Source organism: Taudactylus pleione, unplaced genomic scaffold (genome assembly GCF_031769625.1).
Source record: "Taudactylus pleione unplaced genomic scaffold, aTauple2 ptg000179l, whole genome shotgun sequence".
NCBI lineage: Eukaryota > Metazoa > Chordata > Amphibia > Anura > Myobatrachidae > Taudactylus > Taudactylus pleione.
Window position 1 is genome coordinate 25,257,525 of NW_028284581.1, and position 288,358 is coordinate 25,545,882.

Sequence of the window (288,358 nt, forward strand, 5' to 3'; positions counted from 1 at the left end):
TCTGGTACAAGCTAATGCGGAGGAGGCATGTGTGGTACAAGCTAATGCGGCGACAGCATGTGTGGTACAAGCTATTGCGGAGGAGAGATGTGGGGTACAAGCTAATGCGGAGGAGCATGTGAGGTACAAGCTAATGCGGAGGAGGCATGTGTGGTAAAAGCTAATGTGGAACAGGCATGTGTAGTACAAGCTAATGCGGAGGAGGCATGTGTGGTACAAGCTAATGCGTAGGAGACATGTGTGGTACAAGCTAATGCGGAGGAGACGTGTGGTACAAACTAATGGGGAGGAGACATGTGGGGTACAAGCTAATGCGGAGGAGACATGCGGAGGAGACATGTGGGGTACAAGATAATGCGGAGGAGAGATGTGTTGTAGAAGTTAATGCGGAGAAGACATGTGTGGTGCAAGCTAATGTGGAGGAGACGTGCGGGGTACAAGATAACGCGGAGGAGACACGCGGGGTACAAGCTAATGCGGAGGAGAAATGTGGGGTACAAGCTAATGCGGAGGAGAAATGTGGGGTACAAGCTAATGCGGAGGAGGCATGTGGGGTACAAGCTAATGCGGAAGAGGCATGTGGGGTACAAGCTAATGCGGAGGAGGCATGTGGGGTACAAGCTAATGCCGAGGAGGCATGTGGGGTACAAGCTAATGCGGAGAAGATATGTGTGGTACAAGCTAATGCGGAGGAGAGATGTGGGGTACAACCTAATGCAGAGGAGAGATGTTGGGTACAAGCTAATGCGGAGGAGGCATGTGTGGTACAAGCTAATGCGGAGGAGGCATGTGTGGTACAAGCTAATGCGAAGGAAACGTGTGGTACAACCTAATGCAGAAGAGGCATGTGTGGTACAATCTAATTCGGAGGAGACATGTGTGGTACAAGCTAATGCGGAGGAGACATGTGTGGTACAAGCTAATGCGGAGGAGACATGTGTGGTACAAGCTAATGCGGAGGAGGCATGTGTGGTACAAGCTAATGCGGAGGAAACGTGTGGTACAAGCTAATGCGGAAGAGGCATGTGTGGTACAAGCTAATGCGGAAGAGGTATGTGTGGTACAAGCTAATGCGGAGGAGGAGACATGTGTGGTACAAGCTAATGCGGAGGAGACATGTGGGGTACAAGCTAATGCGGAGGAGGTATGTGGGGTACAAGCTAATGCGAAGGAGGCATGTGTGGTAGAAGCTAATGCGGAGGAGGCATGTGCGGTACAAGCTAATGCGGAGGAGGTATGTGCGGTACAAGCTAATGCGGAGGAGACATGTGCGGTACAAGCTATTGCGGAGGAGACATGTGCGGTACAAGCTAATGCGGAGGAGACATGTGGGGTACAAGCTAATGCGGAGGAGGCAAGTGTGGTACAAGCTAATGCGGAGGAGGCATGTGTGGTAGAAGCTAATGCGGAGGAGGCATGTGTGGTACAAGCCAATTCTGAGAAGTCATGTGTGGTACAAGCTAATGCGGAAGAGGCATTTGTGGTAAAAGCTAATGCGGACGAGGCATGTGTGGTAGAAGATAATGCGGAAGAGACGTGTTGGGTACAAGCTAATGCGGAGGAGACATGTGTGGTACTAGCTAATGCGGAAGAGGCATGTGGGGTACAAACTAATGTGGAGGAGGCATGTGGGGTACAAGCTAATGCGGAGGAGGGAAGTGGGGTACAAGCTAATGCGGAGGAGATATGTGTGGTACAAGCTAATGCGGAGGAGAGATGTGGGGTACAAGCTAATGCGGAGGAGAGATGTTGGGTACAAGCTAATGCAGAGGAGACGTGTGGTACAAGGTAATGCGGAGGAGACGTGTGGTACAAGCTAATGCGGAGGAGGCATGTGTGGTACAAGCTAATACGGAGGAGGCATGTGTGGTACAAGCTAATGCAAAGGAAACGTGTGGTACAAGCTAATGCGGAAGAGGCATGTGTGGTCCAATCTAATGCGGAGGAGACATGTGTGGTACAAGCTAATGCGGAGGAGACATGTGTGGTACAAGCTAATGCGGAAGAGGTATGTGTGGTACATGCTAATGCGGAGGAGGAGACGTGTGGTACAAGCTAATGCGGAGGAGACATGTGGGGTACAAGCTAATGCGGAGGAGGTATGTGGGGTACAAGCTAATGCGAAGGAGGCATGTGTGGTAGAAGCTAATGCGGAGGAGGTATGTGCGGTACAAGCTAATGCAGAGGAGGTATGTGCGGTACAAGCTAATGCGGAGGAGACATGTGGGGTACAAGCTAATGCGGAGGAGGCAAGTGTGGTACAAGCTAATGCAGAGGAGGCAAGTGTGGTACAAGCTAATGCGGAGGAGGCATGTGTGGCACAAGATAATTCGGAGGAGACATGTGGGGTACAAGCTAATGCGGAGGAGGCATGTCGGGTAAAAGCTAATGCGGAGTAGACATGTGTGGTACAAGCTAATGCGGAGGAGGCATGTGTGGTACAAGCTAATGCGGAATAGCCATTTGTGGTAAAAGCTAATGCGGACGAGGCATGTGTGGTAGAAGATAATGTGGAGGAGACGTGTGGGGTACAAGCTAATGCGGAGGAGACTTGTGTGGTACTAGCTAATGCGGAGGAGACATGTGGAGTACAAGATAATGCGGAGGAGACGTGAGATACAAGCTAATGCGGAGGAGAGACGTGTGGTAGAAGCTAATGCGGAGGAGAAATGTGTGGTACAAGCTAATGCGGAGGTGACATGTGGGGTACAAGGTAATGCGGAGGACACATGTGGGGTAGAAGCTAATGCGGAGGAGACATGTGTGGTAGAAGCTAATGCGGAGGAGACATGTGCGGTACAAGCTAATATGGAGGAGACATGTGAGGTACAAGATAATGCGGAGGAGACATGTGGGGTACAAGATAATGCGAAGGAGACATGTGGGGTACAAGCTAATGTGGAGTAGGCAAGTGTTGTACAAGCTATTGGTAGACATGTGGAGGAGGCATGTGGGGTACGAGCTAATGCGGAGTAGGCAAGTGTGGTACAAGCTATTGGTACAAGCTAATGTGGAGGAGACATGGGGTAAAAGCTAATGCGGAGTAGACATGTGGGGTACAAGCTAATGCAGAGGAGACATGTGCGGTACAAGCTATTGCGGAGGAGAGATGTGGGGTACAAGCTAATGCGGAGGAGGCATGTGTGGTACAAGCTAATGCGGAGGAGACATGTGGGGTACAAGCTAATGCGGAGGAGGCATGTGGGGTACAAGCTAATGTGGAGGAGACATGTGGTACAAGCTAATGCGGAGGAGACATGTGTGGTACAAGCTAATGCAGAGGAAGCGTGGGGTACAAGCTAATGTGGAGGAGACATGTGTGGTACAATCTAAAGCAGTGGAGGCATGTGTGGTGCAAACTAATGTGGAGGAGACATGTGTGGTACAATCTAATGCGGAGGAGGCATGTGTGGTTCAAACTAATGCGGAGGAGGCATGTGGGGTACAAGCTAATGCGGAGGAGGCATGTGTGGTACAAGCTAATGTGGAGGAGGCATGTGTGGTACAAGCTAATGCGGAGGAGGCATGTGTGGTAGAAGCTAATGCGGAGGAGACATGTGTGGTACAAGCCAATGCGGAACAAACATGTGTGATACAAGCTAATGCGGAGTAGGCATGTGTGGTACAAGCTAATGCAGAAGAGACCTGTGGTACAAGCTAATGCGGAGGAGGCATGCGTGGTACAAGCTAATGCGGAAGAGGTATGTCTGGTACAAGCTAATGCGGAGGAGGCATGTGTGGTACAAGCTAATGCGGCGACAGCATGTGTGGTACAAGCTATTGCGGAGGAGAGATGTGGGGTACAAGCTAATGCTGAGGAGCATGTGAGGTACAAGCTAATGCGGAGGAGGCATGTGTGGTAAAAGCTAATGTGGAACAGGCATGTGTAGTACAAGCTAATGCGGAGGAGGCATGTGTGGTGCAAGCTAATGCGTAGGAGACATGTGTGGTACAAGCTAATGCGGAGGAGACGTGTGGTACAAACTAATGGGGAGGAGACATGTGGGGTACAAGCTAATGCGGAGGAGACATGCGGAGGAGACATGTGGGGTACAAGATAATGCGGAGGAGACATGTGGGGTATAAGCTAATGTGGAGGAGAGATGTGTGGTAGAAGTTAATGCGGAGAAGACATGTGTGGTACAAGCTAATGTGGAGGAGACGTGCGGGGTACAAGATAACGCGGAGGAGACACGCGGGGTACAAGCTAATGCGGAGGAGAAATGTGGGGTACAAGCTAATGCGGAGGAGAAATGTGAGGTACAAGCTAATGCGGAGGAGGCATGTGGGGTACAAGCTAATGCGGAAGAGGCATGTGGGGTACAAGCTAATGCGGAGGAGGCATGTGGGGTACAAGCTAATGCGGAGGAGACATGCGGAGGAGATATGTGGGGTACAAGATAATGCGGAGGAGACATGTGGGGTACAAGCTAATGTGGAGGAGAGATTTGTGGTAGAAGTTAATGCGGAGAAGACATGTGTGGTACAAGCTAATGTGGAGGAGACATGCGGGGTACAAGATAACGCGGAGGAGACATGCGGGGTACAAGCTAATGCGGAGGAGAAATGTGGGGAACAAGCTAATGCGGAGGAGGCATGTGGGGTACAAGCTAATGTGGAAGAGGCATGTGGGGTACAAACTAATGTGGAGGAGGCATGTGGAATATAAGCTAATGTGGAGGAGGGAAGTGGGGTACAAGCTAATGCGGAGGAGATATGTGTGGTACAAGCTAATGCGGAGGAGAGGTGTGGGGTACAAGCTAATGCGGAGGAGAGATGTTGGGTACAAGCTAATGCGGAGGAGACGTGTGGTACAAGGTAATGCGGAGGAGACGTGTGGTACAAGGTAATGCGGAGGAGACGTGTGGTACAAGCTAATGCGGAGGAGGCATGTGTGGTACAAGCTAATACGGAGGAGGCATGTGTGGTACAAGCTAATGCGAAGGAAACGTGTGGTACAAGCTAATGCGGAAGAGGCATGTGTGGTCCAATCTAATGCGGAGGAGACATGTGTGGTACAAGCTAATGCGGAGGAGACATGTGTGGTACAAGCTAATGCGGAAGAGGTATGTGTGGTAAATGCTAATGCGGAGGAGGAGACGTGTGGTACAAGCTAATGCGGAGGAGACATGTGGGGTACAAGCTAATGCGGAGGAGGTATGTGGGGTACAAGCTAATGCGAAGGAGGCATGTGTGGTAGAAGCTAATGCGGAGGAGGCATGTGCGGTACAAGCTAATGCAGAGGAGGTATGTGCGGTACAAGCTAATGCGGAGGAGACATGTGGGGTACAAGCTAATGCGGAGGAGGCAAGTGTGGTACAAGCTAATGCAGAGGAGGCAAGTGTGGTACAAGCTAATGCGGAGGAGGCATGTGTGGCACAAGACAATTCAGAGGAGACATGTGGGGTACAAGCTAATGCGGAGGAGGCATGTCGGGTAAAAGCTAATGCGGAGTAGACATGTGTGGTACAAGCTAATGCAGAGGAGGCATGTGTGGTACAAGCTAATGCGGAAGAGGCATTTGTGGTACAAGCTAATGCGGACGAGGCATGTGTGGTAGAAGATAATGTGGAGGAGACGTGTGGGGTACAAGCTAATGCGGAGGAGACTTGTGTGGTACTAGCTAATGCGGAGGAGACATGTGGAGTACAAGATAATGCGGAGGAGAGGTGAGATACAAGCTAATGCGGAGGAGAGACGTGTGGTAGAAGCTAATGCGGAGGAGAAATGTGTGGTACAAGCTAATGCGGAGGTGACATGTGGGGTACAAGGTAATGCGGAGGACACATGTGGGGTAGAAGCTAATGCGGAGGAGACATGTGTGGTAGAAGCTAATGCGGAGGAGACATGTGCGGTACAAGCTAATATGGAGGAGACATGTGAGGTACAAGATAATGCGGAGGAGACATGTGGGGTACAAGATAATGCGAAGGAGACATGTGGGGTACAAGCTAATGTGGAGTAGGCAAGTGTGGTACAAGCTATTGGTAGACATGTGGAGGAGACATGTGGGGTACGAGCTAATGCGGAGTAGGCAAGTTTGGTACAAGCTATTGGTACAAGCTAATGTGGAGGAGACATGGGGTAAAAGCTAATGCGGAGTAGACATGTGGGGTACAAGCTAATGCAGAGGAGACATGTGCGGTACAAGCTATTGCGGAGGAGAGATGTGGGGTACAAGCTAATGCGGAGGAGGCATGTGTGGTACAAGCTAATGCGGAGGAGACATGTGGGGTACAAGCTAATGCGGAGGAGGCATGTGGGGTACAAGCTAATGCGGAGGAGACATGTGGTACAAGCTAATGCGGAGGAGACATGTGTGGTACAAGCTAATGCAGAGAAAGCGTGGGGTACAAGCTAATGTGGAGGAGACATGTGTGGTACAATCTAAAGCAGTGGAGGCATGTGTGGTGCAAGCTAATGCGGAGGAGACATGTGTGGTACAATCTAATGCGGAGGAGGCATGTGTGGTTCAAACTAATGCGGAGGAGGCATGTGGGGTACAAGCTAATGCGGAGGAGGCATGTGTGGTACAAGCTAATGTGGAGGAGGCATGTGTGGTACAAGCTAATGCGGAGGAGGCATGTGGGATAGAAGCTAATGCGGAGGAGACATGGGTACAAGCTAAAGCGGAGGAGACATGTGTGGTAGAAGCTAATGCGGAGGAGACATGTGTGGTAGAAGCTAATGCGGAGGAGACATGTGTGGCAGAAGCTAATGCGGAGGAGACATGTGTGGTACAAGCTAATGCGGAGGAGACATGTGTGGTAAAAACTAATGCGGGGGAGACATGTGGGGTACAAGCTAATGCGGAGGAGACATGTGTGATACAAGCCAATGCGGAGGAGACATGTGTGATACAAGCTAATGCGGAGGAGACATGTGTGGTACAAGATAATGTGGAGGAGACCTGTAGGGTAGAAACGAATGCGGACGAGACAAGTTGGGTACAAGCTAATGCGGAGGAGACATGTGTGGTACAAGCCAATGCGGAACAAACATGTGTGATACAAGCTAATACGGAGTAGGCATGAGTGGTACAAGCTAATGCAGAAGAGACCTGTGGTACAAGCTAATGCGGAGGAGGCATGCGTGGTACAAGCTAATGCGGAAGAGGTATGTCTGGTACAAGCTAATGCGGAGGAGGCATGTGTGGTACAAGCTAATGCGGCGACAGCATGTGTGGTACAAGCTATTGCGGAGGAGAGATGTGGGGTACAAGCTAATGCGGAGGAGCATGTGAGGTACAAGCTAATGCGGAGGAGGCATGTGTGGTAAAAGCTAATGTGGAACAGGCATGTGTAGTACAAGCTAATGCGGAGGAGGCATGTGTGGTACAAGCTAATGCGTAGGAGACATGTGTGGTACAAGCTAATGCGGAGGAGACGTGTGGTACAAACTAATGGGGAGGAGACATGTGGGGTACAAGCTAATGCGGAGGAGACATGCGGAGGAGACATGTGGGGTACAAGATAATGCGGAGGAGAGATGTGTTGTAGAAGTTAATGCGGAGAAGACATGTGTGGTGCAAGCTAATGTGGAGGAGACGTGCGGGGTACAAGATAACGCGGAGGAGACACGCGGGGTACAAGCTAATGCGGAGGAGAAATGTGGGGTACAAGCTAATGCGGAGGAGAAATGTGGGGTACAAGCTAATGCGGAGGAGGCATGTGGGGTACAAGCTAATGCGGAAGAGGCATGTGGGGTACAAGCTAATGCGGAGGAGGCATGTGGGGTACAAGCTAATGCCGAGGAGGCATGTGGGGTACAAGCTAATGCGGAGAAGATATGTGTGGTACAAGCTAATGCGGAGGAGAGATGTGGGGTACAACCTAATGCAGAGGAGAGATGTTGGGTACAAGCTAATGCGGAGGAGGCATGTGTGGTACAAGCTAATGCGGAGGAGGCATGTGTGGTACAAGCTAATGCGAAGGAAACGTGTGGTACAACCTAATGCAGAAGAGGCATGTGTGGTACAATCTAATTCGGAGGAGACATGTGTGGTACAAGCTAATGCGGAGGAGACATGTGTGGTACAAGCTAATGCGGAGGAGACATGTGTGGTACAAGCTAATGCGGAGGAGGCATGTGTGGTACAAGCTAATGCGGAGGAAACGTGTGGTACAAGCTAATGCGGAAGAGGCATGTGTGGTACAAGCTAATGCGGAAGAGGTATGTGTGGTACAAGCTAATGCGGAGGAGGAGACATGTGTGGTACAAGCTAATGCGGAGGAGACATGTGGGGTACAAGCTAATGCGGAGGAGGTATGTGGGGTACAAGCTAATGCGAAGGAGGCATGTGTGGTAGAAGCTAATGCGGAGGAGGCATGTGCGGTACAAGCTAATGCGGAGGAGGTATGTGCGGTACAAGCTAATGCGGAGGAGACATGTGCGGTACAAGCTATTGCGGAGGAGACATGTGCGGTACAAGCTAATGCGGAGGAGACATGTGGGGTACAAGCTAATGCGGAGGAGGCAAGTGTGGTACAAGCTAATGCGGAGGAGGCATGTGTGGTAGAAGCTAATGCGGAGGAGGCATGTGTGGTACAAGCCAATTCTGAGAAGTCATGTGTGGTACAAGCTAATGCGGAAGAGGCATTTGTGGTAAAAGCTAATGCGGACGAGGCATGTGTGGTAGAAGATAATGCGGAAGAGACGTGTTGGGTACAAGCTAATGCGGAGGAGACATGTGTGGTACTAGCTAATGCGGAAGAGGCATGTGGGGTACAAACTAATGTGGAGGAGGCATGTGGGGTACAAGCTAATGCGGAGGAGGGAAGTGGGGTACAAGCTAATGCGGAGGAGATATGTGTGGTACAAGCTAATGCGGAGGAGAGATGTGGGGTACAAGCTAATGCGGAGGAGAGATGTTGGGTACAAGCTAATGCAGAGGAGACGTGTGGTACAAGGTAATGCGGAGGAGACGTGTGGTACAAGATAATGCGGAGGAGGCATGTGTGGTACAAGCTAATACGGAGGAGGCATGTGTGGTACAAGCTAATGCAAAGGAAACGTGTGGTACAAGCTAATGCGGAAGAGGCATGTGTGGTCCAATCTAATGCGGAGGAGACATGTGTGGTACAAGCTAATGCGGAGGAGACATGTGTGGTACAAGCTAATGCGGAAGAGGTATGTGTGGTACATGCTAATGCGGAGGAGGAGACGTGTGGTACAAGCTAATGCGGAGGAGACATGTGGGGTACAAGCTAATGCGGAGGAGGTATGTGGGGTACAAGCTAATGCGAAGGAGGCATGTGTGGTAGAAGCTAATGCGGAGGAGGTATGTGCGGTACAAGCTAATGCAGAGGAGGTATGTGCGGTACAAGCTAATGCGGAGGGGACATGTGGGGTACAAGCTAATGCGGAGGAGGCAAGTGTGGTACAAGCTAATGCAGAGGAGGCAAGTGTGGTACAAGCTAATGCGGAGGAGGCATGTGTGGCACAAGATAATTCGGAGGAGACATGTGGGGTACAAGCTAATGCGGAGGAGGCATGTCGGGTAAAAGCTAATGCGGAGTAGACATGTGTGGTACAAGCTAATGCGGAGGAGGCATGTGTGGTACAAGCTAATGCGGAATAGCCATTTGTGGTAAAAGCTAATGCGGACGAGGCATGTGTGGTAGAAGATAATGTGGAGGAGACGTGTGGGGTACAAGCTAATGCGGAGGAGACTTGTGTGGTACTAGCTAATGCGGAGGAGACATGTGGAGTACAAGATAATGCGGAGGAGACGTGAGATACAAGCTAATGCGGAGGAGAGACGTGTGGTAGAAGCTAATGCGGAGGAGAAATGTGTGGTACAAGCTAATGCGGAGGTGACATGTGGGGTACAAGGTAATGCGGAGGACACATGTGGGGTAGAAGCTAATGCGGAGGAGACATGTGTGGTAGAAGCTAATGCGGAGGAGACATGTGCGGTACAAGCTAATATGGAGGAGACATGTGAGGTACAAGATAATGCGGAGGAGACATGTGGGGTACAAGATAATGCGAAGGAGACATGTGGGGTACAAGCTAATGTGGAGTAGGCAAGTGTGGTACAAGCTATTGGTAGACATGTGGAGGAGACATGTGGGGTACGAGCTAATGCGGAGTAGGCAAGTGTGGTACAAGCTATTGGTACAAGCTAATGTGGAGGAGACATGGGGTAAAAGCTAATGCGGAGTAGACATGTGGGGTACAAGCTAATGCAGAGGAGACATGTGCTGTACAAGCTATTGCGGAGGAGAGATGTGGGGTACAAGCTAATGCGGAGGAGGCATGTGTGGTACAAGCTAATGCGGAGGAGACATGTGGGGTACAAGCTAATGCGGAGGAGGCATGTGGGGTACAAGCTAATGTGGAGGAGACATGTGGTACAAGCTAATGCGGAGGAGACATGTGTGGTACAAGCTAATGCAGAGGAAGCGTGGGGTACAAGCTAATGTGGAGGAGACATGTGTGGTACAATCTAAAGCAGTGGAGGCATGTGTGGTGCAAACTAATGCGGAGGAGACATGTGTGGTACAATCTAATGCGGAGGAGGCATGTGTGGTTCAAACTAATGCGGAGGAGGCATGTGGGGTACAAGCTAATGCGGAGGAGGCATGTGTGGTACAAGCTAATGTGGAGGAGGCATGTGTGGTACAAGCTAATGCGGAGGAGGCATGTGTGGTAGAAGCTAATGCGGAGGAGACATGTGTGGTACAAGCCAATGCGGAACAAACATGTGTGATACAAGCTAATGCGGAGTAGGCATGTGTGGTACAAGCTAATGCAGAAGAGACCTGTGGTACAAGCTAATGCGGAGGAGGCATGCGTGGTACAAGCTAATGCGGAAGAGGTATGTCTGGTACAAGCTAATGCGGAGGAGGCATGTGTGGTACAAGCTAATGCGGCGACAGCATGTGTGGTACAAGCTATTGCGGAGGAGAGATGTGGGGTACAAGCTAATGCTGAGGAGCATGTGAGGTACAAGCTAATGCGGAGGAGGCATGTGTGGTAAAAGCTAATGTGGAACAGGCATGTGTAGTACAAGCTAATGCGGAGGAGGCATGTGTGGTACAAGCTAATGCGTAGGAGACATGTGTGGTACAAGCTAATGCGGAGGAGACGTGTGGTACAAACTAATGGGGAGGAGACATGTGGGGTACAAGCTAATGCGGAGGAGACATGCGGAGGAGACATGTGGGGTACAAGATAATGCGGAGGAGACATGTGGGGTATAAGCTAATGTGGAGGAGAGATGTGTGGTAGAAGTTAATGCGGAGAAGACATGTGTGGTACAAGCTAATGTGGAGGAGACGTGCGGGGTACAAGATAACGCGGAGGAGACACGCGGGGTACAAGCTAATGCGGAGGAGAAATGTGGGGTACAAGCTAATGCGGAGGAGAAATGTGAGGTACAAGCTAATGCGGAGGAGGCATGTGGGGTACAAGCTAATGCGGAAGAGGCATGTGGGGTACAAGCTAATGCGGAGGAGGCATGTGGGGTACAAGCTAATGCGGAGGAGGCATGTGGGGTACAAGCTAATGCGGAGAAGATATGTGTGGTACAAGCTAATGCGGAGGAGAGATGTGGGGTACAACCTAATGCAGAGGAGAGATGTTGGGTACAAGCTAATGCGGAGGAGGCATGTGTGGTACAAACTAATGCGGAGGAGGCATGTGTGGTACAAGCTAATGCGAAGGAAACGTGTGGTACAAGCTAATGCAGAAGAGGCATGTGTGGTACAATCTAATGCGGAGGAGACATGTGTGGTACAAGCTAATGCGGAGGAGACATGTGTGGTACAAGCTAATGCGGAGGAGACATGTGTGGTACAAGCTAATGCGGAGGAGACATGTGTGGTACAAGCTAATGCGGAGGAGGCATGTGTGGTACAAGCTAATGCGGAGGAAACGTGTGGTACAAGCTAATGCAGAAGAGGCATGTGTGGTACAAGCTAATGCGGAAGAGGTATGTGTGGTACAAGCTAATGCGGAGGAGGAGACATGTGTGGTACAAGCTAATGCGGAGGAGACATGTGGGGTACAAGCTAATGCGGAGGAGGTATGTGGGGTACAAGCTAATGCGAAGGAGGCATGTGTGGTAGAAGCTAATGCGGAGGAGGCATGTGCGGTACAAGCTAATGCGGAGGAGGTATGTGCGGTACAAGCTAATGCGGAGGAGACATGTGCGGTACAAGCTATTGCGGAGGAGACATGTGCGGTACAAGCTATTGCGGAGGAGACATGTGGGGTAGAAGCTAATGCGGAGGAGGCATGTGTGGTACAAGCTAATGCGGAGGAGGCATGTGTGGTAGAAGCTAATGCGGAGTAGGCATGTGTGGTACAAGCTAATGTGGAAGAGGCATTTGTGGTAAAAGCTAATGCGGACGAGGCATGTGTGGTAGAAGATAATGCGGAAGAGACGTGTTGGGTACAAGCTAATGCGGAGGAGACATGTGTGGTACTAGCTAATGCGGAGGAGACATGTGGAGTACAAGATAATGCGGAGGAGACGTGAGATACAAGCTAATGCGGAGGAGAGATGTGTGGTAGAAGCTAATGCGGAGGAGATATGTGTGGTAGTAGCTAATGCGGAAGTGACATGTGGGGTACAAGGTAATGCAGAGGACACATGTGGGGTAGAAGCTAATGCGGAGGAGACATGTGTGGTAGAAGCTAATGCGGAGGAGACGTGTGGTACAAGCTAATATGGAGGAGATATGTGAGGTACAAGATAATGCGGAGGAGACATGTGTGGTACAAGCCAATGCGGAACAAACATGTGTGATACAAGCTAATGCGGAGTAGGCATGTGTGGTACAAGCTAATGCAGATGAGACCTGTGGTACAAGCTAATGCGGAGGAGGCATGCGTGGTACAAGCTAATGCGGAAGAGGTATGTCTGGTACAAGCTAATGCGGAGGAGGCATGTGTGGTACAAGCTAATGCGGCGACAGCATGTGTGGTACAAGCTATTGCGGAGGAGAGATGTGGGGTACAAGCTAATGCGGAGGAGCATGTGAGGTACAAGCTAATGCGGAGGAGGCATGTGTGGTAAAAGCTAATGTGGAACAGGCATGTGTAGTACAAGCTAATGCGGAGGAGGCATGTGTGGTACAAGCTAATGCGTAGGAGACATGTGTGGTACAAGCTAATGCGGAGGAGACGTGTGGTACAAACTAATGGGGAGGAGACATGTGGGGTACAAGCTAATGCGGAGTAGACATGCGGAGGAGACATGTGGGGTACAAGATAATGCGGAGGAGACATGTGGGGTACAAGCTAATGCGGAGGAGAGATGTGTGGTAGAAGTTAATGCGGAGAAGACATGTGTGGTACAAGCTAATGCGGAGGAGAAATGTGGGGTACAAGCTAATGCAGAGGAGAAATGTGGGGTACAAGCTAATGCGGAGGAGAAATGTGGGGTACAAGCTAATGCGGAGGAGAAATGTGGGGTACAAGCTAATGCGGAGGAGGCATGTGGGGTACAAGCTAATGCGGAAGAGGCATGTGGGGTACAAGCTAATGCGGAGGAGGCATGTGGGGTACAAGCTAATGCGGAGGAGGCATGTGGGGTACAAGCTAATGCGGAGAAGATATGTGTGGTACAAGCTAATGCGGAGGAGAGATGTTGGGTACAAGCTAATGCGGAGGAGGCATGTGTGGTACAAGCTAATGCGGAGGAGGCATGTGTGGTACAAGCTAATGCGAAGGAAAATTGTGGTACAAGCTAATGCAGAAGAGGCATGTGTGGTACAATCTAATGCGGAGGAGACATGTGTGGTACAAGCTAATGCGGAGGAGACATGTGTGGTACAAGCTAATGCGGAGGAGACGTGTGGTACAAGCTAATGCGGAGGAGACATGTGTGGTACAAGCTAATGCGGAGGAGGCATGTGTGGTACAAGCTAATGCGGAAGAGGCATGTGTGGTACAAGCTAATGCGGAAGAGGTATGTGTGGTACAAGCTAATGCGGAGGAGGAGACATGTGTGGTACAAGCTAATGCGGAGGAGACATGTGGGGTACAAGCTAATGCGGAGGAGGTATGTGGGGTACAAGCTAATGCGAAGGAGGCATGTGTGGTAGAAGCTAATGCGGAGGAGGCATGTGCGGTACAAGCTAATGCGGAGGAGGTATGTGCGGTACAAGCTAATGCGGAGGAGACATGTGCGGTACAAGCTATTGCGGAGGAGACATGTGCGGTACAAGCTAATGCGGAGGAGACATGTGGGGTACAAGCTAATGCGGAGGAGGCATGTGTGGTACAAGCTAATGCGGAGGAGGCATGTGTGGTACAAGCTAATGCGGAGGAGGCATGTGTGGTACAAGCCAATTCTGAGAAGTCATGTGGGGTACAAGCTAATGTGGAGGAGGCATGTGGGGTAAAAGCTAATGCGGAGTAGACATGTGTGGTACAAGCTAATGCGGAGTAGGCATGTGTGGTACAAGCTAATGCGGAAGAGGCATTTGTGGTAAAAGCTAATGCTGACGAGGCATGTGTGGTAGAAGATAATGCGGAAGAGACGTGTTGGGTACAAGCTAATGCGGAGGAGACATGTGTGGTACTAGCTAATGCGGAGGAGACATGTGGAGTACAAGATAATGCGGAGGAGACGTGAGATACAAGCTAATGCGGAGGAGAGATGTGTGGTAGAAGCTAATGCGGAGGAGATATGTGTGGTAGTAGCTAATGCGGAAGTGACATGTGGGGTACAAGGTAATGCGGAGTACACATGTGGGGTAGAAGCTAATGCGGAGGAGACATGTGTGGTAGAAGCTAATGCGGAGGAGACGTGTGGTACAAGCTAATATGGAGGAGACATGTGAGGTACAAGATAATGCGGAGGAGACATGTGGGGTACAAGATAATGCGAAGGAGACATGTGGGGTACAAGCTAATGTGGAGTAGGCAAGTGTGGTACAAGCTATTGGCAGACATGTGGAGCAGACATGTGGGGTACGAGCTAATGCGGAGTAGGCAAGTGTGGTACAAGCTATTGGTACAAGCTAATGTGGAGGAGACGTGGGGTAAAAGCTAATGCGGAGTAGACATGTGGGGTACAAGCTAATGCAGAGGAGACATGTGCTGTACAAGCTAATGCAGAGGAGAGATGTGGGGTACAAGCTAATGCGGAGGAGGCATGTGTGGTACAAGCTAATGCGGAGGAGATATGTGGGGTACAAGCTAATGCGAAGGAGGCATGTGTGGTAGAAGCTAATGCGGAGGAGGCATGTGTGGTACAAGCTAATGCGGAGGAGGTATGTGTGGTACAAGCTAATGCGGAGGAGGCATGTGGGGTACAAGCTAATGCGGAGGAGACATGTGGTACAAGCTAATGCGGAGGAGACATGTGTGGTACAAGCTAATGCGGAGGAAGCGTAGGGTACAAGCTAATGTGGAGGAGAAATGTGTGGAACAACCAAATGCTGTGGAGACATGTGTGGTGCAAGCTAATGCGGAGGAGACATGTGTGGTACAATCTAATGCGGAGGAGGCATGTTTGGTACAAGCTAATGCGGAGGAGGCATGTGGGGTACAAGCTAATGCGGAGGAGGCATGTGTGGTACAAACTAATGCGGAGGAGGCATGTGTGGTACAAGTTAATGCGGAAGAGGCATGTGTGGTACAAGCTAATGCGGAGGAGACGTGTGGTACAAGATAATGTGGAGGAGACATCTGTGGTACAAGCTAATGCTGTGGAGTAATGTGTGGTACAAGCTACTGCAGAGGAGGCATGTGTGGAACAATCAAATGCAGTGGAGGCATGTGTGGTGCAAGCTAATGCGGAGGAGACATGTGTGGTACAATCTAATGCGGAGGAGGCATGTTTTGTACAAACTAATGCGGAGGAGGCATGTGGGGTACAAGCTAATGCGGAGGAGGCATGTGGGGTACAAGCTAATGCGGAGGAGGCATGTGTGGTACAAGCTAATGCGGAGGAGGCATGTGTGGTAGAAGCCAATGTGGAGGAGACGTGTGGTAGAAGCCAATGCGGAGGAGACACGTGGGGTGCAAGCTAATGCGGAGGAGACATGTGGGGTAGAAGGTAAGGCGGAGGAGACATGTGGGGTACAAGCTAAAGCGAAGGAGACATGTGTGGTTGAAGCTAATGCGGAGGAGACATGTGTGGTAGAAGCTAATGCGGAGGAGACATGTGTGGCAGAAGCTAATGCGGAGGAGTGTGGTACAAGCTAATGCGGAGGAGAGATGTGTGACACAAGCTAATGCGGAGGAGACAAGTGTGGAAAAAGATAATGTGGAGGAGACCTGTGGGGTAGAAACGAATGCGGAGGAGACAAGTGGGGTACAAGCTAATGCGGATGAGACATGTGTGGTACAAGCTAATGCAAAGGAGACATGTGTGGTACAAGCTAATGCGGAGGAGACATGTGTGGTACAAGCTAATGCGGAAGAAACGTGTGGTACAAGCTAATGCGGAAGAGGCATGTGTGGTACAATCTAATGTGGAGGAGGCATGTGTGGTACAAGCTAATGCGGAGGAGACGTGTGGTACAAGCTAATGTGGAGGAGACGTGTGGTACAAGCTAATGCGGAGTAGGAATGTGTGGTACAAGCTAATGAGGAGGAGGCATGTTTGGTACAAGTTAATACGGAAGAGGCATGTGTGGTACAAGCTAATGCGGAGGAGACGTGTGGTACAAGATAATGTGGAGGAGACATCTGTGGTACAAGCTAATGCGGAGGAGGAATGTGTGGTACAAGCTACTGCGGAGGAGGCATGTGTGGTACAAGTTAATGCGGAAGAGACGTGTGGTAGAAGCTAATGCGGAGGAGACGTGTGGTACAAGATAATGCGGAGTAGACATGCGGGGTACAAGCTAATGCAGAGGAGAAATGTGGGGAACAAGCTAATGCGGAGGAGGCATGTGGGGTACAAGCTAATGCAGAAGAGGCATGTGGTGTACAAGCTAATGCGGAGGAGGCATGTGGGGTACAAGCTAATGAGGAGGAGGCATGTGTGGTACAAGCTAATGCGGAGGAGACGTGTGGTACAAGTTAATGTGGAGGAGACGTGTGGTACAACCTAATGCGGAGTAGGAATGTGTGGTACAAGCTAATGCGAAGGAGGCATGTGCGGTAGAAGCTAATGCGGAGGAGGCATGTGCGGTACAAGCTAATGCGGAGGAGGCATGTGCGGTACAAGCTAATGCGGAGGAGGCATGTGCGGTACAAGCTAATGCGGAGGAGGTATGTGCGGTACAAGCTAATGCGGAGGAGACATGTGGGGTACAAGCTAATGCGGAGGAGGCATGTGTAGTTCAAGCTAATGCGGAGGAGGCATGTGTGGTAGAAGCTAATGCGGAGGAGGCATGTGTGGTAGAAGCTAATGCGGAGGAGGCATGTGTGGTACAAGCCAATTCTGAGAAGTTATGTGGGGTACAAGCTAATGTGGAGGAGGCATGTGGGGTAAAAGCTAATGCGGAGTAGACATGTGTGGTACAAGCTAATGCGGAGGTGGCATGTGTGGTACAAGCTAATGCGGAAGAGGCATTTGTGGTAAAAGCTAATGCGGACGAGGCATGTGTGGTAGAAGATAATGCGGAAGAGACGTGTTGGGTACAAGCTAATGCGGAGGAGACGTGTGGTACTAGCTAATGCGGAGGAGACATGTGGAGTACAAGATAATGCGGAGGAGACGTGAGATACAAGCTAATGCGGAGGAGAGATGTGTGGTAGAAGCTAATGCGGAGGAGACATGTGTGGTAGAAGCTAATGCGGAAGTGATATGTGGGGTACAAGGTAATGCGGAGGACACATGTGGGGTAGAAGCTAATGCGGAGGAGACATGTGTGGTAGAGGCTAATGCGGAGGAGACGTGTGGTACAAGCTAATAAGGAGGAGACATGTGAGGTACAAGATAATGCGGAGGAGACATGTGGGGTACAAGATAATGCGAAGGAGACATGTGGGGTACAAGCTTATGTGGAGTAGGCAAGTGTGGTACAAGCTATTGGCAGACATGTGGAGGAGATATGTGGGGTACGAGCTAATGCGGAGTAGGCAAGTGTGGTACAAGCTATTGGTACAAGCTAATGTGGAGGAGACGTGGGGTAAAAGCTAATGCGGAGTAGACATGTGGGGTACAAGCTAATGCAGAGGAGACATGTGCGGTACAAGCTAATGCGGAGGAGAGATGTGGGGTACAAGCTAATGCGGAGGAGGCATGTGTGGTACAAGCTAATGCGGAGGAGATATGTGGGGTACAAGCTAATGCGGAGGAGGCATGTGGGGTACAAGCTAATGCGAAGGAGGCATGTGTGGTAGAAGCTAATGCGGAGGAGGCATGTGTGGTACAAGATAATGCGGAGGAGGTATGTGTGGTACAAGCTAATACGGAGGAGACATGTGTGGTACAATCTAATGCGGAGGAGGCATGTGGGGTACAAGCTAATGCGGAGGAGACATGTGGTACAAGCTAATGTGGAGGAGACATGTGCGGTACAAGCTAATGCGGAGGAGGCATGTGCGGTACAAGCTAATGCGGAGGAGGTATGTGCGGTACAAGCTAATGCGGAGGAGACATGTGCGGTACAAGCTAATGCGGAGGAGACATGTGGGGTACAAGCTAATACGGAGGAGGCATGTGTGGTTCAAGCTAATGCGGAGGAGGCATGTGTGGTAGAAGCTAATGCGGAGGAGGCATGTGTGGTACAAGCCAATTCTGAGAAGTCATGTGGGGTACAAGCTAATGTGGAGGAGGCATGTGGGGTAAAAGCTAATGCGGAGTAGACATGTGTGGTACAAGCTAATGCGGAGGAGGCATGTGTGGTACAAGCTAATGCGGAAGAGGCATTTGTGGTAAAAGCTAATGCGGACGAGGTATGTGTGGTAGAAGATAATGCGGAAGAGACGTGTTGGGTACAAGCTAATGCGGAGGAGACATGTGTGGTACTAGCTAATGCGTAGGAGACATGTGGAGTACAAGATAATGCGGAGGAGACGTGAGAAACAAGCTAATGCGGAGGAGAGATGTGTGGTAGAAGCTAATGCGGAGGAGACATGTGTGGTAGAAGCTAATGCGGAAGTGATATGTGGGGTACAAGGTAATGCGGAGGACACATGTGGGGTAGAAGCTAATGCGGAGGAGACATGTGTGGTAGAAGCTAATGCGGAGGAGACGTGTGGTACAAGCCAATATGGAGGAGACATGTGAGGTACAAGATAATGCGGAGGAGACATGTGGGGTACAAGATAATGCGAAGGAGACATGTGGGGTACAAGCTAATGTGGAGTAGGCAAGTGTGGTACAAGCTATTGGCAGACATGTGAGGTACGAGCTAATGCGGAGTAGGCAAGTGTGGTACAAGCTATTGGTACAAGCTAATGTGGAGGAGACGTGGGGTAAAAGCTAATGCGGAGTAGACATGTGGGGTACAAGCTAATGCAGAGGAGACATGTGCGGTACAAGCTAATGCGGAGGAGAGATGTGGGGTACAAGCTAATGCGGAGGAGGCATGTGTGGTACAAGCTAATGCGGAGGAGATATGTGGGGTACAAGCTAATGCGGAGGAGGCATGTGGGGTACAAGCTAATGTGAAGGAGGCATGTGTGGTAGAAGCTAATGCGGAGGAGGCATGTGTCGTACAAGCTAATGCGGAGGAGGTATGTGTGGTACAAGCTAATGCGGAGGAGACATGTGTGGTACAATCTAATGCGGAGGAGGCATGTGGGGTACAAGCTAATGCGGAGGAGACTTGGTACAAGCTAATGCGGAGGAGACGTGTGGCACATGCTAATGCGGAGGAAGAGTGGGGTACAAGCTAATGCGGAGGAGACATGTGTGGTACAATCTAATGCAGTGGAGGCATGTGTGGTGCAAGCTAATGCGGAGGAGACATGTGTGGTAGAAGCTAATGCGGAGGAGACATGTGGGGTACAAGCTAATGCGGAGGAGGCATGTGTGGTACAAGCTAATGCAGAGGAGGTATGTGTGGTAGAAGCCAATGCGGAGGAGATATGTGTGGTAGAAGCCAATGCGGAGGAGACATGTGGGCTGCAATCTAATGCAGTGGAGGCATGTGTGGTGCAAGCTAATGCGGAGGAGACATGTGTGGTAGATGTTAATGCGGAGGAGACATGTGGGGTACAAGCTAATGCGGAGGAGGCATGTGTGGTACAAGCTAATGCAGAGGAGGTATGTGTGGTAGAAGCCAATGCGGAGGAGATATGTGTGGTAGAAGCCAATGCGGAGGAGACATGTGTGGTACAATCTAATGTAGTGGAGGCATGTGTGGTGCAAGCTAATGCGGAGGAGACATGTGTGGTAGAAGCTAATGCGGAGGAGACGTGTGGTACAAGCTAATGCGGAGGAGGCATGTGTGGTACAAGCTAATGCGGAGGAGGCATGTGTGGTAGAAGCCAATGCGGAGGAGACATGTGTGGTAGAAGATAATGCGGAGGAGACATGTGGGGTACAAGCTAATGCGGAAGAGATATGTTGGGTAGAAGCTAATGCGGAGGAGACATGTGGGGTACACGCTAAAGTGGAGGAGGCATGTGTGGTACAAGCTATTGCGGAGGAGGCATGTGTGCTACATGCTAATGCGGAGGAGACGTGTGGTACAATCTAATGCGGAACAGGCACGTGTGGTACAATCTAATGTGGAGGAGGCATGTGTGGTACAAGCTAATGCGAAGGAGGCATGAGGGGTAAAAGCTAATGCGGAGGAGGCATGTATGGTACAAGCTAATGCGGAGGAGACGTGTGGTACAAGCTAATGCGGAGGAGACATGTGTGGTACAAGCTAATGCGGAAGAGACATGTGAGGTACAAGCTAATGCAGAAGAGGTATGTGTGGTACAAGCTAATGCGGAGGAGGCATGTGTGGTACAAGCTAATGTGGAGGAGACATGTGTGGTAGAAACTAATGCTGAGGAGGCATGTGTGGTACAAGCTAATGCGGAGGAGACATGTGAGGTACAAGCTAATGCAGAAGAGGTATGTGTGGTACAAGCTAATGCGGAGGAGGCATGTGTGGTACAAGCTAATGCAGAGGAGGTTTCTGTAGTACAAACTAATGCGGAGGAGGCATGTGTGGTACAAGCTAATGCGAAAGAGGTATGTGGGGTACATGCTAATGCGGAGGAGACGTGTGGTACAAGCTAATGCGGAGGAGGCATGTGGGGTACAAGCTAATGCGGAGGAGGCATGTGTGGTCCAAGCTAATGCAGAGGAGGCTTCTGTAGTACAAACTAATGTGGAGGAGACATGTGTGGTACAAGCTAATGCGATGAAGGTAAGTGTGGTACACACAGCCGGCGACAGGGGGGTACTCCCGTGTCGGGCCCCCGAGCTTCTGGGGGGCCCCAAGTCCAAATGGGCACAAAAAGCATCTGCCGCAGTGGACCTGTTGCTAATAGTGAATAATAAACTGCCCGATCCGGCGGCCGTCTGTCTGACACTGGTTTTTAGCAAAGAAAAAAGTTAACCCCGGGCAGGGCCCCTCATGGTAGTGTATAGATCCCTACCAGGTAAGTAAGCTTAGCGCTGCACGACGCGCATACCAGAATGGCGTCTTTGCGCTTGACGCTGCGCCGGACGGCCCTTCCCTGTGTCCCAACTGAGTCTGTCGTGCTCGCATCAACATAAGAGGAGCAGGGATGAGGAAGGTGAAGTGACAGCCACCGGGCACAGTTCAAGCTGCAGCACCGCACTTCCTATTTCCTAGACTATGTGTGGGCGTGCGTGTTTTTACTAAGTGTGGGGACTGGGGGTAAGCTACTACATACCTGATCTGTTGCCATATATAAAATGTGTGTGTTGTGGCAAAGCAGCAGAGTATATGTAATGGAAAAGGGGTTTTATGTACGTGTGTGTGTAATATATATATTACACACACGTACCATCATGGGGTCAAATCTCGCACCAGCGTACGCCAATTTGTACATGGCGGTATATGAATTATATGAACAAACGTATATCTTGTCAAACTTTGTCAAAAATATAGTGTTCTATAGACGCTTTATAGACGATCTTTTTATGATTTGGTCAGGTACAGAGGCCCAGTTCATGGACATGGTTCATTATCTTAATGGTTTGGCTTCCCCCATTAAGTTCACTAGCAATATTCATCAAACTAAAATGAATTTTCTGGATGTTACAGTGTTCCGTGAAGGTAACACTCTTAGGACTACTCTGTATACAAAGGACACGGATCGGAATACTCTCCTACATTCAAGGAGCCAACATCCAAGCCACCTAAAAGAGAATTTACCGATCTCCCAATTCCTAGAGATACTAAGGAATAATTCCTCCAACACTATGGCTACTGCTCAGATCGATGAGATGTCGGAACGATTTTTGGCCAGGGGATATTCTTCGAATACTATAGAGATGTTTGCACAAAGCTATCAAACGGCACTCAGAGGGCAAGTCTGTTAGGGGCTCCAGACTTGACCCTACTAAGATTCTTTTTTCTAGCAAGTTTGATGTTATGTCACATCATTCGAGAAAAATAGTTAATAAAAATTGGCCGGTTGTTGCAACTGATCCTGATTTGGATGCACTTGGTAAAAGACCACCAGTATGCGCTTATAAACGTGGTCCAAACCTACGAGATCTTCTTATGCGACCCACTTTGAAACCAACGAGTAACACAAGCTCTTGGTTCCCACGCAAGAAAATTGGGTTCTTTAAATGTGCAGACTGCACTACATGCAGATCGCTACTTACTGGCAGTACCTTCTCTCATCCACACAGTGGAAGAAGAATCAAGATTGAACATTGACTGCATTGAATGATGGATTTTGTAGTGTACATTTTGATTTGTCCATGTGGCCTCCACTACGTGGGGATGACTAAGAGATGTTTCCGTGAATGGATGGCCAATCATCGTTCTACGATTAGAGCGGCATTGGAGCTGAAGAAATCAGACAAGCCAGTAGCAACCCATTTTCTTGAACAAGGACATTTCGTGGCAAGTCTTAAGTGTATGATCATTGACCACATACCAGCCCTTGCTAGGGGAGGAGATCGGGAATTAGGTTTGCGAAAATGTGAAGCCAGGTGGATTTTTGAACTTGATACATTGGCCCCGAGAGGACTCAATGGGCTCGATTCTATTCAGCGCGATGTAAATAGCTCCGGGAGTGAGCTCCCGGAGCTATTCAATACACCGCGCTGACAAGTCAGACTAATGACTTCTTCTCTCATCCCTCCGGGGATGAGAGAAGAAATCCGACAAAAGTCCCGGCTCGAGGCTGTTTTCTGCCCTTAGCGCTGGGAAAACAGCCTTGCGCCGGGAAGTTAGGTCGGGGAATGCCCGTTATCGTGCCTAAACACCCTGTTTAAGGTGCGATAATGAGCCTTCCCCGACCTAACAGCGCGATGAATTGAATAGCACCGGGAGCTATCTCCCGGCGCTATTTACATCGCGCTGAATTGAATCGTGCCCAATGAGTCCAATCCTTATATTTTTTTGAATATTTTTTTGGATGCAGTATTTGTTCAACTACTACTGATTTTTGACCTTGCACATGAAGATATTATATTTCATAAGATTTTTTATTTTTATTATAATAGATTTTTTTTCTTTTATTTATTTTCATTTATTCACTTTATTGTTGTTTTTCTGTTTATTTATTTAATTGTTTGCTTTTTTCACATGTATTTGGTGTTAGTAATAGCCACACTATTTATCACAACGATTGACTGCATTTAAAGCATGTTAATAATATATATAAACTTATTTTCTTATGTGCAATATACTAGCATTCCACTAGATGGCGCTTGTATAAGCTTAGCTATTTACTTGCTATGCATTCCAATGTGATGGAACGCAGTTTAACATTGGTTCCTGACTGTAGTCCTGTCCGGACACGTGATTTCCGGTTTTGGTATGCGTTCCGCAGAGGTGGAGCGCATGTCACTTCTGGTGGTCGCGTTTTTGCAATATTACAATGGCTATCTGCGCTTATGTGAATAGCGCTAGCCTCATAGTGTTGTCTCCACTCAGGCAAGGGCGCTTTATTTAATGTTTGCAGCTTTATCTGTGTGTATTAATGGCAGTATTGCGTTTATGTTGATATGGTTACCCAGCAGGCTGTGCGGCCGGCGGTGGCACCCTAAGCTAATTGTTGAGGGTATTTAGTCTGGCTAATGGTGATGGTGTACATTTTGTACTTGGTTGTTTTGCTATTGGGAACTGCTGCTATATGGTTGCTGAGTCTTGATAAAGATCCTGGATTGGGATCGAAATGTCGACTGGACTGAACCTTTGCACCTTGTTGTTATGGGTATTTTAAATCTTTTTTTGCATATAAAAACAAGCCTTTTCATATATTTGGTGAGTGCCGATTATTTTTCTATATATAAATGGATAGTTTTCTGCCTTTAAATTGAGCACCCCACCTGTATCCCTGCTAAATTGGAGTGTGGACATTTTGGAGTATATATATATATATATATATATATATATATATTTGAGACGTTGATAGGTGTTTCTGTGTCCGGTGTTTGATTTCAAGACCGTATGAGAGCCGCTACTTCTGATTGAAAAAAAAAATAATAATAATATATATATATATATATATATATGTTGTTTCACATTGTCCATTTAGTGCTTAGGCATGTATGCCACTGAGGGGCTTTATGTGTTCATGACTAGGTATCTATACAAGCCTAATCATCTTTCGCCTACGATGAATGTGGCCTGTTTTCTGGGCATGCACAAACCATTTTATCTAGTTTGCTCTATGCAAACTGGCATAGTCTCACTCTTCCATCAGTCCCTATATAAAAGGTTCCCAAACTCAGTCATTACAGTCCAGGTTTTAAGGATATCCATGCTTGAGTCCAGATGGTTAAATCAAATTGACTGAGGTACTAATTAAGTCACCTGTGCTCAAGCATGGATATCCTTAAAATGTGTACTGTAATGGCGGAGTTTGGGAACTTCAGCCCTAAGTATATACTCTCTTTTTGGTTATAAACTGTAAGACATATGAAACAGTGGGTTTATCATATTTAACTATTTTCTAACCTAAAACTGCTGTTTGATTACCAATTACTTGTTAGACAATTCTAATGATTAAACAATTTAACATAATGGAACAACGCCCAGGTCTGGCATAATAGCTGTCCTTATCATAGTAATCATTAGAAAGACTTGTGAAATTACAGTAAAATATAATTTTAATTGTTGTAGTATAGATTTGTAGATTAACTGCAGAAAGAACAGTTTTAATTTTTTAACACATTATGAACTTTGCTGGCAAATGATACAGAAGAGCAACTTCCAGAGTTTCGTTAGAGTATAACATACTTGCCTACCTTCCCGGATCGGCCGGGAGGCTCCCGAAAATTCTTGGCACTCTCGGGCGCTCGGAAAGGTGGGCAAGTCTTCTGCAGGCTGGAGCCACCAGCCACAGCCACCCACTTCATGAGTTCACAATGACCTCTACAGAAAGTTGAGAAATTAGATGACCTCTACAGCCACTAATCAATGCCCATTTATTGAGGGCCATTCAGTTAAACTTCCCCACTCTTTTATTCCATAGCTTAAAATAATTCCTTGTTTTCATCATGCCACATTGGATCCTACTCTGATGTGCTGGAAAAAACTTAAAACACCTCTCCTCTTTTCGACATCTAGTAGATGCGGGAGGGCTGCAGTCCTTTACAGACTTTCAGCACACATTTGGTCTTCCGTCCAACTAATTTTAGGGTTATCTTCAAGTTAGGCATTATGGTGGAAATGTAATAGAATCCAAGTTATGTGCGACTATGGACTCGCATCAATTCGCAGTGAGCTTGATGCAAGTCTGTACTTAAAGTTGCACTATGTAATAGAGTGTGAGTCGAAGAGTGCGATTATGTTAGAGACCATGCAAGTTTGTCTGGGGGAAAACTCGCAACTTGAAATGCAAGTTTTATTAGAAGGTGCGGGTTTAGCAGAAGCCTGCCCAGATCAGTAAGATCCATGCAGGCTTCTGTGTATAAAATAGGATTTACAGTGTTAAAATAAACAAAAAATACATTGTGGGGTCCCTCCCAAAAAGCACTACCATCCCCGGGCTTTGTGAGTTGGTCCTGGTTGTGATAATAGGGAAAAATTACGTATGGTTCCCCCATATTTTCATCAACCAGCACTAGGCTCTATGAGCCGGTCCTGGTTGTGGAAATACGGGAGGACATAATGAGTAGGGGACTCCCGTTTTAACCAGCACTGGGCTCTAACTAGCGGGGGTGTATTGCAGCAGCCGGGGGACACGCCTGGTGCTGGTTTATGAAAATACTGGGGACCCCTACTATTCCCCCCCTTTCCTGTATTTTCCCAACAGGACTGGCTCACAAAGCCCCATGGTGGATGTGCTTTTGGGGGGGGGGCACATAATTTTTTTACACTTTTTACACACAGAAGCCTGCACGGATCTCACTGATTCATGCAGGCTTCTGCTATACTCGCTGCTGCTCAGGCTAAACTCGCTAGCCTGAAGCAGGTCTATTATTTTGCAATGTTTTTTTTCGCACCCTATTACATCCTGTGAGTTCTAGGTTTTATATGGGCAAACATCTGAATGCGACTTTGGACAAGATGACAAGGGCTGATGCGAATTTCATGCAAATTTATAAGTTTGCGCACTCTATTACATCCAGTGAATGCAAAATACATTTTTTTTACTATAAACTTGCACCTTTTATAAAGTCGCACATTATTACATTTCCCCCTATATCTCCTCGCGTACTGCTGCAACCTCGTTTGAGTCATTGTGACTAGAGCAAACTCCACCCAGACATTTAATATTCACTTTATATCAGTTCTGTTTAATTGGCCTCACTGATTCTGTGCCTGCCTATGTGGCCGCATGGCACAAGAAACTGACCAGAGAGTTGACTGAAGACCAATAGTCCCAGATTTTTAGTTATACATTTGCCAGGTCCTCTTTGATACAGGTGCTTGAGACACAGTACAATATTTTGTCCTGGTGGAATCAGTGCCCTGTTCATCTCCATCAGATGTTTCCAGGTCTCTGTGATCTCTGCTGGAGTACGGTCAAGTGCTGGGCACTGTGCTCCATATGTAGTGGCACTGTCCAGTGCTGGCTGGCTTCTGGCAGATGGTCTGTGAAATCTAAGAGAAGATGACTGGCCTACCGCTTTCTGATACACCTGAATTTTTGGCTATTCAGTTTAATGGATATATGTCTATTTCACTATTTAAGAAATCACTACTCTAACATCTCATGAATGCGGCGAAAGCAACCATCCCATGCTTTTGGAGGTCCCCCATACGTCCGCCTATCTCTCAGTGGTTTCAGAGGGTTATCTCTACATGACCATGGAAGATCTTATTTCTTATTATATTTTTCATGATAATTTTTATTGAAATTTAATACAATAAAAATGGGGGTACAGAAATTTAAAAGGGAAAGAAGGGGAACCAGGCATTTTGCATATCCAAAAAGTCAAAAATATGCAGACACAGCACACAACTAAAACCAATATAAGAAAAAAATATATAAAATGAGCAGAGACAAGGTCAGTGATCTAACCCGGGTTCTAATTGAAGGGAACAAAGAACAGTAAAGGGGCTTATCCATTAGGTAGCCTGAAAAACTGAACGTCTAGCGTTCAGTCCTTCAGGTTGCCGGGTGCGGTGCCCGCACTGAACGGCGTTCACTGAACGTTATTCAGTGCAGGAGACTGACCTCCTATCTGTGAACATGTAGAACCTGACGATCGTCGTCAGGTTGATGAGCATGTTCCACAGATAGTCGGCGTCGGCAAGGACCCAGCGTGCATGCGCATCGCTGGTCCTTGCCGGCTATCCATTAGACGACTTTCTGAACAATCCGACCAAAACCTCCTGGTTTTGGTCGGTCGATAAAAAAAGTCGTCTAATGGATAGGGCCCTTAACTTCCACAGGAGCACTATATATAGTAGAGTGTCCCTGTTCTCTATATTCTCCCCATCCGAACCATTTCATATGAATGTACGTAGCAGAGGAGGAATATTTACAGTTCATTTACTTAAGTAGAAATAGTTTTGGGACTTTATTCTCAATAATTGCAATGCTGGGTATAGTGGCGGTGATCCACATCAGTGCAATAGAGGCCTTGGTGGCTACTAAAATGTGACCCATGATATATCTATCTCCATGGGACAACTTCCCAGAATAGAAATTAAATAGAGCAGTCAGGGGTTCTACAGGAATACACATCCCTACCACTTTAACTAATCATTAGAAATACTGCTGTCCAGAGCAGCCGAAGCAGAGGTCACAACCAGAAAATATGAAAGATATCTCCAACACATCCACAATTCCTCCAGCAATAGTGAGAGATGGAGGGCCAGATTTGATGTTGCCGCTCTGGGGTAAAGTATGCTCTCTGTAACAGTTTATAGTACATTTCTTAATGATTAATGTACTTAGATATCGTAAAACAAGAGCGGAAGATAATATCCCACTCCTCATCAGACTGGACCCTAGCTAGATCCCTCTCCGATCTTATATATTCTAACTTGACATCCTCTGCTTTCACTGCTACCTGGTTTGATTGGCTGGAATTCAGCCCCTCCTTCCTTTTTTTTTGCTTACTACTATTCTTACTCTTTACACTCTTTCTTTTTTGTTGTGCTTTCATATTAATCTGATACTATTTATAGTTTACTGTAGATTTGACTTAGGCGGAGCAATTTACGATATTTGTATTTTATCTGAATCTTCTGTAACATTTTTGTCTTGTCTAATCAGCCTTGTCTAATTATCAGGGGCAAACGCAGGATTTTTAAGGGGGGGCTTCCTGTGTGTATATATGTATATATATATAGCGTCCGAATGGATGGCACTCCCATACAGCAATCAAAAAGTCCCGGGTCGAATGTGGCCCCATCGTACGCCAATGCGTATATGATACATGCAGAACGTGACATATTTTTTTCTTCTGAGATGTCAAGCTATATAAAATTTTACACCAGGTATATAGATGACCTCTTTATTGTATGGTCCGGTTCAAAAGAACTGTTTGAGGAATTAATAGACAAACATAACCATTCAGGGAGTCCAATTAAATTAACATACAACATTGATGAATTAAAAGTAACTTTTCTTGATGTTGAGATCACTAAATGTGGGTCTAAATTAAATACGTCACTGTTCAGCAAAACCACTGATAGAAATACGACTTTACACGCTAATAGTTTTCATCCTAGATCATCTAAATATGGTCTTCCATTTTCACAGTTTTTACGTGCTCGTCGTATTTGTAGCAGTACTGAGATGGCCTCTGAAAATATTGATGGGATGATTGTCAAGTTTTTGAAACGGGGATATAAACGAGATTTACTGGATAGAGCGAAAGCTCGTGCTATGTCATTACCCCGTGAACATCTACTGCACCCTAGTGATAAAGTACAACAGACAGAGAGATTCCCATGGGTGAATCACTATAATACTTTAAGTAAGGAGATTAATATCATCTCTAAAAAACATTGGCCCATAATAAAGAAGGATAGTGATCTTAATCTAGTAGAAACATCCCTCATGCCTTGTTATACTAGGGGTAAGAATATACGTGACTGGGTGGTTAAGACAGATATAGGACAATTAAGGGCCAAAGAACAGGATCATTTTTTAAAAACTAAAAATGGATGTTTTAAATGTTTGAACTGTCTTACCTGTAGATATTTAAGTACTGGTGACAGTTTTTTTCACCCACATAGTGGTAAAAGGTATTCTATCCGTCACCGGGTGGGCTGCACCACTAAGTTTGTGGTGTATATGATCACCTGTCCATGCGGTCTTAACTATGTGGGCAAATACTGATCGGACCCTTAGGGAGCGAATGGCCCTACACCGGTCGGCCATTAGGGCTGCCCTTTCAACTGGCACCAGTGACCAACCGGTGGCACGGCATTTTTTGGAGGTGGGTCATAATTTATCAGTTCTTAGGTATATTATTATAGACCACATTCCACTATCTATTCGTGGTGGTAATCGATCGCGTAAATTGCTCCAGTGTGAGGCACGCTGGATTTATAGACTTGGCACATTGCAACCAAAAGGATTGAATGAAAATCTAGGATTACATTGCTTTTTGTAAATTAGGCAGTTAGTCTTTTTCCCTGCTGTATTTTGCACCTATCTGGCAATTGAATGTATTTTGATCGTTTTGTGAGGCTATTATGGAAAAAGTTTAGTGTATTTATTATTAGTTTAATTTGTTGTTTTTTTGGGGGGCATCTGTGAATAATATGCCTATACGATTTGGGGATTACATTTGTTTATTCCTCTTTGTGATTTGCTGCTATGTTCATTTTGTTTTTAGTATTGTTGCCGGGCAACGGGGGTCGTGCTGATGACGTCACAAGTGGGCGCTCCTTAGCCGGACCCGGAAGCCGTGGCGACACACGTGGTGTGGTGAGGGGTATATGTAAGTGTGCTGTTTATCCTACATTTTGTACCTTGACAAAGATGCAATAAAGCATCGAAACGTTGGAATTATATCCTGCTTATTTGCTTTATTTATACCGGAGTACCGCCGATTTGGTGTGTATATATATATATATATATATACACACACACACACATATATACAGCACACGCACTTTCTAATATATTTAAATTAGGGGTGAGCGGGTTCGGATTTCTGAAATCCAAACCCCCCCGATCCGAGGCAGATCCGAGTCAGGCTCGACTTTTCCCGCCTGACTCGGATCTGAAATCGAGGCAAAACGTCATCATCCCGCCTTCCGAGTCTCGCGGGTTTTGGAACCTATATAAGGTACCCGCGTCGGCGCCATTTTCTCACTCGGCTGTGGACAGTGAAGAGGGAGGGTGGGAGTTAGGGCTGGCTGGGCTGTGTAGTGTAGTGTAGTGCAGAGTAGTGTTGTGCTGTGCTGTGCTGCTGTTGTCCACTACTTCAAAGTCCATAGGGGCTGGCTGGACTGTGTTGTGCAGTCAGTTCTCCATAGGGGCTGTGTCCACTCCAAAGTCCTGTGCAGTGTCCCAGTCCTAAAGGGGTGCTGTAGTGTTGTCCAGGGGGTGCTCTGTCCATCAGGGGTGCTCCCCCCAAGTGCTAAAAAAATAATATTTTTTGTGTGTTTGTGAATTGTGTGCGCAGTAGCCGCACGTGCATCAACAAAGTAGTGCCAAGCGTGCGCCTGTGTCATAAGTAAAGGGCCGGCTGGCTTGATCGTTAAAGGGTGCTGTAACCTCTAAAGTACACTCCAAACCAAAAAAATATATATTTTCTGTGTTTGTGAATTGTGTGCGCAGTAGCCGCACGTGCATCAACAAAGTAGTGCCAAGCGTGCGCCTGTGTCATAAGTAAAGGGCCGGCTGGCTTGACCGTTAAAGGGTGCTGTAACCCCCAAAGTACACTCCAGTCCAAACCAAAAATTTTTTTATTTTCTGTGTTTGTGAATTGTGTGCGCAGTAGCCGCACGTGTATCAACAAAGTAGTGCCAAGCGTGCGCCTGTGTCATAAGTAAAGGGCCGGCTGGCTTGACCGTTAAAGGGTGCTGTAACCCCCAAAGTACACTCCAGTCCAAACCAAAAAAAATAATATTTTCTGTGTTTGTGACTTGTGTGCACTGTGGCTGCACGTGCATAAACAAAGGAGCAGCGCCAAGCGTGCGCCTGTGTCCCATAAGTAAAGAGCCGGCTGGCTCATTTCTTAAAGGGTGGTGTAACCCACAAAGTGCACTACTCTCCAGCAAAAATAAAAAAATATTTTCTGTGTTTGTGTGCGCTTTAGCCGCACGTATATATCAATATAACATAAATGGAGGACCAAACTTTCTCCGATAAAAATAAAATAGGGAAAGATCAAGAACCACTTCCTCCTAGTGCTGTTGCTGCTGCTGGGAGTTGTTCATCATCCCAGAGAGGAAGTAGGAACATCACTACTTTTACTAAACAATTGACCCTCCAACAGTCCCTAGCGATGAGGATGAAGTACGACAGCAGTCATCCTGAAGCAAAACGTATAACTGAGGCCTTGACTGCTATGTTGGTGTTAGACGTGCGTCCGGTATCCGCCATTAGTGCAGTGGGATTTAGACAATTGATGGAGGTAGTGTGTCCCCGGTTCCAAATCCCGTCTAGATTCCACCTGCATTCTCAAAGCAGCAGCGACAAGCGTGCGTCTGTCTGTTAAAGGATGGTGACACCCTCAAAGTGTGCTACACAAACAATAAAAATATTCTTTTTTCTGTCTTTGTGAATTGTGTGGGCTGTAGCCGCACTTGCATCCTCAAAGCAGCAGCGACAAGCTGTCTGTTAAAGCGTGGTGTAACCCTCAAAGTGCTCCAAAAAATAAAAAACGATTTTTTTTATGTGTTTGTGACTTGTGTGCGATGTAGCCGCACGTGCATCAACATAGTAGCAGTGCCAAGCGTGCGCCTGTGTCATAAGTCAAGGGCTGGTTTGGACATCTGGTCCGGACTGAAGGACGTGCCAACAATTTCTGACAAGTCAACTGTCACTGCATATGATACTGTCCTCAAAGCAGCAGCGACAAGCGTGCGTCTGTCTGTTAAAGGATGGTGACACCCTCAAAGTGTGCTACACAAACAATAAAAATATTGTTCTTTTTTTTTCTGTCTTTGTGAATTGTGTGGGCTGTAGCCGCACTTGCATCCTCAAAGCAGCAGCGACAAGCGTGCGTCTGTCTGTTAAAGGGTGGTGACACCCTCAAAGTGTGCTACACAAACAATAAAAATATTCTTCTTTTTTTTTCTGTCTTTGTGAATTGTGTGGGCTGTAGCTGCACTTGCATCCTCAAAGCAGCAGCGACAAGCGTGCGTCTGTCTGTTAAAGGATGGTGACACCCTCAAAGTGCTCCAAAAAATAAAAAACTATTTTTTTAATGTGTTTGTGACTTGTGTGCGATGTAGCCGCACTTGCATCTTCAAAGCAGCAGTGACAAGCGTGCATCTGTCTGTTAAAGGATTACATCGGTGACAGCATCCAAGTAGGCATGTCAGACAGTCCGTACCTGTACTGGCAGGAAAAAGAAGCAATTTGGAGGTCCCTGTACAAACTGGCTCTATTTTACCTGAGTTGCCCCCCCTCCAGTGTGTACTCCGAAAGAGTGTTTAGTGCAGCCGGGAACCTTGTCAGCGAAAGGTGTAGGAGGTTGCTTCCACAAAATGTGGAGAAGATGATGTTCATAAAATGAATTATCAACTCTTCCAGGGAGACCAGCCTCCAGAACGTACAGAGGGACCTGTGGTTGTGGATTCCAGCGGGGACGAATTAATACTCTGTGAGGATGAGGATGTACACAACACTGAAGAGGGTGAGGAATCGGTGGATGAGGACGACATCTTGCCTCCGTAGAGCCAGTTTGTGCAGGGACAGATTAATTGCCAGCTTGTTTTGTGGGGGCCCAAATGAACCAATCATTTCAGGCACAGTCGTGTGGCAGACCCTGGCGCTGAAATGTTTGGTTTGTTAAAGTGTGGGTGGGAGGGCCCAAGGACAATTCCATCTTGCACCTCTTTTTTTTCTTTGCATTATGTATAGTTTGGGGCCTAGTTTTTCAAACTGCCATCCTGTCTGCCACTGCAGTGCCACTCCTAGATGGACCACGTGTTTGTGCCGCCCACTCGTATCTCTTAGCATAGTCATCCAGCTACCTCGGTGCAACCTTTTGGACATAAAAACACTATTGTGAGGTGTTCAGAATAGACTGGAAATGAGTGGAAATTAAGGTTATTGAGGTTAATAATGGCATAGGAGCAGAAAAACCCACAAATTCTGTGATATTAGCTGTTTTTATGCTTTTTTAAAAAAAAATACAGATCCAAAACACAAAACCCAGAACCCAAAACACGGAAGGGTGGTTTTGGCAAAACCAATCTAGAGCAAAAACACGAAGAAAGATCCAGATCCAAAACCAAAACACGAAAAGTGGCCGGTGCACACCCCTAATTTAAATATATATACACACACACATATATCACACACACACACTTAAAAAAAATGCATATAACAGCCATTTGACACATTTTAAGAACCCCAAATACTTTGTTTTCGGCCACTAACAGACTTCTATACTGTTATCCAATATTAGTTTGCATTTTCTTGGGGTACAAGCTGATTTTTCAATTTTCCCCCACACTTAGGGGCCTATTCATTAAACCTAAAAATTCTGTAGAGATAATTAGGTTTAGAACTCGCATGGAGTTCTACCTAATTATAGGTGGAATTCATCATTCCACCTCTCCATCAGTATCTATTCCGAAAAGCTGTCATTTTTGCGATGACAGCTTTTCGGGAAATAGATACTTTTCCCTGCCTACACTACCTTATCGCATCTGGAAACAGTGCTGCGCATGCGCTGTTACATCTGTAAAACCAGCGCATGCGCAGCACTGCCTACAGATGCGTTAAGTTTGTGTGCCCTCCCTGACCCCCCTCCTCTCACCTACCCCCCCCCCCCCGACTTACCTGTCCGCGCAGCAGCCTCCGGCTCCGTCCTGCTGGTCTGTCATGTGGTTTCCCAGCAGACCACATGACAGATTAGAAAAAAAAAACACTTTTTTTTATTTTCTAAACTTTCTTGTGCTCTGCTGGGGAGCACACATGTCCAACCAGCCTCCGGGGCCTGAGGACGGAGCAGAGCGCCGGAGGGACTCGTCGGGGGACCTGCACACACGGATACAGGTAAGTCTCTGCTATTCGTCACCTCACAGTGGCAAATAGTAACTGCATCAAATTCCGAAAATTCATAATTTTCGGAATTTGATGAATACCGTAATTTCCATATCCCCATACTAATGTACTAGGAGTGTGGAAATTAACGCAGGGGAACTTAGCAAGGAGATATCTGTGATATCTCCTGTGCTAAGGGCCTGATTCAGAGCCGCTCGTAAGCGGCAGTACGCTCGTTCCGAGCGATGTTCGCCCATCTGCGCATGCATACGGTTTATAATACGCATGCGCGAACCAGTCAGTGCGGCCGAAAATCGTTTGTTCGCTATATAGCTAATGCATGATATTTTGAGTGACAGGATGAGGTGTATGTGGGTGGTAACAGGGGAAGGTGCTTGGAAACGGGGAGTGGAATTAAGAACGCAGGCGTGCTTAAAGGTCAAAACGGGCGTTTTATGGGTGTGCAATAACTAAAACAGCAGCGTCATTGACCACGTCACCTGGTTGTTTTATAGTCAGAACTGCTCGCAATATAGTGGTAGGAAAAACCAACCACAAGAATAGCGAGCAGTTCATACGCTGTTCGATGTACTCGATTAATCCAATAAATAGCGGACATGACGTAGGATGCGAGCGGCCAGGGGGGCGTATTTTTCAAATAAACGTCCGCATGTTTTGTTTGCTCGTTCAGACATGGAGGCGTGAACAGACCGCAAAGAACGAACGGTTCATTTGAATAGCCACCCCCTTTTTCTGAACGAGCGAGCGCTAATAGCGTCCGGCTCTGAATCATGCCCTAAGTCTGTTCATGAATACCAAAATAACGTTATTTAAGGAAAATGTCCTTAAAAACGTTATTTTAGTGTTGATGAATAGGCCCCTTAATGCGGGTATTATCAGCAAGAATTACCATGCAAATACTAGAATAAGCATCTAAATGAACTGTGCGTTAAACATACATGCGTTAAGTGAAATGAATGGGTGATATGCTTGTTAAATTAACACAGGATAAGAATCTTTTGTTGATACAGATGTGTCCATGTACATCTAGCCTCCTTGTGTGTTAAACAGCCCTTCTAGTTGCGCTATGCCGTGGCATGACTCAGTAGTGTGGAGCGCCCACTTATGTGACTCTTTTCACAAGCAGCTTTTGCTGGTTAAATTGATATGGAGCATGCCTATATTCTGTGTGCAACTGCGGGTGTATCTGCATGCGAAATACTACGTTATAATGTGATTTATATATGGATATATACACACAAACCCAAATATATATATATATATATATATATATATATATACACACAAATCCAAACACTGTGTTTTGAACAATAGTAAGTCCCGGGAGTGCCGCCAAGTATGTATTCTTTCACAACTGTGTTGGCGGGCACCTGGGCAGGCGTATGTGTGTGTGTGTATATATATATATATATATATATATATAAACATGTGGCTAGCACTCCACAATAAAGTCAATTACTTGCCCTGGTGCCATCCAAGGCCCAAACAAAACCTACTAAATACAATTGGTCACAGCGGCACTCACAGGTCTTGAAAATTAGGAATGATAAAAGTCTTTGGTGACTGAAACATCAAATAAGGAAACAAAGTTGTCTCATTCCTTATTTTCAAGACCTGTGAGTTGAGAGGCTGGAGTGGAGTGAAGCCTGTGCTTTCTGCATTAGCAGTGGTGGTGTGGAACTCCAGGTTTTCACAGTTGCACAGACTCAGCAGCAGCTCATCACTGAGCAGCAGAGGAAGAGTCTAAAACTCTCACAAACCCACTGCTCTGGGCCCTGATGCTGACTAGTGGCCAGGTCATAGGACATAGTGTTGTAGTGCCAGGGAAAGGGCTATGCTGATTGCTAAGCAAGAGGAGTGCTGGGACTTTTACTTTGTTGATTTATGTTATGCTGATGTATGCTAAAGTGCAGTGTCTGCTTCCATTAAAGACACTGCTTTACTGAGTACCTGCCTGTCTGGAGTCCTCATTTCTATACCCTGTGTTACATTTAATTTGTTGAGGTAATCTGAAGAAATTTCACCCCACGCTTCTTGAAGCACCTCCCACAAGTTAGATTGGCTTGATGGGCACTTCTTGCGTACCATACAGTCAAGCTGCTCCCACAACAGCTCAATGGGGTTGAGATCTGGTGACTGCGCTGGCCACTCCATTACAGACAGCATACCAGTTGCCTGCTTCTTCCCTAAATAGTAGTTGCATAATTTGGAGGTGTGCTTTGGGTCATTGTCCTGTTGGAAGAGGAAATTGGCTCCAATCAAGAGCTGTCCACAGGGTATGGCATGGCATTGCAAAATGGAGTGATAGCCTTCCTTATTCAAAATCCCTTTTACTTTGTACAAATCTCCCACTTTACCAGCACCAATGCAGCCCCAGACCATCACATTACCTCCACCATGCTTGACAGATGGCGTCAGGCACTCTTCCAGCATCTTTTCACTTGTTCTGCATCTCACAAATGTTCTTCTGTGTGATCCAAACACCTCAAACTTTGATTTGTCTGTCCATAACATTTTTTTCCAATCTTCCTATGTAAAATGTTCTTTTCCTTTTATTGGCCAGTCTCAGATACGGCTTTTTCTTTGCCACTCTGCCTAGAAGGCCAGCATCCCGGAGTCACCTCTTTACTATAGACGTTGATACTGGTGTTTTGCGGGTGCCATTTAATGAAGCTGCCAGTTGAGGACTTGTGAGGCATCTATTTCTCAAACTAGAGACTCTAATAAACTTGTCTTCTTGCACAGTTGTGCACCGAGGCCTCCCACTTCTCTTTCTACTCCAGTTAGAGCCTGTTTGTGCTTTTCTCTGAAGGGAGTAGTACACACCGTTGTAGGAAATGTTCAGTTTCTTGGCAATTTCTCATAATAGCCTTCATTTGTATGAACAAGAGTAGACTGTCGAGTTTCACATGAAAGTTCTCTTTTTCTGGCCATTTGGAGAGTATAATCGAACCCACAAATGTGATGCTCCAGGTACTCAACTAGCTCAAAGGAAGGCCAGTTTTATAGCTTCTCTAATGAGCAAACCCGTTTTCAGCTGTGCTAACATAATTGCGCAAGGGTTTTCAAGGGTATTCTAATCATCCATTAGTTTTCTAACGCGCTTAGCAAACACAATATACCATTAGAACACTGGAGTGATGGTTGCTGGAAATGGGCCTCTATACACCTACTGTATGTAGATATTGTTTTAAAAACCAGACGTTTGCAGCTAGTATAGTCATTTACCACATTAACAATGTATAGAGTGTATTTCTGATTAATTTAATGTTATCTTCATTGAAAAAACAGTGCTTTTCTTTCAAAAATAAGGACATTTCTAAATGACCCCAAACTTTTGAACGGTAATATATATATATATACACACACACACATATACATACACAATCCCAGGACCGGCACTCAGATAAACTGTGAAAAAACTTGGACAGGTGCCTCCACATCAAATGTAAATAAAGTTCCCAGAGGTGCGCACACATGGACAGCACAGCAGACAATCAACATGGTGGTAATATCATCAACGTTTCAGTTTATTATTGTCTTCAAGATGTGTGTCTTGAAGACAATGATAAACCGAAACGTTGATGATATTACCACCGTGTTGATTGTCTGCTGTGCTGTCCGTGAGTGCGCACCTCTGGAACATATATATATATACATTATATATATATATATATATGATGCAGAGGTTCGGCACTCTGGATAAAGGTTCAAAAACCGGGGTGCCCTCCTAAATGGTTAATATAAACAACAATGATCCTCCTGTGTGAGGTGCAAAGACCCCACAGAATCGGAACAAAAAGAGGAGGCACTCCCTTGTAAATAAGAAAAATATCATGTAATTATAACATGGTGAAAATTAGTACAGAGGCATGTCAACGTTTCAAGGTCTGCAGACCTTTTCATCAGGACTGTACAACAAGCATCAACTAATTTTCACCATGTTATAATTACATGATATTTTTCTCATTTACAAGGGAGTGCCTCCTCTTTTTGTTCCGATTCTGTGGGGTCTTTGCACCTCACACAGGAGGATCATTGTTTATATATACATACACACACATATATATATATATATATGTCACACATACACACACACTTACCTTGCAGCTGCTGCCTGCAGGTTGGAGATGGGGCAGGATCAGGCAGGCACCATGTCAATAAGCCCCCGCCCCCTCGCTGCAAAATGCCGTGATTCACGGGTTATACGGGAGGGGGCAGAGTAAAATGACGCGATTTTATGGAATCGCATCATATAGGCTCTGCCTTCTCCCCATTGACATGTGAATCGCGTCCTTTACCTGTGAGGGGTTGGGGCTTAATAACATGGCGTTTGCTCTCCCTCCATCAGGGGGGTTTCTGGGATGTCTGAAGCCTTGATGAGAGATAAAAGGGTCTATTTACTGAGCCTTGGATGGAGATAAAGTGGATGGAGATAAAGTTCCAGCCAATCAGCTCCTAACTGCCATGTCACAGGCTGTGGGCGGTATTCAATTAGTTTCGCACCCGCGGAAAAGTTTCGCCTGCCAGACTTTTCGCCAATATCGGGTGTTTTGGAGGCGGAAACTTATCATGCGCGTCCCCGCTATTTGCCGTATTCTATTCCAAACCACGTGAAAACGGCAAGCAGCGAATTCAGAACAGGTGGAAAATGCTGTCAGAATTGGGGAAATCAGCCTGAGCCCCCCCAAAAAGATGCACTAACATTGGGGATCAATGTAGCTGTGCCCGAATAGCCCTACTAAAACTGTTTGGGATACTTAAGTTGTTTCATTAGCTTCTTATTAGTGTCTTTGTACAAATGGTGAAGAATGGAATTAAACAGTATTTTCTGGTGAAAATAAGTAGTCCTATCAAATTTGGGGTTCTCGAAAATGGTGCTAGCATATTTTTATGTCTCTCTAAAGTGAACTTTTAAAAAAACGTGAAAAACCACCCACATACATGTACCTGCAATCCCAAAAACACTTGGCCCCTTCTTAGAGCACCCCAAGAAGTCTATTTTGTTAGTTTTAATGTTTGTCCCCCCACTTTGCACTTTTTTGCCCCGAAAATGAAAGTACTTTTTTGGGGTGTTATGTTTTTCTACTGGATTTTTAGACACAGTTGTCCTTTGGGGGCTGTCTTAAGGGTTCTGAGCGGTTTCCCCACATTTGCACCCCAAAATAAAAAATGTGCACTTTTTTTCTCCTGCTATTCTTAGGCGAAACTTTTTTGCCTATTACATTGCACTGAGTTTATGCGTAGGTGAAATCGGCTGGAATTGAATTTGGAGATAAATTCTGACAATGCTAAAAGCCCCGATCTACTATACTTTTTGCTTCTAGTTGAATACGGCCCTGTGTTTGAAAAATGACAGTTAGGAGCTGGTTGGTTGGCACTTTATCTCAATCCAAGGCTTTGTAAATAGACCCCAAAGTGGGGAAGTTACCCACAGCAACCAATCAGTTTCTAACTGTAATTTATCTAATGCAGTTTTTGAAATGGCAGTTAGAACCTGATTGGTTACTTTTGGCATCGACTCCACTTTATCTCTCTCCAAGGCTTGATACATCTCCATGCGGGGGAGTAGCCACGGCTATCATGAGTCACAGCTGCTTTCTTTACTTGCAGTCTCAGGAGGTCTCTCTGAGATTCGCAGCTGCACAGTGAGTGTTTTTTACAGGTTGCATTAGATACGACCAGGGCTGGATTAACGTGGTAGTGGGCAACAGGGGCAGTTGTTCCGGGGCCCCCACACAGAAAGGGCCCCCACATGTCCCCTCCAGGGGTTAAAGTGGGCCAGAAGGGGAGGCGTAACCAGTTCCGCCTCCTCAGGCCTAAGTCAGCGCGGCGCCGCAGGGAGGCTCTATTTGCCGGGCACCTGCTGAGATTTTATTACCAGCTGGCGCCCGGCTCCCTCCCCGCAGAGCCAGCCGGAGGCCGGAGCTCACTCCTGAGCTCCGGCTTCCTCAGTGTGCAGTGCACTATGGGAGAGACGTCATGACTGGTGAGTAATATTTCATGTGGGTGCCTATGTAATAAGTCACTAGTGGTGGGGTGTTGGTAGGTGAGTCGTACCTGTTTCCCTGCAGAAGTCGTCAATCCCGGCCTTTCAAATAGTCTTTGACCTGCTGCTGCTCTTGGATTCTGTAGTGGTTAGGCAGAGAGATGGGAACCCCCCAAAAACCCCTGACAAGTCACTACACGTGTGGACAGTGACAAAATGTTTTATTTTGCCTGAATGGTAGATCACTGTAATGTTAAATTCAATATACACAGTTTAGCAATATGACTTTGTTAACAGTAAACTCAGTTTCACGCACAGTATAGTTTAACCTTTCATAATAAGTTATAGCAATATTACAAAGAACAATACAATGACGATAAACGCTCTAATATCTCACAAATAATCTAACAATCTGGCATTACCATTAGGAAATAACAGGAAGTTCTGCAACAGATAGTTTTCCCTTAATGTAGTCTCGCTCAAATAACACATATTGCACCAAAGTCTTAATGGCTACAGGCAGAAAGCAAAAGAGTTCTCTCCACACTTTTTCCTGGGAATGTCAATGTAATACTATTATCCACAAGGTGGTGGCACTGAGATAATATCTTAAATGTATCCAGACTAATGGTCACGTTGCTTTCAATGACTTCCGGATGGTAGAATATATATATGTATAACTGTTCTGTCCTTCATAACTGTATGCAAAGGGAGTAACACCCTGTTCTCTTGATTGTCTGCTAACAGAATGTATATATCACAGTTCTGTTCTTGGATTGAGTTAACAGAGGTAAAGTATTTAGGTTAACTGTGTACTATGCAGGCTGTTATTGTGACCAGTTCATTAAACAGCATGAATCCCAAGTCACATAGAATGCACACCACTGGTTACTATAGACTGGTAGCTGGTTGCTTTGCCTTCTTAAGGTAAATATCCCTTGGTAGCAAAGGGAGGGAAAATAAATCTTGGATAAAGTTCAGTTTATAGTGCTGTAAGGGTTGTTACTCACTGTGCCTTACTGAGTCTTTCATAATAGATAATGGGAGCCACAGTACACTTTAGGATATCACTGTGCCTGCGATCACTGCACCTGCTCCTTCTTCATTTGTCTCACTGGGAGTCTCTTACTTCATATTGCTGGCTACTTGCTGCCCACTGCGTCCTCTGACCTGGCAGTGCAGCTTCTTCACTTTCCTGGCTTGGCTTCTGGTCACAGCCCTGCAAACAATCCCAGGTGCTGCACTCCTCACAGCCTACTTCTCAGTCCCCTCACACACCAGACATGTGCTTTCTCAGCCAGTTTCAGGGTCCTTCTCTCTCCTCCCCTTTTTGTTACAGTTTTTAGTCTGAGCTCACTAGTGAAGCACACTCTTCCAGATTTCCTGGGTCCTAGTGCACCTCCTCACTTCAGTTCCAGAACATTCTCCAGCTCAGGGCAACATACAAATGTCCACATATATGGGGGTCTTTACAGAGTATCACACCTATATGTCTATATGTGTTTTTTTTTTTCCTGTGGGTGTAACTTGTGTTTTTTTTCGTATGTTTGCCCGTGTTTTTTTTCATGTGAAGCACATGGGCCCCATTTCACAATGAGTGTTAAAGGGGTTATGTCCCCCTTTCAGGGAATGGGTATGAAATACCGCTGGCCGCATGGCCGGCGGTTCGATTCCCGTCAGCTGCAGCCCGACAAGAGCAGAGTTAGAAGCAGCGGAAGCCCGACAGCGCTGGATCGTGGATAGGTAAGTATGTACTAATCTAACCTAACCCCCCTAACCCTCCTTAGGGGTGCCTAACCCTAACTTCCTCCCCAAGTGCCTAACCCGAATCCCCCCTCTAAGTGCCTAACCCTAACCACCCCCTTCCCCGCTGCCTAAACCTAAGTCCCCCGATGGGGGTGCCTAACCCTAAGTCCCCCCCAGGGGTGCCTAACCCTAACCCTCCCTCCCCCTAGCCTAACCCTAACCCTCCCGGGAGCCCTAAACCTAACCCTCCTCCCCCGCGGCTGTCCGCTCGCGGCGCCCGGCATCACTACGATCGGGATGCCGGGCGCCGGTCTCCCGGCGTCGTGGAAATGCGGGCGTCTACATCTAAATGCCCGGCATTTCACCCTTGCCGGGATAAGACAGTCAGGAAGCCGGCTGCCGGTATTTAGGCAGTCAGCTTCCCGATTGCTTCCCCCTTTCAGTATTTAACAAACAGCGCTAAGCTTAGCTTACCGCTGTTTGTCAATGTACTGCTTACGAGCGATACGGTCCCCATTTCGTCCATTGTTTGTGTATGTATATATATATATATATATAATATATATATATATATATATATGCAGCAATGGGCGGCACTCACGACGACTTCACAAAAGACACAGTACTCGTGTGGATAATATCAATGTTTCAGAACCTTTAAGTTAGTTCTTTCCTCAGGATACAATAATATATATATATATTATATATATATATATATATATATTTATTTTTAGTAGGGGGCCCCACATGTTTGTTACCCAGGAGCCCCCACAGACCTTAATTTGGCCCTGGATACGACCATGTCAGGGAAAGCCCAGCCTGTCATGGCTGTATCTGATGTAGTAATACCAGGCAAGTGGTTAAAACTCCTAGCTCACACTTCCAACTCTGTTATCTGTACAACCGGCTTAGCATTAAACCCTGCACTGCCAAAATGTACAGCACAAATGGCTGTCGGGGTTAGGAATGAGTACACACCTATACAATTATTGGGGTGATCACCTGATTTAGGCTAATCAGCCCGATAATTGTATAGGCGTGTATGCAAATGCTCTTGCAACAGTTAGATTGGGCGGTCGTATCTTATGAACTGTATAAAATTTTAGATGTTCGATCTCATAGAAGTACACACTGACCTAAAAATGGGTTGAGTATGGATTGCCGGCAGTAAGTCTAACCCTAACCCCTACCATAACCCTCCCTCCCTGGTGCCTAAACCTAACCTCCCCCTCCCCGCACCCTAAACCTAACCCTCCCCGGTGCCTAAACGTAAACCTCCCCCCTAGTGCCTAAGCCTAACCTCCCCCTCCCCGCACCCTAAACCTAACCCTCCCTCCCCGGTGCCTAAACGTAACCTCCCCCCTAATGCCTAAACGCAACCTCCCCCTCCCCGCACCCTACACCTAACCCTCCCTCCCTGGTGCCAAACCCCCGATACTTATCTTCAGGATGCCAGCGGTCGAGATACTGGTGCCAGGATCCTGACAATATCCCCCTAAAAATACAGTAGCTCACTATGTAATTTAAGGTGCACATTGATCAGATAATCGGTCCAAGGATCAGAGCATTTAACTGATCTAGTATAAGTGCATATTGACTTGAGTCCGCACAGAAGAAATATAACATTAGAGAAAGTACTCAAAAAGACCAACATTCCAGTCTATCGTAAGATGTGAGAAATTCTAGATCACACTGTTGGTGGTGCGCCATAAAATTTGTAATTAACTTATAGCTACGGTTTTGCAAAGAAGCAAAAAAAAAAGAACAAAAAGAGGCTTTTGTTATAAGCAAATATTGATGAAATATTTAAACAGAGATGAGAAAAAAAGTTTCTTAAAAGAAAAACTTAACCTTAATAATACCTCTCTTAAAAAATGAGCTCTGAGATGCACTCAATAACAAATATACGAACTATAATAATAATCGCTATATTGTGAGATAAATGACGAAAATATCAATGTGTCTCAAAACACTAAATTAATGAGGTCAACAACCTGTACAATTATAATTAGACCAATACCATATATTTCAACCCTATATACTGTATATAGGAGTAAATGACAAATGATCAATTCTAACCCTTGCTAATACGGTATCTATCGCACTGTTACATTGGAGAATACGGCTCAAAGCCACGCGGTAATCAGTACTTAAACTGTGCTTTTGAACATGTTTCTATAAAACTCATTCAGAAAAAGGAAGAGAAAAGGCACTTTTATGTATAAAGATAGTAATACCCCTTTTACACCGGAGCTAAAACCCAGGTTATTGCAGGGTTAACCCGGGCAGCTCCCTGGTGTAAACGGGGAGAAGGTTGGATCGCCGGGTCGAGTGACCCGGCAATCCAACCCAGGTAAACAGCAGGCTTTAACACGGGCGTAGCCCGTGAAACACTGCTGTGAGAACAGTGCACTCCTGGGCACGATGACCTGGAGTGCGCTGCAAGCCGGTCGATTGGTCCGGCTTCAGTGGCGCTTGGAGATGACGTCATCTCCAAGAATCCACTTTCACACCGGGAAAACCGGGTCTATGCAGACCCAACTCCGGTGTGAACGGCGCCGACTCGCTAAATTCCGGGTCTGATCCGGATATGAACTCTGGCCCTGATTCAGAGCCGGATGCTCTGACAGAGCGCTCACTCTGAATCAGGGCCGGGCTATTTTTTTTTTAGAATGGCCTCCTGGCCGCTCGCATAGCTGTGGGTGAACACCCACAGCTATAGCGAGTGGCCAGGAAGATGGTCGCGATGGTCAAGACCATCGTGACCATCGGGCTTGCGACGAGACCCTTGTGGTAGGGTCTCGTTGCCGCAAGCCCCAGAGAGATTTCGGCTCTAACAGAGCCGAAATCTCTCCCACTGACATCACTCGTGATGTCAGTGGGGCCGGCCTCAAACGGAGGCGTTCACATGGGAACGCCTCCATTTGGGCAGCCACTCCCCAAAGGGGGCGTGCTGTCACACCTTTGGTACGAGACCCGGAGCGACGAATTGCCCGTCGCTATCCCGCATGCGCACTACGGAGCCGGCTCCGTAATGTGCATGCACACTGGCCCACCATCGACCCGGTTGCGAGTGCACAGCGCTTGCGACCGGGTCAGAATCAGGCCCTCTGTTCCAACTCCGGGTCAGACCCGGAATTTTTGTGGCAAAGGGGTATAATGAGAACTGCCAATCTTCTTAATGTCCACCTGTTGGAAAAATGTATATTGATTTGATGAACTTGAGTTTTAGACTCCCAGATCAGGGTTCATAGATCAGGGAAAAAGAAGGCTTATTATTATTATACATAAATAATTCCATAACAGGTTCCTAATATTCATCTTCATATATTCTGCAAAATAACATTTGTTCTATTCACCAGCAGGTCTTGTCAGGATTTCTCTATGGCACAGGTTCTCAAACTCGGTCCTCAGGACCCCAAACAGTGCATGTTTTCCAGGTCTCCTCACAGAATCACAAGGGAAAAAATTAGCTCCACCTGTGGATTTTTTAAACTGTATCAGTGAGTAATGAATACACCTGGACACCTGCTGGGTGGGTGACCTCGAAAATGTGAACTGTGTGGGGTCCTGAGGACCGAGTTTGAGAACCACTGCTCTATGGTATGCTAATTAGGACATGTCTATTGAGGCAATGAATACATAGTATGTGCAGGTGCAGCAAACCAATCAATATAAAACATATTCTAAACATGCCCATTAATTACTTAATAGATTGTCAATCATTCTGTTTTAGCAAACAAATCCTTAAATCAGCACATATTATGACAAGATATTAGGGGTAAATATACGAAGATTCGAGTTTGGCCAAGATGACAATCTCGGGTGAGTTTAGGCATGTTTTTCATCTCACAAAATTACTAAAGACAAACTCTGGTGAGTTTGGGAGAGAGTTCTTTAATCTCACTCGTAAAACTCGGATGAGATCACAAACTCGAATCAACTCTGAAGTACTTTTCATGAAATCAATACGAAAAATGAAAAAAATTTTGAAGAAGAGCCAGGAGGGCTCGAAACGCGTTAAGGACGGCAGAGTCAATTTACTGAGGAGAAGCACCCTGGACCCCCAGTACCAGTTATCATTGGTTAGTCACTGCTTGACTTGGTCCGGACGGTCAGCATTGCACCCACAACGCAGTTATACATCTTGGATCTGGTACGCAGGGCTTATGGGCCCCTCTTTTTAAATCACTGATATTAGCAACTGTGATGTGTGTGTATAAGCAAAATTGCAATCCGTAGTGAATCAGGCCCTATATCTGCTCCATTGAAACCTGGTAAAAAGTCCTTAAACACGTAACTGACAATTTTATTTTTCAAAAACCGCTCCAATATTGTCGTTTTCTTATATGACTGAATTAGGTCAAGAACGTCTTTTTAAAACTTATCCAACATGATTTTATAAAAAAATATTTTTTAAACACCGTATACCATAAAAATAGCAATTTTTATGGTATACTGTAATGTTTGCCATTGTCAGCTGTACTTTCGATGGCTGATGGGTTCAACATCAATAGAAACTATCGATTGTTTGAGACCACAGCCAGCGATGTTTACTTAATATTGGTTTGCAAACCATCGATGGTCGGTGGCTATCCCTAGTATACTGTATAGTATACCATCCCCAATCGGAGGCCCCGTATCAAGTCTTGATTGTACAGGACCGCCATAATAAAAATAAAATGACCTATTACATCAATGGTAAAAGTAAATAAAAGCAGAATATTTTGGATGTGCCGCGACGTCATGACGTGACCTGGTGTCATGACATCACTGCCCAATAACTGTCCGCGTGGGAGTGGCTTCGATGCTACTCTCACTGTCTACTTCTCTTCCACAGCGCCGGAGCTCCCTGTGGATGCCACCCACACCCCTGCCGAACCCCCTTGCACTCCGTCGCGAACACCGCTGAACCCCCGCACCCTGACATGGACGCCGCTGAACCCCCGCAATGCAAGCCGGAGACCTTGCGGACACCGGGCCCCCACGCACCGACGCCGCCGTACCCACAATTCCATATCCAACATGCTCCTAGTCCCGAGCATTCCGGATATGGGAAACTCTCTACCTGTACATATACATATGTGTGTATATATATATATATATATATATATATATGTATGTGTGTGTGTGATTTCTTTTTATACAAAATACAATGCCCGATCACTGTGTCCAGCACAGGGCTGGGGTTGTAGCTGGAAGGAGGGGCCGGCGACAGAACACTGGCAGCCGTGCCGGGAAGGAAGGGGTGGGAGCGGCCGGGGACAGAGCAGTAGCCGCCGCCATGGCTGCTACTTCTGTACTAGTATAAAGTCAGGCAGCCACGCCGGGGAAGGAAGGGGTGGGAGTGGCTGGGGAAAGAGCAGTAGCTGCCGTAGCAGCTGCTGCTTCTGTAATTGTATTCTATCATGTCGAATGGGTGCGGCCAGGGACAGAGCAGTAGCCCCGCCGCAGCTGCTGCTTCTGTAGTTGTGCCAAGTCAGACAGCCGCGCCCAGGAAGGAAGGGGTGGGAGCAGCTGGGGACAGAGATGCAACTACGGCTCACAGCCACACCGGTGGAGATAGATGTGCTGGACCTGCTGGCTGCCAGGGCTGGGAACACAGCAGGGCAGCTTGCTTGTATTGAAGACATGGCTGCCAGGAGGGGGTCCCGCTGGGTGTTCGATCACTGTTCAGTGATTGGGACACACTGGTGGGAAATCTGAGGAAGCAGAGGGACCAGCAGGTCCCGCTGACATAGGTGGCTGCGGGACAGGGCCGGACTGGGACTAAAAATAGGCCCTGGCATTTAAAGAACACACAGGCCCACCTTGCGTCAGCATCTGGCTCTTAGCATAGACTCTTCCCCTTACTATTCCTGACCCTCCCACTTCTTAGTCTATGCTCTTACATATATAATTAATATTAGAACAACAGACAAGTACACATCATTCTCTATTAAAATACATACAACAGAGCACATCCTGCAGGGGAGTCAAACATTTGGTTCTGTTAAGCTGTGTACACACCTATAGATATATCTGTCCAATTCGTGTGGTGGGACAGAAAATCTGGGAATGTATGGGAGCAAATAACAATAGGAATTTGCTCCCAGATGCTGGAAAATGGACCAGATAATCTTTCCCACCAGACAGATTGGACAGGTATCTATAGGTAAAGCTGGCACTTCACTGGTGTAGGTCATACCCAAAGAAAAGAGAAGGCATTTCCCAAACCCTAGTTTAGCAGTTGTAGAAGATTAGATAGTGTTCACTGTAGGACTTTTTTAGGGCAGGGGTGCTGAACGCAGAGGACACATCTGTGCACACCAAAGCAGAGCCGTAACTACACATTTTGACAAAAGAGCATGTGTGCCGCCATCCATAGGTGAAGCAGGGAGAGCTTTCAGCACGCGCAACAAAATTCAGATGTGGTCTTACTGGGAAGGGGCCTAGCCATCTAATTTTCACGTTACGTCACACTGTAATATCTCTTTTTCACATTACATCACACAGTAGTACCCCATAGTCACGTTAAGTCACACAGTAGTGTCCCTTAGTCACATTACACCACACGGTAGTGTCCCTTCATCATACTACACTGCACAGTAGTGTCCCTTATTCATGTTACATCACACAGTAGTGCCCTTTTTTCACCTTTCTTCAGACAGTAGTGTCTGAAGAATAGGGGATGCCGGGATAGACATAGGAGAAATAGGGGGAGCTGGGAGAGAAAAGAGGAATAGGGGAGACGGGAGAAACATAGGAGAAAGTGGGGAACCTGGGAAAGAGAGAGAAGGAATGGGGGAGACAGGAGAGAGGAGGAATAGGGGGAGACGAGAGAGACATAGGAGAAAGAGGGGAAGCTGGGAGAGAGAGAGAGAAGAAATTGGGGAAGCTGGGAGAGACCTAGGAGGAGGGGAAGGTGGGAGAGAGGAGGAATAGGGGAAGACGGGAGAGACAGGAGAAAGAAGGAAAGCTGGGAGAGAGAGAAGAAATTGGGGAAGCCGGGAGAGACATAGGACTGTGGTTCCCAAACTGTGTGCCGTGGCACACTGGGGTGCCTCGGGACACTTGCAGGGGTGCCTCAGGTTGGTGGTCCAGCACCAAATCAAATTATTTATGGTCAATGTAATGTAAATATGTGGACAAACAGAAGCACAAACCTGTCCACCATCACATAACTGAATCTAAGGGTGACATGTAAGCACAATTTACTTCACTTTAATACTTCACTACATTTTTTTCTGAATTTCTCAAAAACAAACTTTTGGCTTACGGTTGCTGTGAAAATAATGCTGATACTCTAGTGTGCCGCGATTCAAAAAAGTTTGGGAACCTCTGACATAGGAGATAAAGGGGAACCTGGGAGAGAGAAGAGGAATAGGTGAGATGGGAGAGACATGAGAGAGGGGAAGCTGGGAGAGAGAGGAGGAATAGGGGGAGACGGGAGAGACATAAGAGAAAGAGGGGAACCTGGGAAAGAGAGAGAAGGAATCGGGGGAGACACGAGAGAGAGGAGGAAAAGGGGAAACTGGGAGAGAGAGAGAGAGAGAGAAGGAATAGGGGAAGCCAGGAGAGACATAGGAGAAAGAGGGGAACCTGGGAGAGAGAGAAGGAATAGGGCAAGCCGGGAGAGACATTGGGCTAGATTCAATTCACCGTGAATTGAATAGCTCCGGGAATGAGCTCCCGGAGCTATTCAATTCAGAACGCTGATAAGCACGACTAAGGATTTCTTCTCCCATCTCTCCTGGGATGCGAGCAAAAATCGGACAAAAGTACAGGCGCAATGTTGTTTTCTGCCCTTAGCGCGTCGGAAACAGCATCGCGCCGGGAAGTTCAGTCGGAGAATGCCCGTTCGCGACTAAACACCCTGTTTAAGGCGCGAGGGGAGGGGAAGGGCATTCTCCGACCTAACAACACGCAGAATTTAATAGCTCTGGGTGCTCATTCCCGGTGCTATTCAATTTGCATTGCATTGAATCAAGCCCATAGTAGAAAGAGGGGGAGCTGGGAGAGAGGAGGAATAGGGGGAGATGGGAGATAGAGGGTAGGAATAGGGGGAGATGGGAGACAGGAGGAATAAGGGCAGGCAGCAGAGTTTAGGAATAGGGTTAGATGAGAAGGGAATAGGGGGAAACAGAAAAGAGAGAGAGAAAAAATCAGGGGAGATGGAAGAGAGACTAATGGTGCATACACACGATCAGATTTTTCCTTCAGATATGAACGATAACGATTTAAAAATCGTTCAGTCGTTCATATCTGAAGGAAAATCGTTCATATCTGACATGCCTGAACGATGGACGATCAACGATGCGCGTTCCCGATGGTCAGATAACGATTTCTGATATCTGATGTGTTTGCAGTCAGACTTGGACGATTCCATTCATTTTAATGCAGTCAAAAATCGTTCAATCGTTCAAATCGTTCAAAACTTTGGTAAAATCGTTCAAATCGTTCAAATCGTTTAATCGTTCAATCGTTCATCTGACAAATCTGACAAATCTGACCGTGTGTACGCTCCATTAGAGGAGGAGGAGGAGGAGGAGGAATAAGGTAAGATCAGAGACAGAAGGAAAGTAATGGCGGAGATGGCAGAGAGAGATACCTCATGTAGTTTTGGAGTGTGCAGAGTCACTATATGCAGTCCCATGTGAAGCAGCGTTCTGCTGCACTGTAGTTGATGCCAAGGTTTCATTAACAGCATGGATGAAGTGCGGCTCCTCTGAATGGCGTGGTGCACTTTGCCTCAGCTCCTCATGCGGCTCCGCCTCCCAGGCAGCAGACTGTCTGCATAGCGCTCCGCCCGCCCAGATTCACACTGCCCCCATTGCCATGGGGCTTGGTCGCGGCCGCGTCATTGCGTCATGATGTCATGATGCAGGCGCGTCATGACGCAGCCTGCATTTGCCAGAAGTGCCCGATGGCCAGGGAAAGCCCAGTCTGGTGTGGTCGCATCTGATGCGACCATGCCAGGCAAGTGGTTAAAGGATATTGTAGGCATTTTGTATGGTCACATAGATTCAAAGCTGTTACTGATTGCGGATTGATTCCGGCTTCATAAAAGTTATCAGCACCAGGGAAAATCCATAACATAATAAATGGCTGAATTAAGGAATTACTGTATGGACATTTTCAGAGTGCTGCTAGTTTGAAGCAGGACTAACAGACACCCTTAGAAAGAGACCTATTAGTTTATGTCATGATTAGCAAAAGCATTCACAAAAGACTGCTGTCTGACCCTGAAGTGACTCTAGACAGTGGCCTGTCCCTAGCTATTACCATGGAAACAGTGGCAAGGGATGCAGCCAATGGCGTAACTATCATTGGTGCAATGGTGCTGCTGTAGTGTGTACAACTGAGGAGGCCATATCTTCCTTGTCCATACTTACGACTTTTCAGGACTCCTTTCCAAGTGCAGCTTTGTAATTGCGATCCTTGCAGAATCAGGCCCTATAATTGATATATAATGTATTTGACTTAAAAGGGTGTGGAATATTATGTAGACACTGAAAATATAGACATTCATAATATAGACACCATAATGTCAACTGGTACATTATGGAGACAATCAAAATGTTGACGTGAACTATATGATGACAAACAATATTTAGGTGCCTGTTTATAAAATAACATTTGCAGTATATCCTTGTTTTTGGGTGTTCCCACAAATATTAAGGATCCCCTGCTGCAGTCCCAATATATCCAACATTAGAAGCATCCCCCATAGCTCTCTATGGGCTCTGCTAGGCTGTCGGATTTACCAAACTCCAGAGTGTGACGCATCTGGAGCTTGGCCCCGTCAGCTAACAGCATCTTTACATGACATTAGCCAGTTGTAGCCTATGGGCTATTTTTCGCAGAATTTACTGGTTGAGGGATAATAGGATCTCTCCCCGCTCCTGCCTGCTCGCACTTGCACCGAGGGATGTTGGCACACAGGGCCGGATTAAGGCTGGTGGGGGCCCCGGGGCAACTATGTTGTGGGGGCCCCATATACTATAGGTACACTACATAACCTCACGCAGCGACTACTATGCCCCTTAAGATGGGTACACACTTAACGATGTGTGTATCAGGCGGCGAGACCAGGCGGGGTCCTGGCATCGGCAAGTGCATACACACTTGCCAATCCCAGGAGCGACAGTGTGAGGGCTGACGATATCATCCGTCGGACCCACATGCAAGTCCGACGGACGTTGTCGTTGACGACACGCTGGAGCACGCATTGTCAGCCATTGGTCAGTATGTGGTCCAGAAGTTGATTGATAGCATGCCAGGGTGAATTGCAGAGGTCTTGAAAAAGAAAGGTCAAAACTGCCAATATTGACTCTTTGCATAAACTTAATGTAATTGTCAATAAAAGCCTTTGGGGTCTATTTACTAAGCAGTGTTAGGAGACAGAGTGAAAAGTGATAAGGTGCCAGCCAATCAGCTTCTCACTGCCATCTCACAGGCTGTGTTTGAAAAATGACAGTTGGGAGCTGATTGGCTGGCACCTTATCATTTTTCACTCTGCCTCCTAACACTGCTTAGTAAATAGACCCAATGGAGAGAGAGAGGGAGAGTGACAGAGAGAGGGAGGGACAGGGAGTAAGATAGAGGGAAAGAGGGAGGAAGGGGAGAGAGGGAGTTAGGGAGAGAGAGGAAGAAAGGAACAGACACACAGACAGTACCTGCTGTTACAGCTGCAGCATCAGCTTTCTGATGGGGGCGGGCACTTCACGGCATTAGGCCCCGCCCCTACTCATACACCCACGAATCGTGGCATTATGTGAGACAGGGGGCAAAGCTTCCACAGGCAGCATTGCAACCACGGTGTGTCGGAGAGTGTGCTGCTGTGCTGTGACTCTGTAAGTGATGCTGCCAGGAGGAGCCGGCCAGGGAGAGTCCTGAGTGGCCATGTTCTGGAAAATGTTTGTGGCAGTGTGGGGCTCCCGAAGGTGTGGGGGCCCCTGGACAACCGCCCCGCTTGCCCCTCCTATAATCCGGCCCTGTTGGCACATGTGCAGTAGTGCAGCAGCTGGCTGAAGCAGAAAGTAAAGTGATCGCATTTTATCCATGCGGTGAGCTGTTTGTCCTGCAATCACCTGTCTCTAGGACAGGGATGGGAAACTTCAGGCCCGGGGGCCGTATAAGGCCCGCGGAATCATTTGGTCTGGCCTTCTGAGCTTTTTTCTGCTAGCCTCATCTGGCTAGAATGGCAACCTGCAGCCAGAATCTATGCAGCAGTGCCGCCTGGGGCGTCCTTAGGACGCTTCAGATGGTCACACCACTGCCCTTACAGGTACCCGGAGCATCCTCAGGATGCTCCAGGCATTGCTGTAATCACTGGCGATTGTGGCCCTGCCCTGTGTGACATCACACGGGGGCTTGGTCTGCACCAGGCCCGCAAATAATGTTCTATATATCAAAATGGCCCTTAGCCTAAAAAAGGTTCCCCACCCCTGCTCTAGGAAGTAATTTTCCCCTTTCACCACTGCTCATCGGGTGACTTCTGCTGGCTATTTTATCAATCTCCAAGCATGGTTACATGGGAACATTACACTGGCAAATATTTAATGACTATCAGCCGCAGGATTGTAGCTATAACTATTATACATACGGTCTTCACAGTTTCCTATTTACTAACTTTTAGCATTTGCATGTTTGAATGGAATTTTTTTTTATATTTCTATTTCATTATTATCTTTCGTGGTTTGTATTGTTGGGAGTTTTCAATATTTTTACTACTATGAAATGATCTCATAGATATGACATTGCGTTACTTTTACTCTACGTATCTCTAGCTCCACCACATTTTTTTTTTAATGTCACTGTGGCGTCAGGATTGACCCCATAGTTACGGACATTCTGGCAGGCCCCTCTGGGAGGGGGCTGCCAGCTCGGTGCAGAAAGGTGTGGGGGCAGCTGAAGTGGACAGTACAGCCCTGAACCCCCGCTTTATAATGCCAATATTACGGGCACTATAAAGCAGGGGGACGGGGCTATTAAGATGTGATTCAGCACGAATCGCGTCATCGCACCCTGAACCACCCACTTTTTCGTGTATGTGCTGGGGGGCACGGGGACCGGCGGCCATTCTGGTGGAATTCCCTACTCAATGCGGCTGCCATGACAGAATTCCTCTTTGCACATGTGCAGTGCACTTTCCTCAGCGAGACACTATCTTGTACATCTGTTCATTATTATTGGTCATCATTATTTGTTATTTTAACTATGTTGATATTATGATTGTCGACATTATGCAAGTCAACATTGTGACTGTCTACATTTTGGTTGTCAACATTGCGACTGCCTACATTTTAACTTTTTTAATATGTCTTCATTGTGACTGGTGACATTATGACTGTCTGCATTTGACTTTGTCTACATTGTGTGTTGTCGACATTATAACTGATGACATAACTGTCAACACTTTGGTGTCGAACTTATGATTGTCTAGATTTTAATTGTTGACATGATAACTACATCCCATTTTAAACTATGGTTATTTAACTTGTGGTTCTCCAGCTGCTGTGGAACTATACATCCCAGCATGCCCTGACACAGTTTTGCTATTAGGGCATGTAAAAACTGAGGTTGGGATGTGTAGTTCCACAGCAGCTGGAGGGCCGCATGTTTTACCCCCAATGAAATGAACAATACTATTCCTTTTTCCTCACATCCAAATACTATGAAACTGCATATAAAATTTTAAAAAGATCATAATTATATTGTAACTCTTATCTTGATTCTTACTTTCCCCCTGGAAGCTAATTATCAAAGACGGTCACTTGTAGCTACACACTTGTTCCAGATACCACAACATTCCTCAAGGGGGAGTATTGCATCAGCCTTGTGCCTGATTCATATGTACGTGTCTCTGCTTACATCCCTTACCTAGATATCCAGGAAGCTTTATATATTCTTTTCAATAAAAAATAGCTTGTTTATTCAATTGGTTATTAAACAATTAAGACGGATTCATAATCTGACCTAAAGACTAATGATAGGTACACACTGGGCAATACATATCGGGTGTTTAATCGAACGCCCGATATATAGCGATCGCATCGCTATACCCTCGCTATGTCTGTGAATGACGTAATTCACAGACATATCGCGTCGGAACTGCAGCACAGCTGATAGCCAATATATCTGCAGATATATCAGCGCTATATCTGACTGTGTGTAAGGGCGCCGTACACTTGCTGCAGGGACTGAGGTCATAGTTGGGTGGGTAAATTTAAATGCCCGCCCAGCTCTGATGGCAGGACGACATTTGAAGCAGCTGATCGGTAAGTGTGTATACGTACCTGGATGGGCTGCTCGGTTAGCACGACAGACAGTCGGCCATCAAGTTGACCTAGTGTGCACCCAGTTTAAGGGGATGCTTCAGAGATTATGCTATTGTGTCAGCCGCTGCGACTTCGGGACATGTAAACCTATCCTGGGGTGGATTCTATGATGTAATATATGCAGTGTATATACTTACTGGGACATGGAAACATTTCTTGAGGAGGTTCCCATGATGTAATATACTGTATGCAGTATATATATTTACTGGGATATGTTAGCAGGGCTGCCATCCGATATTGTGGGGCCTGGGACTGACAAAATTGTCAGGGCCCCCCTCTTTCCTTATCTCCTTGTAGTAGGCTCCTTCTGGATTTTTTTCCAGGTCTGGCTGCCTGGTGCTGCTCCTTACGCATCGTTGTTCCTCTGAATTCTCCCTTCCAGCAGCGCAGCGTGATGTCATTACGTCACATGCGCAGACTAAAAAAAAAAACTTTATTGAATAAGGGGGTGGGATTCAATCAGCTTTAGGTAGTCAACGCAACGTACCAGTTGGAGTGGGCCCTCCTCTTTTCACTCAACGGGGTACAGCGGGCCCGGCAGGCAGTAGCAGAGTACCCTGCTTTCACTTATGGGAGGTGTGCAACTGGCGGTAGGAGCGGGTGGCAGGACCCGGCGGGGCCCCCTTTCTTCCGAGTGTCCGGGCCCGGGACTCCCAGCAGTGCCCCCCTGATGGCGGCCCTGTATGTTACCATTTCTTGGTATGGATCACATCATGCATTTGTTATTTGACTTTTCAACACAGTGACCCACGGGCCTGATGCAGAGATATATGCAAACTAGAGATCAGCGGGTTCAGTTTTCAGAGATCCGAACCCACCCGAATTTTGTAGCTCCGAGTCGGATCCAAGCCGGCTCGGATGTTCCCGCCTTACTCGGATCTCTCAAATCGAGGCAAAACCATAGAGACTAAATCTCGCGGCTCACGAGCTTTCGTCTCTATATATAAGGGACGCGGCGGGTGCCATTTCACTCCGGCTGTGGAGACAGAACAGGGAGGGTGGGTAGTGTAGGGCTGGGGAGAGGTGATGTGCTGTTCTGTCTGCTGTGTCCTGTTCTGTCTGCTGCGTCCTGGGCTGGTGCTGATCCATTCTGGGCTGGTGTTGTTGTGCTGTCTGCTGTGTCCATCTGGGCTGTTGCTGATCCATCAGGGCTGGTGCTACTGCTGTCACTGTGCTGTCTGCTGTGTCCATCTGGGCTGTTGCTGATCCATCTGGGCTGGTGCTGTCTGCTGCGTCCATCTGGGCTGTTGCTGATCCAACAGGGCTGCTGCTACTGCTATCACTGTGCTGTCTGCTGTGTCCATCTGGGCTGTTGCTGATCCATCTGGGCTGGTTCTGTCTACTGTGCTGTCTGCTGCGTCCATTTGGGCCCAAGTTCTGGATCCCTCCAAAAAATAAAAATAATTTTATAATAATAATAAAATAATAATAAAAAAATAATATATTTGTCTGTGTGCGTATTAGGTTTAACCGCACAAGATCAAGCAAGTCGGCAATGCAACCTAGTGCTGCCCGACTCCAGTCGTCATCAATCTGTGTTCTGGGCCCAAGTTTTGGAGCTGGAAAAAAAATAAGAACATATTGTCTTTTTTTTCAAATAATTGTCTGTGTGTCTGTGCGTGTTAGGCTTAGCCGCACAAGATCTAGCAAGTTGGCATCGCAACCTAGTGCTGCCTGCCTCAAGTCGTCATCAAACTGTGCTCTGGGCCCAAGTTCTGGAGCTGAAAAAAAAATAAAAACATATTGTCTTTTTTTTCAAATAATTGTCTGTGTCTGTGCGTGTTAGGCTTAGCCGCACAAGATCTAGCAAGTCGGCAACGCAACCTAGTGCTGCCCGACTCCAGTCGTCATCAATCTGTGCTCTGGGCCCAAGTTGTGGACCGGCAAAGAAAAAAAACAGTGTATTTTTTTGTAAATTTTTTTTCTGTGTGCGCACAACTGCCCGTGTGTAAATTTTGTAACTGCACCTTGGCTACACTATTGGTGCTTGTGACACTGCTTCAAGACCGCAGAAAATATGGAGGGCTGTCACATGACAGGAGAGCAAGGCCAAGAACCACATGTTGTAGCTGCCGCCAGCAGTGCAAGGCCATCAATTTCTTCGTCCTCTGTGAAGGCCCATGCCCCAGGGCTTAAGTAACGCCATCGATATGGTAAAGCTACTTTTACTGAAGTTAAGAAAAAAATTGAAAGGAAATTTACCTTTAGATAAACAAAAAATTGGCACTATGCCATTAACTACACAAAGTGGCAAGGAAAGGATAAGGCCTTGGCCTTTCTTTATGAAGACTGCTGGTTCTGATTCTGATAGCCCTTCGAAAAAAACAACTGTGTGCGTGGGGAAATCGAAATCACAAATCCCCAAGGAGAGTGCAATTGTGTCTGCGGTTGCCATGTGTGAGCCAGACCTAAATACTAGTGTACTGGAGGATCCTCCAAGTTCCTAAATTTGTGTGCCCTCTGTAAATGTGGGGAAGGGCAGTCAACATCTTGCAGACGTAGTCAGTGAGGATGCTTCTGTGGAATTGCACATGGAGGAGGAAGAGGATATTTTGGGAGTTGAAGGTGCTAAGGATGATGAGGATGTTGATGATGAAGATGTTGGTGATGAGGATGTTGATGCCGAGGATGTCCTTTGTGTAAGTAAGGCAACAGCTGTTGCCCATGGATTGAAAAAGCCAAAGCCCATTGTTCTCACGTGTGGAATTATTTCAACCCCAATCCGGACAACAGTTGTCAAGCCATATGTAACCATTGCAAAGCAAGAGTGAGTAGAGGGAGGGACCTAAACCACTTAGGAACCTCCTCCTTGTTACGTCACTTGGAGCGCATTCATCAAATATCAAAGTGTATGTCGCCAAAACTCAAAACGTAACAAGTCCAGTGTCACCTACCTGCTCCCTCTCTGTGGGATCCAAGCGCCTTCGATCTCCAACACCAACACATGCATCATCATCAACATCCTCATTCGTAATCGGAAGTAATTTAAAAAACAATTGACTATTAAACAGTCCTTTGATAGAGGAAGTAAGTATAACAGCTGTCACCTAGTTTCACAGCGGATCACTGACACCATGACGGCTGTGCTAGTATTAGATGGTGAAATAATAAAAAATGAGGATGACAGTGTGGAGGAAGTGCAAAAGGAGGATGAGGGGGAAATTTGTGTCCTATCGGACGCTAATGTGGATGTTGATGATAAGGATGTGGTTTGCATAAATCAGCCACCAGTGCCAGCAGTTCTTGCTCATGATAAAAAAGAAAGCCAGAAAAGCAATGTCTTGGGTGTTGAATTATTTTAATCTAAATTCTGACAACAGTTGTGAAGGCATCTGTTCCATTTGTAAAGCCAAAGTTAGCAGAGGAAGGGACGTTAACCATCTAAGCAACTCCTCCCTGTTACGTCATTTGCAGCGAGTTCATGCAATTTGCTTAACAAAATTATAATTTGTAAATTAATAACAAGCAGTCCAGTATCAGCTACCAGCAGTTTGGACCAGCACATGCAATCTCCACCACCAACACCCTCATCATCAACCTCCTCCTTAATAATTGAAGGTAGTCCTTCAAAAAAATGTTTTGTGGGGGCCCAAACAAACCAAGAAGTTCAGCCACAAAAGTGTCAGTCCTAGTGGCTAAAGTGCTTGATTTATTAAACTGTGCATGTCCTTTGTAATATCCCACATAAGATTGGGTGGGAGGGACAATTCCATCTTGCACCTCTTTCCTTTACATTTGGCACAATTTGGGGCATTGCCGACTGACATAATTATAGTTTATTAAACTGCCATCCTGTCTGCCACTGCTGTGTGGCAATGTGTCATAGATGTCCTATATTATTTTAAACTGCCGTGCGTTTGTGCCGCTGCTCTGCTGCTTACTTTAGCCAGCCAGCTCGCTGCAGTCTTTGGACTGTATTGGTGAAAAATAGTGAAATCAATATTGTGAGCTGTGAGGTGGTTAAAAATGCCTAGAAATGCCTGAAAATTATTGTTATTAAGGTTAATAATACTGTAGGAACAAAAACTGGTCCAAATTATGTGGTTTAGCTGTTTATATCATTTTTGGAAAAAATACAGATCCAAAACCAAAGTCTAAAAACAAAACACCAAGTAAAAATATCCAAAACCAGATTCATATCCAAAACCAAGGGAGATCCAGATCCAAAACCAAAACACGGGGGTCGGCGCACATCTCTAATGCAAGCCCGATGGTTTGCATACATTTCCAATAGTTGGGGATCTGCGCATGTGCAGTCCCCCCTTAGCCACAGCATGATTGACATGTTTCAGCATTTGGGTGTCAGAGCGGCAGCGGACACAAGGGCTATTCTACAAAACGGGTCAGTCATAGCGGATCTCTAGACAGCAGAGGACTCCTGCTGCGAGCAAGAACGCAGTGGCTAATTTATGGATGCCCAGGAAACAGTGTGTAAATGGTCCGACACGCCTGTGTCCAATGGAACCAATCAGCAGACAATTGGCCCGAGTCCAGCCCTGCAGGTGATGATGGCGAGACAGGTGAGTTAGCATGTTAATGATTAAAATGTTCATGTGAGCGTTACTTGCAAGGTCCAAGGTTGGGAGTTAGACGCCTCAAAAGATGCAGCATACAGGGTTTTAATGGTATGTATTCGGCATCCCGGCGGAGGGGATGCCGATGCTCACATTACCAGCGCCAGAATACCGACGCCGGTCATAGTCCCGGCGTCAGCATCGCCGGGATGCCAAAGGTAAGTAGCGGGGTGGGAGGAGAGTTAGGTTTAGGGGTTAGGAATAGGCTCTAGGGAGAGGGTTAGGGTTAGGCACTAAGGGCGGAGGGTTAGGTTTAGGTTGCGGGGAGCGGGAGGTTAGGTTCAGGCACTAGAGGGCGGAGGTTGGGGTTAGGCACCAAACAGGGAGGATTAGGGTAGGGAGAGGGGAAGGTAAGCATACCAACCAACAAGTGTCGGTATGTTAACCCTGTCGGGATCCCAGCATCAGGATTCTGACTGCCAGGATCCCGACTGTCGGTATTTGACAGCGATTCCGTTTTAATGACACATCTGCAGCCAATGGAAGCTACTAGCATCATACATGCCTACTTTGGGAAAAAGCATTTCAGGGAGATTGTGAAAGTAACACCTATGAGCAGTAAAGTGGGCGTGTACTGCTACATCTGATAGGCATGTCATAATATTAACTTACATCCAAATCGAAACGAGCCCCAAAGCAGTTAGTAAGCTCTATTTGTTGATGAAAACACACTGATATTTTTCAGGGCTGCTTATGTACATTGTGTTCCATATAAGTGCCAAGAGAGACCTTATATGAAAATGCATGTAGCCATAAGGATCATTTGCCTTATAACCAATGCAGGGAAATGGCACTGATTATACCATTTGAATGTATATATCTCTGATTTCTTTCTTTTCCAAGTATATAACAGCAGTGGAGTCCCTATCTGTTCTGACACCTGGTGTGGGCTGCCTTGTAGTACGCAAAAGGGAGTGTGACCTCATGGATGGGGTGTGGAATAGCGGGCCGAACTCCTGTTTTTGTAACTCTGGGGTTGTCCGGAGATGCGGACTGCCCCCGGAGACCAGTTTGTTTTGCAGTGCCAGCTCACTCCCTGTGGACCTCATTCAGAGCCGCTCACAAAATGCGAGCGCTCGCTATGAATGAGGGCGGCCGCTTCTAGGTTCAGAGCCGGCCTCCTGGCCGCTCGCTAGGCTCTGGGTGACCACCCACAGCTTTAGCGAGCGGCCAGGTTGATGGTCGCGATGGTCAAGACCATCGCGACCATCGGGGCTTGCGACGAGACCCTTGTGGTAGGGTCTCGTCTGCCGCAAGCCCCAGTGAGCTTTCGGCTCTAATAGACTCGTGATGTCAGTGGGGCCGCCCCCAAACAGGGAACGCCTCCGTTTGGCTAGCCACCCCCATCCCGCCTACAAAACGGTGCGAGCTGTCGATCACCATCAACAGCTGCCCCTTTTGTAGAGAGCCCCGGAGTGAGAGAATTTCTCTCTTGCTCCGGGGCTTGCGCACGCGCAGTGCAGCCGCTGCGCATGAGCAGGGCCTCAACATCGACCCGCTTGCGAGCGCTCAGCACTTGCGAGCGGGTCTGAATGAGACCACCTGTGTGCGGTCCGCACCCCCCTTGTGATGCCACTGTATAACAGCTTCATAATGGGGGTAAGGTGCAATCAGGGAGATTGCTACTATTTCTGGGAGTCTCCCTGACAGTCAGGGAGGGTTGACAAGTATGTCTAGCACAAAGAAAAAAGCTGGAGGTCCAGGGGTGCATGCAGTTAGCAGACAGCTAGGGCAAGTGTACATGCAGATGGGTTGGGTTTTGCACATAGAGAATTAGTGGTGGGCTGTGATTTAGATGCCTTAGCCGCCCAGCTAACCAAGACAGACATAGAGGAGAAGGGAGTTTTTGTAGATGTTTTTACCTTAACTGAGGCTGATTTTCATGACAGGGAAATAGCCAGTGAGAGTGGACCTGAGCAGGCTGAATCCTAAAAGACAATGGATAGTTGGTTGAGTGGGCTGTTTGTGCACATGAGTTGCTATTTAGAGGCTTAACCCTAAATGGTATTGAGCATGGTAAAATAGATTAATTTCATACATTCAGTATTAGGGGTGAGCGGGTTCGGATTTCTGAAATCCGAACCCCCCCGAGCCCCCCCGATCCGAGTCCGATCCGAGTCAGGCTCGACTTTTCCCGCCTGACTCGGATCTGACATCGAGGCAAAACGTCATCATCCCGCCTTCCGAGTCTCGCGGGTTTTGGATCCTATATAAGGTACCCGCGTCGGCGCCATTTTCTCACTCGGCTGTGGACAGTGAAGAGGGAGGGTGGGAGTTAGTGCTGTGTAGTGTAGTGTAGTGTAGTGCTGCTGTTGTCCACTACTTCAAAGTCCATAGGGGCTGGCTGTGTTGTGCTGTGCTGCTGTTGTTAATAGGGGCTGTGTCCACTACTTCAAAGTCCATAGGGGCTGGCTGGACTGTGTTGTGCAGTCAGTTCCAAAGTCCTGTGCAGTGTCCCAGTCCTAAAGGGGTGCTGTAGTGTTGTCCAGGGGGTGCTCTGTCCATCAGGGGTGCTCCCCCCAAGTGCTAAAAAAATAATATATTTTCTGTGTTTGTGAATTGTGTGCGCAGTAGCCGCACGTGCATCAACAAAGTAGTGCCAAGCGTGCGCCTGTGTCATAAGTAAAGGGCCGGCTGGCTTGACCGTTAAGGGTGCTGTAACCCCCGAAAGTACACTCCAGTCCAAACCAAAAAAAAAATTATTTTCTGTGTTTGTGAATTGTGTGCGCAGTAGCCGCACGTGCATCAACAAAGTAGTGCCAAGCGTGCGCCTGTGTCATAAGTAAAGGGCCGGCTGGCTTGACCGTTAAGGGTGCTGTAACCCCCGAAAGTACACTCCAGTCCAAACCTAAAAAAAAATTATTTTCTGTGTTTGTGAATTGTGTGCGCAGTAGCCGCACGTGCATCAACAAAGTAGTGCCAAGCGTGCGCCTGTGTCATAAGTAAAGGGCCGGCTGGCTTGACCGTTAAAGGGTGCTGTAACCCCCGAAAGTACACTCCAGTCCAAACCAAAAAAAAATTATTTTCTGTGTTTGTGAATTGTGTGCGCAGTAGCCGCACGTGCATCAACAAAGTAGTGCCAAGCGTGCGCCTGTGTCATAAGTAAAGGGCCGGCTGGCTTGACCGTTAAGGGTGCTGTAACCCCCGAAAGTACACTCCAGTCCAAACCTAAAAAAAAATTATTTTCTGTGTTTGTGAATTGTGTGCGCAGTAGCCGCACGTGCATCAACAAAGTAGTGCCAAGAGTGCCCCTGTGTCATAAGTAAAGGGCCGGCTGGCTTGACCGTTAAAGGGTGCTGTAACCCCCGAAAGTACACTCCAGTCCAAACCAAAAAAAAATTATTTTCTGTGTTTGTGAATTGTGTGCGCAGTAGCCGCACGTGCATCAACAAAGTAGTGCCAAGCGTGCGCCTGTGTCATAAGTAAAGGGCCGGCTGGCTTGACCGTTAAAGGGTGCTGTAACCCCCAAAGTACACTCCAGTCCAAACCAAAAAAAAATTTATTTTCTGTGTTTGTGAATTGTGTGCGCAGTAGCCGCACGTGCATCAACAAAGTAGTGCCAAGAGTGCGCCTGTGTCATAAGTAGGGGTGTGCACCGGCCACTTTTCGTGTTTTGTGTTTTGGTTTTGGATCTGGATCTTTCTTCGTGTTTTGGATCTGGATTGGTTTTGCCAAAACCACCCTTCCGTGTTTTGGGTTCTGGGTTTTGTGTTTTGGATCTGTATTTTTTTTAAAAAAAGCATAAAAACAGCTAAAATCACAGAATTTGTTGGTTTCTCTGCTCCTATGCTATTATTAACCTCAATAACCTTAATTTCCACTCATTTCCAGTCTATTCTGAACACCTCACACCTCACAATAGTGTTTTCATGTCCAAAAGGTTGCACCGAGGTAGCTGGATGACTATGCTAAGCGACACGAGTGGGCGGCACAAACACGTGACCCATCTAGGAGTGACACTGCAGTGGCAGACAGGATGGCAGTTAGAAAAACTAGGCCCCAAACTGTACATAATGCAAAGAAAAAAAAGAAGTGCAAGATGGAATTGTCCTTGGGCCCTCCCACCCACCCTTATGTTGTATAAACAGGACATGCACACTTTAACAAATCAATCATTTCAGCGCCAGGGTCTGCCACACAACTGTGGCTGAAATGATTGGTTCGTTTGGGCCCCCACAAAACAAGCTGGCAATTAATGTGTCCCTGCACAAACTGGCTCTACGGAGGCAAGATGTCATCCTCATCCTCCTCATCCACCGATTCCTCACCCTCTTCAGTGTGTACATCCTCATCCTCACAGAGTATTAATTCGTCCCTGCTGGAACCACAGGTCCCTCTGTACGTTCTGGAGGCTGGTCTCCCTGGAAGAGTTGATAATTCATTTTATGAACATCATCTTCTCCACATTTTGTGGAAGCAACCTCCTACGCCTTTCGCTGACAAGGTTCCCGGCTGCACTAAACACTCTTTCGGAGTACACACTGGAGGGGGGGCAACTCAGGTAAAATAGAGCCAGTTTGTACAGGGACCTCCAAATTGCTTCTTTTTCCTGCCAGTACAGGTACGGACTGTCTGACATGCCTACTTGGATGCTGTCACTGATGTAATCCTTTAACAGACAGACGCACGCTTGTCGCTGCTGCTTTGAGGATTCAAGTGCGGCTACAGCCCACACAATTCACAAAGACAGAAAAAAAAAAAGAATATTTTTATTGTTTGTGGAGCACACTTTGAGGGTTACACCACCCTTTAACAGACAGATGCACGCTTGTCGCTGCTGCTTTGAGGATGCAAGTGCGGCTACAGCCCACACAATTCACAAAGACAGAAAAAAGAAGAAGAATATTTTAATTGTTTGTGTAGAACACTTTGAGGTGTCACCACCCTTTAACAGACAGACGCACGCTTGTCGCTGCTGCTTTAAGGATGCAGGTGCGGCTACAGCCCACACATTTCACAAAGACCGAAAAAAAAAGAACAATATTTTAATTGTTTGTGTAGAACACTTTGAGGTGTCACCACCCTTTAACAGACAGACGCACGCTTGTCGCTGCTGCTTTAAGGATGCAGGTGCGGCTACAGCCCACACAATTCACATAGACAGAAAAAAAAGAACAATATTTTAATTGTTTCTGTAGCACACTTTGAGGGTGTCACCACCCTTTAACAGACAGACGCACGCTTGTCGCTGCTGCTTTAAGGATGCAGGTGCGGCTACATCGCACACAAGTCACAAACACATTAAAAAAATAGTTTTTTATTTTTTGGAGCACTTTGAGAGTTACACCACCCTTTAACAGACAGACGCACGCTTGTCGCTGCTGCTTTAAGGATGCAGGTGCGGCTACAGCCCACACATTTCACAAAGACCAAAAAAAAAAGAACAATATTTTAATTGTTTGTGTAGCACACTTTGAGGGTGTCACCACCCTTTAACAGACAGACGCACGCTTGTCGCTGCTGCTTTGAGGATGCAAGTGTGGCTACATCGCACACAAGTCACAAACACATTAAAAAAATATTTTTTTATTTTTTGGAACACTTTGAGAGTTACACCACCCTTTAACAGACAGACGCACGCTTGTCGCTGCTGCTTTAAGGATGCAGGTGCGGCTACAGCCCACACATTTCACAAAGACCGAAAAAAAAAGAACAATATTTTAATTGTTTGTGTAGAACACTTTGAGGGTGTCACCACCCTTTAACAGACAGACGCACGCTTGTCGCTGCTGCTTTAAGGATGCAGGTGCGGCTACAGCCCACACAATTCACAAAGACAGAAAAAAGAACAATATTTTAATTGTTTGTGTAGCACACTTTGAGGGTGTCACCACCCTTTAACAGACAGACGCACGCTTGTCGCTGCTGCTTTAAGGATGCAGGTGCGGCTACAGCCCACACAATTCACAAAGACAGAAAAAAGAACAATATTTTAATTGTTTGTGTAGCACACTTTGAGGGTGTCACCACCCTTTAACAGACAGACGCACGCTTGTCGCTGCTGCTTTAAGGATGCAGGTGCGGCTACAGCCCACACAATTCACAAAGACAGAAAAAAGAACAATATTTTAATTGTTTGTGTAGCACACTTTGAGGGTGTCACCACCCTTTAACAGACAGATGCACGCTTGTCGCTGCTGCTTTAAGGATGCAGGTGCGGCTACAGCCCACACAATTCACAAAGACAGAAAAAAAAAGAACAATATTTTAATTGTTTGTGTAGCACACTTTGAGGGTGTCACCACCCTTTAACAGACAGACGCACGCTTGTCGCTGCTGCTTTGAGGATGCAGGTGGAATCTAGACGGGATTTGGAACTGAGGACACACTACCTCCATCAATTGTCTAAATCCCACTGCACTAATGTCGGATACCGGACGCACGTCTAACACCAACATAGCAGTCAAGGCCTCAGTTATACGTTTTGCTTCAGGATGACTGCTGTCGTACTTCATTCTCATCGCTAGGGACTGTTGGAGGGTCAATTGTTTAGTAAAAGTAGTGATGTTCCTACTTCCTCTCTGGGATGATGAACAACTCCCAGCAGCAGCAACAGCACTAGGAGGAAGAGGTTCTTGATCTTTCCCTATTTTATTTTTATCGGAGAAAGTTTGGTCCTCCATTTATGTTATATTGATATATATACGTGCGGCTAAAGCGCACACAAACACAGAAAATATTATTTTATTTTTGCTGGAGAGTAGTGCACTTTGTGGGTTACACCACCCTTTAAGAAATGAGCCAGCCGGCTCTTTACTTATGGGACACAGGCGCACGCTTGGCGCTGCTCCTTTGTTGATGCACGTGCAGCCACAGTGCACACAATTCACAAACACAGAAAATAATTTTTTTTTTGGTTTGGACTGGAGTGTACTTTCGGGGGTTACAGCACCCTTAACGGTCAAGCCAGCCGGCCCTTTACTTATGACACAGGCGCACGCTTGGCACTACTTTGTTGATGCACGTGCGGCTACTGCGCACACAATTCACAAACACAGAAAATAATTTTTTTTCGGTTTGGACTGGAGTGTACTTTCGGGGGTTACAGCACCCTTTAACGGTCAAGCCAGCCGGCCCTTTACTTATGACACAGGCGCACGCTTGGCACTACTTTGTTGATGCACGTGCGGCTACTGCGCACACAATTCACAAACACAGAAAATAATTTTTTTTTTGGTTTGGACTGGAGTGTACTTTGGGGGTTACAGCACCCTTTAACGGTCAAGCCAGCCGGCCCTTTACTTATGACACAGGCGCACGCTTGGCACTACTTTGTTGATGCACGTGCGGCTACTGCGCACACAATTCACAAACACAGAAAATAATTTTTTTTTAGGTTTGGACTGGAGTGTACTTTCGGGGGTTACAGCACCCTTAATGGTCAAGCCAGCCGGCCCTTTACTTATGACACAGGCGCACGCTTGGCACTACTTTGTTGATGCACGTGCGGCTACTGCGCACACAATTCACAAACACAGAAAATTATTTTTTTTTGGTTTGGACTGGAGTGTACTTTCGGGGGTTACAGCACCCTTTAACGGTCAAGCCAGCCGGCCCTTTACTTATGACACAGGCGCACGCTTGGCACTACTTTGTTGATGCACGTGCGGCTACTGCGCACACAATTCACAAACACAGAAAATAAATTTTTTTTTGGTTTGGACTGGAGTGTACTTTGGGGGTTACAGCACCCTTTAACGGTCAAGCCAGCCGGCCCTTTACTTATGACACAGGCGCACGCTTGGCACTACTTTGTTGATGCACGTGCGGCTACTGCGCACACAATTCACAAACACAGAAAATAAATTTTTTTTTGGTTTGGACTGGAGTGTACTTTGGGGGTTACAGCACCCTTTAATGGTCAAGCCAGCCGGCCCTTTACTTATGACACAGGCGCAGGCTTGGCGCTGCTCCTTTGTTGATGCACGTGCGGCTACTGCGCACACAATTCACAAACACAGAAAATAATTTTTTTTTTGGTTTGGACTGGAGTGTACTTTCGGGGGTTACAGCACCCTTAACGGTCAAGCCAGCCGGCCCTTTACTTATGACACAGGCGCACGCTTGGCACTACTTTGTTGATGCACGTGCGGCTACTGCGCACACAATTCACAAACACAGAAAATAATTTTTTTTTGGTTTGGACTGGAGTGTACTTTCGGGGGTTACAGCACCCTTTAACGGTCAAGCCAGCCGGCCCTTTACTTATGACACAGGCGCACGCTTGGCACTACTTTGTTGATGCACGTGCGGCTACTGCGCACACAATTCACAAACACAGAAAATAAATTTTTTTTTGGTTTGGACTGGAGTGTACTTTGGGGGTTACAGCACCCTTTAACGGTCAAGCCAGCCGGCCCTTTACTTATGACACAGGCGCACGCTTGGCACTACTTTGTTGATGCACGTGCGGCTACTGCGCACACAATTCACAAACACAGAAAATAATTTTTTTTTTGGTTTGGACTGGAGTGTACTTTCGGGGGTTACAGCACCCTTAACAGTCAAGCCAGCCGGCCCTTTACTTATGACACAGGCGCACGCTTGGCACTACTTTGTTGATGCACGTGCGGCTACTGCGCACACAATTCACAAACACAGAAAATAATTTTTTTTTTGGTTTGGACTGGAGTGTACTTTCGGGGGTTACAGCACCCTTAACGGTCAAGCCAGCCGGCCCTTTACTTATGACACAGGCGCACGCTTGGCACTACTTTGTTGATGCACGTGCGGCTACTGCGCACACAATTCACAAACACAGAAAATAATTTTTTTTTTGGTTTGGACTGGAGTGTACTTTCGGGGGTTACAGCACCCTTAACGGTCAAGCCAGCCGGCCCTTTACTTATTACACAGGCGCACGCTTGGCACTACTTTGTTGATGCACGTGCGGCTACTGCGCACACAATTCACAAACACAGAAAATAATTTTTTTTTTGGTTTGGACTGGAGTGTACTTTCGGGGGTTACAGCACCCTTAACGGTCAAGCCAGCCGGCCCTTTACTTATGACACAGGCGCACGCTTGGCACTACTTTGTTGATGCACGTGCGGCTACTGCACACACAATTCACAAACACAGAAAATATATTATTTTTTTAGCACTTGGGGGGAGCACCCCTGATGGACAGAGCACCCCCTGGACAACACTACAGCACCTCTTTAGGACTGGGACACTGCACAGGACTTTGGAGTGGACACAGCCCCTATGGAGAACTGACTGCACAACACAGTCCAGCCAGCCCCTATGGACTTTGAAGTAGTGGACACAGCCCCTATTAACAACAGCAGCACAGCACAACACAGCCAGCCCCTATGGACTTTGAAGTAGTGGACAACAGCAGCACTACACTACACTACACTACACAGCCCTAACTCCCACCCTCCCTCTTCACTGTCCACAGCCGAGTGAGAAAATGGCGCCGACGTGGGTACCTTATATAGGATCCAAAACCCGCGAGACTCGGAAGGCGGGATGATGACGTTTTGCCTCGATTTCAGATCCGAGTCAGGCGGGAAAAGTCGAGCCTGATTCGGATCGGACTCGGATCGGGGGGGCTCGGGGGGGTTCGGATTTCAGAAATCCGAACCCGCTCACCCCTAGTCATAAGTAAAGGGCCGGCTGGCTTGACCGTTAAAGGGTGCTGTAACCCACAAAGTACACTCCAGTCCGAACCAAAAAAAAATTTATTTTCTGTGTTTAGCCGCACGTATATATCAAATCGATATAACATAAATGGAGGACCAAACTTTCTCCGATAAAAATAAAATAGAGAAAGATCAAGAACCACTTCCTCCTAGTGCTGAAGCTGCTGCCACTAGTCATGACATAGACGATAACATGCCATCAACGTCGTCTGCCAAGGCCGATGCCCAATGTCATAGTAGAGGGCACATACAATCCCAAATGGCAAAGTTCAGGAAAATGACCTTGAAAAAGACATTTAAATCAGCTGAAGAGAAACGTAAACTTGCCAATATGCCATTTACGACACGGAGTGGCAAGGAACGGCTAAGGTCGATCCCTAGTATGTTCATGACTAGTGGTTCAGCTTCACATGACGATGGAAGCACTCCTCCCACTAAAAAAATCAAAAGAGTTAAGCTGGCAAAAGCACAGCGAAGAACTGTGCTTTCTAAGAAGATATCACAAATCCCCAAAGAGAGTCCAAGTGTGGTGGTGGTTGCGATGCCTGACCTTCCCAGCACTGGACGGGAAGAGGTGGCTCTTTCCACCATTTGCACGCCCCCTGCAAGTGCTGAAAGGAGCACCCACAGTCCACTTGCTGATATGCAAATTGAAGATGTCACTGTTGAAGTACAACAGGATGAGGATACTGGTGTAGCTGGCGCTGAGGAGGAAGTTGGCGAGGAGGATTCTGATGGTGATGTGGTTTGTTTAAATCAGGCTCCGGGGGAGACAGTTGTTGTCCGTGGGATGAAAAAGCCCATCACGGTCATGCCTGGGCAGAAGACCAAACATTCCACCTCTTTGGTCTGGCAATATTTCTATCCAAATCCGGACAACAACTGTCTTGCCATATGTACCATATGTAAAGGTGAAATAAGTAGGGGTAGGGACGTCAACCACCTAGGAACATCCTCCCTTATACGGCACCTGCAGCGCGTTCATAAAAAGTTACTGTCAAGTTCAGAAACTTTGGCTCAGACCGTAAGCAGTCCAGGGACACCTAAATCCCGTTGTCCTGTTGTATCCAAGCGCCTGCAAACCACACCGTCAACTCCCTCCTCGTCAATTTCCTCCTTAGTCAGGATCGGAAGTAGTCCTGCAGGCCATATCACTGGCATGACTGACTCTCCTATCCGGGATTCCTCCGGAGGATCCTGCATTGCTACGCCTACTGCTGCCGCTGCTGCTGTTGCTGCTGCTGCTGGGAGTCGTTCATCATCCCAGAGAGGAAGTAGGAACACCACTACTTTTACTAAACAATTGACCTTCCAACAGTCCTTAGCGAGGAGGATGAAGTACGACAGCAGTCATCCTGAAGCAAAACGTATAACTGAGGCCTTGACTGCTATGTTGGTGTTAGACGTGCGTCCGGTATCCGCCATTAGTGCAGTGGGATTTAGACAATTGATGGAGGTAGTGTGTCCCCGGTTCCAAATCCCGTCTAGATTCCACTTCACTAGGCAGGCGATACCGAGACTGTACAGAAACGTCAGAAAAAGTGTCCTCAGTGTCCTGAAAAATGCCGTTGTACACAATGTCCACTTAACCACGGACATGTGGACAAGTGGAACAGGGCAGACTAAGGACTATATGACTGTGACAGCCCACTGGGTAGATGTATCACCTTACGCAGCAACAGCAGCAGCGTCACCAGTAGCAGCATCTCAGAAACGCCAGCTCGTTACAAGGCAGGCTACGCTGTGTATCACCGGTTTCAGTAAGAGGCACACCGCCGACAACCTCTTAGAGAAACTGAGGGAAATCATCGCCCAGTGGCTTACCCCACTTAGACTCTCCTGGGGATTTGTGATATCTGACAACGCCACCAATATTGTGCGGGCATTACATCTGGGCAAATTCCAGCACGTCCCATGTTTTGCTCACACAATAAACTTGGTGGTGCAGAATTTTCTGAAAAGCGACAGGGGCGTGCAGGAGACGCTTTGGGTGGCCCGAAAAATTTCTGGCCACTTTCGCCATTCAGCGACTGCGTGCCGAAGACTGGAGCGCCAGCAAACACTCTTGAACCTGCCCCGCCATCACCTGAAGCAAGAGGTTGTGACGCGGTGGAACTCAACCCTCTATATGCTTCAGAGGATGGTGGAGCAGCAAAAGGCCATACAAGCCTATACATCCACCTATGACATAGGCAAAGGAGGGGGTATGCACCTGACTCAAGCGCAGTGGAGAATGATTTCCGTGTTGTGCAAGGTTCTTCAGCCCTTCGAACTTGCCACACGTGAAGTCAGTTCAGACACTGCCAGCTTGAGTCAGGTCATTCCCCTCATCAGGCTTTTGCAGAAGCAGCTGGAGAAAGTGAAGGAGGAGCTAAGACGGAGCGATTCCGCTCGGCATGTGGGACTTGTGGATGAAGCCCTTCATTCGCTTTGCCAGGATTCCAGGGTGGTCAATCTGTTGAAATCAGACCACTACATTTTGGCCACCGTGCTCGATCCTAGGTTTAAAGCCTATGTGGTGTCTCTCTTTCCGGCCGACACAAGCCTGCAGAGGTGCAAAGACCTGCTGGTGAACACACTGTCAGCTGAAGCGGAACGTGACACGTCAACGGCTCCTTCTTCATTTTCTCCCGCAACTGGGGCTGCCAGGAAAAAACTTAGGTATCCTAAGCAACCCGCTGGCGGTGATGCAGGGCAGGCAGGACCAAGTTTGGACATCTGGTCCGGACTGAAGGACCTGGCAACAATTTCTGACATGTCTACTGTCACTGCATATGATACTGTCACCATTGACAGAATGGTGGAGGATTACATCGGTGACAGCATCCAAGTAGGCATGTCAGACAGTCCATACCTGTACTGGCAGGAAAAAGAGGCAATTTGGAGGCCCCTGTACAAACTGGCTCTATTTTACCTGAGTTGCCCCCCCTCCAGTGTGTACTCCGAAAGAGTGTTTAGTGCAGCCGGGAACCTTGTCAGCGAAAGGCGTAGGAGGTTGCTTCCACAGAATGTGGAGAAGATGATGTTCATCAAAATGAATTATCAGCTCTTCCAGGGAGACCAGCCTCCAGAAGGTACAGAGGGACCTGTGGTGGTGGATTCAAGTGGGGACGAGTTAATACTTTGTGAGGATGAGGATGTACACACTGAAGAGGGTGAGGAATCGGTGGATGAGGAGGATGAGGATGACATCTTGCCTCCGTAGAGCCAGTTTGTGCAGGGACACATTAATTGCCAGCTTGTTTTGTGGGGGCCCAAACGAACCAATCATTTCAGCCACAGTTGTGTGGCAGACCCTGGCGCTGAAATGATTGATTTGTTAAAGTGTGCATGTCCTGTTTATACAACATAAGGGTGGGTGGGAGGGCCCAAGGACAATTCCATCTTGCACCTCTTTTTTTCTTTGCATTATGTACAGTTTGGGGCCTAGTTTTTCTAACTGCCATCCTGCCTGCCACTGCAGTGTCACTCCTAGATGGGTCACGTGTTTGTGCCGCCCACTCGTGTCGCTTAGCATAGTCATCCAGCTACCTCGGTGCAACCTTTTGGACATAAAAACACTATTGTGAGGTGTGAGGTGTTCAGAATAGACTGGAAATGAGTGGAAATTAAGGTTATTGAGGTTAATAATAGCATAGGAGCAGAAAAACCTACAAATTCTGTGATTTTAGCTGTTTTTATGCTTTTTTTCAAAAAAATACAGATCCAAAACACAAAACCCAGAACCCAAAACACGGAAGGGTGGTTTTGGCAAAACCAATCCAGATCCAAAACACGAAGAAAGATCCAGATCCAAAACCAAAACACAAAACACGAAAAGTGGCCGATGCACACCCCTATTCAGTATACAGTATAAGGAATACAGCGGAACAGTCTGGAGAAGGTATGATGAGTCATTCTGGTTAAAATCACAAGGAAGTAAGGAACTCTTTGGAGTAAGGCATGTGGATCTGTGGTTGAGAGCTCAGGGAGGTTTGGAAGGAGATAAAGGGGTCACAACTCAAATGGCAGGAGCAGGGAGGCCTATTCTATTCCCACAAGACATGGCTGCAGTGTATATTCAAGTACACTTGCATGCTCTGTGGTGGAAACCATTCCGCAAAAGAATGCGCAAGAAGGATAAAAAGCAGGGTAGCCATCCTACCCCTAGCGCTGGTCTGTAACAAATCCATATTTAAGCCACTTTACTGTATCTAGGCTTTCGAGACGACTTTAGAATTTTGAATAAGAAAAGAATCCCTCGGCAACTGTGTACAGTAACTTGAAGTCCATTAATGCGCATCCAGGCACAGTGCCAAATAAGATTTCAAAAGAACTGATGCAGGACAGAATTGCTGGCCCATTCTCCAAGCCCCCAATAGAGGGCATAGTAGTATCCCTCCTGTCACTAAAAAGCACCTGGGAAGTTCAGGCTCATTCAGAGCCGGATTTAGACCTCATGGGGCCATAAGCAAGATATCAGCTTGGGGCCCCACTCCCTCAGCTGCATGCAATTTTACACACGCACACATTGCCCCCATAGCCGCACACGCACACATTGCCCGCATAGCCAAATACACACACTGCCCCAAAGCCGCACACACACACTGCCCCTGTCAGCAGTAGGTGAGAGGGAGCAGGAGGGGAGAGAATGCTCCCCAGGGTTTCTAGTGAGAGGGAGCGGAGTGGGGGGTGAATGCTCCCGTCCAGGCTCCTGTTGGAGGAGACAACGGAGAGGGGGCAGAGGGGAGAAAAGATGTGACAGCAGGGGGAGGAAAGAGGACATGGAGGGGGACAGAGCCGACACAGCACCGGGGAAAGTATGCGGTGCATGGGAGACAGCAGCAGGGGAAGGAGAGAGGACACCAGGGAAAGGATAGGGGGTTTACACAAAGTAGCGGGACATCGGCTGTGGGAAAATCTATAGGGACATGGCAGGTGTAGGGGGGAAAGTACTACTTTTCCGAAAAGCTGACTCAGCAAAAAGAGCAGCTTTTCTTAAGTGATACTTTTGTTAGGGAAGCATGAATGCCTACAAAACATTTTTTAAACTCGCAGCGAGTTTAAAACATAATTATCACAAGTGATAATTATGTAATGATATAGAGCCCTGACTGACACACTTTACTAACACAGCCACCTACTGACACACACTTATTGACAGTCCCCACTTACTGACACAGATACTGCTTACTGACACACATCACTTACTAACAGACACACTCACTGACACACACCACTTACTGACAGAGATACCGCTTACTGACACACACCACTTACTGACAGACGCCACTTACTGACACACACCACTTACTAACAGACACACTTACCGACAGACACCACTTATTGACACAAATACAGCTTAATGACACAGACACACTTACTAAAAGACACACTTACTGACACATACCGCTTACTGACAGACACCACTTACTGACACAGATACCGCTTACTGACACACCACTTACTAACAGACACACTTACTGACAGACACCGCTTACTGACACACACCACTTACTAACAGACACACTTATTGACAGACACCACTTACTGATACAAATACCTCTTACTGACACACACCACTTACTAACAGACACACTTACTGACAGACACCGCTTACTGACACATATACCACTTAATGACACAGACACACTTACTGACAGACACCATTTACTGACACACACCGCTTACTGACACATATACCGCTTAATGACACAGACACACTTACTAACAGACACACTTATTGACACATACCGCTTACTGACAGACACCGCTTACTGACACAGACACCACATATTAACACACACCGCTTACTGACACACACTTACTGACAGACACCACTTACTGACACAGATAGCGCTTACTGACACACACCACTTACTAACAGACACACTTACTGACAGGCACCACTTACTGACACATATACCGCTTACTGACACACACCACTTACTAACAGACACACTTACTGACAGACACCACTTACTGACACAGATACCGCTTACTGACACACAATACTTACTAACAGACACACTTACTGACAGACACCACTTACTGGCACACACTGCTTACTGACACAGATAATGCTTACTGACACACAATACTTACTAACAGACACACTTACTGACAGACACCACTTACTGACACATATACCTCTTACTGACACACACCACTTACTAACAGACACACTTACTGACAGACACCACTTACTGACTCACACTGCTTACTCACACAGATACCGCTTAATGACACAGACACACTTCCTGACAGACACCGCTTACTGACACAGATACCGCTTAATGACACAGACATCACTTACTTACAGACACACTTACTGACAGACACCACTTACTGACACAGATACCGCTTACTGACACACAACACTTACTAACAGACACACTTACTGACAGGCACCACTTACTGACACAGATACCACTTACTGACACACAAACCTTACTAACAGACACACTTACTGACAGACAACACTTACTGGCATACACCGCTTACTGACACTGATACCGCTTAATGACACAGACACACTTACTAACAGACACACACTAACAGACACACTTACTGACAGACACCACTTAATGACACACACTGCTTACTGACACAGATACCGCTTAATGACACAGACACACTTACTGACACAAATACCACTTAATGACACAGACACACTTACTAACAGACACATACCGCTTACTGACAGACACCGCTTAATGACACACACTGCTTACTGACACAGATACTGCTTAATGACACAGACACACTTATTGACACAAATACCACTTAATGACACAGACACACTAACAGACACATACCGCTTACTGTCAAGACCATCGCGACCATTGGACTTGCGATGAGACCCTTGTGGTAGGGTCTCGTTGCCGCAAGTCCCAGTGGACTTCTTGCTCTTACCGAGCAAGAAGTCCACCCACTGACATCACTTGTGATGTCACTGGGGCCGGCCCCAGACGGTAGGCGTTCCCATGGGAACGCCTCCGTCTGGGCAGCCATACCCCCAGCCCGCCCACCAAAGGGGGCGTGCTGTCACTCAACATCGACAGCACGCCCCCATTGTAGCGATACCTGGAGCGATGGCTTGCCCGTCGCTATCTGGGTCTCACGCATGCGCACGACGGAGCTGCCTCCGTCGTGCGCTTGCGCACTGGGCCAACATCGACCCGCTTGCGAGTGTTCAGCGCTCGCGAGCGGGTCTGAATCAGGCCCAGAGTTCCTATCCGGATCAGACCCGGAATTTAGGCGCTCACACCGCAGTCGGTTCTGCATAGACCCGGCTTTTCCGGCGTGAAAGTGAATGCTTGGAGATGACATCATCTCCAAGCGCCACTGAAGCCGGACCAATCGGCCGGCTTGCGGCGCACTGCAGGTCATCAAGACCCGGAGTGCGCCGTACACACAGCTGGGTTTCACGGGCTGCGCCCGTGTTAAACCCTGCTATTTACCTGGGTTGGACTGCCGGGTCACTCGACCCGGCGATCCAACCCTCACCCCTTTTACACCAAGGAGCTGCCCGGGTTAACCCTGCAATAAGCCAGGTTTTAGCTCCGGTATAAAAGGGGTATTACTGACAGACAGACACCACTTATACCCCTTTTACACCGGAGCTAAAACCCGGGATTTTGCAGGGTTAACCCGGGCAGCTCCCTGTGTAAAAGGGGAGAGGGTTGGATCGCCGGGTCGGGTGACCCGGCAATCCAACCCAGGTAAATAGCAGGGTTTAACACGGGCCTAGCCTGTGAAACCCTGCTGTGAGAACAGCGCACTCCGGGTCACGATGACCTGGAGTGCGCTGCAAGCAAGCCGATTGGTACGGCTTCAGTGGCGCTTGGAGATGACGTCATCTCCAAGTGTCCACTTTCACGCCGGGAAAGCCGGGTCTATGCAGACCCGACTCTGGTGTGAGCGGCGCCAACTCGGGAATATCCCGAGTCGGTGCCGGCTAAATTCTGGGTCTGATCCGGATAGGAACTCTGGACCTCATTCAGATTCGGTCATTGCAGCCGCTCGGTTGTAAGGGAAAAGGGGCTGAATATGTAAATGATGCGCTCGCAAGTTGCGTCGTTAAGATGGGATCGTTAGCTGGACGAGCGAGGGGAGGATGCGGCCGTAAGACTGAAAAGACGCCCCCTTCTCATTCGCAATAGACGTCATCTCCGGGCATATGAGGATTAATCGAGACCATCGAGAACCATCGGAGCTGGTCGTAGAGCTTAAGGTTGATCATACCCTCTCTTAAGCACTACGATCAAGTCAGTGTAAAAACCTCCCATGTCACATGTGCCATGACACTACTTAGTTAATTATGCACTCCCATAAAACGCCGTTTGCATAGTCAGGCACGCCTGCGTTCGGATCTCCACTCCCCCGTTCACAAGCACCTTCCCCTGTTACCACCCACAAACGCCTCATCCTGTCACTCAAACTAACGACCTGGCCAAGTTGAAGGAGAGAGAAATTTCCGATCACAACAGCTAGTTTGCGCACGCGCATTGTGAAACTTACGCATGCGCTGTTTTGCGAACATTGCTGGGTGCTGCTTACGACCGACTCTGAATGAGGTCCTCTGTTCCAACTCTGGGTCAGACCCAGAATATTGGTGGAAAAGGGGTATTACTGACACAGATACACTTACTTACAGACACACTTACTGACAGACACCACTTATTGACACAAATACAGCTTAATGACACAGACACACTTACTGACACATACCGCTTACTGACAGACACCGCTTAATGACACAGACACCACTTATTAACACACACCGCTTACTGACACAGACACACTAACAGACACCACTTACTGACACACACCACTTAGTGACACAGATACCGCTTACTGACTCACACCACTTACTAACAGACACACTTACCCGACACAGCATTAGTAAAGTTCTTTTGGAATTCCAATCATACATGGTTGTATTACAGCTAACAATTAAGAAGTAGAACTAACAGAAATAGACTGAATATATGCAAGGTATTTACATTAAGACAACGTTAGTAAAACAGACACAATACATTTTAGGCTACACAAAACTGTCTTCAGGGAGGAAGTTAGAAAAGAGTTTTCTTCCAACTTACATTCTTCTCCTACATATTGGACCTGAAGAATTTCAGCAACAACTTCATCTCCCACTTGTTTCCAAGACTCAGCTGAAGCACATGTGTTTTTCTTTTTTTTTAAATTCAGTATTTTTTTTTAAATTTATTGGAGTTTTCACAAAACCAATACTCAATACAAACAGTAACAATTATAATTGCATATTTCAGTAAAAAACATATACATCATCGTATCAAATAAGGGTATATTTGCACCGTAATATGGTACAGAAATATTCAGTACTTTAAATAACCCTAACATGTCTTCAAATTTTAAATATCATCTCGACTTTATAAAAATGTTGCATATATTACAAACATATCCAATTGGTACCAATCAGTCCTAAACATAAAATATTCTAATACAATATCACAATTAGGACATCTATTCCACCATATTATTTAATACACACACCCATATTCTACGGTAAAAAAACCCTACTTTTATTATAGAAAAAAAGGTATCTTATATATTGTATATATAAAAAATAAATAAACAAATAATAATAAAAAATACATAATAATAATAATAATAAAATAAAAGAGAGATGAGGAGCTTCTCCCAAGCCTGCAGTAAATCATACATTCATTTAAACAACAATTGGCCATTACACTTCAGGGAGAGCATAACTGGATCTGTACCAACTACCCCAAATATGGTCATATTTAAATTCAGCCTTTCGAGTTAAATACAGATATTTCTCTTGTCTGGCAGTGGTGCGAACCAGCGCCAGCCAAGCACGGAAGTTCGGACCCTGAGAGGCCAATCAATTGCGAGCTATACTGACTTTAGCTAAAGTACACAAGTTGATAACCAACTGCCTTTCATATTTATCAAGAGTGGTATCGTCCAGAACACCCAAACAGCATACCAACGGGGTGAGGAGAGGGGCTTGAATCCCAATATTGGAAAGAACCTGTATAACCCTGTGCCAAAATGTCTGAACTGTGGGGCACTCCCAGAGTAAGTGCCAGAATGTACCAACAGCCATCCGGCATCTTGGACAAACATTAGAGGCAAGGCCCCCAAATTTCACCAGCCTAGTTGGAGTTAGATAGACTCTATGCAAGATTTATAGCTGGATTTGCTGGAATCTCACGGAGGCAGTGGAGATTCGGGGAATACTCAAAGCCATATCCCAGTCTTTGTCATCTATTAAGCCCACATCTGCCTCCCATTTTCTTTTAAGATCAAGTATCCTGGATTCATGCTGAAAAGACGACAGGTATGAATAAATAAAGGACAAAGACCTACGGTGACCCAATGAAGTGAGTAGTTGATGGGAAGAGGCTGAATATCAGGCGTACTAGCACCAAACTGAACATTGAGGGCATGCCGCAGTTGCAGATATCTGTAAAAATTAGTTTTTGGTAAGGAAAACTCCTCCTGTAATTGAATAATGGATTTAAGTGTAGAGCCGTCATATAACTGACCCAGTGAGTTAATACCTTTGGTGCCCCACACTTGTCTAACCTCAAGTGACCTCAATTCAGATAATGCCCGGAGTTCCATAAGGGTACATCAGGATCCAGTCCAGAAGAGTGTGTGATATTAATGGTAGCCCGCCAGACCTTGACAGCCTGTATTAGTATCTGGGGAAGAGGTTTATTAACCCTGTCACTCAACAAGGTCTGTAAGGTGTGTGACCAGGGGAGGCCTGAGACACCAACAGTGAGTGTAATGCATTAGGGGAGTTATCTTGAAGCCATTCTCTCACATACGTTAGTTGTGTCGCATAATAGTATAGTTGAAAATTAGGGAGCGCTAACCCACCGGCAGACTTAGGTCTCATCAGTATTTTAAGTCTAACTCGAGGTCGTCTGTTCACCCATATCAAGGAAGATAGCATGTTGTCCAGTTTACGGAATACTGAGGCTGGAATAAACACTGGGGACTGTTGAAGTATATACACTATCTTAGGTTGTACTATCATCTTTATTAGGTTTATCCTGCCTGTAACCGTGAGGTGCAGCTTACTCAAAATTTTAATTTTGACTTTTAGGTAGTCAAATAGTGGATCCAGATTGAGCCTTATAAAGTCAAGCGGGGAGTTTGTAATGTAGACGCCCAAATATTTAAATTGGGATACCCATCGCAGGGGAAGAGGTATGAGAGGAAGTACAGGTGGTTGTCCTCTAAGAGGAAAGATATAGGATTTATTTAAATTAATTTTTAACCCAGAGTAAACACCAAATATATTAATAACCTGTAAAACTATAGGCATAGCCTCTATATAATTGGTTAAAAATAACAGCAGATCATCAGCGTATAAAGCCATAGTATCGTTTCTGGTGCCTATCTTAAGACCTACAATCTTAGGGTGTGACCTTAATACACAAGCAAGAGGCTCAATTGCCAATGCAAAAAGGACCGGGGACAGTGGGCAGCCCTGCCTCGTGCCCCTTTCTAATAAGAAAGGAGAGGAGATAAATCCATTGACAGAGATCCTAGCAACTGGCCTATAGTATAATAACTGAACCCACTGCAAATACACTGGCCCAAAACCCATACATTTCATGACCTCCCACAGGAATGGCCACTCCACAGAATCAAAAGCCCTAGCTGCGTCCAAAGACACAATGACTGAGGAGGACTCGTCCCCATGAGAGGCATGAGTAAACAGGCGCCTCACATTTATAGAAGTGTGTTTGCCCGGCATAAAGCCGGATTGATCCGAGTGGACCAAAGAGGTGATGACCTGATTTAGTCTTAAAGACAGAATTTTGGCAAGAATTTTTATGTCCGTTGGTATCAGAGAAATAGGACGGTACGAGTCCGGGAACCTGGGGTCCTTGTCTGGTTTTAATAATACAATAATTAGGGCCTCTGACATGGATGGTGGAAGATAATTCAATTCAAACAGGTCATTATATAGCTCTAATAGTTTAGGGACAAATACTTTAGCATGTTTTTTGTAGACCTCTAATGGGATACCATCCGTACTCGGCGCCTTACCCCCAGGGAAGGAATTAATGGCACATGTGTTTTTCTGATAGAATAAGTGAAGCTGGGGATTTCTGGAAAACATGAAAAAATTTTTTGTATATCAGATAGTCATTTAGGCCTAATTCAATTAGCCCTGATAACCCATTATTAACGGGTGTATATGTGACTTTTTACGGGAGACGCGAATTTGAAGATATTCAATTATAACGCGCATTAATTCTCCATAGAGGTTAAGACATCTTTTTTTCAAGGACCTCCTGAGAAGCTGAAAAGTTGGGGAGAATGCCTATATTAAGGTACAAATGTGGGGACTTGGGGTCTGATTCAGACCCACTCGCGAGCGGCTGTCCGCTCGCAAGTGGGTCGATGTTATGCACTGAGCATGCGCACGACGGAGGGAGCTCCGTCGTGCGCATGCGCCTGACGCGACGAGCAAAGGAAAGTCCTTCGCTCGTTGTGTCCGATCAAAGGGGGCGTGCTGTCAATGTTGATTGACAGCACGCCCCCTTTGGTGGGCGTGCCGGGGGCGTGCCTCCCTGACGGGGGCGTTCCCACGGGAACGCCTCCCGTCAGAAGCCGGCCCACTGACATCACTAGTGATGTCAGTGGGAGTGATTTTGGCTCTGATAGAGCCAAAATCACTCCGGAGCTTGCGGTTGAAAACCTCAACCGCAGGCTCCGGCTCGCAATTTCGATGGTCGCGATGGTCTCGACCATCGCGGCCATCAAAAAGCACGCTCGTATAGCCTGTGGGTGGTGACCCACAGCTATACGAGCGTCCAGGAGGACGCTCCATGAAAATGGAGCCCGGCCCTCATTCAGAGCGTGCGCTCTGCTCAGAGCGTACGGCTCTGAATGAGGGCCTTGGTTCAGAAACACTGGGACTGTGACACCCTCCTCAGTGTTTAAATAGGCACTTAGACAGTTTTAATTAGCTTCATTTGGCCAATAATTACATTAGATTTTTTGGGGGGAAATTCTGCAAAATGCAGAATAATGGGTTACAAGATGTTGGACAGGTATAAGGGGGGTGCTGTATGAATGGGACAGGAATATTTTAAGCTTGCAGGTGGGAGTTACAGGTGTTTTGTTTAACACATTTTTAAAATTGGCTTAAAATGACACAAATGTCTACTTACAGACATTTTTATACACCCCAAATTTATCTAGAGCATTTACTTTGCAGAAAAACACTTGCTTTCCATCATTTTTTTATAAAAAAAAAATGCATATAACAGCCATTTGACACATTGTAAGAACCCCAAATACTTTTCTTTTGGCCACTAACAGACTTCTATACTGTTATCCAATATTATACCCCTTTTACACCGGAGCTAAAACCCAGATTTTTGAAGGGTTAACCCGGGCAGCTCCCTGGTGTAAAAGGGGAGAGAGTTGGATCGCCGGGTCGAGTGACCCGGCAATCCAACCCAGGTAACTAGCAGGGTTTAACACGGGCGTATCCCGTGAAACCCTGCTGTGAGAACAGCGCACTCCGGGTCACGATGACCTGGAGTGCGCTGCTAGCCGGCAGGTTGGTCCGGCTTCAGTGGCGCTCGGAGATGACGTCATCTCCAAGCGACCACTTTCACTCCGGAAAAGCCGGGTCTATGCAGACCCGACTCCGGTGTGAGCGGCGCCGACTCGGGAATGTCCCAAGTCGGCGCCGGCAAAATTCCAGGTCTGATCCGGACAGGAACTTTGTTCCAACTTCGGGTCAGACCAGGAATTTAAGTGGAAAAGGGGTATTAGTTTGCATTTTCTTGGGGTACTGTGATGTTCTGGGTTGTTTGTGGACCCGGGGTGGTAGCAGGAGCGATCACAGAAGCAGATTTAAAAATAAAACTAGAATTTTAATAAGTGCTTGAGTAGACATATAATGGCAGTAAATAAAAGTCCAGGAATATATAATGTGCACAAGAGTTCTGTGGTGGGAGTAAAAGGGTTAATGTCCAAGTAGAAACAATTAGAGCTGTCCAGGTGTGCAGGTAGTGAAACTGAAAATAATCAAGCCAGGTTTGCAGGTAGTGAACTGAAAATAAACAAGCCAGGTATACAGGTAGTGAACTGAAGCGCAGGATGTCAGCAGGCTCAGGCACTCAGGTATGGGCAAGGGTGATGGAGGAAGCGGGGTAGTCCAGTGGGAGCTAGGAGCTGACAGGCAGACAGCGAATTCACAGGAACAGGAAAGCACAGAGAACTCCCTCTCTTCTAGGCTGAGATACACGTTGCACTGGCAAATAAGGAAGGCACTGACCCTTCCTAAATACCCCATGCCGTGCTGTTACTGGCCGGAGGGAACATGTGACTCACCAGGATTGGCCAGCCGCATCACATGGCCAGAAGGCAAGATGGCGGCGCCCATGCCAAACGGAACGGAGACACCGCCAGGCCTCACCAGCGCAGAGTGACAACAGGGCCGCACAACAACGCGCGCAGCCAAAACCCCCCGCCAGACACCAGCTCCGCCACCAGACAGCCCGCGCCACAACGACCTCACAGGTAACACCCGCCTAGCGCCATGCTGAAATACCCTGGCCGTGACAGGTACAAGCTGATTTTTCCATTTCCCCAGACATTTAATACAGATATTATAGGCAAGAATTACCACGCAAATACTAGAATAAGCATCTAAATGAACTGCGCGTTAAACATACATGCGTTAAGTGAAATTAATGGGTGATATGCTTGTTAAATTAACACAGGATAATGACATTTTTTATTGCGGCTAATTGAATTCGACCCTTAGTGTGTTCCACACGTATTCAATTTATGCAGTGCATATATATATATATATATATATATATATATATATATATATATACACATACACAAACCCAAATATATATAGTATATATACAAATCCAAACAATGTGTTTTGAACAATAATAAGTCCCGTGAGTGCCGCCAAGTTTGGATTTGCATTCTTTCACAAATGTGTGAGGGCACCTGGGCAGGCAATACATTCTTGGAGTGACGGTCAAAGTGGTCTGTATGTGTATATACAGTCAGGTCCATAAATATTGGGACATTGACAGAATTTTCATATTTTCTCCTCTATTCACCACCACAATGGCTTTGAAATGAAACAAACAAGATGTGATTTAACTGCAGACTTTCAGATTTAATTTGAGGGTAATTACATCCAAATCAGGTGAACGGTGTAGGAATTACAACGGTTTCTATATGTGCCTCCCACTTTTTAAGCTAAAAGTAAAGTATGGTTCTCTTTCAGCCAGTCCCCCAGCCTTCCACACTTCATTTATTTCCACAACATTTTTATAGGTATTCGACAATGCACAATCATTTAATTGGTCTCTAGAAAAGTCTTGAAGTGTTACAGACCTGGACACTGGAGATGATTCTTTTCCACTAGCTGGCCTGGTTTCTGCTTCCTCCCATCCTTTTCTAAGCAGGCCTTCTTCTTCATGCCTTCTGGTAGGCGACGCTGGTCTGATTGCAGCCAAAGCCTGGCACACAGGCTCCAGATCTTGCTCCTTTCTGATTTCTTCCTCTGATTCCGGAATGTGAGTAACAGGATCATAGAGGGTTGGACGTCCGGCCGGTAATTCAGTTGCCGGCATGTCCGGACCGATCCAGTCAACTATAATCTCCCAGAACAGGGGGAAAGTCTTGCTCCAGAATAAGGGGATACGGCAACCTTGGTGCTATTGCCGTTATGACTTGCACCTTTTGTCCCCTTGCGGTCATATGAGGACAGACACGGTCATATTCTTAAGTGTCCCCGTGGACACATCAGACCTTCTGGAACCAGAGTTCTGGAAATTAGGATGACTTCACTGCCTGAATCCACCAATGGCAATACTGCCTGTTGTCATCAAAACAGTCACCCGGAATAGCCATGCACTACCCATGGATGAGGATACGGTCAAACAAACAGGGAACGTGGGGTCTAGTTGCCCCACTGAACAATCCACCAATATTTATCTGACTACTTTCTTTGCTGTCCAGCCCATTTTCTCCAGAATGTAAAAATGATCAATAACTGTCGCCAGTTCTTCAAACGATTGAGGATCGCTCTGCAGGATCAAATTTTGCAGTTTCCGGTTTAGGTTCCGCACACAAAGATCAGTTGCCAGAATTTCCAAGATCCTGTCTGGCGGATTTCGTTCAGGCTCCAACCAACTCTTGGTTAACTTCGCCAGGTTGGCCAGCTAAGCATGTGTTGTGGCCCCTGGCCTAAAGTGCCAGTTACAAAATCATTTTGCCTTCCCAGGCCCTGTCACTTTTATTCAGGCCAGAATTGCAGCCTTTAGCTGCTGATAACTCGCTGCCTGGGCTTTGGGCATATTCACATAGGCTCGCTGTGCTTCATTCATCAAATAAGGAGCCAGTTGTGCCACCCACTCCTCTATTGGCCACATAAGCAGAGTTGCCTTCTTCTCGAAGGACAACAGAAATGCCTCAAAATCGTCTGATGGTGTCATCTTCTGCATCACGGCAGGCTTGGATTCATCCAGTCGCAGCTGGCTGAGCTCTGCCTTCAACAGTTTGTTGTTCTCCACCTGGGCCTCAGCGACTGCTAGTATCTTGGCTTGCTGAGCCTGTTGTGCCACAGCTACATTAGTTAAGGCTCTGAGAATTTCTTCCATCTCGCTGTCTGAGTAGCAGGCCTTTCTTATCATACACTGGCCATTCAGTGTTTTGCTGTAATATAATCTAGCTGTCAGCGGCCACTGCATATTACCTTCTAAAGATGCACAATACAACAACAAAAAATCTTCCCCTATAAGTGGGTTTAAACTTTAAACAGTCTTGCAAACGAATTGCTTGTTCAAAATACACACAGGAACAAACTAGCCTGGTTTACTTGTACCACATTGTTTTTTATACAGTTAGCACATTTCTTCATGTGGCACTACAATCACCAGCAATACTCAAAGTACTGTCTCATTAATTGGGTTTATATAGTCTAAAGGCCCCCATACATCAGCAATCTGATAATAACAATTGAACAATTTGAAGATTTATTGCCCGATTTTAGGATTTCCCAATCTAGCAATCTGGGCCCATACATTACAGATCTTTTTCAGTGATTTGCAGATCGATTGCAGCAAACACAGATCTGCCAATCTTGAAAGGCCCATCATTTTGCTGGTAACGGTCTGCAAATCTGCTGATCATGTCCATACACTAGCAATCTACAGCCCCAATCCATCTGTGAAATTCAACATGTTGGACAATCTGATTTAACAATTCCAATCACTTTTTGGTTGCAATCTGCAATCTGTGAAGCCCATACATTGCAGATTTTTATACACAATCGATTGCAAATTGCAGAATTGCCGCAATTGATTGCTGATGTATGGGGGCCTTAACACAGATACACCTTTTGTTAGCAGCCTGTGCTTAGATATCTGTACCACACCCAAACTTAACAGTCAGAAAACCTCCCCCAGAGAAAATACATTTGGTACTTTTCAGCCAGATAAAGACCTTTTCTGCTGCAACAAAACAATTGGGTTTGCTTGGAAATAATCACACTGTTTATATACAGGTTGAGTCTCCCATATCCAAATATTCTGAAATACGGAATATTCCGAAATACGGAATAATTTTGGCATAACTGAGATAATGAAACCTTTGATTTTTGATGGATCAATGTACACAAACTTTGTCTAAGGCACAAAATTATTAAAAATATTGTATAAACTTACCTGCAGGCTGTGTGTATAAGTTGTATATGAAACATAAATGAATTTCATGTATGTACACAAACTTTGCTTGAGCCACCAAAAATATTGAAAATATAGTATAAAATGACCTGCAGGGTGTGTGTATAAGGTGTATATAACACATAAATGCATTCTGTGTGCATATTGGGTTCCCATTCCCAAGATATTTCAATATAATATGCAATTATTCCAAATTACGGAATATTCCATTATCCAAAATACCCCTGGTCCCAAGCATTTTGGATATGGGAGACTCAACCTGTACTTGTTTCTCTTTACAAATAACACAGCATAAACTTTAAACATTTGCACCAGTGGCATAACTAGGGTTTTTGAGCCCAGGGCAAATTTAAAAATGGAGTCCCCCTCTATGTGCGCGTGCGGTGAGAAAAATGGGTGTGGTCACAATGGGCATGGTCACTTAAAAATGGGGCGTGTCAACATGACACTCCCCTTTCTCATCACTCTGAACATTCCTTTCCATATGCACCTTAACCCCAGTAGTGCCCCTTATACAGTACCCCTAGTATGCAATGTCCCCAGTTGTGGTCCCTCTTATGCAGGCCCCTAGTAGTGCCCCTTATACAGTACCCACAGTAGTGGTCCCCCTTATGCAGCCCCCCATTAGTTCCCCTTATACAGTGCCCCCAGTAGTGGTCCCCCTTATGCAGTGCCCCATGTAGTGGTCCCCCTTATGCAGTGCCCCTTATAAAGTGCCCCCAGTAGTATTCCCCCCATGCAGTGCCCCCAGTAGTGGTACCCCCTATGCAGTGCCCTTTATATAGTGCCCTCAATAGTAGTCCCCCCCTATGCAGTGCCTCCAGTAGTGGTACCCTCTGTGCAGTGCCCTTTATATAGTGCCCCCAGTAGTAGTCCCCCCTATTCAGTGCCCCCAGTAGTGGTGCCCCCTTATGCAGGCCCCAGTAGTGATCCACCCAATCCAGTGCCCCTTATACAGTGCCACCTGTAGTGGTCCTCCCTATTTAGTGCCCCCAGTACAGTGCCCCTTGTGCCCCTAGCAGTAAGCCCCTTAAATAGTGCCCCCAGTAGAGGTTCCCCCCTAGTAGTGCACATGCAAGTAAAAAAAAGAATAAAAAATACACTTACCTGAATCCACGGTCCGACTCCAGCCACTGCTCCCACCGCTGCCACACGTCAGTCCTCCCATTACATACGCATGACATCTCTCCCATTACCCACTGCAGGAGCCGGAAGGCGGAGCTCATGAGTGAGCTCCAGCCCGGCTCTTGCAGTTGGTGCAGCAGCCAATGAGAGTCTGTCTGACTCTCATTGGCTGATGGTTAACACACACATCACCGCCGCACTGGCTGCGATGTGTGTGTAAAAATGCACCAGCCTGAGCCCGCCTCCCACCCTCCTCCTGCTGCTATTGAGTAAGCACTCAAGGGGAGGGAAGGGGCTTGGCTGTGCAGCACAGGATGGCGCTGAGTGCAGGGAAGCCTAGCGCCAATCCTGTGTAAATGTGTAGTGCTGACCACACTCACTGCAGTCGGCACTACACTGTCTAACTAGGACAGGCCAGTACCGTGGCCGCGGTGCCCCCCTCTCCGCTGGTCTACGGCGCCCAGGGCACGTGCCCTGGCGGCCCTGCCCTAGTTACACCACTGATTTGCACCCAGCACAACTTTTTCGCATGTGCAACTAAACCAATTTTTACAGACCGGTTAACCTCACTCACCGACCCAACAATACCTCGTCAGATCTCTTCATTGTGGATCGCAGCAAGCAGAAAGATCACAACAATGACACAACTTTGTAAGACTCTCCTTACAAAGAAACATGCATGACAGCAGTTGCACTTGTCAGATGGCTTTTACTGAGAATGTTATACCTGTATCATCACATTTCCCAAAACAGCATATGGCTCCCTAACACTAAGCTAACATTACCAGCTCTCTATCACTTGGCCCACACACACACACATACCAATCAGGCCCATGTGGTTCAGTGTTTTAAAGGTATCCAGCAGGGAACAGTAACATTTTTACCATTGTCTATTAGTCATGTTCTTTATAGCAGAACATGGCAAAGAATCCTCTTTGCCACATAATATATACTGTGTGTGTGTATATATATATATATATATATATATATATATATATAAGCTCTATTATTCGTTGAATAGATCCCATCCCCACGAGCCTCCTTCATTCTCTCTCTCCCACTGCCTGCTCCCACCTTCCTCAGCTCTTCAATATATCCCTTTCCACTGGCATCTTCCCCTCCGCCTTCAAACTCACTCTTGTCTCACCCTTTCTAAAAAAAACAACCTTGACCCCTCCTCACTCTCTAATTAACGCCACACATTTCTCTTCTCCCTTTTGCCTCTAAAATATTTAAGTGGCTTGTTTACAACCGTATCACCTGCTACTCTCTGACAATTCTATCCTTGATCCTTCTGCCCCCTCCACTCCACTGAAACTGCCCTGGCTAAAGTCACCAACGATCTTCTCTTGTCCAAGCTCATGGGCCACTTCTCCCTCCTTATCCTTCTTGACCTTTCTGCAGTCTTTGACCCATGGATCATCCTCTCCTACTGTGCACCCTTCAGACCATGGGTGTCTGACACCATCAACTCCTATTCCGCTGACCGCTCTGTACCTCTGTTTCCACCTCTCCCCATCTATCCTTCCCATGGGCATCCCCCAGGGTTCTGTCCTTGGCCCTCTACTCTTCTACTCTTTTCTCTGTACACCTCCACACTGGGTTTTGCTCTCTGAACGGCGCTGCAGAACACTTGTGGTGCCATATAAATAAAATGTAATAATAATAATAAACTAAGATCCCAGAAAGAAAATTGAAGAATAAGCAGATCAACAGCTGTGTTCCAGGATCTGCTTACTAAAGATGTTCTGCTGATGTCAGTAGATGGGTTTCCATACTTTAAGCCTTATTAACACTTACATGTCTGTAGAGTGCTTCATGTTGATTAAAACTTTCAATTGAATTTAGCTAGTTAAATTGCTTTTCGTAATTAGACCATGATTCTTTGTGGATACATTTCAAAGAGCAACTATTGACTTCTGAGCTAGACAAGAAAGATAAAGTTGCTCAGTCTACTGAATAAACGAATGCAATAAGGAACAGTATGCTTCATGTAAGATTAATGTAATTATTATAATCTTATTAGTTTGAGATAATATAATCTAAATTAATCCCAGAATTGCATTACTCTCTTTGGAAATCAGAAGCAACATGGTTAGAAACGACCATAAATTAGGAGGTGATCTTCTCTAGTGCCCATGATGAAATCAATATATATATATATATCTCCTCCCCCTGATGTAAAACATGGTCAACAATTTCTGACTCAGGGCCTTAATCAGAGTACGGTACTTTGTAGGCATCGGCTGAGCAGTAATATACTAATGCCACATCTTGTGTACATAGACGCCTCCTGCAGGCTTTTGTGACGCAGTCATGGGATCCCTTGTGTGAACATTGGCCATCTGAGTAACGCAGTCGGTGCCAGTGAAGCTGCATCAGAAGATGCAGACACTGGCCGTGGCATGCCGACATGCCCCCAATTTTTGGGACCTTGGCTGTCAACGCCCCTTCCCTGTCTCCAAGCTACCTCAGCATGTACTGTAAATCATGCTGCGGCTCAGGGGGCACTGCGGACGATCGGCACAATAACAGTACAGATCCTTTGGGTTTGTGTACTACTCTGGATCAGGCCATCAGTGTACTATTGCAATTACCTGTGTTTAATGAATTAAACGATCTTGGAAAACATTCTTCTCATCAATGAAGTAAACACAAGTAACTGCAATACAATCACAATTGAGCACTGGGCAAAAGTTGAGACAGACACCAAACAAGAATTTCCAATAAGTCGAGATGGACTGCAGACAGGATAGTCAAAACAAGCTGGCTCAGCAATGAGCAGGATAAAGGACAAACAACAGAAAAAAATTCACAAATGTGAATGTAAGTAGAATTCTGGTGCAAAACACTGTGTCAGCCCAATCCCAATCCCCAAACCTGCCCAACCAGGTAAGAAATAAGAAATATCGGCGTGAAAGGTGGGAATAGGATCTAAGGCGATACAGACATAAATAAAATATATACTTAAACCAGAAGGTCGTCAAGACTAGAATTTCTCCTTTTCAAAATGATCAACTCCGTGGAATGAGATATGAAATTTAAACATAAACAAAGAACATGGCCCTCATTCAGAGGCGGTCGCAAGAAGCGATCGCTCTCTCTGAATGAGGGCGGCCGCTTCCTTTTTTTAGTGCGGCCTCCTGGTCGCTAGCTAAGCTGTGGGTTACCACCCACAGCTTAGCGACCGACCAGGTTGATGGTCGCGATGGTGAACACCATCGCGACCATCGGGGCTTGCGACGAGACCCTAAGGTTGGGTCCGCAAGCAACCGCAAGCCCCAGGGAGCTTCCTGCTCTGATCGAACAGGAAGCTCCCCACTGACATCACTGCTGATGATAGTGTGGCCGCCCACAAAACGGTAAAACGCCTCCATTTTTGAAACCACCCCCCCAGCCCGCCTACAAAACGGGGTGAGCTGTCGATCAACATCGACAGCCGCCCCTTTTGTAGAGAGCTCCGGAGCGAGAGAGTTTCTCTCTCACTCCGGGGCTTGCGCACGCGCAGTGCGGCCGCTGCGCGTTCGCAGGGCTAACCATCGACCTCTCGCAGGTAAAAGGTCCGGACTAAAACCTGTGTTAGATCTATGGCATACCTCAAGTTAAAAGGTCCCGGTCTCTCTGAGTGTCCTAAAAGTTGCCCATAAATCTCTGCAACAACGCCGTTTCGATCCTCAGTGGATCGTTATCAAGGCCTACACATAAACATAAACATAAACACATAAACCTTTGAGGCCTACAGTATTTAAGAAGCCCCGTTTTACTTAAATTTTATAGACATTGCTGGTATAAATTGAACCATGTAGCTTATTGCATGTTATTTTGTTTGCTTATAAGGCAGATTTTGAAATGCTTTTTATTGTGTATATATTGTAAGTAAGTGTTTTCAAAACTCGGTCCTCAAAGCACCCTAACTGCCCAGGTTTTAAGGACATCCATGCTTGAGCACAGGTGACTTAATTAGTATGTCGGTCATTTTGATTCCACTGTAGGTTTTCGTAAAACAATACTACTGCCATGCTCAGTGTCAGAAAAGCAAGTGATGTACAGTAATAGTGATCGCTATCATTTCACTGCCAAGATCTTCGATAAGATTGTTTCTTTGGGGGATGCAATGCTACCAAATTTACCAACTTCCGGAATGCGATGCATTTTGGAGAGTGGCCCCCACAGCTAACACCATCTGAAGATGGGGTTGGGCGCTGTAGCCTATGGACTACACTTTCCATAATTAGCCGGGAGAGGGTTCATCCTTCCCTGCAATGGTGGCTGCGCATGTGCAGTCAACAGGACTGTGCATGCGCAGTAGCACTTTCGAAGCTCCTATCCCTGCTGTTGCCGGATGATACATTCCGGCTATATGATCGTATCTTGCAATGCGATCATTGGTGGTAATGTCATGCCCAGATCATTAATAATTGGCCCCCATTGTATGGTAAACCTACCTATAAAAGACTGAGTGCAGCTGACATTCTTATAAACCTACCTGAGACCAGGCGGATTGGGCCACCAGGAAAGTTCCCAAGTGACCATGCTGCAGCTGTACTGTAACAGCATGACCTGAAGCTCTACTTGGAAAGGTAAGAAGTCCAGGTGTCCTACAGTATGTGCAACTAGATCACTGACTGCCTGTCCAACTGTGATGAGACTACAAGTCCCAGCACACTTTGTCAACTGGATGTGCTGGAACTAAAGACAAGCGTTTGTACGTGTGTATATATATATATATATATATATACGAATAAATATTCGTGCGGAACGTCACTTCCGCCCTCCCTGCCGCGGTAACTTCCGCCCTTACCCGGCGATGTGTGACTTGCTGCAGGTGTTTGAGCAGGTGAGTCTGACAGTTTGATTGGTACATGTGGGTATATAATATGGTGTGAGGGCACTGCACAGCATGCTCATGATTAAGGTGTTTGGAGATCACCAAAACGTCTCCCGTCGAGCATCACTGTCTCAGATGGAATCGGATCTATGCCACCATGGATAAGTACTCCCTGGTTTGATGCAAGCTATATAGACCTGTTCTTTATGCCTTCTCTTGAATATGCTTAATATTTGGATGCACTGAAAATTCATTTGTGGATAAATACCATTTCTACTTTTCATAATTTTGGATGTGCTGGCTCCTTTCTTTACATGCCTCTACTTTTATGTGCCCTGCACTCTGGACTGTACTGATTAGGTGTGTGCTGCTGGTCTCACTGGAACATATATATTAGGGATGTGCTGGCTCCTTTCTTTACATGCCTCTACTTTTATGTGCCCTGCACTCTGGACTGTACTGATTAGGTGTGTGCTGCCGGTCTCACTGGAACATATTTTATTTATGCTGGATAGCACTACCACTATTAACAACTTTGGACTTTAGTTTTTTCTATATTACATTTATATTAAATTTGTTTATACGTTTTTTGAATGGATCCCTCTATGTCTTTATCGAGTGAGCTCTCACAAGTAAAGATATTTGAAAACAAGGATATTAATCGGATTGTTTGCTGATACTGAATCTTTGGCTTTCGATGTTAACTCTCCAGCTGAGGTCTTTTCTGATTTGTTTAAATTAAGGAAAATGAAGGTTGAATTAAACCTACATGGGTTAACACTATCGCAATATTATAAGGAGAAAATCATTCCAAGAGGATTTAGGATAAAGAATCAACCTACTATTGGCAGATCTAATACTGCCTTCTGTAAGCAATGGTGCCAAATTCTTAATGATTGCTCCTTTCAATTGATGATATTAGTTATAGAACAAGTCAATGCTGATATTTTATCCTTGGATAGAGACATAGCGGCCTGTGAACTCACAGGATTAGAAATTTTGAAGTCAGACAGTACCACCGATTGGTTAGCAAAAATTGAAACTAACATTGAACAGTTTTATTCTGATCTTTTGGTTTTCAAGAAAAATAAATATAGACATGTGAAGGAGGATTACAAGGATTTAAAGGATTACATGGCTTCAAGGGAGTGAGTCCAAGCCTAACTTTAGGAGTTTTCAGAGATCTAGGAGATTTAGATTGGATAAATCTTTCTCTGACATAGAAACGCATACGTCTGCCAGTGACTCTGATCAACCTCAATCAAGTTTTTTAAAGGGGAATATAACCAGATCCAGGCACAAAGGCCCCTTAAGCAAAAGTCTTGTAAAAGGGGAGGGACTAGATGGAATCAGTCACAAAAACTTAACACAAAGAGGCAGGAGGAAGTAGTTGTATTTAATTTGTCCAACTATACTCCTACCGCCCCGGAATTATCTGTTTTGTCTAGAGTATTGTCCTTTGTACGTACATATAGACAAAGTTCTTTTGACTTTAGTGTGGAACTTTATAGATTCCAACGTCTGTTGAAACTTAAAGATTTCTTTGTAAAACATCCTACAGTTCCCGAAAACCCCTCCAAATTTAAACCTAAGAGTAATTTTGATCCACCTTGCAATTATCATTCTATTGAAACTTTTATTAAACTGGTTAAGCGCGATACCCTAGCGTTCATGGATAGTCAGAAAATGTCCTTCTCTAATTTGTCTAAAGATGAGAATATGGCCATTAATTCACTGAATGACAATAAATCAATTGTTATACGCCCCTCCGACAAAGGGGGAGGGGCATAGTGCTATTGGGTAAAAATTATTATGTGTCTGAGATTATGAGACAGCTCTCAGATACTGATTGTTACAAGATGTTGACATATGACCCTACGTATAATTATAAAAAAGAAACTGATGCAGTGATACAAATAGGCCTGTCCAATAACTGGATCGATGAGCAAACCTCATATTTTCTTACGCAGACATATACGAGAATTCCTGTGATCTATATACTGCCGAAGGTGCATAAAACATTGGTGATGCCCCCTGGGAGGCCAATAATTTCTTCTTGTGGGTCTTTATGCCAACCTCTTTCGCAGTTTATAGATTACTGGTTGCAGCCTGTTGTACAACATACGAGTACTTATCTTAGGGACACTGGTGACTTTATTCAGAAACTTAAGTTGCTTGGACCACTCCCTAATAAGGTATTGTTGGTAACCCTTGACATCACAAGCCTGTATACCAATATAAAACATTGTGATGGTCTTGAAGCTGTCAGGAGTCTTGTCTCTTCCAGTCCTGATTACAATGGGCCTAATGTTGAATTTTTGCTTTTGTTACTGGAGATTGTATTACGTAAAAATTACTTCCTCTTTGAAAATTCTTTCTACTTACAACTAAGAGGTACGGAGATGGGGTCAAATATGGCCCCATCGTATGCTAATATATTTATGTACATGTATGAGAAACAGCACATTATGGCTTCCCCATTCTCTCGTTATATTTATTTCTATGTACGTTACATAGACAACCTTTTTGTAATCTGGACTGGTGGTGAGGGACTCCTGGCAGAATTCATAGATTATTTAAATTCACTTGAAACCATGATCAGATTTACTGTAGCATTCAGTGAGACCACTGTCAACTATTTAGATGTTTGTGTGTACAGGTCTGGTGATTTGTTATCTACCAGACTTTATAGAAAGGTGACGGACAAGAACACTTTATTGTCGGCTGACCGCTATCACCCTGCTCCACTAAAACGTGGTTTACCGTTGTCACAACTCATGAGGGTTGTACGTAATACCTCTGATGGGACAGAACTACCAGAAGCGCTAAGAGACATGGGCAATAAATTTATTGATAGAGGCTATCCCACAAATGAAATTGACGACGCTATTGCACAATGTCTGTCGATGACACAGGAACAAGTCTTGGTCAAAAAGAACAAAGACATTCCAGCAAATCTCATGGTTTTTGTTTCTACGTATTCCATTGCATCCAAGCATATTCGAGAAACCTTCCTGAAACATCGGCACATCATCCAGTCTGATGACGTAATTGGCCAGATGTGCGTCGAAAAGCCGTTGTTTAGTTATAAGAGAAGCAGTAATGTCAAGGACATTGTAGCTAAATCGGATATTGGGAGTACAAAATCTAACGTGTGGCTACGTTGCAAAAATGGAGCATATAAATGTCATGGCTGCGTCAATTGCCAGTTTTTACTGGTGGGGACACACTTTCTAAATCCTGTGAATAACGACAAGTTTGAAATCAAACATAATTTGAATTGTGACAGTAGTTTTGTTGTTTACCTAATCAAATGCCCATGCCAATTGTTGTATGTGGGCAAGACCATTAGGTTACTTAAAGAAAGGATTGCTTTACATCGATCCTCTATCAAGAAGGCTATGCATATGATTGATTGCAATACGCCACCGGTAGCAAGACATTTCTACTCATGTAAACATACATTGAGAGACTTTTGTTTTTTTCCCATTGACCATATACCACCTCTCAGGAGAGGTGGCGACCGGAATAAACTCTTTTTACAGAGGGAATGCTTTTGGATCAGTCGTCTGAATACGGTACTAACGCTGAGGCACTAACGCTTAGTTGCTTCCTATAATTTTTTGACGGTGGTCTCCTGAACTTTGTAAAGAGATTTAATGTCTGCCTTTCTTCTTTTTTTTGATCTATTCTTTTTTTGTATATTTATTGTTGTTTGTTTTATAATTATTTACCTTTATGTCTGTCACACTGTAGACTGCCTGACTATAGCTGTATCTCTAATCTATGTTTGGACTACACCAATGTTGGCTAACCTTGACACTCCAGCTGTTATGGAACTACTTAACCCAGCATGCACTGCTACAGTTTTGCTATTAGGGCATGCTAAAACTGTGGCAGGGCATGCTGGGATATATAGTGCCACAACAGCTGGAGTGTCAAGGTTAGCCAACACTGGACTACACCAAACGTTTGCTAAACGTTACCATGTTTATGTTTACATGGTTGCTATGATACTCTGTAATTTGGATTTTCCCTCCGTGTTGTGCGAATAATGCATTTTGGGTAATGTAGTCCTTTGGACGGAATGTAATTTCTGTTTCTTCTCTCGATTAGATTTGCAGCTGAACTGTGATGTTTCGTGCGGAACGTCACTTCCGCCCTCCCTGCCGCGGTCACTTCCGCCCTTACCCGGCGATGTGTGACTTGCTGCAGGTGTTTGAGCAGGTGAGTCTGACAGTTTGATTGGTACATGTGGGTATATAATATGGTGTGAGGGCACTGCACAGCATGCTCATGATTAAGGTGTTTGGAGATCACCGAAACGGCTCCCGTCGAGAATCACTGTCTCAGATGGAATCGGGTCTATGCCACCATGGATAAGTACTCCCTGGTTTGATGCAAGCTATATAGACCTGTTCTTTATGCCTTCTCTTGAATATGCTTAATATTTGGATGCACTGAAAATTCATTTGTGGATAAATACCTTTTCTACTTTTCATAATTTTGGATGTGCTGGCTCCTTTCTTTACATGCCTCTACTTTTATGTGCCCTGCACTCTGGACTGTACTGATTAGGTGTGTGCTGCCGGTCTCACTGGAACATATATATTAGGGATGTGCAGGCGCGGTTCTACTCGGTTCCGTTCGTTTTTTTTCCCAAATCTTATTGGGTTTCAGCTGTCACGAGTTTTGGATAGCCAATAAGATTCTGTAAAAAAAAACCGAACGGAACCGAGTAGAACTGAGCCTGCACATCCCTAATATATATATGTATGTATATATATATAGGGTATTTTTTTTTTATGAATATGTTAATTTTATTATTTAGCATGCTTTAGTAATGTTACAGTCAGGTGTATAAATATTGGGACATTGACAGAATTTTCATATTTTGGCCTCTATTCACCACCACAATGGCTTTGAAATGAAACAAACAAGTGCTTTAACTGCAGACTTTCAGATTTAATTTGAGAGTAATTACATCCAAATCAGGTGAACGGTGTAGGAATTACAACGGTTTCTATATGTGCCTCCCACTTTTTAAGGGGCCAAAAGTAATGGGACTATCAACTCAAAAGCTATTTTATGGACAGGTGTGGGCTATTCCCTCGTTATTTCATTATCAATTAAGCAGGTAAAAGGTCTGGAGTTGATTCTAGGTGTTACATTTGCATTTGGAATCAGTTGCTGTCGACTCTCAATATGAGATCCAAAGAGCTGTCACTATCAGTGAAGCAAGCCATCATTAGGCTGAAAAATGAAAACAAACCCATCAGAGAGATAGCAAAAACATTAGGTGTGGCCAAATCAACTGTTTGGAACATTCTTAAAAAGAAGGAACGCACCGGAGAGCTCAGCAACACCAAAAGACCCGGAAGACCACGGAAAACAACAAAGTGGATGACAGAAGAATTATTTCCCTGGTGAAGAAAAACCCCTTCACAACAGTTGGCCAAATCAAGAACACTCTCCAGGAGGTAGGTGTATGTGTGTCAAAGTCAACAATCAAGAGAAGACGTCACAAGAGTGAATATAGAGGGTTCACCACAAGATGTAAACCATTGGTGAGCCACAAAAACAGGAAGACCAGATTAGAGTTTACCAAACAACATCTAAAAAAGCCATTACAGTTCTGGGACAACATCCTATAGACAGATGAGACAAAAATCAACTTGTACCAGAGTGATGGGAAGAGAAGAGTATGGAAAAGGAAAGGAACTGCTCATGATCCAAAACATACCACCTCATCAGTGAAGCCTGGTGGTGGTAGTGTCATGGCGTGGGCATGTATGGCTGCCAATGGAACTGGTTCCCTTGTATTTATTGATGATGTGACTGCTGACAAAATCAGCAGAATGAATTCTGAAGTGTTTTGGGCAATATTATATTCTCATATTCAGTCAAATGCTTCAGAACTCATTGGACGGCGCTTCACAGTGCAGATGGACAATAACCCGAAGCATACTGCAAAAGCAACCAAAGAGTTTTTAAGGCTAAAAAGTGGAATGTTATGCAATGGCCAAGTCAATCCCCTGACCTGAATCCGATTGAGCATGCATTTCACTTGATGAAGACAAAACTGAAGGGAAAATGCCCCAAGAACAAGCAGGAACTGCAGGCTGTAATTGCTTGCAAAGGATTTGCAACAATGTATTAAAAAGTCAAAGTTAGATTTAGTATCGTTTAGTTTGTCCCATTACTTTTGGCCCCTTAAAAAGTGGGAGGCACATATAGAAACCGTTGTAATTCCCACACTGTTCACCTGATTTGGATGTAATTAAATCTGAAAGTCTGCAGATAAAGCACATCTTGTTTGTTTCATTTCAAAGCCATTGTGGTGGTGAGTAGAAGCCAAAATATGAAAATTCTGTCAATGTCCCAATATTTATCCACCTGACTGTGTGTGTATATATATATAATATATATATATATATATATACTCAGTGGGTACAAGAAGTATTGAACACATTTTTCTCAGTAAATATATTTGTATTTGTAATGGGGCTATTGTAATGGAATTTTCACCATATGTCAGCAACAACACATACAATCCACACATGCAAAGAAATCAAACCATAGATGTCCATAAATTAAGTCATGTGTAATAATGTGGAATGACACAGGGAAAAAGTATTGAACACGCTTACTGAAGTTTATTTAATACTTCGTACAAAAGCCTTTGTTGGTAATGACAGCTTCAAGGCGCCTCCTGCATGGAGAAACTAGTCGCATGCATTGCTCAGGTGTGATTGTGGCCCATTCTTCCACACAAACAGTCTTAGAGCTCTAGTTACTAAGCAGTGTTATGAGACAGAGTGAAAAGTGATGTCTGTGATAAGGTGCCAGCCAATCAGCTCCCAACTGCCATCTCACAGGCTGTGTTTGAAAAATGACAGTTGGTAGCTGATTGACTGGCACCTTATCACAGACTTATCACTTTTCACTCTGTCTCCTAACACTGCTTAGTAAATAGACCCCTTAAAATTTTCAAGGTTCCGTGGGCCTCTTCTATGAACTTAAGCCCTGATTCAGAGCCGGACGCTCTGACAGAGCGCTCGCTCTGAATCAGGGCCGTCCTTCCTGATTTTAGAGCGGCCTCCTGGCCGCTCGCATAGCTGTCGGTGACCACCCACAGCTATAGCGAGCAGCCAAAAGGATGGTCGCGATGGTCAAGACCATCGCGACCATCGGGCTTGCAACGAGACACTTGTGGTAGGGTCTCGTCTGCCGCAGGCCCTGGAGTGCTTTTGGCTCTATCAGAGCTGAAAGCACTCCCACTGACATCACTTGTGATGTCAGTGGGGCCGGCCCCAGGTGGTAGGCGTTCCCATGGGAACGCCTCCATCTGGCCAGCCACACCCCCGGCACGCCCACCAAAGGGGGCGTGCTGTCACTCACCATCGACAGCATGCCCCCTTTGTAGCGAGACCCATAGTGACGGCTTGCCCGTTGCTATCCGGGTCTCGCGCATGTGCACGACGGAGTCGAGTCCGTCGTGCGCATGTGCACTGGCCCAACATCGACCCGCTTGCGAGCGCTCAGCGCTCGCGAGCGGGTCTGAATTAGGCCCTCTGATCTTTAGTTCTTTCCACAGATTTTCAATTGGATTCAAGTCAGGTGATTGGCTGGGCCATTCTAGCAGCTTTATTTTCTTTCTCTGAAACCAATTGAGAGTGTCCTTGGCTGTGTGTTTGGAATCATTGTCTTGCTGAAATGTCCACCCTTGTTTCATCCTCAGTATCCTGGTAGATGGCAGCAGATTTTAATCAAGAATGTCTTGGTACATTTTTCCATTTACCCTTCCTTCAAATATATGAAGTATGCCAGTACCGTATGCTGAAAAACAGCCCCATCCCATGATGTTCCCACCTCCAAACTTCACTGTTGGTATGGTGTTTTTGGTGTGATGTGCAATGCCATTTCTCCTCCAAACATGATGTGTATTATGGCATCCAAAGAGTTCAATTTTGGTCTCATCTGACCAGACTATATTCTCCCAGTATTTCATAGGCTTGTCCAAATGTTGTGCAGCAAACTTTAAACGAGCTTCAACATGCTTTTTCTTCAGCAATGGATTCTTGCGTGGTGAGCGTGCATACAGGTCATGGTGGTTGAGTGTATTACTTATTTTTTTCTTTGAAACAATTGTACCTGCTAATTCTAGGGGGTAAATTTACTAAAGTGAGTTTTTAGAAGTGAGTTTTAAAAGTGATGTTGCCCATAGCACCCAATCAGATTCTAGCTATTATCTTCAAGAATGTGCTAGTTAAATGTTAAGTAGAATCTGATTGGTTGCTATGGGCAACATCACTTTTAAAACTCACATCTAAAAACTCTCACTTTAGTAAATTTACCCGAAGGCCTTTCTGAAGCTTTCCACAAGTGGTCCTTGGCTCTTGGACAACTCTTCTGATAATTCTTTTCACTCCTCTGTCAGAAATCTTGTGAGGAGCACCTGGTCGTGGCCGGTATATGGTGAAATTATGTTCTTTCCACTTCCAGATTATGGCCCCAACAATACTCAATGGAGCGTTCAGTAGTTTAGAAATCCTTCTGTAACCAATGCCATTATTATGTTTTGCAACAATACGATTGTGAAGGTCTTGAGAGCCCTTTGCTTTACCCATCATGAGATGTTTCTTGTGTGACACCTTCGTAATGAGACACCTTTTTATAGGCCATCAGTTGGGACTGAACCAGCTTATATTAATTTGCACTGACCAGGGGCAGGATTGCTTTCTAGATACTGATATATTTCAGCTGGTGTCTTGTTTTTCCATCCCTCCCTTGTTTGCTTACCAAAGAGGATGCAATCTAAAGGATCTATTAGTGGTCACTGATCCTAACAAGAAATTGAGAGTCAAAACGCACTGATTGAGCCAGAAACCCGGAGTGTTCAAGTGCTCTGGGTACACAAATTGCCAATTTATGCTGACAGGTAGGTATTTTCTTAACCCTCAAGACTCATGTAAATACACCGTTAAACATCTGGACTGTAACAGTAAGTTTGTCATCTATATTCTACAATGCCCCTACAACCTCTTGTACATGGGAAAGACTACAAGGATGCTCAAGGAAAGGATTGGACAACACCGATACTCCATCAAAAAATGCCTTCTCTCTAAAAGTGAGCAGTTGGAATTAAAAAATTTGCCAGTAGCTAGACATTTCTTGGAAAAAGGACACACTGTGAGTCAACTGAAATGTTTCATATTGGATCATATCCCTCCCATAAGGAGAGGTGGGGATCGTGAGAAGATATTACTCCAACGGTAGCTACAATGGATTTATAAATTGAATTGTTTGGCACCCCTTGGTCTCAACGCAGACTTTAAAATGGGATGCTTTTTGTGATTTGTTTTTCCGGATTTTTTTCTTTTTTTGGACAGAACATGTTGCGTGGATTTTCCATGCTACAAATATGTTCTTTCAATTTTCCATTTGTTGGTGTATACTACACCATCTTTTCATGTTTTCCCCATTTTCTGTGATATGTTTAATGTTTTTCTGTTATTTGTGCACCGCCGTGGGCTTTGTCATTTCGGATCATTCATTGACACCGCTATGTGTCCAGCACAGTGCTATGAGGGCTGATGCCAGCAGAACTTTCCAATATGGACTGCACTTGATATGTTAACTTGTCATACTTTGCACTACCGTGTGATGATTTCCTTTTTTGGATTTGCTTGTGTATTTTGTAATGTGTGGCACAACACTGGCGGCGACAGTGAGCACACCAACACCTCCGTGTGTCAGCTTTTTGTGCTCTGCTGCTGTTGTTGTTGGGAAGGGGAACGCAGCACAGGGAAGGTAGTTAATATTATCTCAACGTATAGGGAATTCAAGGAATATGAATACAATGATTATAAGGAAAGCCCCACAATTGTAAACAATAGCAAAGGTGCTCCCAAACAGTTAAGAATCCATAAGCAAAAAGAAAAGAGAAAAAAGACAACTACCATGGATGGGGCACACTTTGTCACAAATTATTAAAAATGAACTTTTATTATTAAATATGTAAAATTGGAGTAAGGTGGGGCAAGGAATAAAGAAAAAAAATATATAAATATGTATTTAGACTATAACTCATAATACATACAGTACAAGGTCCCTGAAAAAAGTAAAATACAAAATAAGCATGTATCATAGAACCATAAAGGTAACAGGTAGTGCCCATTGGATAAACCAATAACCTGTAGAGTAAAATTCAATACTGTTACCCAGCAATGTCACCATATGATGCTGAGTCAATATAGTCAGATACTGTCTAATATTATTGACAACATAATGAATGTGGAATATTCACATTAGATATCGTGTTTTGTCAAAAGAATTAGCAGCAGTAAATCTGAAAGTGCCTGTGCAAATAAATACATATATTTTTAAATAATCAACATCATAAAGAAAATAAAAATAATAATTATAACAGTCCACCGTATAGATAAGGACAAAAAACAATAAATTGCAAATAAATAGTGGACTTGTTCATAAAGTACTAAGTGCAAAAACATATATCAATAAAATAAAGGGCTCACTCGCTATGAATCACGGATGTCCCTAAGGGCAAATGTAAAACAGGCTATCCCAATATATACGTATTAGACACTATAATAAAGTTTTTTTGATGCTGATAATGAAAAGAAATACAAATGAAGGCGAATATACAGCATATATGGACATAATGTCATCAATTCATAGATAAATAACTGCATGAATCATTCAAAATAAAATGCAGCAGCACCACAGACCTCTATGTATTAAATTGCAATCTATAGTTAAATTGAGGCATGCCTCAGTATGCAGTAATATCTGTTAATATCCTCCCAATAATAACACTGAAGATAGAAAAATAGTGCCTGTGTACTTAACAGAACAGGGACCTGCTTTTGCCAGTCTTACTATTGTATTGGACTGGGAATGAGAGTTCCTGCCCTGCAGCACAGTGAAGAAACAAAAGTACTTGCTGTCAGGCCGGGCAGTGTACTCACCCTGTTACCTCAGCATTGCAGTGTGATAGTACATAGGCGGCAACTGATGAGAGTCTAGTGAAGAGAGAAAGGAATATAGAAACCTGTCTGTAAAAAACAGGGGAAAGATATACTGCCTGTACTGTAGCCCGTGCTGCACCAAATAGTGTGTGTATGTATATATGAATTTATGTTTTTAAATGTTAATTGTTGTGTGTATATATTTTTTTGCTATTATGTGTATTTTGGGAAGAGAGTAATAACCACACACACACACGCACAATCCCTCCCCCCCTCAACAGACCCCCACCCCCATTAGGGCTGCTTCCATAAATTTCCCGGGCTGGTTTTCCATCCCAATCCAACCCTCCCTGAGACTCATTCCAATGAGGCTATCAGACCAGCCATCAAAGCACTAATGAATGCATGTTCATTCCTGGAAGTCAGTATTAATGCAACCAATAAGCTGTTTAATTAACCTGATATGCAGTGATATAACTGAGTGTGTACTGTAATTGTTTCTGTCCTCCAGTTTGGTAGTACGCCTAACAGACACATATGGCGGCAAATTTACTAAAGTGAGAGTTTTTAGAAGTGGAGATCTTGCCCATAGCAACCAATCAGATTCTACTTAACATTTAACTAGCACTTTCTAGACGAGATAATATCTAGAATATGATTGGTTGCTATGGGCAACATCTCCACTTCTAAAAAATCTCACTTTAATAAATTTACCCCATTGTAACCCTGTCACCCATATTGTTAGGAAACAATTAGTAATAGAGCGAAAAATTAAGTAGTAAATTATATTGCATTCATATATATTCAATTATCTGAGGGTTTTATTTCTAATATTTGCTATACTTGATAAGTACATCAGATGTCGCTCTCTATGGGGCCTATTCATCAAACGATAAATGGCCCGGTAACCATGCGGAAACGCTAGTTTCCGCATATTTAATTTACCGGGCCATTCATCATCAGGGGTCCGATAGGATCCCCTTGGTATTCGGCAAACTCCGAAAACTGAACGTTTTTGGACTTTCCTGCCGAGAACAAGCTCCATCTTCAGACTGTCTTGCTCTCGTAGTCCTGCTCCTTCCTATGGGAAGGGGTTCTGGGGATGCGGAAAGGGATCCGAGCGGATCCCCCTGCAGTCTCACTACCTCCCCGGCGCTTAGGGGCATGCGTGACCCGAGGTCACGCACGGGTAGTCGGGACGATAGGGAGCAGGTAAGCAATGCAGCTACAGAAGTAGCTGCGATACTAACCACGGGGACAACTGCTTTTCGGAGCAGTTGTCCCCGCACCGGAAAAATGATGAATTGCTCCGGTGTCACGTTTACCTCGCTGCGAGTTGGATACTTAAGTATCCCTCGCAACGAGTTCAATACCTCATCATCGGAGGCCATACAGCCTTCGATGATGAATAGGCCCCTATAAGTGGTTACATCAGTTTACTACTTTAAACTAATTAAAATTATTACTGCATACATATTATAATATATATTAGCATCACTTCTGAGAAATAGATAGATAGATAGAGCAAGCAAGCAACACCTGTAATTGGATACACAGTATACACAGCACTGCTGTAATAGGACTCTCAGAGCCGCTCAGTGGCAGTGAAGGAGTTAAGTGAATGAGAAATGTATGAATTTCTCCTAACTCCCGTAAGACTTTTGGCATACTCTGAGCAGTCTTTTATTTTTACTGGGAAGAAATATGTATGTAATATAATCTCTGTACAAATATAATTTTCACACATTCGAGGTTTCACAAAATACCATATCTGTAGACTAATTGAATTTCCAGTCACCACTAATGATGCTAAATACATAATCAGAGCAGTTCATTAACATCCCAGCGAGCTAATAGGTTTCTTTTTCCTTTTTCAAAAAAAAATCAGCTATATGGTAGAGTAGGCACTAGACAGCATACTTTGCAGCAGTGAGTGTGAGCACACAAGGGAAACTGCTTGCATGTGTATAGGACACAGAAATCTGTGTGGTATTTTAGTATAACATAATAGCAGCATTGTGGGTGCGTGGTATCTGTGGGCACTGACTCAGAAGATTCATCAGTCTCCCTGACATCTCTATGTATACGGCTATCTATCTACACAGAGAAGACGGGCACAAGTGGAGCTCTACCCAGGAGCTCAGAGAGAGCTCCCTGCATTCCCCGGTGTGGCGAACGTAAAAGGCTGCATGAGAAGTGGATCTTCTGAGTGACATGGGGGAGAGCATAAGAACAAGGCGGAACTACGTGAGGTGGCTAATGCATAAGCAGCTTCAACAGCAGCAGCAGCAGCAGCAGCACACTGAGCCACAGAGAAGTGGTCACACAGGTCCAGGTGTCCATACAGAAAGCAGCAGCAGAGCTGGTTACTGCAGATCAGGGCCGGGATGCTACAACAGCAGGAGGGGCTGCGCAGTGCCCACCAGCAGGGGGCTTCCTGCTACCCCAATGCTACTTTGTAGCTGGTGCTTCTCACACACTCTGTATAATAAGAAGTCTTCCTCATAGGCAGCAGCATCAGGCGGTCAGGGTGCAAGACTATGGCACCAGTCTACTGATCCTACCATGAGGGTGATCACTGTCAAATGGCTGAGGTTAAAGATCTGGAAGAAAAACACTTTCCTCTTCCTGCTCTTCTGGGGTTCTTGCTGGATTTTCGTGAATACTTTTCTGTTTGTTCAGCGGAGCATGTTCTCCGATCAGTGCACCGATGAGGAGAGCAGGAAGATCCTGGCAGGACTGGTATGTAGTGCTGACCACAGTGCATTCTTTTCATAGACATATCTTAGCTGCTCTACTGTACTTAGAACTCGGATAATGCAGTGCTGCTGGCTTGTACTGTACTCTCCTTGTAAATCAGGGATGACACTTTTCTCTGTCCTTAGGACACAAAACTATCCCAGCAAATGCTGGGCTCAGCTCACTGGCCATATACTATTATTTGTGTGGGGCCAAATATGGGAGAAGCATATTTCAATATTTCACATGTAGTGTATACAATAAGTTCTGAATACTTTTCTGTAATTGGCTTATACAGATATAATGCAGATTAACATCTGGGTTATTCATAATCCATCGTTTGCACAATTGTTGTTTTACTGCTAAAGTATCATGTTCCTGAAGAGGAGAACCTGGCTTTAGTGGAGATGGGATATTGTAATAGCCTGAGTTACTATAGTTTCCATATTTGTATGGTACTCATGGTAAAATGTACTCACTTCTGAATACAGTGTTTATGGTGAGCAGTTAGTAAGTTGCATACAACATTATTTAGTACATCACAAACACATGACAAACGTGACATTTTGTAACAGTTTGCAGCTTACAGAGTAGAGCCTTGCAGTAATATAAAAATGTAAAAAAAAATACATAATTTTACTTATATGATTTTAAATATATTTATATTATTTTATAATAACAATATATTATTATTATTATTAATAATAATAATAATAATAATAATAATAATAATACATTTCATGATATTGCCAATAATGTCCAAAAATACTTTGGACAGATAATTACATTGTCAAAACATACAGGACAGGAAGAAGAACAAATGATTGTGAAAGTATGCATGCCTAGGGTCATTCCCAATTATCATGTCAAAATGTGTTAAGTGGGCCTTGTTGGAGGGGCATTGTTACAGGATATTTGGAAACTTCTTGAGAACAAACTGGAATAGTATTTTTCTAGGTATGTTTTGTATAGTTATTTTATTACCTTTTGTTGCTGTTTGGATAAGGAAAGAGGCTGTTGCATATACATCACTTGGACATCAAGCTCTAAACACATATAACTTGCAATTACTTCACTGACAAATACTGTGTCAGCGGAGAAAGCAGAGTAATAGTGTATACTTCGGAGCACGCTGAATATAGGTTGCTCACAGAGACAGGAGTTCTACAAGTTAATTTTATATCTGCACGTTTTACTACATGTATATGTCTTTGTGTGTTACATTGTATGCCTCAATGTGTAATAACTTTGGTTTAATGCATTTGTGTTATGGTTGAAACCTGTCTACCAACATAAGCCTAGTGCTTTGGAAAATAAATAAATAAATATAAATATATATTTATATATGTATATATATATATATATATATATATATATACAACCCAAAAAAAACACACTTTTGACCCTGGTGCCATCCTAAGGCAATTCATGTGTCCAAACACATGTACCAACGTCAGGTGGCACTCGTGGGATTTATCAGTAGAAAAAATTCAACAACACACTGTGTGAAGAGTCCTCTTTTTTTCTGCTGATAAATCCCATGAGTGCCGACTTACGTTGGTACATATATATATATATATATATATATATATATATTATACATGTTCTACAATGTTGCCCTTTATTACCTAACAGGTGCTGTGATTACCCCTATTTAAAGTGGGGGTGCTGTGCATTCTCAATAACTCTATGATCATGGAAACCTCAATTTTATCTGTTTTAATCTTGATATGTAAGTTGGTAAAGGAGATTGGTACAAGTATTGTATGTTGAAACATACAATATAGCTAATTATTTAGAATGTGAGACTGACTCTCACATAATTACATTGAGTAGTGCACAATTTAAAACAGTTTTAACAATTCATCAATACATTTTAATTATCTGCTGCTTGCCCTATGTGAACTCCCAGGAGCTGCATGCTGATACAGTTTTCCTGGGCCTACTTTGTGTTCTATAGCACCTGAATTTTTTTTTGCTCACCAGTTTAAAAAATGACTAAGTGGATGACGAATAAGAAGCCATATTCTAGCGGCTAGCAGGGAAGTGAGTCAAATGTTCTGGAAAAACAGCTGCATGGAGCAGCCTTTGGAGCTTCAGAGAGGGAAATGCTGGGTAGGGTAATTTTTCTCTGCCTACTTGGGAATGCAGTTTTAAAAATTATCAGTTCATAAATTACCAAAAATTGTCCTGTCGTTAGTTGGATAAATTATATCTATGTTTCCTAGATGTGGTTTCACCAGGAATTACTTTTTATTTCTTCAGTCCATTTAAGCAAATTGTATATATTAAAGACATATGACTAGTGCGCACCACGTCAGTGCACTACAAAGGCAGCAGGAACTTGGGCGCTGGCTGTGTCCTAAGAACTCACCCCTCCATACCATTGGATGCCTCTCAAGGCACCCCGCAAGATGAGCACAGGTGCTGCCAGAGAGCAACCGTGTTTCCCCTCAGCCATGTACCGAGTTACAGCATTAGACGTATCGCCTCCCATGCAGCCCTGTATATAGGTTTGTTTTCCTGGGATATTGGTAAACATATCTTAGAAATTTATTTTATGGGTTTTATAGGGAAAAAATGGATACATGTAGTAAATAATACACTTTTTTATGATTCATTCCAAACTACATTATGGCTTTTAGTGCAACTCCAGAATGCATGTAATCACCTAGTTCTTCTGATTACAATGATGTGTATTCTGTACAATGTCTGCCTCTTATAGAGCTCAAAAACAAGGTACAATATATTTTAGAGCTTTTTCTTTTACTCTTAAAAGTGTATTGCAACCATGCTGTATTTTGTATTGAAAATGTTATTTCAGTATCTTAATAACTGTCAAGACAATATTCTCTCTACAGTATGCAGTTTGAAACTTCATTACATTATTATATTGTGTACAAACAGGGTAATATGGCGTTGGGTGCATGATGTCATTACGTTGCGCGGGCTGCAGCACTGGTAAGTGCAGTGCTGATTGGAGCATCCTGACGCTCCATTCAGCGGCACAGACTGCAGGGTGCCTATCAGGAGTATCTAAAGGGCGCTTGTGCTGTGCCACAGCAGTGATCCTGACTGCAGTTTTCCATTTCAGTTAGCCTGCAAGCCAGAAGCAAAGGCCGTGGGGTGGCGACGCTCCCACCTACAGAACCATGCACTCTGTGTGTTGGCATCTGTCGCACGGATTCAGTATGATTGATTCAAATCTCGACAGCGGCATCCCGGCAGCAGTGAAAATCCCGATCGTCCAAGGTAAGTATTCTTTAACCTAATTCTACCCCCTAACCCTCCCTTAGGGGTGCCTAACCCTAACCTTCCCCCCAAGTGCCTAACCCTAATCCCCCTCTCTAAGTGCCTAAACCTAACCCCCCCTCCCTGTACCCTAAACCTAACCCTCCCGGGGGAGGGTGCCTAACCCTAAGTCCCCCCTGGGAACCCTAAACCTAACCCTCCCCCCCGCGCGGCTGTCTGCGCCCGGCGCCCGGCTTATCTTCGATCAGTAAGCCGGGTGTCGGGCCCCCGGCGTAGGTAAAATGACAGGCGGTGGGATTTCAATGCCTGTCATTTTACCCCTTGCCGGGATTAGACAGTCGGGAAGCAGACGGTCGGGATTCCGTCCGTTGGCTTCCCGACTGCTTCCCCTTTCGCACACCCCTAGTTACAACCCTACTACTAATTATAATTGGCAGCACCTAAGGGACAGCCCATGGGAAAAGAGAAGCTGCTTGTGTATCCTAGGTAACCTGCACAGGTGTCTGGCTGTTTTTAACACTGTCAACCAAACCCTTAGCTAAAAACACAGATGTGGTCATATGACCATTACAGAGTTCAACTCTAAGGGTGCATACACACTTGTACGATATCGGCCTGATTTGGCTGATTTAGCCAAATCGGAACGATAAATCGGCATATCGTGCAGTGTGTATGCCCAATTTGTGCATACCCGCGGTCGCATGCGATATCGTGATCGTGCGATTGTCTGTGCTGCACAGTCAATCATACGTTATCGCATGTGAGCCTGTTCAAGTTAATGAAGGACAGAACAGTGATTGTTCTGTCTTTCATTACATCTTTCAAGTGTGTACCGGCCATCATGCGATGTCCAAGCTGAAGACAAATCGCCCTGAACATCGGCACGATTGCCGGTCATTTAGGTGTATACCCAGCCTTATAATAACAAAGTTTTTTATGAAATGTGATTACACAGAACAACTTCCAATAACCAGTACTATAGGTAGAACAATGCGTGAAAGTAGGTAGAATGGGAAGCCATTGAGGACTGGAATTTAGGACCTCATTCAGAGTCGGTCGAAGCGGCCGCACAGTCGTACGCCACCGATGTTTGCTATACTGCGCATGCGTAAAGTTCGCAATGCGCGTGCGCAAACTGGCCCCTACGATCAGAAATTTCTCTCTCCTTGAACACAGCCAGGTCGGTAGTTTGAGTGACAGATGGAGGCGGTTGTGGGTGGTAACAGGGGAAGGTGCTTGAAAACGGGGGAGTGGAGATCCGAACGCAGGCGTGCCTAATTATGCGGATGGCGTTTTGTGGGAGTGCATAATTAACAAAGTAGCGTCATGGCACATGTGATATGGGAGGTTTTTACACAGACATGATCGTAGAGCTTAAGAGAGGGTATGGTCAACCTTAAGCTCTACGACCAGTTTCGATGGTTTCCGATGGTCTCGATTAATCCTTATATGCCCGGAGATGACGTGCAATGTGTAAGAGAAGGGGGCGTATTTTTTGTCTTCCGACCGCTTCCTCCCCTTGAGCGGCCAACTACCGATCCGAACTTAGGGACGCAACTTGCGAGGGAATCATTTGCATATACGGACCCTTTTCGCGTACGACCGACTCTGAATGAGGTCCTTAGTGTATATACAGTATGATATTTATACATATATATTGTATAAACATTTTCACCAATTCGCCAAGAATTTCCCAGCACTTTTAGGGGCTGATTCAAAGTTGGAAGCAAAACCAAAAAAGCAAGTAACTTTGGGGTATATTTACTAAAGTGAGGCTTTTTAGAAGTGGAGTTGTTGCTAATAGCAACTAAACAGATTTTACTTATAAATTATCCAGCACCTTCTAGAACAGGCATGTCAAACATGCGGCCTGAATAAACATTTTATGTGGCCCGAGAGTGTTGGCTCACATATATATTATATATGCGGCCCACACCCCTGCCACGATCGGAGCTCAGCTCCGATCAGGCAGTGTTTACTTTACAAGCTGGCAACGCTGGTTTCTGAAGCAATCAGAAGCCTCTGATCGCTTCAGAGGCCAGTGTTCCCAGTGATGCAGTGCGCGGATGACGTCATGACATCACCCGCATTGCCCGTGATAAGCAGAGCCTGCGCCTGCCGCTCTGGATCTAATTAGATCCAGTCAGCGGCAGCGTCTACGCGGGACGGCGTGGACTGGAGGGGTGCCCAGCGACCGTCGTGAAGAAAGGTAAGTACTGCACAGACAGGTGAGTGGGGCCTGTTCTATACTGGGAGGGGGCACAGCATAAGGGGCATTACTGGGAGCACAACATAAGGGGCTCTGCATAAGGGGCATTACTGGGGCCTCTGCATAAGGGGCATTACTGGGGGCACTACTAAGGGCATTACTGGGGGTACTGCATAAAGGGGCATTACTGGGGGCTCTGCATAAGAGGCAGTACTGGGGGCTCTGCATAAGGGGCACTACTAAAGACATTTCGGGAGGCTCTGCGTAAGGGGCATTACTGGGGGCTCAGCATAAAGGGACATTACTGGGTGCTCTGTACTAGGGGCATTGATGGGGGCCCTACTGAGGGCATTACTGGGGGCTCAGCATAAAGGGGCAGTACTGGGGGCTCAGCATAAAGGGGCATTACTGGGGCTAATGGCATTACTGGGGGCTCTGCATAAGGGGCATTACTGTGGGCACAACATAAGGGGCATTACTGGGGGCTCTGCATAAGGGGCACTACTAAGGACATTACTGGGGGCTCTGCATAATGGGGTATTACTGGGGGCTCTGCATAAAGGGCATTACAGGGGGCACAACATAAGGGGTATTACTAGGGGCACAACATAAGGGGCATTACTGGGGGCACAACATAAGGGGCACAACTAAGGACATTACTGGGGGCTCTGCATAAGGGGCATTACTGGTGGCTCTGCATAAGGGGTATTACTGGGGGCACAACATAAGGGGTATTACTCGGAGCATTGCATAAGGTGCACTTCTAGGGGCATTACTGGGGCACTGCATAAGGGGCTCTACTAGGGACATTACTGGGGGCTCTGAATCAGGGGCATTACTGGGGCACTGCATAAGAGGCAGTAGAGACTTTACTGGGGGCTCTGCATAAGGGGCATTACTGGGGGCACTGCATAAGGGGCACTAAGGACATTACTAGGGAACTGCATAAGGGGCATTGCATAATGGACACAAATTCAGGGGGCATTGCAAAAGGGGCTCTAATACAGGGAGGAATTGCATAAGGGGCACTGCATTGGTTTTTAATTAATAATAAACCTTTCAAAATTGCATATAAGACTTTTTTTTTGTTGCTGCCCACACACTCGTAGACCTTGAATATGCTGCCTGGTATCTATTTTGAGTTTGACATACCTGTTCTAGAAGATAATAGCTAGAATCTGATTGGTTACTATGGTCGGGCACGCCTCCACTTCTAAAAACAGATATGCCTTTGTATCTGGAACAAAACCATGTTACAATGAAAACGATGCAAATACATTTATTTTTTCATGCAGGGTAATGCTGGCTGCTATTGCATGGAGCCCAGAAATACTGGGAAGCTTTGTTTTTAAGCTGCAATTTGTATTTGAGTTTGTACATGCCCCTCTCATTTATAAATCTCTCTGCCCACTCTAAATGTGCCTCATCTGCATTTCCACATGGTTATTGCAACTCTTTTTTGCTTTCCACCCAACTCATGATTAGCCCCATAATGTGAACCAACAGTATCACTGCTGTCAGCTGTTTGTCAATAAATACTGTTACACATAATAAATATGCTCAATAGCTGTGACGTTTTTATTACAATTTTGAAGCAATTAAATATCCATATTTTTATGTGTGTAAGAAACACACAATTCTCTATTCGTAAATTAAATCAAATGTAGATTTTGCTAAAACTTTATGAATTGTATTTAAAATGTGGCAAATGTATCAATGATAGCTGAGTTAATCTACATTTTAGTAGACAATAAAAATGTCTTTAATCTTTTTAGCTATTAAGGTATTGTACAAACAGGAAAAGGTATAGCCTGGGGCCATGAAACTAATGCGTAAGTTATGGATGCTGGCTCACCAGGGTCATGCATGTCACTAACTTCAGGTGTCAGACACAGCTTTATGGGGTTTTTTCTTCTTTTCTGTCAAATTGCCAGTCTGGGAAACCGAAATATATTACCTGTCTGTGAAAGGCAGTACCTTAAAGCTTTATTTATTTATTTTATTAACATTTATATAGCTCATACATATTATGCAGCACTTTATATAGACTTTGTAGTCATTCATATCAGTCCCTTTCCCAGTGGTGATTACAGTCTACAGACGTGGACAGATTTGTTGTTAACCTTAAAATCTGCCCAATTTTGTTTGATTGCCGGGACAACAAATCGAGTGATTTTTCGGCAAATCGAATATCTTTGCTACACTTTCCGCAGTTTTTTATTAGAAGTTGCCAATTTTCGGCCACACCGCGCTGACTTTGCAAATGTCTGCCCATAAGGAAAACATAGGGAATATGGGCAGATTATTGACAATGCACTTACACTGCTCAATATCAGGGGATTGAGACCCACATTTTCTGTCTTTTATGACCGAATGGATGATCAAAGGAATGTGTTTTTGGACCATTTTATCGGTGAAATACAGAAATGATCGTTCATACACGAAAAGCCGAGATCCGCGAAAAAAGCATTGCCGATTGTGTGTTTTTGCCTGCCGGAAACTTATCTCCATATTCAATTCCATCCGCTTTTCGTGTACGCGGAAAGTCAATGCAATGTAATAGGCGAAAAAGATTCACCTCTGAATAGCAGAAGAAAAGAAGTGCAGCATTTTTATTTTGGGGTGCAAAGGTGGGGAAACCACTCAGAACCCTTGGGACAGCCCCCCAAAGGACAACTGCATCAAAAATTTCAGGAATAAAAGCAAACAACACCCCAAAAATGTACTTTGAATTTGGGGGCGAAAAAGCACAAAGTGGGTGGACAAGTGTCAAAACGCTGGAGATAGGTGAGCCTATACTGTGGCAAAAGGGAAGTGTCCACGACCCTCCTATATAATGGGACTTCAATTTCAGCGCACACAGTGACATCTCTATTGGTACACCTGCCCCTTTACATTTGATTCTGAGCAGTGCGCAGCCCTATGAGAGCTGCGGCTGCAAGGAGGAACTACACCCGATATAAGGAGAGCCAGGAACTTCAGCAGCGGGTGCTGAGGACCTCCCCGCCTGCTGCCCAGCTGCCAACCAGCGCTGCCGCGCTCGGTAAGTGAGCACTGGTGTCCAGGCACACTGTGACACCTTCTTCTGACAGATCTCTCATGACATTTCAAGCTCTATGCTTTAGGCAATCCTCGACCAAAGGTTTAATTCCCCTCTTATATTCGTTGTTGATTGAGGAGTCTTTGCGTAACTCCCATGAGATTGCTTGGGAGGCAGACTTGGGAGATGCATTGGATGGGGATGATTGGTCAGAGATTTGTGAAAACACTACCTTCAGTTCGATTTGTGTTAAAAAAAAGAGAACATCTATAAACTATTGTATAGATGGTGCTATGTGCCTTACAGCCTCAGCAAAATGCTCCCAGATATATCGAATAGATGTTGGAGAGGTTGCGCCTCTGAAGGCACTTTCCTCCACATTTGGTGGTTGTGCCCGAAAAGCTTAAATCTTTGGCAAGGGAGCACTGGTTTCATCTCCCATATTCTCCAAATCCCCTTCCCATGTAAACTTCATTTTTTTCTCCTCCCTCTGGGTCTTCCTATAACCACCAGGCATTATGATAAATTAATGTCACATTGTTTCTGCTACCACTAACCAGATTGCCGCTGACTGGAAGCAACTTGGTCCTCCTTCTTTACATCCAATATTATCCCGTATCTGGTACATACACTGTATGGAATATATGACCAGTATTATTATCAATTCCTCCAAATCCTTTGATATGGTTTGGGGCTCCTGGCAAACTTCACAAAACTAATTCTCCATTTGAATTAAGTAAACTTACATCATTTCTTAGTTTTGTGCCCACCCACCTGCACCTTTTTACTCTGTTCTGTTATTGTTTCCGTATCTGTCCCTTTCTCCCCTTTCCTCTTACTGGTCTGCCACACCGTCTCCTCTCCTTACTTCTCCCTCCCCTTGTCCTCCACCATTTATTATAAAACCGGTCACTATGTCATATGCTAAATTCTGATAGATATTGCTGGTGTTCTGTTTATGACACTTGTGGTCGTCTTTTATATCATTGCTCCCATTTATTGTGACAGGAAGAGAGGACCAAGCTATCTATTGACAGGTGCAGAAGTCTCATTGAAAGCTACAGAAATTGCCTGATTGCAGTGATTGCCCCTAAAGGTTGTGCAGCAAAATATAATGTTTAGGCACAGCAGACGGAGCCAGAGGCGGCGGCAGCAGCCAGTGTTTCACTATTTTAGTAACATTTTTACATGGTTATAATTGTGCTAATTCGATCACCACGATATGTGGATTTAAGTATAGTGTGAATAAAACGCATATATTTTTTATTATTCCAAGAATCTATGGTTCATTGTCATATGTTTAGCTTGACTATTATACCAGCTATATTGTTATCTCTTTACTAATAGATTTGATCATCACAACAGGGGTTTAGCTGAAATACATAAACACAGCGACTGATGATTATATCACATATGATTGAGAGCTCGCTGGTTTTAAACACATTTATGGGTTTAGTGCATACTTGCCTATTTTGAAAAAGCATTTCAAGGAGATTGTGAAAGTAACACCTGTGAGCGTAAAGTGGGTGTGTACTGCTACATCTGAGGGGCGTGCCATAACATTTACTTACATCTAAATGTAAACGAGCCCTAAAGCAGCATTTACTTGTTTAGGAAAGCATACTGATACTTTTCAGAAAATGCATGTAGTCTTAGGGATCATTGTGCCTTATAAACAATGCAGAGAAATAATACTAATGATCCCATTTGAATGTATATATCTCTGTTTTTTTTTTTTTTTTAATACAACAGCTACAATATGGGGGTTAGGGGCAATCAGCGGGATTGCTAGACTCTTCAGGGAATCACGGAGATTGCTACTATTTCAGGGAGTCTCCCTGACAATCATGGAGAGTTGGCAATCATGTGTTACGGGTCCCATAATTTTTGTCCATGCCATTTTCAATTGTTTATTGTTTAAATTATACTGTTGCAGTGTTAAACCTCAGGGATCACCAACAGTGCATGGTTTCCATTTTTCCTAGTTGGTGTACAGGTCTATTCATTATTGGCTGACACATTTTAAAAGCTTCACAGGTGGAGCTAAGTATTTCACTTGTAATTCTGTGAGGACACCTGGAAAACATGCACTGTTGTTCCTGAGGAATGAGTTTGGGAAACACTGTGCTGTGGAATCAAAAATCTAATGCAAAGGGGATAACTTTTGTTAGAAGCCTATGAACCTACCAGTATGTTTTTGGAGTGTATTTTATTTGGTGGGGGGCACTGCAGTACACAGGAAAACTGCGGATCATGAATGTGACTTGTCCTTGGCTTTGAGGCGTGGTTAAAAAGAAAGTTAATTTTACCTTTCCCACTGGTCCGGATTACTGGTGGGGACCTTCCAGCAGCCGCCGGGAGCTCCTGGAAGTGCTGTCAGTGGGCGCTGATGGCACTGAACTGCAGAAAAACTGGTCTATCTCCCCCGCCTCATAACTCTTTCAACTGATCAATGTGATCATGCTAATGTAGAAGATCCGGGTGCTGCGTTTGAAGATGCAGCATTGGATCACTGTCGTGACCACCCATCATGATGGTCACAACCATTGGCCATCTGAGTGAGCCTAAGCTGACTCAGACTGGCCACCTGGACTGCTCAGCCAGGGCCAGGAAATCTGTGTTGGAATATGCAGCTCCTGGCCTTGACATGCCTGCAAATGTTTTTTCAAACGGACCGGGTGACTGTCCCCTCCTTGCCCCCAAACAGCTGCAGTAAGATTGAGCGATCGTGCAGGTCCCGTCCTGTGCTTGCTCAGTCCCCCGCCATCAAAGATATATGCAAGCCATCATTTTGCGTATATCTCTGAATCAGGCCCACAATCACTACACAATTTTCACAAAAGGGGTCACAGAGCAATTTGATTCCAAGCAAAAGAGTGTGAAGAAATGCAACAGTAAAGTAAAGATGAATTAGCCCTGAGTGTTATAGATAACCATAGACAGGATTGTTGGTACATTAATTCAGATGCAACAAGGCATTTCAGCTGCAATGAGGAATTGTTTACCAAGTTAACCCAATGTCACCCTCTCAAAATCAAAGGAACAGCAATCAACTTTGAAACCTGAAAGTTGGGATTAAAATTAAAGTCACAGAAATCCAAGACGTGCTTTATGTACCAGAAATGGGAACACATCTTATAGCCATCAGTGTCCTAGAACATAGAGGTCACACAGAATTCAGTTGCATTGTTCGAAGCAGAAAAGGGACAGTAGTAGCTACAGACACAAGGTGTCAACAATTGTATATCCTAAATGCACAGTACTGGAAGAACAACTGAGTCACAGTCACTGGAAGTCTGGCACAGAAGATTTGTTCACCTTTGAAGGTCGATTTGTGGAACTAAGTCAAACATTTAATAATAATTAAAAAAAAAACAAATCAAAATGATCTGATAGTAAATATGTGATTTAGCCCCCAGAAACACAACATTGATGTTGATCGATTTTCATCGATTTTAAATAAATAAAAAATAGATTAAAATTGACTTTTAGTAAATATATCCCTCAGAATATCAACATGGGCATTACATTGGCATGTGAGATGGCAGCATTGTGAATGTTAACAGCATGTCGACATAACATTTCTCATGCATTTTAGCCCTGACCCTAACATGAGCTGCCATAATTTTGACTACATACCCCATCTAATGGATCTACAGTAAAATGGGCATTTTAATATGTAATACCTGCTAAGGAGTTTCCCAAGTACACACATAAATGGTTAGGGAAGATATAAGATAATTGACGGATCATATGGGGACTTTTTTCCTCTTCAGTCTATTCCACAATATTAATTCAGACCTAAACCAAGGCTTCCAAACCAAATTCCAAGACATAACATGGCTCAGGTTGCAAATAGAAAAAAAGGAAAAAGTTAGACTGACAGCATGCGTTGGAGGCATGTTCATTTTCATGCATTTATACCTGTGAGGGAGTAGAATGTGTTAAAATACATCTGCATCATTGTGAATCCTCACATCCAAAGCAAAGTATATCTTATATTATTCCTATGGCATTTCCTAGCTCTCTGCTGTAAACTAAGAATTGCAACTAACTTATAAATACTGTAGCTAGAATTGCTACATAGTTGCAAACAGCACATGTTAAGTGACTATGGATAAAGAGGTTTGGTGTTTGGATCCCTCGCAGGCAGGGCCGCCATCAGGGGGAGACTGCCAGGACTGGAGTCCCGGGCCTGGACACATGGGAGGCCCACCTGCTCCTACCTCAGTAGCGCACGCAGGAAGGGGGGGGGGGTTCTGAGTACCTGGAACCCCAGCTGGGGGCATGTAGGCAGATGATGCTCCCTGGTCGATTCAATTGTGTTTGTAAATACAATGAGAGCATTCGGGCAGCATATTTCTGCCTGTCACTGACACTCGCCACTACATTGTGACTGCACGCAGCATCCGGCATGCAGTCAGTGGGGTGATGGTGATGGGTGAGGTGATGCTGATTGATTAAAGACTGCAGCCATGCACCAATCACAGTGGTGGGATGTATTCATGCACTGGTGGATGGCAGATCTATGGTATAATTTTTAATGGGAGATGGACACGGATTTGGGGTGTCATTTCTAATGAGAGAATGTATGTGTATGAGTGTATATATATATATATCTATATATATATATATATATATATATACATGTATATATATATATATAATATACTATATATATATATGTGTGCGTGTATATATATATATATACATATATATATATTTATATATATATATGTGTATATATACCAACCAGCATTGATCCGGCACTCGGGGTACTAAAAAGAAAATAAATGCCCTGGTGCCCTCCTGTTAAAGGAGACCGTGTCCCCACAATATACACCACACAGCAGGCGGCTCGCGAAGACTTGTAGAAAAGTACAGAATTCTTAATCAATCTTCATTAACGTTTCGGGGTATCCCACCCCTTCCACAAGATGCAATCTTGAGGAAGGGGTGGGTTACCCTGAAATGTCGATGAACGTCGATGAAGATTGATTAAAAATTCTGTACTTTTCTATAAGTCTTCGCGTGCCACCTGCTGTGTGGTGTATATGTATATATATATATATATAAACACTAATCCACGGTACTCACCATTCCTAGTTTTGGGGTGCAACATGGTTTGTGACCACATTCTTTAAATAGAAATCACAGGGGCTCTGCACTCACCATAATAACTAATAATAATAATAATAATAATAATAATAATCATAATAAACAGTGGGGTTTTGGTTCATGAATTGATCAATGCATTTAAGCTTGCAGCCCGCGTCACGGGACCCCACTTTACTGCAAGTCCCTACTCTGTTGCTCAGAATTATAACATGGAGATAGCCATCACATTAGTGTTAAACTCAGTGTATGCTATCAAGGTATAAAGCTCACAGCAACTTTGCTTTTAAATGTGAGACAGTTACCAAGCACACCTGTTGCAAAGCACCTAGGAAAACAGCTGACACAAGTTAGATAACTAGTTAAAAGGGGTGCATGAGAAAATGTGATCACAAAAATGATTAATTATAAAAATGAATCATAATAAATAAAAAGCACTAATCCACGGCACTCACCATTCCTAGTTTTGTGGTGCAACATGGTATGTGACCACATTGTTTAAATAGAAATCACAGGGGCTCTGCACTCACCATAATAACTAACAATAATAATAATAATAGACATAATAAACAGTGGGGTTTTGGTTCATAAATTGATCAATGCATTTAAGCGGGGTGCAAGCTTAAATGCATTGATCAATTCATGAACCAAAACCCCACTGTTTATTATGTCTATTATTATTATTATTGTTAGTTATTATGGTGAGTGCAGAGCCCCTGTGATTTCTATTTAAACAATGTGGTCACATACCATGTTACATCCCAAAACTAGGAATGGTGAGTGCTGTGATTTAGTGCTTTTTATTTATTATGATTAATTTTTATAATTAATCATTTTTGTGATCACATTTTCTCATGCACCCCTTTTAACTAGTTATCTAACTTGTGTCAGCTGTTTTCCTAGGTGCTTTGCAACAGGTGTGCTTGGTAACTGTCTGACATTTAAAAGCAAAGTTGCTGTGAGCTTTAAACCTTGATAGCATACCCTGAGTTTAACACTAATGTGATGGCTATGTCCATGTTATAATTCTGAGCAATAGAGTAGGGACTTGCAGTAAAGCGGGGTCCCGTGACGCAGGCTGCAAGCTTAAATGCATTGATCAATTCATGAACCAAAACCCCACTGTTTATTATTATTATTATTATTATTATTAGTTATTATGGTGAGTGCAGAGCCCCTGTGATTTCTATTTAAACAATGTGGTCACATACCATGTTGCACCCCAAAACTAGGAATGGTGAGTGCCGTGATTTAGTGCTTTTTGTTTATTATGATTAATTTTTATAATTAATCATTTTTGTGATCACATTTTCTCATGCACCCCTTTTAACTAGTTATCTAACTTGTGTCAGCTGTTTTCCTAGGTGCTTTGCAACAGGTGTGCTTGGTAACTGTCTCACATTTAAAAGCAAAGTTGCTGTGAGCTTTAAACCTTGATAGCATACCCTGAGTTTAACACTAATGTGATGGCTATGTCCATGTTATAATTCTGAGCAATAGAGTAGGGACTTGCAGTAAAGTGGGGTCCCGTGACGCAGGCTGCAAGCTTAAATGCATTGATCAATTCATGAACCAAAACCCCACTGTTTATTATGTCTATTATTATTATTAGTTATTATGGTGAGTGCAGAGCCCCTGTGATTTATATATATATATATATATATATATACATATACATACATACAGTATAATTTTATATATATATACTTATATAATTGAAGGGTGAATATGGAGACCCCTCCCGACAAACCCTGAGCTTGCCCCTGTACCCCTCGCTACGAACCCCCCCAATGGAAAATAACAATGAGTGACTGACAGGCCCAGCCCAGAGATGCCCTCCCACTCCGCCTCCTACCAACACCGTGGCCGGACACTCAGGGGGCCTGTCCACATCTAGTACCGCCCGCCTGCCTGCCCGCTACTATCACCTCGAAAGTGAGTGATAGGCCTAGCCGGGGGCCTGCTGCTACAAGCACACTGCCCACTGCTACCCTCCAGCATGAGTCACTTCTCACCCAGCCTCCATGGGTCGCCCTCACGCTCTGTCTCTTACCTACATCGCAGCCGGCCCGCGCAATAAAGTTTTTCTTGTCAGCCGGCGCAGTGTGACGGCATGCCGGGCTGCTGAATGAGACAAGCAGCGGCGTGTGAGGAGGACTGAGGAGCAGCCAGAACAGAAGAAGGAGCGAGGTAACTAAGGTAAGTGTCTGGGGTTGTGGGGGCTCAAAGGGAGTGCAGAGTGTATGCTAATGCAGGAGGATTAATAGGCATATTTATCACAATTTGCAAATAAATTGTGGTTGTAATGCAGATAAATGTGACTACATCCCACATTTGCAAATATTATATGTATATTTTATAATTATCATCCTGGATTGGAGCTTGCGAGAATGGTCTGTTCCTGCACATCCCCTCCCCGCACTTCTCAAGTAATTTTTGCAAAATATGCCCTGAGAATGTGTTGCACATGCCACTGCTGTGCTCCTGCCTCAATGCCCCTGCACTCAGAACCAGCTTCTGTGATCAGCCTATGTGTCTAAATAGACCCACAGGCTGATCAAAGAGATAATAAATAATTATAATAGAAAATAATCAAATAAAACTCAGTGATCGATGAGCTCCTTCTGTGACCCCCAGTTCAGTCAGCTGAGATGCCGGCCGGGACTTCATCGAGACCCTCCCTAGTGAAGTGGGAGGGTCTCAATGAATCAATTCATGAGGTTCAAGTCATTGTGGCCCCACTGCTAAAATAGGGTGGCTATCCACTAGAGAGTGCATTATCTGGGCCCCTTTATAAATATATATATAGTAAGTACTTATAATGCATGCATGATTATGTACCAGATTTATAATAGCAATGCACTGTAGTGAATACACCATAGTCCTGGGAATGCAGTATAATGTAACATATGTATAATATTTAGGCACATAATTGTCTATATATAATTCATTAATGCACTGTTATGTACATATAATAGGGGACCCCTGTACTGAATGGCCAGTGTCTAAATCTCAGTGAGAACTTCATTAAGTCTAGTAAAGGTGAAATACATGCCATTGTGAGAAAAAAATAAATAAACATTCTAAGTTCTTTCTACTGGCATGACTTAATTGTAGGTTAGTGAATAAACGTAGAACTACAGTACAATGCCATTCCAATCACTGACAGGAAATGCGTTCATTATGTTAAAAGTCCACAGCCAACAAAAGGAGGGGACAGTGGTTGTCATGACCACTGGCGTCACTAGGGGGCCGCACTGGGTGGCACCATCCGAGGGGGTGACACCAAAATAACAGAGCTGCTCTGCTATTTTGGTGTCACACCGTCGGATGGTGTCACCGTGACATGGAGAGAGGCAGGGACAGATTGTGGGCTTCCCCAGCAGCTGCAGGAGCGCTGGGGAAGCCCACCGTGTGCAGAGACCAGGAGGCGGTAATGCCCCCAATATCGGCACACATGCGGGGCATGGCTTCGTGGGCCATGGCCATGCCCCTTTCTGCTAAGCCACGCCCTCTTTCGAGAGCGCGTCTACGGCGCGCACAGCAATTAAGCCTTGTCACACTGGGTGTCACAAAGGTAAGTGACGCCTCTGGTCATGACCACCCACTAGGATTGTCAGGAGGACGTATCTTGGTGTAGATTCTATAGAAGTGAACCGAGCATCCATGTTCATAATTGGTCCTGCTCAACCAGGTAACTGACCTTCTAATAGTGCAACAGTGCATGTTTTGAGTGCAGTCTGGAACCTGACCCACACTTTGAGGTGGCAGAAACATTGCCTGATTGTAACGTCCAGCGTTAAGCCAGAGTTTTTTTTTCTGATCACAGGATAATAAATAATCCCCAGGTCCAGGATCACTCTCTGTTTTATTACCTGCTAAGCTTCACCCAATACCTTAGCTGTTATTTAATGGAGCTGGGGCCCCATTCAAAGCTCAGTATGATGTAAAGTAAAGAATAAGTGCTGGACCCAAAGGACATAAAGCAGAGAAAGGAATCAACTACATAAACCAGTAATTATCCGTGGGCCTCAGGTGAAGGCTCGGAGGGCTGCTTGTGGCCTAGAGGTATTTGTTACCTGTCACTCTTCTTCAGCAATTTTTGTAGCAAGTACAAACATAAAAAGAAAGTGTCTAATGCTATATTAGTGCTATAATAAGAGAAATTAACAGACTCTATTTTTTGGATTCTGTTAACTAATTAATTTTTCAGTCATTTTATATAAATTTTGCATAAAATAATTTCTTTATAGTCTCTAAGAAAGAAACTGCTTTGAATAGACAGGTTTATGCAATCCTTTATGCAATCCTTTATGCAATCCTTAAATTAGAGAAGTTCCCTGAAATATGTATCTTATAAAAAATCTTTATGGAGTAATTACTGTATGAGTGAATAATAAATCTCCCTTAAGGATAGTGGAAAATCTAATCTGGCACTTTTCTATTTATAGAAAGAATTAAACTTGTTCAAGTGGTTACTATTAATATATATACCGATCAGCCATAACATTAAAACCACTGACAGGTGAAGTGAATAACATTGATTATCTCATTACAATGGCACCTGCCAAGGGGTGGGATATATTAGGCAGCAAGTGAACACTCGCGTAACAATCTGATCAAAGGGCCAAATTGTGACTGTTAGATCACTGGGCAGAGCGTTTCCAAAACGATAGATCTTGTGGGGTGTTCCCGGGATGCAGTGATTAGTACATACCAAAGTGATCCAAAGAAGAAAAAGCAGTGAACCAGTGACAGGGTCATGGGCGCCAAAGGCTCATTGATGTGCATGGGGAGTGAAGGCTAGCCTGTCTGCTCCCATCCCTCAGAAGCGAAGGCTAGCCTGTCTGCTCCCATCCCTCAGAAGCGAAGGCTAGACTGTCTGCTCCCATCCCTCAGAAGAGCAACTGTAGCAACAATTGCTGATAAAGTTAATGCTGGCTATGATAAAAAGGTGTCACAACAGCTTGCTGTGTATGGAGCTGCGTAGCCGCAGATAGTTAGAGCAGAGCCATAACTAGATATTTTGGTGCCCTGTACCAGAAAAAGCATTGTCCCCCCCCCAATTTATTAAATAGGGACATTAGCAAAGAGAGGTGTGGCCTTGTGGTGAAGCCAAGTGGCCTTATTATTCTGTGAGCGTGCACTATTCCCTATATACTGTACAGTACAGCCTGCTTTTCCCTATAGACCCAATACAGTTGAATCCCTCTCTGCACCCCCAGAGCTCCAATGAAGGAGCAGTAAGTCAGAGGATCAACTGTTGCACTGCACCTACACTGACGGTTACTAATTTCCTCCAAGTACATTTTCATATGCCATGGTCTCCAAGGTTGGTCTGCAGAGATTTCTGCTCGGAATTGATTTCTGTTTTGCAATGATTACTGTTCTGCAGTTATTTGGGAAGCTATATTGATTTTTGTCCTGTAAGTCATTCTGCTCCTGATATACCCATTCCAAACAGAGTGAGAGCTTCCATCAGCGTTTTCATTCTGGCTCGTAATGGAAAAACAAACAACATTGTTTATACCTCAATGTTGAGGTAACAGTGTCTAAATACTCTATATAAATTGATAGATACTGTAGGTAATTTTCAGGGCTAAAACCATTTTAGTAAACAGTGGGATGCTTTTCAGAATCAATAGATCGGGTTATAAGTGAGACAATGTAAAAAGTGAAGGCTGCAGATACACTTCAAGGTCCATTCTTCAACTTATGCGACGTCGTGTAAAGCAACAACATTATTTGTGTTAACATAATAATTTTTTCACTGCAAAATAATTGTATTTTTATAAAAACAAATCAAAAACAAAATACATTTTTCAAACCCATAATACAAATAAATTAAATTACCATGCTTTTGGATTTTGAAATAAAGTACAGAAAAATGCCACAACTTTAATGTCCATACTTCTGATGACAAAAACATGCGCCAGGGCGACTCAGTTTGGGCCAAGTGTCTTTTTCACTCGAATGTGTTTTTTAGTACCAAGAGGAATACCACAGCAGCACCTCTGGTCTAAACCTCATTTGTCAAGTATTCGTACTCCAGCAAAATAATGACCCAAAACTCCAGGTTATGTCAGAACTAACTTTGAAGAAAGACCGTAGGCTTCAAATTATGGAATGGCCAGCGTAGTCTCCTGACTTAAACCCCATCGAGCTGGATTGGGATGAACGGGACAAAAGGGCGAATGCAAATCAACCTACAAATTCAATATATTTGTGGGAACTTCTGCAACAGTGTAGGGAAAAACTCAAATAAAATGTGATTCTTATTGTAGAAATGACACCATGAATGTGTTCAGTAGTTAGATCTTTAAAAGTTGGTCACTTTGATAAGTCAAAAATGTAGATAATGTTGTTTTTATTTTCAATTGTTTATTTATTCTCTTGTTTCATTTTGTAGTTTACATATAGGGCTTGATTCAGCAGTGCACGCAATGCAGTGTATTGCCATGTGTGAGCCAGACCTTTCAAATAGTGTACTTGAGGATCATCCTTCGAACATTTGTGTGCCCTCTGTAAATGTGGTGAAGGGCTGTCAACATATTGCTGATGTAGTCTTCGAGGATGCTTCTGTGGAATTGCACATGAAGGATGAGGAGGATATTTCGGTAGTTGCCGCTTAGGATGATGAGGATGTTGATGATGAGGATGTTGATGCCGAGGATGTCGTTTATGTAAGTCAGGCAACAGTTGTTGCCAATGGTATGAAAAAGCCCATTGTTGTCATGCCGGGGCAAAAGACAAAAAAATCCACTTCTCACGTGTGGAATTATTTCCACTCAAATCCGGACAACAGTTGTCAAGCCATTTTAACCGATGCCAAGCAAGAGTGAGTAGAAGTAAGGACCTTAACCATCTAGGAACCTCCTCCTTGTTACGTCACTTGGAACGCATTCATCAAATTCCAAAGTGTATGCCGCCAAGTTCCAAAACTAAAAACGTAAAAATCAGTCCAGTGTCACCTACCTGTTCCCTCTCTGTGGAATGTAAGCGCCTTCGATCTCCAATACCAACACCTGCATCATCAACATCCTCATTCGTCATCGGAAGTAGTCCTGCTGCATCCAATGTTATAAGCATGATTGACTCGTCTCCTATCCGTGATTCCTCAGAAGGATCCTTGATGACTATGCCTGTTGCTGCTGCTGTTGCTGTCAGTGGATCTTCATCCCAGAAGGGGACCAGGAGAAGCCTACTTGTAGTACTGTAACCAAACAATTAACTGTCAATCCTTTGCAAGGGTGAACAAGTTTGACAGCAGTCACCCAGTTGCACAGTGGATTACTGACACCATAACAGCTATGCTGGTATTAGATGTGTGTCCAGTATCCACCATTAATGCAGTGGGTTTTAGAGAGTTAATTGAGGTCCTGTGTCCCCGCTACCAGATCCCTTCTAGATTCCACTGCGCTAGAACAGCAATTCCCAGTCTGTACAAGGACATTAAAAAAAAATCTTATTAATGTCCTCCAAAATGCTATTGTACCCACTGTCCACTTGACCAGTGATCTGTGGACAAGTGGGACAGGACAAACTAAAGATTACATGACTGGGTAGGTGTATTGCCTACAACAGCAATAGCAGCAGCAGCATCTACCAAATGCCAGCTTATTCAGAGGCTACTCTTTGTATAACTGGTTTCACTAAGAGGCATACCGCTGAGAACCTCTTAGAAAAACTCAGGGAAATCATTGCAAAATGGCTTACTCCACATGTACTCTCCTCGGGATTTGTGATTTCTGACAATGCCACCAATATTGTGGCCGTGGCGCGGGAATGCACCTTACTCAAGCGCAGTGGAGAATAATATCCGTGTTGTGCAAGGTTCTCAAATCCTTTGAACTTGCCACATGTGAAGTTAGTTCAGACACTGCCAACTTGAGTCAGGTCTTCCCCTCATCAGACTTTTGCAAAAACAGCTGGAGAAACTGAAGGAGGAGCTGAAACAGCGATTCCGCTAAGTATGTCAGACTGGTGGATCAAGACCTTGATTCACTTCGCCAGGATCAAAGGGTTGTCAATCTCTTGAAATCAGATCAATATATTTTGGCGACCATACTTGATCCTAGGTTTAAGTCATACCTTATGTCTTTTTTTCCAACAGACATAAATCTGAAAACATGAAAAGAACTGTTGGTAAAAATATTGTCAGCTGAAGCGGCATGTGACACACCATCATCTCCTCCTTCTGTGTCTGCGGCTGCTAGAAAAAAAACAAAATATTCCCTACAGAATCCCTGCTGGTCATGCAGATCAGTCACCAAAAAATTACATCTGGTCGGGCCTGAGAGAACTTCCTACTAGTGACATGTCTACCGTGAATATGTCTGATACGGTCACCATTCCCAGAATGGTGGATGACTGTTTTAGGGATAACATCCAAATAGGCATGTCAGACAGTCCCTTTCAGTACTGGCAGGCATAAGAGGCAATTTGGAGGCCCACACACAAACTGGCTTTGCATTACTTAAGTTGCCGACCCTTCAGTGTGTACTCTGAAAGAGTTTTCAGTGCAGCTGGCAACCTTGTCAGTGATCGGCGTAGGAGGTTACTTCCTCAAAATGTGGAAAAGATGATGTTTATTAAAATGAATTACAAATGCCACGAGGAAGACCTCTACCAACAATTACATAAAAAATTACAGAGGCGCCTATGGTGGATTCCAGCATGGACAAATTAATATTGTGTGAAGAAGAGGATGTACACACTGATGGAGATGACGAGGATGAGGACGACGACATCTGATGTTATAATGTAAAGCCAGTTAGTGTATGGGATCATTTCCATGTCCAATGCACATTGGCAGCTTGTTTTATGGGGGTCCAAACAAACCAGTCATTTCAGCCACAATTGGCAGTCCTTGTCGCTGAAGTGATTGGTTTGTTAAACTGTGAATGTCCTGTTTCATATACATCATAAGGGTGGGTGGAAGGGCCCAAGGACTATTCCATCTTGCACCTCTTTTCTCTGCATTATGTGCTGGTTGGGGCACTGCTGCCTGATATTTTGAATTTGATTGTTTATGAATGTCCAGAAATTGTAATGGCCACACTCAGCATCTCCTGTATGCCCCTTTCATTTTTTAAAAATGGCCACATGTTAGTGCCGTACACTGCTGTCGCTTAGTTTAGTCAGCCAGCTAGCTGGATGCAACATTTTGGCCCTAGGCCTAACCTAGATAAAAAAAATTAATATTGTGAGCTGTGAGGTGGTGAAAATTGACTGTAAATGATTGGGAATAAATGTTATTATGGTTCATAATACTGTAGGAACAAAAAATTATGTGGTGTTACGTGTTTTTATCATTTTTTGAAAAAAGATCCAGATCCAAAACCAAAACACGCTAGGGTGGTTTTGCAAAACCAAATCCAGATCCAGAACCGAAAACAAAACCAAAACACGGTGGTCGGCGCACATCCCTAATATGTATATATATGTCTGTGTGTGTATGTGTATTTGTGTGTGTATACATACACACATAAATATACTGCCTGAAATGTGCCTGGCCATTCTCATTCATGCTATTTTTACCATACTGCTTTTCTTTCACTAAATGAATCAGGATGCATTAAACTATTTTGCCTTAAGCGTATCTTGGAAAAACATGCATCAGTAGAGCATACTAAATTATATTTCTGTACTTCAGGTCAGTGAAGCTCATCATTTTGTAACAGATTACATAATTTAAAGTGCTACAGGATAAACTAGAAGGGGATGTCAGGACCTTTATAGAGAAGCTTTGCCTGCTGAAGAGCCCTTTGTGTTTAACATTGCTTGTATTGTATTGTTTTGCTATAGCTGGACATCATTGGCGCCACTAAGGGGGTGCAGCCCGCACCGAGTGTCACCATCTGATGGGGTGACACCAAAATGTCAACTCCTTCTCATTGACTTGGCGCTGTGATGTTATTGTACAGCAACCAGCTCCTGGTCACTGAGGAAGAGCCAGCTGTGCAGGAAAAGTCTCTGGGGGTGCTGGGCACGCCTCCTTTTGGCACACTGGGTGTCACTGAAACACGTGCACACACATACACACTAGGATCATTTTTGTCAGGACTCAGGAGACAATTAACCTACCAGTATATTTTTGGATTGTGGGAGGAAACCTATGCCATGCCAGCACTAGAAGAATATACAAGCTCCACACAGTTAAGGCCTTGGTGGGAATTGAACTAATAACTCAGTGAGGCAGTAATGCTAATTATTACACCATCCATGTAGCCCAACATGTAGATACCTCAAATTCAAAGTGTCATTGGCTGGTTCTTTCATTATGCATTGAAGGGTTTTGGGCCATACTTACCTACTTTTGAAAAAGCTTTTTAGGGAGATTGTAAAAGCAACACCTATGAGCGCAGCGGTAAAGTGGACCTGTACTACTACACCTAAGTGACGTGTCATAAAATTTACATCAATCCAAATGTAAATGCATCCCAAAGCAGTTATAGCACTTTCAGACATACAACCCAGGAATTTCCCTACTCAGACCCGGGTTTTTCACCTCAGCAAAAACCCGGGTTATTGCGTGAGAACCCCTTTCACATTACACCTGAGACCCGGGAAATCCAGGGTCGGATATGTTCACCCTAAACCTGGGTCTGCCCTGGAATTTGGTGTGGATTTAAAGGGGATACATATTTTTTTTAGTTCACAGTAATTACATAATATAAAAATTTGCATTTTTAGAGTAAATAGTAAATACCACTAAGTTTGTTTATTTCCAATGTTTTTTTTTATTGAAAACCAATAAATGTTTACATTACAATATAAGAAAATTATGAATATAGCCTCTAGAAAGTTACGGTCTATACAAAGACAAAATTTTCACATAAAAATGTTAAGCAAAGAATAAAGACACACTTAATTTCGATTGCTCCCCGGTCATGTGGTCTGGGTGACTGCAGTTGATGTCATCAGCAGGTGCATGGAACAGCCATTGAGAAGGTTTTCTAAAAACCCAGGTCTAAAAACCTGGGTTGGATGCATTCACACTAGAGGCTACCTGGGTTGCACCTGGAAAAAATCCTGGTATAAAGCAGGGTCATGAACCTGGGGCTTCGACCCTGGTCATTTCTGTTCACACATAGAAAAACCTGGGTTGATGCATGATCACGACCAAAAACCCAGGTTTTTGCTGTATGTCTGAAAGGGGTATGAGTAAGATCTACTTGTTCATGAAAACACACTGATACTTTTCAGAAAATGCATGTAGCCATAGGGATCACTGTGCCTTATAATGTATGGGAAAGTATACTAATGATCCCATTTAAATGTATATCTCTCTGTTATATAACATCTTCATAATGGGGGTAAGGTGCAATCAGGGAGATTACTAGACTCTTAAGGGAGACAGGGCGATTGCTACTATTTCAGGGAGCCTCCTGACAATCAGGGAGAGTTGGCAAGTATGGTTTCAGGCCCATCTCAGTAGCACTAATGAATTCAGCATTACACAGTGCGTATCATTGGCGTGTTATGGTAGTGTCGGTGTGTCAGTGAAAGTGGCTGTGTTCACAGCTGCAGCCATAGGAGGTCATCATAGTCATTTTTACAATGGACCTCGCACTGCACACCCTGCACCCAGATTTATATTTACCTATTCCACCAAGTGGTTCCATCCTCCTCTGTCACGCCATCTTTCCAGTGACATTTTCGGGAAGATTGTTCTGTGCACTGAAAGCAAAGACTCTGCATGCTCCATCTCCCTGAAAATCACTTGGAAGATGTCACTGTGGAGGAGAAGGGGCCTGCTTGCCGGCACAAGGTAAGTGAATGCAAGACTGGGGGGCCCCGCTGCATGTGGACCCCATGTCCTTAATACACCCCCAATTTGCTTATGCCCACAACTGCCACTTTGGAAAAAGATGCAAGAGTCAGGCCACCTATCTGGAATCCACTATCTGGAATCCTCCTATCTACTCACTTATTGCAAAGTCTATTACTACTGTATTGTGTAGGTTGCATAGTGAATGTTGACAAATTTTTTCCTGCCTGCCACTAATATTCAGAGACTGTATCAATTTCTGCCACTGACCGTTACTGCCTGCTGGATACCTGCATTGCCTACAAGTTATTTTGTGAAAATTGGGCCTGATTCAGACCCGTTCGCTAAGCTGCGAATGCACGCTATGGGCGATTTTCGCACATTTGCGCACGCGTATGTGTCAGAGTACGCATATGCGAACCAGTCACTGCGGCCGGGAATCGTGCGCTCGTAGTACACAGACTGGACGCTACTTTGAGTGACAGATAGCGTTGTTTGTGGGTGGTAACAGGGGAAGGTGCTTGTGAACGGGGGAGTGGTGCTGCGAACGCAGGCGTGTCTGACCGTCCAAATGGAGTTTTATGTGAGTGCATAATTAGCAAAGAAGCGTCATTGTACACGTCACTTGGTTGTATTTCAGTCTTCAATGATCGCAGTGCTTGCGGTGGGGTAGGGTCAACCTCAAGCGCTGCGTGCAGCTCTGATGGCTCTCGATGTCACTGATTAATCATACACTTTCTGGAGATTACGTCTGCTATGAAAGAAAGGTGGGTGTCTTTATACTCCGGCGTGCGCTCACTGCCGTCGCTCTCTAAGACATAGGGGGCGTCCATTCACCAGACAGTGCGATCGCGGCATTTGCATTCCCGGCCCCTTTTAGCTATATGAGAGCGCAGCTTAGCGTCCAGGTCTGAATGAGCTCCATTGTCACTTCTACCTTGCATGTGTCTATGTGGACTGTACAGTTCCTGCCATTTATTAATCTACTTTGAGACCGGCATAAATTATTTTGTTTACTTTCAACACTACCTTGTTACTCTGGGCCTGATTCAGACCCGCTCGCGAGCATGGAGCGCTCGCAAGTGGGTCGATGGTGTCCTAGTGCGCATGCGCACGACGGAGGAAGCTCCACCGTGCGCATGCGCGAGACCCGCATAGCGACAGCCAAGCTGTTGCTATGGGTCTCGCACCAAATGGGGCGTGATGTCGATGGTGAGTGACAGCACACCCCCTTTGGTGGGCGTGCCGGGGGCATTGCTGCCCAGACGGAGGCGTTCCCATGGGAACGCCTACCGTCTGGGGCCGGCCCCACTGATATCACTAGTGATGTCAGTGGGAGTGCTTTTGGCTCTGATAGAGCCAAAAGCACTCCTGGGCTTGCGTAGCGAGACCCTACCGCAGGGTCTCGTCGCAAGCCCGATGGTCGCGATGGTCTTGACCTACAGCAGCCTGACTGGGTTCCTAGATGCAGACCTTGACCTCAGCACTCCCAGAAAACATGCCTCTGTTTCCTGGAACGCAAGCCGCCCCCGCCCTCCACACGCTTCTGCCTGTCAATCAGGCAGAGGCTTGGGGTTACTCTGTGCGGTAACACAGGACGAGTTCTGCACATGTGTAGCCTTGTGGATTTCAGTGTTGTCTTGTATTTATCCTCTCTGCATTGTTTTTTTCATTTTGTCTTGTCACTGTTTGTGTGTGTCTGGGGTGTGTATGTCAGGCTTGCCTACCCTCCCGATTTGGCTGGGAGCCTCCCGATTTTCGGGTGCCGCTCCCGGCACCCCGGGAAGGCAGGCAAGCCTCCCGCAAGCCGCCATCCCTCCCTACCCCCCTGCAGAGTTACTAGGGAAACCCCCGCAACGGGGAGGCCCGGTGACGCGATTCGTGCTGAATCGCGTCATTGTGGCCCCGCCCCCGCTTTACAATGCCGTTTACTCTGGCATTATGATGAGGGGCGGAGCCGCGATGACGCGATCTTGCGGCCACACCCCCAGCCCGCACTGGCCACGCCCCCGCAACGGCGTTATAGTGCGGCCACGCCCCCTGCTGTAAGCTGACATTCAGCCCCCTCCCGGAAGGAGGGAGCTGAATGTCGGCAAGTATGGTGTATGTGTGGTGAGTGTTAGTGATAGTGTCATTTTCTAATGTCTGTTTTTTTTTCTCAGTGTTTTTGTTATAGAAAAGGGAAAAGGATCAGGCCAAGGCAGGGCCGTCTTTAGAGAGGAGGGGGCCCGTGTGCATCCCCCATCACAGGCCCCCTCCTTTCACTACGGCGGACGGCAGCTGACTGACGCGGCTGGCCGGCCACTGCAGAATCAATAGACTCTGGGCACTAGAGTGTGCCTGGAGTCTATTGTGCATGCGCAGATTGCCTGGGAAGTGGTGCGGCCACCAGTTTCCAGGCGATTTCCTCACTGCTCATGCTCAAAACACTAGAAAAATTGCCGCGGTGGCCATTTTCTGGCGTTTGAGCGGCGCTGGGAGACCTGACCCAGGACCTCGGAGAGGTAAGTTTTACATAATATGGGTGCAGGGTGTACGGTGCAGGCCCCCTCTGGACCCGGGGGCCCGTGTGCAACGCACAAGCTGCACCCATTATACATACACCCCTTGGCCAGTGGCGGGCTTGGCCGGGGGGCAGGGTGCCATGTGCCCCTAGGGCCGCAGCATCATGCGGGCCGCGGGCAGTCTGTGTCACTGTGATACAGACTGCACCACGTGTGTAGTGCTGACCGGACGGAGTTCCTGCATGCATTTGCCCCCCAGGCTAAAAGTTGCCAGCCAGCCCCTGCCCTGGGCCAAGGGCCGAGGCACTGCAGGCAGAGCATGAGTTGAAGGAGGAGGTTGCACAGGAGGCTGTGTTTGATTCTGACGGTGGTAGTGATGAGGCATTCACCCAGAGGAGTAAAACCAAAACTGGGAGGAATGCAACGTTTATTTATCAGGAAAATGCGGCTTTGGTTACTGAGGTCATGAAATCCTTTAAGGGGCTGTTTGGTACCTGCACTACAGTGCGGTGTAAAGTAACCATTTGGGATGGGGCTGTGCGGTCCATTAATGTAGTGGGCCATGTAATTCACGGCGTAGAGCCTTGTGAAAAAAAGTTCAACAACATTAAAAGGAGGGTAAAGGAGAAAATGGCAACGTCAGAACGGCATACTGGTGGCTGCTTCCCTTGCCAACCAGATTACTTGGAGTATGAGGAGCTGTTGCAGGCCATCATCCAGCCAGAAGTCGTCATGAAGGTGCAGATGTGAGACATGGATCCCCCCACCCGGCCTAAAGAGTGTCCATGTTTTGCGTAATACTGCTGTAATATGTATTTTGAAGTAAGAGCTTGTGGCCTCCCCAAAAAACACATATACTACAGTAAAGTACAGTATACTTACACAACTGTCTCTTATGTACATCTTAATTCTGTCTTGCACACTTCAAACTCATGGTGGACCATTATCATTGCAGATTGCTGCAGGTGATTTGGGCCCCTATTGTTAGCCTCATCATTGTGTGCTGACGAATTTGATAACATAACACACACATAACTCACACAAACACGCTGCTGATCATGTCATCTGTGAGTCTTCTAATCTGCCCCACATTTGCTCTATGTTCTATTGTGTTTTGATTGAAAAAGTAGTAAATCCGTGAGGTTTATTCCTGTCTATGGAAAGTACTCGCGGGTTGGTTTGATGGTCTACTGACTTCTATTCTTGTGTTTTGCTGTCTATTTCTGTGCGGGATCGTGTTTTATTTACATGCATTTTCTCTGAGTTTCATTTTGCATCAGCTGTCACCGTGCCGGAGCAACGATTAATTATTGGGGTCCGAAAGGACCCCGATAATTAACATCATGAATAGGCCCCTTAGCATAATAACTTTCATTGACTCCCTCCCATCAGGAAGCTCTCCTGAACTCCTGAAAGAGTGGGCCAGTCTCTTGCATGATGTACACTGATTGAAGTCGGTAGCCCAGGGGTTTGACGATACCATACACATTGAATTGTGTCATTATGGCCCTGCTCTAACTGTAAAATGCAGCAAATTGCAGTATTGAACCGTGGTGTTGCCACGGAATAGGTATGTAATGCCGACGGCTCTTTAGCCGCCGGATAAAATACCGACAGCGGTAGCCCGGCAGGTCGATAGGCGGGTGCCTAACCCTATCCTCCTCCCCTAGTGCCTAACCCTATCCTCCTCCCCTAGTGCCTAACCCTAACCTCCCCCCCATGGGTGCCTAAACCTAACCCCCCCTCCCTGCACCCTAACCCTAACCTCCCCCCCATGGGTGCCTAAACCTAACCCCCCCTCCCTGCACCCTAAAACTACCCCCCCCCCGAAGGGGTACCTAACCCTAACCTCCCCCTAGTGCCATAACTCAAAAATGTGCATCTTCACATGCTTTTGTGAAAATTAAGTGATGATGAATAGGCCCCTAAATGGCCAGTAAGACTTATTCTAAATAGATGGTTTACTAAAACATATATCTATAAACATTGGGGTTTCTGATTTCACCTCCATTCCATCCATGCAGGTGTGGAGAACAGATGCTTTATTTGCCCACATTGCATTGCTCTATCTGTATGGCCTTGTTCTGCTTTTCATCCATGTCTTTATACCACCATACATAATGGTTATTTATGTTGCCTTAGGATAAGCACAGATGACTGTGTTATATCCCATAGGACAAAACATACAGCTCTACAGCTCTTTTTTCTAATATGAAAAATATGGCTGAAAAGCAGAAGAAAAAGACATATGGATAAAGCAATATAATTAGCAAGTTTGCAGCAGGAAAGTATAGGGAAATAAATGAAAGTAATTTAAAATTAGAAAACCTTTTTTAAAGTCCCATTTTAATTCATGGGTTTGCTTTATTGCAGGGGTAGCCAACCCTGGTTCTCTAGAGCTACCAACAGTGCATGTTTTCCAGGTCTCCTCACAGAATCACCAGTGAAATAATTAGCTCCACCTGTGGATCTTTTCAAATGTTAGTGAGTAATGCATACACCTGTGCACCAGCTAGGTCAGTGGTTTTCAACCACTGTGCCGTGGCAGGTGGTTGTGTAGTGTACCGCCGGTCACATTATAGAACAGAACGGGCAGTGCTGCCGCTGAGCTCCTCTGGGAGGCTCAGACACGTCCGGGCCATGCATAGACGCGGCGGCGTGACATCACAGGTCATGCACACCACGTTGCCTGTCTGCCCGGCCGCCCCGCCAGTCATCCAGCCCTTCCCTCCCACCCACCAGCCAAAGCCAGTTACCCAGCCCTTCCCTTCCGCCCGCTGGTCACCCAGCCTGTTAGCCAAAGCCAGTCACCCAACCTGCCAGCCAAAGCCAGTCACCCAGCCTGCCAGCCAAAGCCAGTCACCCACCCAGCCAGCCAGTCCTTCCCTCCCGCCAGTCACCCAGCCTGCCAGCCAAAGACAGTCACCCGCCCAGCCAGCCAGTCCTTCCCTCCCGCCAGTCACCCAGCCAGCCCTTCCCTCCCGCCCCCCGCCGGTCACCCAGCCAGTCATCTAGCCAGCCAGCACTTCCCTCCCGCTCGGACACTGCTGACAACTCTGCAAGCTGCTGACAGACAGCTCTGCACTGTGTGCACCACCAGCTGTTGAGGGACAGGTAGGTCCAGTAAAATGTAAATGTATTATTTATGTGGGAGACAGTATGATTTTTTTGGGGGGGAGCAATGTGGGTTTTTTTTGGAGGCCAGCCAATGGTTTTATTTTTTGTGGGGAGCAATGTGGTTTTTATTTTTTTCTGTGTGGTCAGCAAAGTTTTTATTTTGTTTCTGTGGGGGCCAGCCAATATTATTTTTTTTCTGTGGAGGCCAATGTATGTGTGTTTTAATTCTCTGGGGCCAATGGATGTTCGTTTTATTCCTGTGGAGGCCAATGTAGTGTGTTTCATTCCTGTGGAGGCCAATGTAGTGTATATTATTCCTGTGGAGGCCATTGTAGTGTGTTTTATTCCTGTGGAGGTCATTGTAGTGTGTTTCATTCCTGTGGAGGCCAATGGGTTTATTTTATTCCTGTGGAAGCCAATGTAGTGTGTTTTATTCCTGTGGAGGCCAAAATAGTGTATTTTATTCCTGTGGAGGCCATTGTAATGTGTTTTATTCCTGTGGAGGCCAATGGGTGTGTTTTTTTTATGTGGGAGCAATATGTATATTTTTCATAGGTCGCGCACGCCGTATCGCCGGATTGTGTGCCTTGGCAATTTTAAAATCTTGCGTAGTGTGCCTCGAGTTAAAAAAGTTTGAAAATCACTGAGCTAGGTGGTCTGGAAAATATGAACTGTTACTAGCTCTCGAGGACGGAGGTTGGCTACCCCTGCTCTATTGTCTAGTATGTTGAAGAAAAAACTTTTTTATAGAACTGTGTAACTAAAGCCAAGTGTTCAATGTTGGGTTAATATTGCTGCCACTGATCACCAGACTGCCACATTTCCACTGCATTCATTATGATTAAATACTAAACTAAAGACAGAAACCTTTATTAACACCTGTAAAGAAGAAACTGTGTGTCAGTTATGAGACCAATTATTTGGATTGACAATTTGTACACTGCACTGCAAGTTAGCCTGTACTTAGTAATAACAGTGCTTCCTTTAAAGGAGCTCGTTATTGGTGACCTGGTCCACCCAGTTACTGTTAGGCACCCTGGCTTCTCAATGATATTCACATAGAATATCTACAGTATCTAGATAGTCAATAAGTCAGCACTAGATGGTCAACAGGCAACAGGTTGACAGGATCAAATGGTCGACAGTTAAAAGGCCGACATGGTCTTAGGTTGTCAGGGTCAAATGGTCGACATGGTCAAAAGGCGGACACCCAAATGGTCAACACAAAAAAGGTCGACATACAGTTTTTCATGATTTTAAGGGTTAGAATGAGGGTTAGGCACTTGGCGGAGGGTTAGGCTGTGGAAGGGAATGGTTAGGGTTAGGCACTGGGGGCATTAGGGTTAGGCACCAGGGGGAGGGTTAGGGGGAGGATTAGGGTGAAAATAGCAAAAAAAAGTGTCAACCTTTTCTGTGCCGACCATTTGACCCTGTTGACCATTTGAACCTGTCGATCTTAGGCCATGTCGACCTTTTAACTGTTGACCACTTGATCCTGTCCACATATGCACCATGTCGACCTATTGCCTGTTGACCATCTGGTGTAAAGATATTGACTGTCTATCTATACACTGTCGATCTTTTATGCCACACCCCTTCTTAATATAAAGCTATATCTTTTCATATCAAAAGCTATGTGCTATGTTATGCTTTCTAACATATAATTGATTCTATTTGCCTTCCTTAGTGTTATGATTACATCGATGGAGCTGTGACAGGAGACCTGTGTGAAGATCTCTGTGTAACGCACAAGTTGGTTTATAAGCATTGTCTTTACTACCACCGGGGGAAAAAGGTTATACAAGCTGACTGGCAAGGCAGTTCAATAGTCCTGAAGTCAAAGAATGATGTTTTTTCTAAATTCCAAGCTCCTATCTTTTTGGACTATTCAGATCCTAGAACTCTTACAGACACAGAACTTCTTGTCATGGTAGCTGTGGAATTTAAAAATGCCCTGGGTTTGGACTTACCAAATAACACCCTAGTACCCATTTGGATTGAAAGGAAGAATCATCAGAACTGGAAAGTGGAGCTTGCCAGTATGTGGTCTTTATTTCAGCAAGAAGAATATCTGCTCTTTAATTTGCTGCAAGACTTCAGCCGACATGTCCTACATGTGATTGGAACCTGTGGACACTTCTATGCAGTAGAATTTCTGAGTGCAGGACACTCATGGAAGCAAAATCTCTTCTCCTTAGAGGAGGTTGTTGGTCAGTGCAGAACAGGTGAGCAAAGGATGAATGCTCTCCTTGATATTGCCATCAGTTTTTTAGACATGGTCCATCAGTTTGACAACAAGTTCTCTCATCGACTGCATCTTTGTGATGTCAAACCGGAAAACTTTGCCATTAGAAATGACCTCACTGTAAGTTTACTTTATTGTTTTTACAGACTCTGAGTGAGAAATAAAACAAAAAGATTGCTTTCTTTTTATCCCAGGCACATATGAAATAAATTTACATTTCTATCTGTAATGAACTGATAGCCAACATAGCTGAATCCTCTGAAAACAGTGGATTATACAAAGTACAGAATGGTATGGCACATAGAATTGTAAAACCAAACAGCAGATAAAAGGATAAATGAGGATAAGAGGACTTATTCAGAGATGTATACAAGTAAGCCGCATCTACAGCCATATTGCGGATATTGGCCAGTATTCAGATTTGGCTGCATGTATGCAGCCACACCGCCCCTATCCACCTGCTTGTGCGTTTAGCTGTCATCACTATCAGTGCGGATATTGGCCAGTATTCAGATTAGGCTGCATGTATGCAGCCACACCGCCCCTATACACCTGCTTGTGCATTAGCCGTCGTCACTATCAGTGCGGATATGCACCAGCCCTCTCATTGGTGCTAGAGGTCTGTCTGACATCAGATGGATCTCTGCGTACACACAACTCTGAATACCCTGCAACTCCATCTACACGCTAAGGACACACCCACAGAACACGTATACACGTGAACACCTACTTGGCGCAGGTGTACAGATGTGTAGGACTCTATATTGGCCCTCATTCAGACCCACTCGCGAGCGGCTGTCCGCTCGCAAGTGGGTCGATGGTCTGCACTGTGCATGCGCACGACGGAGGGAGCTCCGTCGTGCGCATGCGCGAGACGCGACGAGCGAAGGACTTTCCTTTGCTTGGAGTGTCTCATCAAAGGGGGCGTGCTGTCGATGTTGACTGACAGCACGCCCCCTTTGGTGGGCGTGCCGGGGGCGTGCCTGTCAAACGGAGGCGTTCCCAAGGGAACGCCTGCTGTCTGAAGCCGGCCCCACTGACATCACTAGTGATGTCAGTGGGAGTGATTTTGGCTCTGATAGAGCCAAAATCACTCCTGGCTTTGCGGTTGAAAAACTCAACCGCAGGCTTTTGCTCGCAGTTTCGATGGTCGCGATGGTCAAGACCATCGCGACCATCATCCTGCACGCTCGTATATGCTGTGGGTGGTGACCCACAGCTATACGAGCGTCCGTCCAGGAGGACGCTCCATATTAATGGAGGTCGGCCCTGATTCAGAGCGAGCGCTCTGGTCAGAGCGTCCGGCTCTGAATCAGGGCCTATATTGCTTCATATGCTCGGCTACGATCAAAACATGACAGACATCCGTGCAGCTCTGAATCAGGCCCAATTACTTCAGGATGAGTAAGATAACTTACATATATATGTAAAGTGGTGCTGTATTACTAAATAGGTATGAGAATAAGGAACCTATTTTGGCAAAGCCATGTCACAGGATTACAATAATATTAAGTTTTTATTTATCAATACTGTACTGCCGGAGACATCAGAGATATCTCCTGTATTCTGGACTAAATTGATCATCAGTGCCATCCACATCATTCTATAAATGGATGGTGAAATGGGGCAGTTTAGTGTAAGTTTAGAGCAGCCTGGAAGGGATGTACAGAATTCCTCCCCAACAGTCTGCATGCTCCTCCCCTCCTTCCTGTAAGTAATAGTTTTCTGCACATACAATGCCTGGTGGCTGTGCACGTGCAGTGACCAGGCTGGGACAAACTCTTTGTCAAAATAGCGTAACCTTTGGATCTCTGGCTGTTTCATTTATGATTGGTTAAGAGTGAAGCTTCTACATCTAGATTGATATAGGGTCCTTTTTATGCATTTTCAAGAGGTCTACCATATTCCTTCTCAGACATAATATACTATGGGGCCCAGCTCAAGCTGAGTTGAATGCATATGCATCCAAAACAATAAGCTCTACAAAGCCACACATTAGCAATATGAGCAATATGTATGTATGCTTATGTGCCATGCTGTAGGCATCTAAAGATGCCTCTAGGTCTTACACCCAGGTACTCTTCTAGCCAAACAGGTCATAATCACAAGGAAATTAGATGTTATTTAATGAAAAAACACTCTAATATATACTAACAAAGTCATGTAATATAAATACGAAAAATTAACAATCGGTGAGCCAATCAGAAGTGGCAAGCAGGTGCTGGCAACTGACATCATCATCATCAACAACTGACATCATCGTCAACATCACTGTGTAATTGCACCAGGCCTCAGGCAGCTGCAAATGGTGTGGCTACTGATTGGGGTATCTGTGTCTCCATGCAGAACTGTCCCTTTGCAATTACATGCATGCACCCTAACTGTATCTGCATTTTCATTAACCTCTCCCATTTTGCCTCTCCAAGAATAAGATAGGTCTGGCACCAAATCTGCATACAAACATAGGAACACGCCTTTATCATGAAGACGCACAGTACAAATTTGTGAATTTTATTAGCAAAAAAAACAATTATAAAATGTATCCTGACCGCACTAATTTGTGATTTGGTAAATAGCTGTAACCCCCCCCCTCCCAAAGAAAGCACCACAATAACACAGTACCATGCATCCTACATTTGCCTACTGAGCATGGATGCCACTAATCCATATCCCTGTATGTAATTGCTTTATGTTAGAGATTGACTAAGTCACAGATGTCATTAGGCATGTCTATTTCGGGTGTTTGACCCCTGTATCAAAAGTCCATTGTAATGATGATGAGTAGCACTGTGTTCTCCAGCATAAGTAACAAACATTACTAGGCTATGAGTGACTGGGTGTAGTCACAATATAAAAGGGAAACTGTGAGGCGGTGTGACCGTATACATAATATAAAACAGTCCCAGCCTGTTCAGCATGGGGCTTATTTCTCTATCTGTGTTATTGTCTTTCTGTGGTAGGTTAATTGGCTACTGATGGATTTAACAGTGTTTGTGTAGTAGTGTAATGGTGGGAGTAAACTTCGGATAAACTTCACTCCCTTAATACTGAATCCTACTTCCTGTTTGTACCCTTGGTCTTAAAGACAAAGTAGAGAGACAATTCAACTTAACCAACTGAATCAGCTACAGACACAGTAACTGGGAATTCTATTTTTGGTGTTTTTATTTTTCAGGAACAAATCTAGTACAGAGGTAAACAGCAGTCACGGCAAATGGAACAATGCAAACAATGATCACGAGAAATACTTAAGTTCACGTCAGCCAGGTCATAGCTTTTACATAACAAGATTTGTACATGAGTATTTGTGTAAGCGAACCTTCAAGTGAAATTAGGATAGCAACAGTACAGAAATACTGTGACTGCTTCAATAAGCTGAGTAATGCTCAGAAATGAAAGATAACAAATAAACAGATTTGTAAACATACATTTAAATACAACTTATCAGTCTCAGGGGCCTATTCATCATCACTTCATTTTTACAAAAGCGGGTGAAAATTAACATTTTCACCTGCAATTGTAAAAATTAAGTTATCCATCAAGAAGGTAAAGCAGGAGATTTCACGGATATCGCCTGCTTACCTTTCTCTGGCGGAATGGCCCGCTGCGAGTGCTGCGAGATGGCGAGAGCTCCTGCTCCCAGGAGCAGGTTACGAGGAGGGATCCTTTGGGTTCCCTGTGCCCCTGTCTTGCTCCTTCCACCGTTCGTCAGGGCTCTTGTGCGCATGTGTGACCTGTAGGTCATGCATGCGCACTAGTGTCACTGCTCTTTTTGGAGCAGTGAAGCCGCTCGCGGGGAGAGACGATTTTCGCATCAGCTGTCTCCACGCCAGAGCAATGATGAATTGCTACGGCGTCCGCGGCGAGTTAAAATGTTAATTATCGGGATCCGTTCGGACCCCGATAATTATCATCATGATTAGACCCATAAATAATAATACCCTAAACAAGTTAACTAGTTTTCTACCAAGTTATATTCCCAACCCAATATCCCCAATAACTAGAGTTCAATAATATAGCTCAGTCTCTTCCTTCCTGTGGGTAGTGAAGTGGACATTTCTTACTTTGGTGCACAAAGCCAAGTTAAGAAACTGAACACTGCTAAAGTAGTGCTGCCAATTGATCGCGGCGGGGGTATCCTATTGGCATCGAAGTGCTGCCTCACGCTGGCACTTATCATGGATAGTTTTCCGGACCTGATGTGTCCACAATAAGTGCCTTTTTTCACCTAAAAAAATGCGAAAACACATAGGTCTGTGAGCTTATTGCGGCCCCTATGTGTTTTCGTTGGAAGTAATAGGATAGGGTGAAACAAAAACATTGGGGGCTGATTGGATACCGCCCTTAATAACTTTTGCAGATTTTAACAGTATCTGCAGTCAGTCTTTTACAGACAGTTGGCTGCGTGGGATTCACAGGTATTTAACTTCAATATGTCACAGGGGAACATTGGAGTGTGGGTGGATGCTAGTGTATTACAGTGTGCAGAAACATTGTGATATACTTTCTATGAGCTCACCCCACTTTTACACGTCTCTGCCCCTGATTCAGCAGCGAACGCAATTGCAACTACATACGCAGATCGGCCGATTGTTCAGTATTGCGCATCTGGCCTCCCCAAATCCCATCTCTCTCCTCTCCAGTCTATCCTTAATGCTGCTGCACGGCTTATCTTACATCTGCCTCCCCTCTCCTACAAGCTCTCCACTGGCTCCCCTTCCCTTTTAGAACCCAATTTAAGGTTCTCACGCTCGCTCACAAAGCCCTCAACCAATCTTCTCCCATATACTTCTCTGATCTCATCTCCCTTCACTCTCCTCTCCGCTCTCTTCATTCAACTAATGCACGCCGCCTTTCATGCCAGCTGATTACTTCCTCCCACTCCTGTCTCCAAGATTTTGCCCGCACTGCTCCCCACCTCTGGAACTCTCTCCCTCTCCCCATCAGACTCTTCACCTGTTTGCAGTCCTTCAAACGGGCTCTCAAGACCCACTACTTCATCAATGCTTTCCAGCTATCATTCTAACTCCCTGCTACATGCTCCTTCCCCCCCATCTACCCCATCTGTGTCACCCCTGTTTGTCTTCCCTCACCTTTTTAGAATGTAAGCTCTTACGAGCAGGGCCATCTACCCTCTTGTGCTTCTCCCTACTTTAGTCTCATTTACTTCTTACTCACCATTAGGGCACCTAACACTTGGTTGCTTTTGCTCTGTTGCTTATCTGGGTGATATGGTCGCTAATGTAGCAATTAGGGATGTGCAGGCTCGGATAGGTTCGAGTTTGCACGTTGAGTTCGGATTTTTCCCTCCAAAAAAACGGAACTCAGAAAGAGGCTAAACGTCATCTTACATGGACAAACATCATCATTCCTGGACAAAAGTCCAGGAATGATGATGTTCGTCCATGTAAGATGATGTTTAGCCTCTTTCTGAGTTCCGTTTTTTTGGAGGGAAAAATCCGAACTCAACGTGCAAACTCGAACCTATCCGAGCCTGCACATCCCTAGTAGCAATATATATTATCCATGTCCTGTATTGTATTGTTCTGTAAGTCACTTCTATACAATTTGTTTTTGTACTTTGTAAGGCGCTGCGGAACACTTGTGGCGCCATATAAATAAATGATAATAATAATAATGCACGGCTCTGTATGTGCGTTGCAATTGCACTGTGATTACGCACGCAAATAGGAATCCATCGCAAAGTGAGTGACAGGCCATGAGCGTTTGAGGGTGGTGATGGGGGAGTGGTTGGAGAAACACAGGCATGTCTGTCCATTTTAACGCCACTGCATGGGCGTGTATAAATTAGCCACTATGATTGCATACACAGCCTGAGTACTCACTGCGTGCGACGAGATTTGCAATTTCTGCGATGGGTCAGACCTGCTGTAATTGTGCATGACAGGACAATGTGCTTCAATGGTACCGATGTATACGCAGGGCTGCAAGGTAGAATGGATGTGAGAAAGCAGCAGTGGGTGTCTCTATGCTGGCTGAGCTGTGGCAGGCATTAGCATATTTATGCAGCTTCATTGCGTGCGATTACGTAGCTGCGATCCATACTGAATCAGGCCCTCTGTCACACTTTAGGACCAAAACAACTCCAGGCATCCACTTTCCCTTCTTTCCTGTATCTTTGACTGCAGAGCATCACAGGGTCTGCAGAAGGACTGGACCTTTTAATTAGGAGGTCTCGCTAATTGCGATGTCTGTCAATGGTGATCCACCCTGGTTTGAGTTCATAGGAGTAACTGCCTTCTCCACTGCTGCTGCTGCACTGCTCCCGTCTTTCTCCTTTCCAACTGACACTTTCTAACCGCCAACTCGCAACCAGAGCCTGCCCTAACCAATTTGATACCCTAGGCAAGATTTTGGCCTGTGCCCCTGGCAGATAATCCCACCACCAAGCTTAATGTTGCATTCAATATGAAAATTTGCACTACAATGAATTCCTTAGTATTTCCTTTCAAACCCAACAAATTTGAATATAAATTAATTTAATGTAGATTAACACTACTGTTCTCCCCTCACAGCATGCCCAACTCTCCCATCACAGTACCCCTCTCCCCTCACCAGAAAGTCCCCATCATCCCTTCATCCAGCACCCCTCTCCCAGCACAGAATCCATCACTCCTTCACCCAGCACAGCACCTCTCTCCCGTCAATGCACAGCACCCCTCTCCAAGCACAGCACCCATCATCCCTCACACAGCACTCCTCATCCAGCACCCCTCTCCCCACACTGCACAGCACCCATCACCCAAGACAGCACCCCTCTCCCAGCACAGAACCCATCTACTTTCACCTGGATGGCTGTGCACTGCATCCGTTCCGGCAGGTCCACCCAGACAGCCCTCCACCCAGCCATCCCCACAAGGCAGGTCCACCCAGACAGCCTTGTGGGGGTGGCTGACACTGGCAGGCTGCAGGAAGAGGAGTCAGTGCAGGCGCTCTGCCTGCTGGACTCCGCAAAGGTCCATGGGAGGAGAAGCTACTGTGGCTGGGCTTGCGCAGCAGCCCTCCTCAGCGCCCATTTTTGTTGTTACCCGATGCCCCCTCTGACTGTCTCTGGCTTGTTTGAGCTGCCTAATCAGAGCAATAGCTGCCAGTAAGGTAGCCACACCAGCCAGAGCAGAGAGTCTCCCAGCTGCCCGCATCCAGCAGGTCCCCGCGGCTTTCCCCAAACCTCTGCTGGTGCCGTCCCTAGACATGCACCTAGTCATTCCAAATGCCCTAGTTTGCCTATTCCTAGGGCTGGCTCTGCTCCCAACTGTCTGTTAGTGGCACCTGCCAGAGCCCTGGGCTCATCAGTTGCCCATGTATTGTAATTGAGATGCTTCATCTAGTGCATGAGCACCCAGAATCTCTCCCTACTGCATCTACTGACACCAATGCTGAATTTAAGTCATGCTTGCCTCCAGGAGGGAGCAGCCAGGTCAGCATAGCAGGGGGGCGCGGCCGGTCATATTACCCGGCATTTGTGGGCGGAGCAGGGGGGTCACGTGATCACATAATTTTGGCCCGGCCCCTGCTACACAATGCCGAGAGTGCAGCAGGGGCGGGGTCATGATGACGCGATTCATCGTGCGCAGTGGCAGACAATTCATCGACTACATGAGTAATTGCTATTGTGTATGCTGCTGAATCCTCCCCAAAAAAGAAAAACCACAAAATAATTAAAATAAAAGGAAGGGGACAGTTACAAACCTAAGCAGCACTAAAACTATGGATTATTCAAGAGGTGAACTATACAGTAACAAATAAATAAAAAAATAGAGAAGAGCTATGCAAGACGTACAATGCAATGGAACCTAGAATACATTCTCAAATAATGAAGCCTGTAGAGCATTTGCATAGTATAAATAATTAGCAGTTACCCACACATAGGTAAAGAAGGGGAAATAAATTATTGATAATTAAAGTTTAAACAAAAAATAAAACCAGGCATTAACAATTATTCTCCATTAAGGTGCATCGAGAAGTACCTAATATGATCATGCTAAATAGTATTAGGAATTTTGTTTTGCAGCTTTCAATATACTTACCTAGGTCAGAAAAAAAAAATGATAAAAAAAATTAACATATCCTCATAGCCTCATATGCTCGGCACTATTAAAGGTTGCAGTTTCTCTGGATTGCGTAAGATAGCTCTATTATTGTTAACACTTAACCCCCTCTCACCCCCAAAAATGCTGCCAGGCTCTTATGTGTCCAGTCTTCCGATGTCAGTCTGGTCCAAGCAGATCAATGGTCCCCGTCCTGCTGCGGTGATGTTATCGCAGTATTCGGCTCTCTGGGCCTGATTCAGACCCGCTCGCAAGCGCATTGTGCTCGCAAGCGGGTCGATGGTGGCCCAGTGCGCACGCGCGGTGTGCGAGCCCCAGAGCGAGCGCAAAAAGCGCTCGCTCCGGGACTCACTACAAAAGGGGCGGCTGTCGATGTTGATCGACAGCTCGCCCCATTTTGTAGGTGTAGCGGGGGGGTGGCTTCACTAACGGAGGCGTTCCCATGCGAGCACCTGCCGTTTGTGGGCGGCCCCACTGACATCAACAGTGATGTCAGTGGGAGAGCTTCCCGGCTCGATTTGAGCCAGAAGCTCTCTGGGGTTTGCGGCCACGAGACCCTACCACAAGGGTCTTGTCGCAAGCCCCGATGGTCGCGATGGTCTTGACCATCGCGACCATCATCATGGCCCCTCGCTATAGCTGTGGGTGGTTACCCACAGCAATGCGAGCGGCCAGGAGGCCGCTCCTAAAAAAACCAGCGCCCGCCCTGATTCAGAGCGAGCGCTCGCTTTTTGCGAGCGCCTCTGAATCAGGCCCTCTGTCTGATGCTCTCCCAGTCCCGCTTCCCACCTGTCAGTGTGCCGCTGCTGCTCCCCTGACTGCAGTCACAGTGAGCAAACCCCAATAAGCATCAGCGCCCATTAGGTCATGTCTTGACATATTGTGACAACAGAGCCCGGTTGATAGAGATGACAGAATGGCCGATAACACAGGCAACCAGGACAACAAAGTGAAGGAGCAGAGAGAGGTATAGTACGAAGCCCCTGTCCCCCCGAACCCTGTGGGGTGGCATGCCTGCCACCGTGGTCTTGACATTGACGTGGAACACATACATGTTCCTGGGGCTCCATTCCTTCACCTTTCCCAGCTGAAAGCCCTTACATTTCCATGGGCTCCTCCCAGCCGCAACTTGCACATGCTCAGTGCATCCATCCAGTGGTGGCGGTAGCATGGTCCATGGTGTTAGTGTGTCAGACAAGATGGTTGTCTGCTGTGAGTGTTTCGGACCATTGCCTGCTGGGTGGCTTGTGGGGGGAGATGTGAGACAGCAGCCTACAGGGTAAAAGAGTGGGCTAAGTTGGGACCGGGGCAGTGCAAGCTGTTGTACTCTCTAAAGCCTGAGAGAGCAGCTGCACCCTTCTAGGTTACAGTGCTCTTGGCAACAGGCCATTTCCTGGAGCACTGTAGCCTGGAAGGGCGCAGTCGCGGTCTCACCCCATGCGTTGAACCTCTCCTGGCTTAGATAAGGCATAAAAATGTGTCAAGTCATCTGCGACCACTCTCAGCCTTGCAGCAAGAGCATGGTACATATATGGAAGTCTCCTTTCTTCTCCTGCTTTTCTGGACATCTGAAGAAAAATCTGGTAGCACTTCTGCCCAATGATAATTAATTCACATCTAGCCTGGTGAAGGACAGTGGGCCTGATTCAGAGGTCGATGCTAATTCAGTAGCAGCTGTTACTTTTATGCTAATTCCGCAGCTGATGGGCTATCTACTGAGATGTCCACCAACTGCGGCTGTAATCCGCTGTGGTGCACATATAGTCGTAACATCGAGCGGACATTGGCCCTGATTCAGACCCACTCGCGAGCGGCTGTCCGCTCGCAAGTGGGTCGATGTTCTGCACTGAGCATGCGCACGACGGAGGGAGCTCCGTCGTGCGCATGCGCCAGACCCGACGAGCGAAGGAAAGTCCTTCGCTCATTGTGTCAATCAACATCGACAGCACGCCCCTTTTGGTGGGCGTGCCTCCCTGACGGGGGTGTTACCGCGGGAACGCCTCCCGTCAGAAGCCGGCCCACTGACATCACTAGTGATGTCAGTGGGAGTGATTTTGGCTCCAAAATCACTCCGGGGCTTGCGGTTGAAAACCTCAACCGCAGGCTCCGGCTCGCAGTTTCGATGGTCGCGATGGTCAAGACCATCGCGGCCATCAAACTGCACGTTCGTATAGGCTGTGGGTGGTGACCCACAGCTATACGAGCGTCCAGGAGGACGCTCCATTTTCATGGAGGGCGGCCCTCATTCAGAGCGTGCGCTCTGCTCAGAGCGTACGGCTCTGAATGAGGGCCATTGTCCGCACCATTGGACATTAGAGCAACCCTATGCAGGGGCGTATCTATAATGAGTGCAGGGTGTGCGGTGCACATGGGTCCCCAGGTCCAGGGGGTCCCGCACCGCACACCCTGCACCCATACTTTGTATTACTTACCTCTCCGAAGTCCCGTGTTGGGTCTCCCAGTGCTGTTCAAACGCCGGAAAATGGCAGCCGCGCACATTTTTCCGGTGTTTTGCGCATGTGTTGTGACGAGATCGCTGGAAAAATGGTGGCCGCGCCATTTCCCCGGCGATCTGCACATGCGCAATAGACCCTGGGCACACTCTAGTGCCCATAGTCTATTCATTCTGCGGTGGCCGGCCAGCCGCGTCAGTAGGCTGCTGGCCACCGGAGTGAGAGGAGGGGGCCCGTGTCGGGGGATGCACACGGGCCTCCTCCTCTCTAAAGATGCCCCTGACCCTATGGTTCATGAGGATGCATGATGGTACGTGACCGCCGGTGCTTGTGGAACTGTGTCTTCCAATACAGTCTCTGACACGGCACACCCCACCACACCCACCGCCACGCCTGCCCATGAAAGCCCACCCCCAGTCACCGTTCAGGAATGCCTATCAGAATTGCATGGATCACCATTCACTTTTCAATTCCAATCTGTGGGTCTGATTCAGAGCTGCTCGTAAGCGGCCGCTCGTTCGTTCCGAGCGATGTTCGCACATCTGCGCATGCGTATGGGTCGTAATGCACATGCGCCAACCAGTCAGTGCGGTCGGAAATCGTGTGCTCGCAAAATAGCGAATGCCTGCTAATTTGAGTGACAGGATGAGGCGTTTGTGGGTGGTAACAGGGGAAGGTGCTTGAAAACGAGGAGTGGAGATCCGAACGCAGGCGTGCCAAACGGACAAAACGGGCGTTTTAAGGGTGTGCATAATTAACAAAGCAGCGTCATCGACCACGTCACTTGGTGGTCTTTTAGTCTGAACTGCTCGCATGATTGCGGTAGGAAAATGCTACCACAAGAATAGCGAGCAGTTCATATGCCTTTCGATGTACTCGATTAATCTAATAAATAGCGGAAATGACATATGATGCGAGCGGCCAGGGGGCGTCTTTACAAAATACCGAGCGCATGTTTCGTTCGCTCGTTCAGACATAGAGGCGTCAACAGACCGCAAAGAGCGAGCGCTTAATTTAAATATCCGGCCCCTTTTTCAGAACGACCGTCCGCAAATAGCGTCTGGCTCTATCTGGGTAATCGAAATCAAGAGCAGCAGTTTATTTGTAGGATACGAACAGTATAATAGTAGTATATTCGAATTGTATTGTACTGTAACCGTCATTGTTAAGGCAGAACTTCGATAACACTGCCTTAATAGTTTTTCGGATTCAAAAGGTAAAGCTAGAAGAAAATAGGTGAAGTAGGGGGATCAACAGCACTGCTTATCACTGTTAATAACAGCATACATGGGATGTAGTTAGGGTACCGGTGGGCTCTATCCCGCCCGCCGATATCCCGACAACCACATCCCGACATGGGACTAATGATAGGCATCGAAATCCCGACGCCTTTCATTAGTCCCACTACTAAATCCTGGCAACTGGTTTACCGAATGAAGGTAAGCCAGGTGACTTAGCGTGTAGCCGCATGGGGGGGGGTGGCATTAGGTACCCCTAGGGGGACTTAGGGTCAGGCATCCCTCCGGGAGGGTTAGGGCAGGGAAAGGGGGGGTTAGAGTTAGACACCACTAGCGGGGTTTAGGGTCAGGCACCCCCCTCACTCGGGAGGGTTAGGTTTAGGGTGCGGGGAGGGGGGTTAGGTTTAGGCACTAAAGGGTGGAGGTTAGGGTTAGGCACTAAGGGGGAAGGTTAGGGTTAGGCACCCCTAAGGGGAGGGTTGGGGGGGGAGAGGGGAGGGTTAGACCACCTACATGATGCAGTTGGGACTCCAACCCGTCAGGCTGCCGCTGTCGGCATTACATACTGATTCCCAATATATATATATAATATATATATATATATATATATATATATATTAAGCAAGAAAGCGTGTGTCTGTCTTTTTGTCCTCTATGCACGGCCAGAGTTTTGTACCTAGCTCAACCAAATTTGGCAAGATGGTGTAGTTTGACCAGGATTAGGTTTTTGCCTAGGTTTGAACTTCATCAGGGCTACACACTGTCACACAATCCCATGAAACCGGGACACTCTTAAATTACACAGGTACTGGGACTGAGGGGCTGGCTTCATACACACACTGTCACACTCTCATCGCTTCCAAAGTGCATTGTTATATCACTTTTCCAACAACCGCATACATCAAATACAGAGTTACTCAGCCCTCTGTATTTGCATGGTAAACTTTGACATTAAACAATGTGCATTTTTTAGTATTTCACTCACTGTCTCATCTTACAGCAGCCACCCTGGGGGTCACAGCAGAGAGCCTAGCAGGCTCATGAGCAGCTCAGCACCCAATACATTCTGACTGTGGCAGACAGCATATTCAATCCACAATCTTTGATCCTGGTACAGTTTAGCATATGGAGATTACAAAGAGCAGGGGCAATTGATCGCAGCCACACAGTGCCACTGCCAGGAATGGGAACCCAGTCCCAGCATTTCCCCTCTGGTGGCAGCCCTGCAAAACATGGTCTTCAATGTTGGTCTGCAGAGTGCTTTTAGGGGCTGATTCAGCTGCGGGTGCATTGACAGAGATCATGCAGATTCCCAGTTATTGGGAATATATGTATATGCGCCTGACCCATATTTCGCATGTGCAGTACGGTTCTGCGATCCCACACGCAGTCCAGCAGCAGACTGTCAGTGATTGATAGTCTGCTGCAGTTTCTGGGCAGGGAGGGGGTGGCGACGTCCTCCGTTTCCCAAAACGGAGGCGTGTTGCCACCATTGTAGGGGAGTGGACAGGCCAGGATCTCTGTCGGCTGACAGATATTTCCTGGCCTCTTTTACTCATTTGTGGCAGGCATAGGTGAACCCATGTTAGCAGCTGTGATAGCATATCTGTCCACAGCTGATTCACCCCCTCTGTTCTGCAGTGGTGAATCAGCTGTGATTTCTGACATTTCTGTTCTGTAAGTCAGTTTTCTCCTGATATCCTCCATTCCAAATGGTATGAGAATACGCCTGCCTGCACTGTCATTTACTCCTCATTTACATAGTTATCCAGGTTATAGGCAGGACAATGTAAGAAAATGAAGGCTGCAGGTGTACTTCAGGGGCCAGTCTTTAACCCTGGCAATGCCAGGTATCCAAGCTAGTATTTTATAAACTCACAGAATAAACATCTTAGTGCATACTTCAGCCAACTATGGCAGCCCATCTGCAACCTACACTAACATTTATTATTTTATAAGTGGGACTAACCTTACTCAGAGTCTCTGCAATGCCAGTTATATTGGTAGGAACTATTCTGCTCTGGTTATAAACTTTTGTAGCTTACTGCAGCGATAAAAAATTATTTTTACCACAGTTTAAACAAATCAGCGATATTGAGCAGATCTAGAGAGATATGTGTTATCTTACCACATTACTGAGTCAGTGTATGCAGATTTACATACACATGAGCTAGATTTGGATTTTCAGTTCCACTTCTTAAAAAAATATGTTCAAGCATAGAAGAAAGTTATTTAAAAACTGTAAAAATATATTTTAGAATTTTTTCACATTAAAAAGACAGTTTTGTAAGAATTTGTCACCACGAAGCACAATCTGCGACCACCTATCCACACACCTTATGAAATAAAACATTTACATTTGTCACCCAATATAAAGTACCTACTGCTTTTCTGATTTCTGATAAGATAATCCATGAAAGTAAGGGGGCATGGCTGCCCTTTATCCTAGTCGCAAACATTTTCATTTCCTTGTCTTCCCATAAATTATATTATATATATTGTATTATATTTGTGGCTCAGTTTCAATAATTGGAAAACTGTTGAGTTCAGCACCTCTGGGCGGTGTAAGTTGCACATCCGTTTCTCCTGTTAGTGAAGCCTGCTGTTGTTCCCTGCAAAATCAGGAATGCTCACTCAACTATGTGCAATCTCCACTGCTTCGTGGTAATCTCAATAGCTTGATTGTGCTATTTTAGCATTCACAGTCCCCTTCAATCAGCAGTATGTGGACTTGAACACAAAAATATTTCTTTTTACAGTGCAAGTGAACTAAAATGTCTAAACGTTTTCATATGACATATTCAATTTGTTATTGTATTCACATATCTACCAGAAGCAAATAAAATAAAGAAATAGCAATTTTGTGTACAAAAATGATAGACAAATATTTGTTTAACTTTGTATCATATGTTTGCCAATATCTATTCACTAGGAAATCCACTGAAACATAAGGGTCAATACAATTAGGTGCAAAGAAGGTGAATTTCTGTTGGAAGGGCATAAAACTCCGGCATCAGCATGGCAATTCGCCGCCCTTGCAGCCTGGTCTCACCCCGGGGCAGCGAACAGAAACTTCCAAGTTCCGAGGTACTGTAGTGCAGCATAGAGCCGCACTTACTCGCGGGTGAGAGGATCTTGCACCTAATCAGATTGACCCCATAGAGTTTTGCTTGGAGTATTTTAGCTTTTGAATAAAACTGTATTATTATCACCCTTTATTTATAGTTACAGCTTTTTCTACAGCACTGTACAATCGGAGAACTGTGTTCTGACACATCTTACAATCAACTTTTCCTACCAAGGGAAAGTGTGCACACAACAGTTTGTTCAGACGCCAATTAACCTTTTGGGTGGTGTGCCTATCAGTATCACACCTGAGTACAGGAGACTATACAAAAGGCACAAGTAGCATCTGGACCCTCACCCAAAGGCCTGAATGGCAGCAATGCAGTAGATTGTGTTACTGTGTCACTCAACTATACAACTATGCTTGTGCTACAGGAGTACTAGTAAGAGCCTCTCATCTACTATAGCAGCTGCTTCGTCGCACGCTGCTATGACTGTTCTACCGTTGCCATAGTCACATCTGCATCTTTGTGCTAATGCTAGTATAAGCTCTTCCCTGGTTTTCAATTGTGCGACTCAATGTACAAGGTCAGAGATGCCCACTTTGAGCATCTTTAGACACAACAATACCGTTGTGGTGCATTTTTGGATGCAACCATCGGTCGCACAGTAGAGACTTGCACCTACCACCTTGCTAGGTGCAGGCTCTCTGACAGAGTATGTTTTCCCATGTGAGAGATTAAGTGTTTGAGAGGCCTGTTCACCATACCTAAAATGGCCCGTTAGCCATGCGGAGACGCTAGTTTCCTCATATTTAAGTTAACAGGCCATTCATCATCAGGGGCCCGAATAGCACCACCTGATATTCAGCAAACTCTGAAAACTGAAAGTTTTTGGAGTTTGCCTGCGAGAACAAGCGCCATTTTCAGATGGCACTTGTTTTTTCCTGTAGCCCTGCGCAATCCTATTGGAAGAATTTTCGGGGATGCGAAGAGTGCTCACTGACCCCCAAGTAACTTTGCACATGTGCGACCTCAGGTCACATTTGCAAAGAAACCGGCGATGGGGACAGGTAAGTAATGGAGCTACTTGTGTAGCTACTGCGCTACTAATCGTGAGGGACAGCTGCTTTTCAAAGCAGCTGTCCCGGTACCGGAGCAATGATGAACTGCTCCGGTGATAAGTACATTTCTGAGAATGTATGTCTCAATTGCTTTTGCACCTCTGTGCATACACACCTCGGGATGCGTGCACTGTGCGACTTTTCAGTGCCTTAGATGCATGCGCAGTTGAAAAACATTGATAATTTGCATAAATATTAGCATTGCGTGCAACTCAGAACCAGACCCATAGGGCCTTATTCAGAGTAGCACTCTATTGCAGCCGAGACCGCATCTTTTGTTGCAGCCTGACTGCGTCTTTATGCTAATGCCATGACCAATGGTATTTATACAGCAACACCCAACGGCTGCGGCACTTATCTCCTGCTCTGCGTATTAAGCCGCACCACCAGCTGCACCATTGGTCGCACCATCGAACATTGCATTAGACCTACTGAGGCGCAGACTATCTGTCTATGTCAGTGCCCGCTTCGTTATAGCCACTCCCGTTACCTCCCAGGAACACCACTGAAATACTTAGCTCTTGCATCTAAATTCGCCCTGCTGCTCTCAGCGGTAAGCATCAGGATGCGTGCGTAGTGCTAGTTAGACGCAGGCGCAGACTGAAAATGCCGGCCGGTTGTGTGCGGCATCGCATTATGTGCACCTCTGTATCAGGACCATAGTGTGGTCTCATTGGAGAGTCACAAAGAAATCTGTGTTCTAAACACATCAAGTAGGAGTGATAAGATAAAACTCACTGCTACATAATGTTTATTTGTATTTATTTGAATATACTATAAATTGTATATGCCTGTTTTAGGTATCTAGAAAATATATGATTTGTGATTGAACCCACACTGTTATACTTGTTACTTACATATAAATAACTAGGGGTGAGCGGGTTCGGATTTCTGAAATCCGAACCCCCCCGAGCCCCCCCGATCCGAGTCCGATCCGAATCAGGCTCGACTTTTCCCGCCTGACTCGGATCTGAAATCGAGGCAAAACGTCATCATCCCGCCTTCCGAGTCTCGCGGGTTTTGGATCCTATATAAGGTACCCACGTCGGCGCCATTTTCTCACTCGGCTGTGGACAGTGAAGAGGGAGGGTGGGAGTTAGGGCTGTGTAGTGTAGTGTAGTGTAGTTCTGCTGTTGTCCACTACTTCAAAGTCCATAGGGGCTGGCTGTGTTGTGCTGTGCTGCTGTTGTTAATAGGGGCTGTGTCCACTACTTCAAAGTCCATAGGGGCTGGCTGGACTGTGTTGTGCAGTCAGTTCTCCATAGGGGCTGTGTCCACTCCAAAGTCCTGTGCAGTGTCCCAGTCCTAAAGGAGTGCTGCAGTGTTGTCCAGGGGGTGCTCTGTCCATCAGGGGTGCTCCCCCCAAGTGCTAAAAAAATAATATATTTTCTGTGTTTGTGAATTGTGTGCGCAGTAGCCGCACGTGCATCAACAAAGTAGTGCCAAGCGTGCGCCTGTGTCATAAGTAAAGGGCCGGCTGGCTTGACCGTTAAGGGTGCTGTAACCCCCGAAAGTACACTCCAGTCCAAACCAAAAAAAAAATTATTTTCTGTGTTTGTGAATTGTGTGCGCAGTAGCCGCACGTGCATCAACAAAGTAGTGCAAAGCGTGCGCCTGTGTCATAAGTAAAGGGCCGGCTGGCTTGACCGTTAAGGGTGCTGTAACCCCCGAAAGTACACTCCAGTCCAAACCAAAAAAAAAATTATTTTCTGTGTTTGTGAATTGTGTGCGCAGTAGCCGCACGTGCATCAACAAATTAGTGCCAAGCGTGCGCCTGTGTCATAAGTAAAGGGCCGGCTGGCTTGACCGTTAAGGGTGCTGTAACCCCCGAAAGTACACTCCAGTCCAAACCAAAAAAAAAATTATTTTCTGTGTTTGTGAATTGTGTGCGCAGTAGCCGCACGTGCATCAACAAAGTAGTGCCAAGCGTGCGCCTGTGTCATAAGTAAAGGGCCGGCTGGCTTGACCGTTAAGGGTGCTGTAACCCCCGAAAGTACACTCCAGTCCAAACCAAAAAAAAAATTATTTTCTGTGTTTGTGAATTGTGTGCGCAGTAGCCGCACGTGCATCAACAAAGTAGTGCCAAGCGTGCGCCTGTGTCATAAGTAAAGGGCCGGCTGGCTTGACCGTTAAAGGGTGCTGTAACCCCCGAAAGTACACTCCAGTCCAAACAAAAAAAAAATTATTTTCTGTGTTTGTGAATTGTGTGCGCAGTAGCCGCACGTGCATCAACAAAGTAGTGCCAAGCGTGCGCCTGTGTCATAAGTAAAGGGCCGGCTGGCTTGACCGTTAAAGGGTGCTGTAACCCCCGAAAGTACACTCCAGTCCAAACAAAAAAAAAATTATTTTCTGTGTTTGTGAATTGTGTGCGCAGTAGCCGCACGTGCATCAACAAAGTAGTGCCAAGCGTGCGCCTGTGTCATAAGTAAAGGGCCGGCTGGCTTGACCGTTAAGGGTGCTGTAACCCCCGAAAGTACACTCCAGTCCAAACCAAAAAAAAATTATTTTCTGTGTTTGTGAATTGTGTGCGCAGTAGCCGCACGTGCATCAACAAAGTAGTGCCAAGCGTGCGCCTGTGTCATAAGTAAAGGGCCGGCTGGCTTGACCGTTAAAGGGTGCTGTAACCCCCGAAAGTACACTCCAGTCCAAACCAAAAAAAAATTATTTTCTGTGTTTGTGAATTGTGTGCGCAGTAGCCGCACGTGCATCAACAAAGTAGTGCCAAGCGTGCGCCTGTGTCATAAGTAAAGGGCCGGCTGGCTTGACCGTTAAAGGGTGCTGTAACCCACAAAGTACACTCCAGTCCAAACCAAAAAAAAAATTATTTTCTGTGTTTAGCCGCACGTATATATCAAATCGATATAACATAAATGGAGGACCAAACTTTCTCCGATAAAAATAAAATAGAGAAAGATCAAGAACCACTTCCTCCTAGTGCTGAAGCTGCTGCCACTAGTCATGACATAGACGATAACATGCCATCAACGTCGTCTGCCAAGGCCGATGCCCAATGTCATAGTAGAGGGCACATACAATCCCAAATGGCAAAGTTCAGGAAAATGACCTTGAAAAAGACATTTAAATCAGCTGAAGAGAAACGTAAACTTGCCAATATGCCATTTACGACACCGAGTGGCAAGGAACGGCTAAGGTCGATCCCTAGTATGTTCATGACTAGTGGTTCAGCTTCACATGACGATGGAAGCCCTCCTCCCACTAAAAAAATCAAAAGAGTTAAGCTGGCAAAAGCACAGCGAAGAACTGTGCTTTCTAAGAAGATATCACAAATCCCCAAGGAGAGTCCAAGTGTGGTGGTGGTTGCGATGCCTGACCTTCCCAGCACTGGACGGGAAGAGGTGGCTCTTTCCACCATTTGCACGCCCCCTGCAAGTGCTGAAAGGAGCACCCACAGTCCACTTGCTGATATGCAAATTGAAGATGTCACTGTTGAAGTACAACAGGATGAGGATACTGGTGTAGCTGGCGCTGAGGAGGAAGTTGGCGAGGAGGATTCTGATGGTGATGTGGTTTGTTTAAATCAGGCTCCGGGGGAGACAGTTGTTGTCCGTGGGATGAAAAAGCCCATCACGGTCATGCCTGGGCAGAAGACCAAACATTCCACCTCTTTGGTCTGGCAATATTTCTATCCAAATCCGGACAACAACTGTCTTGCCATATGTACCATATGTAAAGGTGAAATAAGTAGGGGTAGGGACGTCAACTACCTAGGAACATCCTCCCTTATACGGCACCTGCAGCGCGTTCATAAAAAGTTACTGTCAAGTTCAGAAACTTTGGCTAAGACCGTAAGCAGTCCAGGGACACCTAAATCCCGTTGTCCTGTTGTATCCAAGCGCCTGCAAACCACACCGTCAACTCCCTCCTCGTCAATTTCCTCCTTAGTCAGGATCGGAAGTAGTCCTGCAGGCCATGTCACTGGCATGACTGACTCTCCTATCCGGGATTCCTCTGGAGGATCCTGCATTGCTACGCCTACTGCTGCCGCTGCTGCTGTTGCTGCTGCTGGGAGTCGTTCATCATCCCAGAGAGGAAGTAGGAACACCACTACTTTTACTAAACAATTGACCCTCCAACAGTCCTTAGCGAGGAGGATGAAGTACGACAGCAGTCATCCTGAAGCAAAACGTATAACTGAGGCCTTGACTGCTATGTTGGTGTTAGACGTGCGTCCGGTATCCGCCATTAGTGCAGTGGGATTTAGACAATTGATGGAGGTAGTGTGTCCCCGGTTCCAAATCCCGTCTAGATTCCACTTCACTAGGCAGGCGATACCGAGACTGTACAGAAACGTCAGAAAAAGTGTCCTCAGTGTCCTGAAAAATGCCGTTGTACACAATGTCCACTTAACCACGGACATGTGGACAAGTGGAACAGGGCAGACTAAGGACTATATGACTGTGACAGCCCACTGGGTAGATGTATCACCTTACGCAGCAACAGTAGCAGCGTCACCAGTAGCAGCATCTCAGAAATGCCAGCTCGTTACAAGGCAGGCTACGCTGTGTATCACCGGTTTCAGTAAGAGGCACACCGCCGACAACCTCTTAGAGAAACTGAGGGAAATCATCGCCCAGTGGCTTACCCCACTTAGACTCTCCTGGGGATTTGTGATATCTGACAACGCCACCAATATTGTGCGGGCATTACATCTGGGCAAATTCCAGCACGTCCCATGTTTTGCTCACACAATAAACTTGGTGGTGCAGAATTTTCTGAAAAGCGACAGGGGCGTGCAGGAGACGCTTTGGGTGGCCCGAAAAATTTCTGGCCACTTTCGCCATTCAGCGACTGCGTGCCGAAGACTGGAGCGCCAGCAAACACTCTTGAACCTGCCCCGCCATCACCTGAAGCAAGAGGTTGTGACGCGGTGGAACTCAACCCTCTATATGCTTCAGAGGATGGAGGAGCAGCAAAAGGCCATACAAGCCTATACATCCACCTATGACATAGGCAAAGGAGGGGGTATGCACCTGACTCAAGCGCAGTGGAGAATGATTTCCGTGTTGTGCAAGGTTCTCCAGCCCTTCGAACTTGCCACACGTGAAGTCAGTTCAGACACTGCCAGCTTGAGTCAGGTCATTCCCCTCATCAGGCTTTTGCAGAAGCAGCTGGAGAAAGTGAAGGAGGAGCTAAGACGGAGCGATTCCGCTCGGCATGTGGGACTTGTGGATGAAGCCCTTCATTCGCTTTGCCAGGATTCCAGGGTGGTCAATCTGTTGAAATCAGACCACTACGTTTTGGCCACCGTGCTCGATCCTAGGTTTAAAGCCTATGTGGTGTCTCTCTTTCCGGCCGACACAAGCCTGCAGAGGTGCAAAGACCTGCTGGTGAACACACTGTCAGCTGAAGCGGAACGTGACACGTCAACGGCTCCTTCTTCATTTTCTCCTGCAACTGGGGCTGCCAGGAAAAAACTTAGGTATCCTAAGCAACCCGCTGGTGGTGATGCAGGGCAGGCAGGACCAAGTTTGGACATCTGGTCCGGACTGAAGGACCTGGCAACAATTTCTGACATGTCTACTGTCACTGCATATGATACTGTCACCATTGACAGAATGGTGGAGGATTACATCGGTGACAGCATCCAAGTAGGCATGGCAGACAGTCCATACCTGTACTGGCAGGAAAAAGAGGCAATTTGGAGGCCCCTGTACAAACTGGCTCTATTTTACCTGAGTTGCCCCCCCTCCAGTGTATACTCCGAAAGAGTGTTTAGTGCAGCCGGGAACCTTGTCAGCGAAAGGCGTAGGAGGTTGCTTCCACAGAATGTGGAGAAGATGATGTTCATCAAAATGAATTATCAGCTCTTCCAGGGAGACCAGCCTCCAGAAGGTACAGAGGGACCTGTGGTGGTGGATTCAAGTGGGGACGAGTTAATACTTTGTGAGGATGAGGATGTACACACTGAAGAGGGTGAGGAATCGGTGGATGAGGAGGATGAGGATGACATCTTGCCTCCATAGAGCCAGTTTGTGCAGGGACACATTAATTGCCAGCTTGTTTTGTGGGGGCCCAAACGAACCAATCATTTCAGCCACAGTTGTGTGGCAGACCCTGGCGCTGAAATGATTGGTTTGTTAAAGTGTGCATGTCCTGTTTATACAACATAAGGGTGGGTGGGAGGGCCCAAGGACAATTCCATCTTGCACCTCTTTTTTTTCTTTGCATTATGTACAGTTTGGGGCCTAGTTTTTCAAACTGCCATCCTGTCTGCCACTGCAGTTTCACGCCTAGATGGGTCACGTGTTTGTGCCGCCCACTCGTGTCGCTTAGCATAGTCATCCAGCTACCTCGGTGCAACGTTTTGGACATAAAAACACTATTGTGAGGTGTGAGGTGTTCAGAATAGACTGGAAATTAGTGGAAATTAAGGTTATTGAGGTTAATAATAGCATAGGAGCAGAAAAACGTACAAATTCTGTGATTTTAGCTGTTTTTATGCTTTTTTAAAAAAAAATACAGATCCAAAACACAAAACCCAGAACCCAAAACACGGAAGGGTGGTTTTGGCAAAACCAATCCAGATCCAAAACACGAAGAAAGATCCAGATCCAAAACCAAAACACAAAACACGAAAAGTGGCCGGTGCACACCCCTATAAATAACTAAATAAAACATTAAATGTTTATTACTATAGTTGAACTAATTTAATAGTCCACTTGAATTCTTCAGTAATTAAAAGTTCTAGTACTGTTGGCTCACACAGTAATGACTACATCGTTTTTCTAGTGAAATTCCTACAGTCATAATATATCACCTAATTTCTCATTTCATGATCCACACCCTACATTTGGACGTCTCCAATGTTTTGTTGGCTAAAATGACATGTTTGCATTTTGAAACACAAGATTCATCCTCAAAATATGTGCTCATTTTTATTCCAATGTCATATAGAGAACGGGAAGGAGGATCGTCAGTGACTGCTGGCACATTTCTAGTTTCTGTAAGGATGTGCAAGTTTATTTTATTGTGCAAGTGGACTTCATCTATTTATTCAATGTAATATTTTAATGTTAACTAAGGTTCAGTCATTGTAGCTGAGTGTTTACATACTTAATAACCTAACATAATTTGACTGGTCCTTTATTTGTTCTCATTATGGGGCCTATTCATTAAACCTAAACATTCTCTAGAGATAATTAGGTTTAGAACTCGCATGGAGTTCTACCTAATTATAGGTGGAATTCATCATTCCACCTCTCCATAAGTATCTATTCCGAAAAGCTGTCATTTTTGCGATGACAGCTTTTCGGGAAATAGATACTTTTCCCTGCCTACACTACCTTATCGCATCTGGAAACAGTGCTGCGCATGCGCTGTTACATCTGTAAAACCAGCGCATGCGCAGCACTGCCTACAGATGCGTTAAGTTTGTGTACCCCCCCCCTCCCCCCTCCGCTCACCTCCCCCCCCCCCACCGACTTACCTGTCCGCGCAGCAGCCTCTGGCTCCGTCCTGCTGGTCTGTCATGTGGTTTCCCAGCAGACCACATGACAGATTAGAAAAAAAAATAAAAACTTTTTTTTTTTTTTCTAAACTTTCTTGTGCTCTGCTGGGGAGCACACATGTCCGACCAGCCTCCAGAGCCTGAGGACGGAGCAGAGCACCGGAGGGACTCGTTGGGGGACCTGCACACGTGGATACAGGTAAGTCGATTCTGCTATTCGTCACCTCACAGTGGCGAATAGTAACTGCATCAAATTCCGAAAATTCATAATTTTCGGAATTTGATGAATACCACAATTTCCACATCCCCATACTAATGTATGGGGAGTGTGGAAATTAACGCAGGGGAACTTAGCAAGGAGATATCTGTGATATATTCTGAATACCAAAATAACGTTATTTAAGGAAAATGTCCTTAAAAACGTTATTTTAGTGTTGATGAATAGGCCCCTATGTCTCCACTATCTATCCCTCTGCTTTATTTATTGTCATGCCAAAGCAGACTGTTACCGGGAATTCGACTCATTTGAAATTAAAGAAACGTTTTTCACATAAATGAAATCAGAAAAACTTACATTTTGTATCAGTAAACAGGGTTTAAATAATTTTTTTTTTTGAGTAACCGGATAATACGTATCAATCTCTACATGGTATAAAATAAAGCCATCGAAAGCGCTCGGACGTCCGTTTTTTTATTGACTTGATTCACTAAAATCTTCACTGCTCGGCTCCCTTTTGTCGTACATAATGTTTCATACACCTAAACCTCCCTCGAAAAATGCTCTATAGGATAGTGAAAAATCCGTCCAGTGGTTCTCGAGATTAGCCCCAACAAACAGATGCCTACCAGGGACTTTGGACCTGATTGAGAGCCGCTCGCTGCTGGCGAGTGCTCGCTCTGAATCAAGGCTTTTTTTTTTCCCCACCTCCAGGCCGCTCACAAAGCTGTGGGTGACCACCCACAGCTTGTGCAAGGAGCCTGGTGATGGTTACGATTATCGCGACCATCGGGCTTGCCATGAGACCCTGTGGTAGGGTCTCGGCTCCCGCAAGCCCAAGTGGACTCCCTGCTCTAATAGAGCAGGAAGTCCACTACTGACATCACAAGAGATGTCAGTAGGGCCGCCCACAAACGGTAGGTGTTCCTAAGGGAACGCCTGCGTTTGTGCAGCCACCCCCCCCCCCGCCTGCAAACCGGGGCGAGTTGTCAATCAACATCGACAGCCGCCCCGTCTGGCAGCGATATGCGATAATTGACCAACATGTTGGAGAGATTTTGCAGTCTTCTTTGAAATACGTACATATTCTGAGATACGTACAAATTCTGTGAGATACGTACATATTCTGTGAGATACGTACATATTCTGTGAGACACGTACATATTCTGGGAGACACGCACATATTCTGTGAGACACGTACATATTCTGTGAGACACGTACGGATTCTGTGAGACATGCACGTATTCTGTGAGACACGCACGTATTCTGTGAGACACGTACGTATTCTGTGAGACACGTACGTATTCTGTGAGACACGTACCTATTCTGGGCAGCACAGATGGTGTAACGGTTAGCATTACTACCACACAGCACTGAGGTTGTGGGTTCAATTCCCACCACGGCCGTAGTGCAGAGCGGGCTGGGAGGACAGAGGAGCAGACAGCATAGTGGAGTGCACTACTGGGGGCACTGCCTACGGGGACCATTACGGGGGGCACTGTATAAGGGGCACTACTTTAATACATCATGCTGGCTGTATTTATTCACTTGCTGCTTTCATGTTTGAGGTGTGTGTGTCTGTCTGTGTCAGTCAGTGTGCGTGAACCCCATAATGGGCTGAGTGGTATATTTTACTGTAGTGGTCCTAAATCCTGTGTCATCTGTTATATATACATATATATATATATATATATATATATATATATATGTGTGTATTTTATATCTATGTATTTGTGGCTAGATGTTTTTTTATTGGTTCATTAACCAAGGATTTTTCAAAATCCTGCGTTTGCCACTTGTGTGTGCATATGATAGGGAACATAGATTGTAAGCTCCACTGGGGCAGGAACTGATATGAATGGCCTGTAAAGCACTGCGGAATATGTGTGCACTATATAATTAACTGGTAATAAATAAATCAGAATATTCTGTGAGACACGTACATATTCTGTGAGATACTTACATATACTGTGAGATACTTACATATTCTGTGACACACGTGCTTATTATCTGAGACACGTACATATTCTGTGAGATACTTACATATTCTGTGAGACACGTACATATTCTGTGAGATACTTACATATTCTGTGAGACACGTACATATTCTGTGAGATACTTACATATTCTGTGAGACACGTACATATTCTGTGAGACACGTACATAATCTATGAGACACGTACCTATTCTGTGAGATACTTACATATTCTGTGAGACACGTGCTTATTATCTGAGACACGTACATATTCTGTGAGATACTTACATATTCTGTGAGACACGTGCTTATTATCTGAGACACGTACATATTCTGTGAGATACTTACATATTCTGTGAGACACGTGCTTATTATCTGAGACACGCTAATATTCTGTGAGATACGTACATATTCTGTGAGATACTTACATATTCTGTGAGACACGTGCTTATTATCTGAGACACAATATTCTGTGAGATAAGTATATATTCTGTGAGATACTTACATATTCTGTGAAATACGTACATATTCTGTGAGATACATACATATTCTGTGAAATACGTACATATTCTGTGAAATACTTTCATATTCTGTGAGATACATACATATTCTGTGAGACACATACATATTCTGTGCATGCTGTATAGACTTTGGCTTGCGTTCCGGGTGTGTGGAACGCAGACCTTGCTCGCTCTGGATGGGTCTTAGTGGATCACGTGGTATGCGACCTGATTCCGCGACCCGGGCGATATGCGACGATGTAGCTGACACATGTAGCGGTGGTGAGCTCCGGCACTATGCCGGATGTTTTGTACTATTTCCGGCTTCTGTGCGTTCCACGTATTGGAACACAACGCAACAGTCCCCCACTTATTAAGTGTATAAGTTTAGTTGGGTTCCATATTTACAGTTAATATGTAAATAACTTAAGTTGGTGAGGTGGACACTACAGTGACTGTGACTGACTTAACATATTTGGTATGTGATTTCTTGTTGCTATGTTAATTATGGTTGATTGGTTGTTATACAGGTGTCTTCTTTTGCATTTGGGAGGGGTATATAGGCTGGTCTGGTGTGACTGTGAAGTTACTTTTCTTTGGTGGTGTTTGTACAGTTTGGATTCTTTATGTCTTGACAAAGGTCCAGGAGGACCGAAACGTCGACCTGATTATCGCTTGAAGAATATGTGAGCTTCAATAAATAATGTTTTCACTTTTTCAGTACTGAGAGTGCCTATCTATGTGCATGTTTTTATTCTGTGAGATACGTACATATTCTGTGAGACACATACATATTCTGTGAGATAAGTACATATTCTGTGAGATACGCACATATTCTGTGAGATACGTACATATTCTGTGAGGTACGTACATATTCTGTGAGGTACTTACATATTCTGGGCGAGGTGCACTAAACGGAAAATGTGGTAAAAACCCAATTTCCGGGATTTTACTGCATTTTCCCTATGCAATATTGTCCTGGCCGCCGGGCTCTGATGCGGTGGGTAACGCCATCTTTTGCGGATCCCTCCCAGCATGCCCCGCGGCCGCCGCGTCACTCTGCGCATGCACAGATGGACTCCCGGGTCATAAACCCGGAAGTCCAGGGCGCAGCGGAGATTGCAAAGGAAGCTCTTATCGGAAGAGCAGTCCTTTGCTGTACTGATCGCATATGTTAGTGCATATGCGATCAGTACAAATGTGGTGACTGGCGATAAGTTTTGCACTGTGTTAGTGCATCTCGCCCTCTGTGAGATACGTACATATTCTGTGAGACACGTGCTTATTATCTGAGACATATACATATTCTGTGAGACATGTACATATTCTGTGAGATACTTACATATTCTGTGAGACACATACATATTCTGTGAGACACGTACATATTCTGTGTGATACATACATATTCTATGAGATAAGTACACATTCTGTGAGACACGTGTTTATTATCTGAGACACATACATATTCTGTGAGACACGTACATATTCTGTGAGATACTTATATACTCTGTGAGATAGGTACATATTCTATGAGACACGTACATAATCTATGAGATACGAAAATAATCTATGAGACATGTACATATTCTGTGAGGCACGTGCTTATTATTTGAGACACATACATATTCTGTGAGGCACGTACATATTCTGTGAGATACTAACATATTCTGTGAGATACGTACACATTCTGTGAGACACGTGCTTATTATCTGAGACACATACATATTCTGTGAGATACGTACATATTCTGTGAGATACTTATATACTCTGTGAGATACGTACATATTCTATGAGACACGTACATAATCTATGAGACACGTACATATTATTTGAGATACTTACATATTCTGTGAGATACGTACATATTCTGTGAGACACGTGCTTATTATCTGAGATATATACTATACATATTCTGTGAAATACGTCCACATTCCTTGAGACACTTGCTTATTATCTGAGACACGTACATATTCTGTGCGACACATACATATTCTGTGAGTAACGTACATATTCTGTGAGATACATACATATCAGGCTTGCCTACCCTCCCGATTTGGCTGTGAGCCTCCCGATTTTCGCGTGCCGCTCCCGGCCCCCTTGGAAGGCAGGCAAGGCTCCCAAGGGCAACCAAACCTCCCAACTTCCCCCCAGAATAAACTAGAACTCCCTGCAGCAGGGGGGGGGGGCGGTGACGCGATCATCATTACCCCACGCGATCATCATTACCCCACCCCCTGCTTTACGATGCCGGAAATAACGGCATTGTGAAGAGGGTGCGGGGCCATGATGACACGATCACGTTGCCTCGAACCTGGCTCCGCCCCCAATGTAACAAATATCCAGTCATGCCCACCGCTGTTAGCTGACAATCAGCTCCCTCCCGGAAGGAGGGAGCTGATTGTCGGCAAGTATGGTACATATTCTGTGAGACACGTGCTTATTATCTGAGACACGTACATGTTCTGTGAGACACGTACATATTTTGTGAGCTACGTACATATTCTGTGAGATACTTACTAATTCTGTGAGATACGTACATATTCTGTGAGACACATGCTTATTATCTGAGACACGTACATATTCTGTGAGACACGTACATATTCTGTGAGACATGTACATATTCTGTGAGACGTACATATTCTGTGAGATACGTACGTATTCTGTGAGACACGTACATATTCTGTGAGATACGCACATATTCTCTGAGATGCATACATAATCTATGAAACACCTATGTATTCTGTGAGATACGTGCGCATTCCATGAGACACGTGCATATTATCTGAGACACGTACATATTCTGTGAGACACGTAAAAATTCTGTGAGACATGTACATATTCTGTGAGATGTACATATTCTGTGAGATACGTACGTATTCTGTGAGCCACGTACATATTCTGTGAGATACATATATATTCTCTGAAATGTGTACATAATCTATGAAACACATACGTATTCTGTGAGATACGTGCGTATTCTATGAGACACGTGCTTATTATCTGAGACACGTACATGTTCTGTGAGACACGTACATATTTTGTGAGCTACGTACATATTCTGTGAGATACTTACTAATTCTGTGAGATACGTACATATTCTGTGAGACACATGCTTATTATCTGAGACACGTACATATTCTGTGAGACACGTACATATTCTGAGACATGTACATATTCTGTGAGACGTACATATTCTGTGAGATACGTATGTATTCTGTGAGACACGTACATATTCTGTGAGATACGCACATATTCTATGAGATGCATACATAATCTATGAAACACGTATGTATTCTGTGAGATACGTGCGCATTCCATGAGACACGTGCATATTATCTGAGACACGTACATATTCTGTGAGACACGTAAAAATTCTGTGAGACATGTACATATTCTGTGAGATGTACATATTCTGTGAGATACGTACGTATTCTGTGAGCCACGTACATATTCTGTGAGATACATATATATTCTCTGAGATATGTACATAATCTATGAAACACATACGTAATCTGTGAGATACGTCCGTATTCTATGAGACACGTGCTTATTATATGAGACACGTACATATTCTGTGAGACACGTACATATTCTGTGAGACACGTGCTTATTATCTGAGGCACGTACATATTCTGTGTGACACGTACATATTGTGTGAGATACGTACGTATTCTGTGAGACACGCACATATTCTGTGTGACACGTACATATTGTGTGAGATACGTACGTATTCTGTGAGACACGCACATATTCTGTGAGATACGTACATATTCTGTGAGATACGTACATATTCTCTGAGACACATACATATTCTGTGAGACACGTACATATTCTGTGAGATACTTATATACTCTGTGAGATAGGTACATATTCTATGAGACACGTACATAATCTATGAGACACGAAAATAATCTATGAGACATGTACATATTCTGTGAGACACGTGCTTATTATTTGAGACACATACATATTCTGTGAGGCACGTACATATTCTGTGAGATACTAACATATTCTGTGAGATACGTACACATTCTGTGAGACACATGCTTATTATCTGAGACACATACATATTCTGTGAGACACGTACATATTCTGTGAGATACTTATATACTCTGTGAGATACGTACATATTCTATGAGACACGTACATAATCTATGAGACACGTACATATTATTTGAGATACTTACATATTCTGTGAGATACGTACATATTCTGTGAGACACGTGCTTATTATCTGAGATATATACTATACATATTCTGTGAAATACGTCCACATTCCTTGAGACACTTGCTTATTATCTGAGACACGTACATATTCTGTGCGACACATACATATTCTGTGAGTAACGTACATATTCTGTGAGATACATACATATCAGGCTTGCCTACCCTCCCGATTTGGCTGTGAGCCTCCCGATTTTCGCGTGCCGCTCCCGGCCCCCTTGGAAGGCAGGCAAGGCTCCCAAGGGCAACCAAACCTCCCAACTTCCCCCCAGAATAAACTAGAACTCCCTGCAGCAGGGGGGGGGGCGGTGACGCGATCATCATTACCCCACGCGATCATCATTACCCCACCCCCTGCTTTACGATGCCGGAAATAACGGCATTGTGAAGAGGGTGCTGGGCCATGATGACACGATCACGTTGCCTCGAACCTGGCTCCGCCCCCAATGTAACAAATATCCAGTCATGCCCACCGCTGTTAGCTGACAATCAGCTCCCTCCCGGAAGGAGGGAGCTGATTGTCGGCAAGTATGGTACATGTTCTGTGAGACACGTGCTTATTATCTGAGACACGTACATGTTCTGTGAGACACGTACATATTTTGTGAGCTACGTACATATTCTGTGAGATACTTACTAATTCTGTGAGATACGTACATATTCTGTGAGACACATGCTTATTATCTGAGACACGTACATATTCTGTGAGACACGTACATATTCTGTGAGACATGTACATATTCTGTGAGACGTACATATTCTGTGAGATACGTACGTATTCTGTGAGACACGTACATATTCTGTGAGATACGCACATATTCTCTGAGATGCATACATAATCTATGAAACACCTATGTATTCTGTGAGATACGTGCGCATTCCATGAGACACGTGCATATTATCTGAGACACGTACATATTCTGTGAGACACGTAAAAATTCTGTGAGACATGTACATATTCTGTGAGATGTACATATTCTGTGAGATACGTACGTATTCTGTGAGCCACGTACATATTCTGTGAGATACATATATATTCTCTGAAATGTGTACATAATCTATGAAACACATACGTATTCTGTGAGATACGTGCGTATTCTATGAGACACGTGCTTATTATCTGAGACACGTACATGTTCTGTGAGACACGTACATATTTTGTGAGCTACGTACATATTCTGTGAGATACTTACTAATTCTGTGAGATACGTACATATTCTGTGAGACACATGCTTATTATCTGAGACACGTACATATTCTGTGAGACACGTACATATTCTCAGACATGTACATATTCTGTGAGACGTACATATTCTGTGAGATACGTATGTATTCTGTGAGACACGTACATATTCTGTGAGATACGCACATATTCTATGAGATGCATACATAATCTATGAAACACGTATGTATTCTGTGAGATACGTGCGCATTCCATGAGACACGTGCATATTATCTGAGACACGTACATATTCTGTGAGACACGTAAAAATTCTGTGAGACATGTACATATTGTGTGAGATGTACATATTCTGTGAGCCACGTACATATTCTGTGAGATACATATATATTCTCTGAGATATGTACATAATCTATGAAACACATACGTATTCTGTGAGATACGTCCGTATTCTATGAGACACGTGCTTATTATATGAGACACGTACATATTCTGTGAGACACGTACATATTCTGTGAGACACGTGCTTATTATCTGAGGCACGTACATATTCTGTGTGACACGTACATATTGTGTGAGATACGTACGTATTCTGTGAGACACGCACATATTCTGTGAGATACGTACATATTCTGTGAGATACGTACATATTCTAAGAGACACATACATAATCTATGAGACACGTACATAATCTATGAGACACGTACATATTCTGTGAGATACGCACATATTCTCTGAGATGCATACATAATCTATGAAACACGTATGTATTCTGTGAGATACGTGCGCATTCTATGAGACACGTACATATTCTGTGAGACACGTAAAAATTCTGTGAGACATGTACATATTCTGTGAGATGTACATATTCTGTGAGATACGTACGTATTCTGTGAGCCACGTACATATTCTGTGAGATACATATATATTCTCTGAGATATGTACATAATCTATGAAACACATACGTATTCTGTGAGATATGTGCGTATTCTATGAGACACGTGCTTATTATATGAGACACATACATAATCTGTGAGACATGTACATTTTCTGTGAGACACGTGCTTATTATCTGAGACACGTACATATTCTGTGCGACACATACATATTCTGTGAGTAACGTACATATTCTATGAGATACATACATATCAGGCTTGCCTACCCTCCCGATTTGGCTGTGAGCCTCCCGATTTTCGCGTGCCGCTCCCGGCCCCCTTGGAAGGCAGGCAAGGCTCCCAAGGGCAACCAAACCTCCCAACTTCCCCCCAGAATAAACTAGAACCCCCTGCAGCAGGGGGGGGGGCGGTGACGCGATCATCATTACCCCATGCGATCATCATTACCCCACCCCCTGCTTTACGATGCCGGAAATAACGGCATTGTGAAGAGGGTGCAGGGCCATGATGACACGATCACGTTGCCTCGAACCTGGCTCCGCACCCAATGTAACAAATATCCAGTCATGCCCACCGCTGTTAGCTGACAATCAGCTCCCTCCCGGAAGGAGGGAGCTGATTGTCGGCAAGTATGGTACATATTCTGTGAGACACGTGCTTATTATCTGAGACACGTACATGTTCTGTGAGACACGTACATATTTTGTGAGCTACGTACTAATTCTGTGCATATTCTGTGAGATACGTACATATTCTGTGAGACATGTACATATTCTGTGAGACATGTACATATTCTGTGAGATACGTACGTATTCTGTGAGACACGTACATATTCTGTGAGACACGCACATATTCTCTGAGATGCATACATAATCTATGAAACACGTATGTATTCTGTGAGATACGTGCGCATTCCATGAGACACGTGCATATTATCTGAGACACGTACATATTCTGTGAGACACGTAAAAATTCTGTGAGACATGTACATATTCTGTGAGATGTACATATTCTGTGAGATACGTACGTATTCTGTGAGCCACGTACATATTCTGTGAGATACATATATATTCTCTGAGATGTGTACATAATCTATGAAACACATACGTATTCTGTGAGATACGTGCGTATTCTATGAGACACATAGTTATTATCTGAGACACGTACATGTTCTGTGAGACACGTACATATTTTGTGAGCTACGTACATATTCTGTGAGATACTTACTAATTCTGTGAGATACGTACATATTCTGTGAGACACATGCTTATTATCTGAGACACGTACATATTCTGTGAGACACGTACATATTCTGAGACATGTACATATTCTGTGAGACGTACATATTCTGTGAGATACGTATGTATTCTGAGACACGTACATATTCTGTGAGATACGCACATATTCTATGAGATGCATACATAATCTATGAAACACGTATGTATTCTGTGAGATACGTGCGCATTCCATGAGACAAGTGCATATTATCTGAGACACGTACATATTCTGTGAGACACGTAAAAATTCTGTGAGACATGTACATATTCTGTGAGATGTACATATTCTGTGAGATACGTACGTATTCTGTGAGCCACGTACATATTCTGTGAGATACATATATATTCTCTGAGATATGTACATAATCTATGAAACACATACGTATTCTGTTAGATACGTGCGTATTCTATGAGACACGTGCTTATTATATGAGACACATACATATTCTGTGAGACACGTACATATTCTGTGAGACACGTGCTTATTATCTGAGGCACGTACATATTCTGTGAGACACGTACATATTGTGTGAGATACGTACGTATTCTGTGAGACACGTACATATTCTCTGAGACACGTACATAATCTATGAGACACGTACATATTCTTTGAGATATGTGCGTATTTTATGAGATACGTACATATTCTGAGAGATACGTACATATTCTAAGAGACACATACATAATCTATGAGACACGTACATAATCTATGAGACACGTACATATTCTGTGAGATACGCACATATTCTCTGAGATGCATACATAATCTATGAAACACGTATGTATTCTGAGATACGTGCGCATTCTATGAGACACGTACATATTCTGTGAGACACGTAAAAATTCTGTGAGACATGTACATATTCTGTGAGATGTACATATTCTGTGAGATACGTATGTATTCTATGAGCCACGTACATATTCTGTGAGATACATATATATTCTCTGAGATATGTACATAATCTATGAAACACATACGTATTCTGTTAGATATGTGCGTATTCTATGAGACACGTGCTTATTATATGAGACACGTACATATTCTGTGAGACACGTACATATTCTGTGAGACACGTGCTTATTATCTGAGACACGTACATATTCTGTGAGACACGTACATATTGTGTGAGATACGTACGTATTCTGTGAGACACGTACATATTCTGTGAGATACGTACATATTCTCTGAGACACGTACATAATCTATGAGACACGTACATATTCTGTGAGATATGTGTGTATTCTATGAGATACGTACATATTCTGAGAGATACGTACATATTCTAAGAGACACATACATAATCTATGAGACACGTACATAATCTATGAGACACGTACATATTCTGTGAGATACATGCATATTCTATGAGACGTGTTTATTATCTGAGACACGTACATATTCTGTGAGATACATACATATTCTGTGAGACACGTACAGTACATATTCTGTGAGACACGTACATATTCTGTGACATGTTCATATTCTGTGAGACATGTACATATTCTGTGAGATACATACATTTTCTATGAGATACGTACGTATACTATGAGACACGTACAAATTCTGTGAGACATGTACATATTCTGTGAGATTTACATATTCTGTGAGATACGTACGTATTCTGTGAGCCACGTACATATTCTGTGATATACGTACATATTCTCTGAGATATGTACATACATAATCTATGAAACACATACGTATTCTGTGAGATACGTGCGTATTCTATGAGACACATGCTTATTATCTGAGACACGTACATATTCTGTGAGACACGTACATATTCTGTGAGATGCGTACGTATTCTGTGAGACACGTCCATATTCTGTGAGATACGTACATATTCTCTGAGACACGTACATAATCTATGAGACACGTACATATTCTGTGAGATATGTACATATTCTATGAGACACGTACATAATCTATGAGACACGTACATATTCTGTGAGATACGTGCATATTCTATGAGACACGTGTTTATTATCTGAGACACGTACATATTCTGTGAGATACGTACATATTCTGTGAGACAAGTACAGTACATAATCTGTGAGACACATACATATTCTGTGACATGTACATATTCTGTGAGACATGTACATATTCTGTGAGATACATACTTATTCTATGAGATACGTATGTACATAATCTATGAAACACATACGTATTCTCTTTGATTCGTGCGTATTCTATGACACACGTGCTTATTATCTGAGACACGTACATATTCTATGAGACACGTACATATTCTGTGAGATACGTCCGTAACTGTGAGACACGTCCATATTCTGTGAGATACGTACATATTCTCTGAGACACGTACATAATCTATGAGACACGTACATATTCTGTGAGATATGTGTGCATTCTATGAGACACCTGCATATTATCTGTGAGATATGTACATATTCTGTGAGATACATACATATTCTATGAGATACGTATGTATACTGTGAGACACGTACATATTCTATGAGATACATACATACTCTCTGAGACACGTACATAATCTATGAGACACATATGTATTCTGTGAGAGACATGCATATTCTATGAGACACGTGTATATTATCTTAGACACGTACATATTCTGTGAAACACGTACATATTCTGTGAGATACGTACATATTCTCTGAGACATGTACATAATCTATGAGACATGTACATATATTCTCTGAGACAGGTGCATAATCTATGAGACACGTGTATATTATCTGAGACATTTGCATATTCTGTGAGACACGTACATCTTCTGTGAGATATTATATATTCTGTGAGATAAGTACATATTCTGTGAGATAAGTATATATTCTGTGAGATACGTACATATTCTGTGAGACACGTACATATTCTGTGAGATACGTACATATTCTGTGAGATAAGTATATATTCTGTGAGATAAGTACATATTCTGTGAGATATGTGTGCATTCTATGAGACACGTGCATATTATCTGTGAGGTATGTACATATTCTGTGAGATACATACATATTCTATGAGATACGTACGTATACTGTGAGACACGTACATGTTCAATGAGATACATACATATTCTCTGAGACACGTACATAATCTATGAGACACATATGTATTCTGTGAGAGACATGCATATTCTATGAGACATGTGTATATTATCTTAGACATGTACATATTCTGTGAGACACGTACATATTCTGTGAGTTACGTACATATTCTCTGAGACATGTACATAATCTATGAGACATGTACATATATTCTCTGAGACAGGTGCATATTCTATGAGACACGTGTATATTATCTGAGACATTTGCATATTCTGTGAGACACGTACATCTTCTGTGAGACACGTACATATTCTGTGAGACATGTACATATTCTGTGAGATACGTACATATTCTGTTAGATATTATATATTCTGTGAGATAAGTACATATTCTGTGAGATAAGTATATATTCTGTGAGATACGTACATATTCTGTGAGACACGTACATATTCTGTGAGAGACCTACATATTCTGTGAGATAAGTATATATTCTGTGAGATAAGTATATATTCTGTGAGATAAATGCATATTCTGGAGATATTTCTTGTATAATGCATTCTAACAGGAGCTGGAGACAAACTGGATGTTGGTTACAAAGCAGAGTTCTGAGTCAAGGATAACACCAAAATAGCAAACTTTAGGGTTGGGATTTATTTCAGTTTTGTCAACTCAAAGAAATATAGTAAGTAGCTCCTGTTAACTCATGGAAAGATAGTTTGCGGAAAGAACAAGTAAGATGAATTTACAAAAAGACATTCTGTAATATACAGTAGGTCAAATCAAATGTTATTTTGGAAAGGATAGAAACATTTGGGTGTCATCCACATAGAGGTGATACTGAAAACCAAGGGAGATTATTAGTCATTTGATAGAAGCGGTATACAGTAGGTAAATAAGATCAGAGGGAGGATCTTGAACTGAGTCTGAGTACTCCAAGTGATAGAAAAATTGGAGAGGAGGTGGATCTACATACACAAACACAGAGGTTGATAGGGTGGTTGATGACCATGGTAGGACATATACTGTAGATCTAGGTTATAAAGAGTTTGAATGATAAGCAGGACCTCATTCAGAGTCGGTCGTTGCGGCTGCAAGGTCGTACGGGAAAAGGGGCCGGATATGCAAATGATGCACTCGCAAGTTGCGTCCCTAAGATCGGATTCGTAACTGGCCGACCAAGGGGAGGAAGCGGCCGGAAGACAAAAAAAATACGCCCCCTTCTCGTACGCATTACACTTCATCTCCGGGCATATAAGGATTAATTAAGACCATCGGGAACCATCGGAACTGGTCGTAGAGCTTAAGGTTGGCCATACCCTCTCTTAAGCTCTACGATCATGTCAGTGTAAAACCTCCCATGTCACGTGTGCTATGACACTACTTTGTTAATTATGCACTACCATAAAACGCCGTTCGCATTATGAGGCACGCCTGCGTTCGGATCTCCACTCCCCCATTTTCAAGCACCTTCCCCTGTTACCACCCACAAACGCCTCAATCTGTCACTCAAACTACCGACCTGGCTGTGTTCAAGGAGAGAGAAATTTCTGATCGTAGCAGCTAGTTTGCACACGCGCATTGTGAACTTTACGCATGCGCAGTTTAGCGAACATCGGTGGTGTACGACCGTGCGGCCGCTACGACCGACTCTGAATGAGGTCCACAGTGTCAAATGCAGCAGAGAGGCCAATGAGAATTAAAAGCAAGTATTGGGATTTAGGGGGTATCCAAGAAGCAACGTTAAAGTAGTGCTGCTAATTGATGGCAACGGGGCTATCCTACTAGCCCCGAAGTGCCGCCCGATGCTGCACTTATTGTGGGTATTTTCCGGGACCTGATGTGTCCCGAAAAATAATCCACGACAAGAGTTGTTCTTTCACCCCAAAAAGGCGAAAACACATAGGTCTGCAACCATATGACGGACCCTATGTGTTTTCGTGAGATATATCCTATTATTTTGTTCAAAATAATAGGATAGGGTGTAAAAAACGTTGGTGAAAAACGGGGATGATCAGCTAAACATCACTATTTTTCGCAGATCGCGGGGGTCCATTAGCGCCCGCACAATGTTCGGGGCTGGTTGGATACGGCCCATAGACTTTAACATTACAGATTAACCCACATACATTGACCATCCTAATTACTGCAGCCTCTGTGAAATGTTGGGAATGAAAGCATGACTGGAAAGGGTCTAACAGGCTGTGTGAGGAAAGGAAGCAGAGAAAGTGTCTTGTGAAGAAATATGGGAGTTGAGAGAGAGGTCATTCTTGTATAATGATGGAAAGATACCTGTGGGGACGGAGAGATTAAAGATTTGAGCAAAGTCTGACATGAGCACAGTAGACAGTGAATGGATAATTTATTAGGTGATGTGACAGGTAGTAGAATGGGAGGAGAAATGTAAAGATTTGGACCTAATGTATAGTCAGCACAACACCAGTTAGGGTACCATATCTTGCGTGAAATCACTCTGTGTTTGCCCATAAAAGTGAGGGATTGTGTGAGCCATATTTTCATTATTGCCAGAGGGTTAGATTGTTGGAATTGAGATCATAGATAGAGGTTAGTTAGCTGCAGGCAGAATGTGCATTCCATAGGTCACATTAAAGGATCTTGATAGTAGATGGAGGTAACTGATACATATGTTGAGATTTATTGAATTTGCATAGTGGCAGAATTAGAATTTAGTGTGTGGGAGATTTGAGGGACATCTAGATGAGACGATATAAAATATCACCAGCTGCTAGAAACAGTAATTGTTAAGAGATAGAGCAGGTGATTGCTTGATGAAGAGGTCTTATAAAGGACTAATAGAAAGTTAGGTCAGTTTTGTCCTGGTGCAAGTAATTGCTAAATGACTGTCTGGATGCATAAGGGATGCAAATTCAAACCTTGGGCCTGATTCAGAAATTGACAATATTGCACTGCCACAGGGAAGCGGCTCAGCAATACCGTCCAACTAAAATGCCAATGCAGCAGGAGACGTCTGTAGTAAATAGACACCTTCTGCAGGTATCTGCGATCCGAGTACAGCGTCTATAGACACTGCCTCAGATCACCATCACGACCATTGTATCCATTGGGTAGCTGCTTTGGCCAGGCTGTGTAAGCTGAGACTTACTCAGCCTGGCTGTCTAAACTGGTCAACTGGGTCCAGGAAGTCTGCATCCGACGACACAGACCCTGGGATTAACTCACCTCCACAACGGGGGGGGGGGTGGCGCCCCCAGTTTGGAGAACGGTCTTTGTGTCCACCCACCAAATGCAGCAGCTTGTCAATCATGCTGTGGCTAAGAGAGGACTGTGAGTGAACACGGTGAGTGAACACAGGATCCATTCTGCACATAAGTGTTGTATACCGACCCAACCCCCTAAACGTATGACGTTGTGCAGAGGGGATAGGCCGCCAGCACGGGAAAGCTCCTTGCAGTTGTACTTACACACGGCAGGGTACATAGCATGAAGCAAGGGTCGAGGGTTTAACTATCCTGAGATGGCAATAACAAAACGGGTGTAATGGAAACATAAGTAGCACTGCAATATATGCTAAATAGGATGATGAATGAGACCGCCATTTCTGTTGAAATCGAGCAAATGATATAAGTTTTATAATTAGAGTTATCACCAGTGGCAACCCTTTATTTTACAGGGCAAAGGAAATAAAACCTATATAGTAGGTGATAACATACTAGGGCTTTTTGTCCCTTGCTAACTATGGGCCTGATTCAGGGCCTTATTCACTACCGATCGCAACTGCGATTGCAATAGCTGTTACGCACGTTGTCTCACTGTGATAGTATGCTAATCCATTGCGATCGCTATGCCATCGCAGCATAACATAAGGACGCCTACTTTACCTTATACACATCCGTAATGTTTAGCAGGACTGCGAACTTCATTGCACGCTATGAGTACTCAGGCTGCATAAGGCATCACAGTAAATTTATGAACGCCCATGCAACGGCGTTCAAACGCACTGGCACGCCTGCATTTCGCCAACCACCCCCCATCACAACCCACAAATGACGCTTCCTGTCAATCACTCTGCGATGGGTCTGCGTAGTCACTGTGATCGCAATCCTGATCGCAGTGGCCTGTGCATGTGAAGAACGCAACAATCGGCCAATTGCATGTGTAATAAATCAGGCCCTCAGTACGGAGCCTAATTTAAGGACGCCCACCTTACCTTACATCCGTAATACTTAGCAAGACTGCAAAACCATCAGTAACAATGAGTACAATTGCAGCCTCACTCACACTGGCACAAAGTCTGTTCTTACTCAGGAATTGCTAACCTCATCGCACACAGTGAGTACACAAGCTGCGTATGGCATCACAGTGGCTAATTTATGCACCCCCCTGCAACGGCGTTCAAGTGCACTGGCACGCCTGCGTTTTGCGGACCGCCCCCCATCACCACCCCAAAACTGTACTTCCTGTCAATCACTCTGCGATGGGTTTGTGTAGTCACTGTGTTCACAGTACCGATCGCAGTGGAGTTTTCACGCACGAGCACTGCGATGCATATGCATGCGCAGAACGCAACAGTTGGCCGATTGTGTGCGTTATCGCAGTTGCAATTGCTGCTGAATCAGGCCCCATGTCCATAAATGTTTTCCAGGTGCATATTTTGCACTTACCTTTTTTCCCCCTAACTTTAAATCAGAACCTAATTAGGTAAAGCATTTGTTTAAGGGGTAAACAGATATGCATTCACTATAAGGGGTAAATTTACTAAGAATCGAGATAGGTCGAGATGACCATCTCGGGTGATTTGTTAATTTATTTCCTGCTTGCAAATTTACTAAAGGTAAAGTCGGGTGAGTAATGCTGCCCATCCACTAGGCGATTAAACCTAGACCTCAATTAACCTTGTGGTTACAGCAGTAGATACAATGTCACGGCTCCCAGCATAGACTTCAATGGAGAATTCTCCCCATAGAAGTCTATGGGGAGACACACTGACTGCACACAGCCAATTAGCGAGCTGCTCCAACGGAGATGCCCGCTGATTGGCTGGCAGCTCCTTCAATGACGGGGCCCACGTATACCCTAGTCATTCGCGCGGAGTAAATCTATGTGGAAACACATAGCTTTACTCAGTCCGGCTTGGATTCGGGTACTCGTTTTTTAAATTTTAACCCTTTGGATGCCTACTTGGAGAAGAGGACGTGACCTACGCATAGGAGAGGTGAGTATGGATTTTTTTTTATAGGTACCCCTATGGATTACTTCGGATACTAGGTGAGTATGTGTTATGGTCGTGAATGTAGCAATGTATATTATCCATGTCCTGCAATGTATTGTATTGTACTGTACTGTACTGTAAGTCACTGTAAATCAATCTATTTGTTTATGTACTTTGTAAGGTGCTGCGGAACACTTGTGGCACCATATGAATAAACAATAATAATAATACATAATAATGGTGAGTGTAATAGTGAGTGTGAGTGTGCATGTATGTTATAATAAAATGTTACTGTCACGGTGTATGTTGTGTTTTTTATGTATTGCTTTGGTTGTGGAACTACAAGTACCAGCGGCCCCGTAATGCCCGCATGCTGGTATTTGTGATTCTCCAAATACCAGCATGCGCGGGAGGCTTGCTGGGACGTGTTGTTCTACAACTAAAGACAATATTTAACCATTTCTTTTACATTACACATACACTATCAACCCGGCACCCACCGCCCTATCAGCCTAGGTCAGGGGTGCCCTGGAGGGGTACTCATCTCCCCAGGGATCCTTGGCCTGGGCTGACTAGTGGTCAGGGATGATGCTGTGGCTGGGGGGCCCGGTGAAAGGGCACCCTGGCTGTGGCATCAGTCCCCCGCTAGAAAAGGTCCAGGGCTGGTTTTAAATATACGGGGTACCTCACACCATTTTTCTCTCCGTATATTTAAAACCTGATCTGTCCCTGCTGCCTGGTGCTGATTCGGAAATTTACAGTGGAAACCTACACATTTTTTCCCCTGTAAATTTAAGAACCAGGACAGGCTGGTTAATTAGTTGGGGGGGACCTCACGTAATTTTTTTTTAAAAACATTTATCTATTTTGTACAAGTCTTAACACACAAGCAGCAAGCACATATCTCACTGATATGTGCAGGCTGCTAGCTCGGGAGAGATTTGCAGAGAGAAAACACTGCAATCTCGGGTGAGTAATCTCCTGCAAAACGAGTTACTCGGGAGAGATACCTCATTCTGCTTCACCATCGGTGAACTCGTTTACCCTCAAATCGCCTGTTGGTAAATTTGGTTAAAAAAAATGGGATTAAATCACCTGAATTTTGGCGAGCACCAGCGAGATAAATCACTTTATTAAATTTACCCCTAAGACTTCTTGCATATGTGTTTTGTAGCATAATTGGTTGGAAAGGTTGTAGTTAGGGGTGGAGGGGGCATGTAGGGGTGGTTTGGGGAGGAGGGGGCATGACCCAGTGTGTGAGGGGCGTGAATACAAGATGCGCCTACAGTTGCTGTGCTGCCACAAAGCTGGGTTATGGTCCTAGGTGAACTGTTGCATTGCAGGATGCTTCCTAGCTCTTTTGTACAGTAAAAAAAAATGAAGCTCTTACCTGCTCCTGGCTGACTGGCTAGGCTACAGTCCAGATTTGTGATGCAGCATGTTTTCCTAGCTCCACTGTTGCCCATGGGGCAAATGCATAATTTCTAGGGGCAGGAGGTTATCATATGCTAGATTTTTTTTTAAAAAGTTGTCACAATTAACCAGCATTCAATAGTTTTTTTGTGAATATGGGACATATTCATCATGTTAAAATTGTTAATAGCGAAACTTTAGTTTTCAATTTGTAACTTTATTTTACAACAAAATATTCAAATTCATCATCAGCCAGTCCAAGTGTATCCCCCCCCCCCCGCGGGTGTCCAATCACCATCCTCCCCCCGCAGGTGTCTGAACACCCCTCGCATCCCCCCGCAGGTGTCCAATCACCCCCACTGCCACATCCCCTTCCCTTCTCCCGACTCATCTGTTTTCCTTTGATGAGCCAGGCCACATGTCTCCAGCGCCCCAATGCTCTCAGCTTCAGGGCTCAGCAGTTCAGACACAGCAGGGAGGGACCTGCCATCAGCATTGTGCATTTTCCCCCACACCCCATAAAGATGCGCTCATATACATCTCTGCCCACCAACTTTATCCTTAAATGCCTCTCTTCTCACCAGATTTTATCGCAAATGTCTCTCTGCCAACCAGCTATTTGCTCTCATGCACATATGCTGCCAAATTTTCCCTCACATTCTCATCATTTTTCACATTCCCCATGCTGCCCATATCGCCTCCAGCTTTTCTCTCACATATCCCCCTGTACACCAGATTTTCCCTCACATACACATTTTCACACCAGCTTTTCCCTCACATGGCCCACCAGTTTTTTCTAACATTCCACATGCTGCCCATCGGGCCCCCAGCTTTTCCCTCACATACCACCCTACTCATCAGATTTCCCTCACATTCGCCTCTGCCCACCATTTTTTTCCTCACATGCCATTCTGTCCACCAACATTTTCCTCACAAGCCACCCCATCCAAGAGTGTATTTCTAACATGACACCACTGCCCACCAGCTTTTCCCTCACATACCCCTCTTGGCTATCACATTTGTCCCTCATATGCTCCCACTGCCCATTAAATGTCTCATCTCAGGCCTGCAAGTCCCCCCATTGCCCCTTCTACTTACCCAATTCTCTGTCCCTGCTGCTCGGTTATTACTGACTGACTGTAGCAGCTGTCTGTGTCATAGCTGCAGGCTCCAGCCTCCACTATCCTGGCTGGTAGTGTGATTCTTCGGAGGCGCACCCCAGGTAATGGCAGTCCATTCGCGTGGGTGAGCTGCTGCTCATAGAGTAGGAGTGGGAGATGGTTGAGCAATCATCTATGTCATATGGAGGAGATGGGGGCCTCTGCCACTGCTGCCAGAAGCAGGGGATTGCAGACAGTCAAGTCTGGATCTCCCAGTTTTTAAAGCCACAATCCCATCTTGTCCCAAACACGACAGAGGGGCATGTGCCAAAATTCTCCCCGTAATCTGCAGTGTGTCCAGCCTAAGAATATAGCACAGCACATAGGGTTGATCCCGAGTTGAATATGTTCCAATGAAGATTCATACACATATCGATTGCAAAATTATCTCATAGGACAATTTCAGTAAGGGCATGTCAATAGAAATGAGGCATGCTGTGCACAGTTGGATGTAGACATAAACATGTTTGTTTCCAGGCATATCAATTAGGGCACAGGCTTTCAAACTTGGTCCTCAGGACCCCAAACAGTGCATGTTTTCCAGGTCTCCTCACAGAATCCGAATCACAAGTGAAATAATTAGCTCCACCTGTGGATCTTTTAAAATGTGTCAGTGAGTAATGAGTACACCTGTGCACCTGCTGGATGACCTGAAAAATGTGAACAGTGTGGGGTCCTGAGGACCAAGTTTGAGAACCACTGATTTAGGGTCACTGTTGAGGAAGACTACTAGCAAACCAAATGTACACATAGGGGTGATTTCTTTGCGAGATGCATACAGTTTTGGAGTAACATATTCCCGTTTCACTGCCAACTCTGCATCAGGTACCATATATGTAAACTGAAAGTAACAGCAGTGCATTTTATACCACAGGTTCCAATCAATGCCTTTTATACCAGATTATTACAACCCACTTTTCAGGTCCCTCAAATGTGCACTTAACTGCTAAATAAAAAATTTACCATGTCAGTGGTACAGTACAATAGGCCATTGTGTTTAGCGTAAAATGAAATTCTCCTGCAGTGTTGAGTAGATGACCTCTAGCTCTGCCAAGTGTTTGTCTTATTCATGTTATTTATATTAGAAGAATGCATATTATTCATACATTATACATGGACAAAAAACAGCATTCTTTGCAATACAGCCTCCAACCAAAATAGCTAGCAATGTAACTTTTGGCAGAGATAAATGACTTTATTGCCTTAGTCAGCTTAGGGCTTCCTGCAAGGTGCCTTATGGCTTAACAAATCAGCCTGATTTAACCTTACACACAAGCAACTGTGACAGAACTAGATACTGTACGTGTCAAGACAGTGCTGCAGCAATAATTAGATTTGAATAAATAATAAGGGATATATCAACTCTTGTAGGAAATTTGCTCATAAATATATATACTGAAAGAGAACATGTTGTGTAATACATAATCTATAATGCCACAGATCATTTTATGCTGTTCTATTTTTTTGTTGCCTAGTATAGAAGGTACGACCTTGATTTTCTTTTATAAAGTTCAAATGCAAATTAAATTGACAGAACTATTCACTGCAGAGGACTTTAGCAGCAGTTTTACAGATTGTTATACCGTGCGCAATGTTACAGCTATGGGAAAAAGCTGATAGCACAGATTTTCAATTATTTAAGGGATAATTGTCGGAAAACTTTACATGTTATAGACACGGCAGGATAAAGATTTGTGGGGGCTCCAAAGCAACTAACTTGCGGGGGCCCTTACCAATAAACTTGTCACTAAAGTATGCTGGATATATTATTAAAAGGTATAATATGTAAATGATGAATGCCTACTTGTGGTCCGAATAGGGAGTGATGTGACAGAAGTAGGTGGAGCAAGGGAATGATGGCACGCAGGTACTGGCATTGTTAAGGGCCACGATAATGTTACTCAGCAGCACCGGATAGACGTGGGCAGCCTTTGGGAGACTTGCCTACTTTTGCCTACTTTTTTGGACAGTAGCCAAGTATGGTGTAAATTAGCCACTGCGATACCATACGCAGCCTGAGGCCTGATAGTGTGGTGGAAGTTACTGAGTAAGGTCCGGGCTTGTGCAAGTGTGTGTGAGGCTGCAATGGTACTCGATTGTACAGATGTTTTGCAGTCTTGCTAAACATTATGGATGTGTGTAAGGTAAAGTGGGCGTCCTTATATAGTGCAGCGGCGGCTTTGCGATCGCAATGAATTTGCATGCTATCGCAGTTGAACTGCGTGCATAATGGATGTTGCATTCGCTGTTGTGTTCCGAAGCGAATCAGGCCCTTAGAAAGGTTATGCCACATCTTTTGATATGACATATGACAATTACCAATAGACATTTAGGGCTTGATACAGAGGTGCACACTAACTACACGCTAACTACACGCAATGCCGATGTTCACATAGTTCAGAGATTATTTGCTATTGAGTATGCACAAAATATTCTGAAATCCCCTAGGGTGCATGCATTACCCTGCGTGTATGCACATATGTGCTGCTGTGCACAGGACCATGATGGGTGTTTCTGGGTGGTGTCGGGGAGGTGGCCTGAAGTGGACATAAACAAACATATTACATCGGCATGTTATGGGAATGTTAAAGGTGTGTCAGATGCAGAGCCGCAGCCACAGAGGCCATGTTCAGACAGAGACACTGCACCTACCATAGAGCTGGCGCAAGTATTGATGGTGCACATGATGATGCACCAGTGGCGGTGTGTGGAGAATTTTGGGTGGTGTTACAGTGAGCAGAGACCCTGCAAGCGATGCTTACCTTCAGGTGCTTACATTCAGGTGCGTGCCAGTGCATAAGGGGAAGGCTGATTGTAGCATTTGCATATTATTGCTACTGCAACTCCACAAACATACGCACCAGCGGCTGCAACTACTGTACGTGCACCACTGAACCAGGCCCTTAATCTAAGGAGAAGCAGTTGGGTTGTGATGGTTCGTGTAATTAAGCCCCACCCCCTTCACGGCAAATTGCCGCGCTTGGATTAAATTTAAATAGGAGGCGGGGCTAAATGACGTGATTCATGGAGAATCGCGTCATTTTGCCCCCCCTACACGAGGACACGAGGACCCGTGATCGCCACGTAAATTCTCCCCATTCTGCCCACTTCACTAGGAAGTGGGTAGAATGCGGGAGAAGTACCCACTCTTCCGGGGATGCGGGGAGTTACCCAAAAAATCGTGAGACTCCCACGAAAACCGGGAGGGTTGGCATGTATGATGCACTCCCCATCTGGTAAGCTACATACAGAGGTGTTAGCACTTGTCTTTGCTGCAGTCACGTCAAACAGCCCCTATTGGTGCACCTGGTCCCATGAGACTGGGCATTTTTTTTGCTGCAAATGTGTCTAAGTTACAATACAATGTGACTATGATGCACCAGGAGTCTGTGCTGATTAATTTGATATGTCACTCTTGTATATCTGTGTGCAATTTAGGGGTCTAGTTACTAAGCAGTGTTAGGAGACAGAGTGAAAAGTGATAAGGTGCCAGCCAATCAGCTCCTTACTGCCATTTCACAGGCTGTGTTTGAAAAATGACAGTTGGGAGCTGATTGTCAACATGTGAAGTGCTGCGATGCAGCTCCCACAGCTTATTTCCACTCCAAATTCTGTTTACAGTCTCAGTCACACATAGATATATAAGTTTCACATCCTAGTCACATCCAGTGGTGTAACGAGGGTGGGGCAAGAGAGGCAAGTGCCCTGGGCACCATGACAGACCCAGCACAGCAGGGTGTCACCGGCCAGGGCAATGTACTGCAGCCCGTTGAGATGTGTCCCATGCGGGACACCTCAGTGGCTGGTGCTAAGACAGTGTGTCTGTTCCCAGCACCAGTCAAGGAGCAGCATTGCCTGACATTTGTTGCTGGTGGCCAATGAAGAGCTGCGGCAGTTTGAATTTGGTGCTGACAATGTGGCAATCATGGCTGGCTGATCAACAGCCAAAAGAAAGCAGCCGCGGCGAGTCAATCGCAAATCGCCATGTCATTGCTGGTCCCACCCGTAGCATCTGACAACAGACACCGCTGGGCAGAAGAGCCAGTTTGGTGGTGGCGGGCGAAGTAGATGGGTGTCGTGTGATGAGCTCTGGTGGCCATGAAAAAGGCCAGAAGACGCAGGACTCAAGAGAGCAGAGCTCTGGCGGTGGTGGTGCTGGCCAGGATGGGCCAGCAGCAGAGAGTGCTGCAGTGGTGAGAAAGTAAAAGAACTAATGAAGCTACCCACTGCAGCCTCTCCCACTGGACAGGTAGGCCCTCTATGAGGCCTTCCTGTCATTAACCCATCCCTAGACCACCAGGTTGTCGGGCACTAGGCCATGGAGGTAATCAGGCTTTAGGCCTGTGGCACTGATAGTCCACTCCTGTAAGTGACCCTGGGGAATTGGCCCAGGACACATAAATTGGGGGTTGGAGGGAGCCATTTTTCAATTTGGCCTGGGCGCCAAAACCACTATTTACACCCCTGTTCGCATTGTATTGCAACTTAGATGCATTTTCGGGGAAAAAAGACGCTAGCAGAGTTGCATAGGACTAGGTTGCTCACTCAAGCCAGGCAAGTCGCAGTGTGTGGCAGATTGAGGCTAGATTATGAGGACACATCGCTCAAGATCCGCTCCATTACCAGTATTCATGTAACAGTGAGTACGGCTGTACCTGCTATATCTATCAATTAACCAATACCACTGGTTAAGCAACTGAGCTGTTCAAAGGGGCCTATTCATCAACACTAAAATAACGTTTTTAAGGACATTTTCCTTAAATAACGTTATTTTGGTATTCATGAACAGACTTAACACAGGAGATATCACAGATATCTCCTTGCTAAGTCCCCCTGCGTTCATTTCCACACTCCCCATACATTAGTATGGGGATGTGGAAATTATGGTATTCATCAAATTCCGAAAATTATCAATTTTCGGAATTTGATGCAGTTACTATTCGCCACTGTGAGGTGGCGAATAGCAGAATCCACTTACCTGTATCAGCATGTGCAGGTCCCCCGACGAGTCCCTTCGGTGCTCTGCTCCGTCCTCAGGCTCCGGAGGCTGGTCTGTCATGTGTGCTCTCCAGCAGAGCACAAGAAAGTTTAGAAAAAGAAAAATTATTTATTTTTTTTCTAATCTGTCATGTGGTCTGCAGGGAAACCACATGACAGACCAGCAGGACGGAGCCGGAGGCTGCTGCGCGGACAGGTAAGTTGGGGGGAGGGGGAAGGTGAGCGGAGGGGGTCGGGGAGGGTCGGGGGGGTACGAAACTTACCGCATCTGTAGGCAGTGCTGCGCATGCGCTGGTTTTACAGATGTAACAGCGCATGCTCAGCACTGTTTCCAGACGCGATAAGGTAGTGTAGAGAGGGAAAAGTATCTATTTCCCGAAAAGCTGTCATCGCAAAAATGACAGCTTTTCGGGATAGATACTTATGGAGAGGTGGAATGATGAGTTCCACCTATAATTAGGTAGAACTCCATGAGAGTTCTAAAGCTAATTATCTCCATTGAATTTTTACGTTTAATGAATAGGCCCCATAGTGTGTGCCTCATATAACTGGAATATCAACACCTGCACACACATCGTGTCCAACATTTAGAATGTATTTTATTTATATGCATCAATATCAAAGTTGTTATCAGAGCTATTTTTAAACTTACATTTCCATTAATTCACCCAAGTTTAATCCTTTTAGCTTTTGCTCCATGCATTTTACTTCAAGCTATAATGATAAATAAAAAAACTATAAAAAATTATTCTGGTTAAAATCATTGTGCTGGGTTACACAACTTGTAATATTTTTTTATACTTGATATTGGCCTTCTGCCTGAAATTTGCAGTTGAAGTTATTAACATCTGAACTCTATTATAACACTATTGTTGACAATAAAATATAATGGACACTATGAAATTATCATCACACAATGCCCTACCAATTAGAACCTACTTCTAAGGGGTTGAGGATCCGATTCCTATACTATCTGCTAGGATTGGCACTACATTGGATACAGCCTAATGTTCCACTAGTCTTCACCAGGAATGCACGCATGGGCTTTGTTGCAAGTGACACGCAGGTCGTGGCCCTTTGTCCACGGTCCTGACATCACAGGCTTATATGACAGAAGCCAATTATTGAATCGGGTTCAGTAAAAGTCAGGCATATAAAGTACAAATAGATGGACAGTTTAAAGGTCAGGGTGATCTCCAGGTAACATGGGAAGTTCACCGACGAGAGTCAAGTCAAAAGTCAGGTACACAGAAAATCCGACTAGCATATAGGCACACGGGCACTGGAGTAAAGTAGACCTACTGTAATACTGTGGCACCATAATGTTATCAGAGCTAGTTTAATTTGCTTAGGGAATTTGAATTAGGTGGAAAGGTGAGATGATTAGGCACACGACTATGGTTTCAAAAGAGCTACAGATCCTTCTTTTACCATTAGTCTTTTTGGAACTTCTTAAATGGGAGAAGAGCGCCATTCCCATACAGGACTATGTGGGTGGTGGTGTTCAGCTGTACATGCAATCTTAAATTCCCAGGAACCTAAATTTAAGTTATTCATTTAAGCTATTGGATGGATCAGTGCAGCATATGTAGGTTAAATTCTGTAGGTAATATTTTGTTTTTTTACTAAAATGGGGTAAGCCTTTATTCCTTCTTGGTCTTTTTGTGATGTTTAGAAAGACTTTAATCCAAACACATCAGTATAACACAATGCACTACATCACTGCAGGTGGTAAGAGAGGAAAATACTTTATAAAAAGATTTATCCTGATAACAACCTGTGAAAACCTGTAAAACGTGGAGATCACTCTGAGCTTAATTTTATGTTATGAAACTACCATAAGACTAAGTAATTCCAGCTGGGGATCAGATGTTTGCTTTGGGTTTAGTCCAATTTTTAAAGTATTCTTTATAACCAGCTGTAAAAAGCTTGATATGTAGGAATGGCTCCTCTGTGGATTAAACTATGTATTTCCCTAAGCCCATCTTCTTTATAGAGTAGTTATTTCAGTGTATGGAAGAGATATTTTATTCACCCTCCATCTATCACAGCTAATAAATAAATGGCTTGCAAATGACAAAAATGAATCCCAGTATATTTTTTATTGTGCCTTTTAAGAAGCAGTGGCCTTCGAGGCACCCTGTAATTTATACATCAACTAATGTGACCCGCACAATACAAAGTATGTTCATTTACTATATACTGTACATATGGGGGCATACTTTATTTTATTTTTTTAGCTGTGGTTCCTTTATTTTCGATCCCCAAAGCAATCCCCATAGAAGTCTATGGGGACGGCGATATAGGCAAATGTATCTAGCGAAGCTTTTCGGTGCATTAGCCTATAGGCTGCAATATTGCAATTTTTTTCTGAGAAGCATTCTTCAGACTCCTCTCCAGTAATGACCAGAAGTAATGAGCAACCACTTTACTTTTTGACTTTGAAGTCCCTGTCCTGGCTGCACTTCTATATGATTAATCTGCTATTGCTGCGATATGCTGCAATAAGACATTATACATACTGGGGCTTTGTGAGGACTGATGAATACACCACATAGAGTGTGTTACAGATGATTTCATTGATTATAAATTAGGGGTGAGCGGGTTCGGATTTCTGAAATCCGAACCCCCCCGAGCCCCCCCGATCCGAGTCCGATCCGAGTCAGATCCGAGTCAGGCTCGACTTTTCCCGCCTGACTCGGATCTGAAATCGAGGCAAAACGTCATCATCCCGCCTTCCGGGTCTCGCGGGTTTTGGATCCTATATAAGGTACCCGCGTCGGCGCCATTTTCTCACTCGGCTGTGGACAGTGAAGAGGGAGGGTGGGAATTAGGGCTGGCTGGGCTGTGTAGTGTAGTGTAGTGTAGTGCAGAGTAGTGTTGTGCTGTGCTGTGCTGCTGTTGTCCACTACTTCAAAGTCCATAGGGGCTGGCTGTGTTGTGCTGTGCTGCTGTTGTTAATAGGGGCTGTGTCCACTACTTCAAAGTCCATAGGGGCTGGCTGGACTGTGTTGTGCAGTCAGTTCTCCATAGGGGCTGTGTCCACTCCAAAGTCCTGTGCAGTGTCCCAGTCCTAAAGGGGTGCTGTAGTGTTGTCCAGGGGGTGCTCTGTCCATCAGGGGTGCTCCCCCCAAGTGCTAAAAAAATAATATTTTTTCTGTGTTTGTGAATTGTGTGCGCAGTAGCCGCACGTGCATCAACAAAGTAGTGCCAAGCGTGCGCCTGTGTCATAAGTAAAGGGCCGGCTGGCTTGACCGTTAAAGGGTGCTGTAACCCCCAAAGTACACTCCAAACCAAAAAAAAATATATTTTCTGTGTTTGTGAATTGTGTGCGCAGTAGCCGCACGTGCATCAACAAAGTAGTGCCAAGCGTGCGCCTGTGTCATAAGTAAAGGGCCGGCTGGCTTGACCGTTAAAGGGTGCTGTAACCCCCAAAGTACACTCCAGTCCAAACCAAAAAAAAAAATATTTTCTGTGTTTGTGAATTGTGTGTGCAGTAGCCGCACGTGCATCAACAAAGGAGCAGCGCCAAGCGTGCGCCTGTGTCCCATAAGTAAAGAGCCGGCTTGCTCGTTTCTTAAAGGGTGGTGTAACCCACAAAGTGCACTACTCTTCAGCAAAAATAAAAAAATATTTTCTGTGTTTAGCCGCACGTATATATCAAATCGATATAACATAAATGGAGGACCAAACTTTCTCCGATAAAAATAAAATAGAGAAAGATCAAGAACCACTTCCTCCTAGTGCTGAAGCTGCTGCCACTAGTCATGACATAGACGATAACATGCCATCAACGTCGTCTGCCAAGGCCGATGCCCAATGTCATAATAGAGGGCACATACAATCCCAAATGACAAAGTTCAGGAAAATGACCTTGAAAAAAAACATTTAAATCACCCGAAGAGAAACGTAAACTTGCCAATATGCCATTTACGACACGGAGTGGCAAGGAACGGCTAAGGTCGATCCCTAGTATGTTCATGACTAGTGGTTCAGCTTCACATGACGATGGAAGCCCTCCTCCCACTATAAAAATCAAAAGAGTTAAGCTGGCAAAAGCACAGTGAAGAACTGTGCTTTCTAAGAAGATATCACAAATCCCCAAGGAGAGTCCAAGTGTGGTGGTGGTTGCGATGCCTGACCTTCCCAGCACTGGACGGGAAGAGGTGGCTCTTTCCACCATTTGCACACCCCCTGCAAGTGCTGAAAGGAGCACCCACAGTCCACTTGCTGATATGCAAATTGAAGATGTCACTGTTGAAGTACAACAGGATGAGGATACTGGTGTAGCTGGCGCTGAGGAGGAAGTTGGCGAGGAGGATTCTGATGGTGATGTGGTTTGTTTAAATCAGGCTCCGGGGGAGACAGTTGTTGTCCGTGGGATGAAAAAGCCCATCACGGTCATGCCTGGGCAGAAGACCAAACATTCCACCTCTTTGGTCTGGCAATATTTCTATCCAAATCCGGACAACAACTGTCTTGCCATATGTACCATATGTAAAGGTGGAATAAGTAGGGGTAGGGACGTTAACCACCTAGGAACATCCTCCCTTATACGGCACCTGCAGCGTGTTCATAATAAGTTACTGTCAAGTTCAGAAACTTTGGCTAAGACCGTAAGCAGTCCAGGGACACCTAAATCCCGTTGTCCTGTTGTATCCAAGCGCCTGCAAACCACACCGTCAACTCCCTCCTCGTCAATTTCCTCCTTAGTCAGGATCGGAAGTAGTCCTGCAGGCCATGTCACTGGCATGACTGACTCTCCTATCCGGGATTCCTCCGGAGGATCCTGCATTGCTACGCCTCCTGCTGCCGCTGCTGCTGTTGCTGCTGCTGGGAGTCGTTCATCATCCCAGAGAGGAAGTAGGAACACCACTACTTTTACCAAACAATTGACCCTCCAACAGTCCTTAGCGAGGAGGATGAAGTACGACAGCAGTCATCCTGAAGCAAAACGTATAACTGAGGCCTTGACTGCTATGTTGGTGTTAGACGTGCGTCCGGTATCCGCCATTAGTGCAGTGGGATTTAGACAATTGATGGAGGTAGTGTGTCCCCGGTTCCAAATCCCGTCTAGATTCCACTTCACTAGGCAGGCGATACCGAGACTGTACAGAAACGTCAGAAAAAGTGTCCTCAGTGTCCTGAAAAATGCCGTTGTACCCAATGTCCACTTAACCACGGACATGTGGACAAGTGGAACAGGGCAGACTAAGGACTATATGACTGTGACAGCCCACTGGGTAGATGTATCACCTTACGCAGCAACAGCAGCAGCGTCACCAGTAGCAGCATCTCAAAAACGCCAGCTCGTTCCAAGGCAGGCTACGCTGTGTATCACCGGTTTCAGTAAGAGGCACACCGCCGACAACCTCTTAGAGAAACTGAGGGAAATTATCGCCCAGTGGCTTACCCCACTTAGACTCTCCTGGGGATTTGTGATATCTGACAATGCCACCAATATTGTGCGGGCATTACATCTGGGCAAATTCCAGCATGTCCCATGTTTTGCTCACACAATAAACTTGGTGGTGCAGAATTTTCTGAAAAGCGACAGGGGCGTGCAGGAGACGCTTTGGGTGGCCCGAAAAATTTCTGGCCACTTTCGCCATTCAGCGACTGCGTGCCGAAGACTGGAGCGCCAGCAAACACTCTTGAACCTGCCCCGCCATCACCTGAAGCAAGAGGTTGTGACGCGGTGGAACTCAACCCTCTATATGCTTCAGAGGATGGAGGAGCAGCAAAAGGCCATACAAGCCTATACATCCACCTATGACATAGGCAAAGGAGGGGGTATGCACCTGACTCAAGCGCAGTGGAGAATGATTTCCGTGTTGTGCAAGGTTCTCCAGCCCTTCGAACTTGCCACACGTGAAGTCAGTTCAGACACTGCCAGCTTGAGTCAGATCATTCCCCTCATCAGGCTTTTGCAGAAGCAGCTGGAGAAAGTGAAGGAGGAGCTAAGACGGAGCGATTCCGCTCGGCATGTGGGACTTGTGGATGAAGCCCTTCATTCGCTTTGCCAGGTTTCCAGGGTGGTCTTACTGTTGAAATCAGACCACTACATTTTGGCCACCGTGCTCGATCCTAGGTTTAAAGCCTATGTGGTGTCTCTCTTTCCGGCCGACACAAGCCTGCAGAGGTGCAAAGACCTGCTGGTGAACACACTGTCAGCTGAAGCGGAACGTGACACGTTAACAGCTCCTTCTTCATTTTCTCCCGCAACTGGGGCTGCCAGGAAAAAACTTAGGTATCCTAAGCAACCCTCTGGCGTTGATGCAGGGCAGGCAGGACCAAGTTTGGACATCTGGTCCAGACTGAAGGACCTGGCAACAATTTCTGACATGTCTACTGTCACTGCATATGATACTGTCACCATTGACAGAATGGTGGAGGATTACATCGGTGACAGCATCCAAGTAGGCATGTCAGACAGTCCATACCTGTACTGGCAGGAAAAAGAGGCAATTTGGAGGCCCCTGTACAAACTGGCTCTATTTTACCTGAGTTGCCCCCCCTCCAGTGTGTACTCCGAAAGAGTGTTTAGTGCAGCCGGGAACCTTGTCAGCGAAAGGCGTAGGAGGTTGCTTCCACAGAATGTGGAGAAGACGATGTTCATCAAAATGAATTATCAGCTCTTCCAGGGAGACCAGCCTCCAGAACGTACAGAGGGACCTGTGGTGGTGGATTCCAGTGGGGACGAGTTAATACTCTGTGAGGATGAGGATGTACACACTGAAGAGGGTGAGGAATCGGTGGATGAGGAGGATGAGGATGACATCTTGCCTCCATAGAACCAGTTTGTGCAGGGACACATTAATTGCCAGCTTGTTTTGTGGTGGCCCAAACGAACCAATCATTTCAGCCACAGTTGTGTGGCAGACCCTGGTGCTGAAATGATTGGTTTGTTAAAGTGTGCATGTCCTGTTTATACAACATAAGGGTGGGTGGGAGGGCCCAAGGACAATTCCATCTTGCACCTCTTTTTTTTCTTTGCATTATGTACAGTTTGGGGCCTAGTTTTTCAAACTGCCATCCTGTCTGCCACTGCAGTATCACGCCTAGATGGGTCACGTGTTTGTGCCGCCCACTCGTGTCGCTTAGCATAGTCATACAGCTACCTCGGTGCAACCTTTTGGACATAAAAACACTATTGTGAGGTGTGAGGTGTTCAGAATAGACTTGAAATGAGTGGAAATTAAGGTTATTAAGGTTAATAATAGCATAGGAGCAGAAAAACCTACAAATTCTGTGATTTTAGCTGTTTTTATGCTTTTTTTCAAAAAAATACAGATCCAAAACTCAAAACCCAGAACCCAAAACACGGAAGGGTGGTTTTGGCAAAACCAATCCAGATCCAAAACACGAAGAAAGATCCAGATCCAAAACCAAAACCCAAAACACGAAAAGTGGCCGGTGCACACCCCTATTATAAATGCAGATGATATGCCTTAATGGCAATATCACATGGAGGAAAAAGACATGGAAGCAAATTAATTATAGTAAACGGAAAGTGTTCGGCCTCAGGGTGGACCTGTTTTTCTGCCAAGCATGCTTCATTCTTCTACTATTATTTCTCACTAGATCAGCTTAGAGCTTATTTAATACAACTACTCTTTCAGTAGCAATGCAATAATATACATAGTTTATTTTAAGGCAAAGGCATACTGTAACATTACAGGGAGGGGGCTGAAAATTACTATAAAGTAGACATGTGCGGTTCGGTTTTCCTGAAAGCTGAACACACCTGAACTAGGGGTTCCGAGTTGAGTCCCTGCTCGGATCACTGTTGGGGATCTGCGTAGAACCGAGTCCTGGCTCGAGTCTGCTGTAAGTCTGGAACGCGGATTTAAAGACCTAATCCTGTTTTGGATTGCATGAAAACAGGTCCAAATTACATGATTTTAGCTGTTTTTATCAATTTTAAAGCAATTCAAACTTAAAACCGAATCCGAACAAAACCATGACGATGGCTTTGCCAAAACCCAAACCACAACATTTGAGGGTGGTTTTTCCGAAATCAAAACACGGGGGTCCGCACACATCTGATTTATCCTTGGAATACTGACTGCTTTTGCATGTAGCCCACAAATGCTGGACAGCTTTATTTGTACACAGCAATTTAGATGTCAGTTTGGACACACCCCTCCCAAATCTAAATCTCTCTGCACATGTTACATCTGCCCCACCTGCAGTGCAGCATGGTTTCACCAAGATGCCCAGTTATTTGCTCTATCTTACTCTATTCCCAAATCTGAATCAGGCCCATAGAGCAGATGTGGGGACTTTTATATAAAAAAATCCAAATAACTGCAACTAAATATACAATTTATTCATTGTATGTGTGAAATAAACACACATGTTTTGTTTATACAAATGGATTCTCAAGAAAACTATGCTGCCAAATTCGGTAATTGTCAGCTTCAAAATTCTTAAAAAGTATGTACTGTATGTGGCCTGACTGATGATATGTATATACAGCGCCTTAGAATTATTATAATTTTATTTTTATATTAGTAATTTGTGATTTGCCTAAAGAAAATTTATAATAGTGCGTTAATGTTGAAGATACTATAGCTATTGTCTAACCATGTAATCTATCTAGACTGGACAAATTCTACTTACCAATCAACTACAGTTGTTTCTAGGCTTAAAGTTCACTCGGCCGCACATGTGCAGTAGGACTCCCGGGTCATAAGCCCGGAAGTCCTCACATCACAAAGGACAGCTCTTATTGGAATAGCTGTTCTTTGCGTAATTAATTGCAAATCTTCAGGCATGCAGCGTTAATAAACGCCACTGTATATGGTAAGTGTCAGGATGTATTGAATACAAAATTAATGCTTGATACATCCCACCCTATGTAGTTATGCATACACCCTCCACCACCCCAATTTTGGTGGAACTGTCCTGCATTTCGGGAGGAGAGGGAGGGAGGGAACACTCATGTGCCCTGCGAGGCTGAGGAAGTGATTTACACAACTCCAGTGTGACATGGCGTGATGTGTGGCCATGCCTTTTCATGTGTGCACCAAACGCTCGGGCATGAGAACATGATCGCCATTTCCCAAATGATGCTCTTTAGGGCCCCCCAGTCTTAAGTGCCCCGGGCTCCCCAAAGCTCTGGGTCCTCACCCAAATCAATAACCAGTCCTGGACCTCTGAGCCTTGGCTGGTTTTGGAAAATAGGGGGACAAAAAGGTGTGGGATTCCCACTATTCTCCAATTACCAGCACCAGGATGGAACAGCCGGGGGGGCTGACACTATAGCACGGAGACACACAGCATGAGGTCCCCATGCTATACCATCACCCAGCCCCAAACTGGTCAGCAAAGGGCAGGTATCTCTCAGAAAGTGGGGCCCCCCCCAAAAATGGTGTCCCCTCTCCCAAGGAACTTCCTCTTCCATGTAATCCCTGGGCTTTGTGTACGCAGGAAATAGTAAAATTAGTACAATTTCTCAGTGTGAATTACACACTGCATTCACCTTGATATTCACATTCACTCCCCATTGTATCCTCTTGACGAACAAAACCACCAGAAACTGGGTTTTTTGTGACTACAGCTTGGAAGCCACAGACTTTAGACTACCTTGGACCTTCAACTTTAACCCACCTCGTAGACATTTGACTGTGGGGCTACCTTGAAGAACTTTGACTTTGGAGCTATCCTTTGATTACTTCATTGACATTTCTATTTGGAATTTGAAAACATCAGAGGTGATTGTAGTTACTGTATTTGTATTGTATATTCAAATGTGACTTTAGCATTTATTACAGAACTATCCAGATAATATCTCCTCTTGTATATATGGTACTTCATTGCATTATACTGTTTACAAAACAGATAGGGTAATATGACTTTAGAATGTAATATTAATGCTGTATAGTCTCCTCTCTTCGCTATTTTGGGGCATATGAGTACAAACTTGTATGCGTAACATACATCTGGTGCAAATTCTACTTTCCTTGATCATGAACATCTTGAGAGGCATCCAACTCAACATATATTCACATTTATGCTTTTTTTTAATATGGTTGTTGCACAGATTTATCCAAATATTAATGGGCCTCAAAATATGGCTTCTCTATCTAGCCACCGTAGATAACTTAAGCAATGTAGCCTAAATTAACTGCTGTACACTTGTAAGAACTTTGGTATACTATCTACCCCTTTATAGTGCAGGCAGTTGTAATCTTCACTGCCTGTGATATACGCAGTTACCTTTTCAGTGTTTTTTTCTTTTACGGCTCTGGTTCGTACTCTACCTGGCAATTCCCTGCATTGCCGTCTGTCCTGATCATTGATTGGCCTTTTTTTTTTTTTTACATTCTTTGGATTGCAGTATGTTTTGACCTATTGCTTGGAAACACCATATTTTGGTGACTGAATCTTTTTAGCCTGTGTGAGACCAATCCCCTATTGTTTCAGTTCCCTGTATTATTTTTTCTTTTACTTTTGGTGTCAGCATCTGTCTCAGAATAAAGTAAACCTCTACTACTGTACTGTGTTCAGAAGACCTAAGGGCAACTTTGAACCAGTAACCACATTCACCTGTAATGGGAAAGGGGGCTGCTATAGGCAAAGACCAAAACTAGCTTAGTGCTAGAGTTTTATTCTAGCAATAAGATTAGCTTCCAGCAGGCTTCTCTGACATGGTCACATCAGATACAGCCGTGTCAAGGAAAGCCCAGATTGGCATGGTCACATTAGATGCGACTGTGTCAGGGAAAGCCCAGATTGGCATGGTCACATCAGATGTGACTGTGTCAGGGAAAGCCCAGGTTGGCATGGTCACATTAGATGCGAATGTGTCAGGGAAAGCCCTGATTGGCATGGTCACATCAGATGCGGCCATGTCAGTGAAAGCCCAGATTGGCATGGTCACATCAGATGCGACTGTGTCAGGGAAAGCCCAGGTTGGCATGGTCACATCAGATGCGAATGTGTCCGCGAAAACCCAGATTGGCATGGTCACATCAGATGCGATCGTGTCAAGGAAAGCCCAGATTGGCATGGTCACATCAGATTCGGCCATGTCAGTGAAAGCCCAGATTGGCATGGTCACATCAGATGCGACTGTGTCAGGGAAAGCCCAGGTTGGCATGGTCACATCAGATGCGAATGTGTCAGTGAAATCCCAGATTGGCATGGTCACATCAGATGCGATCGTGTCAAGGAAAGACCAGATTGGCATGGTCACATCAGATGCGACTGTCAAGGAATGCCCAGATTGGCATGGTCACATCAGATGCGACTGTCAGGGAAAGCCCTGATTGGCATGGTCACATCAGATGCGACTGTGTCAGGGAAAGCCCAGGTTGGCATGGTCACATCAGATGCGGCCATGTCAGGGAAAGCCCTGATTGGCATGGTCCACATCAGATGCGACTGTCAGGGAAAGCTCAGATTGGCATGGTCACATCACATGCGGCCATGTCAGGGAAAGCCCAAATTGGCATGGTCACATCAGATGCGGCCAGGTCAGGGAAAGCTCAGATTGGCATGGTCACATCAGATGCGACCGCGTCAGGGAAAGCTCATATTGGCATGGTCACATCAAATGCGACTGTGTCAGGGAAAGCCCAGATTGGCATGGTCACATCAGATGCGCCCACGTCAGGTAGGTAGATAATGAGAAAGGTCAGTGGAGAATGGCCAGACTGGTTCAAGCTGACAGGAAGCCAATAGCAAAAAATAATAAAAACATGTTTTATGCTGGTAGGCTGATAAATATCAGGGTAATGAGACTGAGAGACAAAAATCATTAACTTTGCAATGGATTTCTGTGAGTTGATGGAGCCTTAAATGAGATTGAGAAAAATGTGTATGGTAGGAGCTCAGGACAGTTACTAACTGCGATATGGAAAGCAGCAGTCTGTGGGTTGTAAATGGGTTATGACATGTCTTAAAAGGTTCACATTGCTAAGAACAATAATTGGATTGTATTCCAGCTTTTTAAGCATTTCTTTGTAAGGTTCCACGCCATAGATTGGCTCTGAAAGGAAAACCGTCTTACTGAAGTCATGTTTGATTGAAGTAATTAGAATATTGCTTGTTAGACATTACAGATTGTTCCTGGCTGCACTTCTTGTATTTGTCTTCCGTCATTTGTAATCAAGGAAACTCATTACCAAACAGAGAGGAATCCACTTTCCAATTGCTTAATGGAAACTTCTTTCATACTGTACATGTACACTACACTTGTACCAATAGTCCCACCACCAAATGCGAAAGTATCCATCTTCAGCCACTCGTACAGGACACGGTTTGTAATATGTATCAGTAATTCATAGTTGCGGACATATGACAAATGCCATCCAGGAAATACTGGAGGACAGGCTCAGGTGAACGGTGCATTGATTTGAGTCAAAAAATATAGAGTACTATAAACTAACAGCTATATTTTAAGTAATTGTAAAATAATATGTAGCTAACATGCAGATATGGCATAGTAAGGTATAGAGTAAGCCCACAATTCTGTAGGAACACTGTTAAGGCTGACAGTTGCAAACTTTCCATTTGCATAGGGAAATAGTGCCATGAAACTGATAACGTACAAACCAATCAGCTCCTGTGACTTTTTAGGCACAGCCTGTAAATGACAGTTAGGAGCTGATTGGTTAGTAATGTTTATCTCCATCCACTTTATCTCAGGGGGTATTCATGAAAGCTTGGAGAGAGATAAAATTGTGAGAGATAAAGTACCAGCCAATCTGCTCCTGTCACATTACAGGCTGTGTTTGAAAAATGACAGTTAGGAGCTGATTGGTTGGTACTTTGGGGTCTATTTACTAAGCTTTGGATGGAGATAAAGTGCACGGAGATAAAGTACCAGCCAACCAGCTTCTAACTGTCATTTTTCAAACGCAGCTTGTGACATTGTAGTTAGGAGCTGATTGGCTGGTACTTAATTTCCGTGCACTTTATCTCCATCCAAGGCTTTGTAAATAGACCCCTTTATCTTTCACAGTTTTAACTCTCTCCAAGCTTTCACGATTACCCCCCTCCCCTTGAAGGCTTTGTACATAGAGCCTTTTGTTTAAAAAATAACAGGAGCTGATTGGTTGGTACTTTATCTCCCTCCACTTTATCTCTCTCCAAGGCTTAGTACATAGACCCCTTAACCTTCTGCCATGCAGATATGTTTGGTGCCCATCTTCTGAAAACAAAGGATATCATGGTTATGAATGTAAAATGAAAGCATTGATGATAAATACTTTGTGGACCAGTAAAGGCCTGTACACCAGTGGCGGGCTGGGCCGGGGGGCAGGGTGCCATGTGCCCCCCGGGCCGCTCTATCACTGAGCGTCGCGGGCCGCCTTGCCTCCTCAGACAGCAAAGGGGCCCGCTGCCCTGGTGGTCCAGTGTTATGCTGCGGCTGCGTTCCGACTTTTACTGTCGGCGCTGGCAGCAGTCGCAGTCACATGACTGTGCACGTCTGTGTCCCCTACAGGGCTGCAGAAGCCCTGTAGGTCCAAAATTATTACCAAAAAGGTAATCTGTGATATGGCTGTCTTACCGCGCTCAGACAGCCGCATCACCCTGGGGACGCCTGAAGCCAGCTTGCACGGAGGAAGGGCGGGGGCAGCAGCAGTAGTGAGTTACACTCAGTATATGAGTGACAAAGCCTCCCTGCTGCTAGCGGCTGTATCACCCAGGACCCCCCCCCCCCGCGCCTCACAGACTTCTTTGGTGCCCCTGCAGCCCATTAATACCAGTACCCCCCCCCTGCCCCACCCCAAAAAAAGACAATATATAGTACACTCCCATAATTAGTAATTTTAAAATAAATAAATAAGTGGCCCTCCAGCTGTGGGACTACACCTCCCAACATGCCCTGCCACAGTTTTTCTATCAGGACATGCTGAAAAGTGTTAGGCATGCTGGGATGTGTAGTTCAGCAGCTAAAGGGTAGCTTATTATTGCCCATTTCCCACCCCTGGTAGGAGGACCCCACATGCCTTTGCCAATAGGCAACTCGAGTCCCATATAAGCAGGGCTATCGGAAGTCCACCCCTGGCTGCCCCCTGATTCAGAATGGAAGTGGAGAAAAAAAAATGAAGGAAAGAAGAAGAACCCAGTTAAAGGAAATAAAAGGGGAAAGAGAGAAAAGCAGAGGAAAAGAGTAAAAGAAAGACATGAAGGTAAGTGTATGTTTAGTATTGTATTTATATTTTCTTTTGAAAACAAAGTATGGTGGGAGGGAATTCCTGTATGTAATCTGTCTCTCTCTCTCTCTCTCTCTCTCTCTCTCTCTCTCTCTCTCTCTCTCTCTCTCTCTCTCTCTCTCCCGACATTTGGGGGATATGTACAAGGTGCTAAAGCTGGCCACACACTAGACCAACTTACATCCAACCAGCCAACTAGTAGATTGGTTGGAATGAAAATCTGGTAACGTATGGGAGTAACTGATGATCAGCAATTTGCTCCTAAATGCCAGAAAACAGATGAAAATGTCGTCAGACAAGTTTGTTAAATGTTTGATCTAAACAATTTGTTCAAATAACAGTTTTTGTCCATTTTCCGGCGTTTGGGAGCAAATTACTGATTGTCATTTGCTTTCATTCCTTACCAGATTTTCATTCCAACCAATCAGCTAGTTGGCTGGTTGGACAGATAATCTTTAGATGTGTGGCCAGCTTAAGAGTCAAATGCGCTTTAACCAGCGCTATTTTACACTTACATTGAACATCTGTATGTATGTTAGTAGATAACGTAGAGAAAATCACTTTTTTCTATGATATCTGCAAACATCTAATGATTTCGCTGTCACCATACTATTGTATGGCGTAGGAAATCACGCAGATGTTGCTAGAAAACGATAAGCGCACTTTTGTGGCTTATCGTCTTTCATATACCAGCAGGCATACCTGCGGGCATGTATACTGTGCAGGGCCTGATTCACAGAACTATGCAATGCCGATGTTCCACGGAACTGAGCGATTATCGTCAGGCTGCTCATGTGCTGCGTTCGCATTGCGCATGCATCAAGGTACCGCTGTGAATTCCTCACGCAATGTGGATTCCTTTGGAAAGTGATTGGCAGGAAGTGACCATTTTGGGTTGTTAACATGGTGTTAGCAGAGAGTGGTTGTAAAAATGCAGGGGTCTCATGGTCGTTCTCAGGGCGTGTATCTGATGTCAGCTGCGAACCCTAATGTACAAAAACATGGCACTGCATGACTACTGAAGGGTCTGTGTAGACATAGGTCTACCCTTCAGCCCGATGTTCCTTGTTCTTGTGTATAGGCTACGTATGTGAATGCAATTGCGAATGAGTTGTGGTACAGTAGCTCAGGTGGGTCTCTTTTCATTTGTGGGTGGCAGCTTCACTTGCGGATATCTGCAGTTGTGTTGCGTAGAAAATCACACTTGCAGCTGCATTAGTATACTGCTCTGGACCAGGCCCATTGTGCTGTTAATGAATTGCTGCTTATATGCAGTAATTCAACTATACATGCACGTGTATTCCTGTTTTGCTGATAAGATTATTTACAAACTAAATTTCTTATGGTAGATTTATACACCATTTGACAAAATTTTTTGAATAGTTTGCACCTGTACATTATCTTTAGCATTATGTGAATTTTTGTAAAAAAAAATTCTTTATATATATATTTTTGACATTATTTATTTGTATTATTTAAAATGTAAAATGTATAATAATAAATTATATTTGGGATAATTAACACCAGGCCTATTTTTTTTTATTAATAAATATTTATTATACCAAAAACCTCCATTTAAGGATGCACCGTTACTTATGGGCCAGTGCTCTGGACTTGCCCTCCAGGCTAAAAGTTGCCAGCCAGACCCTGCCGTACACACTGGACAAATTTTTTGAACGATATGAACGATAATGACATCGTTGATCAATATATCGGTCAAATCGTCAAGTGTGTATGCACTAAACGATGAAAGATGCGTGCTACCGCTGGTCGTTTATGATATCCCCAGTCGTCTGTACATGCAGCTCAATCTGGGGATATCGTGAACGATGCCATGCTACTAAATGCAGCATGGCTCCGCTCCCCCCCCACCGTTGTTCGTAGTCGCCGGCATCGGCAAGTGTGTATGTACTTTCCGATGCCAGCACCCCCGACGGGTACGTTGCTGACGAGGTCGCTCCGTACACACATCGGCCAGTGTATACAGCCCTTAACACTCATGTAGGAAATGTTATGTATGCAGGCAACCTTTCCAGCCTCCATGTTTCATCTACACAAATGCTAAACATATTTTTTGGAAGAAACATTTTTATTCTGTTTTGTAGTTGTAGTTACTATATTTTGTAATAGAAATTTGCCATGAAACTAACAAAGCAAACTTGCTATATCTATTTAATATTCTATAGTTGTTGATCCTTTAGAATTATTAGTATGTTATCACTAGCAAGTAGAGATTTAAATAGGCTGAGACAGGGTCCTCCAATAGCAGAGAATAGTGATGTGGGGCTCATCTCATTGTTGACACACAAACATATTGGTGTCCAATACAGCTATGGGGCATATTCAATTAGGTGGGAACAGTCCTGTACTTTTCGCATACCGGACTTTTCGCCGACATCGCAGGTTTTCCATGCGAAAAAGTATCGCGTGCGTCCCCGCTTATCCCTGTATTCAATTACAAATCGGCGAAAACGGCACCCGGCGAAACACAACCAGGCGAAAAGTGCTGTCAGATTTGGGGAAATCAGCCTGACACCCCCCAAAAGATGCACTAACATTGGGGATCATGGTAGATGCCCCCGAATAGCCCTGCTGAAGCTATTTGGGGTACTTAAATTCACTCTTTAGCTGCTAATGCAATCGCGTCTTTGCACAAGTGGTGAAGAATAGCATTTAGCAGTTTTTTTGGGAGAAAATAAGTAGTCCCAGCAAATTTGAGGTACATGAAAATGGGTGCAAGCATGGTTAAAAATCGCAAAAGTGAGATTTTAAAAACGTGAAAAACGCACCTTCAGCAAACACCTGCAATAAAAAAAAACCCTCCCCCATACTTGCAGACCCCCCACAAAGTCTATTTTGCTAGTGTTTAAATTTGTACCCCAACTTTGTACTTTTTCACCCCCTTTTTCAAAGTAATTTTTGGGGTGTTCTATAAATTTTTTAGGATTTTTTTTATACAGTTTACCTTTGGGGACCTGTCCTAAGGGTGCAGGGTGGTTTCCCCACCTTTGCACTCCAAAACCGCAAATCTGCACTTTTTTCCGACAGCTATTCATAGGCAAAACTTTTCCACCGGGTACATTACATTGCGTTTCGTCACCAGCGAAAAGTCGCCACAACTGAATACGGGGATGTTTCCACTGGCGAAATTACGTCAGCGGCGAAATTCTTTCACCAAAAACGGCTTTTCGCCGCTAGTTGAATACGGCCTTATATATCAAATGATGCTGATACATCCAACTTGTCTAGGAATCACATGTGACAGCTTTGTGTAAGGGCTAGATCCATTCAGCATACAGTGACCATTTGTAATTCATGCACTGATTTTGGTGTGTGATTCGTTCTTCTGTAAGCAAGTTTTTAGTATAGACTGTAAATGTAATTTGTTGCTGCAATAAAAAAATCTGAATCATTGTGCATTTTACATATGGTAACTGTGTAGGATGTAGAAGTGTGAAGTTCCCCAAAAATAACAAAAACTTAACATAATCACGTAAGTAATGTTGGAATTGTGTACACATAAACCGCAGATAAAGCAGAATTTGACTTATGTCACGAGGAAAATCTCTTCACTTCACATGCTGTCAGCACTCTGGAATCTCAGCTGCTCATCTTGGGCAGTCTATTGTGACCCCAAACTGCCTAGCACATAACACAGGCTTACTCACAGCCAAATCCCAGTACAGTAGTTACAATGATGTCACAGACAAAATCACATTATCTGTCTATCTATCTATCTATCTATCTATCTATCTATCTATCTATCTATCTATCTATCTATCTATCTATCTATCTAATATCTATCTATCTATCTCATATCTATCTATCTATCTATCTATCTATCTATCTATCTATCTATCTATCTATATATCTATCTATCTATCTCATATCTATCTATCTATCTATCTATCTATCTATCTATCTATCTATCTATCTATCTTTATATCTATCTCATATCTATCTATCTATCTATCTATCTATCTATCTATCTATCTATCTATCTATCTATCTATCTATCTATCTATGCTTTTGTATGAAGACAATCTTTTTGTTGTGCCTTTCTGGAGCTCATGTAGCTATCACCGCATTACATAAGGCTCATCCAACTTGGCTGCTCCATGTAATTGGCATCTGGCTTGTGGACAGGTCACTTCCATCTGGCTCCATCTACTCATATAAGATCACATTGTCTATGTGTCTCCATAATACAAGATACATCTGTCATAGGAAATTATTGAGAGCAAGAACACAATTTAAATAAACATTACTGCATAAATAAATCCTAAGGTGCGTACACACTGGGCGATAAAGTGGACGACTGAATGATATCGTTATCGTTATCGTTCAGTCGTCTACTTTATCGTCCATTTTTAAGCCCAAAAAGATGAACGATAACGACGACGCGCGTTCCCGCGGGTCGTTCATCATCATCGTTCATCGGGCTGACATGCAGGCCAACCTGACGACGTCGTCAGGTTGCTGCATGTCAGGGAATGGGGGAGAGAGCCCGGCGCTGAATGATATCGTTAATGATATCGTTCAGCGGATGTGCTCAATGTCATGAACGACATTGAGCACACCCTGCCGGGGACACACTAGACGATATCGCTCAGGGAGCATATCATCTAGTGTGTATGCACCTTTAGTTCCTCTGTACAACACAAATGAACACATGAACACGTACGTACAAGGAGTGAATATGAGTCAGACTGTTTCCTGTGAATGGACATAAATGGTGAATTTTTGCATGCATGGCATACATAGGGGCATATTCAATTGGGTGTGTGAATAGCAAAAATCCTGCACCTGTGAGGTTTTACCTGCTAATTTTTGCTATTCAATTAGGTGCATACTTTTTTCTTTTTGTGCCCCGGGTTTTTTTTCACGTACCTCCAGAGCAAGTGTGATTTTTCCCAAAATTGTTATTGTTTGGTATAATCACTGGGACGTGCTCTGGGACCCCGGCGGCATCCCCCCTGAGGACTAATTAAGCATTTGGAAGTATCCAATTAGCTTAATTAGTCCATAATTACTGCAGCGCTGTCTTCTGCTTCTTCTTCTTCATCCTGCGTCGGAAGCCTGGTCCTCTGTTGCAGGGCGAGTATGTCAGTGTGTGTGAGTGTTTGTGTGTATGAGTGTGTGTGTAAATGAGTGTTGTGTGTGTGACCCCCTGTATGTGTGGCCACCCCAGTGTCTGTGTGCCCCCCTCGGAATGGGCGCTGGGCGAACTACATCTCCCAGCAGCCCTTGCCCCTCCCACCAGCCCCTGGAGCCTACCAGCAGCCCCCGGGACTCTCAGCAGCCCCTCTCCAGTGAGAAGATAGAGGGGAGGCCACAGGGAACCGCGTAAACCACCGGAGACCCCTGGCCAGGTAAGTGAAGATTTTTTTTTCTCGCAGCATGGGGTTTTCAGAGCTGAAAACCCTGTGACCACTTTTCTTTAATTGAATACTGCGGGTATCAGGAGCGCGCATACCCGTAGTATTCCAAAATTGTGTTCAAGTTGTTTTACCTCGCACCCAATTAAATATGCCCCATAGAGCGGGAGAGTCATGGGAATGGGTATGAAAAACCGCCGGCGGTTCGATTCCCGTCAGTGGCAGGCCGACAGGAGCAGAGTGCGACGCAGCGGAAGCCCGACAGCGCTGGAAATCCCGATCGTGGATAGGTGAGTATCCACTAACCTAACCTAACCCCCCTAACCCTAACCCTCCTTAGGGGTGCCTAACCCTAACTTCCCCCCCAAGTGCCTAACCCTAATCCCCCCTCTAAGTGCCTAACCCTAACCACCCCCTTCCCCGCTGCCTAAACCTAAGTCCCCCGGGAGGGTGCCTAACCCTAAGTCCCCCCCGGGAGCCCTAAACCTAACCCTCCCCACCGCGGCTGTCCGCTCGCGGCGCCCGGCATCACTACGATCGTGATGCCGGGCGCCGGTCTTCCGGCGTTGGGGAAATGCGGGCGTTTACATCTAGACTCCCGGCATTTCACCCTTGCCGGGATAAGACAGTCGGGAAGCCGGCTGCCGGTATTTAGGCAGTCGGCTTCCCGATTGCTTCCAGAGTCATGGGCATGTATCTGATGCTCTGTGCGATTCTGAGCCGTGTGTAAGGAGAAGTGAAGCCTCTTTCTGTAGGATCTTTTGCACCTAGCATGGTTCTGGTGCATGCCAATACTAATGATGTCGGTACGGGCAACTGGTGTAAAATCAATGGGCGGCGCATCTTTCGCAATAGCTTAACTGAATTTGGTATTAGCATAAGGTAGTAGATCTGGCTTCTGTGGCTGCCAGCAAATACAGCCCGACTCGGGGCTTCTCGCCAAGTTCAGAAATTAAATCTAAAAACCGGATCTTCCATGCTTTGGATTGCATTTGAGTCCCTCGCCTTATGGAATACATACGTTATACCGCCGGCCGCATGGCCCGGCGGTTCAAAGCCCTGCAGTGCCAGCCCAACGTGGATGGAAGTCCCGATCGTCTACAAGGTAAGTATTAACTAACCTAATCTACCCCCTAACCCTAACCCTCCCTTAGGGGTGCCTAACCCTAACCTCCCCCCTCTGCCTAACCCTAACCTCCCCCCTCTGCCTAACCCTAATCCCCCCTCTAAGTGCCTAAACCTAACCCCCCTTTTCCCCGCTGCCTAAACCTAAGTCCCCCGGGGGTGCCTAACCCTAACCCGCCCTCCCCCTAGCCTAACCCTAACCTCCGGGGGGGTGCCTAACCCTAAGTCCCCCCCCGGAACCCAAAACCTAACCCTCCCCCCTCCACGGCTGTCCGTGCTCGGCGCCCGGCATCCCTTTGATCGGCATGCCGGGCGCCGGTCTCCCGCCATAGGTTAATTATCCCTCGCCGGGATTCTGTAGTCGAGATGCCAGCGGTCGGCATAGCGACCGCCGGCATCATAAACGCATCCCCTCCTTATGATTTCAGGTGCCGTGAGGTGGTCAAAAATTGATTGGAAATGAATATTGATGTTAATAATACCATTGTAAAAAAACAGGACCAGGTTACATGATTTAAGATGTTTTTATATATTTTTAAAGGAATCCAAAACCGAAACTGGACCAAAACACTTGTAGTTGGTTTTACCAAAAGCAAAACATGACAATGATTTAAATCCAAAACCAAAACACAGAGGACTGCGCAGATCTTTAGTTCTTCTTTAGACTGTAAGCAGGGGCGCAGAGGGGGAGAGTGGGTACAATTTACCTGGCCCCGGGCTTCCACACGGGCCCGGCGCTGCCCCGCCCTCCCTTCCTCCCTCGCAGCAGCCCAGCACGTGGGAGATTGCTCGCGGATGCTAAGCAGCAGCCACAGCAATCTCCTATGCCTGAGGGGGGAGCGATCACATTTTGCACTGGGCTGAGGGGCTCACAGTGCCCCCTCCCCGGCGGCGCTGCAAAAATATATATTTTTTCAAGGGGGCATGTCCACGCCTCCCGTGATTAGGCCACGCCCCCTCTTTACCGGGGCCTGGCGGCTTTCTCTACGCCCCTGACTGTAAGCTCTCACAAGCAGGACCCTAAAACTTGGAGAGAGATAACTTGGAGAGAGACAAAGTACCAACCAATCATCTCCTGTCATTTTTTAAACACTGATTGGTTGGTACTTTGGACCTGATTCAGACCCGCTCGCTAAGATGCGATCGCTCGTTCTGAGCGATTTTCACCCATCTGCGAACAGGTCTGAATGAGCTCCTTTGTCTCTCTCCAAGTCATCTCTCTCCAAGGCTTAGTACATCTCCCCGTGTGCTAACACTACTAAAAATACATTCCCTCTAGCAAGTATGGGGTATGATATAGGGGTAATCTCCCATAGATGAGAATAGACCAGAATAGCATCCAATAGACTGATCATTGCTTTTCATAAAGATATTAGAGGAAATTAAAATGACAGCAAATTGCAACATTATGCAGTGAGGTGGAAGACACGGTTCATTGCCTTATATCCTCCTGCAGTTGTATTAGGGAGATCCCCCTCCAGGATTTCCCGGATAGGAGTTCCAAAAACTCGGGAAATGTGCATCATAACAACAGTACTATTCATTTGTATTCATTTCTTAATTATATGAGTCATGCATAAAAACAATTCTAATAAACAATATTTTCTGTCCGCAGCACTTCACCTTGCCAGCAAGAAAAATATGCAGTTATATTGCTATTCTGTAAATCAGTATTTATTCTGCATGTATGGACAATTGCATAGTATCACAGCTTGTTAGAACTGTGCTTACACCATAGGGCCGAATTCAATTAGAGGCGAAAAGTCGCAGCCGGCAAAAAGCATTCGGCGCTGCAATCTTTTCGCCTCATTCACCTGTTTGGAGGAGAAGTTTTCGGGTACTTTCACTATGCGTGCTCCCACTTTCCGCCCTATTCAATTCCAAAACAGGCGAAAATGCACATGTGCGAATGCAGCGAATGGCGAAACTAGCAAAAAGGACCGTTTATTTTGGGGAAATCAGTCTGTACCCCATAAAAAGCTTAACTGACACTGGAAATCAATATAGACGTGTATTAATAGCCCTAATACAAGTATTTAGGGTTCTTAAATTGAGTCAAAGGGCTGTTATATGCATATTTTAATAATTGTGGAAAAATAATTGCTATAGTTAAATTGGGGTACATAAAATGGGTATTAGTATATTTTTGGGTCTCTAAAGTACTTTTTAATAAAAACTTTAAAACAAACACCTGCTGCAGCCTCCTGCAATCCTAAAAACACCTGGGCCTGATTCAGAGCCGGACGCAATTAGCGCTCGCTCGTCCAGAAAATAGGGGTGGCTATTCAAATGAACCGTTCGCTCTTTGCGGTCTGTTCATGCCTCTAGGTCTTAACGAGCGAACAAAACATGCGAACGGAATTTTGTAAAAAACGCCCCCTGGCCGCTCGCATCCTACGTCATGTCCGCTATTTATTAGATTAATCGAGTACATCGACCAGCGTATGAACTGCTCGCTATTCTTGTGGTTGGTTTTTCCTACCGCAATCATGCGAGCAGTTCTGGCTATAAAATAACCCAGTGAAGTGGTCAATGACGCTGCTGTATTAATTATGCACACCCATAAAACGCCCGTTTTGACCTTTAAGCATGCCTGTGTTCGGATCTCCACTCCCCGTTTTCAAGCACCTTCCCCTGTTACCACCCATATACGCCTCCTCCTGTCACTCATATTAGCAGGCATTCGCTATTTAGCGAACAAACGATTTTCGGCCGCACTGACTAGTTCGCGCATGCGTATTACGATCCGTACGCATGCGCAGTTGGGCAAACATCGCTCGGAACGAACGAGCGGCCGCTTACGAGCGGCTCTGAATCAGGCCCCCAGTACTTAAACCCATCGCACACTTGTTACATTTTCACCCCAACAACCACATGTTTTTTTTTAAGGGGAAATAACAATATATATACATTTGTTTTCTGTTTTCCTAAATAGTCATTAAGAGGTGTGTGTGTGTGTGGGGGGGGGGGGGGGTTGGGTGGCTGTCCAAGTGTCCAAAGGGTTCTGAAGCAAGTCCTCACATTCTTAGCCCAAAATAGAGATTTTGCACAACTTTTCTGCTGCCTCTGGGTGGAGAAACGTTTACGCCTGTTTTTGCCTATGGACTGTTCACACACGCCTCTAATTGAATCCAGCCCTAAGTGTACAAAGTGTTTTTGGAAGTTTACTTGGATGTTGTCAAATGTACATATTAAGGTATTAAACATAATTCTGATGCTGTTCTATGTGTGCTACAGGATTGTGCCTCACAATGTTTTGTTATTGTGATGCTTTTTTATTTATGTGTAGTTTTGTTTATGAATGTGATCAGAGGTTATATACAATATAGCAGCTACTGTATATTTTGTCAAATAGTAAATGTAAGGGGCAGCAAGACTTCTGCTACTTATGTATCATGGCTTCAATACTGAGGGTCAGATTTACTAATGTTTCCAAAAATTAAAAGTTTGAAAAGAATCTGATTGGTTGCTATTGGTAATGCCACCTCTTGTCTGCTTTAAAAGCTTTAGTAAATCTACCATTGATTATTAATTTGTGGCGTAATGTGCACTGTTCCGTTGGTGTGCAGGGTCACCACTGCGAGCTATGCGGGGGGGGGGGGGGGGTTGCGATAGATACTGCTGTTTCATGCCCCAGAAAGAGGGGAAAGAGAGCGTTGTCTCCTGCCAGTGTCGCCTGCACCGTATGTTATTCCGGTCGGACCCTCCGTTTCAATCAGTCCTCCAGCTGCTTGTGCCAGTACATTAATTAAGCCCTGTGGCTGAACCATTAGATTTACCAAGTGGTAGATTTAAAAACTGATACAAAAACGCTAAAAAAAAATAAAAATAGTCAAATAATTAGTTGCCTCAGTGAGGTGTGTTTGTGTAAAGAGGCACTGTACAGATTTTTTTGTGGTTAAAAATAGAAAATTAATAATAATATAGATAATAATAATAATTAAAAAAAAAACACAATGGGCCCCTCTCTATTTTAAACCAGCACTAGCATTCAGCCTAGCCTGGTTCTGGAAACATAAGGGGAGCAAAGAGTGTGGAGTTTCCCCAAGATATTGTCCTGGCTTGACAAAAAAAATGCAAAAAGAAACACTACTATGATGCTCAACGTAGGACCCAGTTGTGAATCACAGGCATAGAGCCTCTCACTAACATTTAAATGACTGGGCACACTCTGATTGGCTGTTCTTATGTGCTGAACATAGGGCCTGATTCATAGATGAACGGAATTGCAGAGACGCACACAAGCAGCTGTGCAATTCCGTTCATCTCAAATGCAACAGGAGGTGTTTGTAGGAACCAGACACCTCCTTGCTGCATGTACATAATCCCAGCACTGCGACTGAGGTAGCAGCCTGGGATCATCATCGGAACAATCGTGACCATCGGCTGCAATTGTTGCCCCTTTGGCCATGGTGTGGTAGCTGAAGCTTACTGTAGCCTGCCCGGGTTCTGGGGGCTTGCAAGGCCAGGAAGTCTGTGTCCATGGACGCAGATCCTGACAAAATTGCAAGGACCCCCCCCCTTATTCATACATAAAAAGGCAAATATTTTAAACATCTTACATGCTGCAATAAAATGAATACAAGAAGAATCATTTACCTGAGTTAGCTCACTCCTTCTATTCTGTCTGACTGTCTTCTCCAGCTCCCAAGTCCTCACACCACTTGCTTCAACTCCTCTTTCATTCAGCGACGTGACATCATGACGTAACGTCCCGCCGGCTCACTACGAAAAAATGTATTGCGGCCAATGCAGTAGGTAGGAGCGGAGGTGGAGTGGGAGGGGGAGAGCCGCAGGCAGCTGGGTGTCACTCATTCTATTGTGTGGCAGGGAAAGGGTGGGAGCGGTCCCTGACTGGGCCTGTCACTTACAAACTTTCAAGAGGATAGTGGTGGGTGGTACTAGGAGAGGGCAGGTCCCCCTGAGTGTCCGGCTGCAGTGTAGGTAGGCGGAGCGGGAAGGTGGACCTGTCACTGTTAGCCACTTTTATTGTGCGGTGACAGGTGTTTAGGAGCGGCTGAACGGCAGGCCCCCAAGTGTCCTGGCCCGGGTCTCTAGTGCCTGCAGCCCCACCCCACCCCTGCTGGCGGTCCTGCTGGCTTCACTTCCAGAAAACAGGGATGACATGCCCCCATTTCTGGGAATGCAGGCCATCCCCACCCCCCGCACTGCCCCTCCCCCAAACACTTCACACTTCTGCCTGTCAATCAGGAGGAGGCTTGGAGAAACTCCAGACGGTATCACAGGAGCCATCTGCACATGCACAGACCACTTACTATCAGAGATGTGCATTAACCATCGGGTTAGCGACTTAGTGTACATGTCTGAATCAGACCTATATAGTGCCCATTCATTTCGTCTTTTCTTTTTGCTAGGACTAGGATGCTAATGTTTTATTTTCAAAATTGTGGACTTTTATTTCAGTTTACTTTCCCAATATCTTAATGTAACAGCGAAGAACCTAACTGTTGTTGCTGGTAGAACAAATGAAATTTTAACTTGTATTACTCTAGTGTGGATTATTGTTGAACATATTGATCATATGGATGAAAGACCTTAATAAAAAAGTAGGACTACATATATATATATATATATATATATATATATATAGTTATTTAGTGAACTCGGGGAAATATGTACATTACAGTTGGTAATGATTCTGGTCTACATTTCATTGAAACAAAGTATTAATTGTAACATCTATGAAACACAATAGATGGAAGTTTCTTCTCTTTCCTTTTGTACAAGAGGCGTTCCTGCAGCATTATATGCCTGGAGCTTGGTAAAGGAATGTAACATGTAAAGTTTGTAATGAGGAATAAAACTGACTGCGTTTTATAGTTTATTTTGCTTTATCGATTGCAGGTGGTCGCCATTGATATGGATATGGCATTTTTCGAACCCAAAATGCGCAACATACTGGAGCAGAAATGTACATCTGATAAGGACTGCAATTTCTTTGACTGTTTTTCAACGTGTGATTTAAAGACATTCATGTGTGGAGCACAAAGAGAGAACAACAACCTACAAGTAAGTGATTCACAAGCAGAATACAGATGTGCCTCGTGTTGTTCTGCTTTGCCTAGTTCCATGACAATGACGCACTTGTCCAGTAATTCAGTCTATTGAAGTAATCCTTTGGTTACAATGTGCAACAGATTAAAGGGAATTTGACCGCTTTTCCCTTATTGGTAAACTTTTAATCAAGGGACTGTCCTAGCTTTTATATTATTTGCCTTAATACTAATATATTACATATGCAAACACACAAAAATGCTTCATTGCTAGTTACAGGAAGATTATTCCAAAAAAATGATGAATTATTCTAATGATTATTTGCAATACAGATAGCATTTCAGATGAGTATGACAGTTGTAAATGCAATGCAATTTCATATATAGAAAAGCAATGTACTTATCTACTTACATTAGGTGAATAACTAATAGTTACAGCATATCTGGACATCAGCTTGATGTTATGTAGATTGTAAGCTCCTAGGAGCAGGGTCCTCCTCCCTCCTGTTCTCACGGGATGCAGTCAGGAAGCCGACTGTCGAAATGCTGACCACCGGCTTCCCGACTGTGTAATCCCGGCAGGAGTCTAATGACAGGCGTCGAAATCCCGATGCCTGTCATTTTACCTATGCCGGGAGCCCGTCGCCTGGTTTACCGATCGAAGGTAGCCGGGTGCGGACAGAATTGTGGAGTTAATTGTTATATGTTTACTGCTCTGTACATACAGGTTACTGTACTGTTTTCCTCATGCTGTCTTATTATTTGCCCTATGTGCGACGCTGTGGAACACTTGTGGTGCTCTGAGTAATAATAACCTAGGCTAAAAAGTCACATGATCTTTTATTTTTTTGCAAACTCAAAAGAAATGCAAATAGATGGGAGGAGCAATTGTTACAAAGCAAATCAAGGTAACTTTTGCACACAGTGGCTATATGGCTATAGTTACAGTAAATGTCTTATGCACCTAATTGGATCAACCTCCATTTTTCCCAGTTATTGACACCTAGATTACTGGAATTGTGAATCCTCATGTATGATATATACAGTTACACACTCTACAACTGTCATTTGAAAAACATTTTTGTGTTATCGTTACATAGGTATACAGAAAATAAATTGAAAAAGAAAAATGTTGGTGTTGCGCTTATAAATGACCAATTCAAATATTAAATTAATTAATAACTGGGCATGGCAGAAAATAGAGTCAAGAAACCAAATATATGATTAAGAAATCTCTCTTTATACAGGTCAGGTGCATAAATATTGGGACGTTGACAGAATTTTCATATTTTGGCCTCTATTCACCACCACAATGGCTTTAAAATGAAACAAACAAGATGTGATTTAACTGCAGACTTTCAGATTTAATTTGAGGGTAATTACATCCAAATCAGGTGAACGGTGTAGGAATTACAACGGTTTCTATATGTGCCTCCCACTTTTTAAGGGGCCAAAAGTAATGGGACAAGCTAAACAATCCTAAATCTAACTTTCACTTTTTAATACTTTCTTGCAAATCCTTTGCAGGCAATTACAGCCTGAAGTTTGGAACGCATAGACATCACCAGACGCTGGGTTTCATCCCTGGTGATGCTCTGCCAGGCCTCTACTGCAAATGTCTTCAGTTCCTGCTTGTTCTTGGGGCATTTTCCCTTCAGTTTTGTCTTCATCAAGTGAAATGCATGCTCAATCGGATTCAGGTCAGGGGGTTGACTTGGCCATTGCATAAGATTCCACTTTTTAGCCTTAAAAAACTCTTTGGTTGCTTTTGCAGTATGCTTCGGGTCATTGTTCATCTGCACTGTGAAGCGCCGTCCAATGAGTTCTGAAGCATTTGACTAAATATGAGCATATAAAATTGCCCGAAACACTTCAGAATTCATTCTGCTGCTTTTGTCAGCAGTCACATCATCATAAATACAAGGGAACCAGTTCCATTGGCAGCCATACATGCCCACGCCATGACACTACCACCACCATGCTTCACTGATGAGGTGGTATGTTTTGGATCATGAGCAGTTCCTTTCCTTCTCCAAACTCTTCTCTTCCCATCACTCTGGTACAAGTTGATCTTTGTCTCATCTGTCCATAGGATGTTGTTCCAGAACTGTAATGGCTTTTTAGATGTTGTTTGGCAAACTCTAATCTGGTCTTCCTGTTTTTGAGGCTCACCAATGGTTTACATCTTGTGATGAACCCTCTATATTCACTCTTGTGAAGTCTTCTCTTGATTGTTGACTTTGACACATATACACCTACCTCCTGGAGAGTGTTCTTGATTTGGCCAACTGTTGTAAAGGGGTTTTTCTTCAGCAGGGAAATAATTCTTCTATCATCCACCACAGTTGTTTTCCGTGGTCTTCTGGGTCTTTTGGTGTTGAGCTCTCCGGTGCGTTCTTTCTTTTTAAGAATGTTCCAAACAGTTGATTTGGCCACACCTAATGTTTTTGCTATCTCTCTGATGGGTTTGTTTTGATTTTTCATCCTAGTGATGGCTTGCTTCACTGATAGTGACAGCTCTTTGGATCTCATATTGAGAGTCGACAGCAACTGATTCCAAATGCAAATGTCATACCTAGAATCAACTCCAGAACTTTTACCTGCTTAATTGATAATGAAATAACGAGGGAACAGCCCACACCTGTCTATGAAATAGCTTTTGAGTTGATAGTCCCATTAATTTTGGCCCCTTAAAAAGTGGGAGGCACATATAGAAACCGTTGTAATTCCTACACCGTTCACCCTATTTGGATGTAATTACCCTCAAATTAAATCTGAAAGTCTGCAGTTAAAGCACATCTTGTTTGTTTCAGTTCAAAGCCATTGTGGTGGTGAATAGAGGCCAAAATATGAAAATTCTGTCAATGTCCCAATATTTATGCACCTGACTGTATATTATTTAGCATTTGCACCAATATTACAATCACAAATATTTTAAAATACATTGAGACTATTTTTACATAACACATAAAAAGGTAAATTTACTTTCAAAAGAAATACCATTTTATAACAGTGAAGCTATCTGGACATGCCACCCTCAGCTTTAATTAAAAAATCCTTTTAAGTCTGGGCAGGGAAAGGACATCTATTCTCGAATCCAGAAATGACTTCCCATGGCTAGTAAAGAACAAGATATTTTTAATCTCACAATTTGCTGGCACTGTTCAATAACCACAGAATATTTGAGTAAGAGAAATCCATTGATCTGACATAGCATGTATGCATGACTGCCTATCACAAAGCTTCATATAACATCACTTCGGCCGCTTGTGGCGAAGTAGAACTGAACATGGCGTCATGTTGTTACATTGCCCACTCATTACTTCCAGTTACTTCAAGCTGTTTGTAGATTAGTTAAAGATTTTCTTCAGTACCCGGCCACTGTATTTTTGGCATAAAGGCTTTGTTTAATATCATATTAAAATCAGTTTTTCTCCAAAGAGTCATGAAATTGTTGGAACTCTGCCCAGATATATGGAAATAGCTCAGTTATTATCCACCATTAGCTGCCTGCGATAATATTTCATACAAGTCCAATTACATTTAGCTGCAAGTAAAACATCGTCCTTACCAATTATTACTGTGCAGTCAATAACTTAAAGAAATATCAAGCAGCAATGAAAACAATTACTCAATTACCTGTGGTCCTATAATAAAGTTAAAGGAACTATAAGGTAACATCAATGTTTGTGCCAATAATCGGTATTTACAAAAGCACACAATGAGGCTGATACAGAGTAGAATGTACAGTGATTTGCGTAATGTTTCTAGCGTGAATTTGCTTAGAATACAAGGGCACTCCAATACCACTTTGCAGGGGATGCAGTCAATATACCGACAGTCGGGATGCTGGTAATTAGAATTCCGTTGCCGGAATCCCGACACCTGTCAGAATCCCGGCGCCGGTACCCCAACGGTAAGTACTGGGGTTAGAAGGAGGATTAGGGTTAGGTACTAGGGAGAGAGATAGGGTTAGGCAATAAGGGGGGAGGGTTAGCTTTAGGTTGCGGGGAGGGGGAGGATTAGGTTTAGGCATTAGGGTGGAGATTAGGTTTAGGCACCGGGGAGGGGGGTTAGGAGTAGGGAGAGCATTAGGATACTGACCGACAAGTGTTGGTATCCTAACCCTGTCAGGATGCCAGTGCCGGGACTCTGAATGCCGAGATACTGAACGCCGGGATCCCGTCCCCATCCCCTTTGCAGACCTCACGCATTTCACAAGTTTTAAACCTTACAACTAGAGAGGTGGAATGGTGGAGGGAAGAGACAACGTTCACTAAGGTGAAAATGTGACCCATGTAAGCATATATACGCTTATTAGGAAGCACATTTTGACACCTACTATAAGATAGGGGCAAGTACACAATGGGCCTAATTTAGCAAGGAACGCAGCTGCAAATTCGCATCCGACCGATGTTTGTGTTCTGCGCATGCGTATGAATCACAGTTCGCGTGCGTGAACCGGCCACTGCGATCAGGAAGCGATAGCAGGGTGCACGTAGTCTCAGCACACATTGATTGGTGGTGACGGGGTGGTGGTCAGAGAAACGCAGACGTGCCAGCACAGTGGCGGGCTGGGCCAGGGGCAGGGTGACAATTGCCCCCCGGACCGCTACAATTTTCAAGTTAAGGGGCCGCCGGGTGGCTGCAGCTGCACGCTGCATCACATACCCTGCGGCCGGGAGACAGAGAGAAGATGCTCCCCGACCGCTCCATTTATGTTATTCACACAGTCAGAGCGGCCAGGGAGCATGTTCTCTCTGTCTCCCGGCTGCATATGTCACATACCTGTGATCATGATGCAGCCGCATTGTGTCCGTCAGTATTTGTCAGAATGCTGATTGGTGGATGGCTCTAGTCCCATCCACCAATCACAGTGGAGGGATGTCTTTCCACATTGATTGGTGGATGGCTGGAGCTATCCACCAATCAGAATTCAGAAGGCTGCAGGAGGACTATGCAGGTAAGAGTGGCTGGGCAGAGTCATTGCCTGCGGGCATCTGCGGGCATAGTGTATGAGTCTCCCCCGGCTGTTGGTCACAGTGGGGGTTGGTGGGGGTTGGTGGGGATGGGGTGGTGGCTGGGGCACGTTGTTTTTGGACTTATTTTATTCAACTACTGGCATGAGCGCTGCATGCATGTACCTCTCCAATCCTGTCCCAAGCATGTGGCCCCACTTTCTGCTCAGCTCACCATGGTGCATGTCACTTACATGCAGCAGCTGCTCCCAGTGCCCCATGTGAGCACTGCTGGAATAACTCTGGCGGGCAAAATCTATCAGACAGTGACTCGGTGGCTGGGCTGTAATCGGGGACAGTATATATATATATATATATATATATATATATATTAGGGGTGTGCACCGGCCACTTTTCGTGTTTTGTGTTTTGGTTTTGGATCTGGATCTTTCTTCGTGTTTTGGATCTGGATTGGTTTTGCCAAAATCACCCTTCCGTGTTTTGGGTTCTGGGTTTTGTGTTTTGGATCTGTATTTTTTTTTAAAAAAGCATAAAAACAGCTAAAATCACAGAATTTGTAGGTTTTTCTGCTCCTATGCTATTATTAACCTCAATAACCTTAATTTCCACTCATTTCCAGTCTATTCTGAACACCTCACACCTCACAATAGTGTTTTTATGTCCAAAACGTTGCACCGAGGTAGCTGGATGACTATGCTAAGCGACACGAGTGGGCGGCACAAACACGTGACCCATCTAGGCGTGAAACTGCAGTGGCAGACAGGATGGCAGTTTGAAAAACTAGGCCCCAAACTGTACATAATGCAAAGAAAAAAAAGAGGTGCAAGATGGAATTGTCCTTGGGCCCTCCCACCCACCCTTATGTTGTATAAACAGGACATGCACACTTTAACAAACCATTCATTTCAGCGCCAGGGTCTGCCACACAACTGTGGCTGAAATGATTGGTTCGTTTGGGCCCCCACAAAACAAGCTGGCAATTAATGTGTCCCTGCACAAACTGGCTCTATGGAGGCAAGATGTCATCCTCATCCTCCTCATCCACCGATTCCTCACCCTCTTCAGTGTGTACATCCTCATCCTCACAAAGTATTAACTCGTCCCCACTTGAATCCACCACCACAGGTCCCTCTGTACCTTCTGGAGGCTGGTCTCCCTGGAAGAGCTGATAATTCATTTTGATGAACATCATCTTCTCCACATTCTGTGGAAGCAACCTCCTACGCCTTTCGCTGACAAGGTTCCCGGCTGCACTAAACACTCTTTCGGAGTACACACTGGAGGGGGGGCAACTCAGGTAAAATAGAGCCAGTTTGTACAGGGGCCTCCAAATTGCCTCTTTTTCCTGCCAGTACAGGTATGGACTGTCTGCCATGCCTACTTGGATGCTGTCACCGATGTAATCCTCCACCATTCTGTCAATGGTGACAGTATCATATGCAGTGACAGTAGACATGTCAGAAATTGTTGCCAGGTCCTTCAGTCCGGACCAGATGTCCAAACTTGGTCCTGCCTGCCCTGCATCACCGCCAGCGGGTTGCTTAGGATACCTAAGTTTTTTCCTGGCAGCCCCAGTTGCAGGAGAAAATGAAGAAGGAGCCGTTGACGTGTCACGTTCCGCTTCAGCTGACAGTGTGTTCACCAGCAGGTCTTTGCACCTCTGCAGGCTTGTGTCGGCCGGAAAGAGAGACACCACATAGGCTTTAAACCTAGGATCGAGCACGGTGGCCAAAACGTAGTGGTCTGATTTCAACAGATTGACCACCCTGGAATCCTGGCAAAGCGAATGAAGGGCTTCATCCACAAGTCCCACATGCCGAGCGGAATCGCTCCGTCTTAGCTCCTCCTTCACTTTCTCCAGCTGCTTCTGCAAAAGCCTGATGAGGGGAATGACCTGACTCAAGCTGGCAGTGTCTGAACTGACTTCACGTGTGGCAAGTTCGAAGGGCTGGAGAACCTTGCACAACACGGAAATCATTCTCCACTGCGCTTGAGTCAGGTGCATACCCCCTCCTTTGCCTATGTCATAGGTGGATGTATAGGCTTGTATGGCCTTTTGCTGCTCCTCCATCCTCTGAAGCATATAGAGGGTTGAGTTCCACCGCGTCACAACCTCTTGCTTCAGGTGATGGCGGGGCAGGTTCAAGAGTGTTTGCTGGCGCTCCAGTCTTCGGCACGCAGTCGCTGAATGGCGAAAGTGGCCAGAAATTTTTCGGGCCACCCAAAGCGTCTCCTGCACGCCCCTGTCGCTTTTCAGAAAATTCTGCACCACCAAGTTTATTGTGTGAGCAAAACATGGGACGTGCTGGAATTTGCCCAGATGTAATGCCCGCACAATATTGGTGGCGTTGTCAGATATCACAAATCCCCAGGAGAGTCTAAGTGGGGTAAGCCACTGGGCGATGATTTCCCTCAGTTTCTCTAAGAGGTTGTCGGCGGTGTGCCTCTTACTGAAACCGGTGATACACAGCGTAGCCTGCCTTGTAACGAGCTGGCATTTCTGAGATGCTGCTACTGGTGACGCTGCTGCTGTTGCTGCGTAAGGTGATACATCTACCCAGTGGGCTGTCACAGTCATATAGTCCTTAGTCTGCCCTGTTCCACTTGTCCACATGTCCGTGGTTAAGTGGACATTGTGTACAACGGCATTTTTCAGGACACTGAGGACACTTTTTCTGACGTTTCTGTACAGTCTCGGTATCGCCTGCCTAGTGAAGTGGAATCTAGACGGGATTTGGAACCGGGGACACACTACCTCCATCAATTGTCTAAATCCCACTGCACTAATGGCGGATACCGGACGCACGTCTAACACCAACATAGCAGTCAAGGCCTCAGTTATACGTTTTGCTTCAGGATGACTGCTGTCGTACTTCATCCTCCTCGCTAAGGACTGTTGGAGGGTCAATTGTTTAGTAAAAGTAGTGGTGTTCCTACTTCCTCTCTGGGATGATGAACGACTCCCAGCAGCAGCAACAGCAGCAGCGGCAGCAGTAGGCGTAGCAATGCAGGATCCTCCGGAGGAATCCCGGATAGGAGAGTCAGTCATGCCAGTGACATGGCCTGCAGGACTACTTCCGATCCTAACTAAGGAGGAAATTGACGAGGAGGGAGTTGATGGTGTGGTTTGCAGGCGCTTGGATACAACAGGACAACGGGATTTAGGTGTCCCTGGACTGCTTACGGTCTTAGCCAAAGTTTCTGAACTTGACAGTAACTTTTTATGAACGCGCTGCAGGTGCCGTATAAGGGAGGATGTTCCTAGGTGGTTGACGTCCCTACCCCTACTTATTTCACCTTTACATATGGTACATATGGCAAGACAGTTGTTGTCCGGATTTGGATAGAAATATTGCCAGACCAAAGAGGTGGAATGTTTGGTCTTCTGCCCAGGCATGACCGTGATGGGCTTTTTCATCCCACGGACAACAACTGTCTCCCCCGGAGCCTGATTTAAACAAACCACATCACCATCAGAATCCTCCTCGCCAACTTCCTCCTCAGCGCCAGCTACACCAGTATCCTCATCCTGTTGTACTTCAACAGTGACATCTTCAATTTGCATATCAGCAAGTGGACTGTGGGTGCTCCTTTCAGCACTTGCAGGGGGCGTGCAAATGGTGGAAAGAGCCACCTCTTCCCGTCCAGTGCTGGGAAGGTCAGGCATCGCAACCACCACCACACTTGGACTCTCCTTGGGGATTTGTGATATCTTCTTAGAAAGCACAGTTCTTCGCTGTGCTTTTGCCAGCTTAACTCTTTTGATTTTTTTAGTGGGAGGAGGGCTTCCATCGTCATGTGAAGCTGAACCACTAGTCATGAACATACTAGGGATCGACCTTAGCCGTTCCTTGCCACTCGGTGTCGTAAATGGCATATTGGCAAGTTTACGTTTCTCTTCAGCTGATTTAAATGTCTTTTTCAAGGTCATTTTCCTGAACTTTGCCATTTGGGATTGTATGTGCCCTCTACTATGACATTGGGCATCGGCCTTGGCAGACGACGTTGATGGCATGTTATCGTCTATGTCATGACTAGTGGCAGCAGCTTCAGCACTAGGAGGAAGTGGTTCTTGATCTTTCTCTATTTTATTTTTATCGGAGAAAGTTTGGTCCTCCATTTATGTTATATCGATTTGATATATACGTGCGGCTAAACACAGAAAATAATTTTTTTTTGGGTTTGGACTGGAGTGTACTTTGTGGGTTACAGCACCCTTTAACGGTCAAGCCAGCCGGCCCTTTACTTATGACACAGGCGCACGCTTGGCACTACTTTGTTGATGCACGTGCGGCTACTGCGCACACAATTCACAAACACAGAAAATTATTTTTTTTTGGTTTGGACTGGAGTGTACTTTCGGGGGTTACAGCACCCTTTAACGGTCAAGCCAGCCGGCCCTTTACTTATGACACAGGCGCACGCTTGGCACTACTTTGTTGATGCACGTGCGGCTACTGCGCACACAATTCACAAACACAGAAAATAATTTTTTTTTTGGTTTGGACTGGAGTGTACTTTCGGGGGTTACAGCACCCTTAACGGTCAAGCCAGCCGGCCCTTTACTTATGACACAGGCGCACGCTTGGCACTACTTTGTTGATGCACGTGCGGCTACTGCGCACACAATTCACAAACACAGAAAATAATTTTTTTTTGGTTTGGACTGGAGTGTACTTTCGGGGGTTACAGCACCCTTTAACGGTCAAGCCAGCCGGCCCTTTACTTATGACACAGGCGCACGCTTGGCACTACTTTGTTGATGCACGTGCGGCTACTGCGCACACAATTCACAAACACAGAAAATAATTTTTTTTTTGGTTTGGACTGGAGTGTACTTTGGGGGTTACAGCACCCTTTAACGGTCAAGCCAGCCGGCCCTTTACTTATGACACAGGCGCACGCTTGGCACTACTTTGTTGATGCACGTGCGGCTACTGCGCACACAATTCACAAACACAGAAAATAATTTTTTTTTTGGTTTGGACTGGAGTGTACTTTCGGGGGTTACAGCACCCTTAACGGTCAAGCCAGCCGGCCCTTTACTTATGACACAGGCGCACGCTTGGCACTACTTTGTTGATGCACGTGCGGCTACTGCGCACACAATTCACAAACACAGAAAATAATTTTTTTTTGGTTTGGACTGGAGTGTACTTTCGGGGGTTACAGCACCCTTTAACGGTCAAGCCAGCCGGCCCTTTACTTATGACACAGGCGCACGCTTGGCACTACTTTGTTGATGCACGTGCGGCTACTGCGCACACAATTCACAAACACAGAAAATAATTTTTTTTTTGGTTTGGACTGGAGTGTACTTTCGGGGGTTACAGCACCCTTAACGGTCAAGCCAGCCGGCCCTTTACTTATGACACAGGCGCACGCTTGGCACTACTTTGTTGATGCACGTGCGGCTACTGCGCACACAATTCACAAACACAGAAAATAATTTTTTTTTGGTTTGGACTGGAGTGTACTTTCGGGGGTTACAGCACCCTTTAACGGTCAAGCCAGCCGGCCCTTTACTTATGACACAGGCGCACGCTTGGCACTACTTTGTTGATGCACGTGCGGCTACTGCGCACACAATTCACAAACACAGAAAATAATTTTTTTTTTGGTTTGGACTGGAGTGTACTTTGGGGGTTACAGCACCCTTTAACGGTCAAGCCAGCCGGCCCTTTACTTATGACACAGGCGCACGCTTGGCACTACTTTGTTGATGCACGTGCGGCTACTGCGCACACAATTCACAAACACAGAAAATTATTTTTTTTTTGGTTTGGACTGGAGTGTACTTTCGGGGGTTACAGCACCCTTAACGGTCAAGCCAGCCGGCCCTTTACTTATGACACAGGTGCACGCTTGGCACTACTTTGTTGATGCACGTGCGGCTACTGCGCACACAATTCACAAACACAGAAAATAATTTTTTTTTTGGTTTGGACTGGAGTGTACTTTTGGGGGTTACAGCACCCTTAACGGTCAAGCCAGCCGGCCCTTTACTTATGACACAGGCGCACGCTTGGCACTACTTTGTTGATGCACGTGCGGCTACTGCGCACACAATTCACAAACACAGAAAATAATTTTTTTTTGGTTTGGACTGGAGTGTACTTTCGGGGGTTACAGCACCCTTAACGGTCAAGCCAGCCGGCCCTTTACTTATGACACAGGCGCACGCTTGGCACTACTTTGTTGATGCACGTGCGGCTACTGCGCACACAATTCACAAACACAGAAAATAATTTTTTTTTTGGTTTGGACTGGAGTGTACTTTCGGGGGTTACAGCACCCTTAACGGTCAAGCCAGCCGGCCCTTTACTTATGACACAGGTGCACGCTTGGCACTACTTTGTTGATGCACGTGCGGCTACTGCACACACAATTCACAAACACAGAAAATAATTTTTTTTTTGGTTTGGACTGGAGTGTACTTTCGGGGGTTACAGCACCCTTAACGGTCAAGCCAGTCGGCCCTTTACTTATGACACAGGCGCACGCTTGGCACTACTTTGTTGATGCACGTGCGGCTACTGCGCACACAATTCACAAACACAGAAAATAATTTTTTTTTTGGTTTGGACTGGAGTGTACTTTCGGGGGTTACAGCACCCTTAACGGTCAAGCCAGCCGGCCCTTTACTTATGACACAGGCGCACGCTTGGCACTACTTTGTTGATGCACGTGCGGCTACTGCGCACACAATTCACAAACACAGAAAATAATTTTTTTTTGGTTTGGACTGGAGTGTACTTTCGGGGGTTACAGCACCCTTTAACGGTCAAGCCAGCCGGCCCTTTACTTATGACACAGGCGCACGCTTGGCACTACTTTGTTGATGCACGTGCGGCTACTGCGCACACAATTCACAAACACAGAAAATATATTATTTTTTTAGCACTTGGGGGGAGCACCCCTGATGGACAGAGCACCCCCTGGACAACACTACAGCACTCCTTTAGGACTGGGACACTGCACAGGACTTTGGAGTGGACACAGCCCCTATGGAGAACTGACTGCACAACACAGTCCAGCCAGCCCCTATGGACTTTGAAGTAGTGGACACAGCCCCTATTAACAACAGCAGCACAGCACAACACAGCCAGCCCCTATGGACTTTGAAGTAGTGGACAACAGCAGCACTACACTACACTACACTACACTACACAGCCCTAACTCCCACCCTCCCTCTTCACTGTCCACAGCCGAGTGAGAAAATGGCGCCGACGCGGGTACCTTATATAGGATCCAAAACCCGCGAGACTCGGAAGGCGGGATGATGACGTTTTGCCTCGATTTCAGATCCGAGTCAGGCGGGAAAAGTCGAGCCTGACTCGGATCGGACTCGGATCGGGGGGGCTCGGGGGGGTTCGGATTTCAGAAATCCGAACCCGCTCACCCCTAATATATATATATATGTATGTATTATTTTTTTTAAATAAATTTAAAAGAAACCGAACTAGGCACTGGAGTGGTTTTGCAATAATCCGCTCAAGTACCACACCAGAATTCTGGCATATTTAATCTGGAGAAGGGGAAGGGGTCACCTCAGAACTTAATGCCAGCCCCTGATCTCTTATCATCTACTCCTCCACCAGCCTGTGATGTCCCCTGCTTCTCCTCCCTCCTGCAAGAATAATGACTGAAGGAAAAAAGTATCTTCCTGACCCTTTTTATTTATCATTCTCCTCTTTGTGTTCCTGTTAAATCAGCATTATGTGCTATGAGGTTGGGAGGAAATACAGATTTGTGGTATCATCTTTAATAAAAAGGGGGTGTCAGTTTTGGAGTATGATTTTTAATGTGAAAGAAGAGACAGAAGTTGGGTCTGTTTTATATAGTGAGAGTGCTTCAGATATGGGGTATTATTTTCAATAAGCTAGGTGTGTGAGTGTATTGAATACGATTTTTAAGAAAGTAGGTTGGAGTCTGTAAAATCTGGGGTCTAATTTAAAAAAAGGGGGAAGATCTGACATTTGATTTTTATTGCGCAAGGAGAGGCAGTCATATTGTGGATCTGATTGTAAGTCTAATTATTCTACATTGGTCACTGTATTCAACAGAGGACACTAGTATAGTTTTTTATTTATTACCAGTTATTTATATAGCGCACACATATTCCACAGCGCTGTACATAGAATAGTTAGCTATTCACATCTGTCCCTGCCCCAGTGGAGCTTACAATCTAAGTTCCCTACTACATGCTCACACACACTAGGGTTAATTTTTGATGGGAGTCAATTAACCTACCAGTACATTTTTTTAGGATGGGAAGAAACCGGAGCACCCGGAGGAAAACCACGCAAGCACAGGGAGAATATACAAACTCTACACAGTTAGGGTCATAGTGGGAATCGAAACCATGACCTCAGTGCTGTGAGGCAGTAACGCTAACCATTACACGTATGTGTTTTTGCTTTGTAAGATACGGCTTGTAGGTTATGTGTTTGTTTATAGCTCTTTGGCATAACAAGAAATTTCTCTGATTATTTAAACCACACTCACATTAGATATACCACGCCGACGAGAAGATTATTATGCTATTTTTTCCGTCGCAGTTATTTGGTAGACTATTGAGGGCCACATGCTAGTGTTTGCCCCCCAGGCCTAAAGTTGCCAGCTAGCCCCTGCGTGCCAGTGTGTTTAACGCCATTACAGGGGCATGCATAATTAAGCCCCTGCGAGGGAAGACACAGCCAGAGCTCTAGATGCACACAGGAAGCGGCACAAATCCTGAGTGAGGTCAGGTCAACCACTATTATGCTAATGGGGTCGATGGTTCTCAATGTTACCATTGTTTACGCTGTCTAGCGAGGTATTGCGGATGTGAATAAAGGGAAGTGGGCGGCATTATGTAGTGGTTGGTGTCTGGTTCTTGTCCTGCAGTGTTATTGCGAGTGGGTTCATTAGCATATTTTCGCAGCGGCCAGGTGCGTGCGTATGCAGACTTGCGTTCCGTGCTGAATCAGGCCCAATGATGATGATGATGATGATGACTTATACTGTACATGTGCAAAAATATTTTTCTGTGAACTTTTCTTTTGAGCGACTTACACGCAGTGTCCTGTAAAGTGTCAAATGGAAAAAAGGTACACAATCTTTTATTCTATATTTTAATTGAACCATACTGTATATAAACAGAATTTATCAGTCTTCATGGTTAAATAATTTCAAGCTTCTCTTTCAAACATACATACATACATACATACCTGGAGAAGAGTTCAGTGCACTTTTGTTCACACTTACCTCATTTTTGATGCTCCCTTCTGTGACTTGCATTATCATGTCCCCTTCCTGTCTGCTTCACTTGTGAAGTGGGCAGGATGTGATAGGGTGGGCTACTCTTCTAGGAGTTTGGGGAAACTCACCTAATTTCTGAGAGAACAGGCAAGTATTATTTTAATAATGACTACGGGGCCTATTTATCAAATAGGGGCCGTGATTCAAATCAATGCGATGTTGCCGTTTTAGCGATGCTACCGTGTTTTTAGTTGGAGATGTATATATTTGCAGAATATCGCCTGAAAACACCTATTTTAGGGTGGTGCCAGCAATTATTAAGGGGAGTATCCAATTAGCTGCAATAATTTTCCCCAGGGAAAACTTTGTGCACCTATCACCCAAATTTGCGCTTCTGTTTATCGTGCTATCCTCTTGTAAAACCAGAGATAACCAATTTGCACGATAATTCTTGCATGGATGACAAGCGATAAGTACAAGTGAAATGGGAAAATCAGCCTGTACCCTGAAAAAAGGTAAACTAAGGTAGGTAATGGTATAGAAGTGTGTTAGTGGCCATAATCTAAGGGTTTGGGGTTATTATTGTGTCCAGTGGCTGTTATGTGCATTTTCTCTAACAGTGAAAAAATTATAGAAAGCAATATTTTCTGGCCAAAATAAAATGTCGTAGTTAAATTAGGGGTACATTAATATGGGTGTAAGTATATCTTTGTGTCACTATAGGGTATTTTTAATAAATGTTAAAAATACACCTGTCACTTGCACCTGCAATGTTTAAAGCACATGTCCCATCAATACAGCACCCCCATATACCTGTCCCACTACTTTAAACCCATTTTCCAAAACTTTCAAATTTTTCACCCCAAAAATGACGTCATTATTGGCCAAATTAAGCTAATTATTTTTTTTTTGTGCCTAATTAGTCATTAAGGAGGATGTCCCAATGGTTCTGCACCAAGTCCCGACATTTTTTGCCAAAAATAGGGGTTTTGCACAACTTATCACCTGCTCAGAGGTGGTGAAAAGAAATTTGAGTTAATTCCTATACCACTTTTTGCATATGTGATGGCACGATAACCATTTTTGGAGAAAAGTTTCACTGGTGAAAACTTTTCAGAGAAAAACGGGTTATCGCGGCCAGGAACACAGAGAGGGTGGGGGGGCGGTTACTAATTACTGTCGCCCCCCTGCCCCCTGCCAGTAGCAGTCTCTTATGCCTGTGGTTAGAGCATTCACACTGATCGCGCCCCCTCCTGGCTTTGCGCTGGGCTGAGGGACTCACAGCACCCCCCTCGTATTTTTTTCCTAAGGGGTCGAGGCCACGCATCCCGTGATTACGCCACGCCCCATTTTACACAGGCCTGCCGCGGCTGTCAGCGCCCCTGATCGCGGCTAATTGGATACTCCCCTAAGTGTCCCCTGCCCTAAGTGTCCCCTGAATGTATGTACAGGAGACCGCAGCAGCCCCATAGGTTACTAAGGGGGCTGCTTTATTGCAGAATTTACAAGCTCCAGAATTTGAAGCATTCTGGAGCTTGGCCCTGGTAGCCTATAGGCTACAGCCCGCAAAAAGCACAGTAAGATCCCTTCCCACCACTCAACATTCGCACAAACCCACGCCTGGCTCCAGAACTGAAAGTAAAGTGAGCACTAATGCAATCACTTTATTTTTACACATCGCAGGGATGCTCTTCTATCAGAGGCCCTGTTCCTGCATATGATTCTTGATATATGCCGGCGGAACATATTTTCTTATTGCCGCGATAAGCAATTCTAATTATTTGATCTAAACCCTGATTAATAAATGGACCCCTACATCTGCAGTTACTGAATAGTTGGCTTAGCTGCTTAGCATCCCAAGGCTTTCGAGAATAAAGTAAAAATAAAAATTCAAACATCATTGTCTTATAACATCTTATTACTGTGGACTAAACGGTTTGTCCAGAATCGGCATGAGATGCCGATGGTGATAGGCCGAACAGTGAAGATCCCGACTAGAGGTGGTAAGTAGCCCAACACTCCCCTCTCCCCCACTAACCATAACTTTCCCTTAGTGGTGCCAAACTCTAACCTCCACAGGGAGCGGGGGTACCTAACCCTAACCTCCCCTCAATGTTGCCTAACCCTAACCCCCCGTTCCAGCAACCTAAAGCTCCCGGTGGGTACCTAACCCTAACCCCCCTCCCTGTTGCCCTTACCCTAACCCTCCCGGGGGGGTACCTAACCCTAAATCCACCCGTGGGTGCCTAATCCTAACCCCCCCATCCCCAGCTAAACGCATATACTTATCGCCGTCCGGATGTTTGAGCTTCCCGATGGTTGGGACGCCGACGTCGGTATCCTGGCATCCATCGGGTGTTAGCATTATGCCACACTGCGGTATTCCAGGGTTAGTATTTCGACTGCCAGCAGCCCGTCCGTTGGCATATCAACTGCATCCCGTTTTGTCCACCTAAATGCAAACATGAACAAAAATGGAAATGTATTAATTACATACAGTACTTCAAAGTTTTTATCAGGATGATTTGTACTAACATTAATTGAATTAGAACTATGTGAATAGAAAGAATGGTGACATTCTATACTACTATAACTAACTCATGAAATGGATAACTGATAACTTTTTTTAATAAATGATTTTATTGTTAATTGTATTTAAATATGTTGTATTTAAATGTGTAACTACTCTCTTGTTTAGTCCACAAACATTGTATGTGGGCCTGATTCAGCAAATTCGATATTGCGAAAGCGTATGCAGATGGCAGATTGTTGCGTACCGCGCAGTCGTATGCATCGCAGTGCGATCACGGAGACCACGCAAAGCCATCGCTGAGTGATTGTCAGGCAGTGAGCATTTAGGGGTGGTGATGGGGGAGTGGTCAGAGAAACACAGGCGTGCCTGACTGTTTGAATGCCGTTGCATGGGCGTACATAAATTAGCACTGCGTGCAATGAAGTTAACAAATTGTAAGTAAGGTCATGGCTGCTGTAATTCTGCATGAGGGACGGATGGTACTCGATGTTACCGATGTTTGTGAAGGTTTGCAAAGTATTACAGATGTGAGATAGCGGTAGTGGGAGGCAGTGGGCGTCTCGGTGCTGGCAGTGAGACGGCATTGCAATTGCATTCATTAGCATATTTGCGCAGCAGACGTGCGTGCTATTACGGAGCTGCGATCGCAATAACGATCCTTGCTGAATCAGGCCCTGTGTACCTAAATGTCTTGTTTTGTGTCAGTATGAGTTAATGTTTGATATAAACTCAACTGACCAAAAAGATACGATTTTTTTGTATCAATAATTTATTTTTATGAATATTAGTTATTGTGCAGTCTTGTCTTTGCATTTCCCAGCTCACTGTTAGCTGACCCTGACCCTCTTTCCTCTGTGTGCGAGCTGTACCACATACTCAGTACATCTTGCTATGCAAATGTAAAACAGCTGTACGCTGGTGTGTAGTATAGTATCAATGGAAGGTTAATTTCTGCTTTTATTATGCACAGGTTCATTATTGATCTACAGGAAGTGACTCAAATATGTAACTTTAATAAATTATGTTTAATAGATATCAGCATAACAGTTTAACTTTAAAATCAATTACACAACGTTGGTAACTCTGAATCTCAATGTGCCCTCAGAAGTAGTACTTACTTGATATTATAAGGTATTTGGAAATAAAAATTAAATAAAAGTTCACCAATTTGTAAATAGAACAGTAGCATTCTCATCCTGGCATAAGAAAATGAAAAATGAACAGGCGCGCTATGATTGTGGAAACAGTCAAGCAGAGTGCGCCCATTCATTTAAATGGAAACAAGAAGCTCTATGCCCGTCAGTCGCGGCAGGATCTGACGGGACAAGTTGAGCGTTGTAGTGGTTTTTTTGTTTATTAAAAATAAGTGATGATAAGCAGGTAAGTCTTGCAAACGTATATAGTACAGAAGGGCCAGCACCCTGATCACTTGTGTTTGTAAATAAAAAATAAATGCTGCTACTTTTCTGCAGAGATGATAATGGCTTTTCATTTGTTCTAGGTTATCTGTGACAAGATATTCCGGCGCTGGTTCTCCCTCAGCATTATGGAGTCCACTAGTCCCTTTCCCCTTCAGGTTGAGCTGCATACAGCTGTGCAAGAATGTGCTCAGTCTACAAATAAGGAAACATTGTTTTCGGAGTTATATACCTTACTGAGTGCTATTCAAAGACAGCTACAGATAGGAAATGCATGAACTCAGAAGTTGTGGAAATATCTGAAGGACCTGTCCAGAAGGAGGAAACATTATGTATCTTTTATTTACTAGAAGATCATATATAACTAGGTGCAGAAATGTAGCTAATGAACATTCCTTACATTTCCATCATCTCACTGGTTTGCAGTTGGTGAACATTATTGGGGATTAAGGTTGATGTATCAAGCAGAGAAAAGAGTGGAGATGTTAGCCATAGCAACCAATCAACTTTGAGGTAGCATTTATCAAGTACTTTCTATACAGTGATAGGGAAAAGCTCATGGACAACTTCTCTATGGACAACTTCTCTACTTGTCCACTTCACTCTTGTTACTGCTTGATACATCACTCCTTACATTGGAAAGAGCACTAATGATTAACAAAGGCGGCTGGTTATGCACAGGTTGTTAGCAGAGGTCTAAAGTTTGCAATCTGAAAAAAAATAAAGTTTATACAGTTTAACCAATCTATATACTGTCTTTGTCTATATTTCAAATTATGTTATTTTAAAGCCTAAAACCACACATGTAGGCCTGTCTAGGGGATCACTGTACAAAAGAGTCACATCGAGTCTAGTTTAAAAATGTCATCCACGTAACCATTTTCTTTATTCAGAGTTGGGAGTAGAGTAAGAAAGAGCAAGTAACTGGGTATCTTGGTAAAACCATGCTGCACTGCAGGGGGGGGGGGATGTAACATGTACAGAGAGAATTAGATTTGGGAGGGAGGTGTCCAAACTGGCATCTAAATTGCAGTGTAACAATAAAGCTGTGCAGTATTTGTGGGCTACATGCAAATGCAGCCAGTATTTATGCCACACATAAACAATGCAAGTATATATATTTTTATGATTTAAGTCTAATTTTCTAATTTAAGAATATTAGGACTATTTTCAAATGACTTTCCTTCAGATCCCCACGGTTATTCACATTTCAACACTATATGGAAAGTGCAATGTACTATACTTATGTCTTAGTGATTAATTTCAAGTCCAACATACTGTATATTGCTTCTGTTCCTTGTTGCATAATGACAAAGAACAAATCTTTGCTGATCTTGCATAAAATACTAGAGTGAGGAGAAATTCAACATCCCCAAAAAGTGAAATTGTCAGTCAATTACATTTAGCTCTATTAACATAAATGGATTGCACTTACACTGTAATTAAGAGTGGCTTATGATAGTTCTGAGTGTGCTTTGGCACTAAAACGTATGTGATCCACAGAACATTTAAGTAGGCGTCATTGATTCTGTCACTTACCATTTTCTAATTCATATGGAGACGCATTCTTCAAACAGGAATTTATTAAAAAAAAAAATCACTTTTACATGAAAAATATAAAATATCAAACTGCATTTAAAATGAGAAAATAACATCTACATTTTAGTTTTATCATGTTGCATAAAATGGAAATTGCTTTAATTACATGTATTAGTTTATTCATTACAAAGTACATATTTATGTTTTCATTTACTATTTTGAAGCTCTGCACCTACGGCCTGTGCCAGCCGCTCCCCACAGCATACAACATACAGGATATAACAGAAGAAGGGAGGGGAGATCGGGAAATAAGGGTACAACTGGCACATTTCCAGGCAGCAGGTAGCCCTTCCAGGGCAGCCAAGGTGCCACTCCCTCAGCCGTGCACCCTGGTTAGTGGCACTGGTCACGCATCCTTCTTGATCGCCTTGCGGAACTGTAGATTGAAACTTCAAACTTGAAGTTGCCGAAGTCTGCCTATTTTAATGTACTAAATATACTATTACTATTGTTATTGATTTGTAAGGGTGTAGATAATTCAGGGATATACACTACAAAGTTGACAATTGGACATGAAAACAAAGGAACTTACCTTAGAATTTCTTTAGAGTAGGGCACAGCTAAAACTAGAATAATGAGGTTGGCTCAGAGGTGAAATTGGGACATTTGTGCGTCTGTGCTTGTTGGAGTAGTATAGATGGGAGCAGGGTCGTCTCAAATAAAGAGAGATTTTTGGAGAGCATTTAAAGAGTAGAAGTCTGTGTGGCAGATTGATTGAGCCTGGAAGGAAATGCAACAAGTCGGTAGCAGCAGGTGAGAGGTAGGAAGGAGTGAGAGGTGTTTATCAGGGTCAAGTGACAGATCAGATATCTAAGATAACATGAGGAAGAGTATTTTGAAATGAGGTTTGAGATTTATGAATGGGTGATGTTGTTGAGGACTGCGTAGTTAAGTCATTTGATTTGAATTCTAAAGACTGTAGGAATTAGCAAAGTGGTGCAATGTGTGTGAAGCAGTGAGGCAGGAAGATATATAATTGCATTTATGGTTGATTTCATAAATGGGTGAGTGGAAGGTCAGAAGAAGGTAATGGAAGGTCAGAAGAAGGTAGCAGTAGTTGAGGTGAGAGATGATGTGAGAATGGATAGATATTCTAGAAATATTTGGTGCTGGAAGCTTCAAGATATGATGAATACAGCAGAGGGTGAGCTCAAAAGTTTTTCCAAGGCAGTAGACTTGAGAGACTGTAGAAATTGTGTTGGTGATGCGGTGAGGTAGATTCGATGGGGTAAGTAGACTCTGGGATGAGGAAAAATTCAAGCTGTGACTTACATGTAGATATAGCAAAGAGACAGTTGGCAACATGAGGTAGAAGAGGAGAGGTCAGGGGAGGAGAGATAAATTTGGGTGTTACAAGCATAGAGTTGGTACTAAAGGCCAAATATGAAGAGACTTACAGTGAGAAAAGCAAGGGGTTGAGAAAAGAGACTTGTGGGACCTCAATAGATGGATGTGTCTAATAGTGATGCTGAAGTAGCAGATGGGTAGGTTGGAAGAATTCTGGGAGATAACTGTGTCACAAAAACTAAAAAAGTGAAGGATGTACAACAGCAAAACAGTTATCTGCAAAATGACGCTGATGTTAATTTTAAAAGAGGAAAAAATTATTCAAAATCTAATTACTTGAGAAACTCATGAGTCTTTTGCAAAGCTCTGTAATCTAACATGGTAAAGCTTCTATTAAGATAACAGCATTGACATTTCTATGGATAATCAGAAGTCTACTCAGTGTACAAGCAAAATAACTATGTATGAAAATCAGGATGTAATTCCTGCATGGAAACGTGAAAAGTACAAGGAATTGTATGGGTCAGAAAATTCAGGGGTTGATGTATCAAGCAGTGAAAAGAGTGGAAAAGTGGACCAGTGGAGAAATTGCCTGTAGCAACCAATCAGCTTTGAGGTGGCATTTATCAAGTACACTCCACAAAAATAATAGGTGTACCTATAATGGTTGCTATGGACAAATACTCTACTGGTCCACTTTTTTCACTGCTTGATACATCAACCTCTCAGTCTTAAGGTCTTACAAATACATCTAACCAGAAAGATAGATACATTGTTCAAAATCTATAGGAAAGTGAGAATTTAAAATTGTCTCAGTAGTAACTATCAAAGTAGATCTTACTTGTTGAATAATATATTTACTGTATTATAATTTTAATACAGACAGTACAAGCAGTAGTGACAAAAATGGGGAAAAAAGTGAACACTGGGCGCTGTTCAGATTCAGTAGTAGTCGACAAACAAATAAACAAAAATAATAATATGAAAATAGTTTCAAATATTAATACATGGAAATTATGAATATTGAAGTCACAATAGGGCATTTGCAGGTCCAAATGGTACAGTCACCTGGAAAGAGGCAGAACCAAGAAACAGAAATATAGGACTGCATGAAAACATTAGTTCTATATATAAATATATATATATATATATATATATATACACAGTATATATATATATATATACACAGTATATATATATTATACATATACGAAGAAAATATATACACCTGTATATGGGAGTGTATGTTGCTTATATAGTTATATTGTAAAGTAAAAATGAATGCTACATGTAATGTAAATATAATGAAAGAAGATAATATATCAATACAAACTTATAAAACAGTAAATTGTGTACACAGTAAACAGTAAAAAACCATATGGTATGATCTTATATATTTTTCATGATATATGCAATGTTTATAAATATCATAGTATTAGCATGAGAGTAAGTTCCCTGATGAAGATAAGTGATTTCGCAAAACACGTAAGATCTTCCTTTCAGTGACGCCCAAAGGCTCTCCAGTACCTTGCACTGCATTGTGGTAACCTCCCTATTTTATTTCTACCCATTGGACTCCCAAATACTAGAATTTCCATCTTATTCACACCAGCTGTTGCTCATCATTACTCTTACTGGTTCCAGCCCCTCACAACCATCAGCCATTCCTGAATGGCACTGCACAAGCTGCAGACAGGTGCCACCTTTGTATTGGAGTTTACTAGTGGACCACTTACAAGAACTACTGCACAGGACTTTTCATCCATCCAGAACATCACCGGTAATTTTTATTCTTTCGTCATAATATACTCATGTTGTTTGAGCTATCTGGTCAATCAGAAGGAGACGATTCACCATAGACTTTTAATAAAGGCGATTATTTTGAAGAAGGGATCAGAAACTGTTACATTGATAATTAAAATATTATTTTGTTAATATATTAGTGGAAAACAATTTAATTTTATTGAGACCAATATTATTTATTATATTAAAGTAATTATTAATTGGAGTTTAACCTAGCTGAATAGTAAGTATGGTGGTTTGGAGGTTCAATTTTCCGGCAAAGTGCCGGCGCTTACTAAATATACCTCTTGGTGTCATCAGTGTTAACTCTCAACAGTGAAATATACAATATATGGTACATGCTTGTTAGACACACCAAACACTTCCTCGGTTAATCATATAATTGCAGAAACCTCATCTTCTCCTGTGTATCCCTATTTGTACACCTGTTACATTAAATAAATGTTTATATTCATGGAGTATAGGAAAATTATTACTTTACAAAACAAATTTAGCAGACAGTCATATTTCAGCATTGCAATTTTTGTCATGTAAAGGAATGTTTATAAAAGTTGGTTCTCCAGTTGATTGATTCCTTTTATTCTTTTTTTAAGGATAATTAAAAGCATTTGTTTGCTGGGGATTTCCACCACAGATTATTTTTATTATTATCCTTTATTTATATGGCGCCGCGAAGGTTCCGCAGTGCCTTACAAAGTACATAAACAAATTAGCACACAGGCAAAACAGTTATTAACAGAACAAAACAATACAAGCCAAGGACAGGGTTTATAAACATTGCTCCATTACATTTGAATAAGCAGCAGGGCATCAACAACCTTTTGTTAGGTGCCGTTGTTTGGAGTTAGGAGTAACTAATAGTATAAGTAAGGGAAGGAGAAGCACATGAGGGAATAGAGCCCTTCTAGCTTATATTCTAAAGTGGAGGGGCTGACAGACAGCAGTGACAGAGAAGGGGTAGATTGTTGAGAAGGAGCATGGAGCAGTGGTTTAGTATAAGAGCTGGAAAGCTTTGAGGAAGTGAGTCTTGAGAGCCCGTTTGAAGATTATCAGACTTTCCACCTCTACTAGAGAGGGGGAGAGAATTCCAAAGGTGGGGGGCAGCACGGGTGAAATCTTGAAGACCGGAGTGGGAGGAAGTAATCAGATGGCAGGAGAGGTGACATGTATTTGTAGAGCGAAGTGGGTGGGTGCGAGTGTGAAAGGAGATAAGGACAAAGATGTAAATAGGAGTGGATTGGGTGAGGGCTTCGTACTGTAAGTGAGTGTAAGAAGTTTGAATTGGGTTCTGAAAAGGAAGGGGAGCCAGTGTAGGGCTTGTAGGAAAGGGGATGCAGATGTAGTGCATTTGGAGAGAAAGATGAGATGAGCAGCAGCATTGAAGTAGAGAGAAATGGGAGGCCAAAAGTAGGAGGTTACAGTAGTCCAATCAGGAGATGACCAGTTAGTGAATGAGGGCCTTTGTTGCCTCCAGGGTGAGAAAGGGTCTGATCCTGGAGATATTTCTGAGATGGAGATGGCAGGACTGCAAGAGGTACTGGATGGGAAGCAAAGAGAGTAATCAAGGAAAACTCCAAGACAATGCACTTGTGGGCTAGAGGAGATGGTTGTGCAGTCAATAGATAATGAAAATGTGGAAAGTGAGGTTATGCGGGAGGGTGAGAAGATGATCAGCTCAGTCTTAGACATGTTATGTTTAAGAAAACGCTGGGACATCCAGGAAAAAAATAGCAGAGAGCCAGTTGGAGATACAAGTGAGGAGAGAGGGGGAGAGGTCAGGGGAGTAGAGGTAGATCTGAGTGTCATTAGCATAGAGATGATATTGGAGGCCAAAAGAGCTGATGAGCTCACCTAAGGAGGATGTATAGAGGAAGAATAGGAGAGGTCCAAGAACAGAACCCTGGGACACCGACCGGTAGTGGAAGTTGGGGAAAGTAGAGTCATGGGAGGAGATGGGGAAAGAAGAGTCAGAGATGTAGGAGGACAGCCAGGAGAAATTGTTTGTGAACCACCCTTTCTGAAACAGGTATGTACTTTACAATTATTTACCTCTGTCAAAGAACACTGCACAAGGCCAAGTGTACAAAACTCCCTTCATCTGAATTCCTTAAATATGTTATGCATATCATTGCATGAAAACAAGTATTGCAATCAGCGTGAGCCCTAACACAGATTCCTTTTATATAAGAGTGCTATGGATTCCCAACTATGGACACAGTGATCTAGAGCAGGAGCGCGTAACTGGGCAGCCACATGACAGGTTTTGGTTAGCAGTGGATGGCTACACACTTGATAACTTGTGCGGTACATTACAGTTTGTGCTTTTTCCTCCAGCTGCACCATGCTTACACCGGAGTGAGAGAATGTACTGTGCAGTTATTATGTACACAGGTAATAGGACAGGTAGCTCCAATCTCTTTGAGTTAGCAGTAATGTAATAATGTACTTTACAACAAAAAGCGCATCCATACATCTGATATTCTACAGTACAGATCAGTGTAATCTAATTTCTAGGTTCATTTTAGGTCAGTTGAGTTATTTAAAGATTACACAAAATGTTCCTGATAAATCAGGTTTAGACAAACTGTGGCACTGTAAGTACCAGCATTCTCCACTACACACAGGCTCTCTGCTCATAGTGCATGGGTATGGGAGCTGGGACTGCAACTCTGATTTGGCAGAATATTAGTGAGGTGCAGCCAGGAGCAGATGGGATGTGGTGGGCTAGTCCTGGGGCGGTGAATCAGGGCCTGATTCAGCAAGGAACGCACAGGGGAGAACGCACGCACTTGGCCGATGTTTTTGCACCGCGCATGCGTATGCAGCGCACTGCGCATGCGCAAACTTGCAAGTGTGATCGGATTATCCGCAGTGTGTACACATACCCTTCCGAAACTGATTGACAGGAAGTGCCATTTGTGGGTGGTGATGGGGGTGGTCAGGCGAATGCAGGCGTTATAATGCCGTTATAGGGGCGTACATAATTAAGGCAGTGTGGCGCCATACTGTAAGCTTCATACAGGAAGCGGCCAAATTCCTGCTGCAGGTCAGGTCAACCACTATTATGCTAATGGGAACGATGGTTCTTGATATTACCGATGTTTATACTATCTTGCATGGTGATCAGGCTGTGCATAAAGGGAGATGGGCGCCATAGTATGAGGCTGGGCGTCTGCATCTTGTGTTGCGGTCTCCGTGTGTATGCATTGATTAGCATATTCTCGCAGCGGACGGTGGGTGCGTCTGCATCCGTGTGTTCCTTGATGAATCAGGCCCTCAGTGGGCTGCATGGTGGCTGTGCTGAGGTGGGGGGCAGTTGACTGGACCCAGTTGCTTAGCAACCCCTGATCTAGAGAACAGAAAACTTCAGCACACATTTTGTAATGGTTGTAGTAAGTGAGCTAAAGTTTTGATTACTTTATGCTGTTAGTTTTAATGCCACACATCTCTCTCCCTTTCCCATCTCCCTATTTCCCTATTTTATCCTCCCACTCGCATCCAAAGATCTGTTCTGCTCGAATTTGAAGGATAAACACAAAATGAAGCAAGAGAGCATATGCAAGATGATACATACGTAATTTTAAGAGATACCACAGGTAACCCCATGGGAAAAAAATCACCATGGCAATCTATCCTGCCAATCTACCCCCAATAGATTCTCCCAGTGGCATTTCCCTCTTCTCCCCATGCAGGGTGGCGTGCACTAGTTGTCGGCAGAATAGTGCTCAGAGTGGAACTGGAGTCTGCAATTGAATTTAGCTTTACTATCCAGTGAATGCACTCCAGAATCGCTCCACATTCTGGGACACAAAGAAGACATCACTTGGGGGGAGGGGGCTGGCAGATAGCAGCAGCCACATCAGTTCTGCACATGTCGGGAGCACATTCTGCAAGATGGAAGCATCTGAAGAGAAATCCTGAAGGCCAGATTGGGAAGAGAGTGAGGGAGGAGAAGAGGAGGCAATCATTGGCAGAGTGAAGTAAATGGGAGGTTATGTGTGTGGAGATGTGTGGGAGCAGGGCCGGTTCTAGACAAAGTGGAGCTCAGGGCAAAAGTTTCCTTTGGCACCTCCCCTGCCATCAGAATCAAGACTCCAATGGCTCTGATGTTTCATCATTTGATTCCTATCCCTACTCATACCATAACTGTGGGCCTGATCCAGTAAAGATCGCAATTGCAAAGCTGCTCGCAGGCAGCTTTGCAATTACGATCTTTGCAATAATGCAAATGCAGCAGGAAGTGGAGTGAGCTATCCTTGGTCTAAGAGGCTGTCTTGCCCAGGTCAGTGGAAAAGGTGTCAGGGTTAGTTGAAGTACTCTGCATTCATCGATCCACAGAAAACTTCCCCCGGGTGCAAGTGAGCCTCACCATAAAGGGTCGCACTTATGAGGTGGTCACCGTGGTTGGTCCTAAGCGCCCCTATCCTATCATATTGGGACACAACTTCCCAGGATTTGTTGAGCTCGTAAAGGAACCATAGAGACAACGCCACTGTATAGTCAAAAGGCCCTACCTCGGAAAGGGTAGAAGAGTGGAAAAGCACGGCCAGTCCTCTTTGGAGAATGAATATCTGACTTTCCAATATTAAATGAGGAAGGCCCCAGTCCGGATTGGGATACACTGCTGGCTGAAAATAGACCTGCAAAGTTTTGCCCCGAGATCGACAAAACGATGCTGCCCTCGGGAATATCATGTCTAGTGTCATAGAAGTTTATGGTGTCGCAAAAACTGCCTACCCACTGGAGGGCACTCCATATTTTGTCCTTAAAGCCGATCTACTATTTAGAGTCAAAGTGGAGCAAGGGTAGAAGATTGAGCAGTTGTTGGGGCCCAGGGTACATATACCACTAGTATTGCAAGCCGCACATACCCATCTTTGGGGAGGTAAGCACGGAGAATAGAAAACACTAGAATGTATTCTACTCCGATTCTTTTGTCCAGGCATCACGGCTGAAGTAAAAAGATTCTGCCAATGGTGTCCCGTGTGCCAGAAGACCAGCCCAAGGCCTCATTTGGGAGCATCACTAGTGCAAATGCCTATTGCTGGGGTACCATTTGACCGCATTGCAATGGACCTTGTTGGTCCACTGGAAAAATCAAAGTGGGGTAACCAATATGTCTGAGTTATCCTGGATTACGCCACCCGCTATCCAGAAGCGAGACCTTTACGAAATATCAAAACGGCTACTATTGCCAAAGAATTAATGCTCCTCTTTTCTCAACTCAGATTTCCTATAGAAATCCTTACAGATCAAGGGACCCAATTCATGTCCCAAGTAATGGCAGAGCTATGTTAGAAGTTAGGAATAGCACGTCTGCATACTTCAGTTTACCACCCACAGACGAATAGGTTGGTGGAAAGGTTCAATAGGACCCTAAAGTCTATGATCCACCGACCTGTCCTAGATGGTAAACAGGAATGGGATGAAGTACTCCCTTACCTCATGTTTGCTATATGTGAAGTATCCCAGTCCTCAAGTGGGTTCAGCCCTTTTGAGCTTCTTTTTGGAAGTCAGCTTAGAGGCGTTCTGGAAATTTTAAAAGAAGGCTGGGAACAGCAGAAGGTGGAGAAACCAAATGTCGTGGAATTTGTTAGAACACTATATGAATGACTGTATAAAATAGGTCTGTCACGATCTGGCTAACTTGATTCTCTGCCTCGGGATTAGAAGACATGGACCCAGGTTGGGGAGGGAACAGGAGATGAGGGGCCTGGATTACTGACTTCCTCATCCACCAATACTAGATGTTGGCGAGACCTGACCAAAGGCACGGAGTCTAACTTACTGGGAGGTGTTCACCAATGATCCCTCCAAGCGGGATTTGGGCTTAAGCTGCACCTAGCAAGCAGGTCACGGCTCTTTGGTCAGGTATCCGGCACAAGTAGGAAAATGGAAGAACACTATCCCAGGGAAAGCACAGGAGAAAGATATTGGAGGTTTGTACTGAAGTGGTGTATTGATTACATACTTAGTGGTTCCAGTTGCAATGCTGGCACAGGAGATTAGCACTAAGAGAAAGTACTTGGATAATGTAATGAGTACACACTCGAAGGCCTCAGACACAGAGTAGGCACTGGAGAATGATTTTAGTAGATGGTACTTAGATGATGTACTAAGTACGCACATTGTGGCTTCAGATGCAGCACTGACACAGGAGATAGGTATTATGAACTGGTACTTGAATGATGTACTAAGTACACACACTGTGGCTTCAGACGCAGCACTGACACAGGAGACTGGTATCACAATATGGTACTAAGGGCCTGATTCAGAGCTGAACGCTCTGACCAGAGCGCTCGCTCTGAATCAGGGCCCTCCTACCTTTTTTTGGAGCGTCCTCATGGACGCTCGCATAGCTGTGGGTTACCACCCACAGCTATAGCGAGCGTCCATGATGATGGTCGCGATGGTCAAAGACCATCGCGACCATCGGGCTTGCGACGAGACCCTGCGGTAGGGTCTTGCTGCCGCAAGCCCAGGAGTGATTTTGGCTCTATCAGAGCCAAAAGCACTCCCACTGACATTACTAGTGATGTCAGTGTGGCCAGACTCAGACGGTAGGCGTTCCCATGGGAATGCCTCCGTCTGGCCGCCACGCCCCCGGCACGCCCACCAAAGGGGGCGTGCTGTCAGTCACCATCGACAGCACGCCCCCTTTGGTGCTACATATTTCTCGTCGCTCGCCGGGTCTCGTGCATGCGCACGACGGAGCTCCCTCCGTCGTGCGCATGCGCAGTATCACAACATCGACCCGCTAGCGAGTGAAATTTGCTCGCGAGCGGGTCTGAATGACCCCCTAAGTACACACGCTGAGGATTCAGCCGCGGAGCTTAGCACAGAAGATGACTCTAACAGATTGTACTCAGAAGATGTTTTGAGTGCACACACCATGGAAAACACTAGGAACAAGTCACTAGAAGGAACGGAGCTTGTAACCTGGAACGCTGCAACAGCAAGTATACACTGGTAGTAAACTTGCTGCAGGTACCTATTTCATCTTTAAGATTCTTTCTTGTTTTTCACCTTAGAGCATTTTTTTAATTAGCATTTACAAAAAGGTATATTTTAATTTACCGTTATAATTAACCTTTAAGTGTGCCCCCAGAAAAGAGAGTTTTGTCTCCTGCGTTTTTGTACCCCTCTATATACACTCTTACTGAGGATCCGGAGAGGACAGGTAGAGCTGGGCAGCCAGACAGCAGATGGCATGTGAGGAGCTGCTGTGGCTGGCCGTGCGCAGCATCTCCCCTTGGCCATCTGCTTGTTTACAGAGCCCAAAGTGCAGAGCTGTCTGTCTGAGGAGCATGTGCGAAAGCTCCAATCGTGGTTATGACAGCGTAGAGACGGATATAAGAGTTTCCATCTGAGAAATACGAAAATCAGTCCATCGGGTTTTTTGGGTACTTAGAAATCCTCCTGCGTGTGCCATTGTGACATTATAGTTTTCAAGGTGCCCACACACATACCGATGTGCTCACGATCCGATTTCTTGTCCAATTTCCTCATGAACTTTCACGGGAGCTCCCTTTCCGTTGTGATCACGATTTTGGAAAAAAGACACCCAATCTGTTTTACGATCTCACAATCTATCGGATCGTATGCATAGTGAGATTGGCCATAACAAATCGTGAGGTTAAAAAAATAAATAAAAAAAGACTCTTGACTATTGGTGGGAAATTTAAATAGCCATAACAATGGGAGGGGCTATCTAGGGAGTATAACAAGTAGGCACCCTTTAAAATCTGTGTACATTCTGCTCTGCTACTAGATGAGGCTAGGTGTATTCCTGCTGAATCCTGTACATTGCTACTGTGCTCTTTGTATTTGGCTTGCCTTTTACAAAGTTTATTCTACCTGCAAGTGTGTGCTACCTACCTGAATTCTGTCCTGTTCCTGAATTCTCTACTGATGTATTGGTCGATGAAGCCGGGGTCCAGGAGATTAAGAAGAGGGCCCAGCGAAGAAAGACGAGAGCATGCTGGACCAAAGAGTGGCTTCTACAAAGGGATACCCGCTCTCACATGTCCCTGCTGATGGAGATCAAGGAGAACAACCCGGATGACTATCGGAACTACCTGCGCATGGATGACGCCACCCTCCAGGAATTGCTGCATCTGGTGACCCCCCACATCCAGAGACAGGACACAAGGTGGCGGAGGGCAATCCCTGCTGAAGCCAGACTGGTGGCTACCCTGAGGTACCTGGCTACAGGAAGGTCATTTGAAGACCTGTAGTTTGGGATATTCATCTCACCTCAGTCCTTGGGCGTCATCATTCCGGAGACCTGCAAAGCCATCGTTAAAGTGCTACAGTACCACTATTGCAAGGTAAGTAAAAAAAACACACCACACATTGGTTTCTTGTGTAAAGAAATTTTTATTTTTTATTTTTTACTCAATATAAAGCAAAAAATAGCCTTCATTTAGTACAATGTGCACAGACCTGCAGGCAACTGAAAGTGTGCACTAAACTGTGTGCAATATACTTTTTTGTAACAATTTCACAAAAGAACATTATCACCAAATTGTATGAATCCCAATAGGTAGCTGGCTGTATGTGATAGGGTGGGTCAGACGCCAGTTTGAACAGGCCAATACACACCTGGCACAAGTACAAATTGTGGCCCCGGCTTCCAGCAATGCGTACTTGTGCCATGTGCGTAGTGACCTTGTCCAAATGGCGTCATCACCACCCTATCCCATGCAGCAAGCACCTATTAGAATTCATAAAATTTGGTGATATTAATAGCAAGACAAAAAAACAACCAAATTAAATATCACCAAATTTTATGAATCCCAATAGGTAGCCGGCTGTATGTGATAGGGTGGGTCAGACGCCAGTTTGAACAGGCCAATGCGTACATGGCACAAGTACACACTGTGGCCCCGGCTTCCAGCAATGTGTACTTATCCCATGTGCGGAGTGACCTTGTCCGAATGACGTCATCACCACCCTATCCCATGCAGCAAGCACCTATTAGAATTCATAAAATTTGGTGATATTAAAAGCAAGACAAATTTACATCTCTGTATATTGGGGCGACTCATCTGCTGCATCCAGCAGAGTGTTATACAAGGTTGTGCTGGTGCTTGGGGTGCTTGGCGGGGGAGTAATATCTAACTGGGCAGGGGGGGGACGGACATACCTATTTGGGGCAGGGGAAAATAGCATTGGGTCTGCTATGTATGTAGAATTTGAGATATTTTTGCTCATACAGTGACTCAACAGGTCGTAGTTTAACCTGAGAAAATTTCTTTGGATATCTGTATCCATATTTCTCAATGTGCTGTTCACATGAGCTGTGAAATCATCTATTGCATCTGGGGTGGGGGTTTCTGCAGCAGCCGTTCTGCATTTTGGAAAAAATTGTCCTCACGTTCAGTAAGGTTCTCATTTCTCCCTTTTTTTTCTCTTTTTGGGGTTGTTGAGAAGATGAGGGTCCAGGTGGAAGTGGAGTTTCCACTTGTGTGGTATTCTCCGGCTTACTGTCACCACAAAGCAGACTGAGGTCCGGTGTGGATGCTAAATCAGGGTCTTGGGTGGGAGTCTAAATAGGGAAAAAAGATATAAAAATATTATAGTCATGTTTTAACCCCTTTTTTACTATTTTTACAGTTTCCTAACAACATGTGGAGGAGTGGACCAGCATCGCGAAAGATTTTGAACAACGTTAGAATTTCTCTAACTGCGGAGGAGCCATTGATGGGAAACACATCCGCATCTACCCACCTGCCAACACCGGATCATATTATTACAACTACAAAGGATTCTTCAGCATCGTTCTCATGGCAGTGGTGAATGCCAACTACGAATTTCTGTTTGTGGATGTTGGCAAGAATGGCCGTGCTTCGGATGGTGGGTCCTTCAAAAAGACAGCTTTCTACCAGAGACTCGCCAACAAAACCCTCAACTTGCCCTCGCTGGACCAGACAAAGCACGGCCTAAATTACTTTTTCGTCGCAGACGAGGCTTTTGCATTACATGAACATGTGATGAAGCCATTTGCACAGATGGGCCTGACCAGAGAGAAAAGGATCTACAAGTACCGTCTATCCCAGGCATGGCGCATTGTGGAAAATGCGTTTGGAATAATGAGCAACCGCTTCCGCATTTTCCACACCACCATCAATCTACGTGTGGAGAAGATAGACTGGGTCATGATGGCGTGCTGTGTGCTGCACAACTTTCTGCGAAGAAAATCTACTCAACGAGGACCAGTCCCAGCTAGACCAGAAGATGTAGGACCCCTGGAGGACATTGAACATTTGACATCTGTGTCTGCACCACCAACTACAACAACATCCACTGCATGTGCCAAAGAAGTGAGGGAGGAGTACATGACCTATTTTAATGGACCAGGTGCTGTACCATGGCAGGAGGACTGTCTGTGAACTACTGACTAAATTGGACATTTGGGATTTAACAACAAAAACATTAAGGATTTTGGTTTAAACTGTGTCACTACTTACCAAGACTTCTGCAACTACCCTCTTCTCCCTCACGCTCAGCCATCATGACGATAGATTCCTTTTGAGGCTCTTGTTCACTGATGAATTACATCATATGGTAGTACCACAGCGCAGGACTATACATTTCATCTGTGCCCACTCCTGATTTTTTGGAGTCATCCACCTTCTTTTTTTCTTTGATGTACACTGTCCTGAGATTTTGAATCTTTTGCCGTACAGTTTTCAGGTCTGCATCATATATTTATTGTTTCGTATACACCAAAAGTTCCTCTAGTGCGGCCAACTTCTGCGACTTGTTGTGGTACTTCCGAGAACTGATCTTCCACAGACACTCTTTCGAGTGCAGGATTTCAATGAATCCTGTAACAAATTCACGTTCAGAATGCATGGACATTATCTATGAAGAAGAAAAAAAAGGACATTTAAATATTTGTGTATATAGTTTTGTTAAATGTAATGTTGTTATAGTTCACATTTTTAAAGTTTTAATATTTTCTTTGTTACAGGTTTTAAAAATGTAATGTTGTTATAGTTCACATTTTTAATGTTTTAATATTTTCTTTTTTACAGGTTTTTAAAGGTTTGTTATGGTATTCTAATTGTGTTTTCTTTTACAGGAATGTCATGTGTTCATTGCTTGGTAATATAATGTTTTTCTTTGTTTGACAGCATGGGTCTTCCACCTTTGGGCATGTCGCTGTTGTAGAACTACAGATCCCAGGATGCCCTAAAAACAGTTTTAACATGCTGTTATTTCCCAAAGGTGGGTGGCAGGTCATCCTGGGATCTGTAGTTCCACAACAGCTGGAGAACGAAAGGTAGAACACCCCCAGCTTTAAATAATGTGTGTTTTTAAATGTAATGTATGGTGATTATTTTGTAAAATACATGTTTATTTATTTATTTTTTTGTTATATTACTTAAAATGTATTTTTATTTTATCTGTATTGAATTGATTTTTAAACATGTTTATTATTAATATAATATGTTATTTCAATATGAATAATCTTCCTGGAATGTATTTGATTATCTTGATTAAATATTTTTGTCTATTAATTAAAAAAAAAAATTGATTGGTTTTCTAATTAATTATTAGGTGGCCCCATGACATGGTTAGGTAAGGGGGCACACATTGGTGGGCAGTGGGAGCTTAAGTGCATGACCCAGCCACCGCCCACCTCAATACAGCGGGCGGTGGCTGGGTCATGCAATTATTACCTGGGGGCACACATTGGTGGGCAGTGGGAGCTTAATGCATGACCCAGCCATTGCCCGCCTCATTCCAGCGGGCGGTGGCTGGATCATGCATTTATTACCTGGGGGTACACATTGGTGGGCAGTGGGTGATTACTGCATGACCAAGCCACCGCCCGCCTCATTCCAGCGGGCTGTGGCTGGGTCATGCATTTATTACCTGGGGGCACACATTGGTGGGCAGTGGGAGCTTAATGCATGACCCAGCCACCGCCCGCCTCATTCCAGTGGGTGGTGGCTGGGTCATGCATTTATTACCTGGGGGCACACATTGGTGGGCAGTGGGAGCACATATTGGTGGTCAGTGTGGTTGTATTTAAACTGTACCAATACTCACCAAAAATTGTCCAAAACAAGAATCCAGTGTGCAGGCTCCTCAATGTGCGACTGTCTTGCTCCATACATTATGCTGCACAAGATTGCGATGGGGCATGTCCAGGCTCCTGCCAGTCAAATTCCGCGTTGTGCGATGAATGGTACGATTCGTCGTGAGGGAAAAAAACCCTCATGATCGGCTTCCATCGTGTTCATGGTTGGCTAATCTGCCCTACAGCACGGCAGATGAGATGATGCGATGTACGATGAGCGGGGACGCGCATCGGCATCGTGCTCGTGAGTAAAAAATCACGATCTGTACTCTTTTTACCTGATTCTTCATCACGATTCGTCGAAATCGGCCTAATTGGATGAAAAGTCGATATGTGTGTGAGCACCTTAAGTGTTTTTTTTCTAATGTTCCACAATTTAGAAGATACCATTTTGCTCCCTATGTACATTTCCAGCTACTTTGTAACCTAATTATATACTTATTATGTGAACCAACAACTTTAAGCCAAATGATTGTAGCAGTGATTATTCCAATCTAAACCAGTGTTACCGTTTTGTAACATTGCAAGTGTGATAGGTTTTTATTTCTGTTTGTTTTCCACAGAGTATGCTTGAAGCCCATTCAGTTTGGGAGGTGAACAGGCCCAGGCATGTTTGATTCACAGCTGTTGCAGCAATCCTTGCGTGTGTAACCCTGGGGGCTGGCTTTTAGGCAGTACCTAAAATAACCCTGTGCAACTCACACAGAGCATTTGGAGGTTTGTTGCGCTATATAACTGAAGTGGGGATTCACAGGAATTGCTAATATGGAGGTTCAGATTGTACATCGAAAATTTCCACAGTCCCCATACTACAGAATGGGGATGTAGAAATTATGAAATTCATCAAGTTCCGAAAAAGCATTTTTTTCGGAACTTGACAATGATGCTGAATGCCACTCTAATGCGTCATACAGCATCCGATACAGCAGAGGGACCTGAAAGGATCCCTTCCTGCTGTCCTCTTACCTTCTGATGCTGCCTCCTGGCTCCCAGACCAGTCTTCCTGGGAGCCGGGGGCAAGAGGGCACAGCAGCGGCAGCCAGCAGGGCTCCTACAACGGGCTGCTGGTGAGACCGGAGAGTGCTGGTTCCCTTTCTGCTCACCTTCTGATCGGGTGGGGGCAAGTATCCGGCAGCCTAGTTGGTCCCCGAACAGCAGCGGTGGCGGGGGTCCTACAATAAGTAGATCTGACCGGGGGGGCAGAGGGATAAGTTCAGATCCCTCCCTGCTAAATATACATACCTCCGGGACCTGAGAGCTCCGGCTACCTCCCTCCTGGCACCGCAGCCCAGTCCTCAGACTTCACACTGCCCCTCCTGCCGTCCAGGCTCCACCGCTGTGGGTAGGTGAGGAGGCGGGGAAGAAGAGAGGACACCGCAGACACCGGACTCCACGCCGCCGCTGCTTGTTGGTGAGGATGTGGGGAGAGGAAGGGATACAGCAGACACTGGACTCCACGGTGCTGCTGATTGTTGGTGAGGACATGGGGAGAGGAGAGAACAAAGCAGCGCAGGCAATTATACACAGCAGTGTGGTTAGCTGGGGGGGCACAGATGTCGGTGGCAATGTGAGGGCTGCAACTGTGGGCAGAAGTGCACAGACACTGACGGTGGCTGGGGAAATACATAGATAGGGACACAGCTTTTCCGAAAAGCTGCTTCGCCAAAAAGAACTGCTTTTTGGAAGTGATACTTTTGTTAAGGAAGCATGATGAATGTTCTTTTAAACTCACAGCGAGTTTAAAACATAATTATCGCAAGTGATAATTATGTAATGATGAATAGGCCCCCTGGAGAGAGATAAAGCACCAATCAATCAGCTTCTAACTGTCCTTTTTCAAAAACAGCCTGTAAAGTGACAGGAGCTGATTGGCTGGTACTTTATCTCTCTCCACTTGATCACGATCAAAGGCTTAGTACATCTGCTTCATAGTAAGGAATGGAATAAGGCTACTTATAGTACCTGACTCTTTGAGTCATCTAGTTAGAGGGAACCTGAGGAACTCTACTCCACATTTATATCAATGCCTACTCTGGCTTTTGTTAATGCATTTAAACACTTCCTCATTCACTGGCTCCCTATTTCTTTCTTTGGGCTCTATTTATTAACATTATTTTGACTAAAATAAAGTGAAAAAGGGTGTTTTCCCACCCTTTTCACATTATTTTAGTATCACCTATAGTTATTACAGGGCAATTGCATAATAGTAATGGGAAATGTGATCTGACCAGTTACTAAATATAAAATGTGAAAAAATACCGGGGAAAGCCCTGTAATAATAACGCCACCTGGAGGTGGCGTTCTCCAGGGTCTCCCCTGGTTACCGGACTCCTGCTCCGCTCTAAGGGGGAGAGCAGAGCCGGGAGTTGGTCAAAGTAATCAGCTGTGTGGTCTAAACAGACCGCAAGCTGATTAGTGTAAAAATAAAAAAATAAAAAATTAACTTACCTGACTCCAGGGACCGGTGATCAGGCCTCCAGTGATGTTCTCCTTCAGGTCAGCTGGTCTCCCATAGTGCACTGCTGCCTGGTCATCAGGTGATCGGGTCCCAGTGCAGTATGGGAGATCACCTGACCGGAGGCATGGAGAATATCACTGGAGGCCCGGATCATACTGGTAAATGTAATTAAGGGAGGAGGGGGTCGTGGGGGGGAAGGGGGGGTCCACAATTGCCGGGGGTGGGGCTTAGTGCCCGGGGGTGGGGCTTAGCACCGGGGGTAGCTGCGGCGACCAGTCGGCGCATGCGCGTGCACTTAGTCACGGTATTTTTTGCGAAAATACCGTGATAAGGCTCCTAAGGGGATTCGCAGGGACAGAGCTTTATCACAAGCTCTGTCCCTGCAAGGGATTTGTAGTAAATCCCTGTGATATTGCCTTATCATACTACAATCTGCCTTCAATATGCGGATTGTAGTTATTATCACACTACAATCTGCATTCAATATGCGGATTGTAGTAAATAGAGCCCTTTGGATTCAATCTGTATCAGGTCTTACCACACCTAAAGTTTCCTGTCATTTTTATCATCACTGATTAAACTAAAATGAACATTCATACACAAATGTGAGTACAATTTAGTGCATTCACTAACTGTAAAGCCATAAAGTTAACTGACAGAAAATGGCAAGTTTATTATTGACTGTAAAATATGAATTAATAAATCTCATTCATTTCTTATGTGTAAGACACTTCTGCAGTCATGAATTTTCAGAGGTTGTCCTAGCAGTCATTTGTCAATTTTCACACTACATTTTTACAGCGTGAGGTCTTGGGAAAAAAAACAGATTATTTATATTGCAAATGCTTTAATCTGCAGGTAATATGAATAAGATTCATGTTACTGTTTGCATATCATCCTGATTGCTGTAACAGTTGGGAAACGTTTTTTGCAGACTTTTCTTATTGCCTTATTCCTGGTGAATACTGCAAACAGTACTAGGTTTTGGCATCAGAAAAAGGTGTAAAGCTCATCTGAAATTGGCATGAGCCTTTCCCAAAATTTTGCAAGGTTTGGCTTAAATTATTCAAGTTTCCTAATGTGGAATGTTGACAAGTATTTACAAAGGACCTGATTCTGATTTGGGTATAAAGTAGTACCCCTTTCACACATAGCCTAAATACTCAGGTTTTTGCTGGAGCACAAGCACTGACCAGGGTCTAGATCAGTGTTGGCTAACCTTGACACTCCAGCTGTTATGGAACTACATAACCCAGCATGCACTGCTACAGTTTTGCTATTAGGGCATGCTAAAACTGTGGCAGGGCATGCTGGGATATATAGTTCCACAACAGCTGAAGTGTCAAGGTTAGCCAACACTGGTCTAGACTATGTGTGAAAGGGGCTGACCTGGGTCAAAGTCCTGTGTCCATGACCCTGCTTAGTAGTAGGGTTGCCTGTAGTGTGACGTAACCAGGTCACAATGACCCGGGTCATGCCTAAAAGACTCTGATTGGCAAGCTCTGCCTGATGAGAGACTCTGATCACTGGAAGACTGAAATCCTGTGTGAAGGGTGACGACTCGGGAATAACCCGGGTTGTCATTCATGTGTGAACAAGGGTAACTACAGAAAATCATGGCTTCAACCTGAAGCCGGGAGTTACCTTGACAAAACCATGTTGCACTGCAGGTGGGGCAGATTTAAAAAGTGCAGAAGATTTAGATTGAGAGGGGTGTGTCCTAGCTCAAATCTAAATTGCAGTGTGAAAATAAAGCTTTCCAGCATATGGATGGCCATCAGGGCGGTTGTCATCGATGGTTACCATCAATGGCGTTGATGGTCTGCATCTTGCCACACTGTGGGCCTGATTCAGAGCCGGACGCTCTGACAGAGTGCTCGCTCTGAATCAGGGCTGGCCCACAGCTATAGCGAGCGGCCAGGAAGATGGTCGCAATGGTCAAGACCTTGTGGTAGGGTCTCGTTGCCGCAAGCCCTAGAGTGCTTTCGGCTCTACCAGAGCCGAAAGCACTCCCACTGACATCACTTGTGATGTCAGTGGGGCCGGCCCCAGATGGTAGGCATTCCCATGGGAACGCCTCCGTCTGGCCAGCCACGCCTCCGGCCCACCCACCAAAGGGGGCGTGCTGTCACTCAACATCGACAGCACGCCCCCTTTGGTACGAGACCCGGAGCGACAGCTTGCCCGTCGCTATCTGGGTCTCGCACATGCGCACGATGGAGCCAGCTCCGTTGTGCGCATGCACACTGGGCCACCATCGACACGCTTGCGAGCGCTCAGCGCTCGCGTGCGGGTCTGAATCAGGCCCTGTATGCAAGTGCCGAAGCTGGGAGCAGTGCAAGGCTGCTGACTGACAGCTGAGCCTGTCATGTCAGCAATAAAGTGAGGTGGGCCATCAGCATCCCAAGTCCCCAATATGCTGTATATGTGTCACACACATACAGTGTGCCGGGATGCCGATGGCCCACCTCACTCTAAAGCTGACATGACAGGCTCAGCTGTCAATCAGAAGCCTTGTACCGCCCCTAGCTCTGGCACTGGCACACAGTGCTGCCCTGTGTAGGGGGGGGGGGGGCATTGGGCTCACGGCTACCATCAATGGCTGGAAACTATCTGGTGCTCTGCCATCGATGGTATATCTATTTGACATTGGGTGGCCATTCCTAGTCCAGCATTTGTGGGCTACAATACATGCTGAAGCAGTCAGTATTTATCCTACATGTCAAAAAATTTATGCATTTGCACCCCTTGCAACATAGTTTGTCCAAGTGCACAGTTACAGTACGTGCTCTTTCTTACTTTATCTATTATTCAAATAATCCAACATTCCCTCTAAACCTAATTGTTTCAGAGGTTCACTCAGTATTGGCATCAAGGGCTGATTCAGAGTTGGACGCTGTCCAGTGGATCTAATAATTTATACTAATACTGCAGGAGCTGTATGTTGTAAATGGACACCTACTGCCGGCTCCTCAGATCCACTACCTGTGCTGTGCCCAAAGACGCAGCATCGGATCCACATTGTGACCAGTGGGCACACCATTAGGCACATGAGTAATGCTAGGTGCACACCTATACAATCCTCAGCCTAATCACCTGATATCGGGTGGTCAGGTTGACCATTCAATTGTATAGGTGTGTATGCAGGACTGTTGCAGGAGCATTAGCCAATAAACAGCTTATAAGGCTCCTGCTACAGTTGGAATTGGGAGGTCTTATGTGCTGTTTAATATTTATCAGGAGCATTTACCCATTCAGCTAGAGTGATCACAATGGTGTGTACCCAGCTTTACCCTAAGGTTGCTCAGAATGCCCGCCACTCCTAAACTGCTGATACGGAATCTCAATTAGACTCAGGCGCATGTGCAGAAAAAACATTTGATCAATTGCAATTGAATCGGGTATGCATCAAGCCTCTATCACAAAACTTCAAATATCATAGCTTTTGAAGGAACATTTTGTTACCCTATTCTTGCATTAACAGCGTCCACTACAAATAGTGTTGTGCCTTGGAAAAGAGAAAATGGAAATAAACTGCATAATGTATTATTATTGTCATTATTATTATCATCATAATATAGTTGTATAGGTCCATCGTATTACACAGTGTTGTACATAGAATATATGACATTCTTATCAGTCCCTGTCCCATTGTAGCTTAGAGTCTACCTTCCCTAACACACCAGCCAGTGGCGTCACAAGGGAGGTGCGGGCCTCACCCGGGTGTCACCCACCGAGGGGTGACACCAAGGTGCAGGCTTACCCTCAGTGACAGGAGCCGGGTGCTGCACTGTAGAATTAGTACTGCAGGGCACAAAAAATAGATAAATTGTATATTATTATTATTTTTTTGTATATTTTTAAGGCATATGAACAATACAAGAGAATGCTACATTTTCCCTGTAAGAATGTGCATGAAGTGTATGATTGCTTCTTTCTTCTTCTGTTTATTTTACAGTACGGCATTTTGTTTGACAAGAAAATGTGTTGCTATTCACCAAACAAGTCTTCCTGTAGCTGAGCGCCAATATGAACGAGCGGATGCTGTAATGGTAACAAAATGAGCCAATAAATTGTAATTCAGAAGTGGCATGTTGTTATTTCTGACGTAATCTGGCCCCGTGCCACGGATACATGCCTTGTTTCTTTCTCGGAAACAAAATAATATTTAAACAGTCTTCACTCGACTGCATCCTTGTTATGGAGGGTAATAATTACCTATGTTTGTCTACACATGCTTGTCAAAATAATTTTCTCTGTCATTAATTATTCAATGTTACCAAACCTTATTTATAACACATTTACAAATGTTAATTAAGCAATACACACCAATAAAATATGTTTTTTAAAAAAACAAAGAAAATTTAAAAAAGACATGTTCCAGAAACCCATTCACTATTAGGCTATTCACAGCAGGGGCGTCTTTAGAGATGAGGGGGCTCCTGTGCATTCCCCATCCTGGAACCCCTCCTCTCTTCCCGGCGGCTGGCAGCTGACTATCGCGGCTGGCCAGCCACCGGAGCATTAGTAGACTCTGGGCACAAGAGTGTGCCTGGAGTCTACTTCGCATGTGCAAAATGCCGGAAAAATGGCCACGGTGGCAATTTTTCCAGCTTTTTGTACAGCGCTGGCACCTGGCGCGGGATTTCAGAGAGGTAAGTTTTAAGTAATATGGGTGCAGGGTGTACGGTGCGGGCCCCTCTGGACTCGGGGGCCCATGTGCACCGCACACCCTGCACCCACTATAGATACACTCCTACCTCACAGCTACAGAGAGGAACCACAGGGCGTAAATTCACTAAGCGGTGCTTTTCCAAGTCTCCAAGTATTTGGTGATTTCAGGTGCTGAATTTAAAGGGGCAATAATATTAATACAGAACTGAGCATGTTTTGTATCCATTATAAATGGATTAATTAGAACCTGCGCACACTTGATTGCTTGTGTCAGCTGCTGGTACTCAGGGGTCTATACCAAATCCCCTATTTTGCAATATGGAGTTAATATGATTAATGAGTACCTGCGCTTGACCTGTTCGTGCGTGGTTTGTATCCAGACCAAAAGCAGCCACTTACTCCCAGGCGACACAAAAGAAGACTTTGGGCCTGATTCATTGAGGATCGCTATTGTGATTGCAGCTCTGTAATCGCACGCAGGTCTGCTGTGAAAATATGCAAGTGAATGCATTCGCAATGCCGACGCACTGCCAGCATAGAGACACCCACTACCTCCTACTACCGCTATCTCACATCCGTAATACCTTGCACACCTCCATAAATATCAGTAACATTGAGTACCATCGGCCCCTCACTAGAATTACAGCAGCACTGACCTTACAGTACTTAGAAATCGCTAACCTTGTTGCAGGCAGTGAGTACTGAAGCTGCGTATGCAATCGCACTGACTAATGTATGCACGCCCATGCAACGGCTTTCAAATGGACAGGCATGCCTGCGTTTTTCCGACCACCCCGCCTTAAACACCCCCAAACGCTCACTGCCTGTCAATCACTCTGCGATGGCTTCCCACGCTCTGCGTAATCGTAGTGTGTCCTTCGCGCATGCACACTGTGATGTATACGCATGCGCAGTATGCAACAATCGGCCAACTGCGTTGCAGTTTCGATCCTTAATGAATCAGGCCCTTTATCTGATGACAATGTTTAAAAGGTTTAACATTTCAAATTTAAACAAAAGACATGGCTCTGACATTAGACTAGCAGACAACCTCCTTAACACACTTCCTTTTAAATGGCAAAACTTCTGGCCTGTGGCCCAGAATGATCCATCAAAATGATTCTCTCTTAAAGGGATATAGGGAAATACTAACCTGTATGCCAGTGCATCACAGCTCCAATCCAGAAGTCACAGCCACATGACCACTGGGACCCAGAATTATTTTGCTTCCTGCTCCACCTGGAAGTGTCACTGCAAGTTGGTCTGATCCGTCTCAGTTCTGGTGACCTACACCGCTGCCTTTGCTACGTTACAGAGTCTTCACCAGCATTCTCAGCCAGCACAGGTACCGGGTTCCTGCACCTCAGCTGCTCCAGACGTGGTGCTATGCATTCCCTGGAGGGGTAAGCTTTTTGTTTCCTTTATCCGGACCACCATCCTCTGCTTCTTCTGCTAAGGCAGGGACAATCATGAATGGAATCCCCTTGTCCAGCCTCATTCCAATTTCAGGAAACTGCTTGCAAGGACTTCCCTGCACCCAGTCCGGGTCCACATTTCACCTTGGACGTGACACTAACATGTCAACATTTCATCATTGTCTACATGATAATTTTCAACATCGACATTATGACCATGTCGACATATCTTACCACACCCCTCTCAAATATACACGTAATCATTTGAACATTTGCCCTGGGAGAGCAGGATTAGTGTGCTTAAGAGGAGTTTTCTGCTACTTTTGCTATATATACAGTATGTATGTATGTATATATATGTAGATATATATATATATATATATATATTTATATTTTGTATATATGAGTATCCTACACCCTGCTTAACTTGATTTACAAGGTCTTCCATTCAAGGTGGTTTGAGTGTTCCAAATGTACTGTCATAATGACTAGTTGCAATCTTTGATAAGTCGAAACATGTTCTGGTTTCCAATACCCAAAGATCATAAATTGTCATTGGCTGTGGTACAGATACAATCAATTATATCTTGAAGGTTTGGGATTACTAGGGCAATCTAGCTTTCACCCCATGTACACTACAATACATTGAAATATACATCGGCTAACAAGTCATAATACCTTGTTAGTGGGTTGTCTGAAGAAGTAATGACTAAGATGATATATTAATATATTAATATATATATATGATATATTAATGATATATTGTCTGAAGAAGTAATGACTACCAGGCTAAGATGATATATTGTTTTAGATAGACTTCAGATTAGTGATTTTGACAGACTTCCAACGAAAATTTCAATCACCCTAACACATGTTATTTTGCAGCTTCCATTCAGAAATATCAATGCTAATTTGAAAGAAAATCTATCGAAATCCATACAATTGACTGCTATTGGTATGTGTCTCCAAAATTGCAGCATACTAACAGGATAGTACATAAGAACCCTGATGTAGATTATCAGACATTCCACTTTGCCGACATCTGTTGGAGATGAGAGATAAATTGCAGCCTAGTACACACATTTGGGTTTTGTACTCAGTTTTGGAGCAATGCTGTGAAAATATGTTTATCCACAGGGGGGACAGTGTCTCCGGAGTATTTTACCACATTTGCTAAATGCTTCCAAGATTTTGATACCAGGACAGTGATGTTCCAAGTGTAGGGGAATGGTTTCTGTCTATCCAGGAATTTAAGCCTATGGAAAATATAACCACAGGTTGTACTAAAGAGAATTCTGTATGTTTTAATAAGCGTCTGGGGAAGTGGGAAAACCAGAACTTACCATCTGGAAAACATGTACAGTAGACTTCCACAAGTCCTATGCATATTCTATATTTTCTAAAGCCACTGTATACTGATATGCCTTTTAGATGCTACAGTATGTGACAAAGATGTTACTGCTGTTACCAATATTACATTTTGTATTTTGTATCCACGTATCTTTACCTGCAAAATCCCCTAAAAAAAAAAGGAATATAAAAATATAATAAAATGTTTTTCTAACAAATGTTTTGCATTGTAGAAAATAAATGCATACTGAAAGCTGCAGATAACAGTAGGCTTTTATGTGTTTCATTTATTTGTAATTATTTTTATTTATCTCTGTACAGATCTAAGTAGTACTTTGCAATAATTACATAACACTATGTAACCAATTTCGTGTCCTTCGGTAGCACAGTAAGTGCTGTTTCTTACAGTAATTTCTTAAGGGGTATATTTATCAAAGTTTAATTTGCATTCGATTTTATGTTTGATTTAGTTCACCAGAATCGAATCAAATCGAATGTAGAAATCCCTGTCAAAATCCCACATATACTAAAATTCGATTGTGGAAGCCTTTTCTAAATCAAATTCGATTTGGTTCGATTTTGAATAGTGAGTTCTTGTTCGATTTTGCATGCCCATGTCCAAATCGAACACAAAATTGAACTTCAAATCTCCAAAATAATAGACCTGTGATCAGTGAGATCCGTGCATGCTTCTGTGTGTAAAAAGGTTGTAGAGTGTGAACATTAAAAAACAAAAAATTATGTGGGATCCCCCCCCTAAAAGCACAACCAGCTCCAGGCTTTTCTGAGCCGGTCTACAAAAAAATCAATAATGGGAACCGTTCATTGGCTGAGAGAGGCGGAGGCTCGCCTCTCTCAGCCAATGAACGCTCAGCCCATGCATTTCTAAGTGAAATGCCGTGGCTGAGCTGTCATTCGGAAAGTACCATCCTTAGAGGATGGTTATCACGCTCCAGACACTTAAAACCACATTTTTACCTCTCCAGTGTCTGTCCAGGATAGCGCTGAGGTCCCCTTGTGCTGTGCATCACTCCCTGATAGCACAGAGGTCCGCTCATGCTGCACATCGCTCACAGCTGGTGTTGAGGTCTACTCCTGCCCCGTCTACTCAGTATTTTGTCACTGAGCATGGAGATGGCTCTCCACAGTCACTTGCTCACAGCATACCCAAGCTGCATGCCAGAGTTTCCTCCAGAACAACAGTATGGGTGCAGCCATGTTGGACTCTGTCACTGGACTCTCCTCCACCACTCAGAGTATTGCTCCCAGACCAGCTGATCGCAGCATCCAATCCCTGGGAATCCTCCCCTATAAATTCCATTTTCTGACTGGCCTCTGTTGCCAGAACAACATCGCTTCTTGCTGAAGTTACAGCTCAGTGCTGAGCTCCCATGTATCTGAACAGTCCTAGGCCCTCATTCAGAGCCGTACGCTCTGAGCAGAGCGCACGCTCTGAATGAGGGCCGTCCTCCATAATTATGGAGCGTCCTCCTGGACGCTCGTATAGCTGTGGGTCACCACCCACAGCCTATACGAGCGTGCAGGTTGATGGTCGCGATGTTCTTGACCATCGCGACCATCGCCACTGCGAGCCGGAGCCTGCGGTTGAGTTTTTAACCACAAGGCCAGAGCCCAAATCACTCCCACTGACATCACTAGTGATGTCAGTGGGCCGGCTTCTGACGGTAGGCGTTTCCTTGGGAACGCCCCCGTCAGGGAGGCATGCCCCCGGCACACCCACCAAAGGGGGCGTGCTGTCAATCAACATCGACAGCACGCCCCCTTTGATCAGACACAACGAGCGAAGGAAAGTCCTTCGCTCGTCGCGTCTGGCGCATGCGCACGACGGAGCTCCCGCCGTCGTGTGCATGCGCAGTGCACAACATCGACCCACTTGCGAGCGGACAGCCGCTTGCGAGTGGGTCTGAATCAGGCCCCTAGTCCGTTATATCAATTCCTAGATCTGGTAAACAAGTCTCCTATACCATCTTGCACACCAGTCTGGTTTTTATCACTGAGACTTGTTCTTACAGCCACCATCGGTTTCTCCCGATACCTCCAACCATCGGTCTCATCCGATGCTTCCAACATCGGACTCTTATCAATTAAGTTCCTCAATTCATCAACATCGGTTCCAACCAATCAAGTTAATCAATTCATTAACATCAGACTCTTATCAATTAAGTTCTTCAATTCTTCAACATCTGCCTCAAACCAATCAAGTTCATCAATTCTTCAACATCGGATTCAAAGCCATCAAGTTCTTCAAATCATCATCGGTCTCAGGGCCTGATTCAGAGCCACTCGTAAGCGGCCGCTCATTCGCTCCGAGCGATGTTTGCACATCTGTGCACGCGTATGGGTGGTAATGCGCATGCGCCAACCAGTCAGTGCGATCAGAAATCGAGCACTCGCCAAATAGCGAGTGCCTGCTAATTTGAGTGACAGGATGAGGCGTTTGTGGGCGGTAACAGGGGAAGGTGCTTGAAAACGGGGAGTGGAGATCCGAACGCAGGCGTGCCAAACGGTCAAAATGGGCGTTTTAAGAGTGTGCATAATTAACAAAGCAGCATCATCGACCACGTCACTTGGTTGTCTCTTAGCCTGAACTGTTCGCATGATTGCGGTAGGAAAATCCTACCACAAGCACTGCGAGCAGTTCAGACGCCTTTCGATGTACTCGATTAATCAAATAAAATAGCGGAGATGACGTATGATGCGAGTGGCCAGGGGGCGTCTTTACAAAATAGCGAGCGCATGTTTCGTTCGCTCGCTCAGACATAGAGGCGTCAACAGACCGCAAAGAGCGAGCGCTCAATTTAAATAGCCGGCCCCTTTTTCTGAATGAGCGAGCGCAAATAGCGTCCGGCTCTGAATCAGGCCCTCAAACTGATCCAGCTCTCAATCCAGATATTCTGTTTCTGTTCTTGCTTCCGGGCCCATCATCCACTGCTGTATCTCTACCTCCTCACATCATTACATGAGGAAGTCTTGGCTCAAGCCACCCAAGTTCCTTCATGCGTCTCTGATCTTCCCTTCAGCCTCCTACGCCTGTTCCTACCCAAACCAACCCTCAGGCATGACAAAGGTACTTATGTCCTTGGCTCAGGACTTTGCTTTTTTTGTTTTAGGAAGATGTGGATGCCTACATGGAGAAGAGGACATGTACAGGGATTGTAGGTGAATATGTGTGAGTGGAGTGGGAGTGTAATAAAGTTCTACATTCACGGTGAGTGTGTCTTGTGTTTCTTTTAATATTTCTTTTGCAGGTTAACTAGAAGTACCAGCGGGCCCTTAATGCCCTGCATGCTGGTACTTGTGGTTTTCCAAGTACCAGCATGCAAGTGAGGCTTGCTGGGACCTCTAGTTTTCCTATAAAAGACAATGTTATTTAATCTGTTATTAATCAATCCAGCACCCGCCTGCCAGGGCTGCAGGGGATAGTCCCAGGTTATCAACCCAGGCCTGGGGTGCCCTGGAGAGGGGGAACCCCTTTATTGGGGTGGTCCCCACCTCTCCAGATCCCCAGCCTGGGCTGACTAGCGGTCAGGTATAAATCTTTGGCCAAGGGACTCAAAGAAAAGGTTACCCTTGTTGTGGCATTACCCCCCTGCTAGAAAGTCCAGTGCTGGTTGTGCAAAATACGGGGGACCCCTACGTCTTTTGTTCACCGTATTTCCACATCCAGGACCGGCTCAGAAAAGCCTGGTGCTGGTTGTGCTTTTAGAGGGGAACCCCACATCATTTTTTTTTTATTTTAACACTTTACAAATCTTTTACAGAAACATGCACAGATCTTACTGATTTGTCCATGCATCTGTATAATTCATACCTGCTCATGCTAAAATTGCAAGCATGATGCAGGTCTATTATTTTGGAGACTTTAAGTTCAATTTGGTGTTCTTTTTCAAACTGAATATTAGTAAATGTGGAATTTGTATGGGATTCGGTTTTATGTTTGATTGACATTCAGTTTTGCCTTTAGTAAATCTCCAAAGGCAAATCGAATGTGAAATCACCCAAAACTCAAAATCGAACATTAGTATATATACCCCTAAGTCTCCATAGTACGGAAAATGGTATTTATTCCCCTCAAACTTTGCTTTTGTGACCACAACATTTTATACTTTGAAATTTACCTATTTCAGATGAGAAAAGAGTGAATTTGCATATTTTTACTCAATGTGAGAAAAAAAAAATCAACGTATGTATGAAAATTAACATATAAAGTTGTACAAACATGACCAAAAAAGAATTAGAAATGAGTAGCTTTTTGAGATTTACGATTATACAGTATTACTTTCACTGATAAGCCCCAGATGTAGTATCCCATTATGCTCTCGTTATACTGTCCTTGGTAACGGCATTCAAATTCCAGTATATCCTGGTGGAAGCACTCGCCTTGCTCCTCTGAGTGTGCTCCCATGTTCTCCTTGAATATTTCAAGATGAGCATCAAGAATATGGACTTTGAAGGACATCCTGCACCCCAAAGTGTGCCAAAGTCTCAAACAACTCCACGTAGTTTTCAGCCTTATGATTGCCCAGGAAGCTCCGAACCACTGCGATAGAGTTGGTCCAAGTAGCTTCCTCCTTCTGAGTGAGCATCTTTGGGAATTCCTTACACTCCTTCCTGGAGTCCACCAGTGGCTCCCACTTGATCATCTCCACACAGACCTCTGGGATCTATTTACTAAGCCTTGGATGGAAATAAAGATAATGGGAATAAAGTATCATCCAATCAGCTCCTAACTTCCATGTCACAGGCTGTGTTTGAGAAATGACAGTTAGGAGCTGGTTGGCTGGTACTTTATCTCCATCCACGGCTTAGTAAATAGACCCCTCTGTCTTCTGTTGCCAGTGTCGTCTGTTGTAGTACACCTTGGTGTCCCAAAGCAAAGAAAGCAGGGAAACTTGGTGGAGATGTGGCTGCCAACCATCAATACAGTTACTGAAAATCAGTAAAAGATAATGAAATTTGCAGTGTAAATGGGTAATCCGGTTCGGATGACCCAGATCCTGTCTACGGAATCGGTATGGAATCCCGGCTGCCACATGGCCGGCAGTTCGATTTCCAGCAGCGGCAGCCCGACAGATCAGCAGAGCCCGGCAGTGGAAGCCCGACAGCGCTGGAAATCCCGATTGTCCCTAAGGTAAGTATAAACTAACCTAACCTAACCCCCTAACCCTAACCCTCCTTAGGGGTGCCTAACCCTAACCTCCCCCCAAGTGCGTAACCCTAATCCCTCCTCTAAGTGCCTAACCCTAACCTCCCCCCGGGGGTGCCTAACCCTAACCCCCCTTCCCCTAGCCTAACCCTAACCCTTCCAGGGGGGTGCCTAACCCTAAGTCCCCCCTGGGTGCCCTAAACCCAACCCCCCCCCCCTCGGCTGTATGCTCACGGCACCCGGCAGCCCTTCGATCGGGATGCCGGGCGCTGGTCTCCTGGCATCGGGTAAATGACAGGCGTCTAGATATAGATGCCGGTCATTTATCCCACGCCAGGATAAAGCAGCCGGGAAGCCGGCTGTCGGTATTAAGCCAGCCGGTTTCCCAACTGCATACCCAGTCTACAGCATGGGGAGATCTGGATTTCCTGATGCTTAGAGGTGATGCCATCTTCAAGAAGGGCAGAAGAATTCCACTGCACAGGTCTGACCCAGTTTGGAAGCATGTTCCAAATCATGGGTCGGACCCGGGATATAAGTGGAAAAGGGGTATAAGTGTATGGCACACATGCATAAGCAAAAATACAATGATTCTATGCTGATACTAATTATAACCTGACTGATACATTGTTTCAGTTTTCAGTATACATACAGTATGTAATAGATTACAAGTAATAAATTGTATATGCAAGCCTTGTGTAGCAAGTATTATTATTGAATATATGTTTTAATTGTTATAATTTATTATTAGAGGTTGTTTTAAAGAAGTGTAGAAGATTTATATGTTATTAATTTTTTAAGAATAAAATTTGTAATATTCTTCGACATACATTTACTGGTTGGTGTCACTGCAGTGATATCTTTCTATGTTTCTTATAAGGTATTCATTCCTCCTTTTTTATTACTGCTGCAGACTAATACCATATATTCCCAGTGGGTAACCTGGCACTTAGTATCATTACTATGAAATTACATCTGTCAGTAAGAAAATAGAGGTACTTGTACAAACTGGTGTATTTAAACTTAAGGGTGCAAAATCCTTTCTACGCCCAGTTTTCACAACAAGTCATTGCTTATGTACAAAGAATGCCCCTAGAATGCACACCTCCTAATTGGCACCCTGTTAGTTGGTGGGTATAAAGAATACCAAAACAATGTAAAAAGAGGGCGCTAAAGATTTGAAGATCGAAGATATTACATACACCTAAATAGGCAATATATTAGTATCAAGGTCCTTTTAACAGAAAATAATATATCAGTTTCGAAAGAACACAGAACTACTATCGTATAGCCATCTGAATCGTATACAATATTTTTCAAAGAAATTTGTAGTTCACTACAAAGACTCGGTACCAATTTATCACTGTTACTATCGAATTATACAAGTCCTTGGGAAACGATCATTGTCATTCGAATCTGATATATTAAGGACCTTGATACGAATATATTGCCTATTTAGGTGTATGAAATATCTTCGATATACACTACCGTTCAAAAGTTTGGGGGTCACCCAGACAATTTTGTGTTTTACATGAAAACTGACTTTTATTTATCAAATGAGTTGCAAATTGAATAGAACCTATAGTTAAGACAGTGGCATTAGAAATGATGATTTTTATTTTAAATAATGATTTTGTCCTTCAAACTTTGCTTTCGTCAATGAATGCTCCTTTTGCAGATTTACAGCATTGCAGGCCTTTGGCATTCTAGCTGTTAATTTGTTGAGGTAATCTGAAGAAATTTCACCCCAAGCTTCCTAAAGCACTTCCCACAAGTTAGATTGACTTGATGGGCACTTCTTGAGTACCATACGGGCAAGCTGCTCCCACAACAGCTCAATGGGGTTGAGATCTGGTGACTGTGCTGGCCACTCCATTACAGACAGAATACCAGCTGCCTGCTTCTTCCCTAAATAGTTCTTGCATAATTTGGAGGGGTGCTTTGGGTCATTGTCCTGTTGGAGGAGGAAATTGGCTCCAATCAAGTGCTGTCCACAGGGTATGGCATGGCGTTGCAAAATGGAGTGATAGCCTTCCTTATTCAAAATCCCTTTTACCTTGTACAAATCTCCCACTTTACCAGTACCACCGTAGCCCCAGACCATCACATTACCTCCACCATGCTTGACAGATGGCGTCAGTCACTCTTCCAGCATCTTTTCACTTGTTCTGTGTCTCACAAATGTTCTTCTGTGTGATCAAAACACTTCAAACTTCGATTCATCTGTCCATAACACTTTTTTCCAATCTTCCTCTATCCATTGTCTATGTTCTTTTGCCCATATTAATCTTTTCCTTTTATTGGCCAGTCTCAGATATTGATTTTTCTTTGCCAATCTGCCTAGAAGGCCAGCATCCCAGAGTCACCTCTTCACTGTAGACGTTGACACTGACGTTTTGCGGGTACCATTTAATGAGGCTGCCAGTTGAGGACTTGTGAGGCGTCTATTTCTCAAACTAGAGACTCTAATGTACTTGTCTTCTTGGACAGTTGTGCACCGGGGCCTCCCACTTCTCTTTCTACTCTGGTTAGAGCCTGTTTGTGCTATTCTCTGAAGGGAGTAGTACACACCATTGTAGGAAATGTTCAGTTTCTTGGCAATTTCTAGCATGAATAGCCGTCATTCTAAGAACAAGAATAGACTGTTGAGTTTGACATGAAAGTTCTCTTTTTCTGGCCATTTGGAGAGTATAATCGAACCCACAAATGTGATGATCCAGATACTCAATTAGCTCAAAGGAAGGCCAGTTTTATAGCTTCTCTAATGAGCAAACCCGTTTTCAGCTGTGCTAACATCATTGCACAAGGGTTTTCAAGGGTTTTCTAATCATCCATTAATCTTCTAACACGCTTAGCAAACACAATATACCATTAGAACACTGGAGTGATGATTGCTGGAAATGGACCTCTATACACCTATGTAGATGTTTCTTTAAAAACCAGACGTTTGCAGCTATAGTCATTTACCACATTAACAATGTATAGAGTCTATTTCAGATTAATTTAACGTTATCTTCATTGAAAAAAACAGTGCTTTACTTTCAAAAATAAGGAAATTTCTAAGTGACCCCACACTTTTGAACGGAAGTGTGTATATAGCAGTGGTTTTAATGAATCATTGTTTCAGGGAGTCTCACTCCTTCATCAGAATACATAACAAGTGAGCAGTGCAACAATAACATCTTAAATACCTCACCCCGGGACTTCCTCCCCGCCTCCCACTGCATGACGCCCCCGGTTCTGGTTAGAGGACATCTGGTCACGGACAGGCACATGATCTCCGACTTCACTCCATCGGTCCCCTGTCCAGTGCGTGATGTAGATGTTAAATATACAAACCATGATTGCTATGGAAACCAAAGGCGGAATGCCGTTAAAAACTGCAAAAGTGCATAATACATGTGTCCATACATTAGTTGCATGTAAACATCAATGTAAACTAATACTCATGAAAAAAAACTGTGACTATATCATTAAATAAAATAAAGTGCATAGTGCTTATTTCGGATATATAAACATATTAACATGAATATAGTAGGGATGAGTGGGTTCGGATTTCTGAAATCCGAACCCCCCCAGCCCCCCCGATCCGAGCCGGATCCGAGTCGGGTTCTAGTTTTCCCGCCTGACTCAGATCTGAAATCGAGGCAAAACGTCATCATCCCGCTGTCGGATTCTCGCGGGCTTTGGATTCAATAACAGGTCCCCGCATCGCCACATTTTTCACTCCGGCTGTGGACAGTGAAAAGGGAGGGTGGGAGTTGTGCTGCTGTTGTCGTCCATAGGGACTATATCCACTCCAAAGTCCTTAGGGGCTGGCTGGGCTGTGTTGTGCAGTCTGTTGTCCATAGGGGCTGTGTCCACTCCAAAGTCCATAGGGGCTGGCTGGCTGGGCTGTGTTGTGCAGTCTGTTGTCCATAGGGGCTGTGTCCACTCCAAAGTCCATAAGGGCTGGCTGGGCTGTGTTGTGCAGTGTCCCATACCCATAAAGGCTGTAGTCCTAAAGGGGTGCTATAGTGTTGTCCAGGGGGTGCTCTGTCCATCAGGGGTGCTCCTCCCAAGTGCAAAAAAAACCAATTCTTTTTTATTCTATTTGTGTGCGCTGTAGCTACACGTGCATCAACAAAGTAGCAGCGCCAAGTGTGCACCTTGTGTCATAAGTCAAGGGCCGGCTGGCTCGTTTGTTGAAGGGTGGTGTAACCCCCAAAGTGCCTGCAAAAAATTTTTTTTTTCTGTGTTTGTGTAACCCCCAAAGTGCGCTCCAAAAAAAAAAAAAATTTCTGTGTTTGTGACTTGTGTGCGTTGTGGCCACATGTGCATCAACAAAGTAGCGCCAAGCATGCGCCTGTGTCATAAGTAAAGGGCCGGCTGGTTCGTCTGTTGAAGGGTGGTGTAACCCCCAAAGTGCGCTCCAAAAACAAAAAATATATATCTTTTTCTGTGTTTTGTGACAGTGTCCATAAAGGCTGTAGTCCTAAAGGGGTGTTGTAGTGTTGTCCAGGGGGTGCTCTGTCCATCATGGGTGCTCCCCCCAAGTGCACAAAAAACAATTCTATTTTTTCTGTTTGTGTGCGCTGTAGCCGCATGTGCATTCTCAAAGTAGCAGCGCCAAGCGTGTGCCTGTGTCATAAGTCAAGGGCCGGCTGGCTCATCTGTTGAAGGGTGGTGTAACCCCCAAAGTGCCTGAAAAAAAATTATATTTTTTTTCTGTGTTTGTGACTTGTATGTGCTGCAGCCGCACGTGCATCAACAAAGTAGCACCAAGCATGCGCCTGTGTCATAAGTCAAGGGCTGGTTGGCTCATCTGTTGAAGGGTGGTGTAACCCCCAAAGTGCGCTCCAAAAAAAAAAAAGTCTGTGTGATTTGTGTGCGCTGCAGCCGCACGTGCATCAACAAAGTAGCGCCAAGCGTGCGCCTGTGTCATAAGTAAAGGGCCAGCTGGTTCGTCTGTTGAAGGGTGGTGTAACCCCCAAAGTGCGTTCCAAAAACAAAAAATATATATCTTTTTCTGTGTTTGTGACTTGTGTGCAGTGTCCATAAAGGCTGTAGTCCTAAAGGGGTGCTGTAGTGTTGTCCAGGGGGTGCTCTCCCCAAGTGCACAAAAAACAATTCTATTTTTTCTGTTTGTGTGCACTGTAGCCGAACGTGCATTCTCAAAGTAGCAGCGCCAAGCGTGTGCCTGTGTTATAAGTCAAGGGCCGGCTGGCTCATCTGCTGAAGGGTGGTGTAACCCCCAAAGTGCCTGAAAAAAAATTATATTTTTTTTCTGTGTTTGTGACTTGTATGTGCTGTAGCTGCACGTGCATCAACAAAGTAGCGCCAAGCGTGCGCCTGTGTCATAAGTCAAGGGCCAGCTGGCCCATCTGTTTAAGGGTAGTGTAACCACCAAAGTGCGCTCCAAAAAAAAATATATATATATTTTTCTGTGTATGTGTGTGCCTTAGCTGCATGTGCATCAATATCACATAAATGGAGGACAAAAATTTGTCCGATAAAAATAAAATAGGTAAAGGTCAAGAACCTTTTCCTCCTAGTGCTGAAGCTGCTGCCACTAGTCATGACATAGACAATGAAATGCCATCAACGTTGTCTGCCAAAGCCGATGCCCAATGTCATAGCAGAGGGCATATAAAATCCCAAATGGCAAAGTTCAGTAAAATGACCTTAAAAAATTAATTTAAATCATCTGAGGAGAAACATAAACTTGCCAATATGCCATTTACGACACAGAGTGGCAAGGAACGGCTAAGGTCCTCCCCTATGATCATGACTAGTGGTTCAGCTTCACATGACGATGGAAGCCCTCCTCCCACTACAAAAATCAAATGAGTTAAGCTGGCAAAAGCACAGCAAAGAACTGTGCTTTCTAATTCTAAGAAGATATCACAAATCCCCATGGAGAGTCCAAGTGTGGCGACGGTTGCGATGCCTGACCTTCCCAACACTGGACGGGAAGAGGTGGCTCCTTCCACCATTTACACGTCCACAGGAAGGAGCACCCACCATGTGGTGACGGTTGCGATGCCTGACCTTCCCAACACTGGATGGAAAGAGGTGGCTCCTTCCACCATTTGCACGCCCACAGGAAGTAGCACCCACAGTCCACTTGCTGATATTCAAATTGAAGATGTCACTGTTGAAGTACAAGAGGATGAGGATATTGTTGTAACTGGCGCTGAGGAGGAAGTTGACAAAGAGGATTCTGATGGTTAGGTGGTTTGTATAAATCAGGCACCGGGGGAGACAGTTGTTGTTCATGGGATGAAAAAGTCCTTCACAGTCATGCTTGGGCAGAAGACCAAACATTCCACCTCTTTGGTCTGGAAATATTTCTATCCAAATCTGGACAACAACTGTCTTGCCATATGTACCATATGTAAAGGTGAAATAAGTAGGGGTAGGGACGTAGACCACCTAGGAACATCCTCCCTTATACGTCACCTGCAGCGCGTTCATAAAAAGTTACTGTCAAATTCAGAAACTGTGGCTAAGACCGTAAGCAGTCCAGGGACACCTAAATCCCTTTGTCCTGTTGTATCCAAGAGCCTGCAAACCACACCATCAACTCCCTCCTCGTCAATTTCCTCCTCAATCAGGATCGGAAGTAGTCCTGTAGGCCATGTCACTGGCATGACTGACTCTCCTATCCGGGATTCCTCCAGAGGATCTTGCATTGCTATGCCTACTGCCGCCACTGCTGCTGTTGCTGCTGGGAGTAGTTCATCATCCCAGAGAAGAACTAGGAACAACATTACTTCTTTTACTAAGCAATTGACCCTCCAACAATCCTTAGCGAGGAGGATGAAGTACAACAGCAGTCATCCTAAAGCAAAGCAGATAACTGAGGCCTTGACAGCTATGTTGGTGTTAGACGTGCATCCGGTATCCGCCATTTGTGCAGTGGGATTTAGACAATTGATGGATGTATTGTGTCCCCGATACCAAATCCCATCTAGATTCCACTTCACTAGGCAGGCGATACCAAGAATGTACAGAGATGTCAGAAAAAGTGTCCTCAGTGTCCTAAAAAATGCGGTTGTACCCAATGTCCACTTAACCACGGACATGTGGACAAGTGGAACAGGGAAGACTACAGACTATATGACTGTGACAGCCCACTGGGTAGATGTATCGCCTTATGCAGCAACAACAGCAGCGTCACCAGTAGCAGCATATCAAAAATGCCAACTCGTTCCAAGGCAGGCTTAGCTGTGTATCACCGGTTTCAGTAAGAGGCACACTGCCGACAACCTCTTAGAGAAACTGAGGGAAATCATCGCCCAATGGCTTATCCCACTTAGACTCTCCTGGGGATTTGTGATATCTGACAATGCCACCAATATTGTGCGGGCATTACATCTGGGCAAATTCCAGCACGTCCCATGTTTTGCTCACACAATAAATTTGGTGGTGCAAAATTTTCTGAAAAACGACAGGGGCATGCGGGAGATTCTTTTGGTGGACCGAAAAATTTCTGGCCACTTTCACCATTCAGCGACTGAGTTCCGAAGACTGGAGCGCCAGCAAACACTCTTGAACCTGCCCCTCCATCACCTGAAGCAAGAGGTTGTGACGCGGTGGAACTCAACCCTCTATATGCTTCAGAGGACGGAGGAGCAGCAAAAGGCCATTCAAGCCTATACATCCACCTATGACATAGGCAAAGGAGGGGGTATGCACCTGACTCAAGCGCAGTGGAGAATGATTTCCGTGTTGTGCAAGGTTCTCCAGCCCTTCGAACTTGCCACACGTGAAGTCAGTTCAGACACTGCCAGCTTGAGTCAGGTCATTCCCCTCATCAGGCTTTGCAGAAGCAGTTGGAGAAAGTGAAGGAGGGGCTAAGATGAAGCAATTCCGCTCGGTATGTGGGACTTGTGGATGAAGCCCTTCATTCGATTTGCCAGGATTCAAGAGTGGTCAATCTAGTTGAAATCAGACCACTACATTTTGGTCACCGTGCTCGATCCTAGGTTTAAAGCCTATGTGGTGTCTCTCCTTCCGGTCGACACAAGCCTGCAGAGGTGCAAAGACCTGCTGGTGAAAACACTGTCAGCTGAAGCCGAATGTGACACGTCAACAGCTCCTTCTTCATTTTCTCCCGCAACTGGGGCTGCCAGGAAACAACGTAGGTACCCTAAGCAACCCGCTGGTGGTGATGCAGAACAGACAGGAACAAGTTTGGATATCTGGTCAGGACTGAAGGACCTTCCAAGAATTTCTGACATGTCTACTGTCACTGCATATGATACTGTCACCATTGACAGAATGGTGGAGGATTACATCGGTGACAGCATCCAAGTAGGCATGTCAGACAGTCCATACATGTACTGGCAGGAAAAAGAGGCAATTTGGAGGCCCCTGTACAAACTGGCTCTAAATTACCTAAGTTGCCTCCCCTCCATTGTGTAGTCCGAAAGAGTATTTAGTGCAGCCGGGAACCTTGTCAGCGAAAGGCGTAGTAGGTTGCTTCCACAAAATGTGGAGAAGATGATGTACATTAAAATGAATTATCAATTATTCCAAAGAGATTAGCCTCCAGAAAGTACAGAGGGACCTGTGATGGTGGATTCCAGTGGGGACGAATTAATACTCTGTGAGAATGAGGATGTATAGAACACTGAATAGGGTGAGGAATCGGTGGATGAGGAGAATGAGGATGACATCTTGCCTCAGTAGAGCCAGTTTGTGCAGGGACAGATTAATTGCCAGCTTGTTTTGTGAGGGCCCAAACGAACCAATCATTTCAGCCACAGTCATGTGGCAGACCCTGGCGCTGAAATGATTGGTTTGTTAAAGTGTGCATGTTCTGTTTATACAACATAAGTGTGGGTGGGAGGGCCCAAGGACAATTCTATCTTGCACCTCTTTTTTTTCTTTGCATGATGTACTGTTTGGGGCCTAGTTTTTCAAACTGCCTTCCTGTATGCCACTGCAGTGTCACTCCTAGATGGGCCACGTGTTTGTGCCGCCCACTCGTGCAACCTTTTGGCCTAAAAACAATATTGTGAGGTGTGAGGTGTTCAGAATAGACTGGAAATGAGTGAAACTTAATGTTATTGAGGTTAATAATAGCATAGGAGCAGAAAACCCACAAATTCTGTGATTTTATGCTGTTTTTCAGAAAAATACAGATCCAAAACACAAAACCAAGAACCCAAAACACGGAAGGGTGGTTTTGGCAAAACCAATCCAGATCCAAAACACAAAGAAAGTTCCAGATCCAGGACCAAAACACAAAACACGAAATTGGCCGGTGCACACCCCTAGAATAAAGGAACATAAAATTTAAAATACAGAAAATTAAAAGGTGTCTGTCATCAGTCACAATGTTCACAAAGTAATGTGACCATGTATATGGTGTCAACACTTACTAAAACTTCGGCATCCACATGATATAATACAAATACACAACGATTATAATATAGCTAAAAATGTGATACAAACAAATATGTGCTTAAACAAACAAGACATTCCTCCCAAAGGTTTACCTGTTGTGGTATGCAAAGGAGTGTCATAATTCATCCCCATATGAAATTAACATTAAAATTATTGTTATAAAAATGTAAATTATTATTGAGAAACGGATGTCAGCACCATATGCTCTAGCTACCCATGATTAAACATGTAAAAATTAACTATAATACTGTAGGCCAAGCCCTCTGCATGAAGAAATAAATAATACAATCATAAAAAACAATCAAGCTCCATAGACTCGTTTAAACCTTTTGGATACACCGTATCTAAACAGAATATCCAAGATGCCTCAAGGTGTAGCACTTCTTTTGGACTGTTACCTCCCCGTGCTGATGTTGGAACATGGTCTATGACTATGTAACGCAAAGTGGCCATACCATGCAGAGCCGTAACTAGACTTTTTGGTGCCCTGTGCCAGAAAGAGCATTGGCGGCCCCCCTCCATTTTTCAAATAGGAACATAAAATAATGCACCTGAAAAAGGGCCATGGCCTCATGGGAAAGGGTCAGGGAAGAGATAGGGGAGGCCAGGAGATGCTGGGGTTAAAGGAAGAGGAAGCTACAAGTAAGAATAATAATAAATAGGAAAAGATGTGTAGCGACTCTTCACACTACAGTATATTCATTGACCCAAGGAATGATCTTATCAAGTTCCTTTTTCTGTCTAGGTTTCAGAAGATCATCCCTATTTTGCTTCAAAGCTTTAATTTCAGCTTGTCTTAATTCACGAACAGAGGGGGTCATTCAGACCCGCTCGCGAGCGCAGGACGCTCACAAGCGGGTCGATGTTCCCCCACTGCGCATGCACTCTCCATCGCTCCGGGTCTCGCACCAAAGGGGGCGTGCTGTCGATGTTGATTTACAGCACGCCCCCTTTGGTGGGCGTGCCGGGGGCGTGCCTTCCAGACGGAGGCGTTCCCATGGGAATGCCTACCGTCTGAAGCCGGCCCCACTGACATCACTAGTGATGTCAGTGGGAGTGATTTTGGCTCTGATAGAGCCAAACTCACTCCAGGGCTTGTGGCAGCGAGACCCTACCGCAGGGTCTCCGTCGCAAGCCCGATGGTCGCGATGGTCAAGACCATCGCGACCATCATCATGGACGCTCGCATATGCTGTGGGTGGTCGCCCACAGCTATGCGAGCGACCAGGAGGCCGCTCCACTTTCATGGAGGAGGGCACTGATTCAGAGCGAGCGCTCTGGTCAGAGCGTTCAGCTCTGAATCAGGCCCAGAGTACCCCCGTTTCACAAATTTGTCACAAATAAATTCTAACTGCCTCTCAGTTTCTATGGGATCATTGGAGATCCTACAGATTCTTAAAAACTGTGAGTAGGGTAAGCCTTTGACAGTGGGTGTGGGATGAAAACTGTCATGCCTTAACTGTCAGTTGGTTTTGTGTACAGAGTAGTCTGGATGTGTCTATCTCTGATCTTAATTAGAACATCCAAGAAATTAATCCCAGTACTACTTAAGTTCATGGTCAGCGTGATAGGACTAGATAATGCATTCTGACAATCAATGAGCATTAACAACTTTTTCACTTCTCCCTGCCAGAAAATTAACAAATAGTCAATATAATGGTAGTATAAAAAGATGTGCTTAGCAATATTGCTTCTTAAAAAAAAGGCTTTGTTCAACCTGCCACATATATGCATTAGCCAAAGATGGAGCAGCAGGGAAACCCATTGCACATCCTGAGATTTGTATATAAAATTTGCCATCAAACAAAAAATAGTGGGAGGCACATATAGAAACCGTTGTAATTCCTAAACCGTTCACCTGATTTGGATGTAATTACCCTGAAATTAAATCTGAAAGTCTGCAGTTAAAGCACATCTTGTTTGTTTCATTTCAAAGCCATTGTGGTGGTGAATAGAGGCCAAAATATGAAAATTCTGTCAATGTCCCAATATTTATGTACCTGACTGTAATTGGTCTGCCAGGAGGTTTCCATGGATCCATGTGAATCTTTGGAATAACATTAAACAACGGTACAACCGGAAAATCAGTAGTTAACTTTTTACAAACATCTTCAGAAATAATGCGATCAATGACTGCTTGCTGTAAAATGCTAGCTAGCTCATACTTATAATCCTCGGTAGGGTCTTGGTTAAGTCGACAATAGGTTTCATGGTCACTCAGTAATCTATAACATTCATCCATATAGTCCAAAATGTCCATCACGACTATAGATCCCCCCTTATCGACCCCCCTAGTTATGATATCTTGTCTTTGTCCCAAAGATTGAGGGCCATTTGTTCCTTCTTTAAAAGATTGGATTGGTAATATTTAATGTCACTATCTGTTGGCAAAGCCTCCAGCATCCTATGAAAAGTCTTTATGGACGCATTAGTGGAGACTGGCTCAAATTGTGACCTGGACCAATCTTCTGTAACTGTTGAGGTAACGGGGTAGAGTCCATTTTAGTTGTATTTTTACTTAAGTGCTCTTTCAGTTTTAGGGTCCTCTGTAACTTGTAATTGTCTACTTTCCAGTTGTCAAAAATGCTTATGGGTACACATGATAGATCCTCACTCAAAACGCTCAGTTCCACCGGAGAAAGGGAATATGAAAATAAATTAAAGATTAAGGACCTCATTCAGACCCGCTCGCTAAGCTGCGCTCGCTAGGAGCGATTTTCGCCCGTCTGCGCATGCATCTAAGTTGCAGTGCGCGTGCGCAAACTAGTGTCTGTGTTGTACAATCGAGCACTCGTAGTACACAGACAGGATGCTACTTTGAATGACAGATTGCACCGTTTGTGGGTGGTAACAGGGGAAGGTGCTTGTGAATGGGGGAGTGGTTGTGCGAACGGAGGCATGTCTGACCATCAGAACGGCGTTTAATGGGTGTGCATAATTAGCAAAGTAGCATCATTGCACAAGTGACTTGGTTGTTTTTTAGTCTAAACTGCTCGCAGTGCTTGGGGTAGGTTAGGTCAACCCCAAGCGCTGCGAGCAGCTCCAATGGCCCTCGATGTTCACGATTAATCAAACACTTCCCGGAGGTAACGCATGCTGTGAGTGACAGATGGGAGGTTTTATAGTCCAGCGTACGCTAACTGCCGTCGCTCACTAAGACATAGAGGGCGTCCTTACAGCGCAAAGAGCGAGCGCTTGATTTGCAAATCCGGTCCCTTTTTGCAAGCGAGCAATCACATCTTGCGAGCAGCTCTGTATGAGGTCCTAAGTTCTCTTCCTCCTTGGTGGTCTGGCATTTCTGCCGCTGCCTCTGACCACCCCTTCTGGTAGATCTTTTTTCTGGTGGTCATTCCCGTCTTGGAACCTACCCCTAAAGGGGACTCTTGTCCGGTGGATAATGCGACTCCCGATTGCACTTCTGCGGCTTCACTAGCAGAGGTACTTGAAAATTTAGAAGATGAACGATTTCTTCTTTGAAACTGCGTGCGTGTAGGTTTGTACACATTGGTGCCACTTCCCAACCAGGTATACACTTTATGCTGCTCATAATCATGTTGGACTTTCGCCAACTTTTGTTTTTTGTACTTAATGAGTTGAGTCTTGTAGGTGTCCGACTGTTTTTTTCAATTTCTCATTCCAATCTGTGAGCGGGTCAGCTGTTAATTCTTGATGGTGTCCTCCCTCAAATGTCTTGATCTTATCGCTAGTCAGATTTAACTCACAGGTGGACTCCTCTATTTCAAATAAAATGAGGTCCATAGAATATTTGTTCAAAATAGAGATCAACCGTTTGCAGAAAGGAATGCTATATCTACTGATAGTGGGTATATTGTTTACCCTGAAGGCGCGTGGTATTTGTTTTTTACTACGGTAATAATCCGAGAGAGTCCTACTATGATATAAAAAAATCCATCTTTCTCTTTTTCACCTTAAACCACTTGAGCCCACATCAGCAATAGAATCAAAAGCAGGATCTTTGTGCAGTATGTTCTATGCTTCAATGTCAGAGAGGCTGAATGTTTATGAATTGTCGCATTGTAGCATATAGGAGGCAATATCCGATGCATCAGGTGCTGCTGCTATCTTTTTCAGTAAGTGTTCACACCACGTGTGAAAAAAACAAGTGAAAAAAAGTGCTAAGTGCTCAGTGCAGAGAGAATCCTAGATGAATATACAATCGTTAGGTGCACTGATCTGTCCGCAATGCGTACTGCACAGCACACGCAGACCAATATACAATCCAGGTGATCCGGCACTCTGACATCACAAGTAAATCAGATACAGTTACTACTAACAAAGGGAGACATACACTTCATTGGACTGAATAGTTTTACCACTTGCTTGGCACTGGGTCTCATCGTTTTTACACATTGGGAGTACAGTATATGATATGTCTTCATATTTAAATTGCTATTAAGGAATCTGGTTACATTTATCGGTTGAGAAACATCCATATAATTGTTCCAGTAAAATCGTTATAAGAACTCCTTGGCTTCTAAGAGCCTTTCTAGGAATTTCTCCCTATCAAGGGATGGAAAATAAGCTTATACCACTGAGTGTTCTAACCAGTTCCATATCATCGAGTGTTTATTCAGACCAGTTCCATGTTTGTATTTACCCCTGATGAAGTCACGTATGTGGACTAAACACGTAGGGTCATCGCTTTGAAAAACCTGCACTTACTACATGAGAGGTCCACCTAATGGTGCATACACACGATCAGATATGTCAGTCAGATGAATGATGAACGATTGAACGATTAAACGATTGAACGATTTTACCAATGACTTGAACGATTTTAGCAACGATTTGAACGATTTCAGAGAGTATTAAAATGAATTAAATCGTCAAAATCTGACTGCAAACACAGACGATATCAGATATCGTTATCTGAAATACGGGAATACGCATCGTTCATCGTTGCAGGCACACATGTCAGATTTTCTTTCAGATATGAACGATTGAACAATTTTAAAATCGCCATCATTCATATCTGACAACAAATCTTACCGGGTATATGCACCTAAGAGCTCATACCTGTGAGGGTGTAGGTGGCAGATAACATCTATCCTTCTGTATTGGCGGAGGTTTACTAAAAGTTGTTTTATGCTATTTATGTATGGATTTGTATTGTAAATTGTTTTACCTCTGTTGATATACCAATAATAAAATATTCAGGTATAAGAATTATGGGCTGCCATAGGGCTTTTATTGTATGATTAATATCCAAAACATAAACAAATGGTGATTTGAACAGTAGCCAGAAGGTTGTGTTTTACCAACAGCTAATATTACAATAAATCCCCCTAAGTGGTGGAAATTTCTCCTATTCAATTAATATTCAAAGTTGTAGTGCACCAAAGGTACACCCTCTTTTATATATATATATATATATATATACATACACATATATATATATATATATATATATATATCAGTAATTTGTACATGTTCTTGTTCATTCAGTGGAACTAATCTACAATAGGAATTTGAATTGTGCCAGTGAACCTACAGTAGATGACCTATCCTGCACGCATCTAGGTGCAGCCCTATTCTCAGTTCCTAGGAGAGAACTCTTCAACTAGAGATGATTGGATAGGTCGGGAAACGTATGCAAAAGTTTAAACGTCACACCAAAAGTGCAACCTATCACACTTTTCAGTTTTCCTCCTAAAATACTGCTTGCTTTATGGCTTACAATACCAGTCAAACGTTTTAGAACACCACATGTTTCCATTTATATATTTAAATTTAAGTAAATTGAGTTGAGTAAATAACCTGAAATGATACAAAAGTAAGTCGTAAACTGTTAAAAAAAAAATAAAGTTTAGGTTACCAAAAGGGAAAAATAATGCAAATTTCAGAATTTTTCAGGGAACATGTAATGAGTTAAGAACTTACAGCTGTTCTGCAGCAATGATAATGGGGCTTGTCTGGGCCATGAATCACCGCTTGTGGACTTCAGAAGACTGGAAGACATTCTTGTGGACCATTTAATCAAAATTTCAATATTTGGTACAGTACATCAGGCAGGGTTTTTGTATGTGAAAGGATGCTTCCTCGGTGTATGGGGTTATATACTATACTTTCCAGCATGCTTAAGCCCATGTTTTACTATTAATAGCATTGCCCTTTTAAATATCAAGTTAAAACATGTGGGGAAGCAGCAGCTTTTACGAGCAAAGTAAATAAATGACTGTGACACCAACTATCAAGCAGGGAGGAGGAGGCGTGATGGTCTGATACTCTTTAGCTGGATTCCAAGTCTGCAACTTGCACAGAGTGACTGGCACCCCCAAAATTGATACTAAAGCATTTTGCTGTGCCATTCAGTACCATTTGGTCTATGCTTAGTTGGTCAAAGGTTCATCCTACAGCAAGATGACCCAAAACATTTCTCCAGGCTATGTCAGAACTACCATCAAGGAAATATAATCCATCTCCTATTTACTCTCCCAGACACAGCTGAACTAATCAGTGTGCTCGGCTTGTTGGAGAGTAAGCTTTTACTTGTACAGTATTTGTGAAATGAGCGGAGGTGGAGGGGATTGACCTCTGAGATTAGGACTGTCCCAGAAAGTGTCAAAATTAAGAAGATCTCCAAAGTGGAATTTCCTGCATTAGGAAGTATTCACCTTAGGTACTGTAGGAGCTGGTTAGTCCTTTTCCCCACTCAGTTGTCTTTACACTGACTGGAAACGGCAATTTTCTCATCCCCGAAGGCTCTGTAGAGAGGGAGTTGTTGTGTTATGCCACGTACACACTAGGGGTGTGCACCGGCCACTTTTCGTGTTTTGTGTTTTGGTTTTGGATCTGGATCTTTCTTCGTGTTTTGGATCTGGATTGGTTTTGCCAAAACCACCCTTCCGTGTTTTGGGTTCTGGGTTTTGTGTTTTGGATCTGTATTTTTTTTAAAAAAAGCATAAAAACAGCTAAAATCACAGAATTTGTGGGTTTTTCTGCTCCTATGCTATTATTAACCTCAATAACCTTCATTTCCACTCTTTACCAGTCTATTCTGAACACCTCACACCTCACAATATTGTTTTTATGGCCAAAAGGTTGCACCGAGGTAGCTGGATGACTATGCTAAGCGACACGAGTGGGCGGCACAAACACGTGGCCCATCTAGGAGTGACACTGCAGTGGCAGACAGGATGGCAGTTTGAAAAACTAGGCCCCAAACAGTACATACTGCAAAGAAAAAAAAGAGGTGCAAGATGGAATTGTCCTTGGGCCCTCCCACCCACCCTTATGTTGTATAAGTAGGACATGCACACTTAACAAACCAATCATTTCAGCGCCAGGGTCTGCCACATGACTGTGGCTGAAATGATTGGTTCGTTTGGGCCCCCACAAAACAAGCTGGCAATTAATGTGTCCCTGCACAAACTGGTTCTATGGAGGCAAGATGTCGTCCTCATCCTCCTCATCCACCGATTCCTTGGATAAAACAGGAAAAAGGGATTTAGGTGACCCTGGACTGCTTACGGTCTGAGCCAAAGTTTCTGAACTTGACAGTAACTTTTTATGTACGCGCTGCAGGTGCCGTATAAGGGAGGATGTTCCTAGGTGGTTAACGTCCCTACCCCTACTTATTTCACCTTTACATATGGTACATATGGCAAGACAGTTGTTGTCCGGATTTGGATAGAAATATTGCCAGACCAAAGAGGTGGAATGTTTGGTCTTCTGCCCAGGTATGACCGTGATGGGCTTTTTCATCCCACGGACAACAACTGTCTCCCCCGGAGCCTGATTTAAACAAACCAAATCACCATCAGAATCCTCCTCGCCAACTTCCTCCTCAGTGCCAGCTACACCAGTATCCTCATCCTGTTGTACTTCAACAGTGACATCTTCAATTTGCATATCAGCAAGTGGACTGTGGGTGCTCCTTTCAGCACTTGCAGGGGGCGTGCAAATGGTGGAAAGAGCCACCTCTTCCCGTCCAGTGCTGGGAAGGTCAGGCATCGCAACCGCCACCACACTTGGACTCTCCTTGGGGATTTGTGATATCTTCTTAGAACGCACAGTTCTTCGCTGTGCTTTTGCCAGCTTAACTCGTTTGATTTTTTTAGTGGGAGGAGGGCTTCCATCGTCATGTGAAGCTGAACCACTAGTCATGAACATAGGGAAAGACCTTAGCCGTTCCTTGCCACTCCGTGTCGTAAATGGCTTATTGGCAAGTTTACGTTTCTCTTCAGATGATTTAAATGTTTTTTTCAAGGTCATTTTCCTGAACTTTGTCATTTGGGATTGTATGTGCCCTCTACTATGACATTGGGCATCGGCCTTGGCAGACGACGTTGATGGCATGTTATCGTCTATGTCATGACTAGTGGCAGCAGCTTCAGCACTAGGAGGAAGTGGTTCTTGATCTTTCCCTATTTTATTTTTATCGGAGAAAGTTTGGTCCTCCATTTATGTTATATTGATATATACGTGCGGCTAAGGTGCACACAAACACAGAAAATAATTTTTTATTTTTGTTGGAGACTAGTGCACTTTGTGGGTTACACCACCCTTTAAGAAATGAGCCAGCCGGCCCTTTACTTATGGGACACAGGCGCACGCTTGGCACTGCTTTGTTGATGCACGTGTGGCTACTGCGCACACAATTCACAAACACAGAAAATATTTTTTTATTTGGTTTGGACTGGAGTGTACTTTGGGGGTTACAGCACCCTTTAACGGTCAAGCCAGCCGGCCCTTTACTTATGACACAGGCGCACGCTTGGCACTACTTTGTTGATGCACGTGCGGCTACTGCGCACACAATTCACAAACACAGAAAAAAATTTTTTCATTTGGTTTGGAGTGTACTTTGGGGGTTACAGCACCCTTTAACGGTCAAGCCAGCTGGCCCTTTACTTATGACACAGGCGCACGCTTGGCACTACTTTGTTGATGCACATGCGGCTAGTGCGCACACAATTCACAAACACAGAAAAAATATATTTTTTTTAACACTTGGGGGGAGCACCCCTGACAAACAGAGCACCCCCTGGACAACACTACAGCACCCCTTTAGGACTGGGACACTGCACAGGACTTTGGAGTGGACACAGCCCCTATGGACAACTGACTGCACAACACAGTCCAGCCAGCCCCTATGGACTTTGAAGTAGTGGACACAGCCCCTATTAACAACAGCAGCACAGCACAACACAGCCAGCCCCTATGGACTTTGAAGTAGTGGACACAGCCCCTATGGACAACAGCAGCACAGCGCAGCACAGCACAGCACAGCACAGCACAACACTACTCTGCACTACACTACACTACACTACACAGCCCAGCCAGCCCTAACTCCCACCCTCCCTCTTCACTGTCCACAGCCGAGTGAGAAAATGGCGCCGACGCGGGTACCTTATATAGGATCCAAAACCCGCGAGACTCGGAAGGCGGGATGATGACGTTTTGCCTCGATTTCAGAATCCGAGTCCGGCGGGAGAAGTCGAGCCTGACTCGGATCGGACTCGGATCGGGGGGGCTCGGGGGGGTTCGGATTTCAGAAATCCGAACCCGCTCACCCCTAGTACACACTAGATGATATGTTCCATTAACGATATTGTCTAGTGTTTCCCTTGCAGTGCCGGGCTCAATGTCGTTAACGACATTGAGCACACAAACTGAATGATATCGTTAATGATATCAATCAGCTTATGATGGGTACACACTGACAGATACATTCGCCGATCAATCGATTGGCCAATATATCTGCTGCCCCTCAGCCAGTCTGTACCCGCGATATGCCGGTGAACGCCAATGTTCACTGACATATCGCATTGGCTGTGCTGCACAGCCGATGGACAGATATGTCTGCAGACATATCTGTCCATCGGCAGGTGTGTACGGGCGGTCGGCAGACTGCCCATATACACACAGCAGCAGCCGCGGGGAGGGGGGGTGGAACATGCCCCCAACCCGCCCACTGGCCGCCAGGACCCGAGGGCACAAGCAGATGATGGCTATTCAGTGTGTATGAACGACCATCATCTGCAGATATATTTGCAGATCACTCGATCTGCAGATATATCTGTCAGGTGTGTACCCACCTTAAGACAGAGCTGTCTATAGGGATGGGGCACTTGTAGCTTCACCATGAGAGATATGATATGAGATCAATGGGATATAGGGGTCTATTGGATGGAGATAAAGTACCAGCCAATCAGCTCCTGTCATTTTCATACACAGTTTGTGGCATGACAGTTATGAGCTGATTGGCTGGTACTTTACCTCTGTTCACTTTATCTCCTTCAAAAGGTTAGTAAATAGACCCCGTAATCTCTTAACAGACTTCTGTGTAAGATAAGGCTGCCTAATAGGCTAACATTCCATTTTCAGTGAGTTGTGTGTTCAGTGATGTTATAATGGGGAGTAGTAGATGTTACAATGCACTGGAGGCACCATAATGTGGCACAATATGAACTGGAGACACTATAGTGTGGTATAATATGAGCTAGGCTAGGTAATGGTAATGAGGAGTAATAAGAACTGGGTGTTCTGTAATGTGGCACAATATGCACTGGAGACACTATAGTGTGGTATAATATGACCTAGGCTAGGTAATGGTAATGAGGAGTAATAAGAACTGGGTGTTCTGTAATGTGGCATAATATGCACTGGAGACACTATAGTGTGGTATAATATGACCTAGGCTAGGTAATGGTAATGAGGAGTAATAAGAACTGGGTGTTCTGTAATGTGGCATAATATGAACTGGAGACACTATAGTGTGGTATAATATGACCTAGGCTAGGTAATGGTAATGAGGAGTAATAAGAACTGGGTGTTCTGTAATGTGGCATAATATGAACTGGAGACACTATAGTGTGGTATAATATGACCTAGGCTAGGTAATGGTAATGAGGAGTAATAAAAACTGTGTGTTCTGTAATGTGGCATAATATGAACTGGGGCGCTGTGGGATATAATGTGAACTAGGGCACTACTGTGGGGCATAAAGTTAACTAGGACACTACTATAGGGCATAAAATGAACAAGGGAACTACTGTGGGGCATAAAATAAACAACTGCTCTGTAGAGAGGTATCTCTTTTGAAGCATAGGGGGCAATAGCCCCTTTAAAATGTTGCTATGGGGCCCAGATAGTTCTGGTTACATCTCTGAATTTAAGACATTTGTATGAACCAATTATTAACAAGTTGACCACACACATGCTAATTCTGCACCAGTTTTGAAAGATTGAACACATTTGGATATATCTGAATTAACATCACTATGCCCTGGAGATGCATTAAAATATGTTAGAAAATTAAGCTCTTCTGCAAGAAAGAGGCATTTTCCTTATATATTTTCCTATAAACTCAGCTTCTTGTGTAGTTCAACTGTGCACACGTATTAAGTACAGTAATAGTCACACATCGCACACCATTAAGCATTACGTTTCTGTGCTATTGAAGGCTGTAAATCCCCTATATTTCATATTGTATATCCAAGGGGCATTTTCAGAGGAGTTTAAATCACTTAAGGAATGTTTGCAGTATTAAAAATCAGCCAAAAGTCTATTTATGAAGTAAGAGAAAAATTCCAATATATGCAGCACTTTTGTCAAATGAATGCTGTCAGACATTTAAGAAAACAGGTAATAAACAGTTTCTAAGCTTTCACTATATATATTTTAGTTTTAGAGATAGGTATATAATGTGCGTTCAGTTTTTCTGGTGCAAAAACCATGGAGTATATTTAGTAAAGATCGATTTTAATGGATTTAAAATCGATAAAAATTTATCAACATCGATGTGTGTTTCTGGGGCTAAATCATACATTTACTAATACTTAAAAAAAAATAAAAAATAGTCTGTTAGTAAATTTGTCCCCAGAAACACAACATCAATGTTGCTCAATTTTGATTGATTTCAAATTGATTAAAATCAATTAAAATCAACCTTTAGTAAATAAACCCCCATCCCTTTCCTGCATATTGTGGGAGGCTGCGAATTGCTGTTGCAATGTCGGCATTTCCACTCATCTTGATCTCATCCCATACTCATGGATTTTGCGGCCTGATTCTGAAATTTACCTGTGGTTTCCCAAGTAACAACATACGGGGGAGGCTTGCTGGAACCTGTAGTTGTACCGTTAAAGACAATGGGCCTGATTCAGACCCACTCGCGAGCGGCTGTCCGCTCACAAGTGGGTCGATTGTCTGCACTGAGCATGCGTACGACGGAGGGAGC

The 288,358-nt window shown here is 44.8% G+C and overlaps 1 protein-coding gene across 1 annotated transcript; it reads left to right on the forward strand.

Moving 5' to 3' along the window:
- Positions 1-106,921: 106,921 nt before the first annotated feature.
- DIPK1C (divergent protein kinase domain 1C) lies at positions 106,922-235,636 on the forward strand. Its single transcript, XM_088475977.1, has 4 exons — positions 106,922-107,325; positions 140,020-140,697; positions 216,589-216,753; positions 234,994-235,636. Exons 1-4 carry the CDS (start codon positions 107,149-107,151, stop codon positions 235,186-235,188), a joined length of 1,215 nt encoding a protein of 404 aa, XP_088332103.1. The 5' UTR covers positions 106,922-107,148; the 3' UTR covers positions 235,189-235,636.
- The last annotated feature ends 52,722 nt before the right edge of the window (positions 235,637-288,358 follow it).

What these genes read in the sequence shown, in the direction of transcription:
- DIPK1C (XM_088475977.1), top strand. Translation starts at nt 107,149, where the DNA reads ATGAGGGTGATCACTGTCAAATGGCTGAGGTTAAAGATCTGGAAGAAA. An exon ending in CCATTAGAAATGACCTCACT is followed by an intron (nt 140,698 to 216,588) that starts GTAAGTTTACTT and finishes TATCGATTGCAG; the next exon opens with GTGGTCGCCATTGATATGGA. An exon ending in GAGAGAACAACAACCTACAA is followed by an intron (nt 216,754 to 234,993) that starts GTAAGTGATTCA and finishes CATTTGTTCTAG; the next exon opens with GTTATCTGTGACAAGATATT.